The sequence below is a fragment of the Crinia signifera genome, chromosome 9 (assembly GCF_055691185.1).
Source record: "Crinia signifera chromosome 9, ASM5569118v1, whole genome shotgun sequence".
Taxonomy (NCBI): Eukaryota; Metazoa; Chordata; class Amphibia; order Anura; family Myobatrachidae; genus Crinia; species Crinia signifera.
The window spans coordinates 10,081,622-10,369,979 of record NC_139225.1 but is presented as its reverse complement, the minus strand read 5'-3'; the positions used below and the strand labels follow the sequence as shown (position 1 = coordinate 10,369,979).

The 288,358-nt window shown below is 45.8% G+C and overlaps 5 protein-coding genes and 3 non-coding genes across 11 annotated transcripts; 7 read left to right on the top strand and 1 right to left on the bottom strand.

Moving 5' to 3' along the window:
- The first annotated feature begins 48,844 nt into the window (after window positions 1-48,844).
- DKC1 (dyskerin pseudouridine synthase 1) lies at window positions 48,845-68,181 on the top strand. 3 transcript variants are annotated; one of them, XM_083161028.1, is made up of 19 exons: window positions 48,845-48,963; window positions 49,235-49,281; window positions 51,306-51,392; window positions 51,893-51,984; window positions 52,711-52,895; window positions 53,689-53,753; window positions 54,115-54,241; window positions 54,483-54,613; window positions 54,829-54,972; window positions 55,054-55,174; window positions 55,489-55,607; window positions 55,833-55,936; window positions 56,054-56,096; window positions 56,296-56,361; window positions 57,164-57,232; window positions 58,561-58,629; window positions 60,658-60,702; window positions 60,899-61,003; window positions 67,897-68,181. In XM_083161028.1, exons 1-19 carry the CDS (start codon window positions 48,948-48,950, stop codon window positions 67,939-67,941), a joined length of 1,680 nt encoding a protein of 559 aa, XP_083017154.1. In that variant the 5' UTR covers window positions 48,845-48,947; the 3' UTR covers window positions 67,942-68,181. The 3 variants fall into 3 exon arrangements, with proteins under 3 accessions (XP_083017154.1, XP_083017153.1, XP_083017155.1); XM_083161027.1 differs by having other exon boundaries at window positions 48,846-48,963; window positions 67,894-68,181; XM_083161029.1 differs by lacking the exons at window positions 56,054-56,096; window positions 56,296-56,361; window positions 57,164-57,232; ... (2 more) ...; window positions 60,899-61,003; window positions 67,897-68,181 and having other exon boundaries at window positions 48,846-48,963; window positions 55,833-55,940.
- Window positions 53,201-53,311, top strand: LOC146040028 (small nucleolar RNA U6-53/MBII-28). Its single transcript, XR_014463200.1, has one exon. It is a non-coding gene; the product is annotated as a small nucleolar RNA U6-53/MBII-28 (small nucleolar RNA).
- LOC146040021 (small nucleolar RNA SNORD83) lies at window positions 54,333-54,403 on the top strand. Its single transcript, XR_014463193.1, has one exon. It is a non-coding gene; the product is annotated as a small nucleolar RNA SNORD83 (small nucleolar RNA).
- On the top strand, window positions 55,662-55,736 carry LOC146040019 (small nucleolar RNA SNORD83). The gene has a single exon (XR_014463192.1). It is a non-coding gene; the product is annotated as a small nucleolar RNA SNORD83 (small nucleolar RNA).
- Window positions 68,182-73,449: 5,268 nt separating the features above from the next.
- On the top strand, window positions 73,450-86,665 carry BRCC3 (BRCA1/BRCA2-containing complex subunit 3). Its single transcript, XM_083161026.1, has 8 exons — window positions 73,450-73,613; window positions 80,043-80,163; window positions 81,917-82,003; window positions 82,124-82,212; window positions 83,556-83,611; window positions 83,999-84,130; window positions 84,865-84,908; window positions 86,137-86,665. The coding sequence occupies exons 1-8, from the start codon at window positions 73,509-73,511 to the stop codon at window positions 86,286-86,288; spliced, it is 786 nt and encodes a 261-aa protein (XP_083017152.1). The 5' UTR covers window positions 73,450-73,508; the 3' UTR covers window positions 86,289-86,665.
- Window positions 86,666-89,261: 2,596 nt separating this feature from the next.
- MPP1 (MAGUK p55 scaffold protein 1) lies at window positions 89,262-109,373 on the bottom strand. Its single transcript, XM_083161025.1, has 12 exons — window positions 108,908-109,373; window positions 108,533-108,655; window positions 104,751-104,829; window positions 103,815-103,900; window positions 102,078-102,146; window positions 100,199-100,389; window positions 98,601-98,704; window positions 98,443-98,523; window positions 97,094-97,174; window positions 96,019-96,221; window positions 95,613-95,684; window positions 89,262-91,038 (listed from the first exon to the last, which is right to left on the bottom strand). The coding sequence occupies exons 1-12, from the start codon at window positions 109,025-109,027 to the stop codon at window positions 90,862-90,864; spliced, it is 1,386 nt and encodes a 461-aa protein (XP_083017151.1). The 5' UTR covers window positions 109,028-109,373; the 3' UTR covers window positions 89,262-90,861.
- Window positions 109,374-133,862: 24,489 nt separating this feature from the next.
- Window positions 133,863-265,605, top strand: RABGAP1 (RAB GTPase activating protein 1). Of its 2 annotated transcripts, XM_083161022.1 has the most exons (26): window positions 133,863-134,022; window positions 137,120-137,304; window positions 140,658-140,889; window positions 144,679-144,886; window positions 145,442-145,616; window positions 147,081-147,238; window positions 148,404-148,514; window positions 152,785-152,851; window positions 153,295-153,397; window positions 153,575-153,744; window positions 155,392-155,566; window positions 163,442-163,535; window positions 167,348-167,498; window positions 210,830-210,943; window positions 212,795-212,869; window positions 213,149-213,274; window positions 217,236-217,379; window positions 220,368-220,409; window positions 224,501-224,629; window positions 232,205-232,297; window positions 242,759-242,869; window positions 244,577-244,681; window positions 246,460-246,543; window positions 256,764-256,835; window positions 258,470-258,670; window positions 260,770-265,605. In XM_083161022.1, the coding sequence occupies exons 2-26, from the start codon at window positions 137,155-137,157 to the stop codon at window positions 260,890-260,892; spliced, it is 3,213 nt and encodes a 1,070-aa protein (XP_083017148.1). In that variant the 5' UTR covers window positions 133,863-134,022; window positions 137,120-137,154; the 3' UTR covers window positions 260,893-265,605. The 2 variants fall into 2 exon arrangements, with proteins under 2 accessions (XP_083017148.1, XP_083017149.1); XM_083161023.1 differs by lacking the exons at window positions 133,863-134,022; window positions 137,120-137,304; window positions 140,658-140,889; ... (8 more) ...; window positions 163,442-163,535; window positions 167,348-167,498 and adding an exon at window positions 185,048-185,068.
- GPR21 (G protein-coupled receptor 21) lies at window positions 184,934-188,056 on the top strand. Its single transcript, XM_083161024.1, has 2 exons — window positions 184,934-185,068; window positions 185,686-188,056. The coding sequence occupies exon 2, from the start codon at window positions 185,774-185,776 to the stop codon at window positions 187,037-187,039; it is 1,266 nt and encodes a 421-aa protein (XP_083017150.1). The 5' UTR covers window positions 184,934-185,068; window positions 185,686-185,773; the 3' UTR covers window positions 187,040-188,056.
- Window positions 265,606-288,358: the final 22,753 nt, after the last annotated feature.

The following is a 288,358-nucleotide window of genomic DNA, read 5'->3' as shown; positions in this document are numbered from 1 at the left end:
ACACTGATACTTACCTATCTTGATCCCGTCGGTAGGTCGCTGGCTCCGGTGTCGGCGGCTCCGGTGTCGGCGGCTCCGGTGTCGGCATCCTGTCTGAAGAAAATCCATGGTGGACCTGTGGAAGGAAATCCTACTCACCAGGTCCTCCATGGATGGTCTTGTGTCTTTTGTCTTCTTTTCCAGGGCTTATTTCTTTATCTTCCTTCTTCTTTCTTCTTCTTTACGCTGCTGGCAGCTCCCGGGACTTTCAGAGCTTCAGAGATGTTTCCTCCTCGACGTCTGGACTAAGAATGAATTCTAGCCAATCAGGAGCCGACTGTACTGGCTCCTGATTGGCCGCTAGGCGGCTCCTGATTGGCTAGAATTCATTTTTAGTCCAGACGTCGAGGAGGAAACATCTCTAAAGCTCTGAAAGTCCCGGCAGCGTAAAGAAGAAGAAAGAAGAAAGAAGATAAAGAAATAAGCCCTGGAAAAGAAGACACAAGACCATCCATGGAGGACCTGGTGAGTAGGATTTCCTTCCACAGGTCCACCATGGATTTTCTTCAGACAGGACGCCGACCTCGGAGCCGCCGACACCGGAGCCGCCGACACCGGAGCCAGCGACCTACCGACTGGATCAAGATAGGTAAGTATCAGTGTGTGTGTGATGTGTGTATTAAACTTTTATTTAAAATTTGTGTCAGTGTGTTTTGTGTACAATTTTTTTAACTATGGAACTACAAGTGCCAGCGGGCCCTTTAATGCCCAGCAGGCTGGGACTTGTGGTTCTCCAAGTCCCAGCTTGCTGGGGAGGCTTGCTGGCACTTGTAGTGCCACAGTAAAAAACAATAGTTTAATCTTTTTTTTACACTTGAATCAGCCCGATGCCCACCGCCCAGGGGCATCGGGACAGTACCAGGCTTCAGCCTGGTCAGGTAAGTCCTGGAGGGGTGGGACCCCTTCATTGGGGGGTCCCCACTCCCCCAGGGCCCCTGGCCAGGCTGACTGGTCGGTAGGGATGAATGCTTTGGCCGGGGGGACTTGTATAAAAAGTCTCCCCCCGGCTGTGGCATTACCCTGCTGGCTGGTTTTGCCTGGGGCTGGTTCTTAAAATACGGGGGACCCCTACTCATTTTGTCCCCCGTATTTTGGGAACCAGCCCCAGAGCAGGAGCCTGGGGCTGGTTGTTAAAAATCAGGGAACCCCTATTTGTCGGGTTCCCTGATTTTTAATTACCGGCTCCAGGCTCTGTCAGCCTGGTGCTGGTTTCGGCTGTGGGGGGGACCCCACGCCGTTTTTTTATTTATTTATTTTATTTTATTTATTTTTACACTGCAGCCTGCACGGATCTGACTGATCCGTGCAGGCTAAAACGATAATACGACAGGAAAATGATGTTCTATTTTTCTGCCGTATTTTCGTGGACAAAAGCAGCCGTATTTCCTATACGGCTGCTTAGTAAATCAGGAACCACCATTCTTTTGAATGGTGATTTCTGTCGTATCCTAACGATGGTGTAGACATTCGTATTTGTAAATACAAGTACGAATGTTCCATCCCTAGGACTACGAATTGTTGTATTTTGGGGATAGAAAATCCCGAAAATACAAATTCGTAAACAAAAAGGTGTATTTCTCCCTACGAATACACCTTTTTTCTACGAATCCATTTTGGTAAATTTCCCCGATGTTACTATAGCTCAGAAGAATTTTCTTCTATTTCAGTATTATTAAATAAGTTACCTAGAAAGCTACTATATTTTATTGCTGTATTTCTGTTTATTTAATGGATCAATGAGAACCGCTGGGGAGAAAACAAGGTTTTGGGTCATATTTATCAAAACTTGGAGAGAGATGAAGAACCTAGAACCTCTCATTTGTCACTTATACCCCTTTCAGACATGCAATCCGGGAATTACCCGGCATTTTGGCTGCTGGGTTATTTTCCCGGATGTAGCCTGCACCCTTTCACACTTACAGAAGAAAATTAACGGGTGAAGCAGTTCTACCCAGTAATTTACTGAAAAACCTGGGTTTTTCTTATGTCTGAAGTGTCAACCCGGGTCGTAAATCCCGGGTCCTCAACCCAGGTAAAAAGAAGGGTCAGAGAACTTGGTTTTAACACCCGGTTGACTTTTTTCAGACATACCAATTTTCCAGTTTGATACGCGTTAATGTGCAAAAACCTGGGATTTTGGAGTATGCCTGAAAGGGGTATGATTAAGTGCTGGGCGGCATGTTGATTGGACATCCTGGGTACGTATCCTGCAGCTGTGTAGTCTCTGAGTTTCGTTAAGACGCTCAGGGCTGTGTAGAACGGAACCGGAGATGGTGGTCTCATATGGGGACGTGGATCGTGTAGGGGTAGGCGGTAGCTGCACAGGGTGGGCTGCCGTTAAGTTATGGGGCTGCCTTTTGGTTTACACCAACCTCAGATGTTGTAAACCTCTTTATGCCTATTGGCTTCTAACTGTCCCATTTTTCGTTGGGACTATACCATTTTTTTGGGACAGTCCCACGTCCCACCTGGGGTCAGCAGTGTACCGTGATGAGGGGGGCAGTTGGGAATCCCTCTGCCACAGCCAGTAAATGGTCATGGGAGGCAAAGGGATAGTGGGCATAACCAGAACTTTAAACAGTGCTCACCATGCCCCCCACAGTGTCAAAATGGGGGCATGGCTTCACGGCTGAGGACATTACTGTGAAGCCACGCCCATTTATCTTAAGTCACGCCCATGTTCAGGCCTGTCAGGGGAAATATGAATGTATATATATATAGTGGTGGTGGTGGTTTGGCAGAGTAATGCACACACTAGTGGAATTTGTACTTGACCCAATCCCAAGTACAGTGACTTAACCACTTATCTAGGTAGTGCAGTTTATTGATGGTACAGCCGTACTCACTGTTACATTGGTTGATGGTATGAAGGGACCCTTGTAGCAGAGCACAGATCTGAGAGCTCTCCAGCCATGTGCAGGGTACTGGAAAAGCAGTATCAAGGGGTAATAGATGCAGGTCTCTTGGAGAAATACCCACCTACTCTCCCAGAAGTTGCTAGTGAAGCTGGCAGGATGTAGGGATAAAAACATCAGGAATGGCTGCTCCGTTTTTGCATAATGATGTGATAACCAGGCCATGCCCGCAAAGATGCCTGCTCAGTCTCCTGCCTATGTTTCTCGAAGAGAGAAGTATAAGAACGCATGCAAGTATGAGTGGGAGACCTTTCCGTAACAAGATGGTCCGGCAAATAGGGATGGCCATCAACCATCGATGATTCGAAATCATCGATGGTTCATGGCCGATGTCAAATACTTTTGCCATCGATAGGGGAGAACAGATGGTTTCCCTCCATCAATGGAACAGCAAAAAGATGTTTTGCTTTTTTTTTGGCCAAAGTGCCGGGACAAAGAGCATAGCTCCGTCCCCCGACACCCACGAAGCCCCGCCCCTGTGTTTTGATTGGCCCGCTGGCCAATCAATCAAACACAATGGATGACCATCGATATGTAAAAATATCGATGGTCATCTATTGCATAGTTTAGCACTATCGATGGCCAGTTGCAGAGTTGGCAATGGCAACGATGGCCATCCCTACCGGTGAATGTGCAGTAGTAACGCTGGCAGTCATCTTGTGAAGGGAATGAAGTATGATCCCCAGGGAAGCCATGTTGGAGACTTTGCAGTAGCGCTCTCGTGTTCTATCATATAGGAGAAAAGCTAGTTACTATGGAAATGTACAAAGCTAGTTATGATTAGGGAGACTAGTCACTCTTTTATTTTACACGGAATAAAAATAATAAGCTTTCAGAGTCATACTGACATGACTTGCTGGGAGGTGAATTCAGGATCATAATGTTCTGCCGTTCTGTGGATCAGTTTATGGCAAAAATAACCCACTGTGACGAATTCCTTGGTTTTCTGCCAGTGTTTTGACATATTCCCGTCTTTCACTTTACTCACACCGCTAATTCCTTCTGTACCAGACAATCTGCTGCTCAGTACTGGTTCAGCCGTCACTGGTTCTGACCCTGATTCTCACCTGATTATCCCCTTCGGCTCTCTGACCTAGGTGTCCATTGTAATTCAGTTCAAAAACATTTTCCTAACGTTTCTCATACGGATTTCTCAATTGCAGTAACCTGGGATAACAAAATCATTGACGCTATTCTTGTTCACAAGAATTACACTTGGACGCTTGCCTTATCCTAATGGTGAGTTAAATTAGGTGAGGCACAAAGTTCATTATTTGCACTGTCCATTTGATGCTGATTGTTTAATAGTGAATACAATTGTTTATATAAGCCCTTATTGTTTGGCATTCTTAGTGTTGTATGCATTTTTAATCGTATCCAAATGGAATATAGTAAGTAGATGGACAGTCAACACCGGATGGTCAACAGGGTCAAAGGGTCGAGAGGTTCAATAGGTCAACGTGCAAATACGGAGGGGCCCTACACTGTGTACCCTATGTAACGAGAGGTGCTACCTTGCTGAGGCTTATAGTGTCACACACAAAAAGGAAAAAGATGCAGGTACACTATTCAAACATTGCGAATTAGAATTGTAAACATTTTGCAATAAATGTAGCATAATCTTGGCCAGGGTTATGGGCTTACTCCCCACATCCATGTAACATCATCGGGTAAGTCCCTAACATTGTAAGGGCTTTAGACACGCTCCGGCTCCTGCCGGACGGCGAAACCCCGCACGGCCAGGAAGCCGTGCCACACACAGCAGTTAATAATGGACACAATGTGTCCATTCACATGGGACGGACACGGCCCAGCCGCCCGGTTGCAGCCGGATCCCACCACTGGAAGGGACGGCTGCTGAGCTGTCGTCATCCCCTTCATTGTAAACTAGCGTGTGCGGCACGGCTTCCTGGCCGTGCGGGATTTCGCCGCCCGGCAGGAGCCGGAGCGTGTGAAATAGCCCTAAGGGTTCAAATTTAGGGCATGGGACATCCTCAAAAACAGCCCAGCCAAACCACCCCAATATACCACGCTAGTGGAGCAAGTGAAGTGTCAAAGAGTGTTAGGGCCACATTTAACTATCAATATTTACTGCTAAATATTAAGTATCACCCACATGTATCAGGAGGGACCGCAGCAGTAATCTCCGATCCCTGCTGCGATCCCTCCGGCACCGCCACCGGCCGCATCCCCCATAGGTCTATATTATGTATCAACATCGGGCAGCATCGCTTTGCATCCCTGGGCTACCGCCATTCTGAGATGGTGGTAGCCCTTTGTAGCCTCTGGGGCAGTACGGTCAGCGGGGGGGTCAGTGCTAACCGCTCGTGCGCAGACCGCCCAAAAAATGTAACATATACAAAAACAAACAATAGGAGCGCTAAAATAAGTGTTACATTGTGATACTCTGAAGCAAACATGAAAGCAGAAAAGGTTTAACACATGATTTTTCAGGTTCGGTGTAGGATTAGGCATTAGAATAGGGCTACGGTTAGGCTGTAGAAGAGGAGGTTTAGGCACTAGGGTAAGAGTTAGGACTGAGGTTTAAATAACCGAAAAAAATGCATTGACCGCATGCATCGACCTTTAGACCCTATTGACATAAATCCATGTTGACCATTTACCTCAGCCTGATTGGCTGAGCTATGCGTCTCCATGGAGACGCATCGCCCAATCACGCTCTCAGCCTCTGTTGCGCTGGGACAACGCGACAAAAGCTGTTAGCTGCATCGGAGAAAGCCGGTTGTCCCCGCTGTCAGTGCGGGGGTAGCCGGCTCTGCTGCAGAAGGGAGACCAGCGCTGGATCGGTGAGTATATTGGTGTAAAATTGAAGTGTGTGGATGTGTATGTAATAAAGTTTTACTTTTCTGTGTGTGTGTTTTATTTTAACATTCTTTTTACCGGTGGACTACAAGTCCCAGCGGGCCCATTAATGCCCCGCATGCTGGGACTTGTGGTTCTCCATGTCCCAGCATGCGGGGGAGGTCTGCTGGCACTTGTAGTTCTCCTGTATTAAGCAATGTTAGGAATGTGAATTTAACCCTATCAGGCCGGCGTCCAATAGCCAGGGACGCCGGTGACAGCCCCGGGCTTCAGCCCTGGACGGGTGAAGCCTGGGGGGGGGGCCCTTTATTGGGGGGGTCCCCACTCCTCCAGGTACCCCGTCCCAGGCTGACCAGCCACGGTGCTCATGGTACGGCCGGGGGACCTTGTGTAAAAAGTGTCCCCCGGCTGTGGCATGACACTGCGGGCTGTTGGAGCCCGGTGCTGGTTTCAAAATACGGGGGACCCCCAGATTTTTTGACCCCCGTATTTTTGGAACCAGGACCGGTCCAAGAGTCCGGGGCTGGTTTCAGAAATACAGGGGGACCCCTCTGCTTTTTGTCCCCCGTATTTTTGGAACCAGGTCCGGCTCAATGAGCCCGGGGCTGGTTATGTACAGGAGGGGGGACCCCACGTCGTTTGTTTTTTTTTTTTTAAACTTTTACACATATTTTACCAAAGAACCATAAACAGATCACAATGATCTATGCATGGTTCTGACAAAATCAGTCAGGATCAGGTCTATTTTTTTATGTTTAGACCATTTTTTTGGGCGATTTCCAAATTCGCATCTCATTAAATATGCGAATTGTATATTTTCCCATGGGGAAAACATCTGGATGCGAATTCCGGAGTTTAAAAAAAATCGCACTTTCATAAAGTGCGATTTCGCGGCAAATCCCGCATTTTTTGCCGATTTGCGCATCTCATTAATTATGCGAATTTGGGAAAAAGTGCGAAAACTGCCATTTTTGCGATAAAAATCGCCAAAAACCCAACATCGACCTCTAATAAATGTCACCCACTTTGTCAGAAAGAGTGAACTAGAATAAGGGCCACAGTTCCTGCTGGAGCCTGCAGAAAAATAGCCCTGGCTGACACCATTACAGCGCTTTAACCCTTTGAGTCATAGGCAAGCGCAGGGGGTGGGGGGTTCCGGTTGCCGGAAAACTCTCCTCCAATTGGCAAGTAGACCAAATTGTAACAACAATAGCAATGGCATAATGCAGTGTATTGGACAGAGCAGACCTGCTGCACATGCCCAGTGGTAGCAGCCTCTACCAAGTTTGCTGTGTGTGGGGATTGAGTCCTCAATCAGTGCACTGGACCAGAGAGTATCTACCAGGAAGAAGAGACAGGAGCCTTACCATGAGGTGGGAGAATGTGAGCTTAGTAAGTGCAATACTGGTTATTGTTATCTTTGTGTATTTATTATGGGATGTGCAACCTTTTCCTGACCACTTATTTATATTACGTAATTTATTGATATCACCTATGCTATAGGAAATCTATAGTGATAAATATTATTAGTGTATAAAAAGGCCACTGTTAACACATTAGGGGTGACATTTATTAGGATGAGAGATTCAGAAAGTGAGAGATTTGGAAAGAAATCTCCAGTATTTTTAAAGCGGCAATCATTGGCAAAACCAGTTTGATTTTGCAGTGTATATGATGGCCGCTTTAAAAATAATATTTGTTACCAGATCTCTCACTTTCTGATTCTCTCGTCCTATTACATTTCACCCCAGGTTCTTCTGCCGCTCCCCCCAGTGACTCATGCCCTTTTTTTAATATTCTGCATAGCGGGAGATTGCGGACTGCATTTGGAATCTCCCCTTTAGAAATCTACATTTGCCACTGCTTTGAGGTTCAACATTGCTGTGGGAGATTTGCTAAATATCCGCTAAAAAACTAAAGGGTAGAAGTAGGAGGAATATGAATCACTGTTGTGCCGGCAAATGATCTGAAGTCAATGGATTGAAGTTTTGTTTAACATTGCACCAAACAAAAACAGTCACTGTGAGCGACGCTGGAATTTTTAGTGGATATTTTTGCACATCCCTCACAGCGCTGTTGGCCCTCAAAGGGTTAAGTACCAATACTGGATGCTTGTTATGAAACTGTCGACATGAAGATCATAAAACTACTACTACCAGATTTAACATTTTGGAACCCGGCCCAAATTGTTATTTATTCTCATTGGGTATTGCTAATATTATAGATTTTCATAGTAAAGTTCACGCCTTTAAGAATAATCATTTAGGGCATCTTAGTTTTCATTTTCTTATTGCAAATGTCCAAACCCCCGCGTTCCTTTAAAAAAAAATCCTTATAGAATTGTTTTTCAGCAGTGCCACAAGAGGGCGCCAAATCCCAGCAATCAGTAATACCCCTTTTCCACTTGCAAAAATATCCCGGGTTTTTGCACATGAACACGCATCAACCCGGGATTTAATGCAGTGTGAAAGGGTCTTTGAGGAATATCCCGTGTTCAGCATTCCGGAATCTCTACCCAGGTCCTGACCTGGGTAGGACCCGGAATCAACACAGGATGCCGTCAGTGTGAATTGGGACGGTGTCAGTTTCCAGTGTGCGGCTGCAGTGAGCGGCGTGCCCGAGCAGCCCGGAGAGAGGAGAGGCAGAGTGGATCTCCGTGCACGGCCTGGGCAGAGGTGGCGGAGGAGCAGCGGCAGATCAGAGCTAGGATAACGCGCTGAGGATGGTGTAACGCAGCCCGGATCCAGCGAGAAGAGGCGGGAGCAGCTGCGGCTCGGTGCGTGGAGAGAGAGAGCGGAGGAAGGAGGCGGTGCGGGGGGACTGGCTCCTACGGTACACGGGCATGGCCTCTCAACTCCGAGGAGACCCGCTTCTACAAGGTACAGACACCTTGTCCCCTGGATGCAGCAGTGGGGCACTTCCTGATCCCAGATCTATGGCAGATCTATGGATCAGTGTGAATGGGGCTGTCCCGGGTCGATCCCTGGTCTGAATGCAATGTGAAAGGGTACATTCCCGGGTAGTGTCCCGGGAAGCATCCTGGAACACATTCCCGGGTATGACTTGGGACTGCAAGTGGGAAAGGGGTATAACTGATCAATCAACCAACAAGAGGCTGAAAAGAACTTCCTTTAAACAGTATAGATACATAAATGACACTTAATAATAAACCGATTTTCTCTATAATAATCAGGACTATATTGATAGATTAGTCTTGTTAAATTTTGAATACTATTCCAGAATGATACTACAGTTCATAGTTACAAATGTAACCTGTGCCTGGAAGTTTAAGTGAAATGATATCAGTCACTGAGAGTATTGTATGTTTCCATATCCTTCCTTTTTCAATAAATATTTGTTGCATTTGGTCATTTAGGGCCATACTCAGAATTGCATTCAAACAAAGGGTCCTATTCAGACCTCCTCGCAGGGCTGTATATGTGCACTGCTTCCTGTCAAGCCATTTGCGGACGGAGTCTGTATAGAAAGGACTTCGACGCAGGATCTCCTTGTGCATGCCTAGTACGGGCCTATACGCATTTTGGGACGTTCCCACGTCCCACCCGGGGCCGGCAGTGTCGCGTAGCCGGGGGGTCAGTTGGGAGGCCTCTGTGAATCGTCTATTCTGCAACCAGAGGGGCTGGGGGCTTAGACAGCAGCTCAAATGGGGCGTGGCCTCACGGTAGCATCGGAAGCACAGGCCATGCCTCCTTCCCGCTAGGTCACACCCCAAAAATTTCAGCACGCGCACTGTGCCTCCTTGCAGGCATCCAATGTTGGGAGGTAGGCATACCCATTTCTGAAATGAATCAGTTCCACAGTAGCAAATGCATCCACGTGTTTTTCAGTCACATTCACAGGTCTGAAGCTGCTGTGACTTCCTGCCCTTCTTGAACCTACTGTAAATGCAGCTGAAGTACGACTGGATTTAACGGGAGGTTTAACTGTGAGATCTGAAACCGCTTGAAAGCACAATAAACAACAGAAACACATTGCAGCTTCTGGCCAGATGGAGCAGAAAAGAAACACTCAAGTGGATTGAAGCATACGAAATGCAATTCCCATAAAATACATGAGCAGGCCACAGTGTTAAAAGAGTTTTAAAAAAAAATCACTTTTGCAGCAGTTTTAGCCATACTTACCGACTTTCTGGCTGCCCTTTCCGGGAGATGGCAGCCAGCTCGCATGCTCTGTGTCTGCGTCGTACGAATGGATTTGGACATTTTCGCTCAGCTGCCAAGTCTTGGCTGGCCATACACATCCATCCACACAGTGTGCCCATTAATTCACATGGCGGGAATTCTCGGGATACGGTCGTATTGTCGACAGCACTTAGGTTGACAGTCATTAGGTCGACACTGTTGGGTTGACAGGTGGGAAGGTCGACAGGTGTCTAGGTCGACATGGGTGAAGGTCGACAGGTATCAAGGTCGATGGGACAAGGTTGACATGGGTTTAGGTCTACACAGTATTAGGTTGACATGGGTTAGGTCGACAGGTTGGAAGGTCGATATGTTTTTTTTACTGTTTTTTGAGCCGACATGTGCCGACAGGCGGTATTTCATGCCCTACCATCCACTATTACAGAATAAAATAGTGTGCCGAGCGCAGCGAGTGATGCGAGGAGCTCCGGTTGACATCCAACTGTGTCCATGTCGACTGTGTTGACATTCGGGTGAAAAACAGTAAAACAGTAGAAAAAATAACATGTCGACCTTCCGACCTAACCCATGTCGACCTAACGTTGTGTCGACCTAAACCCATGTCGACATTGCCCCCTGTTGACCTTCCCACCTGTTGACCCAATGGTGTCGAACTAATGACTGTCGACCTAAGTGCAGTCGACAATACGATCCACACCCGATTTCTCTACAGCATGGCAGTGTCTACCTAATGGCTGGTGGCGGAACATTCCCAGCTCTGTGATCCTGTCTGAATTACCCCCTTGTACTTATTACACCATTCACACATTCAACCCATTTAACCCCCAAGGGACACGTTTCAAGCCATAGAAATAGAGCCATTCACACTGCCTAAAAAACGGCTTTGAAACGAGTAGGACTCTGCTTTTTAAACGTGTTGAAATACCAGTTAACTTTAACCGGTAAATCAACTCTGGCACTTTCCCACTACAGCCTTAAATGTTTTAAAATGGAAAAAAACGGCAATATACCGTTTTAAAAGTGCAGTGTGAAAGGGGTATTAGACTTTAATGGGAAAAACAATAGGGTACTCTTTACCTAGAACGGCGCCCGCGATTAGAATCGCTGGCGTCGGGGGTAAAAAATCGCGGCCATCGCGGGCATCGCGGGTACATAAAAAACGGGTGCGACGCGATGCCCGCGATGCCCGCGATTTTCCCATAGGGATCAATGTTAAAAGTCAGATTGGACGCGATTTTAGTGTTAAATGCCTCAATGCCCAAGATTTTTACATAGGAAACAATGTTAAATGGGCCACAGAGCCCTAATAGTCCCCCTGAAGTCTTAAATGGCCCCCACAATTTTTAACGCCACCCCACGATCAACGTGAACCCGAAGCGTGGCGAGCGCAGCGAGCCCGCGAGGGGCGGCGGTACGCGTCCTCCGACCTTTTCATTCCCCCACTATCCACGTCGGCGTGGAGTTGAGAATAGAATAGTGTGGCGAGCGCAGCGAGCCACCGAGCCCGAAGCGTGGCGAGCGCAGCGAGCCCCGCGAGGGGACGAGGATACCTTTACAGTTATACGCGTCCCCTCGCAGGCTTCACAGGTGTCCGTGGCGACGCGGACACCTGTAAATGCCCGCGAGGAGACGCGTTTACCTGTGAAGGTATCCGCGTCCCCTCACGGGGCTCGCTGCGCTCGCCACGCTTCGGGGTGACGTTGATCGTGGGGTGGCGTTAAAAATTGTGGGGGCCATTTCAGACTTCAGGGGGACTATTAGGGCTCTGTGGCCCATTTAACATTGTTTCCTATGGAAAAATCGCGGGCATTGAGGCATTTAACACTAAAATCGCGTCCAATCTGACTTTTAACATTGGTCCCTATGGGAAATCGCGGCCATCGCATCGCACCCGTTTTTTAGTGCATTCGATGGTCGTGATGGGCGCGATGGGTGCCGTTCTAGGTAAAGAGTACCAACAATAGATATGGAAATGTTTGTATTTATTCCTTTTCATATAGGAAGTTCAGCTTTCTTATGTATTAACAACTATATAGACCAGTGGTTCTCAACTTTGGTCCCCAAGGACCCCAACAGGTGGAGTAATTAGCTCTACCTGTGGATCTTTTAAAATGTCCGTGAATAATGAGTGCACCTGTGCACCTGCAGGGTGACCTGGAAAACATGAACCGTTTGGGGGGGGGGGGGGGAGTCCTTGAGGGCCACTGGTCTAGACAATTTTTTCTCTTCTGTATATTACATTAATAAGAGGTAATACATACCTCTAAGAGCCAGATGTATCAAGCTTCAAAAAGTCATACATTGGAGAGTGATAAATCAGCTCATAACTGTCATGTGACAGGTTGGGTTTGCAAAAATGACAGGTAGGAGCTGATTGGCTGCTTGTTTATCTCTCCCCGCTTGATCACTTTTGTAAGCTTGATACATAAGGACCTACATGAGGTCATTGCTACCACACATCAATTTCCTATTGTGCTTTTATTGGCATCACTGTCCCTACCATATGCAGCATTGTTCTGCTTCACAGTCTCAGGCGAAGAGGTAACGTCCGTCATTCCTTCGGGAGGTCAGTTCTCAAGCAGCTTATCACCACTCCACCCAGCATGAAGATGCAAGATCCCCAGGCAAGTCCATAGCCCCAACTGAACTGGGAAGAGAGCGGGAGGAATGGCGCTGACAGGAACTTTAGGGAAAATAGCAGGAGAGCGCTGGTCTGCAAGAGGACTGAGGAGAGAAAACATGGAAACCACAGTAAGGTCATGTAGGCTGGCAGGCAGAAACAACACAAGCTTCCACTCACTGGTAATAGACATGAAAAGCTTGGAAAGTTTATTGAAAGAGAAATAGTCCTTAATAGGGATGGCCATCAACCATCGATGATTTAAAAACATTGATGGTTTGTGACCGATGTCGAATAGTTTTGACATCGATGGGGGAGAACCAGATGGTTTCCCACCATCGATGTCAGGCTTAACTAAATAGTTTCTTTTTTCTTTTTTCATCTAGGGGCCGGGACACGGAGCATAGCTCCGCCCCCCGACACCCGTGAAGCTCTGCCCCCATATTTTGATTGGCCCAGAGGCCAATCTTTCAAAGCAAATAGATGACCATCAATATGTAAAAACATTGATGGTCATCCATTGCATACTTATACACCATCAATGGTCAGTAGCACTCTTGTCATCGATGGCAACCATCGATGGTAAAGGCAACGATGGCCATCCCTAGTCCTTATACTAAGCAGGTCCATATTTCTGTAACGGCCACAATGGGATATATGTAATAGGATGTGATTTTTCACAAAACTGCGTGATTTCAGTGTTTAAGCTTGTAGATTTAAGGCAGTTTTTGTTTTTTTTTAGAATATATTAGAATACCAAGGGCCAGATGTAATGAGTCGTGGGGGCCGTGCGGGATGCCAAACAAACTTGGAGGTTTTGCCTTGTAACTGATTGCCCCCTTAAAAAAAAAACCTTAGAATTTAGCAAGTATCCTGCAAGGCCACCGGACTCGCACCGCATGACATTCGCCCCCCAGTGTGAACAAGATAGGTAGAGCACAAAAAAAAAACCTCTCCATGCAGGGAATGGCTGATAGCTGTATATATAATTAAGTAAGATGAAAATAATCTAATGCAGTGAATGGTAACAAAATCAGGGTATTGCCACCATTTTGAAGAAAAACTCAAAAATGACAAAAGAGGAGAAATGATTGGAAGAGGAGGAAGGAGAATGGAAGAAGGAAGGAGAATGGAGGGTAACCTGGGTGTAACTTCAGTGTGATATATATATATATATATATATATATATATATATATATATATATATATATATATATATAACCCCCAGTTGTGGAATGGCGCCTTAAATTAATAAAAGTCCATAAATATGGTGGTCCAATCTCCATTGAAGCACTCAAAGCAGTTCTTTCGATATTTTTATTTTCAGAAAGTTGTTCAGGATACAAATAAAGATGTACAGAAACGACCCGACGCGTTTCGTCTTAAAAATACTTCATCAGGGGAACAGTTTTGTGTCTACAAATACAAACATTACTTTAAAATCATATTTACTTTACATTAAAATTTCACAGAAAGCTTATTTCCGAGCACTGCCTCTAATTAAAGGGAGAGGTAGAAGGAAACATGTTATGCAATGAAATGGGCACTAAGTACCAATGAAACTATTTTTAAGTATTCTTCATGATGTTAGCACTGATCAAGGACCTTGCCTAGGATGGCGGACATTTTTTCCAGAAGGGGTAAAGCAAAGGCTAATAAGATCATATCCGATCCTAGTCATCCTTAACCTTTTCTCCCTGTTGCCTTCTAGGAAATGTTACCGGTGCTTAGGATGCCGCTGTAGTCGGTTAAGTTTGAATTTTTTATACTACAGGTTGAGTATCCCGTATCCAAAATGCTCGGGACCAGGAGAATTTTGGATAACGGATTATTCCGTATTTCGGAATATTTTAATATTTCAATGATGTATTTTGAAGTATCTTGCATGTATGCTGTATAAACACATAATATACACACAAATATATTTTATTACCACATAAAATACACACAAATATATTTTAATTGTTCAAAAAACAAGGTTTCAAAATGTGAAACAAAATGTGTGTACTATCTCAGCACTGAATTTGAATGCCAAGCAATCATTGTCTTGCACATATATAGTGCCAGTTACATATCATGTCCCCAGTGATGCTGTTACAAATGTCCCCAGTGAGTTTTTAGCAAAAAAAATTTTTTTTTTCACTTTCTGGAATGTCCGTATTTCGGAATAATTCGGATAACGGATACTCGGATACGGGATACTCGACCTGTATTGTATGTATTGTGAGCATTCTTCTACCATAGATCTATTCAAATTATGGTGGCGAGCACTTCCAATCATTAAAAGATGGCTCCTATGGTCAATATCACTGTTTTTGTTCATAAACGTAAGTGTAATATATAACCAGCAAAGACACTGTACAGTATTTATTTTACAATGCATAATACTATAAAGATACATTATCGATAGTTGTGTACTGTATATAGAGTATCATATTTTAAACACAAATTTCTACATCTTGCACCATTGATTGGCTAGCTTATGAAATCCCATATTTTTGTTCCCCTTCATACAGTGATGTTAATGAAACCTGCAAAGGGTCCGGCAGCAGTATAATATAAGCTTTTGGGTACAGATAAACGTACAATGTACATCTACTTGTGCCGACACGTATCCCGTTCACTTATACACCCAAAGCATTACCTGATACAAGAAGCAGAAATGACATATTGCGGAACCTCAGAGGCTGCTTCATGTGACAGATCCACACCACACAAGCTACGAACCAAAGCCCAGATAGAAGCGTGGCACAAAATATCAGGACGAGGGAAGCCACCTGCCAGTCTGCAAACAATCAATTATATTGGCGTTAAATATGGTTATATTCTATTATCCATCATTATCTAACAAATTAATATCAACTGGGGAGATGAAAAGTGAATTAATAGCTGTACATAAGAATTTCGTGTTATCTGACCATATATTCATCTCCTCAGTATAATACATTTATACAAATACAAGGGTGCGGAGAGAAGGGTAGGGGGGTTGGTTGTCACTCATTACCAGGGTTTCACTGAATAAAAGCGTAACATACACGTATAAATATTCACACACATATATATATATATATGTCTAGTGTAACCGAAACACTGCCATCTGCTGGCAGCAAGTGAAACTACATGTCTTTCTCTTTCACACATACAGAAACAGAAAGGCACTCACACATACAAAAACACATAGTCAACCACAAGGTAGCAGACTAGCTTTCTAAGCTTTTGCTTCCTACGGGCTTAGCTAGTATCTAATATGTAGAAAAAAGTCAATACTTCAAATCATGATTAAAACATTGTGTACACTCGAAAAGCAAGTCAGAAAATCATGAGCACACCACTTTGTTTGACTGGTGTGGGTTTGGTCGGTGTCACAAATAGGGGATGTGTAGCAGGACATGGGCAATGGTGGGCGGCCCAAAAATTATAACATTCTGATGTAATGCCCAAAATAGGGGTTAGTATTTATCTACTTGGTAGGTCGAGCCCGTCTGGATTGGTCCATGAAATTAGCAAGTTGTCCTCACATGGGCTGGTTTGAGGAAGGTGTGAACTAAACACACAAATGCATTTAGATTTTATTCTACACTGTCCCAGACCAGTGCATTTACCACCACGTTCACCATCTTTTACTGTCTCCATCGACCGCCCATGCAAAGATAATTGCACAGAGAGTAACCTGCCTGACTTGGCTATGATCCGAAATAACCATATAAAACCAATCACAATTTAGTATTTAAATAATATTTAAAATAATAATCATCTCTGGAAGGATTAGTATTTTAACTAACGGCTTTCCAAGCAGCATAAATGGATTCGGTATGAAATACCGACGGTCAAAATCCCGACAGTCATAATACCGACAACCATTGACCGACGGTCAAAATACAGACAAAGTCAAAATACCAACATTTAAAATACCGACAAGGTCAAAATACAGACATATATATAAATATATAGTCCAGAGTGGAGCTGCACTTCTTTGACCAGCTTCAAACAATGGGGTGCCATCCAAAACCCGGCAGGGTTAACACAAGTGTATTTTGACCGTGACGGTATTTTAAATGTCGGTATTTTGACCTTGACGGTATTTTGACCGTTGATCAATGGTTGTCGGTATCTTGACCGTCGGGATTTTGATTGTGGGTAAATTGACTGCATCCCGCATAAACAGGGTTAGTAATCCCCAGCTATTAGTTCCTGGTTTGTTAATTTCTTAAATGCCAAAACTGTTAGTATTTCAGTTGTTTTTCCTTTTATGCAGAATGTTCCTATTTCACAGTTCTCTCACAACTGGTACTTTGTATTCATTTGGAATAAATGCATTCAAAGTTGTTATACTTAATTGTATCACAATAACAGATAATGTGTCCACTCCCAGGGCCGGCGCCACCACTAGGCAGGTTTAGGCATTTGCCTAGGGCGCCGGCCACTGGAGGGCGGTAGTGAGCTGCAGCCAGGCAGCAGCAGCAGGAAGCTACCGCAGAGGAGAGCAGGAGGAACATGGACTGGAAGCTGCAGCGATCATCTACCAGCAGCTATTTGGTGAGTTATTTCCCCCCCCACCCCGCTGGAGCCCGCTCGTGTAACTTGCTGCCGCCTGACAGCAGTCAGTCGTGCTCATCCCTGGCTGCCGTCCTGGCTGTTATCAGCAGCAAGCGCCAAAATCTTTGGCGGCGGCAGCCCCAGCCCCCGCAAGCTAGTCAGCCCGGCCGCAATCCACTGCCCCCGCACCCCCCCGGCACACCAGGACACAGTCACTGTAATGCTTGATTCACTGTAAATCTCCAGCGGGTGTTGGAGCCGCCGCCCACCCGGGCCGTCCCAGCCCCCGCAAGCTAGTTAGCCCGGCCAAAATCCACTGCCCCCCCACCTCCCCCGCACCCCCCCCCCGGCACACCAGGACACAGTCACTGTAATGCTTGATTCACTGTAAATATCCGGCGGGTGTTGGAGCCGCAGCCCGCCTCCCTCCCCCCACCCAGCTACTCTGCCTGTACTCAATTTATAATATATATATAATCAGTCTGTAGGCAGCTGCTGGTGGGTGGGGACTAGCTGTGTGCCCACTGGCTGCCCAGTATAAATGTGTGGCATCATGCTCCCTGCACATAGAAATGAATGGGCAGCCAGTGAGAGAGCTCTCAGCGAATCACTGACTGTCCATACATTTCTATGTGCGCCCGCTGCTACCCGGCTTCCCCTACACCAGTGGCGTAACTCCAATGCGGCAGACCCCGCGGTGGCAAGTGCCGCGGGATCTGCGGGGAGCGTTCTGATTTTTTTTTTTAAAGTCAATTGTGAGAAGCTGGGGGGGGGGGGGGGCGGTATCCTGTAGGTTTGCCTAGGGCACCTAGATACCTTGCATCGGCCCTGTCCACCCCTGCTACTACAGTATGTAGCTTCATATGTGGGTTACCCAACAGATGACTGACTGCTGTCCCCCACGTGTGTTCCCGGCTGCTGGTGCTGTCCTTTAATCGCAGCCTTCTCTGAAATGTTTATTGTGGAAAGCCTTTAGTTGAAATACTGATCCTTACAGAGACTGTGATTATTATTTTAATAATTATTGTATTTCCAATTTAATACTAAGTTGTGATTTGTTTTATATGGGTTTTAACTTATGACCGTAACTGTAAGTCACATTGTAAAAAATTGTAATGAATAAATTCTTGACTCCATTCCAGTAGCGCTGCTTATACTTGTGTTTTCGATGTGTTATCAGAAGGGTTGAGTATTCCCTAATTAGCAGCAGCATTTTGGAACTGATTGACAGATCTCTGCTTCTTCACTTTTGGTCTTCTTTATAATCCGAAAATATCCATCCAGCAATTGGTGCGATGCAACGCATGGGACCTGCTGTTAAATACATGCAATTTTCAACAACTTTTTTTTTTTTTTTTAAACACATTTTATTTGAAAGTATTTCAAAACAATGTATGTTACAACAAATCAAATAAAGGCAAGAAACATTGAATATCACATCTGGTTGACTTGGTGTTTTCTTTCAGTTTTTTTTTTTTTTTTTTTTTTTTCCTACTTTTCAGTTCTAGTCTTTACATTGTACTATCACATTAATTTCAAAGTATTTCAATATTGAGTTGTGTGGTTTTGGGAATTAGCGGCAAAGCGGGTAAATTCTATATCATTCTCCCGAGCCACTTAGCATTTAGGGTTTAATAGGAGAAGGTATCCACGACCAGCGCAGAGATACCTGCAAGTCAGTCAAATTTTTATACCGCAATATAAATTTCTACTTGTTCAAGCCTCATAGTATTAAAACAACTTACAATACAAATCTTATCTGGGTTTAATATGGGTGGGAAGGAAGGGAAGGGGTAGGCAAACAAGACAGGGGGCGACAGGACAACAAAAATTTACCATAATAGCCTATAATTCAATATTCTAAGTGATCTGTCGTAACAAAAACCATGTAGTGTTCTCAAAGACTTTTTGTATGGACGTCTGAACCTCGGTATTGAGGGTAAGGATATAGGTTTCCCATTTGGCATAGAAGCGCCTGACTCCCTTTTCTATATCAGTTAATGTTGCTTGACGCTCAAAGAATAGAGTCTTGAGAATGGAGTTTTTCAACTCCGCTAAAGAGGGGGAAGTTTTTACTATCCAATGAGTCAGAATTAGTTTTTTGGCTAATACCAGAATTAAGGTAATAAGAGAGATAATCTTTTTTTTGTTGGGCCCCAAGTTCCAGTTATTGAAGTAGAGAAAGAGGAGTGGTAGTGGGTCGTATGTTAGCTGCAGTGTGAAAGTTGTGTTTAAGAATGTAACTAGTTTTCTCCAAAATATTTTTATATGTCCACATCCCCAGAAGTTGTGAAAATAGTCTGCACCCCTCATTTTGCACTTTGGGCATAGTCCTAGATCTCCCGGGATAAAGTGACTTCGTTGTTGTTGTGAGATATAGGCCCTGTTAAGAAATTTGAGGTGTGTCTCTTGGAGAGAGGCTGATTGTAGGTATTTAAGGGAGGTGGGGAGTTTTTTGAATATTGTTGATAGGGGCGGAATGGTAGGGATGTCTATTTTCCATCTATTTTCCAGGTTTTGGAGTAGTTTATCTTTCGGAATTACTATTAGCTCTTGGTATAAGTTTCTAATCCTGTATCCCAGAATATTATGTTGGGCTATGAGCGAAAGCACTGGGTCAGGGTGAACAGGTGTCACATAAGCCTTGGGAATAGATTGCGCATAATGTCGTGCCTGTAAATACATAAAAAATTGTGTGTTAGGGAGTTGGAATTTAGGGGGACATTTACCAAAATGGATTCGTAGAAAAAAGGTGTATTCGTAGGGAGAAATACACCTTTTTTTTACGAATTTGTATTTTCGGGATTTACAATCCCAAAAATACAACAATTCGTAGTCCTAAAGATGGAACATTCGTATTTGTAGTTACAAATACGAATGCCCTACACCATCGATAGGATACGACAGAAATCACCATTCAAAAGAATGGTGGTTTCTGATTTACTAAGCAGCCGTACTGACAATACGGCTGCTTAGTGGTGTGAAACACCCACGCAAATACGACAGGAAAATAGAACACCATTTTCCTGTTCTATTTGCGTTTTAGCCTGCACGGATCAGTCAGATCCGTGCAGGCTGCAGTGTAAAAAAATAGAAAAAATAAATAAATAAAAAAAAAAAACGGCGTGGGGTCCCCCCCACAGCCATAACCAGCACCAGGCTGAAGGAGCCGGGGCCGGTAATTAAAAACCAGGGAACCCGACAAATAGGGGTTCCCCGATTTTTAACAACCAGCCCCAGGCTCCAGGTCCGGGGCTGGTTCCCAAAATACGGGGGACAAAATGAGTAGGGGTCCCCCGTATTTTAAGAACCAGCCCCAGGCACAACCAGCCGGCAGGGTAATGTCACAGCCGGGGGACACTTATAATATAAGGTCCCGCGGCCAAAACATTCTCCCTACCGACCAGTCAGCCTGGCCAGGGGCCCTGGGGGAGTGGGGACCCCCCCAATGAAGGGGTCCCCCCCCTCCAGGACTTACCTGACCAGGCTGAAGCCTGGTGCTGTCCTCGATGCCCCTGGGCGGTGGGCATCGAGCTGATAAATGTTGTAAAAAATAGATAAACCATTGTTTTTTACTGTGGCACTACAAGTGCCAGCAAGCCTCCCCAGCAAGCTGGGACTTGGAGAACCACAAGTCCCAGCCTGCTGGGCATTAAAGGGCCCGCTGGCACTTGTAGTTCTACAGTTAAAAAAATAGTGCACAAAACACACTGACACACTTTTAAAATAAAACTTTATTACACACAAAGCCCACACATACTAATACTTACCTATCTTCTTCCCATAGGTCGCCCTGATGTCCTGTGTCGGCGTCTTCTGGTCCTGTGTCGTCTTCTTCCTCCATGTCGACGTCGCTGTCGGCGATGGTGTCCCCGTCCGGATCCGAAGAAATCCATTTGGGAAGCTGTGGAAGGAAACCATACTCACCTGTCCCAGCGCGACGTAGTCCAGGTAAGGTCTTTGCAAAAAAATAAACCGAAAACCCCGAAACCAAACCGGACACGACGGAGACGCACGGTGTGTTTGTTTACATCGTGCGGCTCCGCCTCCCGAATGCCGCTATTGGCCGCTAGGCCGCAAGGCGGCCAATAGCGGCATTCGGGAGGCGGAGCCGCACGATGTAAACAAACACACCGTGCGTCTCCGTCGTGTCCGGTTTGGTTTCGGGGTTTTCGGTTTATTTTTTTGCAAAGACCCTTACCTGGACTACGTCGCGCTGGGACAGGTGAGTATGGTTTCCTTCCACAGCTTCCCAAATGGATTTCTTCGGATCCGGACGGGGACACCATCGCCGACAGCGACGTCGACATGGAGGAAGAAGACGACACAGGACCAGAAGACGCCGACACAGGACATCAGGGCGACCTATGGGAAGAAGATAGGTAAGTATTAGTATGTGTGGGCTTTGTGTGTAATAAAGTTTTATTTTAAAAGTGTGTCAGTGTGTTTTGTGCACTATTTTTTTAACTGTAGAACTACAAGTGCCAGCGGGCCCTTTAATGCCCAGCAGGCTGGGACTTGTGGTTCTCCAAGTCCCAGCTTGCTGGGGAGGCTTGCTGGCACTTGTAGTGCCACAGTAAAAAACAATGGTTTATCTATTTTTTACAACATTTATCAGCTCGATGCCCACCGCCCAGGGGCATCGAGGACAGCACCAGGCTTCAGCCTGGTCAGGTAAGTCCTGGAGGGGGGGGGACCCCTTCATTGGGGGGGTCCCCACTCCCCCAGGGCCCCTGGCCAGGCTGACTGGTCGGTAGGGAGAATGTTTTGGCCGCGGGACCTTATATTATAAGTGTCCCCCGGCTGTGACATTACCCTGCCGGCTGGTTGTGCCTGGGGCTGGTTCTTAAAATACGGGGGACCCCTACTCATTTTGTCCCCCGTATTTTGGGAACCAGCCCCGGACCTGGAGCCTGGGGCTGGTTGTTAAAAATCGGGGAACCCCTATTTGTCGGGTTCCCTGGTTTTTAATTACCGGCCCCGGCTCCTTCAGCCTGGTGCTGGTTATGGCTGTGGGGGGGACCCCACGCCGTTTTTTTTTTTTATTTATTTATTTTTCTATTTTTTTTTACACCTTGCAGCCTGCACGGATCTGACTTGATCCGTGCAGACTGCTAGAAATAATTCGTATTAGCGGCCGTATATACGGCCGCTAATACGAATCATTACACCATCGGAGGGTTACAAAGCAGTCGTATCTGACTGCTTTGTAAATCCCCCTCCGGAACACGACTTTGCATACGACTTAAACAGTCGTATGCAGTCGTAGGGAAACAACCAATACGAAAAACTAGGTTTTTCATATTGGTAAATTTCCCCCTTAGTTGCTAGATCTGCAAACGATAAGATTGTGCCTCCTGGGTCGAAGACGTTGCATGTGGCTGATATTCCCTTCTGGTGCCATTCCAAGAACAGCGGATTCTCCAGGCCTGGTGCAAAATTGGGATTGCCCCAGAAGGTAACATGTGGGGTGCTAGCTGGGTTCCTGCCAAAACCTTTATGGATTGATATCCACATTTTATACGTTTCTTTGAATAATAGGTTGTTTTTGATGTCAATGGGGATGTCCTTACTTGATACATGGAGCAGTGCGGCTGGTGAGAATGGGTGGAAAAGTTCCTTTTCCAGGTTATCATTTGTGTATATGGATTTATTAAGAAGCCAGTCAGTTGTGTAGCGAAAGTGGGCTGCTTGAGAGAAAGCTTGGGCATTTGGGAGTGCAAATCCTCCGTCTTGTTTTGGAAGTACTAGTCTGGACATAGGCATCCTGGGCTTTTTCGCTGCCCAAATAAACTTTGTGACCATTTTATTATAGTGTGCGAGGTCTTTTTTGGAAAGGGCCAAGGGGATCATTTGGAAAATATATGAAATCTTTGGGAAAATGACACTTTTAACAATCGTTATCCTCCCATATAATGAAAGGGGAAGGGTTATCCATCTGTCTAATAGTTTCTCAATATTCTGTAAGATTATCTTAAAATTGGCAACATATAAGGAGTCTAGATGTAGCGGAATCATGATTCCTAAGTATTTCATTGGGGTAGTACATATTGTAAATTGTTGCATGCTGGGGTGTGTTTTGGCATATAGGGGAGGCCACGCCAGAGGGAGGAGATGTGATTTATCTTGGTTTATTTTAAATCCTGAGAATGATCCAAAGTGCTCTATAATTGTCATTGCTGCAGGTATAGATCTGGGCGGGTTCGAAATAAAAAGAAGCATATCGTCTGCAAACATACTTAGTTTGACTTCCAGATGACGTATTTTAATACCCGTGAATGAGGAGGAGGATCTAAGTTGGACTGCTAAGGGTTCCAGGGCTAGGGCAAAAAGGAGTGGGGAAAGGGGGCAGCCTTGACGAGTGCCACGCTGGATCTGGAAGGGCGCGGATAGGTAATTATTTGTGAGTATTTGTGTATTGGAGTTTGCGTATAGGTTACTAATGGCGTCTATGAATGGTCTTGGAAAGTTGAATTTCTGTAAGGTTGTAAACAGGTGGTCCCATGAGATCATATCGAAGGCCTTTTCGGCATCTAAGGATAGAATGGCACAAGGGTCGGGAGATTTTGTAGACTGAGTCCACTGCATTACAGTGAGCAGTTTCCTAACATTTAACACTGAGTGACGGCCCCAGATAAAACCCGTCTGGTCTTTGTGGATTATGGATGGGAGGAATAATTTCAATCTGTCAGCAATAATCTTAGTATAAAGTTTATAATCAGTATTCAAAAGGGAGATAGGACGGTAAGAGGCAGGTTGAGTGGGATCGCGTCCAGGTTTTGGGATAACCTTTAGAAGGGCTGAATTAAAATAAGGGGGGGGAGGGGCACCTTTTAGTAGAGAATTAAATAAGGCGGCTAAGGGGGGGGCAAGTTTTGGGGCTAAAAGCTTGTAATATTCACTGGTCAGTCCATCTGGTCCTGGAGCTTTACCTGGCTTGAGTTGGCCAATGGCTCTAGTTACGTCTTCTTCAGTGATATCCGCTAGTAATGAGTCTGTATGTTCTGGGTCTAGAGCTGGGAGTGAGAGTGTGGACCAGAATGTGTTTTTGCGTTGTTGGTCTGGTGGGACTGAGGTATATAGGTTTGTATAAAATTTATGAAAGGTAGATGCTATCTCTTGGCCACGGTGTTGGAGGGTACCATTGTCGTCCGCCAATGAGGTAACTATAGCGGGGGGGTGTTGGCCATTAAGCAGATTGGTCATTAGTCTATTGGATTTTCCTCCAAATCTGTGGTATTTACTCTGGGATTGGAATGACATCTTGGTTTCTATTTTGGACAGAAGGGTATCAAAGACAATTTTAGCTTGGTTGTAAGCTTCTCTGTGTATCGAGGTGGGGGAAGACTTGTATGTCTGGTATTTATCTGAAAGTGTGGTTTGGGCTTCAAGATACAATTTAGCTCGGTCCTTACGGAGATGGGAATAATACGATATAATGGTTTCCCTGAGGACCGGTTTGGATGCCTGCCAAAACAGGTGGGGAGAGTCTGCCTCAGCTGTAAGATTGTTATGCTTATAATCCATCCATGTGGACTCTAGGAGGGCCTGAAATTTAGAGGAATTTGCCAAGTGGCTGGGGAATCGCCAGTTGATGTATGGGCCTCTATCTAGGGTAGTGTGTAGGGCAATCCAGCTTGCCGCATGATCGGAGACCGATATCGTCTCAATTTCTGCGCCGCATACCAAGGGGAAGGCTCTAGTAGACAGAAGGACATAATCAATGCGTGATAATGTGTTGTGTGCAGCAGATAAACAGGTAAATTCTCTATCCATTGGGTTACAAGCCCTCCACACATCAGTCAGGTGGAGGCTAGACATTAGGTATTGTAGTCCTCGTTTCGAGGGGGGTCTCCTGGATGGGGCTGAAGATTCTCTATCAAGCACATTAGATATCACAGTATTAAAATCACCAGCTAACACAATTGAAGTATCAATATAGGGGGTTAATATCGTTACTAGTTTACGGAAAAAGGGCTTAGAAAATACATTGGGGGCGTAGACATTACAAAAAGTATACCTTGTTGACTGTACGGTGGCGTCCACTAGCACCCATCTCCCATCAGGGTCTGTGAGCGTAGAATGAATTTGTGTGATTGCCTGCTTCTTTACTAGGATAGCTACCCCTCTGGATTTTGAATTGTATGGGGAGGCCGCCATCAGCGACCACCCCAGGGTATTTAATTTCAGGGTTTCAGGGGGGGTTAAGTGCGTCTCTTGCAAGAATGCAATATCTGCTTTTAATTTGTGGAGATATAGCAGGATTTTTTTACGTTTAGAAGGGACGTGGAAGCCACCGACATTCAACGTGACAACCTTTAAATCAACCATTTCCCATTAAACGGGCGTAGCAGCCCGGCTGATCATTACCTAGTACACAAATCTCGACAGATCTATTGTTTTTGTACATTAAATAATTCTTGGCTACATTAGTAAAATACATATAAGGGTAGAACATGAAGGGAAGGAAGGGAAGGGTAGGGGTGAACAAGGGGAACCAGTGGGCCAGGAGTCCCGCAGTTACTACTGCATGGATCAAAAGTATGAAAAGATATTGCATAGGCATATTTTCCTGGCCCCCCTGGTCCCTCAAAAACTTGGTGTGCAACAAAATTACACACGGACCTCCGGAAGCCCAGGGGCAGAAGTGGCCACTGGGTTCCGTGTCTTCAAGATCAGGGCATACAGTGCGCTAAAGCTTTCAGGCTCGCCCCAGCCTGTGTATCAACATGAGGCGCCATCTGCGGCCTCTCAAACTGTGTGTACTCCACAACTCGCTAATTAAATAATTGAACTACCTACATTCTTTTAAACATAGTTAACAATAATTAACAATAACATTGGATTAGCTTCACGTCAATGGATCATGACAGTAATATAAACAATTTTAGTTTCGGTTATCCTTCCAGGGGAATAGATAAATTCAATAGCAGGGGGAGGGGAGGGGGGGCAGGATATCGGGTCAGGAGTTATCCAGTATGAGGATGCAAACCTATCGCTTCAGACAGGGATAGCTGTAGACTCTTTTCCACAATCTGTACGGACTCAGTCTCAGTTCTTCAAAATAGAATCCAAAAAATTCCAGAGTGGGGTATACATTTACGGCAGTCAAGTCCCAGTAGCTTGGGAGCAATTATATCCCGCTGGGGGGGTCACACTCTTCCAACCCAGTTATTTACTTCACTTGGTCTGGTTTTCTCGCCACATAAGAGACATAGCTGAGAGGAATTCTTAGGGCTCGGTTTCCCCACAATGGGGTACGTTGAATTCTGCTATCCGGGGTGGGGGGTGGGGGGGGGGAAGGGTTGGGATAAAGTCAGGCAGTATGAGGACCCATTCCTGTTGATACAGGCGAAGATGTATGGGAGAACTCCCCCAGCAAATGTGAAAGTCTCGGTCTCACCTCCCCCTACCCAATATATTCCGTGGGAAATAAGGCAAGTGCTGTAATTAAGCAGTAATAGTGCAAGTTCAGCAAAGTCCTGTCAGAGATCTGGGATATGCTTTTTGAACTATTCATCTGGGGGGGCTGAGGAAAAGGAGGCCTGTGCTTGTTCCATTAGGAAGTCCTCTGCATCATGCACAGTGCTAAATTCTTTGTAGGAGGAGCCAGCAAAAATTCGCAGTTTTGCGGGGTAAAGCAGAGCAAATTTAGTTTGATTTTTTACCAATCTGGTGCATAATGGGGAAAACTCTTTTCTCGCTCGAGTCACCTCTGCCGAGAAATCTTGAAAGATAAGCAACTTGTTCCCATTCCATTGCAGGGTCCTATTTTGTTTAAAGGCTGACCACAGCGCCTCCTTGTGTTGGTAATTGAGGCATTTAAATATTACTGCCCGAGGTCTGTTGGAATGGTCTTCCCTGATCGGTCCCAGCCTATGGGCTCTTTCTACTATCATGCCCGCGCATGAATCTACCACCTGTAGCAATTCTGGCAGGGTATGTGTGATAAAGGAGTATAATTCTGGACCTTTGATCGTTTCAGGGAGGCCAATGATACGTAAATTGTTCCTTCTCGAACGATTTTCCAAATCGTCGAGCTTGTTTTGTACTGTATAGGCAGACTTCTGTAGGGACTCAGTGGTGGCCTTTAGTGTGTGAATGTCCTGGAAGGCTTCTCCCAAATGTGCCTCGTTTATGTTGACCTTTTTAGTGATCTGCTTTAGCTGTGATTTAATGTCTTGGACAGACTGCTGCAGCTTAGCAGCGTGGGCGTCCAGGATGGGGTTAATAGTATCTTGTATAGCCCGCACCATGTCTGTATATGTTAGAGCTGCAGCCTGGGGTAAGGGAGGAGAGGAGGTGAACAAGTCAGGCTGGGTTTGAGGTATAAATGTCTCTTCCCCACTTACTTGAGTGCGCTGTGGCTGTGGCAGCATTTGGGGTTGTAGCTGTAACGCTGACTGCGCTGGCTGCGCTTGTGTGTGTGAGCCGGCGGCCATCTTGGGCTGGACTCGCGGTGGGAGAGAAGGCTGGCGTCTGGGCTTTCCAGCTGGCGTGGGGGAGAGAAATCTCTTCATTAGGTGCAGGGCGTTCTTGGGAGCGTCTGCCGGCAGGTGCCCGGGTTTCGTGCGTGGAGTGGAGCGCTGGCGGGCGGCTGGCTGGCTGGGGCGGCTGGGGAGCTCAGCACGCTGCGTCCTCACCCATCAGACCCGGAACCGGAAGTCTTTTTCAACAACTTTTTAAGTGATTGATCATCGCATGGGAACCTTATTGTTAAATGACAAGGCAAAGAACCCTATATAAACAGCGCTGCGCACCGAAGTCTGATTGTTCACTTCCTTCACAAACTTGTTATGAGCTCAAAAGAGGTCACTGGAGAGCCCGAATCTTCTACTGCTACAAAAGGTAGGAAGCACTGTCCGAAACCACTGTGTTTGATTGGGTTGCAGACTTTTTTGCGTGGGAGTCGGTCCCTGGAATATAAGGAGCGCTGCGGATGACCTGTGTCCACCATCTCCAAGAATAATGTTGATGCCGTGTGGCCATGGTTCAAGTGAACATCTGGATGACCATGGCCCAGTTAGGGAAGGAGATAGGTATCTCTTTGGGATCCATCCACTTGATACTCCATAAAACTTTGGCATGAGCAGGGTTACTGTACAATGGGTGCCCCATCAGCTACTTCGAGAGTAGAAGGTGACTCGGAGGGGCTTGGTGCTACTGGCCAGGTTTGATGGCAGTCTTTTAAACTCTGTTTGGGTTATCATCAGTAGTGATAAATCCTGGATCTACAGTCTTGACCCCGAGACCAAACGATAGTTGGCCCAGTGGATCCCAGTTAGAGGTGCACCGTCATAGCAGTTCCAACATGAGCGCAGCAATGACCAAATCCAGGATGGCCCTACTAATTAGTAACAATACACTCAGGGCCGACACCCTGTGGAGGGACTCTGCGGCCGCAGCATAACCCGACACCCCCACCCTTTGTGGAGTGACGCGGTCGCCGTTGCATCACCTCCGGAGTAACCAAGCGTAACCCCCCCAGCCTATGCTGCATCACCCCCTCATGGAGCGGGCGAAAAATAATGATTCATATTAGCGGCCGTATATACGGATCAGTTAGATCCGTGCAGGCTGCAATGTGTAAAAAAAAAAATAGAAAAATAAATAAATAAAATAACCGGCGTGGGGTCCCCCCCACAGCCGTAACCAGCACCAGGCACCTCTAAGAGCCAGATGTATCAAGCTTCAAAAAGTCATACATTGGAGAGTGATAAACAGCCAGCCAATCCGCTCCTACCTGTCATGTTACAGGCTGAGTTTGAAAAATGACAGTTAGTAGCTGATTGGCTGGTTGTTTATCACTGGCTGGTTGTTTATCACTCTCCATTTTATCACTTTTTGAAGCTTGATACATCTGGCCCACCGCCATTAGGTACACTAAAGGTGGCCATACACTTATATGATTTGTCCCTTTTCTACAGGATCTATAGATAAATCATGTGAAAAGTGTCCAATCGTATGTCATTTTTTTTCCGATGTGTGGTTCTCATGCACATCGGATCCAGAGATTGTCACCGCTGCACCAAGGACACATCGTAACCTGAATGAGATCTCGTATGATACATCGTAAGCGAAAGGACTGCATACGATATATTGTATGCAATCTATCCGCCGGGGAGCTTGGCGGATCCACTGTGGGAAGTTGCAGAGATATCGCATGCAAGGCTGCCAGTGATACCTCGGACTAATGTATGGGGCCTTACGTCACTGAAACAGAGAGAGATCTACACCAGTTTGTGTCATCTTAATTGTGTGAAAAAAAAAACTCTGTAATTGCCCCAAATACCACAATTTGCAGATTTTGCTGATTCTGGCTGCTGCACCCACATGCACCTCAAGAGGTGAGAAGAGGAAGGAAGTGTCTTCCAAAAGCAGGCCAAGTGCTGTGTTGCACAACTGAAAGCAGATACAGGTGTAGAGATGGGGGCGATGCCAACAGGAGGTAACGGCCCAGTTCTGTCCTAACAGCACTGGGAGAAGAAGACTGTTGTGAGGCTGTGTCTGGACACTTGCAGTCATTCAGCGAGAGCTGCATGTAGGGAAGGAGCCTCTCTGTATCTCTCCGCTAGACTGACAATGTAGGATATGATGGCAGCCAGCCGAGCAGACACCCCAATAGTCTGCCTGCAATGTGCAGAAACAAAATAACTCACCCAAATCTTACTCTCTCTGTACATGTTACATCTGCCCCACCTGCAGTGCACATGGTTTTGCCCATTTTCCAAACAAATTTGTACTGCAATCAGATCTGAACAAAGGCCCTGGAGTGAGAAAGTACCAACCAATCTGCTTCTACCTCTCTTTTTTTTTTTTTTTTTTTAAACACAGCTTGTATGTAGTCAGTTAGGAGCTGAGTCTGTATGTAGTCAGTTAGGAGCTGGTTGGTTCTCTATATACCTCCCCACTTTAAATCTCTCCAAGATTTGGTGCATATCCCCCAATATCCGGTATTAATCCTTGATCATAACACTTGCAGGTACTTATGTAGTAGCCGGGCGCCCAATTTGCTTACGTACTGTAACTTGGGAAAATCACATTGCATTGCATTGCATGGGCCATTTTAAGGGCCATGCGATGCGATGTGATTTTTCTATGTAATTTATTCGCTGCTCTGTTAGCCACCGGGGGATCGCATCGCACCTCCCGCAAAATTGCATGCGATCGCATGCCATTTTATAGGGTGTACGATGCCATTACATTCGCTATACAATAATTTCATTGTATGACATACAATGAGGTTTTAGGCACCCCCCCCCCCCCACTATCCACGCCTGTCCGGCGGCGGACCGTGTCCTCCGACCTTTTCATACCCCCACTATCCACGTCGGCGTGGAGTTGATTTTACATAGTGTGGCGAGCACAGCGAGCCACCGAACCCTAAGCGTGGCAAGCACAGGTGGATTACTTTACATAAAAAAACTCCATGCCGACGTGGATAGTGGGGGAATGAAAAGGTTGGAGGACGTGTTCCGCTGCGCTCACCACGCTTCGGGGTGGCGTGGATAGTGTGTGGGGGGGGGGGTGCCTAAAACCTCATTGTATGTCATACAATAATATTATATATATTGTATAGCTAATGTAATGGCATTGTACACCCTAAAAAATCGCATGCGATTTTGCGGGAGGTGCGATGCGATCCCCCGGGGCTAACAGAGCAGTGAATAAATTACATAGGAAAATCGCATCGCACGGCCCTTAAAATGGCTCATGCGATGCAATGCGATTTTCCTAAGCAAATTGCTTAGTGGGCGCCCGTCTACTACATAAGTACCCACTTGCATCATTCCAGTTTGATCTTCACATTCACATAGATCTATACAGTTTCCACTGTATCAATATCGCTCTATTGTATTTGCATAAGTCCTCACACCCCTGTTACTCACCACTGTACAGTGCAGATGCGCAGAGCCATGCGTCTCTCTGTTGGTTGCAGATCTCCCACAGAGACAGAGAGAAATGCTTGGAGGTCACCCAGGCCGGGCTAACAAGGGCCACCACATCTAAAGACAGCGCCAAGAACCCACAGAGCAGAACAATCAAAGTGAGGTGTCTGGGGGGCATTGCCGGAGGTAGGTTTGCTGCCTCTGGAGGCATGACAGCAATCAGGAACAACGCCACTTACATGTATCTTTAACTACACGCTACTCCTGCCCAAACTGCTATCCAAGGTCTCATACAAGCACCTGACTTATCTGACTCTCCAATTCCACACTGAGTTCGGCTATAAAACATACACTATATGTAATCCTGCTGCTCGCTACATCCTGCCGAATCACATGGTGCTGACACCAGAAGCCTATGAAACAATGCACTACGATAAACATGACATTGTGTGAACAGCACAGACCTCTCTGGATTTAACTGGCAGGCAGGGGCCTGGTGCTGGTCACCCCCGGCAATGTGATGCACCCGAAATGTTGCTGTATAGTAAATTCAAATAAAAATTCCAAATGAAGCAGAAGCTAACAATATACTATAGAGCCCTCGCTGTTTTACTGCTTTGTTATTGCCCTCAAATGTATCAGGCAATATATTTAAATGCTGCTTAAATGTTTGTGCATTTACCCTAGAAGTGTGCGTCCTTAACAATATGTATTACCACTTGTCTGAATATAGTAACTCATTTGATGTCCTAGGCTAGTTTTTAGTTTGTGTTGCGTAGCACTGATACTAGCTCCACCCCTGACGCATGGCTTCTTATTCATATTACACCACACAGTATTCCCATTTCAACACACCATATTGCTCCTTGTTCACTTTACACCGCATTGTATGAAAACCCTTACTGCACACACGTAAAGCTAACTGCCTAACTCATACTTGCCAACCTTTGAGGTTGCCTCTCTGGGAGAAGGACAACCAAATCTGCATGTCACAGGGACGGGGACAAGGCTGACTCTCAAAGCCCCGCCTCCAATCCACACGATTCGATTCATTTTAGTCCTGCCCCGTCCCGCGGACCGGCATTTCTCCAGGGGGGCTTTGGCTGGCATGCATGAGGCTTGCCCACCTCCCCGGGGGGCCGGAAGGGGGACCTGATTTTCGGAAGCTTGATGGCCATTCCGAGAGATTAGGCAAGAATGGCCTAACTGTACGATGGCGGTCACAGTTGTGCATTGGATCGGTGGCAGTAGAGATAGTGGCTGGATATTTTTGCAGATATGAATACATAAGAATCAGCAACTGCGCATACGTAGCGTCCACCTCTGAATCAGGCTCACAGGCACTATGCTTCTTACGCCTCACACAACAGGTTTTGTTTTGCTGACTGCTCATATGCAAATACAGAGTCGCTTCATATTTGCAACCCCTTACATCCCCCGCATATACACTGCACAAGAGTACAAGTGATTGTTTTATTGAAAAGCAAATAAATAGGTGGGTACTTTATTAAAGACAACTTGCCAGATAGTACATTGTACTATGCCTTCTGTGGAAGAGAAATTGTGTGACAGGCTCACTGACACGGTGTGGTGTGATGCGTACCTGGACTCTGGACTTGCCGGCTTCAGATCTTCACGGCCTCTTCCTAGGAAGATCCTGTGACAGGGGGTGGCACAACCCAAGGAGAACCCACAAAAGGGACACTACTACGGTTAGCAGCTCAAAAGGTTTATTTACCAGGGAAGAAACTACTCGCTGCTATAAAGAAAGGATTATTAGAATCAAAAATACATACTAAAATACTACACTGCTATTCGGAGCTCCGAGACTATGCAAACATTTACAATACAGCATTAAACAGGAACAATTATTGCTCAGGAATCTCAGAATAATATGGATTGAAACGGCCACTACTTACTTATATCAAATAAAATAACAGGGAAAATAAGCACAGCAGGATATCAGTTCACATAAACCATATGACAGTAAATATACCACAGCTCTCAACAAAATGTCCACAGGACAGTTGTGAATGTGCTAGTGTCCCACTCAGTAACAGGGCTGACCATATGCAGAGGTCATAGTTGTGCAGAGAAGAGTCAAATGCCCACTTTCAGCAAGGAGGCCTTATGGCCCTTATAGTGTATTGTTTCCTTACTATAGGCAATAGTGGGGGGTATCCTGGGGAATGTACAGTACCTGCTAGGTAATATGAGGGTGTAGGTGGCTGTCATTATGAGGCAAAATAGTACCTGCTATATTGCTGACTTCTGCCACATGAATCTCTGGCTATACTGCTGCATGCTGTCTGGCCCCTCTGCTGGGTGCTGCAGTGTGCTCTCTCTCTCTCTTCCTTCTCCTCACACTTGGGACAGCAGCCTTCTTCAACTTTCTTTCACATGCCTCAGTGCACTTGTTCCCCCTGTCTTTAGGCAGCACTCTCCTGTTCTCTCTGACACTGGGGTTGCTGCAGCTCTCCTTCACAAAGTTTTTTCCCTCTCTCCACACGTCCTCTCTCACACACTGCTGCTGGGATCACCTCTGACCTCCCAGCTTCCTGTCACATGTGCAGGGGAGCTGGGACACTAGCTGAGTCTGTTAAACCCTCACAGCCCTGCTGACAGGGGAAAGGACCTGTTCTGGCAGCATTGGCTGCAATGTTAACTCCCTGGGGGCACAGGAATAAAAGGGGTACCCCCTGGAGTGCGGTGCCACAATTGGACCTATTAGTCAGTCAGCAGCTGATAACCAGGACACCAGCATGAAACCGCGTACTCGGGGGTGACATATTAAAGCAGAAGGAGGAGGCTGTGCTCCAGCAGAATCACCCAACAGCCTCAATATGCAATTAAACCCCACACACTAAGTCCAGGAGCCGATTAGGATGTACTTGGTGCTGTGAGGAGCCTATATGCAGGCCAGGGGCCAGGGGGGTCAAGGGGGACAGCTGTCCCGGGCCCATGCTTATCTGAAGGGCCCCAAAACAGGCCCCCCCAACCCACTCAGTTGTCCTACCAGCTTCCACTCTCCGCCCTTAAATGGTGGCGAGCCAAGCCAACAGCCCAGCTACCCGGGACCTCTGCTCGGTGGGTGGGCAGAGCTACATGAGACCCTATGGGGCAGAGCTAAAGGGTTGTATTATTTGTATTTTTATGTTTATTTTTAAAGTTTTAAGATATTCGATACTCAATCCATCAAATTAATAAAATAAAATGTATTATAATAATATATTTTCCAATTGTGTGGCGCTCCCTGTGTTTTATGTAGAGGTGTTATCCTGTGCATATAGATCAATCCTTCTTAGAGTTAAAGGGAACCTGGCCAGGGATAGGTGGCTGCTGCTGCTTCCTGCCAGGCCAGCTACACGACAGAGAGGAGAGGCTGCTGCAGTACCAGCCTGCACTCTGTGGGTGTTACAAAGGTAGGGATGAGTGTGCACAGGTATGTGTTTATATATGTGGGGTGTAGGGTTGCCACCTCATGAATCATCGATTCCTGGAGATCCAAAACCCTCCCCTCTCAAGCAAGCAGGCGGAGCCTAATTCAGTGGGCGGGGCTACTATTGCGACCCGCAATCATTACATATAATGCCATACACCATAATGCCCTTTACACATAATGCCACCCACTATAATGCCCATTACATATGCCACCCAACGTAATGCCCATTACAAATTATACCACCAATTATACCATTTTGAAGGGGCTCCCGCAGACAGAATGTGCCTGCAGCTCACTGTGGGTTGGAGACCCCTGATGCAGTGACAAGACTGTGGGGACATGGCAAGAAATAGGTGACAGGGAGAGGACAAAGATGGAAGGACAGAAGTGACAGGATAAGGATTGAGGGGAGAGGGTTAGGAAAAGGTGACGGAGAGGAACTTAAGTGACAGCCACTTACCCCCACAATGCTGCCACCTCCCCACAAGATCCACACATCACGCTGCCTGTTTCAAATTCTGCAGAACTCTGTGTTTGCCGGGCAGTGGGCTGGCTGCTGCTCCTCCTTGGGTGGAGAAAAAACCTCCTCTTCCACTTCAGCCTGCCGGGCACTGCAGACAGGACAGTGCAGGGACACAGTCACGCTGCACATGTCATACTGTTGTAACCTTATATCCAAGAATGTAACCATATGCTCATTGTTACATAGAGATAAAGTGTTGTATGATTTTGTTGGCCATGTAATGTAATATGTAACGTGCTTATGGGTGAGATGATAGACATTGGAGCTAGTTGCACAGTATTAATGCACGAGTCAGGGATGATGCTGATACTGGCTGAGAGGATGCCGTTAAGGTCGCACGGGAAGATACTGGACACAGCGGAGAAGGGTTGGTTGTTGGACATACCTCACCGGGTTTTTGGAGCAGCGACAGCGGACAGCGGGGTAGCGGTGATAGCAGGAGTGACGAGAGGCAACGCATCGGTGGCACGGAGAGAGTGACCTGCAGCAGCGGCAGTGGCGATAGCAGCCAGGTCTCTAGCGGAACTTCCCTATAGGCGAGGGACTGGGAGCCACTTAGACCTGAGGCTGGTAGCTTACCCTCCCATCGTGGGGGAAGCGGAGTCCAGCTTCGCCGCCACCTCACGTGCCCCAGAGCCAGATAAAGACCCGACAGCGCACCTGTAAGCTAGAAGCCAGAGTGTGGTCCCAGAGCCCAAGCCGCCGAAAGTAACTCAGACGCTGCTCTGCCACTGTGACTGCTACTAGCGGACATGAGTGTACCAATCACGAGGCAGCATTGAGAAACCCTGCTGGATAGCATAGCTAACCGTTAACCCCTCACAGCCCGGATAGAGACAGCCCGGATAGAGACTGGACAACTAACCGGTGAGAGCTAATGTAGTGCATAACTTTACATCCTACTATTTTATACGCCCACACGGATAGACTCCTATACACCATTTACTGTAGAGGCGATCACTCTGGGACTATCCAAGCTATCTACATTGACAATTTAACTGGATCAGAGTAATCGCTCACTATAAATACTGGACACGGGCCCCAACGCGCGCCAACATATGAGCTCACACTTAAGACTGTGTATCAGAATGATATATGTATCAGAGTGTTATATATCTGGCCAGATATAAGGTATAGAAAATAAGATATTAGCTTACTTGAATAAGGCTATGTTATGGGGAATTGGGTATTATAGTTATAATGACTAGGAAGGGAAGGGGACTTTAGGTGTCTGCAATAGGAAGGTGAATAGTTAGGGTATAATTAGAGTGTAAGAAGGTGATTGTATTGTATATGAAACTAATGTTATCAGAATCCTTGAAATGCTATTAATGTGTTTGTAGAATATATGATGTTGTGTATAGGAACTATAGAATATGTGTATATGAATTTAAATGATTAAACCTTGTTAGCATACTTACTTTCACACTGCATCCGTATCCGTGGAATCTAAGACCTATAAAGCTGTAAAAGAAGAGAGAGGTAGGGTAGTCAGTCTGATTACTAAAATAAGTTAACAGTGATTTCCTAAGCTACACTATAAACAAGTTTAGGTGGAGGCACTTCGCTACTAGTATATAATTACCCATTACTGAGGGTTACAAGTGGAGGCACTGCCGAGATGGAGCATAGGGGTATTTTGTCGGAAAAGGATATATATGAATGGTGCATCAGGAAGGGGAGGAGCGTGAAGAGGTGTTTAGCTGTAGGGGGAAACTTCACAGAATTCTCAGATCGAGATGTCATCACGTGCATCGATAAGTTGTATGGGATAGTGCGACCTAAGATTATAGATAGATGGAGAGGAGACATGGGGAAGGTGGTCGCTTTCCTCATTGAGAATGAAAAAGACCTTGATAGCTGTTTGCTCCCGTCCATGGTGGTAGCTGATGAGGAGACAGGGAGACGATGGCAGGTCATATGGCCGATAAATGACGGAGAGACGGCAAGTTTCCCTGTATTTACAGAAGACAGTAATGATAAGGGAGATAGAGATGGTGATGCCGCTGAAGACGCTGAAGCTAGTACAAAGGGAGCTCAGTTCGAGACCATCATAGATAGAGTAGTTTCCCAGTTGGAGAGATGGCATTATGAGGGGAGTTATAGGAGACTGAGGTTATTCTCTGGTATAAGCCCTGTTCCTATTGGGGAAGAAACATACGAGGCTTGGAAGGAGGCCGCAGTACAGCAGGCAGAAGAATGGCAGTGCCCCGATAAGATTAAACGGCAGAGAATAGTCGAAAGTCTAAGGGGACCAGCGATGGGGGTGGTACAAGCCGCTAGGAGAAGCAACCCACAAGCCACACTTGAGACATATTTAGAGGCTCTAGATTACGCATATGGGACACTAGAAGACGTGGGGGAACTACTGGCTAGGTTCCAACATACTTTTCAAGAAGTGGGGGAAAAACTCAGTACTTATGTAATACGGTTAGATAAGCTGTTATATAAGATAGTTGAAAAGAGTGGGATAGAGAGAGGAGACGTAGATAAGAGCAGAATAAGACAACTGCTTCGAGGGGCTCAGACAACTGACTTTGTAGCACAGAAATTAAGGTGTTCAGTATTGAGAGATACTCCACCCACGTTCAACGAATTGCTCAAAGAAATTAAACAGGAAGAAGTATTGATAGAAATGAGAAACAGGACGGTTAAGAAGGTGAAAGTGGTAAAGCCCATCATTGAGAAAGATGCTTTTGAGGATAAAATATTGAAGTTAATAGAAGAACAAAACAAAAAGATAGAACAAGTATTGACTGTACAAAATAACCATGCTAAGCGGGAATCTGAATTGACCGTCCGAGGCATGGGGAGAGGTTATAGAGGTGTGAATAGGAGATGTTTTGAATGTGGCAGACTAGGGCATCGGGCATTTGAGTGTATCAATGGTCAGTTTAACAGGAATAATTCAACTCCCACAGACTACGATAATGGCGGCCAGGCCAGCCCTGAATCTGATCAGGGAAACGAGTAGGGGAGAACTGTGAGCCCCTCTCAGTTCCCCCCAGGAATGAAGTAGAGGTAATGGGGAAAATTTGGTGGAATGGAAATGGTTCGATCCCGGAAGGACTTTTAGGACCCATACCATCGGTAACCGCAGAAATAAATGGAGTGAGATGTATGGTACTGTTGGATAGTGGATCGCAGGTATCCATTATATTTGAGCCATGGTATCAGAAGTACATACCCGAGGTTCCTATAAGACCCTTAAATGGATTAGTTATATGGGGACTAAGTGTAGAAAAATACCCATACTTAGGATATGTGGAGGTGGAGATAAGGCTGGGAGGAGACGGAGAGAGTGGTTTAACAGTCCCTGTTGTCGCCCTTATATGTCCCGAGATGGGAAGAGATGCCAACGAACTGCCTATTATTATAGGTACCAATACCAGATTGTATAGGGAATTGTCTAAGTGGTGTTTAGCAGAGGAGGGTAATGAGACACAGACACAGACTTGTAGAGACGATAGTTATGAATATGGTAGGTCACTCAATGTGACTGTAGGGCAAAGCCAATTCGAGTCGTGCTTCACCGGAAGTGACATTACTGGGGAAGAAAAGAAAGAACTCATAGAAGCATTAAAAGAAAAGGAGTCTGGTTTCTCAAAAGGGGAGTGGGACCTGGGGGTAGCCGTAGGGGTGGAGCATCAAATAAATCTCACCAACGATAGTCCATTTAGGGAACGCTCTCGCAGAATAGCCCCTGCCGATTTCGAAGACGTTAGGTTACACCTTAAAGGGTTATTAGAAAATCAAATGATTGTTGAGTCCAGAAGTCCGTACGCCTCTCCCATAGTGGTAGCCAGAAAAAAGACGGGAAAGATAAGGATGTGCGTAGATTATAGAACCTTAAATTCTCGCACCGTACCTGACCAATACACCGTGCCTCGGATTGATGAAGCCTTAGACTGTTTACAAGGGAGTGGTTGGTTTTCTGTTCTAGATTTAAGGAATGGGTTTTATCAGATCCCTATGAGGAAGGAGGATCAAGAAAAAACGGCGTTCATATGTCCTTTGGGTTTTTTCGAATTTTTGAAGATGCCTCAGGGGATTAAAGGGGCACCAGCCACGTTCCAAAGGACTATGGAGAAGGCTATAGGCGACATGAACTATCGGGAGGTACTAGTGTATCTTGACGATATAATTGTTTTTGGGAAAACATTAACAGAGCACAATGACCGTCTTTTGAAAGTGATTGACCGGCTTATTGAGGGGGGCCTGAAATTATCAATAGATAAATGTATTCTGTGTCAAGCATCGGTAAAATACCTAGGTCATGTGGTGAGTCGGGAAGGGATAGCCACCGATCCGGAAAAGGTGGAGGCTGTTAGAGCCTGGCCAAGACCCACTAAGCTCAAAGAGCTGAGGTCTTTTCTGGGGTTTTGCGGATACTACCGGCGATTCGTCCCAAATTATTCGCAAATAGCGAAGCCCCTTACTGAATTAACTAAGGGATATCCACCTCCTAACAAAAAAAAGAACCCTAATCGGAACAATAACAATAAAGAACAGAAGTTGTATAGGCCTGAGGAGTTATTTGGGGAAAGGTGGACCCCGCCGTGCGAGGTATCCTTTATTCGGCTGAAAGAGGAACTCACCCACACCCCTGTGCTCGCTTATGCGAACCCTAATGACCCATATATACTTCATGTTGATGCTTCTCAAGAAGGAATAGGGGGAGTATTATACCAGGCTTGCCCAACCAGTAAAAAGAATAGACCTGTTTCTTTCGCCAGTAGGGGGTTAACCAGCAGTGAAAAGAATTACCCAACCCACAAATTGGAATTTCTAGCTTTAAAATGGTGTGTGGTAGAGAAGTTCCATGAGTATTTATATGGGGTGCAATTTGAAATTCAAACTGACAACAACCCCCTAACATATATCCTCACCACTGCAAAGTTAGACGCGACCGGACATAGGTGGCTGGCAGCCTTAGCACTGTACAACTTTTCTATTAAATACAGACCGGGAGTGAGTAATATTGATGCCGATGCACTGTCTAGAATACCAGGGCGTCCAGAGCCGACAAGTGAGGATGAAGACTGGGTGGAGATTCCAATGGGAGATATAAAAGGAATGTGTCGGCAAATAAGAAATCAAAAGGATACATTACTCGTGAGTGAGTACTTGAGTGGTACTGGTGCTATAGGCTCCCTAGGTGCCACCCCAAAGGCTTTACCCCTGTCTTATTGTTGGTTGGGACGGTTAGAGATGGAGGGGTTGCCCATGATTCGGCCAGTGCAAATGAAGAGGGCGCAACTGGCTGACCGTAACATTAGAGACGTATATTATCTAATACTAGAAAAAAAACCGCTCACCTGGAAGAACAACCTCGCTATCACTCTCAGAAAAGGCCAAACTCTTGAAGAGACAAGAGAAGTGGCTAGAGATAAGAGACGGGGTACTTTATAAAAAGATAGAGAGGACCAATGGAGAAACTAGCTACCAATTGGTCTTACCAGAAAGATTTAGACCCATAGCACTGCAGACTCTACATGACGATCATGGGCATCTGGGTGTCGAAAAGACTGTAGGACTGATGTCCCAGAGATTTTACTGGCCGGGAATGAGAAGGGATGTAGAAGATTACTGCCGCAACTGTGGAAGTTGTGTAGTAAGAAAAACAGTGGCTACCCAACATGCCCCCATGGTGTCTTTCAAAAGTAGTGGACCCATGGATATTGTGTGTATGGATTTCTTGACACTAGATGTAGGAGATGGGAAGAAATGTCACATATTAGTGGTGACTGACCACTTTACTCGTTACGCTCAGGCATACGTGACCCCTAATCAAAAAGCAATGACCGTAGCCAATACTTTATGGAATAAGTTTTTTGTCCATTATGGTCTACCCAATAGACTACATTCAGACCGAGGTAGGGAATTCGAAAGCCGACTGATTAGAGAAATCTGTTTATTGTGTGGGATTGTGAAATCCAAGACTACCCCATATCACCCTCAAGGGGACCCACAACCAGAACGGTTTAATAGGACTTTGTTGAATATGCTGGGGACACTCAACCCGCTAGATAAGAAACATTGGAAGAGACATGTAGAGCGATTAGTACATGCTTACAATTGCACTATGAATGAATCGACTAGATATTCCCCCTACTTTCTCATGTTTGGAAGGGAAGCTAAGCTCCCTATAGATGTTAGCCTGAATGTAAAACCAGAAAGTAAGAATAGCTCAGCGTTACCACACAGCAAGTATATAGAGAGGTTAAGGGAAGAATTGGCCTCAGAAACTGCAAGAAAATTGGGGTTAAAAAATAAGAGGATGTATGATAGTAAAGTAAGGGAACAGGAGCTTAGCCCTGGAGACAGGGTGTTGCTGAGGAAATTTGGGACCCCCAGAGGTGTGAAAATCTCCAATAGATGGAGAGAAGATCCGTTTATAATAGTCGAAAAGTTATATGATCTGCCAGTATATAAGATAAAACCTGAGGAGGGGGGAGAAAAAATGTTAACTTACCATAGACAGCACCTGTTACCTATTGGTAAAGAAGTTAGAATGGAAGGGCTTCACCTGGGGAGGAATACCCAGGAAAAGCAAGACAGACATCTAACTGATTATAATAATTCGACTCATGCTGTTGATGGGGAAAGAGAGGAAGAAATGTTTGATGAATGTTGTCCTGGACATTATTATAAAGACGAGGTTGGTTCTGATACTGACAGTAAAGTCAACAAGTCCTGGGAGAATACCTCGGGATATGCAGATTTGGAAGAGGGTGGTAGCGATGTGGTCAGAGAACAACGATTTAGAGATGATATGGGTGAACAAGGTAGTCCTGCTAGTGACACCATAAATATGAGACCACAGAGGATGCGCATGCCGCCCTCAATTCTAACATATGATAAATTGGGAGAACCTAGTGTGATACCCGCCGTAATATACCCTTTGGCCATTTATGCATGGCCTTATTTCCTATCTGCATAGAATAAATAAATGAAGATGGTGATTTGGAAGCAAGCTCTCTCCTAATCACCAGGGGAAGAGAATGTAACCTTATATCCAAGAATGTAACCATATGCTCATTGTTACATAGAGATAAAGTGTTGTATGATTTTGTTGGCCATGTAATGTAATATGTAACGTGCTTATGGGTGAGATGATAGACATTGGAGCTAGTTGCACAGTATTAATGCACGAGTCAGGGATGATGCTGATACTGGCTGAGAGGATGCCGTTAAGGTCGCACGGGAAGATACTGGACACAGCGGAGAAGGGTTGGTTGTTGGACATACCTCACCGGGTTTTTGGAGCAGCGACAGCGGACAGCGGGGTAGCGGTGATAGCAGGAGTGACGAGAGGCAACGCATCGGTGGCACGGAGAGAGTGACCTGCAGCAGCGGCAGTGGCGATAGCAGCCAGGTCTCTAGCGGAACTTCCCTATAGGCGAGGGACTGGGAGCCACTTAGACCTGAGGCTGGTAGCTTACCCTCCCATCGTGGGGGAAGCGGAGTCCAGCTTCGCCGCCACCTCACGTGCCCCAGAGCCAGATAAAGACCCGACAGCGCACCTGTAAGCTAGAAGCCAGAGTGTGGTCCCAGAGCCCAAGCCGCCGAAAGTAACTCAGACGCTGCTCTGCCACTGTGACTGCTACTAGCGGACATGAGTGTACCAATCACGAGGCAGCATTGAGAAACCCTGCTGGATAGCATAGCTAACCGTTAACCCCTCACAGCCCGGATAGAGACAGCCCGGATAGAGACTGGACAACTAACCGGTGAGAGCTAATGTAGTGCATAACTTTACATCCTACTATTTTATACGCCCACACGGATAGACTCCTATACACCATTTACTGTAGAGGCGATCACTCTGGGACTATCCAAGCTATCTACATTGACAATTTAACTGGATCAGAGTAATCGCTCACTATAAATACTGGACACGGGCCCCAACGCGCGCCAACATATGAGCTCACACTTAAGACTGTGTATCAGAATGATATATGTATCAGAGTGTTATATATCTGGCCAGATATAAGGTATAGAAAATAAGATATTAGCTTACTTGAATAAGGCTATGTTATGGGGAATTGGGTATTATAGTTATAATGACTAGGAAGGGAAGGGGACTTTAGGTGTCTGCAATAGGAAGGTGAATAGTTAGGGTATAATTAGAGTGTAAGAAGGTGATTGTATTGTATATGAAACTAATGTTATCAGAATCCTTGAAATGCTATTAATGTGTTTGTAGAATATATGATGTTGTGTATAGGAACTATAGAATATGTGTATATGAATTTAAATGATTAAACCTTGTTAGCATACTTACTTTCACACTGCATCCGTATCCGTGGAATCTAAGACCTATAAAGCTGTAAAAGAAGAGAGAGGTAGGGTAGTCAGTCTGATTACTAAAATAAGTTAACAGTGATTTCCTAAGCTACACTATAAACAAGTTTAGGTGGAGGCACTTCGCTACTAGTATATAATTACCCATTACTGAGGGTTACACTGTGCGCGAGCGTGTGATGTCATTACTATTGCGGGCGCCGGCGGCAGAGAGCCATTTGACATGACACTTGACAGTAGCCGCAGTGTAGGGGTAATATGTGGGCATATGCACGGGCGGGCTTAGCCGGGCATCGCCGCAGCGGGAGGCTGACCAGGCTTTTCCATTCACCCAGATTCCGGGAGAATCCGCTGGGGGTTAAGGGTTAGGCCACAGGGTGTGAGGGTTAAGCACTCGCGGGGAAGGTTAGAATTAGCCTGCGAGGGGTAGGGATGGAGGGTTAGGAAACACATCAGTGTGATAGAGCACAGGCTGCAGGGTCAGGGAGCGTGTCAGTGTGATAGAGCACAGGCCACAGGGCAAGGGAGCGTGTCAGTGTGATAGAGCACAGGCTGCAGGGTGAGGAAGTACTTCAGTGTGATAGAGCACAGGCCAAGGGGTTTGTGTACGTTTCGGTGTGGTAGAGCGCAGGCCGCTGAACTTGTGTGTGTGCGTGTCGTGTGATAGAGCGCAGGCCGTGGGGTTTATGTGCGCGTCCTTGTGATAGAACGCAGGCCGCAGGGTTTGTGTGCATTTCGGTGTGATAGAGCACAGGTCATGTGGTTTGTGCGCGCATTGGTGTGATATAGCACAGGCCACAGGGTAAGGGAGGGTGTCAGTGTGATAGAGCACAGGCAGCAGGGTGAGGAAGTACGTCAGTGTGATAGAGCACAGGCTGCAGGGTCAGGGAGGGTGTCAGTGTGATAGAGCACAGGCTGCAGGGTGAGGAAGTACGTCAGTGTGATATAACACAGGCTGCAGGGTGAGGGAGGGTGTCAGTGTGATAGAGTGCTGGCCGCAGGGTGAGGGAGGGTGTCAGTGTGATATAGCACAGGCTGCAGGGTGTGGGAGTACGTCAGTGTGATAGAGCGCTGGCCACAGGGTAAGTGAGGGTGTCAGTGTGATATAGCACAGGCCACAGGGTGAGGGAGGGTGTCAGTATGATAGAGCACAGGCTGCAGGGTGAGGTAGTATGTCAGTGTGATAGAGCGCTGGCCACAGGGTGAGGGAGGGTGTCAGTGTGATAGAGTGCAGGCCACAGGGTGAGGGATGGTGTCAGTGTGATAGAGCACAGGCTGCAGGGTGAGGGAGTATGTCAGTGTGATAGAGCGCTGGCCACAGGGTGAGGGAGGGTGTCAGTGTGATAGAGTGCAGGCCGCAGGGAAGTTCCAGATTAATCCTTCGGGTGGCCCGGGGCACTTTAAACAGGGGGATCCCCTTGCCCTTGTCATTACTGGCCGCAAACTGCATGGGAGAATATTACACTGTCAAAACACAGAGTAAAGGCAGTATAAACCTGGTCAATGGGTAACTACAGGGGGGCTATATATATATATATATATATATATATACACATACCACATGAAAACCCTCCCATGACTAGGCTGCTGCTGCTGTCCTCCACGGGCCTGAGAAGAATGTAATGAGCTCCACCAATCAGAGCTCAGCACAAACGTCTCAGCCTCTGCCCTCTTGTGCAAAGTGTCATTGGACTTGGTCAACTCCCAGTAATGCTCTGCACACTTGTGCAGTCAGTGTGCCTTGGCACCCCATGCTCAGCACCATTAATCATTGTCACATTGGCAGATAGGTGAAGCTGCAGCACTACCACACTCCCATGCACAAAAAAAAAAAAAATATATATATATATTTCTAAAAATACATGACAACCACAGTGGGGCCCTAGCTGGAGGGGGGCCCAGGGGTACTGACCCCCTTTGCCCCCCGCCCCTTTAATTCGGGACTGCCGCAGGGTGAGGGTGCTCATCAGGGTGATAAAGAGCAGGCCACAGGCTTGAGGGAGGGTGTCAAGATTATGTTCTAGTATGAGAGGGGGTTGATAGCATCTGAGGCATAACTGTGTGAGGGGGAGTGTCGTGGCATTACTGTGTGAGGGGGAGTGTCGTGGCATTACTGTGTGAGGGGGAGTGTTGTGGCATTACTGTGTGAGGGGGAGTGTCTGTGGCATTACTGTGTGTGGGGGGGTGTCTGAGGCATTACTGTGTGTGGGGGTGTCTATGGCATTACTGTGTGTGGTTGTGTCTGAGGCATTACTGTGTGTGGGGGTGTCTGTGGCATTACTGTGTGTGGTTGTGTCTGAGGCATTACTGTGTGGGGGGGGTGTCTGAGGCATTACTGTGTGTGGGGGTGTCTGTGGCATTACTGTGTGTGGTTGTGTCTGAGGCATTACTGTGTGTGGGGGGTGTCTGTGGCATTACTGTGTGGGGGGTGTCTGTGGCATTACTGTGTGTGGGAGTGTATGCGGCATTGCTGTGTGCGCGTGTGTCTGTGGCATTACTGTGTGTGGGGTTGTCTGTGGCATTACTGTGTGTGGGAGTGTATGCGGCATTGCTGTGTGCGTGTGTGTCTGTGGCATTACTGTGTGTGGGAGTGTCTGTGGCATTACTGTGTGTGGGTGTGTCTGTGGCATTACTGTGTGTGGGGGGTGTCTGTGGAATTACTGTGTGTGGGAGTGTATGTGGCATTACTCTGTGTGGGAGTGTATGTGGCATTACTGTATGTAGGAGTGTCTGTGGCATTACTTTGTGTGGGGGTGTCTGTGGCATTACTGTGTGTGAGGGGTGTCTGAGGCATTACTGTATGTGGGAGTGTCCGTGGCATTACTGTGTGTGGGTGTGTCTGAGGCATTACTATGTGTGGGTGTGTCTGTGGCATTACTGTGTGAGGGAGTGTCTGAGGCATTACTGTGTGTGGGGGTGTCTGTGGCATTACTGTATGTGGGAGTGTCTGTGGCATTACTGTGTGTGTGGGTGTTTGTGGCATTACTGTGTGTGGGAGTGTCTGTGCCATTACTTTGTGTGAGAGTGTCTGCGGCATTACTGTGTGTGGGAGTGTCTGTGCCATTACTGTGTGTGGAAATGTCTGTGGCATTACTGTGTGTGGGAGTGTCTGTGGCATTACTGTGTGGGGGTGTCTGAGGCATTACTGTGTGTGGGTGTGTCTGCGGCATTACTGTGTGTGGGTGAGTCTGTGGCATAATTGTGTAACAGGGAGTGTCTGTGCCATTACTGTGTGTGGAAATGTCTGTGGCATTACTGTGTGTGGGGGTGTCTGTGGCATAATTGTCTGTGCCATTACTGTGTGTGGAAATGTCTGTGGCATTACTGTGTGTGGGAGTGTCTGTGGCATTACTGTGTGTGGGTGTGTCTGAGGCATTACTGTGTGAGGGGAGTGTCTGTAGCATTACTGTGTGTGGGTGTGTCTGAGGCATTACTGTGTGTGGGTGTGTCTGTGGCATTACTATGTGTGGGAGTGTCTGTGGCATTACTGTGTGTGGGGGTGTCTGTGGCATTACTGTGTGTGGGTGTGTCTGAGGCATTACTGTGTGAGGGGAGTGTCTGTAGCATTACTGTGTGTGGGTGTGTCTGAGGCATTACTGTGTGTGGGTGTGTCTGTGGCATTACTATGTGTGGGAGTGTCTGTGGCATTACTGTGTGTGGGGGTGTCTGTGGCATTACTGTGTGTGGGTGTGTCTGTGGCATTACTGTGTGTGGAAGTGTCTGTGGCATTACTGTGTGTGGAAATGTCTGTGGCATTACTGTGTGTGGGTGTGTCTGAGGCATTACTGTGTATTGAAGGCAACAATATTATTATCAGTACTTTCTAAATATCCAAAATATTTAGTTAATAATAATGTTATTTAGAAAGAAGGGCAAGTCATGCTGCAGCTCCACCCAAAACACATATACACCCATGAGACACACACTTTGGGTGAAGCATGACACGCCCCCTCTGTTACCAACTATAATCTCCCTGAAACTAGTGTTCAAAAGTAGGCAAAAATGATCTGTGACATTACTGTGCGGGAGTGTTAGCAGATTTACTCTGTGGAAGTGTCGGAGTCTGTGGCATTGCTGTGCTGTGGTGTCTAAGTCTGTGGCATTGGTGTGCGGTGGTGTCTGAGTCTGTGGCATTGCTGTGCGGTGGTGTCCGAGTCTGTAGCATTGCTGTGCGGTGGTGTCTAGCTGCATGGTTTTGCAGGATAGATATTAGGGATGACCATCGACCATCAATGATTTCAAATCATCAATGGTTTAACCCCTTCCCTGGTACTCCCGAAATTTTATGGGCTGTGCTCCACTGCGCAGACTGGCAAACACAGAAAAGTACCACTGCCTGCGCTCCCTCTTGCCGGCGCTGAGCTGAGCGCTGACATCAGCACTGCACTCGGCTTCAGCAGCTGCCCGGCCCCCATACCCCCATACCCCTGCTGTGCGCGGCATGACCTTGCTAACGTCACGCGGCACACAGTCGCGTTGCAGAGGGCAGGGCTGGGCAGCGGCTGATGGAGTGCTCAGCGGCGCTTCCCGGCCCTGGGAAACACAGTGGGGAGGGGGTTTACCTAGCGCTCCCCAAAAAAACTTGCCCAGTTGGGAGTGCTCCCTAAAAAAAAAAAAGACCCGCCACTGAAGGGGTTAAGACCAATGTTGAATACTTTTACCATCGAGGGGGAGAACCAGGTCAGAGCAATTGAATTTTTGGTTGTTTTTTACCGGAAAATTTTGTGACATACTGTAGCATAGCTCACCCACCAATGATTGCAACGATGTAATCCATCCACAGATTTATTTATTTATTTGCAGTTTCTTATATAGCGCAGCAGATTCCGTTGCGCTTTACAATAGTAGACACAGATGATAGCCATCCCTATTTGGGAAGCAGTCATCTATTAGAATGAACTTAGGTCTACAGTCATTAGGTCGACCCCACTAGGTCGACTGGCAGGAAGGTCGACCTGACTTAAGGTCGACATGGGCCAAGGTCGACATGACTTAAGGTCGAATTTGCATAAAGGTCGACATGAGGAAGGTCGACTGGTCATAAGGTCGACATGGGGTTTTTCACTGTTTTTTGAGCCGACATGTGCCGACAGGCGGTATTTCATGCCCTACCATCCACTAGGGCGTGGAGGAGGTTATTAAAGCTGTGGCGAGCGAAGCGAGCCACCGTGCCCGATGCATTGCGAGCGAAGCGAGCGATGCGAGGGTCCGATTCTCATTGCCAACTGTGTCCATGTCGACTGTGACGACATTCGGATCAAAAAACAGTGAAAAACCCGTCGACCTTATGACCAGTCGACCTTCCTCATGTCGACCTTTATGCAAATTCGACCTTAAGTCATGTCAACCTTCGCCTCATGTCGACCTTAAATCAGGTCGACCTTCCAGCCAGTCGACCTAATGGGGTCGACCTAATAACTGTAGACCTAAGTTCATTCTGACAGATGTACCGATTCCCCCTATTTTATGTATTAAAATTTCAATAACATGCACAGCTGGCTTTACACGAGGCGACCACTAGATGGCGGCCGCACAGCAGCACAGGGCTCGGGGCGCGCACAGCGCAAGCGGCGGCAGAATCCTGGCGCCGGAAGGGGCGGGCGCCACATCCGAGTCCTCCCACGTGCTATATCCGGCTGCCCCGCCAGCAGCACCGCCTCATTCGCCGCGTGGAGAGCGAGGGAAGGAACATGGCGGAGGCAGAGGGTGAGCGGGCGGCCGGTGACAGTGACGTGTCTTCTGCTCGTCAATATCTATATGTATTATGATGTATATTATATACATTGCGTGCGGCCTTCGCATATTTGGAACTTTTAGGAATTTTGCATTGTGAAAGCCTGTGCCATGCTGCAGCGCGCCATGTGTCCTGTGCGCTGCTGCAGCGCCGTGTGCCATGCGTCCTGTGCGCTGCTGCAGCGCCATGCGTCCTGTGCCATGTGTCCTGTGCGCTGCTGACCCGTCCTTTCATTGCTTCTAGGCTCTAAGAAGAAGAAGCGGCGGAGTCAAACCCTGGGGGAGATCGCGGTGAGTAATGGCCCCTAGTTCTCCTGTATTGCCTCTCTCTACAGCCTGCCGCGATATATACTGCTCTCTGTCCATGTGCTCCCCCCCCCCCCCCTGCACACACCCATACCCCTCATGTGCTGCTCACCCCACATCCCCCATGATGATCTGCCCCACTCCTACACCCCTCATGTGCTATTCCCCTCCTGCATACCCCTTATGTGCTGCTCGCCCCATATCCCCCACGTTCTGCGCCCCCCCCCCCCCCCCCCCCCCCATGATGATCTGCCCCACTCCTACAACCCTCCATGTGCTGCCACCCGGCACCATGTGCTGCTCCCCTCTCCGGGCAGGGGTGAGTGTGAGAGCATTTCCTGCTGCTGCCCAGCATCCTGTTCACTATCTGAACATAAAATAAATCTACAGTAGGTGTTAATAGAAATTCTTATATTTGGAAAAAAAAAAAAATCTTATTAAAAGGATTATTATTTTTTTAACTTATATCATATAAAAAAGATAATTTGGACGAGCCTAGTCAGCCGCTGCCGTTATCTGTAAGTGCTGCACTGTGATTCCTGGGCAGTGCTGTGGGACTGCACTGTGATTCCTGGGCAGTGCTGTGGGACATGTGCTTCTCCTCGCTGCATGGAGAATCGCTATACAAATCTGGGTAGTAAAGTGTAGCATGCGTTGTAACATGCTGATGGGATGTGCCAGCCCTGTAATCTGATCTCCTCTCCGCTGCTTCAGACCAACCCTGCATAGTATATGGGGACAGACCTTGGAGCGGTGGTTGTAAGCTGTGCCGTGACAGTCTTGTGCGTCTGAGCACAGATCAATGCTGTTGTACCTTTGTGTTACCATATAGGGGGATATTCAGTATAGTCCCGGGTAGCTGAAAACAGACTTTGGTAGTTGTGTGGAAATAAGCAAACTTCACGGCTGTATTGTACCATTGGAAGTGTCAACCACCACTCTTGAGTAAGCTACTGGAAGCATATTGATCAATATAGCTGCAATGTGTTGTTGGAGCAGTGTCCCTATTTTGCTATCTGGGTGGTCACGATTTTTTAACGTGTTTGAAAATACCAATCCAGGCCATTTTTGAAAGGGGATTCTTATTCATGTGCAATTTCCCTGATTTGTGGGGGGGTCCAATCATCTATATCCCTAGTCAGGCAGTGAGATTGCTGGGAGTAAGATGCTGGAGTCATTCTTGCTGCGTACATGATTGTGATCACAATCTGTGACATGTGACAGTAATACCCCTTTCACACCAGCCTAGTCCCGATGGGCCCGGGAACAACCCACGACTAGTGCTGGTCTGAAAGGTTCCTGGGTAAACTTGCCGGGATTTCAATACTTGCTAGTAGGGTTGCTCCCGCGACCAGCCTGGGTTACCGGCTGGTGTGAAAGAGACCAACCCGGATTCTACTCACCAAAGTCAGTTTGTGGAGACCGCAGCAGCCAGGGTGCTGGACCCGGGGGATCCCATCTGTGTGGGGGTGGTGCTAATGCGAGAGGTCAGGGGGGTCCGGCCTGTAGCTGCTGGTGGAGAGCGCTGAGCTGCTGCCAGCAGTAACGTCACTCGTGTCCAACTGCCGGGTGACTACTGTTTATAGTTCAACCCTGAGCCAATCCCCGGCTGGCACCCCGCCAGCATCATCCCACTCATCCTGCCACCTGCCCTCTCACACCAGAAGATGCAGGGACTAGGCCGGTGTGAAAGGGGCCAACCCTGGAATGTCCCTGCATGATCCAGGGACCATATTCCCGGGTAAGTCCCTGCATTTTCTGGTGTTAAAGGGGTATAAGGGACCAAGTGGGAAGGTCAGAACAATCACTTTGCGAATAATTCCTATTTGACTACCATTGTAGTACTTGTGTGGCAAAAAACACTCCACTGCTTAAAACATTGTCATTGAATAGACCTCTGAATCGGGCCCATTGTGTGTGTACATACAGCAGAATGTAGTAACGGCTGTGGTTGGATTTTCCCAGCATCCTCTGTGCTTACTAACTGGATTGTTGGCTTTTCTTTGTAGGACATTCAGCATGAAGGAAGCTTTCTCATTCAGCCAGAATCCAAAGTTGCCACATTGGATACATCTCAGTGGCCCCTGTTGCTCAAGGTCTGTATAGAAGTAGTTCTATTGTCAACATATGCAAGTTAGCCCTTAAGCTTGTTCTACAATATAAATGTAGTTTCACAACACCTGGAGGGCCAACGTTGGACATGCCTGTTCTAAAACGTCTGAAAAACCGATGACGCACATCTTTCATTTATTAACATATGAACTTCCTACTGTAATATGCGTCCTGTAGGTTGGCCAGAAAGCATATCAGTTTGCCTATCACTGTATTAAGAACAGTTTAAGGATCCCAGCATGCTTTGCCGCAATTTTGCTATTCAAGAATGCTAAAACTATTGCAAAGCATGCTGGGTGTGTAGTTTCACAACATCTGGAGGGCCAACGTTGGACATGCCTGTTTTAGAACCTTATTACATAGGACTGTTGGAACTTCAGTGACTTAGCTTTGTGGATCAGCTTTGATGTGGTGCATTCATCAGATTGTCATGAATCCTTTGGTACAGTGTGTGGACCAACTCTTCTTGCTTTTCTTTCATTAGAACTTTGATAAGCTGAATGTTCGGACGGCGCACTACACCCCCATTCCATCTGGCTCCAATCCCTTGAAGAGGGACATAACTGAATATGTTAAGTAAGTGTTAATGTCTCTGGAATACCTGGTTTGTGCGATTGTGATCTAAAATAACTGTTTAGGTGGGTGCTTCAGATTAGGGATGGCCATCGACACATTCCCCATTGATGGCTTTTAAAGCAGGAACCTTAGAATGTTTTATAGCCATCGATAGTTCCCTCCATCGCTTAGCTGCGCATGCGGAAAAGAACGGCCGGGAGGTGCGGGCATGCGTAGTAGAAACTTAACTAGATATCTAGCTAAAGTTTATTTTGCGCTTGTGCTCACCTCCCGGCCTGGGCACTGCCGGGGGGGGGGGGGTTCACACTAATGAAATGTGGGGGTACTGGGACGGGGGTGGACCAGTGTGATTGGCTGACAGAGGGGGCAGGGTCCACCGTCCTCAGTGTGTAGTTTATGAACATCGCTGGCTGCAGAAGTTGCAAACGGAGACTGGGACCAGTGCAGTAAACGGGGGGGGGGCATCGCCATCGAATGCCATCCATCGATGGCATTAAACTATCGACCCTCCTATCGATGCCCAAAACATCAAGCACTACGTCCTGACCATCGATGGTCTATGGCCATCCCTACTTCAGTTCAGTGGGTATTTCTGAACTTTGGTCTGGGTGCGGACTTTAGGAATAATCAAACATTTAGGATAGATAGATCTATCTATCATCTGTTCCGTCCCCCAGGTGTTGCGCTTCACCGTCTGTAGTTTTGACCGGTTTAATTTCTATTTAGAACAGGATTCATTAACCTGGACAAACCAGCAAACCCATCCTCGCATGAGGTTGTTGCGTGGATTCGCCGTATTCTGAGGGTGGAGAAAACTGGCCACAGTGGAACTCTGGATCCAAAAGTAACCGGTTGTTTGATTGTATGCATTGACCGCGCTACCCGGCTTGTGAAATCCCAGCAGAGTGCAGGTCAGTGTAAACTTACGTTCACCTATTGCGGGGTGATTTACTTATGTGGGAGAGACATTAAACTTACTTTCTAGGGCCGGTCTCGACTAACCCCGGGCACCAGGTCACCATAGCGACCAGAATTTACACTCTGGCGACCCTCCCTCTCCACGTCGTGGAGTGTCCTCAGCACTGCAGCGGGAAGCCGGGGATGTCGCCACGGCTCCAGCTACCCGCCTGCAGCCCTGCTGTGTTACTTCCTGCCCGGCGTCCCCCTCAGTGTCAGTTGGTGAGAGGGCGGGCGCCTGCTAAATAGCATGTAGCTTGGCCAGTGATGAGTTGCCATGCTAATACCGACGCAACAGCCAGGACCATCTCGGCTCTGTGCTGGGGGCGGCTGAGTTGAAATAACTTCTCACTTGTGAGCACTGAGGCCAGCTAACATCGCTTGATTGAGTGTAATTCTAGATTCTGATATCGCATATCAAACTCCTAGGCTGAACTAGATGGGCGCAAGCCTTTATTCAGCCCTACTATGTAAGTGCGGGGGGCGGTTATCTTAAATCTGCTCTCCCCTGCCCGTAGCTCTGTACACCTTGCATTTACCCCTGGGAGACCATGTTAACCCCATTCACAACGAGCATGTAAGTGGAACCTATGTGGCATAATATGTAATTGCAGCATGTGGTATTATATGTAATGGGCATTAGTGTGTGGCATATTGTGTAATGAGCATATGTATGTACTCAGTTTAATCAATGTATTCCTATGGCAGGCTTTTGTATATTGTAACACGTGTGATTTTTTTTTATAGGCAAAGAATATGTTGGAATTGTAAGACTTCACAATGCACTGGAGAATGAATTGCAGCTCTCACGGGTATGTGTGCTTTTGTGTTTTCCCTCCTGATTTAGCATTTCAGCTATATTTCGCCCCTCCTTGGGACTTTACTTTTCACTATAGCTGAACCACCAGTATGCATGATGACACAGTTTATCCATTCTCTGATCCTATGGCCATCTCTGAAATGCAGGTTTCCGTACTGGAATCCTGTGTGCTCTCTACACTGGGCCGGTCGTCCTGTGTTTTGCAGGATTACTTTCTCTCAGTGTTTTCAAGAGCAGGAGGTCTTGGCTTGTGGTAAAGAAGATGCAAACTTTACTGATCTCTTGGTTCCGTTGAGCTGCTTATTACATCATCTGTGTAAATCTCTATTAACGTTATTCTTCCTTGTCCTCAGGGACTAGAGACGCTCACTGGCGCACTATTTCAACGCCCTCCTCTTATAGCGGCTGTGAAGAGACAGCTGCGAGTGAGAACAATCTATGAGAGCAAACTGATAGAATATGACGCAGAGCGTAGACTGGGTGAGTGTTTTTGGGTGGGTTTCAAAGTACTCCACTAATGCAAGATTCTGTAACGGTGGAAAGTAAGGGGCTTTTATTAAACCACCTTTAAGCCATATGATGTGACTGGACTTTCACGACCTGTGATGATGACCACTATCTATCACCCAATAACTGATGGCTCTGACTGAGACTGGTTGAAGTCTGGGTACACTAGTCCTACATACCAGATGTTTGAGTATTTTTATTTTCCCCCCTCCAGGTATATTTTGGGTGAGCTGTGAAGCTGGTACATACATCCGCACTCTATGCGTCCACCTCGGGCTGCTGCTTGGGGTTGGTGGACAGATGCAGGAGCTCCGCAGAGTCCGATCCGGTGTCTTGGGGGAGAAGGTAGTTATTTCGCTATAGCCCACCCAAAAGCGTTGAGTTCAGCTGCCGGCATCTCCCTGTAGCTGGTAATTTGCTTTGGGACAGCAACATTCTCCCAGGCCGGAAGGCAAACTTTTCTTTGTCTTGGCCTAGAGATGACAGTTACTATCCGTTTGGCTGGTTCGTACCGAGCATCGTACTGACTTTAATTTTTTTATTTTTTTTCCCCAATGTAGGATAACCTTGTCACAATGCATGATGTGTTGGATGCTCAATGGCAATATGATAACAACAAAGATGAAAACTACCTCCGTAGAGTTATATTCCCACTAGAAAAGCTTCTGGTATCTCATAAAAGACTGGTCATGAAGGACAGTGCTGTAAGTTGAACCCCCATACACTCTGGAGCCTGTTAAGTGGTTACAGCCTACTTTCTCTTATTGCAGTTTATCTTTACACAGGTCAATGCTATATGTTACGGGGCAAAGATCATGCTGCCTGGTCTTCTGAGATATGAGGATGGCATTGAAATAAACCAGGATATTGTGGTGGTAACTACCAAAGGGGAAGCCATCTGCATAGGTTGGTATCCTTCCTAGCTTCACTTGATGTCCGTTTCTTTACCTTGTGAAGTGATGACAAAGTTTATCCATTCTCTGAGCCGCCGGCCGTCTTGTATTCCTGCATTGTCGTTTTGAGAATTCAGGGCACCGTTGCACCTATTTGCTTTGATTGCTGTGTTCTGCAGCAAATCCTCTGCATATAGGTGTGGTGTGGCAGGACGTCCAAGTGTTTAAGATGATAGAAACTATCTGATCACGCTGATAAAGGGGCCGGTGGTGCTTGCGGACAGATGTTCCCACATAGTTATACACTTATTTTTATTTTTCCTCCAGCTACTGCTCTTATGACAACCGCTGTAATATCTACATGTGACCATGGCATTGTGGCCAAGATTAAACGTGTTATTATGGAGAGGGATACCTATCCACGCAAGTGGGGCCTTGGTCCTAAGGTAAGCCTCTGAGATCGGCGTGTTCCGGCATATACCGTGTAACGCGGTCAGTGAGCCACATGATGTGCCTGTGATGTCATGAACTGTCAGTAATGATGACTTCCATCTATCACCCAATAGCTGATGGCTCTCGCTCGCATGACTGAGAAGTCGGCGTAGTATAATGCATACAGGGAGTTTATACTTGGCAAACGGACTAATGAGTGTTTTATGTTTTCATTTTAGGCCAGTCAGAAAAAGATGATGATTCAGAAGGGGATGCTTGACAAGCACGGGAAGCCCAATGAGAACACCCCACAGAGCTGGAGCCAAGGATATGTTGATTACAGGTAAATGGCTTCCGGCTCAGTGGTCCCTAGACTCTGCCTTTTGTCTCTGTGGACAGAAGTGTAAATCTTTTCACCTAAAATTCAGCCATCTACATATTATATGGTTTCTTATTTCAGCGCATCTCAGAAAGCCTGGACACCTGCAATGAAAACCCCAAAGGTATTTATACAATGTTCATGTTACACCCCCCGCAGGCAGTTATCCCCCTCTTGCCCACTCCATGGTATTATGGGGGAGTCGTCCTGCAATATAAACCAGCTACACCTCAGCAGAGCTTCAGAAGGTCGCCTCTGTCGAGGTGAAGCTGACACTGCCCATTGGGTGCATGCATTATATGATAACACATCTCTGTCTGCAGAGAGAAGATGAAGAAGCAGAAGATGGTGATGTAGCAACTCCAATGCCCTCCAGCAAAAAGAAGAAAGTAAGCACGTCACCGTACCGGTCTTGGCACTGAGTAGGCAGTATTCCATGTAGAGGGTGAGCAGTGCTGACTGCTGACACGGTCAGTATTCAACTGGTCCCCTGTATATGCAGTTTCCCCCTCGCTAGCTCTTTGGAGTGAATGGGAAACGGCGTGTGCGGCCACTAAAACATCAACGCTCGCGGCTAAATGTAGCGGGCTCCAAGCATTAGCCGCGAACCTCACTTAGCAGCGGCGTATGCTGTTTCCCCTTCACTCCAAAAAGCTAGTGAGGGAATGTTGAATAGGGTGAGCGGCCAGCACGGGGGTTAAACGGCGAGTATCTCTTGTCTTCGGTGATCCCACAACACCGTTAAACCCCCTCGCCGGCTGCATTGAATACACCCCAATCTATTAAAGAGGTTGTTTTTATATGGGAGAACGGAATTGGTATGCAATCCCGGCGGTCAGAATACACCCCCACCCACCCCCTAATCTGATCTATTCTCCCTCAATGGGTGTCGTGGACACCCAGAGGAACAAAGTGTCGGGATTTCCTACCGCCGGAAAAGTGACTGCATCCCGAGAGAACATACCAAATGAGAATTGCATATATTACAAGATACGCTGCTCCATCACGCAGGCAGTTATCCCCCTCTTGCCCACTCGTGGTATCATGGGGGAGTCGCCCTGCAATATAAACCAGCTACTCCTTAGCAGAGATTCCTGAATGCGACCTCTGCCCGGGTACAGCTGACATCGCCCATTGTGCTCTATATATGGCTGTGGTACAAACCTAATTTTACCTTTCTTATTTGTGCAGAAGAAAAATGCAAGTGATGAAGAAACTAGTGAGGTGGCCACTCCGGTAACCTCGGGCAAAAAGAAAAAGGTAAGCATTACTTTCTGGGTGCTGTCTAGTACGGTGTGCATGAAAGGGAAAGTAGTGGTTTGTGTGTACCCATTGGCAAACCAATTCTCCTGATGGGAGTGTGGATCTTTGGTCTGGTTAGCATGGTTTGAAGATGGTGTCTTGGAGAGCAGTCTTGGGAACCGCATTAAAGTGGTTCTCGTTTAGCTGTAGGCAGCCATGACGGTTCAGCCGTCTGCATGATGCCACATCTTCAATCGGGCTTAATCCACAGCAAGATGTGAGTTCATGGCTGCTAGCCTGCGCCAGAGTTCCTTCATTCCTAGATGTCTTGTGGAATCCAGATACTACTATTTGTTAGGACAGGCTTTTACGGAGTCTGTGGAAGCAATCTAGAAAAGCTGATGGCCATATGTGCATGGTGTCCTTCATTAGAGAATTGGCCATGTCTGAAACCAAGCCATGTCATTGGGTGCTGTTGAGGTGGCCAATTAGGGCGGGTTAGAGACTCAGTTCAGCAATGTCCTTACTTGTGGTTCCCATCACAGCAGTGCAGGGGAACATCTAGAGTACCTGCATCTGGCTGTCTGCTCTCTACTAAAACCAGTTCTAAAGGCTTCACCGAGCGTCCTGTGCATATGGTGTCCACCTTTTTTCCTTTTCCGACTAAGACAATTGTAAGGGTAGTGCTTAGTAATTTGTACACCACAGGATGTTGGACTGCAAAAGGCAGTCCTCAGAAAACCCAGCAACCCAATACATGTAGTCATTACTTCAGTGCAGATGGGGACAAAAAAGAAGCTACGCTAGAGAAGTTCCAAGGGGAAAGTATTCCTGCAGCCTTAAACCGAATTAGAAATGAGTGCTGGATTTCACAGGCAGGAGATAGTTTTGCCTAAATTTTACTTAAGCTAAACCCAGCATTACCTTGGTCATACCGAGGTTATGTCTGATAAGTAACCAGGGGGGTAGATTTTTTTTTTTAAGCTCGGTGGTGGTTTTTATCACCGGCCAATCAGCTCCTACCGGTCATATTTTTAAACAAAAAGCCTGTAACTTCACAGGTAGGAGCTGATTGGCCGGTGATAAAAACCAGACACTTTATCACTTCACCGAGCTTAATAAATCTGCCCCCAGATGAGAAATGTAAAACTAGGTGTTTCTCCCTCCCCACAATCACGCAGGCAGTTATCCCCCTCTTGCCTATTGGTGGTATTATGGGGGAGTCGCCCTGCAATATAACTGGCTACTCCTAATCAGGGATTCAGCATATTTCCTCTGTCTAGGTGCAGCCTACACTCCCCACTCTCTGTGTATATTGCCATGTATAACACAGCTTTTATTTGCAGAGAAAACATGAAAGTGATGCGGAAAATAGTGATGTGGCCACACCAGTAACCTCCAGCAAAAAGAAAAAAGTAAGAAGCTTTGTGGTGTCCTGTACTACATGTATTAAAGTGGTAAACTGGACACTAAAGTGGAGGAAGAAAGAATATATAGATATGGAGAACAATCTCTAAAATTGCACTGTGTATTGAGAAAAAATATTTTGACAATGGGTCGCTGTTAACAAAGTTCCCTACTTGTAAGAACTTACAACACCAATTACAATAGTGCTAACCGCCCAATATTTATTTAGTGTCTTATATAGCGCAGCAGATTCCGTTCCAGGGTCTTATATAGCGCAGCAGATTCCGTTCCAGGGTCTTATATAGCGCAGCAGATTCCGTTACAGCGTCTTATATAGCGCAGCAGATTCCGTTCCAGGGTCTTGTATAGCGCAGCAGATTCCGTTACAGCGTCTTGTATAGCGCAGCAGATTCCGTTACAGCGTCTTGTATAGCGCAGCAGATTCCGTTACAGCGTCTTGTATAGCGCAGCAGATTCCGTTACAGCGTCTTGTATAGCGCAGCAGATTCCGTTACAGCGTCTTGTATAGCGCAGCAGATTCCGTTACAGCGTCTTGTATAGCGCAGCAGATTCCGTTACAGCGTCTTGTATAGCGCAGCAGATTCCGTTACAGCGTCTTGTATAGCGCAGCAGATTCCGTTACAGCGTCTTGTATAGCGCAGCAGATTCCGTTACAGCGTCTTGTATAGCGCAGCAGATTCCGTTACAGCGTCTTGTATAGCGCAGCAGATTCCGTTACAGCGTCTTGTATAGCGCAGCAGATTCCGTTACAGCGTCTTGTATAGCGCAGCAGATTCCGTTACAGCGTCTTGTATAGCGCAGCAGATTCCGTTACAGCGTCTTGTATAGCGCAGCAGATTCCGTTACAGCGTCTTGTATAGCGCAGCAGATTCCGTTACAGCGTCTTGTATAGCGCAGCAGATTCCGTTACAGCGTCTTGTATAGCGCAGCAGATTCCGTTACAGCGTCTTGTATAGCGCAGCAGATTCCGTTACAGCGTCTTGTATAGCGCAGCAGATTCCGTTACAGCGTCTTGTATAGCGCAGCAGATTCCGTTACAGCGTCTTGTATAGCGCAGCAGATTCCGTTACTGCGTCTTGTATAGCGCAGCAGATTCCGTTACAGCGTCTTGTATAGCGCAGCAGATTCCGTTACAGCGTCTTGTATAGCGCAGCAGATTCCGTTACAGTGTCTTGTATAGCGCAGCAGATTCCGTTACAGTGTCTTGTATAGCGCAGCAGGTTCCGTTACAGCGTCTTGTATAGCGCAGCAGATTCCGTTACAGCGTCTTGTATAGCGCTGCAGATTCCGTTACAGTGTCTTGTATAGCGCAGCAGATTCCGTTACAGCGTCTTATATAGTGCAGCAGATTCCGTTGCGCTTTACAATAGTAGACAGTGATAAAACAAACTGGGTAACAACAGACAGACTTGGAGGTAGGAGGGCCCTGCTGCAAGCTTACAATCTATAGGGATATAGGGGGGAAACATAAGGACAGGCACCAGTAACAGCATAGCAGTCCCACCAAGTTACAAGTCCAGAGGGGAAGCTATATAATACAGAAGTGCCTCTAAGGGTTATGCGTGTAGAACTTAACTATGATAGACGTCTATAGGAATCATTCCATATTTACAATCAGAGTTCAATGGATTAAACCTTTTAAAACCTTTATTTTTAACTATACAATCAAAATTCCGACTCCTTGTGGCTGGAGTGAATCTCGATAAGTCTCAAGTCTCTTGTGACGAAACTGGTTATGGAACATCTGTGATTACAAACATCTTGACATCGTATTTTAACAAATGTTTTAATATGTTCAATCCTTTTGGATTGTTTGTAAATCTGGAATGATTCTTATTGAATATTGGGCGTTAACACTATTGTAAGATTACTTAAATTATTAGAGTAACCTTAATCCACTTAGTCAACTGATCGCTAGCTAAAATGTACACATGTAGTAGCACTGACTCCTGCAGTATCTGTTAGACTGATATCTTTCTCGCTACTTCTTGTAATATATTCTTCTCCCCTCTTAGAAGAAGAAGGCGGAGAGTGATGGCGAAGCTGCAGAAGTTGTCAAGGTAAATTGGTTAAACATTAGAGTTGTTCTGTAAAACTGAAGAGCTTGCAATCTATTGCATTAAGATGTTTGCTATATACTGTATAAAAGGGAAGTATTGCTTTGCAAGATTTAACCTGAAATGTATGCAGCATTTATTGGTTGTCTATTTCTAGCACAAATACAACTTTTGTTTTATTTTTGTGTTCCTCCCCCAGAGCGAACAGGAAAGTGGGAGTGATGCTGAAGGTGCCTCAAGTAAAATTAAGAAAAAACGGAAATCTCAGGTGGAAGTAGACCCGTCACTGACAGACTCTCCGAAGGTGTGTGCACTAAGTCCTGGGACAATGTAATGTGTGCATTATGGCCATAGGAACCTTTCAGTGTTTCGTATTTTAATTGGTAGACTTCAAAAGCATCCTTTTTCTTACGGCCAGTGGTGGATGCTGGGGTATGGGTATTCCGGGCTGGAGGTCCGGGCACCAAGGAGTACAAACTTCTTGTGGCTAGTGCAGCCCCAGGCTCCGCCCCCCTAATACCCCTTCCTGTCCTCAGAGACCAGTTTTTTTCCTTGGTGCTCTGAGGAACAGGCACCTCGCTAAGGAGAGGGCATTTTTAGCCCTAATTTACTTCAGTTTTTTTTTTTTTTTTTTTATTGCTGTGTGTTTTATTTTTACACAGCCGGCAGCGCAGCGCTGCTGCGGCTGACGGCAGAGCTTCTCCCGGCGTCTGGTGGACGGACCTGTCGGCCGCTCACACCAGACACCTCAGGCACTGGAGGGAGCTGCAGCCGGGAGAAGCGCAGGTAAGCGGCTTCTCACTTGTGAGGGAGCCGGAGTCGCGGCTCACACCGCCGGCGGAGGGGCGCCGCCGGAGGCCTGGCAGCAGTACTCAGCTCATGCTGAGTAACCGCTAGACCACCATGGTTTTTTGCGTAAGCATATCTCTCTCAGGAGGCGCCGTTTAGAGAGTTACGCTGGTGGTTCCAGGAGGGGACGGAGTATAAGAAAACTCCGCCCCCCTGCTCGCGGCAATAGCCTGTCCTGGGTTCCCGCCGCGAGCGCTCCTCTCCTCCCACCTGTGTCACAGCGGGGGCCATTTTAGCTTACTTGCTACCTGCCTGCTAAACGGAGAGGAGCTAAAGAAATCGCCCCCCTTTGCCTCCACTGTTATCAGTGACAGGTTGTATTATCCTCACCTCACTTTTATGGTGTAGGTGCAGGAAACAAAGTGCCGAATCCTGTGTGTATGGGTTGTGTGAGGAGTTGTATACTGCAGTGTTTTTTTCTGTCTTTGTTATTTTTCACAGTTTGTTATGTTAATGTGAGTATTCATATACCACATCTCTCTCTGTAGAAGTGCCAGAGAGTGCAGTATTAGGTCACTTATTCGTTTATATAGTGACTGACAATTCCACATACAATAGCGCTGGTGTTTAGTTAACTAAGGTTACTAATTTACTGCGATACATACACATATCATGTCAGCAAAGGGGAAATCCCGTAGGCCTGGTCCCGCTCCAGCGTTGCATGCATATACTTGCACAGTGTGCAAAGAAAATTTTGCTAGTGCAGAGCAGAACCACGCAGGCCTCTGTGACCGTTGCTCTCAGCCGGGGCCTAGTTCGCAACCCAATGCGGATGTTCCCTGCAGACCGGACTGGGCGGCAGACCTGTCCTCTGCGATGAGGGAATTAGCTTCCCAGCTGGCAGCGTCACGTAACCCCGCTGCCGTACCGGCACCCCAAGCCCAGCCCCAGCAAGAACCAGCATGGGTAGCAGGTCTATCTCAGTCAGTCCAGGGTTTGGTGCAGGTTTCATCCTCACTACAAAATGTCCTGACAGGGTCTAGTTCAAATAGACCGTCCAGACGTGAGGCAACTCAGCCTCTCCCACAGGACACAGATGATGATGCCGATGGAACTGGGGACGACCAAGATGGGGGCGCCATTGATTTAGTGGATGATGTGGACGCTGATACTGAGGATCACATGTCTCAATCCAGAGTGGATAGTCTAATTAAATTGATACGGCTCACCTTTAACATTAAGGAGCCGGATACTCAGGCCGCTGCAGAGGGGATAGATACTGAACCAGTGTTCAAACGCAAAAAGAAGGATAGTGCCTTTTTCCCTAAATCAAAGCAGTTGGATGACCTGTTTGAAGAGGCCTGGAAACATCCTAACAGGAAATTCCTGGTGTCCAAGCGGATTTCTTCCTTTTATCCTCTCCCAGACAGCCACAAGAAATGGGACGAACCCCCTCAGGTGGACGCCCACGTTACCAGGCTAATTAAGGCAACGGCCCTGCCCATACCTGATGTAACATCCTTAAAAGATCCAGTAGATAAAAAGCTGGATCAGTTCCTCAAGTCCATATATGTTAACGCAGGGGCTGCAGTTAGGCCTAGCTATTCGGCAGCCTGGACAACCAGAGCTATAGCACACTGGGCAGATGCGCTCTTGGAGGGCCTGCAGTCAGGGACTAAAAGATCTGAGTTGATGTCTTTTGTGGACAATATTAGAGAGGCTAGTTCCTACCTAAGTGAGGGAGTGTTGGATGCAGGAATTTTTGCATCAAAAATTTCGGCAGTATCGGTGGCCGCACGCAGAGCCCTCTGGCTCAGATCTTGGAAGGCCGATAATGATTCAAAGAAGGCCTTGGAGGCACTACCTTTTACGGGGGGCATCCTCTTTGGATCGGAATTGGACAAGATTGTCACTTCCATTGCAGCCTCAAAGTCGGCTTTTCTGCCCACAGGAACTGCAAAACCTAGGCAACAGGCTTTTCGGTTTTTTCGTCCCTCCAGGGGCAGATCACAGTATACAGGATCCTGGCCAACTAGGGCTCAACAGCCCTCACAAAAGACGCAGAAGTCCAAGCCCAAGCAGGGTTGGGCAGCTCGTCGCCAGGCCCCAAAACAGGCGGAAAAGCCAGCGGCCTGACGCCGGGCACACCAAGAAAGTGCCATGGGTGGGGGGTCGCCTTCTGGAGTTTGCGGAGACCTGGTCAGGTTCCACATCGGACTCCTGGGTGTTGGATCTAGTATTGCAAGGGTATGCTCTGACCTTTTGCTCCAGACCCCCAACACAATTCTTTACAACGGGCCTGCCACAGGACCCGCTCAAGGCAAGAGCCCTCGAGACTGCAGTCTCAACTCTGTTGGAACAGAAGGTGATTATACCGGTTCCACACTCCCAAAGGGGGACGGGTTTCTATTCAAACCTGTTCCTGGTCAGCAAACCAGACGGGTCCTTCCGCCCGATTTTGAATCTCAAGAAACTCAACACGTTCCTGAGGGTCCCAAAATTCAGGATGGAATCTTTAAGCTCCATTCTAAGCACTCTAGAACCAGGAGACCTGATGACCTCTCTGGACATACAAGATGCTTATCTGCATATTCCAATCAAGCAGGAGCATCAGAGATTCCTCAGATTCGCGATACTGGATCGCCATTTTCAATTTCGTGCGCTCCCGTTCGGACTCTCAACAGCCCCCCGGGTGTTTACGAAAGTCATGGCGGTGATGGCGGCTCGCCTGCACCTCCTAGGCATTCGAATTCTTCCGTACCTGGACGATTTACTGATAGTAGCGCAGTCACAGGAGGAGATTCAGGCCCACCTCCAGATGACGCTGGACATGCTCCAATCTCACGGGTGGATAATCAACTGGAAGAAGTCCAGCTTGACTCCCTCATCCACCATGGTTCATCTGGGGGCACTAATAGATACAGAGACCCAGAGAGTGTTTCTTCCCAAGAAGAAGATACAGGACATTCACTCACAAGTCCAGGTTTTTCTGTCGCAAAGCAGGGTGTCAGTTCATCTCTGTATGACACTAATGGGGAAACTGGTATCCACGTTTCCAATGCTGGAATTCGGCCAGTTCCACTCCCGAACACTCCAGCTGGCCTTGTTGTCTCGCTGGAACCGATCACACGCGGATTTGAAAAGACAGTTCCTCATCATATCAAACATGGTCAGACAGTCCCTACAGTGGTGGCTGCTGTCAGACAATCTGAAAAAGGGAAAGTCCTTTGCAAACCACAATTACATCATTGTGACAACGGATGCCAGTCTGGTAGGCTGGGGGGCTGTAACCCTAGATCAGTCATTCCAGGGCCTCTGGTCTCAAAAGGAAACAAAGCTACAAATAAATGTGCTGGAACTAAGGGCCATCTCCCGGACGTTCGAGCAGTCAGGAACCCTTCTTCACGGAAAACCAGTCAGAATACAATCAGACAACGCGACGGCAGTCGCATATGTGAACCATCAGGGGGGGACCCGGAGCCGAGCGGCCATGCGGGAAGTGACCCAGATCCTCATATGGGCAGAGAAATTCCTACTCACCCTGTCGGCAGTATACATTCCAGGAGTGTTGAACTGGGAGGCGGACTTCCTGAGTCGGCAGACGATCCACTCAGGGGAATGGTCCCTCCATCCAGAAGTGTTCACAATCCTGACAGGTCAGTGGGGAATGCCACAGGTCGACCTTATGGCCTCAAAACACAACAAAAAACTCCCCCGGTACGGAGCCAGGACAAGGGACCCACAGGCGTGTCTGGTAGACGCACTATCGGCCCCCTGGCCTTTTCAAAAGGTATTTGCATTTCCACCAATCCCTTTAATCTCCCGGCTACTTCGACGCCTCAAGAGAGAGAGGGTGACCATGATCCTAGTGGCCCCGAATTGGCCGAGACGATCATGGTACCCAGACCTGTTACAGATGGCCATGGCACCACCGGTTCCATTGCCCCTCCGGCCAGACCTCCTGTCACAAGGACCGTGTCTACACCCCGACTTAGCCAGGCTGGCTTTGACGGGGTGGCTATTGAAGAGTCGATCCTAAGCAGAAGAGGATTTCCCCCTACAGTGGTCAAGACCCTGCTGGCGGCAAGAAAACCATCGTCAGCTAGGGTGTACCACAGAGTCTGGCAAAGGTATTTTCTCTGGTGTGAGCCCAGGAGGTTCAACCCAAGGATATACAGGTTGGATAGGGTCTTAGGATTTCTACAAGCAGGCTTGGACATGGGATTGAGCCATTCATCCTTGAAAGTTCAAGTGTCGGCTCTCTCTGTCCTTTTCCAGAGGAAGATCGCTACGTCATCTACGATCCATACCTTTCTACAGGGAGCTCTTCACCTACAACCTCCCATACGTCCACCGGCAAACCCATGGGACCTTACCTTGGTGCTGAAGAGTTTGATGAAGGCCCCATTCGAACCCTTGGAATCGGTTTCTCTTTCATGGCTCACTCTGAAGACTGTTTTCTTACTAGCCATTGCGTCAGCGCGCAGAGTGTCGGATTTAGGGGCCCTCTCTTGTAAGGTCCCATTGCTCATCTTTCATGAAGATAGAGCAGTTCTTAGAACTAGACTGGACTACCTCCCAAAGGTTGTATCCCGATTTCATATAAATCAGGAAATAGTAGTACCAGTGTATAAAACAACCACAGAATCGCGGGATAACGATGTCTCTTTGGATGTTGTTCGAGCCCTAAAGATTTATGTGACCAGAACTGAACAGATAAGAAAATCTGATTCTCTCTTTGTCCTCTTTGATGCCCGGAAGCTGGGTTGGCCTGCTTCAAAATGCACATTGGCTAGGTGGCTAAGGTCGACCATAAGGCAAGCGTACTTGTTGGCGGGACGACCAGTACCGCATTCGATAAGGGCGCACTCCACCCGGTCTGTGGGGGCATCGTGGGCCCTGAGGGCAGGGGTCTCGGCGGAGAGCATCTGCAGGGCAGCCACGTGGTCTTCGGCTCATACGTTCATTAAATTCTATCGATTCGACACCTTTGCCTCGGCCGATGCGGCCTTTGGCAGGGGTGCCCTCAGTGCAGCTCAGGAGCGGTCCCACCCTTAGGGACACAGCTTTAGGACGTCCCATACCCCAGCATCCACCACTGGCCGTAAGAAAAAAGGGGATTTTTGGTTCTTACCTGTAAAATCCTTTTTTCAGAGGCCAAGGTGGATGCTGGGCGCCCGCCCTACCGCTCCAAATCTTGCAGTTATAGTTATAGTTCACATTTTAGTGTTCTGGTTTTTGAATGTTCAAAAGTTGAATGGTTCCCCTCTCCTATACCTGTTCCTCGGCTTGTTAAAGTTAAAAAACTGGTCTCTGAGGACAGGAAGGGGTATTAGGGGGGCGGAGCCTGGGGCTGCACTAGCCACAAGAAGTTTGTACTCCTTGGTGCCCGGACCTCCAGCCCGGAATACCCATACCCCAGCATCCACCTTGGCCTCTGAAAAAAGGATTTTACAGGTAAGAACCAAAAATCCCCTTTTCTGATATCCAAAAATGTAGATTCCTAAGTATTAACCTACTTGACCTGTCAGTTGGATTCATGTGTAACTTTAAACCTCTAATATCAAAGTACAATCGGTGGTTGGGTTCAGGTGGCTTTTGGCTACTCTTGCAGGCTGGAAACTGAGACCACTATGTAGAAGCTTGTTTGACCCCTACAGTGGTGGGTACATTTAAAAAAAAATAAAAATACAATTGGGAGGTGTCTTTATTTTAATTGTGCACAGGGATCTCAAGTGCCCCAGTGGGGACACCCAGCATTTGCGGTGATTCACGGCTCCCCACCGGAAGAGGCATAATGCATTCCAGTTACAATCTTCCTGGCTAGCTTTTTCCAGAATATTTAATCTGTTTCTCATTACTAGAAGTTATGGTACTTCCTCATCTTTGCAGCCACCGCTTATGCTACAGAATTTATGTAGGATCTTTGCGCGCCACCCTCCTGTGTCCACACCCCCATCTATTATCTTTAGTAAAGTTGTGGTGAGCGGAGCGAGCAGCCAAGCCCGCAAGGGGATGCCAATGCTATTCTGGAAGTGGCTAACGTAACTGGCATAAACGGTGGCTGCAAAGATGAGGAAGTACCATATGCCGATTTGGCTCTTAGTAAAAATTCTTTACCACCTCAGTAGTGGCCACTTTGTCTTGAACTGCATGAAGGTTTGGGGTGGACAGAATACCAGCCTAACTGCCATGAAATATTAGTGGAGTTGATGCTGTCTTCCCGTTCCCCTCTAAGGCTAGAACTCTCCCACAATCTATAGTATTATTTTACCACTCTATTTTAATGTCTACATTAACTGTGCCCCTACATAGTGCACCTTTTTGACATACAGCGGTATCAGACGTTGATGCTAAAGAGTGTAAATCGGGAACGTCTCCTAACTTGTTTGTACTTATCCACAGCAGACGAAAAAACTTAAGAAGAAAAAACACCGAGAACCGTCCGAATAACTCCACCACCTCGGTCTTCAGTACAGTGCTGGAATGTGCGACCTGGCACTGTTAGGAAGGCCTTCAAGAAAGTTATCCTGTTTTAAGGATTGTACAAATTTTTTTTTTTTTAACTCCGTCATACCATGAAATTCATAGATGCCTCGATGTACTAGGTATTGAATGTTCCTTGGATACATTTTTGTAAACAACTTGAATTAGTGTGATCTATTTTTGTCAATAAACTGTATATAAACAGTATCTTGGCTTTGCGGGTTTTAATGTTCTTCCCCCTCATTATTTGTGTTGGATGTATGGAGGAACCCGTGTGACAGTAATTTCAGTAACCAAAGCTGATCGGTTTGGAAGGGCTCTTGTTGTGGTGAAGCCAGTTAACTGCAGCAGAGCTCCATTGTAATAGCAGTGGTTGCAGTTGGCTCCTGCTGTGAACCACGCCGGTGCTGCTATACATGTAGGTGCCTCTTCAGAGCTCTCCGTCCACAGAGGCAAGTTACTACACTGCCTCTGGGAGCTGTTTTCCTGGCCTACACAACAGTGGAGTCAATGAAACCTAACCAAATAAAACCTTATGCCTTCCGATAGAAACCTTTAACTTCACCAGCTCCCTACTAAATAGACTTAAGGTCCATACACTCTGGATGATTATGCCCAGCGATGACTCCTGTTATTAAGAGGTGTGCATACACACTGCGGCTTTCCCCCTGTCGTCAGTGGGGGGCAGACTGCTTTGTGCTATGCAAAGCAGTCATTAATGTCGCTCCTCTGCTGGTAATAAGAGCAGATGAGCAGCTTTCCCGGCGATTATGTTGGAGCTCTCCTCGCTTGGGCCATACACACTGGGCTGCTTTAAGCTGACAGTCGCTCAAACTTGGTGTTTCGAGCGGCTTTAAGCCCAAAGTCACCCAGTGTGTATGGGTCTTAAATGTGTATGTTTAAACCCCTTCAGACAGTGGTAATCCCAGACGTCTTCCATGCTGCAATATTGGTGCTGCCTTGCAGATTATTTCTGGGCTGCAACAGCTTTCTGATTCCCTGGAGGCTGCAGTGCTTATGGCAGAATCTGCTTAATGCATTATATGCCTAAACAGGGCAGCACGGATGGTGTAATGCTAACCATTACTGCCTCACAGCGCTGAGGTCATGGGTTCTATCCCCACCATTTGTTATATATACAGGGCAGTACGGCTGGTGTAATGGTTAGCATTACTGCCTCACAGCACTGAGGTCATGGGTTCTATTCCCACCATGTGTTATATATACAGGGCAGTACGGATGGTGTAATGGTTACATTACTGCCTCACAGCGCTCAGGTCATGGGTTCTATCCCCACCATGTGTTATATATACGGGGCAGTACGGATGGTGTAATGGTTACATTACTGCCTCACAGCGCTGAGGTCATGGGTTCTATTCCCACCATTTTATATATATATATATATATATATATGACAGTAATTGTGACAGCAGCTAGGTAACCTGGAAAACGTGGACCGTTGGTAGATCTCGAGGACCGGTTTGGCCACCCCTGCTCTAAAACATGCCAGAGGTAGTCTAGTTAGTAAAAATATATAGTTGGAGATTGGTAGATCATAAATAAAACTTTATTTTAGTGACTCATTTTCATAAATACATTACATAAATGCATAATAACATTTACAACGTGTGAAGCGTTCCCTTGTTTGACTCTACAGATAACCCCTCCCTGCTGGAAATGTTTGGAGTCTTCTATATAGATCACGGTCGCATTCTGCAGGTTCCGGTGCTAGCTGGACAGTTTTTGTTTAGGTTCTTCCATCGTTCCTTGCTGCTCGTTGAAGCCAGAGCAGCAGATAGAGGCCTGGTTTACCAGCTTAGAACAGCAGATCCGCATTGCTTGGAACTCGTGCTCACACTTGCTCTCCATGTAACTGTTTGCTGTGGATGTAGAACACAAGTTAGACAGTTGCTAATCAGACGCTGGAGGCATCAGCTTGCACGGCTTATGGGAGCTTACCTTGGAGGCACTTCTGGATTGCACATGCTGCTTTCTGACAAGGATCCTTTCTTTGAGACATCGGAACCCTGGTATGGTAAGAAGTTTATTAGAGACCTCACTTTCTAGCCATTTAAACTGGGACATTCGTGAATCGCACAGGTTCTCTGGCTGCGTAGAACCTGTATAGTTCATTACTGTAGTGGTTCCTAAACTCTTTTGAATCGTGGTGCCTAGAGCAGGGGCTCTCAAATAAGTTTGCTATGGGATTCTGTAAGATGAAAATTATAAAGGTCACCAGAAAGTTACTGCAGAATGGCTGCGAGATATGCGGACTGCAGAGGCACAAAACAGAAGTGACTAATGAAATGATCACATTAGCAGAGACCAGCTCCTTTCAGAGCCCTGCATGTGTTCTCTTTATTAATAATGCAACTTTTAAAGCTTACCTGCTGTGACTGCTTTGGATATGGCGGGGAGGCTGAGGGTGGCAGGAAGAGGTAGTGGGAGAGTGAGCAGGCAGTGAATGACAGGGAGAGGGTGGTGAAGATGTTGAGGCAGTGGATAATCTAGAAAGGGTGGCAGATGATGACTAAGGGCAGGCAGTGGATTTTCACCGGTCCTGACCACATCACTATACCCATTCCCCTTATCCAGAGACCCATTCCATAAAGTCTGTGATGAGTGATTTCCTCCTTCACCCTCATGCTACTCTGCTGCTGCTTCCCAGAACCCTCCCTCCGCCTCATGTGGTGCCTGTGGATGACCCACACCCTTCATGCTGTAGTTGCTTACAAAAAAGTAAAGGTTCTGAACCTGTGGATAACTAATGTAGGGTACACCGTGAGCGGGTTCCGATCCGATGGTGACCCGCACCCGGGTGTATGGTCGTTTCCTGCTGCAGGTAGGATCTGAATAATGACTGTCCGACCCGCGGGGCCACGCATCCGATCGGAATCGGATCAGAAAAGGGCCCAATCACCACACAATCTACATCCAATCGGTCGGAATTGGATCTAGATTGATGGGATCGGACCCTTGTCGACCTGGTGTGTACCCAGCATAAGAGCTGGCTCCTCTGCAGCCTGCTGCTGGCTGCCTGTTTCATCTACAGTACAAGTTTCCAACAACTCAAAACCCCCAGGACCTGGGTGACCCCTATGGATATCTGCACAAGTGCCAAGAGTGCAGCCTGATGGTGGCAGCAGCTTCTGCTGGGCAGGACAGGAGGCGCAGAGTTTTATGATGACTTCTCAGATCTCTTAGTCAGTGATGCCAATTCAATTGATTTTCTATACTGATTGGATCACAGACAGAGTTTGTGTACCGCTGCCCTAGAGTATCATTATTTTATTCATGGCACCATAGGCCAAACATTTGTAACTGAGAAATAAAATATACATTATACATATGTCACCCTTAGGATCAGTTATAGTAGACAGGGTTAGCTTCTGCTTGTCCATCTAGTTTATCATTGGAAGCCACAAGGCTAGAACAAACTCGAGGCACCAAGCCTGGGTACTAGGGATGGCCATCGTTGCCTTTGCCATCTATGTTTACCATGGATGGCAAAAGTGCAACTGGACATTGATGGTGCATAACTATGCAATGGATGACCATCGATGTTTTTACATATCGATGGTCATCCATTGTATTTGACTGATTGGCCTGTGGGCCAAACAGAATACAGGGGCGGGGCTTCACAGGTGTCCTGGGTGGAGCTATGCTCCGTGTCCCAGGAAATAGCAAAACGAAACTATTCGTTTGAGCTTGACATCGATGGTGGGAAACCATCTGGTTCCCCCTCATCGATGTCAAAACTATTCGACATCGACCATAAACCATTGATGTTTTCTAAACATCGATGGCCATCCCTACTGGGAACCCCTGTATTAGTGTCCCAGTTTAAAGGGATAGATATGACACTTTTTTTGGGTGATCTTGAGCATTAAAAAACTTTTTTGCACCATATATAAAAAAAGTGTGCCCTAATCCATCATGCCGCGCCAAACAACTTTCCAGGAGTAAATGAGGAGAAGTTATTCACTACACATGATGTCCCCTGTAGTGCCGCTTATACATAAAAAACCCTGTAGTGCTGCTTACACATTATGCCCTCTGTAGTGAAAGACCCCTGCAGTGCCAATTACAAATAATGTGCCCCGTAGTGCAACACCATAAAGCTACCTCTCCAGGAGGGACACAAGGCTCTGTTTCTGGACTTCCTTCTTAATGTATAATTGCCAGCACCTGCTTTGAACAGGTTAAGTGAAAAGAAAGGTGTTTCAGCACAGGTGATGGCAGTCATAAACTAAGAGGAAATTCCAGGAATAGAACATTGTGTCCCTCTTGGGGGACTAGGTAAAAACTGGACATCAAACTCTGCATTCTGGAGCTTGTAATGTCCGGTCCAGGGTGATGCCTGTGATAGATTTCACCAGCGAGCCATCCCGGACAGGACACCCCCGGACCGGACACTACAAGCTCTGGAATGTAGAGTTATGTCCGGTCCGGCATTCAGGGGTCTTGTCTGGGTCCGGTTTTTACCCATAACCCCCTCTTGGAGAGGGTCATGTTTGGAGGTATGCTATATAGATAACTGGTTATATATATGTATACAGAAATAAATATATCTATCTATAAGGATAAGCACTCTGAGACTTGCTAATAATGCAAAAATCCACAAATCTGTATTGTAGTTATATGTTTTCGGGACCTCAGACCAAATACAGCAATGATATTGCTGGCATTGCTGTATTTGGACTGAGGTCCCGAAAACAGTACTTCCTAATCTTTGCGGCCACCGCTTACGCTACAGAACTTACGTAACGTATGGTGAGCCACGAGGGTTATTTTCAGGGTCCTTGACACCATCTATTATTACCAGGGCTATTTTTCAGCAGGCTCCAGCAGGAACTGTGGCCCTTATTCTAGTTCACTCTTTCTGAATATTTCCAAAACCATAATTGCCATCACCTGTGTTGAAGCCGCGTTCTTAGCAATTTACCTGTTCAACACAGATGAGGGTAATCATACATTCAGATTAAAAGTCCAGGAGCAGAGCATTGTGTCCCTCCTGTAGAGGGTCATGTTGGGAGGTATGTGAGTGGACAATCGCGATTTCACGTAGCAGGCGTAAGCGGTGGCCACAAAGATGAGGAAGTACCCCGAAAACATTTATCTACAGCACAGATTTGTGATTTTTTTTGCATTATTAACAAGTAGAGTGCCATCCTTATTGCATAAGGATAATTCAAAAAAACACAAATCTGTACTGTATGCCCATAGCCACCCAGCCTGCTCACCCCAGTCCCTGCTGTCAGTGCAGATGCAGCAGCAGCACAGCTGTAGGAACACTCCCGGAAGCCTGTCAGGCGGCTGTCACCCCGCAACCTGTAACACCAGGGTGACATTAATGTCCCGTATTATGGGTGCGTGCAGTAGACGCGCCGCCATTTTTTTAAAGAGCAAAACTACTGCTGGCTCATCCAACCGACCCCAACAAAATGGCGCCTGTAGCACTATGCGCGTGTGCTGACACGCAAACCCCGGCACTAGAGCCGCCCGCTGCCGCCCCGGGGTGAGGAGGACGGAAGATGGCGGTGCAGGCCGTGCACATACAGGGGGATGCCTTCCTGGTCTGTGTGGCTCATTCCCTAAGCACGGAGCGGGAGGAGGTCATGGGCTTGTGTATGGGCGAGGTAATGTCACCCATGTATGGGGCTGGATGGGGGATGGGGATGTGCTGCTCACTGGTACAGTCCATGTACTCTGTCACCGCAGGCTCTGTGGCCTCCTCAGTACTACACGGTGTATATGTTCTATAAAACACACACATGTTGTTGTACTTTACCTCTGTTTTGCAAGGGACTGCCATGTATGTTAGGGATAGCCATCGATGGTTTGAAATCATCGATGGTTTAAGGCCGATGTTGAATACTTTTGCCATCGATGTTGGAGGAAACTATAGCTGGTTATCTATCAGATAGTTTACGACTATCGATGGCTGGTTGCAGAATCGCCATCGATTGCAACCATGGGGGCTACAGCACTGAGCATATGTGATATCTGCTGCAATCTCTCCGTTGCTGTGCACGGTACCACATCCCCCGTAGGTTTCTATGGGGATGTTTTGGTGCTCCGGATTACCAATAAGGGCTACCGCTATCTGAAAAATGGTTGTAGCTACTCATCACATAGCGGGTGATTAGCCCATAGCCCCCCCCCCCCCCAGCACCCTCCCCAGAAGCGGCCGCTGCGCAGCACAGTCTGGCTGACCGCAAATGCGCAGCTTGCATCTCCGGTCCCTGCATCTCGAGAGTCATATGTTCCACCGATATGATTGCATATTGCAATTAGGGATGACTTTAGGGATGACTATCGTTGCCATTGCCATCAATGGCAATCGGTAAAAATAGCGATGGTCAACATTATCCATGGCCAGTTGCACTATCGATGGTCATGCCTTTTTTTTTTGACTGATTGGCCAATCAAAGCATGGGGCGGGGCTTCACGGCTGTCGGAGGGCAGAGCTTTGTTCTGTGTCCCAACACTTTGAAAATAAAAAACAAAAGCAAAACTTTGGTGGAGGGAAATCATCTGGTTCTCCCCCCCTCGATGGCAAAAGTATTCGACATCAGCCATAAATGATTTTGGAATCATCGATGGGTCGTTGGCCATCCCTACTTGCAATGGAATCCTGGGTGGTAAGATGCTGATCCTGCAGGTCATCATGAATGTGCCCCTATGCGTTATGTGGTCCATGTTGGAAGTTTTTCCTTTGGCTTGCGGTTCAGCTTAAAGGTACAAACCAGTCACCCCCAGGCTGCGGCCAGGAAAGGGGTGCAGTCGTCAGTACAAGACACAGCATAGGTACTGCTTGTCTTTCAGTCAGGCACATCGCAGCTTTTAGTATATTAATAGTGCACGACTAAAGGGGATGTGGTATATGGTACCGACAGTCGGGATCCCGACAGGCCGGACTCAGCATGGCAAGCGCATCAAAGCCCCTTGCTCGCTGCGTTCGCCACCTATTCTATTCTCCCTCTATGGGGGTCGTGCATCCCCACGAGGGAGAATAGCTGGTGGCCGTCAGGACCCCGAGTGTCGGAGTTTTGACTGTCGGGGAAACTGACCGCCTAAAGACGCCCATACACTAAAGCGATTTGGCCCGCTTATCCCCCGTTGCCGAGAAATTGTCCCAAATCGGATGTGTATGACATGCCATCGGGTCCGATGCGTGGTGCCATGTGCATCAGATCTGAGTCAGAGGTCGGACCTGCTCCCGGCGGCGAGGAACAGTGTTCGCATGTGATACATCACATGGCAAAGGACCGCATGCGATTCTGCCGCCCGGAAGGTCCTGGGTAGCTTGCGGGGGGATTGGATGGTGAAAGAGGTGGAAGCAGTGTGATATTGTTACACTGCTTCCTGGATCAGGCCCTTGGTGCACACATGTGGCCATCAACCGTGGCATGCGTCACTAGGGGCAGGGTTGAGAGGAATTTGGAGAATTGTAATAGACTTTCAGGGACAGGCTCCAGAATGACCGCACCCATAGTACATTCTTAATATTTGTGGGTACCAGGTGTTTTCTGCAGTTTCCCCACAAAAAATGAATGATAAATAGGTACCTAAGCTAGTTACATACTTATTGTATATACTGCTGCACAAGCTGGTAGCTACTGTATGAAATGGTTCCTGCACATGTTAACCAAGGATTATATAGTGGATATTTATCATGATTATTTGCTAAAGACCTAATTTTATCTGAAGGCCCCCATACACTGTGCAATTCATATGCAATGTAGTGTGCTCTTTTACTGAGGCATTCGGTCCCAGGAAAAGAGCCACAATTGCATGTGAATGAGAGCAGGTCCGAAGCGATTCGCCACCCCATGTGCATTGCACCAGAGTCTGCGAGTCGCTTTGGCTGCACAAGCAATCTCTTTGATTGCTTGTGAACCGAGCATGGTTGTCTGGGATCGCATCAGATTCTGCCGCCAGTGACCTTCCGGTTGGCTCAAGAGGGGCTTGCATGTATGAGAGCCTTAAACTCTGTATCCCTATCCGGCATTAGCCGCCATACTAGTGTGGTCAGTATACTGCTCATGCGCAGGAGAACCCAATACAGAGGTGGATAGACCACTTATGTGGCCTCTTCACCCTGGGCATCGGAGACCATTTCCATCGACCCTGGTTACACGTTTACACTGCACCGTGAGCTGGGTTGATTCAGTGTTCATCCCTGCTTGCTACTGGTTGCTCGACCTGGGTATTTTTAACTGGGTCCTTTAAGATTGCATAATATACCAGCGCATTCATGTGCAATAACCTAGGATATGCATGGTAGATTAAAAGGGGTATCGGTGTTACCTTTTGGAATTGTCAAATTGGTTATCTAGAATGATATTGGTGCTATTCACTGCATACTGGAGTTTCATAAGTACAGAATCAGAAGTGTGCACAAAGCTTTATTAGAATATAAATATATATATATATATATATATATATATATATATATAACAAATGTTGATATCCGGCACTCCTGTTTAAGGGGTATAACAGCCCCCGGTGCCCTCCAAAAGAGGATATGCAGAGTTATTCACGGCTGCTGGCGGCACTCAACTGAGGGTCTTGACAACATGAATGAAGAACACTGGAGCCGTGTACAGTTCGTGACTAACAGTTTCGGAATTTTAATTCCTTCATCAGAGTACAAAACAAGAACACAGTGCACTTACCTATATAAGCTCCCACCACATACCCCGTGCTGCAGGCTCCGGCGGCCCGGCTCCGGTGACAGAGGCAGACGTCATCCTGGCTGCGCCCTGCATCAGACAGAGCGGGTTGCCATGGAGACCTGCATAAACAAATAAGTGAACAAAAGCGGATAAGTATAAGGATATGTACAGGAAACGTCAGGACATGTAAAGCATATCAAGGAGAATGAACATAAATACACAAAATATATAAAGAAAGCAAAACTGTGCGAGTTCAACAAACCCCTGAAAAAGATAGCATGTTAAGGGAAAACGGTATGCACACGCAGATACAAGCAAGTGCCTGTATTAAACGAGAGTAGCTAGGAGAAAGGCAAATAATGCAAGGGAGAAAGAAACGGAAAAGGGAGACATGGAAAATATAAGCAAACTATGGGCAACAAGGTAAAGGCAGGCTATGCTGAATGTGTCAATGAAGCTTTATAGGAAACAGTTCAATGATAGATATTCATTGAGACCCGATGGAGAGATGGTATTGAGTCTATGAATCCAAGCCGCTTCCTTTTGCAGCAACAGTTTGCCCCGATCACCTCCTCTTCGGAGCGGAGCCACTTGTTCAATCATCCAATATTTCAGTGATGGTAAAGTGTGCCTGTGTTCTTTGAAGTGACGTGCGACCGGTTGGTCCGATACTGCACCCTCCAGAGCGAGCTTTATGGAGGAGCGGTGCAAAAGGAAGCGGCTTGGATTCATAGACTCAATACCATCTCTCCATCGGGTCTCAATGAATATCTATCATTGAACTGTTTCCTATAAAGCTTCATTGACACATTCAGCATAGCCTGCCTTTACCTTGTTGCCCATAGTTTGCTTATATTTTCCATGTCTCCCTTTTCCGTTTCTTTCTCCCTTGCATTATTTGCCTTTCTCCTAGCTACTCTCGTTTAATACAGGCACTTGCTTGTATCTGCGTGTGCATACCGTTTTCCCTTAACATGCTATCTTTTTCAGGGGTTTGTTGAACTCGCACAGTTTTGCTTTCTTTATATATTTTGTGTATTTATGTTCATTCTCCTTGATATGCTTTACATGTCCTGACGTTTCCTGTACATATCCTTATACTTATCCGCTTTTGTTCACTTATTTGTTTATGCAGGTCTCCATGGCAACCCGCTCTGTCTGATGCAGGGCGCAGCCAGGATGACGTCTGCCTCTGTCACCGGAGCCGGGCCGCCGGAGCCTGCAGCACGGGGTATGTGGTGGGAGCTTATATAGGTAAGTGCACTGTGTTCTTGTTTTGTACTCTGATGAAGGAATTAAAATTCCGAAACTGTTAGTCACGAACTGTACACGGCTCCAGTGTTCTTCATTCATGTTGTCAAGACCCTCAGTTGAGTGCCGCCAGCAGCCGTGAATAACTCTATATATATATATATATATATATATATATATATATATATATATATATATATATATATATATATATCATATATATATATCTATATATATATATCCAAGGTGCTTAATAAAAAGCAGGGGCACTTACCATTTTTCAGTCAGTCATTTTTTATGTATCAAATCACTCATAGTAGTCAATGACTACTATGAGTGATTTGATACATTAAAAATGACTGACTGAAAAATGGTGAGTGCCCCTGCTTTTTATTAAGCACCTTGGATGTGAATTGGCCATTTGGACTGAATTGCCTTAGTGGTGCACCCCAAACATTCAACACTCCTGGATGTGAGTGCAGGACCCTCCGTTTGTATGTATGTGTGTATATATATATATATATATATATATATATATATATATATATATATATATATATATATATATATATATATATATATATGAGAGAGAGAGAAAAGGACCACACTATGCGCAAAATACTAGTTACGAGAGCTGCTACCCTGATAGGGTCCCCTGTTAGGCGAGACCCGGTATAGAAATGGAAAGAAGAAAAGGGGGGTTTCAGGGTGCGCTTAACCTTTTCTGATTGGACAGAATCATTCAGATATAATAAAACAATTTAATATAAAACTGCCCAAAGGGCATAGCAGTGTACAATAAAGGTTCTAATCACTACAATTACAGTGAATCACAAATGAAAAGTGACAGTTTTTTCAAATGATGTACAGTCACAATGGGTATTTCTATACGCCCATAAGTCCAATGCATTTCGTCATTTGCATGACTTCCTCAGGGGCACAATGCGACAGTTGAATAAGATGATCAAACAATTATGAAATGAGACAAAATTCTCCAAGGCGGTACAAGATAAAGCGAACGTAATTCTCAGGTAACAAAAATATAAACGACCAGAAGTCCACTGGCTGCTGAATGTATTATATGGAATAACGGCACCTCAGGTTCTTTAAGGTGAAAGTAACGGCTTTCAAACACTATATATATATATATATATATATATATATATATATATATATATATATATATATATATATATATAGTTTATTGCTTGATACGTCCACAAATCGCATTAGTGATCCAATGGATAGGTGCACGCTGCTCAGCTCCATGTTTGGACGAAGTCATACCCTGATGAAACGCGTTGGGGCGGATCCTTGGCTGACGCTAACACCTCCTTGACGCTGCTGACGTCTCCCGATCTGTCTGGTCCCGGCCGCGAAGTCCTTACACCGGTCTGATGTTTCTACATCGTGCTGATGACGGACTCCTGCCGCCTGGGTTGATATTCGCAGTTTGACTGCATACATATTGTCCTAAACATACATGTACGTGAGCTATATTATTATAGTAAAGTATTACTTTTACATTGCTCATTCGTGCGCTTCTCTGTTTTTTTCTATATATATATATATATATATATATATATATATATATATATATTCTTTGAAAACCCATGCAGTTCCTCTTCCCTGCCTTCGCTGTCTGCTGTGGTGTTTCTAGCACAGGTCTGGTTTGCATATTAGTGCTGATATACAGACCACACTGTGCTAGAAGCACTACAGCAGACAGCGACACCCCAGGCAGGGAAGAAGAACTGCATGGGTTTTCAAAGATAGCGGGTGCTAGAATGAACACTAATAATAGAGTTGCTCGTGCATCATATTTGCAATAGCACCGCGGATAAAATACATTTTGGCGACAATACCCAAAAGGTGCCCAGCGCTCGTAAACTCGCCCACGACTAGACGTGACACGAAGGGCTGTTTCACATGACTGCAGCAACAATGGGAGATAGAAACGGGGCGATGTGTCTTTATGAAAACATAAGCGTTGTGCCTTTATATGATCATGGAATTTGGGCATTTGTAGTAATTTATTCAATTGATACCATTGGTTTAAAAGAAAAGCAATGTGTCTTCAGTAAATAACTAGCAGTGATGGCTCTCAAATAAATTGTTATGTTTAATATCTCACAGGTGGATACACAAAAAGTTGTGCACATTCACTCAGTGATTATCCTGCGTCGTTCAGACAAGAGGAAGGACCGAGTAGAGATTTCGCCTGAGCAGCTGTCTGCAGCTACTACAGAAGCTGATATATCCTATACAGTGTGTACGCGTGTGTGTATTTGCCAATTCCTCAGCTAGAATTTTCTGTACGCTATAAAGACAACGATGATTAGACTCTTCCTGACTGTATAAAACCTTTAAGATCAGATGAGAATGTTTGGGGTTGGCTATTATCAGTATAGCATCTGTCAGTTTACAGTACCTAGATCAGGCATTCCCAACCACGGTCCTCAAGGCACACCAACAGTGCAGGTTTTAGTGATATCCAGGCTTGAGCACAGATGACTTAATTAGTACCTGAGGGATTCTGATTAAACCATCTGTGCTAAAGCCTGGATATCACTTAAACCTGCACTGTTGGTGTGCCTTGAGGACCGTGGTTGGGAAAGCCTGACCTAGAGTAAAGCATAGCGATGGTGGCGTTATTCTTTGGGGCTGAGGGTGTCTGGCGTCACTAAAATCTTATTGATCTATTCACTGTCAGTGTCTGTATAGTGTAGGACAGGGGTGGCCAACCGGTCAGAGGTAAAGAGCCAAAAATATCGGTAGTCAAGCTAAAGAGCCGACATCATGCGCGCGCCGAAGGCGCATGCGCCCCAAAAAAGGGCATAGTCTATTTTGACCCCTTGGGTGGGTGTGATACAAATATGCCTCCAATAGTGCAGTGCCATATAAACATATGCCCCCAATAGTGCCAGATACACATATGCACCACACGGTGCCGGGTATGTCCCCACAGTGCCAAAAAGCTGGTATGCCCCCACAGTGCAAATTTCCCAGCAGCAGCACTCACCGTTGTTGCTGCTGCTTCCAGGCGGGAAGAGGACAGTCTGGTGTCCCCCTGCAGTCCTCCTGTCATGTCACCGATAGGAGGAGAGCACAGCACACCACGCGTCTCCTTCCCCCTCACTTCCCTGTGACTGGGCCGCCCACCAATCAAAGCTCACTGGCCGGCTCCTGATTGGCTGCTGGCCCACAAGCTCTGATTGGCGGACGGCCCAGTCACAAGGATGCACAGTAAGGGGTAGGAGAGATGCGCGATGCGCGCTCTCCTCCCCTCAGAAGGAGAAGGGATTCAGGGAACCGGCAGCAGGGGGGACTGGGACGGACGGTGGCGGGCAGCAATGGGAGCAGGAGCCGCACTTTACAAGGGGGAGAGCCGCATGAGGCTCAAGAGCCACAGGTTGGCCACCACTGGTGTAGGATGTATACATTCCCAATTCACTGGAAATGCTATGTAGGGCTTAATATAGATTAGAATAAATTCCTCCACTAGGGTGTGCGGAAGGAATAAAATAGTGTGCCAAGCGCAGCGAGTCACCATGCCCACGGCACGCCATGCAAGGGGATACTGTGCACTTTTGTAGTGTCCATGTCGACATTTTTTTTTAAAGCCCCATGTCAACCTTTTGACTGTTGACCTAGCCCATGTCAACCTAATTCTTGTGTCAACCTAGTGACCTGTCGACCTAAGCCCATGTTGACCTTGTTGCATGTTGACCTCCAGTCTGTCGGCCATAAGATCCATACCCCCCTGAGCGAATTCATGCTGAAATTGGGTGCAAGTCCAGGTCCCAATGGCAACTCACGCCCACAGGAATTGGTTTGACCCCTTGGTATTTTGTGGTGTTGCTTTACCACTTATTTGGTTGATAGCGGTTTCTCTATTGTTTGGTAAATCTTCAAAGTTGTTCTGGTGAAACCAATGCGTTCAGGTTTCTTTTTGATGTTGTTATTACTCCTCCTCCACTACATATGTTTTCCCTTAACACCTCCGCACAGACTGACGGAGATCACTGGACGTCCGGTGCGAGTTGTTGGCTGGTATCACTCCCACCCGCACATCACAGTTTGGCCCTCCCATGTTGGTGAGCGTCTTAGGGAAATATACCTGTGGGAGGTTATGTAGATGTAACAGAAACGGAAAGAGATAAAGGCGGCTCTCATGTGTCGTGTGAACCCCCTTCCCCCTTGTCCTTCCCTTCCAGATGTGCGGACACAAGCCATGTATCAGATGATGGATGTTGGCTTTGTTGGACTGATCTTCTCATGCTTCATAGAGGACAAGAACACAAAGGTCGGTTGGGATTAAGGGATCATGTGTGCGCCACCATTCCGTATTTGACTAATATTTTACTTTCTGTACTGTGCGGATACATTTTAAAGAAGGGTGTTGTTACTATTGTATTTTAGTACCTTAGTGAATCCTTTTGGCTTTCGGTATAAACTACTGTCCATTTCCCTTTCTGAATGTAACATTGCTGAGTAAGATCGCTGTATGAGGACTGCAATGGTCGCAGATTCCAGAGCCACAGCATGGTTGGCATAGTGTGTCATTGGGGGTTGGAGCAGGGGCATGTTGGGGCAGCATGACATCCTGTTCTGTGGGAGGGTCGAGACCAGGGTCTGCGTGGCTGCCCTCTCATTTCCTGTCCGTGCAGGTACAGGCCAGGCTGTGTAAGCCTCAACTTATGCATCCTGGCTGAACCAAACCGATGGTGATCTGGGGGCAGCGCCTATGGGCACTGCACTCGCATCACAAATGCAATGCAGGAACTTGTCAGGAGTATCTATTTAATATAGACATCTGCTGCATTTGTATTTTGGTGGCTAGAATTGCTAATCCGCTTATGTGCAGCTCAGCGATTCCGTCCATTTCTGAATCAGGTCTCTAGTCAGGAAAGAGATTCCCTGAACAAATTCCTTCTTAAGGCAATTCATATCACTGTCCTTCAAAAGAGTGATCGCATGCGGCTTGCAGGACTACAGTAGCAGTTACACGTGTCCTCCTGCTTGGTAGAGTATACATACATTGGGTGAGATTTAATAGGATGAGAGATTCAGAAAGTGAGAGATTTGGTAAGAAATCTCCAGATTTTTTTAAAGCGGCAATCATTTACACTGCAAAATCAAATTGGTATTGCAGTGTAAATGATTGCCGCATTAAAAAAACCTGGCGATTGCTTACCAAATTTCTCACTTTCTGAATCTCTCATCCTATTACATTTCACCCCATTTTCTTTTAAATTGTAAATGTGCCCTGGCTCAGTTCAGTTACTACTAGTTAAGTACAGAATGACATTTTGGAACACCGTTTTAAAAAGGACATTTCCATACAGATCATACATGGTTACAACGTACAATTTGAACTGTTCTATTTTTGGGGATCAGATAATGTGATGAACCCCCGACAGCAGCCTATTGCAGAAATAACAAAAGTGTACCTAGTTTTAAAAAGATTCTAGTACTTTTCATAACACTGGATAATGTTGGGGATAATAGATCATTTAGTCTATTCCATAGTTGCCCACAAGTAAATAATGACATTTGAAAGATGTAGAACCTAATTCTGCCATTTTCGTTGTTTTAATTTCTCCTCTAACACTTTTATGTGCTCCCCCCCCCCCCCCAACTACTCAGACGGGACGTATCCTGTACACCTGTTTCCAGTCAGTCCAAGCCCAGAAGAGCACTGAGTGAGTCCTATTATATTGAACTGTACTTTCACTTCAATAGTCATCTTGATCTAGGCCTTTTTCCACCATTCAATTGTTTTTATTCTGCTTGGGGGTGGGGGGGGGCGGGGGGTATCCTATTAGCAGTAATAATATACCACTGGTAATGGGTTCACTGGGGGTTATCCAATTAGCCCTGATAACTTGGATTTAACATGCTTGTCGACCTTGTTACTGGAGACCTAGTGACCTTATCCCAACCTGTAGGTTGCGCTATGCTGCATGACAAACCTGAATTATATGGCCCTCATTAATGCTACATTATGCAAATGTATAAATGTGCCTAACCTCGTTAAAACAATGTAGCTCTATCCTAATTTCACATATATTTCTGGCCACGTTCAACAGGTATGAGAGAATAGAAATACCACTACATGTGGTCCCGCATGAGACCATAAGGAAGGTTTGTTTGGAGTCTGCTGTGGAGCTACCCAGAATCCTTTGCCAAGAAGAGCAGGATGCGTACCGCAGAATACACAGGTGGGGTGTTTCTTATGACGCTTAAGAAATGGCTTAAGAGCGAAAAATAACATCTAAAGACCCCTATGCGACTATTTCTCGGCCCGATCTGTTGCAATCAAGTGAAAATAGGCCAAATCAGACAAGTGCCTTTAGAGTCTTGTTGGGACCATTTTATGCCGTGTCTCTTTTTCTCATTGGATTACAGTTGACTCAGAAGCTACATGTACCTACTGGTGCATCTTTGGCTTTGAGGAGAAGTTTGCATGTTAAAGCCACATACTGATTGGTTGTATTAGGGCAGGTTGCTGCAGCTGTCCAATCGGCCGTGTCTGCATGTACAGTACTTCAGGATGTTCTGATGTAACGCTGATGGTTATAATGACCACACAACAGAGCAGTTTACCTTGATTGCTGCATGTTGCGTTTATTCTCTAGTGGTTGTTTTCTGTGCCAATGTAGCCTGTGTTCTGGAGGAAATGGCACTCTATGAAAACGTAGTGTGTGCAACCCCTCCGCAGAGATAATGGTAAGGTTTTACTCCATCCAGGCACTTCTACATAGATACTTCATAGGGACGTCACAATGACCAGGACATAAACCGACCCAAGCGATTGGTCTTGCCGGGTTGAGAAGTATTGTGGCGGTCTAGGCCATTAGGAGTGTGGTGACTATTAGTGAGCGCATGTATGAGTCTTGTGAAGAGTGTCACCGTTATGTGAAAGTTTATAAACACTTTTTCTTTCCCTTCTTAGTCTCGGACATTTGGACTCGGTCACCAAGATTCACAATGGTTCCAGTAAGTGATAGTAATATCTTCTTATGCTGATTTCAGACATTCGACCCGGAAATATGCCGGGTCTCAGTTCTGTGAACCTGGACGGGAGCAGGGTCAGAGACCCAGGACTTAAGGCCCGATTCAGGCCTACTGTCTAGGCTGTGTGTTTTTGGAGCCTAGCAAGCAGGCAAACGAGCGCCCCCCCACCCCGCTGTACATTGTATGCGCACACATCTGTTCGTATATGGCCAAACAGAGGAGAACTCATCCGACGGTTACTTACCGTGAGTGATTTCTCCTACTGTGCTCGCAGCCGCATCCACGTAATTTTAGGGCATCATGCGCCTGCCCCAAACAGGCAGCATTCGCTGGGGCTCGCCAACGTTTCTATGAGCACGCCCATCATTTTTGCGGGAACGCCCATGAAACGCTGAGGGTCCACCCTGGAACGCCACCTGCCAGTCAGTCGTCCAGTATCCGGGAAGCCTTCGCATGGTCCATTAGCTAGGGGACCCCGCGCACAGTGTACCATGGGCATGTGCGACTGGACTGCGAATTCTCAGCCCTCCCAACAGATCTGAGTCTCGGGGCCTTAGTTCCGGGTTGCTACACATGTAATAACCTTGGATTTTGCTTCTAGTGTGAAAGCAGCATTAGTGGCATTCCAAGTATAAAATATCAATCTGCAATGACTTTTAATTGTTTTTCCAAAAAATGATTCCGTTGTGTGTGGACATGTATTTTGTATGTTGTGTGTGGACATGTAGTTGAGTCCTTGAATGACTGAAAAGTAGAATTGAATGACTCCTGTTGAATCACACATGCGTAGTTGCATAGGTGGGGAGGCAGCTGGGTCAGGCAGGTGTGGGCAACCTGTGGCCCTCCGGCTGTTGTGAAATTACAAGTCCCAGCATGCCATGCCAACATTTTAGCACTCCCTAATAGAAAAACTGTGGCAAGGCATGCTGGGACTTGTAGTTTCACAACAGCTGGAGAGCCACCAGTTGCCCACGCTTGGTCTTAGGGTATCATTTCCTCTCCTGCACCCCACGGGACACCCTGCCGCAGCCAGTCACCTGATATGATGTTGTTGAGAAGTGTTGCGGAGAGAGTAAGTCTGTAATTCCTGTGATATTCATACTCATTTCATGATTTAGTATAAATGATAAGTTGCTAGTTAAACCTAGGAAATACAATAATAATTACATCAGTTCCCTTTACTGAAAATATATATTTTTTTTTTCCCCAGTTTTCACAAAGAACTTATGCGGCCAAATGTCCGCGGTCAGTGGACCACTTCTACAGTGGCTGGAAGACCGCCTACAGCAGAATAAGCTGCGAGCCCAGGAGCTTGAACTAGAAAAGGAGAAACTAATGCTGGAACTGGAGAGCCTGGACTGATAGGCGTTCATTAATAGAGTTTCTGCTATGTAGCTCCTGGAGAAGTAGTAAGGTGTCCCCGCTGTATAGTCACCAGTTGTCTATGGATTCTGAGAATCTACAAGAGACGAGCGACGTGCAAATCGTAAAACCATGTCATATATGCAGACGCTGACTCCATAATCTCACATCTCCGCCTTTTCCCTAATAAACACCGTGTTGACATCAGTAACCAACACAAATATGTATCTTTAATTGTCAGTACGAACATAATTCCTATAAGACAGGGATGTATAGTCGTCACCTTCCTCACGCTTTTATTTGTATCATTTTTTTGTAAATATACTTCTGTGATAAATGTCTGCAGGAATGCCTGTAATAAAGCTCTATAGACAGATGTTCTTATGTATGTGTGTTTTTTGAGGTTGTAAATCTAAGTTGTGTTGTTTTTGTTTTGGTGTCGGTGGTGGAGGTGGTTTCAAAAGTTTCTATTGACGGGTGAACGAATAAACCATCAATACTGGCAAATGGATCAACTCCACCACAGACCGATGGGTGTTGGAGGTAATCAGAAGTGGTTACAAAATGGAATTCTTTAATCTAGCAGGGAATTTATTTATTTTTTTCCGCTCGCCAACACCACTGAAAGAGCGAAGAGCGCTGATGCTAAGTCTACAGAATATGATAAATCATGTTGTAGTGCAAGTCCCATCATCCCAGAAAAATCAGGGGTGGTACTCAAGGTTCTTCATAGACAAGAAAGATTCAGAGGGTTACAGGACCATCCTGGACCGGAGGCGTCTCAACAAAAACATCAGAGCAAGATCATACAAAATGGGATCCCTAAGGTCTATACTACCCGATTTACGTTAAGGAACCTATATGACCACTATAGGAATATGAAGGTCCATCAAGTCTATCTGTGAAGGTCATCAGAAATTCCTAAGGATTTCATATCTTCGGCAAGCGCTGCCAGTTAAGAGCATTGCCGTTCAGGCTTGCCAGTTCCCCAAGAACATTTACAAAGGTTATGTAGTGGTTATAGCGAACCTAAGGCATTATGATATGGCCGTATTTGGATGATGTTCTAGGAGCCACATCTGGAGAACCGCAAGCAACAAGGCATACAGCAGAAGTTTTGGACTGTCTGCGCAATCATGGTTGGCTGATCAACTAGGGAAAAAAGTCAATCAACACCCAGGAAAAAGGTGAAATACCTCTGAGTCCATATAGACACCGATCTTATGGGGGGGAGATTAACTACAGTAAGAAGAGAAAAATTGATAAAGGTTTGTTCTGCTCTGATAAACAAATTCAACAGTGAAAGAATGTATGAAGGCCCCTGGGTCTTATGTCGTCGGCACATCTTTTTTGTTAATTATTTTCATAGTTTTTCCGAATAGTAAAATAAAGTTCCTAAGAGGACTTCTAAGGCCTTTTTTTTATATAAGTAATTTTTTTATGCATCTTTTAACTGAAATATAATATACCGATGGATTTACAAATCTGCAAAAAATAAGACATGTGTGGTTTAATATTTCGGGGTAATTTCGACCCATCTGACTGCCGGTGTAACAATTTTCTTCTGTACTGTATTGCTTGTGTTTAATGTTTGATCCTGTGGACCGAACAACCGCAATCACAGATAGTTTCTAACATTAGCATCTATAAAATGACAACTGGTCTCTAGAAGTGCGAATACTGCAGGCACTTGCTGGTTGAAGTTCTATAGCAATCACCATGCAATAAAGATTATGGGTGGTTAGTGCACGCAGGCAGTTATAGTACCTTAAGTTCTCTGCAACACTGTTTCTCATGGATCCACTTGGGAGCCACTGTGCATAGCTATATTCCTTGCCCTCCTGCAGTGGATGCTCAAGATGGTATTTATGTCCTTGTGTGAAACCCTTAAGGCCCCCATACACTACTATTTGGGCCCTATTTCATCCTTTCTGGAGGATCGGGACAAGAAATCGGGTAAAATAGCCCAAATTGCGTAGTGAATGAGATCCAATGGGTGGTCCCATGCGCATCCGATCAGATCCTGAGGTTGGACGGTCTGCACAGAAGATAAATTTGACCACTGAATAAGATAAATGTTATGTGCAGCTGTCAGTGCAGCAGGGAGCGAGGTCCAGGGGAGTGGGGCCCTGGTGCTGCTGGCGGGGACAGGAGAGCAGGTTCCAGGGGAGCTGCAGGCAGGGTAGAGGCAGGAGTGTAGGGTCCAGGGTAGTGGCAGACCATGATCAGAGAGCAGGTTCTGGCGGAGTTGCAAACAGGGACTAGAGAGCAGGGTCCAGGGTAGCGGCGGGCAGGAGAATAAAAAAAATCCTATTCAAAAGACCAGGTGGCCGATGATTGACATTTAATAGCAACCCCGGATCCTGCTTTCCCCCGGACCCTGCTCTCCTGCAGCTCCCCCGAGTTACGTGTGATAAATCACATCCGATTTATCGCGTGTAAAAAATGGCACAAAGTGACAAATCTTATCAAGCTCTCCAGGTGAGCTCAGGGGAAGTCGGGACCAACTTACGACAAGTCGGCCTAATGTTTGGGCCCCATTACTCTCTGCTTTTGTGGCTAACCCCTATTAGGCTTGTTGGTTGTCATCTCCTCATTCTGTATTCCTGGTTATTTCTGCAGAGCTAGGTTATACAGATACATAAATCCCTATGATGTGTGAATAATAATAAACATTGCTTCTTACATATTTCATCTGACCGGTTCCTTTTAGGATCTTGCACTGAATTGAATATGCCCCATACAGTCATGAGTTTATCTGGATAGTTATTGTTTGTAGATTTCTCCGTTCTACAGCAAATTATGTTTCACCCCTGTCTGTTCTCATGCAGGAGACAATGTCACTGCCTTCGGTCACATGACATTGTAAAGCGAGTAAAGACTGTACAAACCTAGACTGACTAGCAAGCACCTCGATCAAATGTAATGCATCCAATATAGCCTAAATCCAGCTGAAAAAGACTTGCAAATATGAATATTTTATTCAACATACTTTATTCAATATACTTTATTGGTTACATCCAAATCAATAAATTCTCTTACTTTCTGTAGGGTCTTTGAGATTGGATGTTTTTTTTCCCTGCCACAATGAAAATATTTCTCGACCTAAACATCAGTACATATATAATTAACTACTAAGGGAAATGTTGGTTGACACAATTGGCACCTTCAAACATAATTAAACACTTTGAACAACAGGTTATAGAACAATTCAAAAGAAAGCGGATGGGTGACATTTAATAGGATGCGATTTTTAGTCATTTTCAAATTCGCTCATAAATCGCACTTTTTAAATCACTTTTTTTTTACGTAAATTCGCATATTTAATGAGGTGCGTATTCTTGGCAAAAAAAAGTGCGATAATGTGCGAATTTTAGTCATGAAAACGTGCGATTTTTAGGCATGAAAATGTGCGAATTTGAGAAAAAAAAAATTAAAGACCGGACCATGCAGAGATATAAATGATCTGTGCAGGGTTCTGGCCAATTTGCCTGTGAGAACCTGGTCTACATATGTGTCGAATTTTAGACACATTTTCCCGATTTCGTATCTCATTAAATATGCAAATTGTATGCTTTTCAATGGGAAAACATCTGGATGCAAGTTCCGGCACGACTAAAAATCGCACTTTCAGAATCTGCAATAGGTACTTATGTAATATCTGGGCTCCCGTTTTTCTTATGAGACCGCGTCCGCTCGCCACGCTTCGGGCACGGTGGCTCGCTACGCTCGCCACACTATATAAAATCAACTCCATGCGTAGTTGGATAGTAGGGGTATGAAAAAAATGGGGTGCATTTAACATGGGAGCCCAGATAATACATAAGTACCCTGCAATTTTGTGGCAAAATCTGCGAATTCGGTAAAAAGTGCGATTTCGTACGTTTTTGACAAAAAAAAAAAAAAAAATATATCACATTTTCCCATCTCATTAAATGTCACCCAATGTGTCTGAAATGCATTTGCCACATGGAAGCAAACTGGAAGTTGTCCGTTTTTACCCCATTATTCTAAGTATGTGTATAGGATATAAGAGATCCTCATGAGGTTCCGTAAGGTTAACATGATCCTGGGTCCCAAACGCAGCGGGTTGACCAACACACTAAAAATGTAGTTTTTATCAAACAGCTTGGTTGTTACATGTAGGAAACTTAACGATAATCTGCGTTATGATCAAACATAAGGACACCACTTTTTATTTAAAGAAAAATTCTAGCTAAATTAAAAATTGGTTCCACCATGATAGTGGTTTGCTTAATGCAGTAACGAACCTACCTTAATCCCACAATGGACCCCCCAAAAAAATGATTTATGGGGAAATGCACCACAATAGTAAACAGGGTCTTTGTAATAAAAGACATGCTATTATGTCAAGGTTATTTAAGCAGCCTCTGCATGTCATAGATTGGCATGGTAATGTCTTTTGTTTGTGTATAAATCTTAAAAGCTGGTTTAGGATTCTGTTTGGGGGGGAGGAACATAAAACAGCAGCGCTAATCTTGGTTGTGGAGTCGTTACTGCTGTATCCTGGTGTGGATGCCGGCTTGTAGCACAGGAATCTTCTGAAAGCTTGTCAATATACCCAGTTAACTGGCACCCATTGGGAAGAGGCACACGCCTTATCAAACGCCCCGAGTAAATCTTGGACCGTTTGCTCTACGTCATTGTTAACTAGGGTTAGGTCAAAATATTGGGCGTAGCGGGCGCGAAGAACGTCTGAATCTGCCCGAAGCTTCTGGAGTGAATCAGACTGCAAGGGAAAGACACAAATGCAGAGATAATATAATACACGAGTAAACATAGAAAAAGGCGCTAAAATATAGTGTACAAGATAAACACTTAAACTTTTTTTATTTTTAATGAATGTGGGTAAGTGGTTAGTTCAGGCTTGGGTCGTAGGTTGCTGTTGAACAGGACCCCTTTGGCAGAACACACCTTTTTGGGTTGACAATTGCATTTTAGCAGTAGGTCTGGAGCTGGTTCTAAAATGGAGAATGATTGGGAGTTACCCCATATTTTCAGAACCAGCACTAGGCTACAGTAGCATCCTAAATCAACCCTGTATTTTTTTTTTTGGGTGACAGGAGAGCATCTCCCAACCCCTCCACCCTCTCCCAGACACACCAGGCCTGAGCTGAAGCCTGGCACTACCCCCCGCACAGTAGGTGCAGGGTTGATAGCTTGTGCATAAAGATATATTGTCCTTTACAGTAGGACTACAGGCCCCAGCAAGCCTGCCCCGCATGCTGGTACTCAGGAAACCTATAAGCACCCGCATGTGGGGCATGAAGAGCTGCTCCTGAAAAGGTGATATTAAAATAAAACATTTCAACAATTGTTGTTTTGTGGTTATTTTTCTGGGCTGTCACCCAGGGGCGGCAGCTCTTGTACATGGCCCCCGCCTCCCCCAGGATTCTATCTGAAGCTCACAGATGAAGATGCTCTTGGGGGCGATAGACTTCAAGCCCTTTTGCATTGTACACTCCCCCCCCCCCCCCCATACTGCTAGTATCCTGCCACAAGTGGACCCAAAACTGCCACACTATTACCTGCACCCCCATATCCAGATTACTCCTTCTCACCCATGTAGATGCAGGAGGGGGGGGGAGGGGAGCACCCATACAGTCTCCCCCTACAATCAGCTGCCCCAGCACTTTCAAACCCCCTCCCCGTATATTAAGCACTCTAGCGCTTCAACACCCCCAGCATCCCTGTAATCCTCCACATCCGTGAAAACCCCAGCATTATCTACCCAACGCTGTCATCGGAATAGTCACTGACCTCATCATCCCCAGTCATTTTTTAGTGTCAATGAGCTGGCAGCGGACTCTGGGTTTACAGTACAAACACACCATCTACATAGATACACATAACTGTTTATGCTGTACTTGCGATGCCGATGTGCTGCAGCCTACGTATGCAACTGCAGGATATGTGTTGCTAGCCACATACATCTACATTGGCAAGCTCCTTTCTGCCCACAAGTTCTGTTGAAAGGGACCTGTTCTATCAAAGTATATCCCCAGCCTAAGGCACTAGCCACTGCCATCACCAGACTGCCCACCTTTACAGAGGCACATGACTGCAAAAACAGAGGCAGCACTAACCAAGGAGCACATGGTGGGGAATCAGAGAACATAGACTACATGCATGTAATAAAATGCAAAATAAAATCACCCAAGAATTAAAATGCAAAATAAAATCACCCAAGAATTAGTATAAAGAGATTACAGTATTAAGCCGGCCTGGAGGCTTAAGGCCCCCATACACTAGCCAATTTTGGTCAGATTTCAGCCAGATCAGTCAGATCTGGCCGAAATCGGACCAAAATCGGCTAGTTTTGATGTCCCCTCAGATCCGATGCGCGGTCCCGTGCGCATCGGATCTGCGTCGGGTGGTCGGACCTGCTGCACGTCCGACCACCCGACTTGGGACCTAGTGGGGCAGCGAGGCGGTAGAGGGAGCAGGGGGGGCTGGGGACGCTGCGGGGGACACAGGCGGCATAGAGCCGGCGGGAGCTGTCAGTATTGAATTTAAAAAAAAAAAGCCCATACAATGCATGGGCGGCCTGTGATTGGCTGAGCGCTCTCTCAGCCAGTCAGCAATTGGCTGAGAGAGCGCTCAGCCAATCACAGGCTGCCCATTCATTGTATGGGCTTTTTTTTCTAGCACTGACAGCTCCCGCCGGCTCCCCCTGCCCGGCTCTATGCCGCCTGTGTCCCCCGCAGCGTCCCCAGCCCCCCCCTGCTCCCTCTACCGCCTCGCCGCACAGACGTGTCCCCCGCAGCGTCCCCAGCCCCCCTGCTCCCACCTCTGTAGCCCCCCCCCCCTGCTCCCTGGGTTTTTTACATGTGATAAATCGAGACGATTTATCACATGTAAAAAATGGCACATCAAGTGCCAATCTAATCAAGCTCCCCCGGGGAAGCTCAGGGGGAAGTCGGGGGTGACTTGTCCTAAGGACAAGTCGCCCTAGTGTATGGGGGCCTTTAGCCCTATATACCCCCCCCCCCCCCCCCCGTGTTGATATGGCTGGTCTGCTCCAGGTTAGCACACCCTAACACTTATTTTTCCTATCACATTGTATATATTTTGTATTTTAATCACACTTTTCACTTCCTTACATAGCACTTTTGTGCTTCCTATTAACCCCTACTAATTTTCATTTGTGTGCTGCCCGGGAGTACTCAGCCTGTGTTAGCATGATGGGGGCCCAGACCAATACCCAGTATTAGGGACCCCCAGTGACACAGACGCCTTGACGTACAGCCTGGGGGCTTTAGCCCTATATCTGCAACCAAGATCTTTGTATTATCTGATTATTATGCGTATATTTTTCACTCGTGTGCAAATTGTTTTTTCCTAACCAGAATTATCCCTCCCTTTTGGCACCTGAGTAACATCACAATCTGATTGAGCAGCTTGCCAACAAATGTGTTGTGCCGTAATAAGCCAGCCTCCATACCAACAGGAGTCCAGGCAAGCTCAACCCTGCATTGTCTATGCCAGTGATTCTCAAACTCAGTCCACATTTTCTAGATCACTAAGCTGGTGTACTTTGTACTCACTGACACGTTCCTTTGAGTATCAAGTGAGTTTTTTTAAAATTAGTGTGAAAATTGTCAAGCAAACATTTACCTTATACAGGATTTCCTCCCCTCTTTTTTATTTGAATTTATAAAACAAATGTGAAATACGCTGGCATTTTTAGGCGATATTTTGCACATCTGACAGCTGTTGACACTCAAAGGGTTAAAAAAAAATCCACAGGTGAAGCTAATTATTTCTGTGAAGAAACCTGCAACACATTGTCCTTTAACAGAAATACCCATAGTAAGGCAGAGGTTCTTCCCTTGCTGACTAAGACCAGAGCATTTTAGTTTTATAGCTGATATTTCTTTTTTCATGTTTTCCTAGTGCACACAGATGCTTACAATTTAACCAGTCAAATATGTAAACCTAGGAATAAAAACTTAATTATAGAAGTAGTTTAGTAAAGCAGAACTAGTGCTTAGTCGATAGTTCCACTTTCTGCAAAACTTTTTATTTTATTTTTTAAATAAATGCAACGTCAGTGGTTTATAAAGTGTGCCGGAACAGAGCAAAGAGACGAAGCATATAAAAAAGGTGTGAATATTTAGAAGGAGACCAGAGAAGAGCCAAGTTACATGTTTGTCAAACACTAACAGTATCAAAGCTATATGGTGTAAGTGAGCTGCCATGCGCAGTTTCTGTCGCATGAGTTAAAAACAGTTGTATTATGTGAACTGTGAACAATGTATAATAGTGTATAATGTATTACATTACATACTATTTTGACAGTGCCATGTACTCCTTATGCCATAAACTCATTATTTCCTGTGTCCCACAGGGATGAAATGTATGCATCATCACATAAAGGGTGGTACAAGTGGCAAAACACAAAGATCTGTACATAAGGCTCCACCACAGGTTGGATCCACAAGATCTAGTCCGCTGCGTGACTGTCAAAACGCGAGCCTTTGAAATAGCTGCACCACGGAACTGCTGATACTGCCGGAGCAGAGTGAGTTATCCACCACGCTGCCTGGCATTAACGCAAGCCACCACTCTGCCCAATACAATCTGCTTCCTGGCAAATATGGCAGCAATGGCAACCTGGCACTCAGGGTTTTACCAAGCCCTGCCATACAGGATAATGTAAGTGGAAGGTTGCTTTAAAGAAATATGGTGAGTGGTAAAATTATATAAAAAAAATTATTTTGCTTTATTCGAAAAAAGTCAGGACAACTTCGCTGTAAGGCACTAAATAAAACTGGAGCATTGGAACCGCTCTGGTGAGAGCTTGCAAGAGTTACACCCTTTGTAGGAGAGGTCACACTGTGCTACAAGATTCAGAATGGTTTATGCCCACGGAAAAGGCGACTGATAGCGATAGTGTATAGTAAATATAATCTTCATACTCAGAGCCTTACAGTGACCACGTGTATGGGGCAATAACAGAAATTATGCATGTGCCTTGCGCCAATACCAGAGGAGCATCCATTGCACAATAGCCTGAATTTCGATTTTACCCTGCTGCCCTGGGTGTGTTCTATTGCCCCATTCATTCCAATACCACGTCTGTTTACTTTGCAATTTTTAAATTTGCTAATTTGAGTTCATATTTGTGTATACACACACACACACACACACACACACACACTTTTAGTAAAAGCCAACACTACACATCTACATCACTTACCCACAAGTCAGTTTTGCAGACACTGCTTTTTTTTTTGCAGTTACTGCTCAACACTCAAACCACTACTGCGTTACACAACAGCAGCACTTCCGTCTACTCACCTGATCGGTAACCGTGGGAGATATAAATACAATGAACGGAGCCAATTCAGCTGTACGAACCATCTTCAGGGTCTAGGAAATAATAGCATGTTAGAGATCTTATATTAAAAAAGGAAAATAAGAACACGGACATGTTGCTAGAATGTTGTGTTAGTGAGTAGATGAAACAACCGCAGGTAAGAATTCTTTTTTTTTTTTGAGGGAGGGGGGGCATGGGGTGTTCATGGGGAAAATGCAGGCTTCTGACCACCCATCAGTGGAATGATTGGCCTGCATTTACACTGAAGTCAGAAAAAAAAAAAAAAAGGTTGGGTCATGTAGATTTAAATATTACCAAACACAAGTACCAGTGTTATCAGCTTCCCCAGATCCTTAACCCGGCTTACAAACTCCAACACTTACTCACCTGAGGCTCTATATCGAGCACAGCCACCTTTCCTTCTTTATGGATGTCCTGTACCGTCTGGATCTTTGTCCCAAACATGAATCCACTGAAGCTGCCATATTCCAGGAACTTATTTTCTGAGATTCCTTGACTCATTCCCTCCACGGACACAAAGTGATAGGAGGCTCCGTCCTCTTCTCCACGCTTAGGGGGTCGAGAAGTATCTTGGGAGAAATTAAACGCGATTGGTTTTTAGCTTTGCTTTTTTTTTTTTTCCCCCATTTACAACATTTTAATCTAATCATCGGATATAGAAGAAATAAAAACCACACATGATCCTGTAACTGTGCACCTTGGCCCTTATTCAGATCTGATCGCAGTACAAATTTGTTCTCAAAATGGGCAAAACCAAGTGCACTGCAGGTGGGGCAGATGTAACATGCAGAGAGTTAGATTTGGCTGAGGTGTGATGAAACTGAAATCAAAATTGTAAAAATAATGCAGCCAGTATCTACCCTGCACATGGTTTTGCCAATTTTGAGAACAAATTTGTACTGCGCTCAGATCTGAATAAGGGCCACTGTGCAACCAGCTCCATATCCTCGCAGTGCAGACCATACACATATGTGTACTGCACCACTAGAGCTTTAATGGGTGTGTACATTTGCTATGTTCTAGGTTTAAGCTTGGTACAAACCTATACAAATAGCAGCCTAATCAAGATATTGGATGCAGGAGCGTTATCCAATCAGTCCTGATCAGCTTTACTCATCCTTTTAAATGGTCCCAATCATCTGAGCTTGGTGAGAGTCATGTGTTCAGGAGCAGCAGGGCAGGGTGGGACCGATTATGTATGCAAGTATTTATTTTATATTTTTTTTAAGTGTATTTTTATGCTGCCAATATTTAACTCACTAGTGGATCTATTTAGCAGTGTTACAGCAGATCTGCTACAATTAAATCTATAAATTGCAAAGCCTTATACAATATATAGGACTAAACAGGGAATGAGAATTGAGAAGGCAGACTGGTCACAAGCTTCCAGAACACTTGGAACAAACCACTTTGTACAGTAGATAAATGTTGAGGCACTCACGTGGTGCAGGGTAGCTGAATCTTTCAGGATATTTGGTAAGCAAAGTATTTTTTATGTGACTGCGTCCAACGCCATTAACACCTGTGGTAAAAAAATAAAAAAAAAATTTAGAATTTCTGAAAAATTAAAATAAAATTTACTAAAACAAATTGATTAAGCTTCGGATGCAAATTTCCCAAATGTGTAAAACAGCAAGAAGTTTGCAAAGGGAAACTACACTATGCGCTAACGTTGCACAGTGCATTTCAGCTGTAGACCAAGCGCCTTAGCTTTAAAATAGTTTTATTAGAGTACATGGGGGAGCAACATTTGAGGTTCTGAACTTAGAACCTCTTGAGGAGGGTCATTGGGACGATGACCAAGGTGGGTTTCAACTTTCCTTAAAAAAGGAAAAAACCCTTTCTTTTCTTTCCTGCTGCAATCACAAGCCGGTCTTAGAAGCTGCCCAATAGAAAGGATTTTATCCAGTTTTAGGCCAAAACATGAAATCCCTTATTTATGGTTATTCTGTAGGTTACTTCAGAGGCGCAACTAAAGGGATAGGGAGGGATGTAGACCTAGTCTCACAATGTGTGCATCCACAGGAGAAGGGGGCTCCCAACGTTATCCCTATCCTACAGAGCGGTTCCAATTTTTTTACCTCAAAATTACAAAAAAACTTAAGGGAAATACAAATAAAGCCGCCTCTTCTGCATTCAGTCATGAGTAGGAATTTCCAAATGCTAGATAGGAGGCCGTTTGCTACAAAGAGCCTGTTTGCTGCAAAGGAAGTCAATCAGAAATGGCCTTGGGTGACAAAGAATGCTGGTGAGGAGAGCTGCATGAAGGCAGACTGGTTACAGATCACTGCCCTTATCAGTCATTTCCCCTTTCTCTCTGACATTCTCAAAGCAGTCCATTCCATAGGCCCCACAAACAGTAGGAAATCAAATATGTCCAACGTTAGTCATGAAGTAGCATACCTCCCAACAGTCGCCGGCACAGGGGCGAGACAGGTTGCGCGGCGAAGGCTCGATGCAAAATTTTTGGGGTGTGGCCTTTCAAAAAGGGGGTGGCCTATACCCACTCTCTGCCTGCAAAAATAGACGCTGTGCGCATGCACACAACGTCTTATTCACGGTCGACAAAGGGGGGGTCAACTCCCACCTGCCCCCCCCCCCCCCCCCCCCGGCGGCGGGAGGGACATGGGAATATCCCAGAATACCGGGTCATTCCTGCGACGAGCGGGACAGTTGGGAGGTATCAAGTAGGTTGTTCTCACATTAGTCTGCAACACACATTTCTGGACAGGTTCTAATCATAGTGGAGAATTCATTGTTATGAGAGAATATTTGACATTCATTACTGACCTATCAGCACCAGCGTTTTCCTTGTGAAAGCCGGAAGCGACACAACTTCTTCATAGGACACCACATCCAGCTGATCAAAGACTGAAGTGGGAGAGATGGGGTCATTATTTGTCCATACACATGACAGTCCATGACAGGACGGCTGTGCGGTTACTCACTAGAACTGTGCTTTGCCAGGTATTTATCTTTGCATTTCTTCTTTTTGCCGAATGGGCTGCAGCTTTGAGGCATCTGGGTACTTGTATTGGAGCTCGCCACACGCCTGTAATAGTCCAGGTAAAATGAGATACATTAAGGGTGACAGCTGAAATCACAGGGCCAGAAGTATTCCCTTATAAAAATGTACAACACATCAAGCTCCTAAGCTGGGTATACACTAAACCAGGGCTCGACAAAACCCGGGGGGCCAGGTCGCCATGGCGACCAGATTTGCCAGGAAGCAGAACTCCAGTGGTGCCTTGAAATCACAGGGCCAGAAGTATTCCCTTATAAAAATGTACAACACATAAACCTCCTAAGCTGGGTATACACTAAACCAGGACTCGACAAAACCCGGGGGGCCAGGTCGCCATGGCGACCAGATTTGCCAGGAAGCAGAACTCCAGTGGTGCCTTGAATTATGGACAGCAGCGGGCCCCGCAGTGGGTTATACTGTTATATATAACAGCCAGCGCAACAGTGCACAACTCTCCAGGCTGCCGGGAGATGGACAGGGGGAGGCACACTGTCACTTTTTATTTTTTCTGGCTCCTACACGTTCATCCTGGCTCCTAGATTTTTAAAACATTTGTCAAACCCTGCACTAAACAATAGTGAACGCAGTGATGGTACGATGCATCTCACTGTATGGTATCATGACTAGTTACCCACCATATTTACAATGCATGCATACCCTCCAACATGACCCATTCCATTAGGTACAAAATGCTCTGTTCCTGGACTTCCCTGCCAGTGGCAGTTGGATGTGAGGCTGCAGCACAGTCCAATATTCAAAAAGGGGAGCCACACCTACTGCCACCCCAAACATCACTGTTCTAGACTCACTGACAGTTGATGTGACCCCCCCCTCTTTGAATTTTGGACTGTGCTGGAGCCCCACCTCTGTATGTGCATGTAGCCCCCTCCCTAGGCCGCCCCACTGGGCATGCGTGATCGAAAGATCCAGGGAACAATCCTTGCAGCTGTCGATACCAATTGGGTATCGACGGGAGACAGGTTGCCGGAATCAAACCGGAGGGAGGGCAGGGGGGAGTACAACGCGGGGATGCTGCATGTAGAGCAGCATGTACAGTAACTGCATTTGATCTTCCAGATCGAGACTTGCCAGACAAGTCTATCTCTGCTTTCTATGCCTTGCATCGGAATAAAGTCTAGAGCAAAAGCAGTTATCACTGTTCGATTTGGACACATTTTCGATTCTGCTTCTAGAAGCCAAATCAAACAGTGGCTTAAACCTTCTATATACAAAACTACAGACAAAAACAGATAATGCACTGTTGTGCGAGAACAGCGCCATTCAGCCACAAGGAAAGAGTGGTAGGCATCAGGCCGTTTTAGACGGACAAGCCGCCTGGAAAAAAGCGTGGTAAGAATATACTTTAGCGCCTCTATAAATACCAGGATTTTATTCACCTTCACAGAAGTTGCCTGGTGCCGAGGCCTTCACTTTTTATTAAAATTATGTTATTTTAGGCCAACAAAATAGGACACTTTCCTTGAAAGGAGTTATGGGCCCACAATAGTCGGTCAGACTTACCACTCTTGCAGTTCGGGTGAAGGTATGAGGCCAGCCGTCTCCGCCCCTTGTGTCTTCCCTTGCCACCAATTGGAGTCATCCTTGTTTATAATTTGCAGTATATCCCCAGTGCGGAAGCGCAGGCCTGCCTCTCGGCATGGAATAAGCGGATCGGCCAACGGGTCATAATCAAACAGCGCTCGCACAAACATCTAGATAAATAAAAAGTAATAAGAATATATACACAAACTATACTCTTTCAACAGTGCCATTGCCATCAGTCTTTGTTTCTGCCAAATCTCAATGTGTAAAATGTTATCCAGAGGCACAGATTTTAACCTTGTAACAAAAGTGGATTTTCTACCATGTATTCTATACATTGTATGTTCCAATTATACAGGGTCCAATAACAAGGTGACATTACACAGTGATACATTAGTACTATACTAGATGCGAGAAGTCTAGCAGGGTGGTTTCCCCCCAGCATCTGGCTTCCAGTCTATTGGGAGATAAATTCAGCTTGGACGCAACACCACGGACTAAGAATGATCAAACCAGGATGCCCTCATCGAAATACAGCCAAATGCCTATGCATGCCATACTTGGCAAGATAAAAGGTTGGTTCATTTAATGTAGACAGATGTTTGTAGCGCAAACACTGGCTTCTGATGGCCATTTTTTAATAGATAATTTCCCATTCAATTTCTTGACAGGTTAGTTAAAGGGAGATGGATGGTCGGACACAATGGACCTTTATGATGCAGATAGAGACATGGGTGACTATAGGGCATTCTCCAGTTTCCGCACACCAGCAATAAATCTATGCAAGTATCCAACCCCTAAATGGAAACTGGAACTCTGATGCTACGTATGCCAAGTGTTCTCCACTAATACCAAAGTGGTCCACGACAGCCATTTACCCAAACCCTATCTAGATCTAGGGGCCGGGCTTCATACTCAATGGAGCAGCACAGATTATCCACAGGAACTCTATTTACTGTACATAGGGAGTATTTGGGTTATACTGAAAGAACCAAATACCGGGCAGTAGTCAATGCTCCCATTTCGCTTTTTTGGCGAGAAGGGCAGCCCTCTCTCCAAAAATGTACCTCGCCCTATTCAACACTCCTGGATTGTCAAACAGAGAGCTTTGCCCTGTTCGCCACTTGGTCATCGCCATTGTTAGCTGTTGCTTTCTTATGGGAAATTGTGTACCCCGACGTTTGTGTATTCAATGCAAAAATGGAGAACACGGCTAGCCTTTTTTTTACTATGCCTCCGCATCTTTTAGGTGAACTCAACTTACGTACTTCTAATATAAATTTTTTTTATTGATTGTTTGTGTCTAAAAGTATATTTTTTTTTATTAATTGAAGGATCTATATATATTATTTTTCTTTAGAAGTGACACATTAATATATTCATTATACACGAATGGTATTCCCCCCCCCCCCCCCCCCCCATGATGCATTTTTTTCTCATTTATTCTACCCATGATTCACCTCTTCTTCCTCACTCCTTCGCTTGGACTTTGCGGAGATACACAGCTTATCACACTTTTTTTAGGCTAATTTGCAGTTTCCTGCGAAGTTTGACCACTGCCTACAAATGGAGCAGATAAATCCTCGTACACCGCATTGGTCAATGCTCAATGCGGTCAGTGGCTGCGAGCAGCTGACACGTTGAATAGGGTGAACAGGAGGCACGGAGAGGGGTAGAAAGAAAAAAATGGAGAACGCTGGGCCGTGCTCGCTGGAGCATTGAATACAGCCCTATATCTGGGTTTTGTAACAGGGGGGATCCAATCAGAAGAGATGATATGTTACTGTGATAATAGCAGTGAAGGAATGTCTCTGGTGATTACATGGGAGGGGATTAAGGTATTTGTATATAGATCTACCTGCAGCGGAGGCTTGCGGTTGCTTTGTGCTGGTGAAACTTTCACAGTTACGGTTCCTTTGCTTTCTTTCTAGAAATAAGAAAATCACATCACACATTGGGCAAATATTTATATCGTGCTCCAACAGGAGTTAAAGGCACTTTATAGACATGAAAACAATTGAACATAATACAGAAGATTAGTGATACAGCAACAAACTATCCACAAAAACCTTGAGCACAGTATAATGCAGGATTGGTGGATAATAAATTCCGTGGGTTGTGTATTACACAAAGTGACAAGCGAGGCAGCCATCTTGGGCACACCACGTATGATTACCCCTAGAAGAGATGACACAATGGGGAGATTCCAGCATAGAGTAGGGTTCCAACAAAACACAGTTCCATGCATTTTATCCCATCTGCAAGCGTATCAGATGAGGAAGCCATGTTGGGCGCACTACGAATATGACACTGCCGGAAGGTCCCAATGCACATATGGGAATACAGCCACTTGTGTACGAGTATATTCTACCCTGCATGAGAAAATCCATGTGAAAACAGTGCCCACAGAGGAACTATCCATGCCAACCATATGTGGTGCATGGTGAGAGGGAATGGAGGAGATGGGAGGGGATGGGATCCAAGGGACAGGTAGAGGGGGGGGGGGGGGGGAGAGGCTGAGATGAGGGAGTGAACTTCCTCATCTGTAGTGGGGCTGAAGAGGACAGAGTTGGGTAGTTGGAGGGAGAGGATGATTGGGGTGGGTGGGCAGATGGGAGGAGATATGTCAGATTATCTTGATTTTAGAGGGGAAAAAAAAAGAGGCAAAGTCAGCAGTAGTGAGGGATGATGGCAGGAGGGCAAAGGAGTGTCAAGACGGAATGGATTGGAGGAATGAGAAGAGATGAGTGATTTGAAAAAAGATTGTTTGGCGAGGGAGAGAGCAGCGCTGGAGGAGGAGAGAATAAACTTGAAATTGAGGAAATTTGCCAGAGTGTGAGATTTCCTCCAGAGGCGTTCAGCAGAGCAAGCACATTTTTGTAAAAAAGTCATGTAAGTTTGTTGTGGCAGGGTTGGGGTTTAGAGCGTCGGAGGGGGACCACAGTCGAGAGCAGAGGTGAGAGAAGAGTTATTGAAAGAGGCAGCCTGGTTGGGGCAGGTCATGTGGGAAGAGGAGAGAGGAAAGTCTCCAGGGAGAGACCAGAGATTGCTTCTGGTGACAGTGCGACTGGGCAGTGTGGGTGGTGGAGAGGATGAAAGAGCAGATTGTGGTCAGAGTGGGAAGGAAGAATTAGAGAAATCTGAGAGATTACAATGGTGGGTGAAGAAGAGGTCAAGGGAGTGTCCAAGATTATAAATGGAGGTCAGTAAATCAGATGTTTATCAGTAATAGCCATAAAGTATGTAAAGTGGCAAGATATCTTAATGTGTGATGCTGCAAGCTTGCACACTTGCCTAAACATACAGCCATCTTGCGCAGGACTAAAGTGCAAGTTTATAGAAGGGAAGATGTTGCTTATAGCATCGAGATTCTACTCTACGTAACACCTTTTAGAAAAGGCCTGCTAGCCTGTGGCTCTCCAGCTGTAACACTACAAATCCCAGCATGCATTGCCAGTTTTGCTATTGTGGAATGCTAGAACTGTGGCAAAGCATGCTGGGATGTGTAGTTTCCCCAACAGCTGGAGAAGATTCCATGACAAATAAACCCGCACTAAGGTCTACTCATCCTTCTGATCACACGCCAGTATCTCACCAAAACGCTCTGCAAGAGATCCACACTTTGATTCTGGACACTTTTTCCATTTATTTCAAGGATTTCATCCCCAACATGAAGAGAACCTAAAAAGGAACAAGAAAAATAACTGAAGTTCAGGCACAAAACATACATGATCAGATATAATACACAACAGTCATTACTGGGGCATCTATGAAATAATATATTCAGGTTAACTATAATTGGAATCAGAGCTAGATAATTAGGATGAATGGCACTGCACATTGAGAGCGTTCTGTAAGGCTTGGTAGAGTCTGTGGAATTTGGCCATGATGCCATATCAGCACTGACCATCACACTAACCTAGAACTTAGAATGATAGTGTTGATTACATTGTGAGGGGCCTTTAACATGCAATCATGTTTGCGTCTATAGAAGCATGAGAGTACACCTGCGTCGATACGAGGCACTTATGGTATTGCCAAACTGTTTTACTTGAAGCCCTGTTGGGCTACTAACAAATATTTGGCACCAGGAGCCAGGGTTGTGGATCATCGGGTTAACAAGCATTAGGTCGACACAGGGTTTTTCACTTTGACCCGAATGTCGACATGGTCACAGGATAAAGGACCCTGCGCATGGCTCGCTGCTCTCGCAATGCTTCAGCCACGGTGCCTCACTACACTCGGCCCACTATTTTATTCTCCCACCACGCCATAGTGGATGGTAGGGAGCGTGAAATATCACCTGTCGGCACAAAATCCCACGTCGACCTTTTGACAGCGACGTGCAACCCCCACAAACGATTTTCAGAACAAGTTACATTGTGCTCCAAATACAGACTGACAATATACAGGGAGAACACTTCTTACTCACTTGTATGGCTTAGAGGCTACAATTAAGGGGACACCTGTTAGATAAAACGCTGCATACACCACATACAATGTGCAACTGGAGAGCAAACAGAACAATCACCTTGTCGGTGGATAAGTCCTCCGTGTAGAATCCGTGCAACAATGCACCTTTGCTGTGGATTCAGCTTGAGCGTGATGCCCTGTAACAATGTAGTGATGGACAGTCAGTACACAATTGTAGCGGGCTCCCCCGATTGGCCAACGCAACAAACCAAATAAATCTAACAGCATAGAACGTAAGTATGTATCCACTTTCTGCCACTGACTATTATAGGTTTCCTAATGAGGGCGAGGGAACGGTTTTTACCCCTAGACCGTTCCATTGTACAATAACAGCCCCTGTAGTTGGCAGAGGCAGCACTGGCAGGGAAATGTGGCATCCTAGGACTGTGCCATGTAGAAAAGAAACCTGAAGGTTTCTGCTGCCAATGTGTGACTGGATATGGCCTGGCTGAATGGACTTGTTAACAATGAGGGTGGCTGACGTGGCCAAACAAAGGAATAGGGGTGTCCCTATACACAAGGCATAAATGTGGTCCAGTGGTTACAGCTCTGCAGCTTATCCTGTAAATGATCAATCTCTGGAATTTTTCATGACTAAATAGATCCCAGTCTCTATAGCAACAGAAGTCTTTTTCCTAATGTGCTTTTCATAGGCAGGTAAGCCATCGTCACAGTGTACCCATGTGTATGACATTCTAGTGTGTGCTCCCAATGCCACAATAGCCACCATACATACAGACAAGATTTGTATTGGAGTGAAATCACAGCAAAGCCCTTTTATGCAGCTATTTTAGAGGCTTCAGAGGGGAGGAGTCACTGCTGCATCCTTCTCTAAAGGCCCCCATACACTGCTGAGACTTCTCAGATGGGAGGAGTCACAGCTGCCTTCTCTAAAGGCCCCCATACACTGCTGAGACTTCTCAGATGGGAGGAGTCACAGCTGCCTTCTCTAAAGGCCCCCATACACTGCTGAGACTTCTCAGATGGGAGGAGTCACAGCTGCCTTCTCTAAAGGCCCCCATACACTGCTGAGACTTCTCAGATGGGAGGAGTCACTGCTGCATCCTTCTCTAAAGGCCCCATACACTGCTGAGACTTCTCGAAGGGGATGAGTCAGACAACCTTGACACTCCAGCTGTTGAACTACACATCCCAGCATGCCCTGCTACAGTTTTACTATTTGGCCATGCTAAAACTGATGCGGGGCATGCTGGGATGTGTAGTTCAACAGCTGGAATGTCAAGGTTAGCCATCACTGGCCTAGCAGCGTCCCAGGCATGCAATAGTTTTGCATACAATATATTGCATGCGATCCCTCAAGGACTGCGAGTCTAATATATCTATAGTGCAGCGGTCTAGGGGCCCCGATCTGATGCCCATAGGACCACGCATTAGATCGGATGTAAAATACTGTACATGAGATTTACCACTTTTCACCTGATTTCTTGGCCCGATACATTGAAGTTAGGTGAAAACTGGCAGAATCGCATAAGTGTACGGCCAGCTACACTACACCAACATGTACAGTGCAGCTGAAGAAGTCCTCTGCTGATGTTTTCTTAAGTGACCATCTCAATATAAGGACTCTTACAAAGATAGAGAAGCTTTGGCTGGGCCAACTTCTCTAGTACAAGCTATGCCCTTGAAAACTTGAAGGTATCCCCTGTGTTTTTTGTTCTTAAAGTTAGAAATACTTCCAACGTTCTTTAGGTACACATCGTAATCCACAAGGGACCGGACACAGTGTCTCATTCACCAAAGTTACAAGAACAGTTAAGACTTTTGGCAAGAAGAATAGTTTCAGATTTATTGCCACATTCTGACAATGTCGCTGTCAGCCAAACACTAAATGGCCTTTGACTGACTAGATTAGCTGTTTATGCAAGGTCTGCAGACTTCAGGGCTTGGGAGTTACTTCCTGCTATTGTAACCTTGCAGTTTGTAAATCCTGCTCTGCATGCAGAAAACGCCATTGTACTGTACACTCTGACCCAGTTTACATCCATGTTACAGATTATACCCGACCAGTGTGCCTCACAGCTAGTGTGACGTGCTGTACACAGGCTATCCAAAAGATTCTGGACCACCTAGATCAGGGGAGGCCAAACCGGTCCTCGAGATCTACCAACGGTCCACGTTTTCCAGGTCACCCAGAAGGTGCACAGCTGTAGTCATTACTAACTGTCACATTTTAAAACCTGCTGCATTCATCCTACTATAGATCCACAGGATGCCTGGAAAACATGTACTGTTGGTAGATCTTGACAGGTTTGGCCACCCCTGGTCTAGATGGTGAGAATATAAACTAGTATTGGTTGCAGATGATACAATGAATAGCCCATCAAATAAAAACAGTTTTTTATATCCATAATCTAGTAGCAGTTACATAAACTTGTGTTGCTTTAATTTAATATAAATGACCAGCAAGACATTGTCAATAATTGAGAGCCTCTTCCCATACAGAGGGAGCAGCTAGAGGCCTTTGCATACTCCTTGTGGTCATCTAGCCTCTAAAGGCCCCAATCACTGAGCAGCTCTGCATTAACCGAAATGATACACTGTGCCGAGCACAAACACAGGCATTCTGATTAATAAGACCTTAAGCCACTCACAAAACGGAACCTAAAGATTTTACACAACCATTCCCTTTTATCCTACAACAAGAAATCCAAGTACACTACTGTTACAGACAGGGCCTGCGCTACCATTAGTCAGCTGAACTTATACTGTATGCGCTGCTGAGGCCGCCTCTACTTCATCTACAGATACAGGATGGAAGCAGTGTGACACTTATCAGCTGCAGCCACCACACAGGGGACACTGACATGTCGGGGGCTGGCACTGCAGCAGATGGTGTTGGAGGAGCAGGGGTGATACGGTTTACTGTAGTCTTTGTCTACGGTGCCCAGAAACCTTGCACCAGCCCTTACAGATTGATAATAGTCTGGTACATAAGGACAGCAGCACAGCAGAGTTACTGCAGAGGACTCCACAGCCTGGAACAGCAGCTCTGCAGTCTAACAAAGGAAGGATCTATCTCCATGTCATTCATGTGAGATTTACAGGTCTATGTTACCAGGTGCCCACTAGGCACACAAGCATTGTAGGATTTAGGCTTTGGTGGGATTTTGTTCAGGGGAGGGTTGTGGTGGTGCTACTGGTAATATGGCCAAAGTGATATGCTGACAATGGTACCAGGCGGTGCACTACTCCCACGCCGACAGTGGTACCAGGCGGTGCAATACTCCCACGCCGACAGTGGTACCAGGCGGTGCAATACTCCCACGCCGACAGTGGTACCAGGCGGTGCAATACTCCCACGCCGACAGTGGTACCAGGCGGTGCAATACTCCCACGCCGACAGTGGTACCAGGCGGTGCAATACTCCCACGCCGACAGTGGTACCAGGCGGTGCAATACTCCCACGCCGACAGTGGTACCAGGCGGTGCAATACTCCCACGCCGACAGTGGTACCAGGCGGTGCAATACTCCCACGCCGACAGTGGTACCAGGCGGTGCAATACTCCCACGCCGACAGTGGTACCAGGCGGTGCAATACTCCTACGCCGACAATGGTACCAGGGGGTGCAATACTCCCAGCACTGCAGAGGTTCCCAATACACTGTGCCTCGCTCAGTACATATGGCAATGTGGGCATGTGTGGGGTACGCAAGGCCACCGGCGCAATGAGAGATAAATAGAGATATAGATAATATTGGGGGAAGATCGTAACCATGTTATTCAAATCAACAAACCACCCCACAGTGCGCTCTCTTGGATGTGGGCTGCTACCCAACACCCCCCCCCCCCCCTCCCCGCTGTCATCCCCCATCACTCACCATGGGCTGCTCTGTCTCTCTCTCAAACTGCACCAGCCGGACTTTCTTATCCGGGCCCCCAGGAGCCGCGGAGCCATTGGTGCAAAACTCCTCTTTCAGGGCCCCGGGAGCGGAGGTAAGAGCCTGGAAGATAAAGGCAGAAGGCTGAGTATCGGGCCAGCAGGGGTTAATTCCCCCCCCCCCCCTAATCTCCGCCGCACTCCGTTCTCGCTGATTCATCATTCCCTCACACTGCAGCGATAAGACGGTGCAAAGAGCAGCCTGCAGAGCATCGCACCACCCCAGGGCAGAGCATCGCACCCGGCCCCCCCAGCCTGCAGAGCATCGCGCACGGCCCCCCCAGCATGCAGAGCATCGCGCCCGGCCCCCCCTTACCTGCGCCGTGGCTCGGTTCTGCAGCAGAGTCTCCAGGTAGAGGTCGGAGAGTGCGGAGCGCATGCCGGGGACATCACACGGGTGGCTGCCCATCTCCGAGCGCTCCAGCTTCAGCGTCATCCCGCTGCTCAGGCTCCCCCGTGTCCGCCCGTCCTCCCCCTCAGCCCCGCTTCCAGCAGCAGCACCGGCACCTCTCTCTCTCTCCTCCGCACCTGCACCGTGTGTATCGCAGTGGAAGAGGCTGAGTCAGGGAAGGGACCGAGCTACCAGCCGGGCCAGCGCACTCCTCACACAGGGGGAGGGGGGGTGTCACACCGGCCGGTGACAGAGCCGGAGAGGGCAGCGGTCAGCCGGCAGCGATATGACCGGGTGTAGGCTGTACCGCCGGGCACACCAGCAGCCTCCGACTACCGCTCAGCCTGGCGCAGCCGCTACCGGGAGGCGAGAGAGAAGCGCGCACACCCTCCATTATATACAGTGCGCTCTCCTGGGTCACGTGACGCCCGGAGAGCGATCATGTGATAAGAAGCTGCTGAGGCAGGGATCACGTGACCGGGCGCTGTGGGGGGAGGAGCCCGGGCTGTTGTTGTTCCTGCTGTAGGTAGGCGCAGTATAATAGCAACGCCGCGCCGCGCACACTGCATCTATAGGGAACCGGGACAAGGGATCTGCAGCAAAAAGGTAGACAACCATTAGGTCGACGCCATTAGTTCGACAAGCCAAAAGGTTGACATGTAAAAAAGTCGACACTACCATTAGGTCGACAGTGTCTAGGCCGACAGTCAAAAGGTCGACATGGGGTTTTCCACTGATTTTTTTACCCAAATGTCGACACAGTCGACATGGACACAGTTTGAAGTGAACCGCAGCCCCTCGCGTTGCTCGCAATGCTTCGGCCACGGTGCCTCGCTGCGCTCGGCACACTATTTTATTCTCACACATCGCCCTAATGGATGGTAGGGCATGAAATACCGCCTGTCGGCACATGTCGGCTCAAAAAACAGTGAAAAAAACCATGTTGACCTTTTGACTGTCGACCTAGACACTGTCGACCTATTGGTAGTGTCGACCTTTTTACATGTGGACCTTTTTGCTTGTTGAACTAATGGTGTTGACCTAATGGTTGTCTATCTTTTTGCTGTAGACAAATAGTCCGGATCCCCATATATAGTAGGCAGCGCTATAAAGCTGGATATACATATAAATGAGATCTTTCCAATGTGACTGGTTGCAATAATGTCTGGTCCTTTCTGGGAGCAAATGACAATTGACCGCCTGCTCCCAAACATGGAGAACAGACAAAAGTGGTCATTCAGGCAAATTGGTTTAAATCAATTTAAGCAAATTACTGTTTTTTGTCCCGTTGATTGTAATCTGTTCCCAGACACTGGGCGGGATGTATTAAAATACATCGGCACCCCCTCGCGGCAGCGATGCTAGCTCATATGTACTGTCATATGCGACTAGCATCGCAATGCAGTGACGGAGGGCCCCCCCGCAATACCCTTCCCTCCAACATGACCCATTCCATTAGGTACAAAATGCTCTGTTCCTGGACTTCCCTGCCAGTGGCAGTTACAGAGGTGGGGCATAGTCCTAAATTTGAAGAAGGGGTCATTCAACTGCCAGTGAGTCCAGGACAGTGATGTTTGGGGTGGCAGTAGGTGTGGCTCCCCTTTTTGAATATTGGACTGTGCTGCAGCCTCACCTCTGCAACTGCCACTGGCAGGGAAGTCCAGAAACAGAGCATTTTGTACCTAATGGAATGGGTAAACAGAAACGGCCCCCTCCTGCCGAAGACCGCCCACAGCCCCTCCTGCCGAAGACCGCCCACAGCCCCCTCCTGCTGAAGACCGCCCAGAGCCCCCTCCTGCCGAATACTGCAAACAGACCCCTGACCACTGAGGTCTGATTGATATTTAGCCTAAAACCTGCCTGGGAAAATGACCTATACAATGGTGAAAAACGTAACAGAATCGGTTCCGTATTTTCTGAGTTTATCTTCATCAGACTCTTATTGATAGAATAATCCAATGTGGTTATTGAGCAAACAGCAAGTTTTCTAATCAGTTTGAGTTGAGCCCAAGTTTAACCATATATGATGCTGAAGGCTGATGTGTGTTCAACCACCCGAAGAATGAGTACAGTATATTAGAGCACGCCCACCCAACACTGGTCTAGTTACAGAATATATCTAGGCGAGATGATGTTCAGATGGAGTCGCGCTGAGCCTAGCTCGCCGACGCGCTATCTGTCCAGAGGGGATGCGTGAGTGTCTCACAAGCAGGCACGTCCCATTCCCACAAATGGGGCTTGCAAGGATGTGCGGGCACCAGCGAGGCAGGTAAGTGTGACCGTCAGCGAGGGGGAGACGTGTGGCTGCCAGCGAGGGGGGACCTGTGGCCATCAGCAAGGGGAGGACCTGCGCCCATCAGCGAGGCGGGGACGTGCGACCGTCAGCGAGGCGGGGACTGCAGCCGTCAGCTAGGCAGGGACATGTGTCCATCAGAGAGGCGGTGATAATGCGTAGTTATGGAAAATTACTTTATAACCTTTAAATATAACGGCAAACGCTGAAATAATTGCACACCAACACAAACTTGTAAAAAAAATACAAAGCTTTACTTGAAAAAATTGCTTGATTACATGTATTTGCAAATGCAGACTAACACAAGAAATATGAAATTAATTAGCAAATACTTAAACAATAATTCTAAATCAAATCAAAATGGAAACCTATCAAGGACAGTGATCAGCCATTAAACCTCCTTCATAGTTACCTCCAGCCCCCATGCTTGCCCGTTCTTCCTCAACTGCCTGCCCCTTCCTTCTCTAATTCTGATAATTAAACCTTAATCACATGAATTAATTAATTACTCATAAGTATTGAGTCTTATTGGCATGCTCTGCTTTCAATCATGATGTCATAATTAACCCAACACCCAACTTCCTTGTTACTAGGGAAAGATTCAGTGGCCTTGGGTCTACGCATGTGTGGCCCTGTTCTCATAATGTTGACAAGTTTGTGGAGACTAGCTGGCTGTCCTTGCTCCACTATACTGTCAACATCACATTCTTAAACTTATAAAACCAAAAACTATTTTCTATAAGAAATCACTCTTCCAGCACTGTTCTGAATCTTCAGCCATTTTATAATGTTTTTATGCAAGTCATAGTTGACAAAATGGTTGCTGCATCTAACAAACACATGCTGCTTAGCGCAAAGGGTAGGCCTCATACGCCGTGGCTAGTACCTTGTGCAACAATATAACATCATCTGCAGCAATAATAACAGTATTTAAGAAAACATTGATGCGTTAATTTCTGTTTTAACAGTTCCATCCTCTGAACTTCGTCATATCTCCGATGAAAGTTCATATCTCTCGCAAAATGCATCATTAGTCACTCTCTTAATACATCGGAAAACCTTGAGGCATTTCCCTAATATACAAAGAAATCAATAATATTATCCTGGCAAAAAAACATTAAACTTCTCAAAGCATATAATATAACGTTGACTTATGCGAACCAGTTATTGGGGTTCAACCAAGTAAACCAACTGTAGGGAATCACATCACTCACGCCTGTTTAGTAAACTAATTTTTAACCCAAATAATTTTATCAAATTTTCATTTTAACATCACCACCAGTTTAGTATTTGTGGTGCTTGTACCATATTTTAATTATGTTCACAAATTCAAATCAAATTTTATAATCTTGGGATAATGTAAATAAATGTGTTTCTTTAATATACCATATGTTACTTTCAAAGCTTCATGTTGGATTACCACTGTATTAATTAGTAAAAGTAAAATATATTACAATAGATCTTGTTTGTAACCATTTAGAAACCTTAAGTTTGTAAATATACTATAATCCTTGTGGTAATGTCCACAGCTTATAAAACAGTATGTTTGAGAAAACACCATAAGCAACAATTCAATGAGTCCCCTTTTTATCTAGATTTTCATAGGATTCACTTATGCGAGAGGTCATGCTGAGCCTGCTGTCAGCACAGCACATGCTGTAGGTGTGTGCTGCTGCAGAGATTACAGTTTTTAGAGTTTTCTTTCACCCTCCTCTAAACAGTTTGGGGGCGTGGCCTAAGTGCGGGAGGTGCCCACACCCCCACACTTAGACCACGCCCCCAAAATTATACCGGGGACCGGCATTCCTCTCGGATGCCCTGACTTTAGCGATACCTCTTTGATAACTATACACACTGTCCTTGTCAGCAACCAATCCCTGGTAACCCGCATTCACTATGAAAAGATGAAAACTTAAAAAAACAAAAATGACTTCTCCAGTTAGTGAGTGTATGGGAAACTTGGTCACTCATGGGAATCCTTCTATTACATCTTGTCCACAACCCGCAGGGACACCACTAAGGGTATCCCCCGATTCCGTGGACCTCTTCTTGCCCACAACCCGCAGGGACACAACTAAGGATGCCCCCGATTCCGTGGACCTTGTCTTGGTCTGTGTGGGGGCCCTGGACAGGCCCATCATCAAATAAGTTTATTAAGTTAAAATCAAAGTCACAATATTTATCTGCATCAGTATCTTTTTTCTTCAACCGATATCACCACTGGGTCCGAAACCTTCTTGCAGTGAGGTGCATGAATTCAATCGGTTTGTTTCACAGGGACGGGTCTTGCCTTTGATCTACGAGACATTTTATTGTAAGCAATTTCTCACCATTGCATAGTCTTCAGGCTCGACTTTTATAACAACGTCTTTTTATAAGCTTGTCCCTTCATAAGCTTGCTTGCTTTTCTGGTAAAGTCTTTAGATGCTGTGAGAAGTCTGTTGCTGGATGTTGAATAGGGTTTGATGGTCTTCCAAAAATGTATATATATATATATATATATATATATATATAGATACAAGGTATATCCGGCACTCTAGCTTCCAAATGATTTATTTGCCCGGTGCCATCTGCTGCAAATTTGTATAGTAGAATAGATGAAGCAGCACTCAAGGTTGAAGTGAATAAAGAAAGACTTTATTTTTATGTCATTCTACGTTTCAGTTTGAACTCAAACCGTCATCAGGAATGATTCCTAATGACGGTTTGAGTTCAAACCGAAACATAGAATGGCATAAAAATAAAGAGTCTTTCTTTATTCACTTCAACCTTGAGTGCCGCTTCATCTATATATATATATATATATATATATATATATATATATATATATATATATATCAATTAAAATAATGATCTTATAAGGGGAAAGGTTCAGTGGCTGTTTAGGAGTAGTGTGAATGTTTTACAAAACCGAAGGCAAAACCTCAAGTCAACTCATGGTACACCGACCCTAAATAACGTGTTCTCATGGTGCATTTTTTAACATGTTCAATTTTGACTAAAACCTTTTAGTGTGTGGTGAGTGCAATCAACTTTTTATACCCATATATTGACTTATTCCTTAGAATACCTTTCCTGTCAAAATATATACCTCTATGATTTTTTTAATAACACATGGGACAACATATCTGAACATGAATTTCTGCGGTACATGTTACAGCTGGGATGTTCTTTCTGATCAAGATAACATATCAGATACCATTGAAATATAATGACAATTTTGTATGCATGTGAATTCAATAAATGTATTTTTAATCTTAGGAATGGACCAGTGGTAGGGGGAATGTGAGATGGTTCTATAAGAATAATTTTCCAGAGTTCATTTTTCTGCAGATGCGTTTGGGCCTCTGCATAAGATGAAATCAACATACATGCCCTCTCTCTCCTTACATGGGTCATACCATGGGCAGCTTCTGCATATGCCAGGAGGAGGGGAGCTACTGATCTGCCCCCACCATCTTTACATAGGCCATTAGCCTTTTGACTGCATCCATTCATCATCCATTGGCATATTCCTGTTAAATACACAACTCTTGGTTCTTTATGAGCTACTGCTAAAAAAAAACATTAAATTGTATAGTAAAAAAACATTAAATTGTACAGTGGTGTGATTCACAACATTGGCCATCTTGTTTTTGTTACCAAGTGAAACAGGATCACTTTATAACATGTGAGCTTGACACTTAACAACTACTGCCTTTGCAGGGAGTTGCACAGCCTCAATGAGCTCCTTTACTTGCTGTGATATTACCGTATTATATCATAGCAAAATCACAATGGAAAATGAGGATCTCTAAATCCAATACTACCGCATATCCCGTATATGGCCATCCTGAGTCTTCTTGTTGGTGACAACTACAATCTTTGTAGATGGTAGTGGCGTGTCAGAGATATCAGGTCTGATGGAGAAATTTTGCTATAAATATTCCTCACAATCATGTTCTAAATCCCTCTACTCTCCCTCCATCCTCTGGGACTCCTAGTGCAATCCTTAGCAAAGCCTGCGGCCTAGCGCAATCCTTAGCAAAGCCTGCGGCCTAGCGCAATCCTTAGCAAAGCCTGCGGCCTAGCGCAATCCTTAGCAAAGCCTGCGGCCTAGCGCAATCCTTAGCAAAGCCTGCGGCCTAGCGCAATCCTTAGCAAAGCCTGCAGTCTAGCGCAATCCTTATTCTATGGGGAACATGGGGGAAGAGGGAATTTAGGGTCCGCACACAATAGTATTGTACCCTGTCTTAGGGTTTAGATCTATATATGAGGGTGCCGTCTTTAACACTTTTTTTCAGCGGGGGTGCTATCCATGCGACTACGAATTGCCGTATTTTTGGGATAGTAAATGTCAAAAATAAGTGTATTTCTGGATACAAATACACCTATTTTTTTACAAATTTCCTTTAGTAAATTTCCCCCATAGTATCAGTCTGGTCTGGTTTACACCTGTTTCATCAGAACCGCCAACTGAAATGTTTCATATGTAAAAATTGAAAGGTATTAAGGCTGTAGAGGAGGTACCAGTGGATACAAAGTAACCAGAAGTAAGATAGAGCACACAGACCAGGCTAAGTTCTGACTGAATGTAACCAAATAGACTGAAATATATACTGTATATACTATCAAAATTATTGGGAATACACAGAAAGACACTGTGTGAAACCACCACTAGATGGCAGTGTAATGATAAAAATTCCACTGTATGGCAGTATTACACTGATAGTTAAAACTCAAACTACATTAATTTGAAGGACCAATGTCATAAAGACCGCCTACAGCACTACTTAATCACCCCGAATACCCAATACAAGGGTGATTGGCTGATAAATATTAAGCCACAACAGGAGAACAAGTGACAAGAGGAATTAATAATATCTCTTGCCTGAAACATTTCAGTTTTTGATAATAAACTGGTACCAAAATCTGGTGAACACCTTTTAATAAATCTATAAACACACTTTCCTACTTTACAGTGCACTTCACATTATATGTTTGTGTGTATCTGTATGTCCGAAGTTTTTAACCTCTAAAAATGTCACAATAGCGGAGCGGACCTTCACCTGTGATTCCACACAACAGAAAGGAACACAGTAACTGTTGTCCCCTCTACCTTTTAATCCTGAATAAATTAATAAAGGTTAAGTTTTATGAAAAATCCTGAAACCTATATCTCTTTGGCGCGCATCCACAGTGCAAACCCTTTCTTCTTTCCTTGTCTTACGATAGCGCAATCCTTAGCAAAGCCTGTAGCCTAGCACAACCTAAACAACCTCTGCAGCCTAGCGCAATACGAAGCAAGAACAGCGTACAGTACAAATGTTAACGGGTGTAATGCAAGAGCAACGGTACCATACAAAACTGCCTCCGGGATACAATACGATGCTAACTAAACGATACAGTACAATGCTATCTAGCATATACAATCCAATGCTGTCTAGGAGATACAATACAATACTGTGCTATCTAAGAGATGCAGTACAGTACTATCTCTATTTCTGAGGACTTACCTGACCTGCCGGTCTCTGGGTCCATGTTCCGTCCGTCTGGGAGCCCTTCCTGGTCCTCCGGTTGCGGCTATCACTGCCTCCACAGCGGCAGCACACTCAGCAGCAGCAGGCTTCCTTGTCCTGCTCCTTGAAGTCCACACGTGCGAATGGGCTTCTCCTCCCCCTTCCCGACTGTTAAATGCCCTCCTGCCTAGGCTTCTGGGGCCGGGGAGGTCACGGTCCCCCATTGGCTGGGGCTTCCCGCAGGGGTTTCTGGGGCCAGGGAAGTCATGGCCCCCTACTGCTGACGGCCGCCCAGAGACTTCCGGCATGGCAGACGTGGCTCCCGGCGGCACGGTTGCCGGGAGGACGCGGGGGGGAATGGCCTTGGGGGAGCCCCACATTTCCCCCCACCTTTTCCTTTGTGGTCCCCACAAAGATGCGATTAGTAGTCCAGTCGAAGTCTGGGTCCGCGAACCATGGAGGGGGCACTCCCAAGGTGGGTCGGGTTGATCTGCGGATTGGCGCAGTGGGAGGAAGGGGGCCTAGGGGGTTGCTTGCCTGTGGTGTCTCCGTCTCTGTTTGTGCCACTGGTGGAGCGGCCATGGGCATCTCTTCCCAGGTGTTATGTACCCCAGGTGTTAGGTTCCCCAGGTGTTATGTACAGGCTGGATATAAGCTTCCCCAGGTGTTATGTACGGGTTGGATGTGAGCTTCCCCAGGTGTTATGTACGGGCTGGATGTGAGCTTCCCCAGGTGTTATGTAAGGGCTGGATGTAAGCTTCCCCAGGAGTTTTGTACGGGCTGGATGTGAGCTTCCCCAGGTGTTATGTACGGGCTGGATGTGAGCTTCCCCAGGTGTTATGTACGGGCTGGATGTGAGGTTCCCCAGTCGTTATGTACGGGCTGGATGTGAGCTTCCCTGGGTGTTATGTACGGGCTGGATGTGAGCTTCTCCAGGTGTTATGTACGGGCTGGATGTGAGCTTCCCCAGGTGTTATGTACGGGCAGGATGTGACCTTCGCCAGGCGTTCTGTACGGGCTGGATGTGAGCTTCCCCAGGCGTTCTGTACGGGCTGGATGTGAGCTTCCCCAGGTGTTATGTACAGGCTGGATGTGAGCTTCCCCATGTGTTATGTATGGGCTGGATGCGAGCTTCCCCCGGTGTTATGTACAGGCTGGATGTGAGCTTCCCCAGGCGTTCTGTACGGGCTGGATGTGAGCTTCCCCCGGTGTTATGTACAGGCTGGATGTGAGCTTCCCCAAGCGTTATGTACAGGCTGGATGTGAGCTTCCCCAAGTGTTATGTACGGGCTGGATGTGAGCTTCCCCAGGTGTTATGTACGGGCTGGATGTGAGCTTCCCCAGATGTTATATACGGGCTGGATGTGAGCTTCCCCAGGAGTTATGTACGGGCTGGATGTGAGCTTCCCCAGGCGTTCTGTACGGGCTGGATGTGAGCTTCCCCAGGCGTTCTGTACGGGCTGGATGTGAGCTTCCCCAGGTGTTATGTACAGGCTGGATGTGAGCTTCCCCATGTGTTATGTACGGGCTGGATGCGAGCTTCCCCGGGTGTTATGTACGGGCTGGATGTAAGCTACCCCAGGTGTTATGTACGGGCTGGATGTAAGCTTCCCCAGGTGTTATGTACGGGCTGGATGTAAGCTTCCCCCGGTGTTATGTACGGGCTGGATGTGAGCTTCCCCAGGTGTTATGTACGGGCTGGATGTAAGCTTCCCCAGGTGTTATGTACGGGCTGGATGTGAGCTTCCCCAGGTGTTATGTACGGGCTGGATGTAAGCTTCCCCAGGTGTTATGTACGGGCTGGATGTAAGCTTCCCCAGGTGTTATGTACGGGCCGGATGTGAGCTTCCCCAGGTGTTATGTACAGGCTGGATTTAAGCTTCACTAGGTTTTATGTACGGGCTGGATGTAAGCTTCCCTAGGTGTTATGTACGGGCTGGATGTAAGTTTCCCCAGGTGTTATGTACGGGCTGGATGTAAGCTTCCCTAGGTGTTATGTACGGGCTGGATGTAAGCTTCCCCAGGTGTTATGTACGGGCTGGATGTGAGCTTCCCCAGGTGTTATGTACGGGCTAGATGTAAGCTTCCCCGGTGTTATGTACAGGCTGGATGTGAGCTTCCCCAGATGTTATATACGGGCTGGATGTAAGCTTCCCCAGGTGTTATGTACGGACTGGATGTGAGCTTCTCCGGGTGTTATGTACAGGCTGGATGTGAGCTTCCCCAGGTGTTATGTACAGGCTGGATGTGAGCTTCCCCAGGCGTTCTGTACGGGCTGGATGTGAGCTTCCCCAGGTGTTATGTACGGGCTGGATGTAAGCTTCCCCAGGCGTTCTGTACAGGCTGGATGTGAGCTTACCCGGGTGTTATGTACGGGCTGGATGTGAGCTTCCCCAGGTGTTATGTACGGGCTGGATGTAAGCTTCCCCAGGTGTTATGTACGGACTGGATGTGAGCTTCTCCGGGTGTTATGTAGGGGTGGATGTAAGCTTCCCCGGGTGTTATGTACAGGCTGGATGTAAGCTTCCCCAGGTGTTATGTACGGACTGGATGTGAGCTTCTCCGGGTGTTATGTAGGGGTGGATGTAAGCTTCCCCGGGTGTTATGTACAGGCTGGATGTAAGCTTCCCCGTGCGTTATATACGGGCTGGATGTAAGCTTCCCCAGGTGTTATGTACGGGCTGGATGTAAGCTTCCCCAGGTGTTATATACAGGCTGGATGTGAGCTTCCCCAGGTGTTATGTACAGGCTGGATGTAAGCTTCCCCAGGTGTTATATATGGGCTGGATGTAAGCTTCCCCAGGTGTTATATACGGGCTGGATGTAAGCTTCCCCAGGTGTTATATACGGGCTGGATGTAAGCTTCCCCAGGTGTTATATACGGGCTGTATGTAAGCTTCCCCAGGTATTATATACGGGCTGGATGTAAGCTTCCCCAGGTGTTATATACGGGCTGGATGTAAGCTTCCCCAGGTGTTATATACGGGCTGGATGTAAGCTTCCCCAGGTGTTATATACGGGCTGGATGTAAGCTTCCCCAGGTGTTATATATACGGGCTGGATGTAAGCTATAAATGGGCTGGATGTTTCTAATGCAAGTGTAACACAAGATTACCCCTAAAGTGTGTTTGGGGGGCGAGCAGGTCATTATCAGACTCATAGACAGTACAGGGTACATTTACTACAATGAAAAGAGGTGACGTTGCCATAACAACTAATACGACTCTGTCTATTATTTTCTAGCTATGCATACTGATTCCTGTGATAGCGGCAGCAGCTCCTTGTAGGACACCGGCAACTAACGAGCAGCAGCGACTCCTCGCCCTCATTTACATACTCTGTACCATCATTTATATGCTCCATTGACCATCTATATGCCGCAGTGACCATCTATATGCCACAGTGACCATCTATATGCCACAGTGACCACCTCTCGGCTCCAGTGACTATCTACTCTATATGCTCCAGTGACTAACTTTAGGCTGCAGTTACCACCTAAATGCACCAGTAACCACCTATACCCTCCAGTTACCAACTCCCTGCTCCATTACCATCTCCATGCTCAGTTACAATCTCCATGATCCGTTACCATCTCAATCCTCAGTTACCATCTCCATGCTCAGTTACCAGCTCCAGGCTCCGTTACCATCTCCATGCTCAGTTACCATCTCCATGATCCATTACCATCTCCATGATCCGTTACCATCTCCATGATGCGTTACCATCTCCATGCTCGGTTACCATCTCCATGATCCGTTACCATCTCCATGATCCGTTACCATCTCCATGAGCCGTTACCATCTCCATGCTCAGTTACCATCTCCATGCTCCTTTATCATCTCCATGCTCCTTTACCATCTCCATGATCCGTTACCATCTCCATGCTCCGTTACCATCTCCATGCTCAGTTACCATCTGCATCCTCAGTTACCATCTCCATGCTCAGTTACCATCTGCATCCTCAGTTATCATCTCCATGATCCCTTACCATCTCCATGATCCGTTACCATCTCCATGATCCATTACCATGTCCATGATCCGTTACCATCTCCATGCTCACTTACCATCTCCATGCTCCGTTACCATCTCCATGATCCGTTACCATTTCCATGATCCATTACCATCTCCATGCTCCGTTACCATCTCCATGCTCCGTTACCATCTCCATGCTCCGTTACCATCTCCATGATCCGTTACCATGTCCATGATCCGTTACCATCTCCATGCTCACTTACCATCTCCATGCTCCGTTACCATCTCCATGATCCGTTACCATCTCCATGATCCGTTACCATCTCCATGATCCATTACCATGTCCATGATCCGTTACCATCTCCATGCTCACTTACCATCTCCATGCTCCGTTACCATCTCCATGATGCGTTACCATCTCCAAGCTCCGTTACCATCTCCATGCTCGGTTACCATCTCCATGCTCACTTACCATCTCCATGCTCCGTTACCATCTCCATGATCCGTTACCATCTCCATGATCCGTTACCATCTCCATGCTCCGTTACCATCTCCATGCTCCGTTACCATCTCCATGCTCTGTTACCATCTCCATGATCCGTTACCATGTCCATGATCCGTTACCATCTCCATGCTCCGTTACCATCTCCATGCTCACTTACCATCTCCATGCTCCGTTACATCTCCATGATCCGTTACCATCTCCATGATCCGTTACCATCTCCATGATCCATTACCATGTCCATGATCCGTTACCATCTCCATGCTCACTTACCATCTCCATGCTCACTTACCATCTCCATGATCTGTTACCATCTCCATGCTCCGTTACCATCTCCATGCTCCGTTACCATCTCCATGATCCGTTACCATCTCCATGATCCGTTACCATCTCCATGCTCCGTTACCATCTCCATGATCTGTTACCATCTCCATGCTCCGTTACCATCTCCATGCTCCGTTACCATCTCCATGCTCCGTTACCATCTCCATGCTCAGTTACCATCTTTTTTACCAAGATTTTTTTTTTTTTTTATATATATATTTATTGGATTTTCTGTGGGCATAGGAAAATATCAACATATCACAACCATGGCGATATGGTCATAAAGACAATATCAAGAACAAGAAAATAGACTTGGAAACAATCAACATTGCTGTCATTCTTTTTCTTCCTCTGTATCAACAATCAAAAACCACAAAGAACAAGGGTTAAGGTGTAAATAGGGAGCAAGAAGGGGGGTGGGGGGGCTACAAAACAGAGGTAACATTATCGAGATCCATGTAAGAAATTAAAGAAAGCAAATAATTCCAGAAATGATTGTATAAGCAGATCCCAGACATAAATAGGGGAAAGAACAGGAGTTCACCATCTAGGGGTATTGCGGAGCCGTCTGTAGGCCCACCAATCTGTTCCTTCAAATATCTTTTGATTGTAACGTCTCATCTAAGGTTTCAATATACGAGCCCCATGTTTTACAGAAAGTCTTGGCACCTTTTTCTAAATCAGCTAAGGTAGCCTGTCTGTCTGTCATAATATAATCATCTACGTAACTTGTCGGGAACGTTTTGGATACCCACTGATTTAATAGAATTGTCTTTGCAAGTGTAACAATAATAGTACAGTCTGTAACCAGATGCTTCTTAAATCCTCTGTAACGCAGGCTGAAAGCGCAGTCAGGTGTATACTATTGGCATATTGATTGTAAAAGTAGCATTAAAACAGTTATGTACTTTATACCACAGGTTCTCAAAGTCGGTCCTCGGAACCCCACACAGCGCATGTTTTGCAGGTCCCCTCCGAGAATCAAGGATCTCTTAAAATGTCTCTGTAAGGAGCGCAGTTGTCGGGTGACCTGGAAAACGTGAACCGTGTGGAGTCCCGAGGACCGAGTTTGAGAACCACTGCCGGGGGTGTCCGGTCTGCTGCTGCTGTGTGCGGGCCGGGGGTTGGCCAAGCTGCTGGGGCCATGTGCGGGGGGTGGCCGCATGGCAGGGCTGCTGTGGCCGTGTGCGAGCCAGGCTTCTAGAGCCATGTGCGGGGAGGTGGCCGGGCTGCTGCATTCTATGACGTTATACCCCCCCCCACACATTACATACAGTACACACAGCATTCTATGACATTATACCCCCACAATTACATACAGTATACACAGCCAATTCCCCATAATGCAGGCAGTCCCACATTATAAACAGCCCCCAATCCCCAACACTCACCTGGCTGGGTTGCTTCTTCCAGGGACGTGCTGGGAGCTGGCAGTGGAGCCGGGGAGGCATCAATAAGAAGCTGCCTGAGGTTACAGAAGCAGGAAGAGCCAGGGCTGATGCACAGAGTTTACTGTGGGGCGGGGCCAGCATCAGGAATTCAGAGCCCTAGCTCCTCACTTCCTCTGCGTGCAGACTGAGCTGCTCGGCCACTGCTATCCACCCGGGCAGAGAAGGGAGCAGTGGGGAGCGGGTGAGCAGGGGGGGCAGCTGGCGGTGCACAGCTCCGGCGCCATTTAATCTCTCTGCGCCCGGAGCTCGTGCTCCACTGGCTCCACCCTCCCTATGCCCCTGCGTATACCTCACAATCGTAATCCATGATAAATACTATTTTCTAACCCTGGAGTGAATAAGGGATTTCCCCATAGAGAGATGTGTTTTGTAAAACCTGGGTGACGCTTTAATAACTTATTATGTGGTGTAAGTATTGTTAAAAAGGGGGTTAAGAAGACATAGAGGGGATTTTTGATTTTGGGGTTTGAATTACTGCAATAGGAGAGTAAGGTGTTAGCAAAGCACAATCCAATTTATATACAACATAATCATCTCTTTCCAAAAGCCAGTCTGTGAGGTAGCGAAAAAAGGCATGGGAATAATAGTTTGGGTAAACCCATACCTCCCTTTATTCTTGGTTTCATTAACTTTAACTTAGCAATTTTTGGTTTGCCCCCCCCCCCCCCCCCCTCCCTTCCATAATAATTTTTGAATAATGGAATTTAGAAGATTCAAATAATTTTTAGATAGTTTCACAGGCAACATCTGCATTGTATCGGGCAATTTCGGACTGACAACAGCTATCCGACCCAATAAAGACAAAGGGAGAAGAACTTAAGCCAACCGTCCAATAGTTTAGGAATTGCAGTTATGAGGGCGAGAAGTTGACTTTGTACAGATGGGGTAGATGAGACGGTAGATGTATACCAAGATATTTAAATGTGGTTTGGGCTATTTTTATAGTATTAAAATGAGAATGCCAAAAATATCCAGTTGTCACGCCTGGGGAAATTTGTGGACCCGGTACGGACACGGGAACTTCAGGAGTGCCTGGACCTCTGTATAATAAACGTGCTGGACGAATGAGCGGCTGTTGCATGAATGGGTTTATTGATGGTAAACTGTGACAGCAGCAGGAAGTTCACTTGCAAGTATGTCAGCGTCGCCGACACGAGGGTAGGCACTTTGGCAGAGGGTAATACCGGAATGCAGAGGCTTGGAGGACCACCTGGAGTGCGGAATAGGCAGGCTGGATTATACTGGCAGACAGGACTTCAGCAGAAGCTGGTAGCTGAACCGGTAGTTGTGCTGGAATCCAATAGCTGTTTGAAATAGTAACGGAGCACAGAGAACTAGTGGCCACAGTACTAGACTGTGGAGACGTTGCACTGGCAACTTCCTGTACCAGGCCTTCCTCCTAAATACCCCTTAGGGCGGTTCCCATCTGAGTGGGACTTCCTGGACCGAAGTAAGGGCAAAATGGGCTGTTTGCCCATAACCAAGATGGCGCCGCAGGAGTCCAGTGCTCAGAGAGCTATTCCTGGCTCTAAACAGCCCAGACCTTGTCAGCATGCTGGAAGATCGCCCAGCCACACAGGACCAGCGCCAGCACCCTGCACCTCCACCAGTGGGACCCCTCCAGAGCGCCCTCACAGGTATGCCCTGCTGCACCAGCGTCCCCCTGTGGCAGGCCGTGACAGTACCCCCCCCTTTTAGGGTGGCCTCAGGACACTTCCCGGGTTTCTCTGGGTGTTCCTTGTGAAATTTACGAATTAATGCTGGAGCGTGGATGTCTGAGGCGTACTCCCAGGATCTTTCTTCAGGACCATATCCCTTCCAGTCCAAAAGGTATTGTAGACGTCTATAACGAAAACGGGAGTCCAATATTTCCTTAACTTCGAATTCTTCTCCTCTCTCTGTAAGGATTCTTGGAGGGCGAGGTAGAGTTCTTCGGAACCGATTCAGAACTAAAGGTTTTAACAAGGAAATATGAAATGATGACGGGACTTTGAGATAAGGAGGTAACTTGAGCCTATAGGCTACTGGATTGATGACTTCTACCACAGGGAATGGCCCGATAAAGCGAGGAGCGAACTTCATGGACGGGACCCGTAGCCGCAGATTTTTGGTAGATAGCCATACTTGGTCTCCTATGGACAATCTCGGAACTGCTCTGCGCTTCTTATCAGCCCATCTTTTGTAACGGTTAGAAGATCTCTTTAAATTAGATAGCACTTTGTTCCATATTCTTGAAAAGTGCTTCAATGACTTTGTCACTGCAGGAAGATCCAATGCAGGTATTTCAGGGAACCCAGGAACCTTAGGATGGTTTCCGTAGACGATAAGGAATGGTGAGAACCCGGTAGACGAATGGTAAGTGTTATTATGAGCGAATTCAGCCCATGGCAAATGTTCCACCCAATCATTCTGAGAGGAGGATACATGGATGCGAAGGAAGGTTTCCAGGTCTTGGTTTACACGTTCCGTAGAACCGTTTGACTGTGGGTGATAGGCAGTAGAGTATTGTAATTTTATTTGAAGTGCTGAACAGAGGGCTTTCCAAAATCTTGCAACAAATTGAACACCTCGGTCAGACACGATTTCGGAAGGAATCCCATGTAGCTTAAAGATCTCGGAAATGAAGAGTTGAGCCAACTCAGGCGCGGTGGGTAATTTCTTTAATGGGACAAAATGGACCATTTTTGAGAAGCGGTCAATGACGACCCAAATCGTGGTGTAACCTTGGGAGGCAGGCAGATCAGTAATAAAGTCCATCGATAGATGTGTCCATGGACGATGAGGAATGGGTAAGGGCAATAGAACTCCAGCTGGTGGTTGTCTGGACACCTTGTGCTGCGCACACTTGACGCAGGAGGAAATGTAAGTCGTCACATCGGTTTTTAGTGTGGGCCACCAATAGGATCTTTTTAGGAAGTCTACTGTCTTGTGGACCCCGGCATGACCCGTGAATCGGGAGGCATGGGCCCAAGTAATCAGTTTCCTTCGGAGATGGGGAGCGACATAGGTTTTCCCTGTCGGCGGTTGCGGCTGAGTTACGGCAAACACTTTGGACTCTAGGACCGGATGAACCTTCGGTATCTGCTCGTCGGAAGACAGAGAACGGGACAAAGCATCTGCTTTCTGGTTTTGTGATCCTGGTCGGAAGGTTAAGGTGAAATTAAAACGGGTGAAGAACATGGCCCATCGAGCCAGGCGAGGATTGAGTCCTTGGATGTTCTTTAGGGAGATCAAATTGCGATGGTCGGTATAAATGGTGACTGGATGAGTAGCCCCCTCCAACAAGTAACGCCACTCCTCCAGGGCTAATTTTACAGCAAGAAGTTCTTGTTCTCCAATGGCATAATTTCTCTCGGCTGGAGAGAACTTTTTTGAAAAGAACCCGCAAGGATGCATTTTGAGGTCCTCGCTCCTTTGAGAGAGGACTGCGCCTACTGCTTCCGAGGATGCGTCCACCTCCAGGAAGAAGGGTTGACTGGTGTCTGGTTGTCTCAGGATGGGAGCTGAGGTGAATGCTTGTTTTAAGGAGCAAAAAGCAGATTCTGCTTCGGGGGTCCACTGAGCTGGATTTGCACCCTTTCGGGTGAGGGCAGTGAGAGGTGCGACCAGGGTAGAAAATCCTCTAATAAATTTCCGGTAATAATTAGAGAAGCCCAGGAATCGCTGGATGGCTTTCAGGGTTGTTGGTCGAGACCAGTTTAGAACGGCTTGTACCTTTTCCGGGTCCATCTTTAGCCCATGTCCCGAGATGATATATCCCAAAAAAGGCATAGAGGACTGTTCAAAGAAACACTTCTCCAACTTACAGTACAAGTGGTTCTCTCGTAACCTCTGGAGGACTTCTCGTACATGACGTCGGTGGGTTTTTAGATTCGAAGAGAAGATCAGGATATCGTCTAAGTAGACTACGACTGATTTATATAGAAGGTCTCTAAAAATTTCATTTACGAAATTCTGGAACACAGCAGGAGCATTGCTGAGTCCAAATGGCATGACCAGATATTCAAAGTGTCCGTCACGGGTATTGAACGCGGTCTTCCATTCATCTCCGGCCCGGATCCGGATCAAATTGTATGCACCACGGAGATCTAATTTGGTGAAGAGCGTTGCTCCTTTAACCCGATCGAACAGTTCTGTAATAAGAGGAAGTGGGTATCGATTCTTCACAGTGATTGCGTTTAGGCCCCGGTAATCTATGCAGGGTCTCAAGCCTCCATCTTTTTTCTGCACAAAGAAGAATCCTGCCCCTGCTGGTGAGGTTGACGGCCGAATGAAGCCCCTCGCTAGATTCTCTTGGATGTATTCGGACATTGCTTTGGTCTCTGGGAGCGAGAGTGGATAGGTGCGACCCCTCGGGGGATCTTTCCCTGGTAGGAGGTCGATGGGACAGTCCCAGTTCCTGTGTGGGGGTAAAACCTCTGCTGCTCGCTTGCTGAAAACATCGGAATAAGAGACATATGGAGACGGAATTTGCAAGGAGGGAGTGATGGAAACTTTATTAAGGGGTTGAATCTTGGGTAAACATGTGGAAGAACAACACTCTCCCCACGACAGTATTTCCATCCGTTGCCAATCAATATGGGGGTTATGCAGACTTAACCAGGGATAACCTAAAACTATTTGATGCGAGGCTTTCGGGATAACTAAAAACTGAATCTGTTCCCTATGGAGGGCTCCAACATAAACAGGAAGGGAAAAAGTCTGCTGAGTCACCGACCCACAAGAAATTCGACTTCCATCCACGGCAGATAAGGAAATACTTCGGGAGAGGTCTCTGACGGGAATCTTTAGTTGATGAACCAACTCGGCAGTAATAAAGTTTTCTGCGGCTCCAGAATCTAAAAGAGAAAGCACAGTCTTAGGACCCAGAGGCGAGTCTAATGTTATGGACATAACTGGTTCTACTATACTTGGAGACTGAGATAATACTCCTAACCTGGTGTCTCCAGGCCTGGCTAGGAGCGGGAGTTTCCCGGTCGCTGAGAACAATTTGCCACCATATGCCCTGCGGTACCACAGTAGAGACATAGATTCTCGCGGCGGCGTCTCTGACGTTCTTCTGGGGTAAGCTGAGCTCGATTGATTTGCATGGGTTCGTCGGGGGGAGCCGAAGCTGGGACGGCTACTGGATTGGAGGAGGATGGCCGAAAGCGATATCGATCCCCTCTGTTTTTCTCTGATTGTCTTTCGCGAATGCGTAAGTCTACCTTATTGCACAGGGAGATCAATTCGTCCAGTTTGGCTGGTACATCTCGGGTTGTTAAATCATCTTTCAGGCGTTCTGAGAGGCCGTTCCAAAACGCTGAGATCAGTGCTTCCTCATTCCAGCGTAGCTCTGAAGCGTAAGTCTGAAACTGTACAATATATTGGCCGAGAGGCCTATTCCCTTGACGAAGGCGCATGATCTCCATCGAGGCAGAGGTAGAACGACCCGGCTCATCAAAGATCCTCTTAAACGTATCAAGGAACTCGGAATAGTCATCTAGGAGAGGATCTTCCCGTTCCCATAGGGGAGAGACCCATTCCAGTGCGGGTCCAGTGAGCAAGGATACAATATATGCAACTTTTGCTTTCTGAGTCGGGAAGTTGAAGGGCTGGAGGGTGAAATGGATGTCGCACTGATTGATGAATCCACGGCACAGCTTAGGAGTACCATCATACTTATTGGGAGTGGAAAGACGGAGTGAAGATGGAGACACCACAGCTGGGGCGGAAGCAGTTGGAGGGCTCGGAGGTTCGGACCGGCGGACTGCAGCCATGTTCACTAAGGAGGCCTGGATGGTGTCTTGGCGGGCTGAGATTTCCTGCAGGCATTGGGCCAACCGCTGCTGGGACCCCTCTAATCCTTCCAATCGGGAGGCGATGCCATGCAATATCTCCGGACTTGTTCCCTGGCCGGTTCCCGAATCCATCTGGCCAGTGCAAACTGTCACGCCTGGGGAAATTTGTGGACCCGGTACGGACACGGGAACTTCAGGAGTGCCTGGACCTCTGTATAATAAACGTGCTGGACGAATGAGCGGCTGTTGCATGAATGGGTTTATTGATGGTAAACTGTGACAGCAGCAGGAAGTTTACTTGCAAGTATGTCAGCGTCGCCGACACGAGGGTAGGCACTTTGGCAGAGGGTAATACCGGAATGCAGAGGCTTGGAGGACCACCTGGAGTGCGGAATAGGCAGGCTGGATTATACTGGCAGACAGGACTTCAGCAGAAGCTGGTAGCTGAACCGGTAGTTGTGCTGGAATCCAATAGCTGTTTGAAATAGTAACGGAGCACAGAGAACTAGTGGCCACAGTACTAGACTGTGGAGACGTTGCACTGGCAACTTCCTGTACCAGGCCTTCCTCCTAAATACCCCTTAGGGCGGTTCCCATCTGAGTGGGACTTCCTGGACCGAAGTAAGGGCAAAATGGGCTGTTTGCCCATAACCAAGATGGCGCCGCAGGAGTCCAGTGCTCAGAGAGCTATTCCTGGCTCTAAACAGCCCAGACCTTGTCAGCATGCTGGAAGATCGCCCAGCCACACAGGACCAGCGCCAGCACCCTGCACCTCCACCAGTGGGACCCCTCCAGAGCGCCCTCACAGGAATGCCCTGCTGCACCAGCGTCCCCCTGTGGCAGGCCGTGACACCAGTGAGTCCAACGATGACATGATGATTTACAGTATCTAAAGTATATTGAAATGAATATATGTACGTATGTATGTATGTATGTATGTATGTACGTATGTATGTATTGTAAACAATCAAAAAGAAAGACAAGTCAATCAGTGGCTTATATTTGGACCTTCCATTTACTAATGTACTATCTGTCTGACCCATATTCATGTTTCACATAGCTCTACATTGGCACAGTACTGTGGGCTAGGGGTATCTGTGCATCTACACAGAGGTGACTGCTGCCTCATGTGTCTCCTCCCTAGGTTACATAGGGTTAGCCACTCAGACGATAAATGTCATAGTGCCACACACATACACCAGAGTACAATCAGGGGGCAATGGCTAAATGGGACAGAAAAACCTATTTGCTTTGCTGGTGACTATAGTCCTAAACAGGGGATTTTTGTACTAAACGGTACAAAAAATTGATGCGCTATATAAGAAACTGTTAATAAATAAACCCACAGGGGACACTGGAGTATATACTTACCACGGGTATAGCTTGGGAGCTGGCAGTGTGGTTGCTCCTCCCACTGTATACCCCTCCCCCAAGGCAGTCTTAATAGCCGTGCCTGAGGAGAGCTGGGAAGTAACAAGCGATGAAGAGAACAAGAACACACACAAACTAGAAACAATAATTAGTAAGAGAAAAACAGATAACGTAACAATTACCACCAAAGCCGGAAGAGCAGCGCCGGGCGGGTGTCCAGTGTCCCCTGTGGATGCGGAGAAAAGGATTTACCGGTAAGTACCAAAGTCCTGTTTTCTCCTTCGCCCAGCAGGGGTCACTAGAATATATACTTACAATGGTGACGTCCCAGAGCTCCCAACCAGGGCGGGAGAGCGCTGGGAACCCTGCAGAACTATGCAGCCAAATCGCGGTGCAGAAGTCGCACAGGTGTCAAACCTGTAAAACCCTTTACCTTACCCCTGTCATTCTTCTAGTAAATAGAGCAGTCATTTATCTAGTACCTCTCTCGTCAGCAGACAGATAATCTCCATGGTGAGGCTCTATGATCAGGTCTTTGTACCTGCCAGTCAGTAGCGACTGCCGGATATGTTCCAGGACCTGGACCTCCATGGTTGGTCTTCAGGTGACATCTCCTGAGGGAAGGGAATACAATGTCAGCTCCATATAGGTCATATATGTGACTGAATGTGCACATGGAAGCAGTGTAATCCTCCACTGTGCACACAAGCCATACCTGTCCCGCTACCGCTGTGCGAGTGGGTGCCGGACGGGGTCCTGACAGGCATTTACCCGACGTCGGTATCCCGACTGTCAAAACACCGACAGCTGGGTTCCCGACGGCCACCTGCTATTCTCCCTCGTGGGGGTCCACGACCCCCATAGAGGAAGAATAGAATAGGTGGCGAGCGTAGCGAGCCCGCAAGGGGCTTTGTTGCTCTCACCACGCTGTCTGAGTCCGGGCAGTCGGGATCCCGACGTCGAGCTAATGACTGTCGGGATCCCGACTGTCGGACCCCTATACCACACCTGTGTGAGTATCTGCACAACGTGAGGCATTGGACCATCTCCCCCGTCCCGTCTCTCTCACTTATACCGGCTAGAACCATATTACAGGCCACATGTCATCTTGTAGCCCCGAAGTCCCAAGTCTTCACTATGTTTGTGCTTACGGTCTCTGTATTCCGTGTTACGGGATGAGGTTAGCTTCTCGATGGATAAGATGCAGGCAGTCAGATTGCTGACACCAACATTCCAACTAGCTGAGGATACCGACACTGAAATCTGTGGGGAGGGTTTAGCGTTAGGGTGTGGGGAGGGAAGGTTAGGCACTAGGGCAAGGGTGTAACTACCATAGCTGCAAGAGGTGCAGCTGCTATGGGGCCCAGAGCTGAAGGGGGCCCATCTTTACTGTCTAAGTAATGTGTTTTACATACATTTATCACCATCAGTTGAGAAATAGGGGCTCCTTTCAAACTTTTGCTATGTGGCCTACAAATAACTAGAGATGTGCAGGCTCTGATTTACTCTGATTTCAAAGCGGATCTTATTGGCTAGCAACTGTCAACAACTGTCATGTGATTTGGGATAGCCAACAAGATCCTGCTTTGAAATCAGAGTAAATCAGAGCCTGCACATCTCTACAAATTACTAATTTAGCCACTGCACAAGGGGGTAGGTGAGTGTGCGGGGGAGGTTAGGTTTAGGCTCCCGGGAGGGAGGGTTAGGCACTAGGGGGTGGGTGAGGGGGAGGCTAGGTTTAGACTGTGGGGAAGGAGGGTTAGGCACTAGGGGGTGGGTGAGTGTGCGGGGGAGGATAGGTGTAAACTGCAGGGAGGGAGGGTTAGGCACTGGGGGGTGGGTTAGTGTGAGGGGGAGGTTAGGTTTAGACTGTGGGGAAGGAGGGTTAGGCACTAGGGGGTGGGTGAGTGTGCGGGGGAGGATAGGTGTAGGCTGCAGGGAGGGAGGGTTAGGCACTAGGGGGTGGGTGAATGTGCGGGGGAGGCTAGGTTTAGACTGTGGGGAAGGAGGGTTAGGCACTAGGGGGTGGGTGAGTGTGAGGGGGGGAGGTTAGGTTTAGGCTGTGGGGAGGGAGGGTTAGGCACTAGGGGGTGGGTGAGGGGGAGGCTAGGTTTAGACTGTGGGGAAGGAGGGTTAGGCACTAGGGGGTGGGTGAGTGTGAGGGGGGAGGTTAGGTGTAGGCTGCAGGGAGGGAGGGTCAGGCACTAGGGGGTGGGTGAGTGTGTGGGGGAGGTTAGGTGTAGGCTGAAGGGAGGGAGGGTTAGGCACTAGGGGGTGGGTGAGTGTGCGGGGGAGGCTAGGTTTAGACTGTGGGGAAGAAGGGTTAGGCACTAGGGGGTGGGTGAGTGTGAGGGGGGAAGGTTAGGTTTAGGCTGCAGGGAGGGAGGGTTAGGTACTAGGGGGTGGGTGAGTGTGTGGGGGAGGTTAGGTGTAGGCTGCAGGGAGGGAGGGTCCTAACATCGCACAACAATGGCTGCTGAGCTACACTGAGGCCAAATAGTGTCTCCTCTGTGCATAGTCCCATACCTCCCAACATGACCCTCTCCAGGAGGGACACAATGCTCTGTTCCTGGACTTTCCTCTTAATATATGATTTCCATCACCTGTTTTAAACAGGTTAATGGATAAGAAAATTGCTTCAACACAGGTGATATTAAATCAAAAAATTAAGGTGAAGCATACTTGCCTACTTGACCCTCTCCATGTGGTGAAACACCTTTACCTAGCTTCCCACAGGTGATGGCAATCATACATTACCAGGGAAGTCCAGAAACAGAGCATTTTCTCCCGCATGGAGAGGGTCAGGTAGGCAAGTATGAGGTGAAGTCCAGGAATAGAGCATTTTGTCCCTCCCGGAGAGGGTCATGTTGGGAGGTATGTAGTCCATACTTGCCGACTTTTGATGGCTGCCTTCCGGGAGAGGGCAGCCAGCTCTGGTATACAGGGGGCGGGTCTTTCGCCGGGAGCGTAAAAGAGGCAGATTGGGGGCGGAGCCACAGACGGGCTTTCCTGTTGGGGGGCGTGCCTACAGTGAACGCGGCATTTTAGCCACGCCCCCCATGCAATGCCGGTATTTCAGTCATTGCACGGCGGGGTTAAAATGACGCGATCGCGTCATTTTACTCACGCCCCCCCCCCCGCCGAGGGGCGGATCGCGGGGGATTGGAGTTAATTCGGGAGGGTTGCCCCCCTTTCCGGGGGGCCGGGAGGCAACCCTGATGTAGTCCCAGCCCCTGTGGTCATGTGACATAACCCTGGCACCTGTCGTCATGTGACATGGGGGGTTGCTGGCACTATATATCCCCTAAAGGTGGCCATACACAGGCAGATTTATCTGCAGATCTGGCTGGTTGGAACAAAAACATGGTTATGGATGAGAGCAAATGACAGTTGACCATTTGCTTGGAAATGTTGAAAAACTGACAAACTGTCACTCATCCATAACCATGTTTTTGTTCCAACCAGCCAGATCTGCAGATAAATCTTACTAGTGTATGGGCACCTAGGCCTAAGTAACGTATAACCCTGGCACCTGTGGCCATGGGGGGATGGCACTATCCCCCACACCAGTAATGCATGCAATGCCCACCACAGTCCCTGGCGTGCGTCCCTTCCCTGTGTACCAGTGGAGGCCGGGCTACACTTTGCCCACAGTCTGAGGCCGCCGCCGGCTCAGTGACGCTGCCAGTCAGTCGCTCCGTGGTGACGTTCTCATTCCTCGTCACCGCAGCGCGACTCTCGGGCCTCGGCTGCGTCACACTGCCGGGGGGCAGGGGTATTATGCCGGGCTGTCCGCCCGACACCAGCAGCGTTGGAGGCTCACTAGAACACGGTCCCAGCAGTCAGCGGGTGAGTGGCGGCGGTATGCAGCCGTCTAGGCCTGCGCTCTGCTTCCGGCATCGGGGGGTTATTTACATTGCCTGGCTCGGTGGGGAAGTGCCCTGTGCATAACCAGCCAGCAGTGCCAGTGGCTAGGGATGGGTCTGTCTGCTGACATGTAAACATCCCAGCATAGTGACATGGGGGAGGCTGGTGCAGCAGGGTATTGTGCTGCATACACGCGGGCTGTGGGCATAGGGGAGGCTGGTGCAGCACAGGTATTGTGCTGCATACACCCGGGCTGTGGGCATGGGGGAGGCTGGTGCACCACAGGTATTGTGCTGCATACACTCGGGCTGTGGGCATGGGGGAGGCTGGTGCAGCACGGGTATTGTGCTGCATACACACAGACTGTGGGCATGGGGGAGGCTGGTGCAGCACGGGTAATGTGCTGCATGGAGGAGACTGATGCAGCACGGTATTGCATGCAACCTGGCTGTGGGCATGGAGGACCCGGGCTGTGGGCATGGAGGAGGCTGGTGCACCACAGGTATTGTGCTGCATGCACCCGGGCTGTGGGCATGGGGGAGGCTGGTGCAGCACAGGAATTGTACTGCATACACCCATGCTGTGGGCATGGAGGAGGCTGGTGCACCACAGGTATTGTGCTGCATACACCCATGCTGTGGGCATGGAGGAGGCTGGTGCACCACAGGTATTGTGCTGCATACACCGGGGCTATGATGGCAAAGGTGCATCCACAAATTCATCCACAAAGCCGCTCATCTGCTGGTAATACCAGCAGATGAGCGGCTTTCCCTGGCGATGATGCAGGAGCGCGCATCATCGCTCACCTCCGGTCCATACACACCTGGCGGCTTTGAGCTGAAAGCCTCTGAAACTTGCTGTTTTGAGAGGCTTTCAGTGCAAAATCGCCCTGTGTGTATGGGCCTTTAAACTGCACTGGGCAGAATTGCCTTTCTTAAGATCACTAGGAGGACAGTTTATCTCCCATTTGGTCCTCGGGACCCCAAAACGGTTCCTGTTTTCCAGCAGATGCACTGTGTATCACCAACTTTCATTAATATACATACATACATACATATGCATGCACAGGTAACCTGGAAAACATGAACTCTATTGTCCCGATAAACAAGTTTGATAACCTGTGCTCCAGTGCTTTGTAATATTTTCTGTTCTGTCTTTACATGTTTTATACTTGGTGCTGACATTTTGCAATCCATAGTAATACAGGAGATATCTCCCTTTCCCATCTGTCACCCATTAGAGCACATCTGTTTAGTTTAACCATTATAATAGACCCATCATTTTTTTTTCTGCATTTGATTCTATAGGAGCTTCAATTAATTTGTGACACTGGTCAGTCTATTTCGGCATAGTTTTGTACCTAATTAATTGTACCTCTAAATTAGTGTAGTGAATAACTCCCTTTCTCAACTATAAAATAATGGGGTGAGGGCGTACAGTGCATCACGGGTTACTGCATAGCTGTAGACCAATCAGAGTGCACTTTGTTGTTGTTTTTTAACATAAATTCTATCTAAAGCCCCATACAAACTATGTAATAAAGGCAGACGATATGCATTATAAAGAAAAGGGGGTAGGGTACGAAGTGTCCTGAGAGGGTGCTTAGGGAGGAGTAGAGTTGCTTCGCTGCATTTAGGGTGATTTGGGGTGTCAAACCCAAATATAATAACAAATGAAAAAAGAAGGGTGTTTAACTGCGCTACATCTCAAAACATCAGCAGGTGTAATATGAATATGTAAGTTTTTAGTTTATTTAAAACAAATAATTGAGATAATTAAAATGCAATTGCAAAAGATTGATTATGATATCAGTCACTGGTACCATATAATCGATAACATGGATATAGTCACCCAGAAGTCCAAATGGAGTTCCTGTCAAATGTCCGTTCCTATGATGCTTTCCTTGTAAATCCCAAATTGCAGAAGCCGGTTTTCTAACTGGAAGGATTTTTGGGAGAGACAGCGCTCTCCAGCAACGGGGACACCTGATGGTGGAGGGACCCGTTTTGTAGACGCTGGCTTGTTGTGGTTCTGATGTTAGGTCAGCTGTTGGGATAGGTGGAAGGCTGGTCCGGTCACAAAAACTGAATGCAGGTAAGTGATCCAAGTGGTGGGAGTCACCAACGCTTTTCGCTTTACAGCCTTTTCAAGGTAACATAAGCTGTAAAGCGAAACGCGTTGGTAACTCCCAGCACGGACACCCATCACATGGATCACTTACCTGCATTCAGTTTATATGCATTATAACAATGTTGTCGTGCATATCGATCAAAACAAGATGGTCAGTGGTAATGCCCCTGCACCCGCTGTTTCTTAGATGGGTATACACTGAACGCTGCTGTAACGCTACAATATCGCTCAGGATTTCCCTTGAATGCATCTGCCGGACTAACAATACTGTGCGTAGGCACTGAGCGATTATACAAGCGATATCACAAGTGGCCACATTCCGTAGTAAGCTGTCATTGACTAAATCCTCAGATTGACCTGTATGTATGACAAAAGACGTGGCTTGCGACTCACGGGTGTGTACATCGCTAATGATCTAGTGCGTGCACACTGGATTATATTCACGCAAATGTCCCTATGACTGATTATCCTGCATATTGTTTAAAATATTGGCTAGTGTGTACCCACCGATACTTTATTATTTTCAGTTTGGCCTTTTTGTCTGTTTTATATTTCCAGTAACCTGTTTTTGAATATTACTGTTACTTTACTTTATGTTGCGTTTGCCACATTTATCATCTAGTTGAGTAACAATTCTTTATATGGCCGTCTTTGGAAAGACCGCTGCCTCGCCACCACACGCTTTGCAGCTTGGGAGGGGTTCTGTTGAGACTGGAGCTCTCTTTGTTGAGACATGTATTCTTGTTTATGTCTTGCTATTGTTTCTCCGTTCTTCCTACAGTAACATGTACCAACACACCCTTGTTGACTTGCAATGCTTAAATCCTGCTTTATTTTGTATTTGTTGCATGTGGCTCAGAGATTCGCTTCCCCAGTACCTGACAGCTATTTCTTATTACCATGTATGTATAGAATGCACATCACACATAACACGTGGGTGTCTTTCCAGAGAGTCGTTCATGAGTGAATCTTCCTTCATGAAACATGGATGACAAGACTTCTGTGGGGAAGATCAGTGTGTCCTCTGATTCAGTGTCCACCCTGAACAGCGAGGACTTTGTGCTGGTTTACCAGCAAGGGGATGAAATGCATTCTGCAAATAATGGCAGCGATGACGAGAAGCCCGGACTTAAGGTAAGGCGAGGTCACCACTGGTGTTTGTACAAAGCCGCCTTGGTGTATATTGTATTTGCTTGTGTGTGTTGTGATTCCAAAGGTCTTCAGGTCATATTGAGGCAAATGTATTAAGCCTTAAAAAGAGATTAACGCGAGGGTGCTAAAGAGTGAGAAACACCCAGCCATTCAGATCTTTAAGGCCCATACACACTGGGCGACTTTGAGCTGAAAGCCGCTCAAAACAGCCTGTTTGAGCGGCGTTCAGCTCAAAGCCGCCCAGTGTGTATGGTCTGGCGACGAGCGGTGAGCGCTGCTGCGCGCTCCCGCATCATCGCCGGGAAAGCCGCTCATCTGCTGGTAATACCAGCAGATGAGGGGCTTTGAGGACGGCTTTACATAGCTCTGCGCTATGCAACACCGTCCTCCCCCCTCCGACGGCGCCGGGCAGGGGGAAAGCCGCTCAGTGTGTATGCACTGAGCGGCTTTCCCCGCAGCAATGATTGACATCATCGCTGTCCATACACGCTGGGCATAGTCGCCCAGTGTGTACGGACCTTTATTGTCATTTTTCAAATGCAGTCTATAACATGTCAGGAGCTGATTGGCTGGACTTTTATCACACTATCACCCTAGCATTTATCTCTTTTTAAGGCATAATACATCTGCCCCATTGAGCTTATAGGGATACAACATTGGGTGTTGTAATATGAGAAAATGTTTGTTGCTAACAGATACAGTGCACTTGGTCTGATTGTGCCTGTGCTCTTGCTGGGCCTGTGTCTGTGTCTGGCTTTCCTGCTACAAGTCCGTTCTCGCCTGCGCTCTGCCATAAAGTTAGACTGTTTTTTTTTCTTTCTTTGTGTTGTGTTCAGTTGCAGGTATAGACCGCAGGCATGGAAAGGCCTACCCAGTCAATGGGGGTTATTCTAGTTCATTCTTTCTGACAAAATCCTTCTTAGATGGACAAAACCATGTGCACTGCGGGTGGGGCAGATGTAACTTGTGCAGAGAGAATTAGATTTGGGTGGGGTTTTTCTTCAAAGTGATATCTATATTGCAGTGTAAAATAAAGCAGTCAGTATTTTCCCTGCACAGAAACAAAATAATTCACCCAAATCTAATTCTATCTGCACATGTTACATCTGCCCCCCCTGCCGTGCACATGGTTTTGTCCATCTAAGAAGGATTTTGTCAGAAAGAATGAACTAGAATAAACCCCAATGTGAGGAATACTGGGGATGGCATGATCACTGTGAGAGTACTTGGTTAATAATTGTTCTTTTTGCCTTCATTTATTTGTTCTGAGGCTAATTACGTTGAAATTTGTTAAAAGAAAAACCGGTACTTGTGAGTTATCCGGACGCCCGATTTCAAAATCGGGTCGGATCGGGCACATCGCATCGCATCGCATGCGACCATCGGATGCGATGCGATGACCCGATTTTTCCATAGGAATCAATGTTAAAATGGACTGAGTCCATTTTAACATGGAATTCAATGGGAAAAAGGGGTCCTTTTCATACCCCTACTATCCAAGTGGGCATGGAGTTGGATATAAACCTGCGCGAGCCACCGAGCCCGAAGCGTGGCGAGCGTAGCGAGCCCCGCGAGGGGACACGGAATACCGTCCCCTCGCGGGGCTCGCTTCGCTCGCCACGCTTCGGGCTCGGTGGCTCGCTACGCTCGCCACAGGTTTATATCCAACTCCATGCCCACTTGGATAGTAGGGGTATGAAAAGGACCCCTTTTTCCATAGGAATCATTTTAACATTGATTCCTATGGAAAAATCGGGTCATCGCATCCGATGGTCGCATGCGATGCGATGCGATGCGATGCGATATCGCATCGTATCTGATTGTATGCCTTAACTTAAGGCATACAATCAAAAAATCGGGCGTCCAGATAACTCACAAGTACCGAAAAACCAGCTCTCAATCACTAACAGAATGCCGAACTCCAATCCCGGGATTGGAATCGGAAAATTTTAGGGCCATATCCGGTATCCCCACCCTACTGATGACATTGTTTGTTTGTAATTTTTTTTCTAAAGTTTTGGTAATGAGAAAGTTGCTTTATTTGGGAGATACAGATATATGAATGTATGAAAACATCATTGATGTTGTAATAAATGATCTGTGCAGAAATAGTTGTTGTGCATTCCATATTTACTATTCTGCTAAACAGAAATCCCTATTGGGCTAGACCAGGGGTGGGGGGCCATTTGTATGGGGAAAAAAATTCTTCGGGGGCCATATGTCAAAATGTCTCTTACAAATTGTCCTGCTGCAGCCGTCCCACGCTCCGGCTGCTGCCGTTGAATAGGACTGACAGGCTCCGGCTGCTGTTGATTAAGAGGAATCTCGCGAGAACTATCGATCTCTCGCGAGTATTCCCCTGTACTTGACTCCCGGCAAAGTCGCCGGGAGGGCCACTCAGACCGGCTACAGCCCCCGGACCTGAGGTTCCACACCCCTGGGCTAGACTGTAGCTGGGTTAAGGTGCCGATACACGGTACAGTTATTTGTATACAATTTGGACTAGATCACATCGCATCGGGTTTGCAATGAGATGAGATCTAGTACAATAAGTGTGTGCAGCACATACTCTTTGAGCTGTGCGATGACTGAAGCGCCTCTCATCACATCCAGCAGTTGTACTGTGTATGGGCACCTTTAGAGATACAACATCAATGCCAAACCACACAGACAAAATACTGACTGTCGGAATTTATGTTCACATTTGGCATGTTGACAACCTGAACTAAACTAAAGAATGAATCGGTAATGATTGTCCTAGAGCAGTGATTCTCAACCTCAGTCCTCAAGTACCCCCAATGTTTTCCAGGTCACTCAGCAGGTGCACACGTGCACTCATTACTCACTGACACATTTTAAAAGATCCACATTAGAAGCTAATTATTTCACCTGCAATTCTGTGTGGAGGCCTGGAAATGTGAACTGTTGAGGGTACTTGAGGACTTTGGTTGAGAATCACTGTCCTAGAGAATATTGGCTGCCTGTAAGGGGTAAGAATACCTTTACTCACTGAAGTAAATGCTTTTACGTTCATTATTTAAGTGAGGAATGAAATGGGATCCATTTCCCATGCACATTGCCAAGTATAGATGTCACAATGTGTTTTTTTTTATTTATTTTTTCTATGTTACTTCTTGCCCATGTTGTCATGTTTATTGCAAACGTTAAATACATTTGAATTATTTTCTTTCTTTTTGAGGCTTTTTTTTTTTGTATATGGGATAGGAAATAACTTTTTAATGTTTAATCACTGTGAGAGGGCTTGGTTAATAATTGTGACCTGCAGCTCCCTCTCACGTGTACGGCTGAAATAATATGCAATGTTGTATATGTAGATTGTTGGAAATGGCAGCGAGCAGCAACTTCAGAAGGAGCTGGAGGATGTGTTAATGGACACACCACCGGACTACCGGGACCAACCTGCTGAGGAGGTGGAAGAAGAACATCCCGAGGATGATCTGGATGAGTCCTCAAATGAAACCTCCTCCGCATCTTCCAGCATCAACCCATCATCTGTCGGCCTGCAGAAGCAAGACCTGAGTCTGCCAGTGAAAGCAGCACAGCAAGGTAATGAGGGTGGAATTTCTGCATGCGTGAATGCAAACTACCCGGGTCCCTGGCTCCAGGTCCCGGCTCCAGGTCCCGGGTCCCTGGCTCCGGGTCCCTGGCTCCGGGTCCCGGGGTCCCTGGCTCCGGGTCCCTGGCTCCGGGTCCCTGGCTCTAGGTCCTGGGTCCCTGGCTCTAGGTCCTGGGTCCCTGGCTCTAGGTCCCGGGTCTCTGGCTCTAGGTCCCGGGTCTCTGGCTCTAGGTCCCGGGTCTCTGGCTCTAGGTCCCGGGTCTCTGGCTCTAGGTCCCGGGTCAGGGTGCCGGGTCCCTGGCTCAGGGTGCCGGGTCCCTGGCTCAGGGTGCCGGGTCCCTGGCTCAGGGTGCCGGGTCCCTGGCTCAGGGTGCCGGGTCCCTGGCTCAGGGTGCCGGGTCCCTGGCTCAGGGTGCCGGGTCCCTGGCTCAGGGTGCCGGGTCCCTGGCTCAGGGTGCCGGGTCCCTGGCTCAGGGTGCCGGGTCCCTGGCTCAGGGTGCCGGGTCCCTGGCTCAGGGTGCCGGGTCCCTGGCTCAGGGTGCCGGGTCCCTGGCTCAGGGTGCCGGGTCCCTGGCTCAGGGTGCCGGGTCCCTGGCTCAGGGTGCCGGGTCCCTGGCTCCGGGTGCCGGGTCCCCGGCTTCACTGATTACCAGGGACGGGGATGAGACTTAGGAAGTTGCCGGCTTTTAAACTCAGTAATTTCCCGGAGCCGTTGTGTTAAAAGCCGTATTTCTGGTATTTACTGAACTGATAAACCCATTTCTGTCTAATGACTTGGTAAAGCGTAATAGTTACAGATGCTTCCTAAATGTATAATCCTTTTGTCTAATCCAATAAAACTGGAGTTAATATGTGTGTAGCATTTTTTTATTTTTGCCCCCAAGAAATGACCCAGAAGTTTCTTGTATCTTACGATATGAACAGCGCGCGGTTTCTTGTGAGTTATTGAATGAAGCTTTGTATGTGTTGTAGATCTTCCTTTATGTTTTCCTTCAATCCTTCCTATTGCAGGTCATACATTTGTACAATTATTTGGGTTATCTGGCTAATATCAGGGGATCGGCCAGATAATTGTAGTGTTTATATACGCAACCAATATGACAATATCGATCGGTTGGACATGCTGAGTCATCCAGCATATCTCCAGAGTGTTAGGTTTTATGTTCCAAGTTAGCCGCACATGGCTGACCGGTGGACATTTTCCCGGTTCCTTTACAGCAGAGAAAGCTTCCTCCCCAGGAGCAGAGCTCGGCTATCATGGTCCATACCAGCAGACACGTTAAATACATTTAAAATAAGATTGCACAAGCGTTTATTGGGTAAAAACATCCAGGGGTACAAACAACAATCCTAACCTGCTAAACAAATCCAACAAAGCAAATCCTTGAGCGCTCGACAATGTCCTGCTGCTGCTAGTCCCCAAAAGATAGTTCAACTGTAGACTACTAAAAAAGACATAGAAAAAAAAAGGGGTTTTCTAGAGACCTCTCACAGCGCTGGACCCCTGGATTCAGAGTGAACTAGATGATTATATAAATCTTCCTCACTCAGAGATATCCTTTATTTAAATTCGCATAGTCCACTCCTCTTTTTTTTTTTTTTTTTATAAAGGTAAAAAAAAAATATAAAAAAAAAATTGTGGTACTTATGTAATATCTGGGCGCCCGATTTTTTTCATCGCATCGCATGCAATATAGTGGCATACAATTCATGCGATGCGATTTTTCATTGTAAAGACCCGAGTTTTAATTGTATAGTCAGCCATGGGTGATTTCATACCCCCCACTATCCAACTACGCATGGAGCTGATTTTATATAGTGTGGCGAGCGCAGCGAGCCACCGAGCCCGAAGCGTGGCGAGCGCAGCGGATACCTTCACAGGTAAACGCGTCCCTTCGCGGACTTCACAGGTGTCCGCGTCGCCACGGACACCTGTGAAGTCCGCGAGGGGACGCGTATAACTGTGAAGGTATCCGCGTCCCCTCGCGGGGCTCGCTGCGCTCGCCACGCTTCGGGCTCGGTGGCTCGCTGCGCTCGCCACACTATTCTATTCTCACCTCCACGCCGACGTGGATAGTAGGGCATGAAAAGGTCGGAGGACGCGTACCGACGCCCCTCGCGGGCTCGCTGCGCTCGCCACGCTTCGGGTTGGCGTGGATCGTGGGGTGGCGTTACAAATTTGGGGGGACATTTAAGGGTTAATTGTGCCTATTTGGGCTCTGTAGCCCATTTAACATTGATTCCTATGGCCAAATCGCGGCCATTGAAGCATTGAATGTAAAATCGCGGTCAGCACAAAATTTAACATTGAACCCTATGGGAAATCGCGGTGATCGCGGGCATCGCGTCGCGGCCGTTAATGTACTGCCTGCGATCACCACGACGGGCGCCCTTCTAGGTAAAGAGTAACAACATAAGTACCAAAATTGTTCAAAACTCCACATAAAAAAATGGCTTCCACATGCAATAAAAAAGACAAAAATACTTCCTTGTAAACAAAAAGTCACTGTACCGTCAAAGAACAGGGAAACTTGGATGTAGTGATCCAGACCTTTTCTAGGCACTTTCTTTCTATATCCAAAACAGTCTCAAGGATAAGATGTCATCCCCGGGTAATCCTATGAGTATTCAGTTATAGTCTGAAGTAACCTTTAAAGGTGCCCACACACTAGAACGATTTTTTGACCGATTGTCCGATTTTCGATAAATCGGCCTATATATCGTTTGATATTTACCGATAATCGGTCAAAAATTGGCCGATATCGGTCCGATGCGCGCTCCCGTGGATCTTTAGCTGAATCTTCTGATCTTGCGTGCTGCACAAAAGATCAGAAGATTTAACAAAATATCCATAGGAACGCACACGGGATCTTAAGAAAAATCTTTGGTAAAGATGTGCGCTTGCCTGAAATCTTTGGTCCAGGGCGGACAAAAGATTTGAAGGCTAATTTATGCGCATATCTTACGATCGCAGATCTTTCTAGTGTGTGGGCACCTTAAGTCTGAATCGTATAGAAGATTGAAAGAAAATTGAAACTGGAAACTGAACCGGTCTAAACTGAAATCGGAATGCGCCATTTATATAAAGAGATGTAACAAACAGGTCATACACTGTAACCAAAGGTTGATCTCTATGGACGCACTATTATGTAACTATGTATGCTGATTTGTTTTACTTCGTCCATACAAAATAAAATCACCGTTCCCTAAACAATTAATACAAATAGAGAAATGAGGTCCTATGTCCGGACTAATGTATACTTGTACAGGATGCGTGGACACAACTGTAGCTACTGAATTTAATAAGGTCTTTGGTGATAGTGTAGCAAGAACACTCAAATAGTGTTCCATCTAGGAACTGGGCAGGGCAAGGCGGTGCTGCATGGGGGCAGCATAAAGGGGACAGACCAGGCCTGCCGTTGTGGGCGGACCCAGGTCACCGCCCTTACCAAATGGGGTGGGCTCGGTCACCAAATGAAGCGGGCCCGGTCACCAAAGGGGGCAGGTCGGCCCCACCGACATAACAAAAGGGGACGGATCCGTGCGCCCTTGCGGGAACAGGCAGCAGGCTGTTCTAGCAGGGTGCTGCTAGAGGGGTAGGGCGCATTTTGCCCTTTAAAAAATCAGGCAGGGCGCGGCGCCCCGCTAAAACAGCCTAGTGTGAACACTACTCAAAGGCCTTTACCACAAAGGCGGATTAGGAGCCTGTGCACATTATACCAAATATTTCTATATTTACAGAGTGTGTAATTGGCCTATTTTCTGTCCTGCTATCTTAGATTGCGGCGATGGCTCCGACTTCTTCTCACCCCTTCCTGACGAAGACAGCGTTGTGTTCAGCAAGCTCACGTATCTGGGCTGTGCCTCTGTAAATGCTCCTCGCAGTGAAGTAGAAGCTCTCCGAATGATCTCTATACTGCGGGGACAGTGTCAGAATTCCTTAGATGTGACCCTTTCTGTACCCAATGTATCTGAAGGAACTGTCCGGTAAGTCTTATTTGTGCCTCAAGTAAACCTGATCGGGCGTACACACGGTTTGATTTTGTCTATTTTTCTATTCGATTTTGCTTATAAGTGATATGCAAAACGAATCGATATCGAATGGTAGGCGGCATCAAAATATAATAGAAAAATAGATTATGAAAGCAACACTATATAGTACAGATCTGTATTGTATAGTCTAAATCACAGGTTCTCAAACTCGGTCCTCAGGACCCCACACGGTGCATGTTTTGCCAGTCTCCTCACAGAATTACAACTGAAATAATTAGCTCCACCTGTGGATCTTTTCAAATCTATCAATGAGTAATGAGTACACCTGCTGGGTGACCTGGAGAACGTGAACTGTGTGGGGGTCCTGAGGACCGAGTTTGAGAACAGCTGGTCTAAATTGAATGTGTACACGGCGGCGCCGTGTGATGCGATCCCTATTTGTTCATGATTGAATAGAAAGTACATCGCACCGCGTGTACACCCCTTAAGGTAAATAAATGTCTGCAGGCGCTAACCTGTTTTCATTTGTTTGTGTTTATATTTGAACAGACTTCTTGACCCACAAACTCACACCGAGATAGCGAAATATCCAATATACAAGATTCTTTTCTGTGTCCGAGGACACGATGGGACGGCAGAAAGCGACTGCTTCGCGTTTACCGAGAGTCATTACAACGCTGAGATCTTCAGGATACACGTCTTCCGCTGTGAGATCCAGGAGGCGGTAAGATGCAGATAATGCTTTGTGCGGTTTGTTTTCTTCCCATACAGTTATGCGATCTGCGATGTCCCATCGCAAGTGATCGCATCAAGTGATGCCCGGTGCAGCACCCGATGTCGCATGCCATCTGCGATGGACATCGGGTGCTGGAAGATGGGTGGCATGGTGGCTGTGTCGTGGGGAACGGAGCGGTGGAGCTTTCAGGAGCCGGGACTCAGCAGCGGCAAGAGATAACTTTGAAACACTGAACAGCCCCCTGATTGGCTGTGGCCGCTGAGAGAGAGCTCTCTCAACCAATCAGCGGCCACACATTCAGGCTCATACAATCAGAGGGCCGTCCAGTGTTTCAAAGTCATCTGCTGCCGCGGCTGTGACCCGCCGCCTGAAAGCTCCACTGCTCCGCTCCCGCTCCTCCAACGCAGACAGCTCCGGTCCCCGCTTCGGTCCCCAAACGCCGATTGCATTCGAGCAATCACATGTGGTTAAAAACCAAATGCGATTGCTCATGCAATTCGATAAATATTATGTGCAGCAGATAATATCTATCGATGCGACATTCGACGGCGTGCCTGCGCATCGCGTCGAATGTGCCCTTAAAAATGCATGCAAACATTCGATTTGTCGGCCAGTTGTGGCCGAAATCAAATGATTGCGTGCAATATCTCTCATATGATTGGGCAGCATAAGAACTACGTGGCCTTTTGGGGGGTAAATTCAACTGAAAGCAGTGTTGTTTAACTTCAATAGCTATTCAATTGGCTGGCTGTGCCGTAAATCCACAATGTAAGGATTTCTGCTGGTGTCCTCATGTGGTGTGGACAGAAATCCCAGCAAGCCCAGCACCTGCCAGTTTTCCATGTGTAGTATTCAATAACTCATGGCAATCATCCCCCCGTGCTGAACAAAATTGCGTACAATTGAATTCCCCACTAGTATTTTTACATTTACATCACTGCTAGCATTGTACTAGTTCTTTATCCTTTATTAATCCTGCAACATTTAAAATGTGAAAGTGTAAATACTATTCGAAGACACTGCATGTACTCTCTGTGGTAACGGCACTTCTTTTCCCGCTGTGTATTATTTGAATAAGTGTCTCTCACACACTCTATCAGCCAAATTAAATCGCCTCTTAGTTTGGCAGTTGTGCCGTATGCCAGACAAACTCCAAAGTTTTTCTTTTTAAAGTGGCAATCCTGTACAAGGCAAAACCATGCCATGTACATGAATGCCTCTTTAAGAAAACCTCAGAGTTCAGCCGTCATCCTGCACAGCCGCCACACTCTGAATCTGTTTATTTGTATGTATGTATTGTGTGTGTGTGTGTGTGTGTTTTGTTATTAGTTTGTTTCTTTTTTTTATTATCTCACACTTGTTTGTAAGTATAAACTATTTGGTGTCCGCATGCATACATTTCTTTGTAGCAACCGTATGTTAGTTACCATTATCCGTGTATCTCCTCATTAGGTGAGCCGGATATTGTACAGTTTTGCAACAGCTTTTCGGCGCTCATTGAAACAGACATCTCTCACTGCTTCCATCCCACCTCAAACCCCTGATAGTGACATTTTCACCTTTTCTGTGTCACTGGAAATAAAGGAGGATGACGGGAAGGGCTATTTCAGGTGGGTGCTTGCTAAATAGTAGACCGTGTTATAATTGTGTGTGTTCCTATCTAGCACAACTCCAGCTTGTCAAACCTGTATTCCGTTAAGGCTACACTTCTATGTATGAAAATAATGTGGTGTATCCAATGCGGTATTGAATACTGCCCAATGAGTCCATTTAAAAATGAGAACTTCTTGCTCTATTTTACCCCATTGAACTGTACTCTATTGTCCCTGTGCACTGTGTTAGGAGAGCTTTACCTTTTTCTGCCTCTGCCGTATAACCTTGAGTTTTGTTTACCGCCACATTTAGTATCTTCTGTATACAGGAATAAATCTATATTGGGGCTCTACAATCTTTAATAAAGGAAATGGGAGCGCTATGTGACAATTAATAAATTAACATGTGCTTTTTGCCTGTTGAAAAAAAGGTGGGTAAAAACTTTATAAGTAGCAATATTGAAAAAGGTTTACATTCTATTGTGAGTGATTATTGTTGGTGGCGGGATTGTAATGACGGTGGCGGTACTTCTCGGAGTATACTGTGACAGCTGCCTACACTTTTCCTACTATACCTTGTTTTGTAGTTCTGTGGGGCGCTGTCAGCTTGGTGTTACTCTTTCCCGGCCGCTCCGTGTTTTCGTGTTCCGTCCTGTTCAGACCGGAAGTTCGGGTAGCGTCTTCCGGGTATGGTATTGGCGCTCCCGGCTTGTGGTCATCTAACGACCAACACGTTTCGAGTGGTACTCTTTTTCAAGGATGGTTTGGCCAATCTTTATGGTAGCCCCAGCCTAGGCTTGCAGTCATTGGCGCTACCGGCTTGCGGTCATCTAGCAACCAACGCGTTTCGAGTGGTACTCTTTTTCAAGGATGGTTTGGCCCCTAGGCTGGAGGCTACCATAAAGATTGGCCAAACCATCCTTGAAAAAGAGTACCACTCAAAACGCGTTGGTAGCTAGATGACCGCAAGCCGGGAGCGCCGATACCATACCCAGAAGACGCTACCCGAACTTCCGGTCTGAATGGGACGGAACGCGCAAACACGGAGCGGCCGGGAAAGAGTAACACCAAGCTGACAGCCCAAATAATATAGAGCAGCTTAGAAATTAGCGCAAGTGCACATACCAAAACCTATGCTCTACAATCTTTATTGCTTATACTAATATGAAGATCTTTGTTCTAGCGCCGTTTCTAAGGATAAGGACAAGCAGTGTTTTCGGCTACGCCAGGGCGTGGAGAAGAAGATTGTAATATATGTCCAGCAGACATCGAACAAAGAACTTACTATTGAGAGGTAATGTATCACTGTACAGAGTGTGCTTTCAGATTTGTGTTCCTTACAAAGAAAATGTGTTATACGGACACTAAGGTTCTATCCTCGTTAGCACACAAGGAGTTATTGATGAACATGTGATAGTGACTCCAATCTGTTTGGATAACATGGAAATTTCCAATAGAAGTGCAGTCACCTGAGACATGTACCGTGTTTCCCCGATAATAAGACACTGTCTTATTTTTTTTCAACCAACAAAAAACACCAGAGGTCTTATTTTAATACGGTACACATTGGCAGCAAATGTCAAAAAACATGCTCCTTTTAAACATGCCCCAGTCCGCCATCTTTGACATGCCCCAAACCCCCTTGATATGGTAAACATGCCCCTGTCCTCCTTTTAAACATGCCCCTGTCCTCCTTGTAAACATGCCCCCAGTGCTCCTTGTAAACATGCCCCAGTGCTCCTTGTAAACATGCCCGCAGTTAAAAAGAGGGAACTTACCGTAGCCTCCTTTACACACCTCTCCTCCTCTCTGTCGCATCAACGCCATCGCTCCGTGCTCTGCTGCAGCCGCGTGATGTGCGCGGCAACGTCACGCCGCTCCTGCAATGCATCCCTGGGACTGGGAGCAAAGTGGCATCTGTAGAAGCCGGAGGTCTCTAAATACCTCAGAGGTGAATGAGGATCACCTGGAGGTTAGCGGGGTCTAGTATTTATTGTTTGCAATCCACTGGATTGAAATTTGAATCTGCCTTATTTTCGGGGGAGGTCTTATTTTAGACACATGTCCAAAATCTGGGGGAGGTCTTATTTTCGGGGGAGGTCTTATTATCGGGGAAACACGGTAGTAGCGAGTATTCATAATTGACTTTATCCGCAAAACCTCCTCACCATTTCTTATCCATGAAGACATGGGTGGGTGGAAGAGAGGGAGTGCGTTGACACCCGATTTCTTGAAGTCGTTCAGCAGATTTTTTTTCTTTTGAATGTGAAACTATATTGAGTCTATAACAACAAATATTTAAATATTAAAGTTGTTGGGATTTATATTAACTGAAATACATTAGTGATTCTTGACTAACAAAATTATCTAAAATGCATTTCTATATTTATATATATATAAATCTAGATATGCCTTGTTTAACCCTTTAAGTGCTAACGTGAGAGATGTTCAAAATATCAGCTAAAAATACCAGCGTCGCTCACATTGTTATAGAAATTCAAATAAAAAATGTGTAAAAATAAAATTCTGGCTGAAACTTAATGGGATGAGAGGTTCAAAAAGTGAGAGATTTGGTGAGAAATCTCCAGGTTTTTTTTTTTTTTAAAGCGGCAATCATTTACACTGCAAAATCAAATTGGTATTGCAGTGTAAAATGATTGCCGCTTTTAAAAATACTGGAGATTTCTTACCAAATCTCTCACTTTCTGAATCTCTCACCCTATTAAATATCACCCTATATACTAAGGTAAACATTACAGGTCATTATGATGAATAAAAATGTTTGCTTGTCAATCTTCACATCAATTTTGACAAATTCACTTGGCACTGAAAGGGGTACAATTAATTCTCTGCTTGGCAGGCTCCTGTATCAAAGACTTTCTGTTCCTGAGCTGATCACCGTGTAGGGTGCATGCACCCGGCAAACCAAATGTTCGCCGTGGGTACACGCACCCTGCGTCTGCACAGGCGCAAAACATCAGTCCTCCGTGCGAATGTATGGAGGACCGAACGGATCTGAATAAGGTCCTTACTCAACAATCTTGTTGATTTTCACTCCATTTTTAGTGTTCCCCCTAGGAATTTTTTGGGGCAGGGCTGTATGGGATGGGGGCGGACCGGGCCCGCCGACGTCATCGTTGTAGGCGTGCCCGGACCGCCGCGTCATCGTTGTAGGCGTGCCCGGGCCGCCGCGTCATCGTTGTAGGCATGCCCGGGCCGCCGCGTCATCAAAGGAGGCGTGCCCGGGCCGCCGCGTCATCAAAGGAGGCGCTCCCGGGCCGCCGCGTCATCAAAGGAGGCGTGCCCGGGCTGCCGCGTCTTCAAAGGAGGCGTGCCCGGGCCGCCGCGTCTTCAAAGGAGGCGTGCCCGGGCTGCCGCGTCTTCAAAGGAACTCCTTTAGAAATCGGGCAGGGCGCAGCGCCCCGCTAAAACAGCCTAGCGGGAACACTCCATTTTTGCTCTATGCAGTAGATTCATGTACACCGGCTTGGCCAATAACGCTTTATTTCCAGTTGTGTAAATTAGCACATAGACAACAATTGTTTCAGCTGTTTGAGCAATTCCTTCCGCTTAACCTTTTAACAGAGATGCTCTGAGATTACAGAATAAGATTTGAGCAATGCATTTCACGTTCCTGTTTTATAAACAGAGTCTGAAAATGACTCCTTAAGGTTCTATTTCTATTTTTTCTCTGCATTATAAAATAGAAAATTCTTGACCAATCTTCCCCTATAAGAGGGTCAAGATGGCGGAAACCTCATTGAGTGCCATCCTTTAGGAGACCAAGAAGATTCCTTGTGAAGAAAACCTCTCTGTGGCCAGTAGTGAAGTCAGATGACTAAATTTAAGGTCCATACACAGTGGCCGACTTTGAGCTGAAAGCGGATCAGTTTTGTCTTTTGAGCGCCTTTCAGCTCAAAAGCCGCCCAGTGGGCAAGTGATGAGCGGTGAGCACTGATGCACGCTCAAAAAAATAATCACTGTCCACCACTGCTCATCTGCTGCTATTACCAGCAGGGGAGCGATATGGTGGACGGCTTTCCATAGCCATGAGAAGTAATCCACCCAGTGGCGTAACTATCCTCCCGCAGCCCCCGCGGTGGCGGGGAGGCGCTGAGGGTATGTGGGCGCTGGGGGGGCTGCGGGACGATAGTTACTCACTGGCTGCCTTCTGCCGCCGGTGGTTTTAGGGTCCCAGCTCTCCCGAGTCCCGGCAGCCGCAGCGCTTCTAATACAAAAAGGTGACACTTGGAAAATGGCTGCCCCCATATCGCAGACAGTTTTTCGTCTGCAGTATGGGGGCAGCCATTTTCCAAGTGTCACTTTTTCCATTAGCAGCAGTAACGTGAGAGCCGCCCGGGACCCGGCGCAGACAGATGCGGCCACGCCGGCCAGAGGTAACACACACATACACACAAACACATCACACATACATACATACAAACACAACCCCCCCGCCGTACCCCGGCTCCCCTCCGCTCCGTTTTTTTTACCGGGGGCGCCTCCTGCATTGTCGGCAGGGGGGGCGCAGAAAATCTAGTTACGCCGTTGAATCCACCCTCCCAGGAAATCGCTCAGTGTGTATGGACCTTTAATCAGATATTCAAACCTAACTCCCCCTCACTCCCCATAGCCTAACCTTATGCCTCGCCAATTCTTAAGCCTAACCCTGCCCTCTGTTATTGCAAAGCCTCCTCACATACTTACGTTCGAGTTGCCGCCGGTCATGTCGATGGTGTCAGCATATCATGGAAAAAATGGCTGTATTTACAAAAGGACTTTAAAGTTACTTTGGTTGGTCAGCATTGGAGACTACTATGCAATGTGTAGTACACGCAACAATGTTCTCTGATTTGTTGTATATGTTATGTGTTTAGTTCTTCACTGTGTTTAGTCCATGTCTTTGCATTTCAAAGCGTGTTTCCTTTATATAATATGTGATGACCTGGTTGAGAGGTGTTGTCTTTACTACTAGACGGTTTGCATTACTTGTAGGTTCTGTTTGCATTGGTTTCCTCCTACTGGCAGGGTAATTGGCTTTTGACAAATTCCATGTGTGTCAATGCGACAGGTAACATGGATTGTAAGCTCCGCTAGGGCAGGGACAGCCTTGAAAGGCCGATATATTCTGTATCTGGATAATTGGGTGACAGTCAGTAGGTGAACAAGGTGAAAATGTCAACATGACGATTGTTGACTTATATATGGTTGACACATAATTTTGGTGGGTTTTCGCATTATTTGAGTTACTGTCCTAGTGGACATCTATTGGGAATAGTAACCTGTGGTGAGCGAAGCGAGTCACTATGCCCGAAGCATGGCAACCCTGCGATGGTAGATGGTTGTATTGATGGTAGTCACATGACCAGAAATAAACCAGATTTGGTTGACAAAGTTTTTTTTTACCTGTTAACGGACCTTTTCCTCTCTCGACTTATTGACTGTCGCCCATAGCAATTGTCAATCCATTGACCTACGCCCGTTGATATTCTCTGTAATTGCTACATAATAATAAAATACATTACAGATTTTTTTATTATTATATTTTTACCTTCCCTTTGCAGGTGTTTTGGGCTTCTCCTGAGTCCAGGCAGAGATGTACAGAACAGCGACATGCATCTTTTGGAACTGGTAAGACTCCTCCTTTTAAACTTTTCTGTGGTCGGCGGGGGGGGGGGAACTTACCTGGTGCCCCGATGGTTCCATGGCGGCCTTCAGGATAATCTTCAGGGCATAGTGCTCGGGCGCGCAATGTACCTCTGGGACCGAAGATGCCGCTGAAGAGGATCCTGGAGACTGACGTGAAAAATGGGGACGAGGTGAGTATATTTTGAAATATCAAAAAATATGAAAACCAAAGACCCGAAATATTCTGAAAAACCACGGTTTTGGTAATACACTGATAAGGGAGACCCGACCTGTACAACAATGCGTTGACATTTGCGGTTTTATATTTGTTCTGCTTTCTCCCCAGTTGTATGCATTTTACTTTTATGTATGCAACATGGAATTATATATTCATTATTGTTGATTTATATTTGATCCATTTCTGCTCTAACACTTGTTCTCTTCAGGAGTCCATGGGTAAAAGCTCAGATGGTAAATCTTATATCATTACCGGAAGCTGGAACACAAAGTCCCCGCATTTCCAGGCCGTTAATGAAGAAACTCCGAAAGGTAACGAACTATCATTAAATAAAAATGAAAGTTCAAAAAACATCATTAAATATAAAACACCCAGCAAATAATAGCTAATGTCCTCTGTAGCGATCAGTTTACGTTCTGTCCTCTGTTATTTTTCCCTATTCTGCGACCTTGCGTCTTATACGGACGTGTTCTGATCTGTCTTCGCAGACAAGGTTCTCTTTATGACCACAGCGGTAGATCTGGTGATCACAGAGGTGCAGGAGCCGGTGCGATTCCTCTTAGAAACCAGGGTCCGCGTCTGCTCTGCCAGTGAACGTCTCTACTGGCCGTTTAGCAAAAGGAGCTCTACAGAGAACTTCTTCCTCAAGCTAAAACAGGTAAAGCCGGCACAATGCTTGTGGAAAATCCTCCTCGATGAGTATTAGGACCTAAATGTACATATGGTATTTTTTTTTTTTTGACTAATCGTGTGATCCAATACTTTTTGGACTCTGGGAAGGGCGGTGTTCTGCACTGTTGGTGATTGATCATGTAGTTAATCTTTATAAACTGTATCTCTTCATTAGTCAAATGCTTAAAACTAATACACCGTCCTGTCCAGAAATATTGGGACGTTGACACAAATCTCATATTTGGGGCTCTATACACCACCACAAAGGATTTGAAATAAACTAGCTTTAATTTGAGGGTATTTACATCCAAATCGGGTAAACGGTGTAGGAATTACAAAGGTTTCTATATGTCCCTCCCACTTTTTAACCCCTTGGGTGGTATGCCCGGAAATTTTCCGGGCTCAGCTGCGCTGCCGCAGCGGGCTGTCCCGGAAAATTTCTGGGCATACGACTTTACATTAGGTGCGGAGCACCACTGGCGCACTACCTTTAGGGGTCCCCCCCGTCGCCCCCTCCTGTCACCTCTAACCCCCTCCGCTCCGGCGATCGTACTCATTTCGCTCCTGCCGCCAGCCGCCATTCACTGTGACGTAGGCGGCAGGCTCAGGGATGGTCGGCGCAGCTCAGGGGGATTAGGGAGAGTTCAGGCACCCGAGTCCTCCCGAGCCGCCGCAAAACATCCCCGAGCCTGCTGCCTGTGTGATGACTGACAGGCGGCAGGGGGAAGCGGCGGCAGGGGAGCTCCGGCGTAGTAACGGTGAGGGGGGGGGAGGGGGGGAGCGGCGGCTTCCTAGATTCTGTGGTGGGTTTTGCTGGGGCAGGACAAACCTGCCCTAGTAGGTTTGTCCTGCCCCAGCAAAACCCACCACTCAAGGGGTTAAATATTCAGAACCTGCGGAGACCATGCTCCCCCACAGCACCGGCTCCCCCAAGCCACCGCTTGGACTGCAGTGCCATTGTTACGCCATTGCCCTTAATTTGCATTCACAAGTGTATTAATACTTTGGCATAAGTATTAAGATAAAAACCCGATAGAATACAAAAAATAAACCTCATAAATGTACTAGAACTACTACATTGCTCAGTCCTAACAGCTGCAGTGATAAAGATTTCCCTCGGTCTATAAAATCCTACCCAATATCGGAATAGCTGCCCTACCCCTCAGCTGTAGAGTTTACCCGACATGAGCAAATGTAATGTACTTTGTGGGATTTCAGTGACGTTGAGAGAATCAAAGGGTAGAGGGGAGAGAATCCGTACCTATCCAAAATGAAATCACTGCAGGAATCACACGCAGGCCAGTAAAATGCACATGAGCCGGTCAGTACGAAGCATTGGGTGCCGGCTGGGTGCATCCCATCATTCAGCCCCACCCCCTCATGACTCAATCCGCGACTGCAGCATTAATGTATGAGGACACATCTGTATTACGCATAGCTGTGTATGGGGTGGATCGTTTTGTGCAGGTTACGTATAATAAGATGATGGAGAAATATATTGGAGATGGGGGCCCTCAAGGTACTCCCTTACAACTATTTGACATTAAATGTTTGACAGGAGCATGAGAGAAACAGAATGAATTTACATCCTTGCTGTGCTAAGAAGGGAAACCACTGTTGTTGCCTATTACAGAGTGAGCGGAAGGAGAGGAAGAGCAGCTGCGACACCTTTTATGAAGTCATCTGCTTAGAAAGTGAAACCGAGAGGGAGCGAAGGAAAACTACTGCCAGCCCATCACTCCGCCTTTCACAGTGCGGCCCACACGGATCCAGCATACCCTCTCCCCCAGAGGATGATGAAGAAGAAGGTACGGTAGTGATCTCTTACCACTGTGGTGCATTGATCCGATGGTTAGGTGTACGGGTTAATGGAGAAGATATATGTAACACTGGTGCAAAGTAATGGAGTGTGTGGTTGTGTCTACTGTCACTTATTGTGTGTGTCCTGCTTCCGTATCTCGTACAGTTTAGCCATCAACATTTCCTTAAACAGAAAGTGTTTTAGGATTAGTGCAGTCAGGCTTCCACTGGAGAAGGTTACAGTCCAGCAAACCGATCCTCCAGGCTTGTCAGGCCATTCCTGGCAGCACAGATGGAGAAGCTCCGAGCTGGTCCTGGCGATAGAATCTCCATCATGGTGCGCCGCTCCGCTTGCCTGCTCCAGCTCACGGGATTTGGCGATTCCCTGAGCTGAATGAGAGGCACTGCAGGAAGAAACAGGCGTCATTCTCCGGACTTTTTAGAAAAAGGTTTTAGTATCAAATCATAAAAGTTAGTCAGCATAGATGTCAACGGTTTCGGGGACTGCGCCCCTTCATCTGGACAACTGACAAAAAAACCAAGTGCAGCAAATGCAAAAACGTTCCTATAGCTTGTGTTTTTAGTTTTTTGAAGTGGCAATCATGTACTTGGCCGGGTTGTGCCTTGTAAATAAATGTTTGCTTTTGAACAAGGTAAATATTTTGAATGAGAGAGCGTACCACAGGACCTTATATAATGAGATGGGTTGTTTGGTGAAGTCGCAATGTACTCTGAGGGCACATCTGTAATCACACACATCCGGCCGCAGAGCTAGATGTTGTCCTATACAAACATACCCTTCACTTGGAAATCAGCAAGACAACAGGCGGTATTCAATTAGGCTGATTCGCCATGTTTTTATGGCGATTTTGTGCTGTAAGGCGAATTTCTGACTAAAATGGTGAATCACCCTATTCAATGACCAGATGGCGAATACATTTCAAGGTTTTTTTCGCCATGATTCACCAAGTAGCAATCGCTATCTTTTTATGGTGAAGTGGAATGTGAACTTTTAAAATAAAGTGTTTTTGTTTTTTACAATTGGTGTCAAAAAATCTGGAATTTTATTCTGAGGAGGGGCATGCTATTTTTATTCATGTGCTGTAAGCACATGAATATATATTTAATTTAAAATTTTTTTTTTTTTTTTTTTTTTTACACAGACCAGCCAGCAGGGGGCCGGAGCAGAGCCGCTCATTACATATTCATATATTCACTGCACCCGATCATTACATATGCATGATCGGGTGTAGTGAATATACCCGGTCCCCTGCTGGCACCCCCGGGGGGCAGCCTGTGCTGCCTGGCTCCCGGGAAGCCCACCTCCCCCCCACAAACGTTCTGGGGCAGGCAGGGAGACTTCCATCTCCCTGCCTGCCACCGTCCTCAGGCTCCCTGCGGCGTCCGCTGCAGGAGCTCTAATTCGCCAGTCAGGGGCAGCGAGCCCCTGACTCGTTGAATACTGGAGCCGGCGAGGCTCTGGAACGCAGCAAGCAGTGGCGAATGTGCAGCGAATCCTAAACAGGATTCGCTGCACGTCGCCAGTATTCACATTGAATACCGCCCAACAACTTTCTAAAATAGGAACAATAGTTGGTTCTAAATGTAATTTTGGCAGAAAGATCTAAAGCTCTCAGAATGCATAACCGACAATGCAAACCTGTAAAATACATAGGGGCAGATGTATTAAGCCTTAACAAGAGATAAATGCAAGTGTGTTAAAGAGAGATAAACGTCCAGCCAATCAGCTCCTTACTGACTATTTTCAAACACAGCCTGTAACATGACAGTTAGCAGGTGATTGGTTGGATGTTTATCTCTCCTTATCACCCTTGCATTTATCTCTTGTTAAGGCTTAATACATCTGCCCCTGTGTTTGATAATATGGAAATAGTCAAACCACAAAAATATCAACAAAAAATATTCATTCTAAAACCACATAAAGTAAACTACGATTTTACTATATACGTATACACAGTGGAGTGACATTCTTCTGACCACCAGCTAATAGCCGGTGTGCAGCATGGACAGTAGCTGGATGGGCTGGAAGTAACTCCGGTACAAGTACTGGTAGGTTGGCACAGGTATGTGGAGCTATGTTGACTGCAGTGCATCCCACAGCTGCTGGATGGCGCGTGGCCAGAGAGGGAACATGATGATTGAAGTGGTTCCTAAGATGCTCCATTGGGTTCAAGTCCAGGGAATTAGAGGGCCAGGAAATTACTTGGAAGTGTCGGTCGTGCTCATCCAAACATGGTTGGACATATCTAGCCATGTGACCTGTCGCATTTTCTTGCTTGCAAATCCCATCTGTGGAAATTGGCTCTAAATTGCACACCCTCAGTAATGAAAGGTGCCATCTGCTGAGAATAAAATGGGTTACACAGAGAGAGAGGGTGCAAATGCACTATGCTATCATTACATTATAATATAATATATAATAAGAGGTTGTTGGTATATCATTGGCCAGTGATATTGGCCTGCCCACCAATCGTCCAGGTCACCTCTTGTCGTGCAGGTCACTAACACTCTGGGGTCACCACCTGGGACGCAGGGAACCCCGAAACGCGATCCAGCTAAGGACCCCCCCAGGGCATCACAATAAAGAATAGGGGTAGTAAAGTGGTGAAATTATAAGTATGGAGGGCCCTACTATATGTTTGAAGGTAGAGAGTATGTGAAATAAAGAGTGCATACATAAATAATAGACATACAGGATATAAAAAGTGACTGTGTTTTTAAGTTGTGATGCCCTGAGACAGTCCAGCCAGACCAGGCCGGGGCCCCCACGCCCAGATGCCAACCCCAAATCCCATCTGTCCCAGGAAAGACATTCAGCGTGTATGGGTGTAAGTGATCTGCAAGGATTGGTTTATAACCAAATCAGCCGAGCTTGCCTTCCAGATGGATGATTGGAATCGAGAATCCCGACTGGCAGAATCCCCACTGCCGGTACTCCGTCAGAGGGATGATCGCATAGAAGCACTTTGTGGGCTTAATGGCTCACTGCGCTTGCTGTAGGTTCTCCCTCTATGGGGGGGGGGGGGTGTGGACCCACACGAGGGAGAGTAGCCCCTGTAAGTCAGGATCCTGACTGTTGGGCATTTAACAGTTGGGATTTTGATGTTGGCGTAATGACCGTCTTGACTGTCGGGAGGTCATCCGGCACCCAATGTTGCCACCAGCTTCTGTTCTACCAGCAATGGTTGCAGGGTGTTTGTTCTCTGATGTTTCTCGTATGACGCACCAACATCCATCCATTAGATGTAGCAGGAAACCCGACCCATGGTAGAAGACCACTCCTTAAAATCGGCAGAAGACCACTCCTTAAAATCGGCAGAAGACCACTCCTTAAAATCGGCAGAAGACCACTCCTCCAATCAGCAGAAGACCACTCCTTAAAATCAGCAGAAGACCACTCCTTAAAATCAGCAGAAGACCACTCCCGATGCAGCTTTGCAAATTAAAGTCTTTTCTGCGTATGCACTTTTTTAGCATAGGTGCAGTGACCATCTGTTTTGCTATACAGCAAGGTTCACCGAACTGTTTTAGGCAAATGTCTGGTAGCCCCCAGGTTTATTTGATGATGAGCTGCGCCACTGTAGCTTTTTGAGAGGCCCTCATGAACCTGGGTACCATCAGTGGTACTTGGTGCTCTGTGATTTCCACGTTGGCTATTCCCAATGTAGCCATCTGTCCGCTGCGCCACAGCGGCACGCGGACCGTTCCCAAACTGCGTGGTTTCAGAAATACTGCCCCACTTTACTGAAGGATAAAAATCAGTTGAAAGATGCAAATGTGATCTAGACATATCACAAAATGAGCCGGAAGCAGCGTGCGATATCAGGAGAAGCCATTGCTAACGGCTTCTCCTGAAATCCACCCAAACGCGGTTTTGTTACTGGTGGACTTAACATCTCTGTGCAAAATATCCAACTAGGAGCGCCGATATCTGTGTGAACAATTTGCAAAACATCAGCTAAAAATGCCAGCATCGCTCGCATTTGTTATATAATTTCAAATAAAAAAATGTTGTGTAAAAAAAAAAAAAAAAAAGATTATATTTCCTATATAAGGTGACATTACAGGCCATTATGATGATTTAAAAATGTTCCTGCTTGCCAAGCTTCACACCAATTTAGACAAATGAACTTGGCACTCAAAGGGTTAATCAGCGAGCGTATCATTCTAGGACGCGGATGAGGAAGCGGCGATTTATTAATGAAGCGGATTGCAGCAGCTACACAAATATTATCAGTCATTTGGATAAAACATAATGGAAGCACAATCCATCATCTTACACGGGAAATATGCAATATGCTTAATAATTATAATAAACTCAGAGCTTTTCCCCATTATCGCTGTGCACACGCAGCCAGTGTGAATGCACCGTAACAGCTGACTGAGATGTATTGATCTTTATAGATGAGAGAGAGAGTTCATGTAGTTTATTATACAATACATCTAAATACCTACTGAACTGAATACGATTTGAGCATGTATGATTTCCAGAATTCAATTCATTTCGAAGGGAAATCAAACATTTGGTACTTGTTTCCTAGCACGGCGCCAACTATTTTAATTGTATCCATCGGGTCGGAAAAAATCGGGTCGATTGCATCGCATGCAACCAAATCGCATGCGAAGCGACCGACCCGATTTTTACATTGGACCCAATGTTAAATGCCCCCCAGACCCCAATTTTCATTGTATACCCACCCTGATGGGTCAAATGCCCCCCCCGCATTGTTAACGCCACCCCACGATGAACGCCAATCCGAAGCATGGTGAGCGCAGCGGTACGCGTCCTCCGACCTTTTCATACCCCCACTATCCACGTCGGCGTGGAGTTGATTTTATAAAGTGTGGCGAGTGGGCGCGCATGACTTCACAGGTATTACGCGGGGCTCGCTGTGCTCGCCACGCTTCGGGCTCGCACTCTGTAAAATCAACTCCACGCCGACGTGGATAGTGGGTGTATGAAAAGGTCGTAGGACGCGTACCGCCGCCCCTCGCGGGCTCGCTGCGCTCGCCACGCTTCGGGTTGGCGTTCATCGTGGGGTGCGTTAACAATTGGGGGGCACTTCACATACAAATTGGCCATCAGGGTGGGTATACAATCAAAAATCGGGTATGGTGGGCCATTTAACATTGTTCCCTATGTAAAATCGGGTCCATCGTATTGTATGCCATTATAATGGCATACAATGGACCCGATTTTACATAGGAATTTAACATTGAGTACAATGCATGGACCCGATTTTACAATTGTCGAGAAAGGTGAAAAAAAAGCCAGAAATCGGGTCGGTCGGGTCCCATCGCATACCTTAACTTAAGGTATGCGATGGGACCCGATGGGCGCCGTGCTAGGAAACAAGTACCAAACATTTTTACGGTGTGTTCGTCTCTCGCTCTGCTTTTCAGAAGCATGAAAGACATGGGATATAAAGAGATCCCAGCAAAATATGAGCACATGACAAGTTCTAGTGAAATAAAATTAGTCACCAGGCGTTCTGTGCCAGGGTTCATGTAGATTTCAGGGTAATGATATTTCTTACAAACTGAGATAAACTGGGATCTGATCCAATGTGACTATGTTACAGCTTTGTGGCTCACACATCCTGATTGTGCGTTAACACCCATAACTGGAACCTGATCCAAAAGTCGACATGCCAGTTACTGGTCTGTTTTCCCACTGTCACATGTTGCATTTATTATTCGTTAGGCAGGAATTAAACACAAGTAACACTGGTACCATGATGGAAAGTTGGGGCTGTCCCCTCTGCCAACTCTTCCCATCCAGCATATCCCTCTGTCCTTCTGTCCCAATAGAATATATAACCCACAAAAATAAAATCCAAATAAAGATTTTTAACCCCACAGGTTACCGCATGCCACATGAGGAGAGAGGGCCCTGCTCGTTAGAGCTTACAGTCTAATGGGGGAGGGGCAGACAGGCTGAGGTGACACAGCAGGGATAGAAGTGAGCATAAACAGAGGGTTAGGATGAGAACCCGTCCGATTTAATGAAGTGCAATTCTGATAGGGAGAGGTAGAGAATTCCAGAGATAAGGAACACAACGGCCAAAATCCTGGAGGCGAGAATGGGAGGCGGCGTGCATTTGTGGAGTGGAGAGGGCGAGTGGGAGTGTAAAGAGAGGCAAGGCAGAGGTGCCGATTTTATGTTTTTGCTGGTGGGTGCTCAAGCCTGTTGAAAGGCTCAACAGCAAATACAGTGGCCCGGCATTGGGACTCTGGAGTTACGGGCACGTGGGTGCTCATTAATTCCTGTGGGTGCTCGGGCCCGTGAGCACCCACAGAATCGGCACCTATGAGGCAAGGTCAGATATGTAGGTGGGAGAGGATTGGGTGATGGCTTTGTAAGTGAGTGTAAGAGCTTGAATTGTATTCTGACGGGAAAAGGGAGGCAGTGCAGGGCTCGTAATAGAGGGGAGGTGGACGTAGTACATTTGGAGAGGAAGATGAGCCGGGCAGCAGCATTGAGGATAGATTGGAGTGGAGAGAGGAACGGAGGAGATTACAGTAGTCCAATCTGGATTGGGTTTTCTAAGTGATGGGGAAAAACACAGGCGTGCCAAGGCATTTTTGAGGTGGTCTCAGCCGAACTTGTCGCAGATCTGTGGAAGCCTCAGATCTACTCACATTTGCACAGATAATAAAGTCCTTTCAATGGTTCGGGAATTGCGTGTGGATTTGTGAATGATTAGCTATTAAGCGAGGGGCATTTTCTCCCCGCAGTCACTTTAGGGACTCATGCTGAATTAGCCCCTTAAGCAGCTGCCGCTTTTTTTGCTTTTCGTATGGGTCCGATGCCACCAAGTGAGCACAGAGCTTTCACACTGACGTGTATCTGGTCTGTTTTTTTTCACTAGCTTTTTTTTTTTTTTTTTTTAATAAATAAGAAGTAGAAACGGATTGGTTTCTAAGGGCAACATCCCATCTTAATAAATTGACCCCTACATGTACCTATTGTAAAGCACAACAAAATATACACACCACAGATAAAATAATCTGCGCATCAAAGACTTGTAACGCAAGCCAGCGCCACCTAGCAGCGGGGGTAACAGTTGTTCAGGTTTCAGACTTGTCAGGCAGTGACGCTGATCCGGCTGTCAGACCACGGTGGTTGCTAGGCAACAAGACGACTCGGGCTGATGATGCGGTAACATGAGACTTTGGGCAGGACCCTGGCCACTTTTGCAATAAAGCAGTTTGTGAAAATTCATCGCTGCTGGATATTCCTCAGTCAACAAAAGTGGAAACTTTTAGGAACAACTACTACTACTCTGCCACAAAGCGGAAGACCGCGTTCAATCACAGAATGGGGGTCAATGACTGCTAAGGCGCACGGTGCATAAAAGTGACTAATGTTTGAATGCACCCCATATTGTACAGAAATCAAAGAGGCGGCGAGGGGGGTTTGTGCGGCAAGGATGACTTATTTTCGGCGTCCAACCCCCCTCACTGTATTGAGTTTTTTGCTGGGCTCTGACGGCGACGATCCCCCTTAAACAGTGAGGTTCACCGCAAGTGCAGCGAGACCACTGCATTTTCTGACAAGCGCCGCCGTTTTGTCGGCCGCACTCGCCGTTTCCACCTCGCTGTTTCTTTACTCAAAAAGGCGAGTGAAGGGGAGGGCGTTGAATCCTCTGACGGCGAGCTATCGGCACTGCTCACCGACGGCATCGAATACACCCCACGTCTTGTCTGCACTTTTTTAAACGAAGCAGATTTATTTGTAATTGATCTGTCAACTAGTTTATATGTCTGCGCATATTTTATGTAAAATCTATTGAATAATTTGCCCATCTGTGGTTTTATCGTGATGTTAATTAATGAGAAATGTTTTTAATGTGTTTTAGATAACGATGAGCCTCTTCTGAGCGGGTCTGGCGATGTGTCCAAAGAATGTGCAGAGAAAATCCTTGAAACTTGGGGAGATCTGTTGTCAAAATGGTAAGAGGAAAAATGTTGTCTCAATGGGACAGTCTACTTTACACACTCTAATTGGGAATATGTGATGTATGTAACAACTCCGCCTACTGCCTGACTACCCAGCAAAACAGAGACGCGTCCTCCATACACCTTTGCTGCAGTCACGCCGAACCACCCCACTTGGCACACCGGGTCAAGTGAGCAACTTCTCGAGTCCAGCATCTTTTTTTTTTTTTTTTTTTTTTTTTTACAGAAACGTTGTCTTCATCACAACACGATGTGACTAGGGCACACAAGGAGACTATGCTGATTAGTTTGATATTTGATATGTGTGCGATGGAGTCTCGGATTCTGTGTTCACAAAGCGCCACAAAGCAGGAGACGCAACTTTTTCAAATATAATTCCTTTTCTGCTCTGTATACAGCCTTTGTCACACACAAGTTTGGGTATATTTAATTAGTGTCGTTCTTTTGTTGTCATGGATCCGACACTACCTATTCAATGCAGCGTTAAATGTCAGATTTGGCTGCTGATTAATGCTCAACCAGCCGTCGGTGGGAGCTGGGACAGCGCCTCTGGCAAGTCTGAATGAGATGGTCAGATTTTGGCCCCGTTTCTGACAAAAGCAGGTGGATTGGCAGCTGTTCTGCCAATCCACCTGGTTTCCAACAGGTGGGAACATTCCGACCTGTCAGAAAAAAGCACATAGAATTGAATAGGTCGGAACCCCTTCCTTCTTTTTCGACAAGACGGCAGTTCTGACAGGAATTGAATATACCTGTACACTAGGGTGACCAACTCATCCCTTTAATTCGGGACACATATTAATTACACAGGTTCTGTGGCAGTTTAAAACCAGGTGAAAGCCAGCCACAGAACCTGTGTAATTAATATGTGTCCCGAATTAAAGGGATGAGTTGGTCACCCTACTGTACACCAGTGTCATATATATCAAAATGATCAGCACAGTCTGCTTCTGGGTCCTAGTCACATGCTTTTACGCATTTCGGTAAAAAAATAATAAAAAAAAACGGCATCCCATACTGCAAGACATATTGAGGTTGCATGCAGACACATCTGTATGTGGTTCAGGATAAGGCTGAACAATTATACTGTCCAGATCTTGTAGCGATTTAGTATTGCAGATAGATAACACGTATAACATTTCCTCTATAATTTCTGAATCTTGATCACCACTGTGGGAGGATATTCAATTGACTCTGATCAATTTTCATGCTATACAAAAGGGGTTTATCCCAAGTTTTGCCCGATGTCTAGCTTTGAACACATAGGTTCTGGGATATGCATTTTCATGAACAAACTGCGCTACTGATGCTGGTTTTCAGCAATGGGGATAATTGAATATGCCGGTAGAGGGGGGGGGGGGGGGGTGTAAATGACCCTTGCTAAATTCCCACGGCTTATTAAATATCACATTATGCTTTTATTTAATGACAAAACACTTTGATGTGGTCAGTATCTTATTTAAGCACATTTTTAATAATCTTTCTGTTAATTTTTGGATAAATAATCGTATTTGTAGACAATCACCCCGTCGTGGAATAATTTGGAAATGGCATGAACTTTGAACGTTTTGAGTCGGATGATTCTAAGAACGACCACCCATAATTCTCTGATTGGTTGACCCTTTGGTTGATTTCACTTGTTTGTTTTAAACCCAAATAAATATCAGCTCAAAAACTATTTGTAACATGCAATACCACCAAAATGAAGCATCTGTAGCAGTTTTAGGGCTGTGCGCCTACAAAGATGGCGCATGTTTATCCTGCTTATTATCTACATGCCACTGTTCCTTCCCCCTCATAGCAATAATTCAGCTCAAATCAGATTGTGGGACAATGGAAAGAGGCTGAAACGGGTATAAAATGTCCTCCGCATGAGTTAACCAAACACTTTTGTTTAGGAAACAAGATTTCCATTATGGCATGGATGTGATAAGGGGCGAGAGTTAAAGAACAAATTACATTTACAACAAACTATGAGGATGGAGGATATGAGATTAGGGATTAATGGGAGGTAGATGTTGCCCGTTTCAGTCTTGCATTGAATTCCAGTGTTCTTTAATACTTCTGGCCTCGCAATTGCACTTTATTTTACATTTCCGCTTAATTACATGATATAGGTGAAGAATTCGAATTTCTGTGGTAATTTTTTTTTAGTTAATAAAAACAAGAATTTAAGGGTTTATTTTTTTAGATTGTGAGGGGTATCCAATTACATAGAAACATAGAATTTGACGGTAGATAAGAACCACTTGGCCCATCTAGTCTGCCCCTTTTTTTTAAACATGTTACCTCAAACCATATCTGATCCTTATTTTTTTGTAAGGATATCAATATGCCTATCCCAAGCATGTTTAAATTGTTCTACTGTATTTTCCGCTACCACCTCTGATGGTAGGCTATTCCACTTATCTACTACTCTTTCTGTGAAGTAATTCTTCCTCAGATTTCCCCCATAATATTCCTCCCTCTAGTTCATTTTTACCATCTGAAAACTAACCTATTTTTGGGTAAAGTATAGGTATATTCAAAGGGTGCCAGATGACTGCCCAACAGTGGGATCCCAGCAGATGGGGCTAGTTTCCCTCGTGGGGGTCCACAACCCCCATAGAGGTAGTATAGAGCCTGTGACGAGCCTGCAGGGGGCTTTTTTGTGCTTGCCTCCTTTCTTGGGGGGGGGTGAAAAATGTCTAGAAAACAGGCGAAAATGCACCCAGTTTCACCCTGGAAAGTGAAGAAAACAAGTGGATCGGCTGCTAATTCGCCGATCCACGTGTTTTCCAACACTGCTGAAAATGGAGAAAAGTCATGTTTTTCCGCCTAGGGGAAAAATTGGTAGTAATTGAATGTACACATTGGTTGGCTTTGAAAGGCAAGTTGCTTTACTCCATTAAGACCTCTTTACATTGGGTGAGGGGAGCCTTCCATGGACTGATAGCTATGTGGCCGGTAGACCGAAGGTGGTAGGTTGACATGTTCTAAGGCCGTCATGGGATTAGGTTGACAGGGTCATTATGTCGACACATGAATTAGGTTGACATGGGCTAGGTTGACAGTCAAAAAGGTCGACATGGTTTTTTTTTTGTTTTTTTTTTAGCAGATGTGCCGACAGGCGGCATTTCATGCTCTACCATCCACTTGGGCCTAGTGGGAGAATAAAATGGTGTGCCCGAAGCATGGCCAGTGCAGCGGTGCACTTTTTTTAGTGTCCATGTCGACTGTGTCGATATTCAGGACAAAAAGTGAAACCACCATGTCGGCCTTGTGACTGGTCAACGTAATCCATGTCTACCTCCCTCTTGTCGACCCTATGACACATACACCTATTATCATAATGTTATGTATTTCCAGGTTACAAATATGTCTCTGGAGCTGGACTTGGGCACAATTGCCAAGATCACATGCACTTGAAATTCCACCGCGAGGTGTTCTTCCCCCGGTTGTTTTTACTATTACCATCTTCTGTATCCTTGGGTGTCAGATCACTGTGTATCCGTTCTATGGAACAATATGGCGGTTTATGTGGCACTCCATCCATAATGTTGGGAAAGGGTATTTTGGGTAGATGTTTTTGGAGAATTTATGGGATTTTAGAATGCACCGTGGCAATCTGTGCATGCCTCTTAAATTGCTCACAAACCTTTTTAGTATGACCCAGGGGAAGTTGGGCCAGGTTGGACTAACTAAACCAGGGGTCCCAGTGGATTGGATGTAAGGATGGCAAATCCTAGTCGTCAAGGTGGTACTGATATGTGGTTTATTAAAATAAAATTTTCTCCATTTTTATGAGGACCTGTTATTATTTTCAGGCACTTGAATCTGAAAGTGCGCCCCAAGCAGCTCTCCACCCTGGTGAGGAGTGGGGTCCCTGAGGCCTTAAGGGGAGAGGTGTGGCAACTGCTGGCTGGATGGGATAACAGCGACCAGCTGGTGGAGAAATACCGACTGCTCATCACTAAGGTAAGTCCAAACGTTCTATCAATCACTAGAATCTCAACTGCCGCTTGATGTTTCTTACACTTTTATCTTGTCAATGACCTGCTTCATTTAACATGTGATATCATTTATTATACCTACAGATTTAAAAAATAGACAAGTCTCTCGTTTTTTTATTACCCTAAATTGAAAACTTCAGATACATGTAAAGAAAAGCAAAATTTGCTGGCCACAATAGCGGTTTAAGGCCTAGTTGAAGTAATGCGTCATTAGAGGCACCTACGTTTTATCAGTAAGCAGCTATAATATTTTGGTGCCCTGTAATGTTTCTGAAAGTTATTTATGGGATTTTTTTTTTTTTGTGAGTTAAGTTTTTGCATACATAAAAATATTATAGGTCTTACCTATAGGGTAAAATCGGCTTCTGATAAAAAATGTCAGATTATCGGGGCCGTGACTTTGCCAAGCATGGGGTAGGCAGCAGACTTTCTGAGCTCCCTACATATATCTTGTATGCCGGACTCTGGGGACTGTGCTGCTCATTCCTGGTGGTGAGAGCCTCTTGTGTCCACCCTGAACCCTCCCTGGTTTCCTGCGGTGCCTGCGACTGACCATTTGGTGAAGACAACGGGTGTAGCCTGGTCCACATCCGGTACCACCATCCACTCGGTCCCCGGGCGGCGTTCTCAGCGACCTACTCTCGACTCACCCTAAACCCCCTCCGGTGTGACCGCAGTGGTTGACGGTGCCCGGACACTACACTCCAGAGGTGCCGCAGTCGGAAAGGACGTTCGTGGCTTCCACAGAGACACGGGCACCATCTTCCCCACAGCCAGGGACTGATACCTCAAGCCCCACATGCACCTGTATGGTACCCTGCAAGATTTTTTTGTGGGGTGAAGAAGGATATCGGTCCATCAATGTATTCATGAAAGTAGATGGTGCCGTTGTTACACGGCGAGGGAGTGTTACCCATTTCTGATGCTTCATCTTCACACTCCTGTGCCTCCGCATACCGAGGAGCACTTATCTAGTAACAGTCTGTGCTGAATGTAGTGTCTCCTTTGCTACTGGCAAATACAGCTTGGAAAAGGAACTGTGCCTGTGCTTCCTATAAGCCTGGGTGGCACACGATCATTAGCGGTGCCCACTGCTCACTGGTAAGCCCTGGCGGTGTGCTAGCTGCTGCCATCTTGCCACTAGTTTTGATTCGGAGAGTCATTTAAACATGAATGATGTCTTGCTTTCTGCGACAAATACTTCTGGCAGTTGATATCTCTTCCCAGAGGCTCTTGGCTAGACTTGGAGATGTGAAAGTTGATCCTTTGAGCCCTACAAATGTGGTATGCAAGCAGTCTACGCCAGCACAACTTCTGGATTTATCCTGCCAAAAAGCATTGTCTCCTACTACAATGATAACATAATACTTATTAATATTAAGGACTGTTCCAAGATTTGCTCCACTTTTTTTAAGTTTACTTAAAAACAAGATTACTGCACTCCACTCCACACTCCACTCCATTTGTAGAAGGAAAAGGAGAAAAAAAAAAAAAAACACCCGCATTCTATTTTTCTATGAATTTTATTTTATTTGATCTGTGACAGCAGATACATCTAAATGTTGACTTTGCGTACGAAAGGGTAATGTTAATAAGAACACAATTCAATTCAGACCAAGTTCAAATTAAAAACCCAGTACAAAAACCTGAAAAAAAAAAAAAAGATTTGCTCCACAGCTCCAGTAGCGGACTCATAGCTCCAGAATTCTTTGACTATTTATTTAGTTTCTTATATCGTGCAGAATATTCCGTTGCGCTTTACAATTGGAGACATTGATTAAACAAACTGGGTAGAAACAAACCGACATACAATCTATAGGGATAATAGGAGGGATACATACGCATAGGATTCCATAGCATGGCAGTCCCACCAGATTATAAGGCAGTCCTGATGGGTTGCAATTAGATATGAATGCTACTGGAGGTTGTGTGGGGGTCCTGAATATGATAGGCTAGTTTGAAGAGATGAGTTTTCAGGGAACGCTTGAAAGTTTTGAGGCTAGAGGAGAGTCTTAATGTGCGTGAATGGGTATTCCATAAGGTCGGTGCTGCCTGACAAAAATCCTGCAAGTGTAAGTGGGAGCAAGTAATGAGTGTGGATGAGAGACGCAGATCTTGTGCAGAGCGGAGAGGTCGGGTGGGGATATATTTTGAGATAAGCGAAGAAATATAAGTCAGTGTAGTCAGAGTGATGGCTTTGTATGTAAGTAGAAGTATTTTATATTGAATGCGGTAATATACAAGCAACCAATGGCAGGACTGACAGAGCTGATCAGCAGATGATGAACGTCTAGCCAGGAAGATCAGCCTCGCAGCTGCATTCAGAATGGATTGTAGTAGTGAAAGTCTTGTCTTAGGAAGACCGGTAAGGAGGCCATTGCAATAGTCAATGCGGGATATAATCAGTGCATGGATTAGAGTTTGTGCAGTGTCTTGTGTAAGGTACGGATGAATTTTGGATATGTTTTTTTAGTTGCATGTAACCTGATTTAGAGACCGATAGAATGTGACGAATGAAGGACAGTTCAGAGTCGAGGATGACCCCTAGGCAGCGAGCTGGTGGAGAAGGATTGATTGATCTGTTCTCAACAGTTATGGAGATATCAGGTTGGTAACTACTCTTGGCTGGTGGGAAAATAATTAATTCTGTTTTGGAAATGTTGAGTTTTAGGTTGTGAGATGACATACAAGATGAAAGGGCAGAAAGGCATTCAGAGACACTGAGCAATACTAATGATATTAATTCAGGGGAGGATAGATAGATCAACATACAAATTATACTGAAAACCGAAAGAGCTGATGAGTTTGCCAAGAGAGGAGGGATAGATTGAGAAAAGCAGAGGACCTAAGACTGCGCCTTGTTGTACTCCAACGGACAGAGGTAGCGAAGAGGAGGTAGAATCAGAGAAGCGAACACTGAAAGCGTGATTAGATAAGTGGGAGGAGAACCACAAAATGCCTGTATTCTGAAGACCTAGGGATTGTAGTTTTTTTGTTATGATGGGTTGAGTCTATGTTTTATGGCGCTGAATTGCAAATGTCTGCAGCACTGGTCACTATAGTTACTCCCCTGGTAACTTGATTAACGGTTTGGGATGATAGTGATAAGTGACTTTGTGCGCTGACACCCTCCCAGCATACACCGTGACTAATGGGTAGACAATCACCTTATCCAATTACACCCACTATAAGTGAATTTAGGTATAAAAAGTTTACTCTCCTTCTCTCACGTTTCTTCACCTCATCAGAGGCTCTCCATTAATATATAGGTAAGATGGAGACATGTAAAACAATGAGAATTTCGAGAAATAGTGTGATATTGCAAAGATAACAAATTTATTCAAAACATTGAAATGAGGAAAAATATTTTTCCAAATACAGTAAAAAATCAGATAAAAAGACCACGGTCGGTCTCAATTTAGGATGGAGGTTTACCAGATTTTGGAGATAAAAGAGCCTGTAGAGAGATCTTTTCCTCATATAAGGGACACTGGTCTTCCGGATAAACCAGGCCTTCAGTCATCTCTGCAGTCCGCAACACTGGATTCCTCACACCTAAAATTCCAGCTTTCTGCTACGCGTGTCGCAACTTCCTTGTTCCTTCCTCAGGCAGTATGCCTCTCTGCTTTCTATGGGGCGCACAGCTCTTTCTGGAAATATGGAGTTCTTTGTTCTAATATGTGGAACGCACTTTTCTTCTTCTGGAGCCCATCGCCATCTTTTTTGCGTAAATGGCTTTAGGAATATGCCCATTTTTGTTATTGCACTGAGTTTTGTATTAAAAATGTATCCCATTTTATGCTGTAGTAAAAACGTATTGCACTGTTATTATTAAGACATGGGGAAAGGAAAGGCCGACTGTTTAGGGATTGTAGTGTTTGTATGAGAAGAGTCTACCGTGTCAAAGGCAGCCGAGAGATCTAGAAGAATAAGAAGTGAGAAATTGCCTTTAGGTTAAGCAGTGGCCAGATCATTGACTACTTTAGTCAGTGCTGTCTCTGTGGAGAGTGTAGAGCATGGGTCTTCAAACTGCGGCCCTCCAGATGTTGTGAAACTACAAATCCCAGCATGCCTTGCCACAGTTTTGCTATAAGGGAGTGTTAAAACTGTGGCAAGGCATACTGGGATTTGTAGTTTCACAACATCTGGAGGGCCGCAGTTTGAAGACCCATGGTGTAGAGCAAAAGCCTGACTGAAGTGGGTGCAATAAGTTGTAGGAGTTAAGAAAGTGTGTGAGGCGAGTGTAGACAAGTCTCTCAAGTAGCTTGGACAGTTTGGATCAGAATTGTGTTTTTTTTTGTTTTTTTCAGAATGGGAGTAATAAGTGCATGGAAACTTTTATTTTGGGGCCTAAGGTGGGGGCTTATGGGGAGGTTTGCTTTGGGGAGTTCATTTTATTTTATATTAAATAACTAGGATTTGACCGTTTTGAATTTCAAATTTTTTTTTATTACGATGTACAATTTCTTTAGGATTTAAAATGTTGAGGGTGTTTTTTGTGTGTACACAGGTTTAGATTGTTTTGTACTTGTACTATTTGTATCATTTATTGATTTGGGGCACCCGAATTGCACTTTTGGGTGATTGTGATACTGTAGTCCTGTAATAGGGATACTATAACTTTCATGGGGCAGTACGGATGGTGTAATGGTTAGCATTACTGCCTCACAGCGCTGATGTCATGGGATGTCCATTCCCACCATGGCCCTAACTGTGCGGAGTTTGTATATTCTCCCCGTACTTGCATGGGTTTCCTCCGGGTACTCCAGTTTCCTCCCACAATCCAAAAATATGCTGGTAGGCTAATTCACTCCCAACAAAATGTCTGTGTGCATTTTCATGTGGTAGGGAATATAGATTGTAAGCTCCACTGGGGCAGGAACTGATGTGAGTGTTCAAATATTCTCTGTAAAGCGCTGCGGAATATGTGTGTGCTATATAAGAAACTGTTAATAATAATGCTATTGTTATATATCCATATTGTACTTACCCCATTATATTACTGTTGTACTGTATGTACTTCTCCCAGGAAGCTGCTAGGCGGCTCACAGGGGAATTGCATGAGATGTCTCCCCTAGGAAAAGTCAGATAGTGTATGGGGGGGCCTTTAATCGCCAACCACTTTTTCTCAAGGCTTTATCCATAGGACACAAAATATGTTTTTCTTTATTGATATGGGAAGAAAATAAATGTCTGTTTTGTGGTAATCCATTGATGTGACATCAAATGAATGTGACACATTCATTTGTATTTCCCATTAAATTATTTTTTTTCTACATGTAGCACAATTAAATTAGGGGGCTCTTGAAGCAAATGAGTTAGTGGAAAAATATGACACAACTGGGTTAAGCCTTTTTGTTTACCCTTGGTTGGCAGACCGTGGATTTACATAAACATCAATTAATTTTATTTTAGCGCAACATTTTGAAAGCACTGAAACCGATTTATTGTTTTGATACTTATTTGGTGTTTTGTACATAATTCAGGATTAAGGATCATAGATGCAAATTAACTGCTTGTAGCAGTTAAACGTAGTTCAAATGCTGCAGGAGGTACATACAAACTCCTGCTTGCATTTTTGTGATTTGTAAAAATGTATGCGATCGCAGTTCTATAGGAACATCCGCAACTGCGGAGTAAAGGCCCCCATACACTAGTCCTGTCCTAAGGACAAGTCGGACCAGTTTGCCCATTGAGAGCCCCCCGGGAGGCTTGCTTGCGATTTTGACACTTGATGCGCTAAATTTACATGCAAGGACCCTGATTAGCGGTAGGTTATATACAGAATTTGTCACATAGCCGGTAGCTCTGCATTGTAGGTCAGCAGCAGAAGTGAAAGTGGCCCCTGCAATTCGCTCTCACCAAGCTAAACCCCTCCCCAGACTACTCCTACCTCTGTTTTCCTCCTGTCACCAGGCTCCCTCTGGATCCTGTGCAGGCCAGCTATTCAACACATTCTATATGACCCTTCCTACACACGAGGATGCCTCCGTGCTGCATGTTGGTTCCATTAAACGAGTACAGACATGTGACATAACCGAATTCCTGCCTCCCCATTCACACACTATCTTCCTGTATCCTTAGGGGTTCTATTATGTGGCCACGCCTCTTCCTTGTGAGACCACGCCTCTTCCTTGTGAGACCACACCCCCTTTTGCTTTCTCTTTAAAAAGTTTATCATGTCAAGGGGCCCCAAAATCTATTTCTCACACAAAAATAAGCTTGGGCCGGCCCTATCAATTTGTTTTGGGACAAATACAAACCTTCCATACAAAAGACTCCCAAGTGTCAAAAATTTAGTTATTTTTATGTTGCTATTAAGTTGTTTGGTTATTAAGCGATTTGTTGAAGTAGTGTCTAATTGCATTAATATAGTGACCGTTTCATAATATAGGTGGTTGTAATAAAATGGGGCGCACAAAACGCATCACCACATAAATGTACAATTATTTTGTAAAATCTGGAGGATTTACTTACCTTGATCAGTGTTTGTCATTCAGCTGCTTCTGCATTTCACCATCCAAGCACTAGGGCATTTCATGCATGGGACCAGTGTACAGACTGCTGGGAAGACACAACTGCTCTTCCTATGGTACCTTCAGAACAGGTTTATGTAGCGATAATCTTTAATCCACCCAGATTCTGCTCATGGCTACTCGATGGTTTGACGAGCAGTAATTTCTATCCCCATATACATGGTAAGACCCGTAAGAGGTCACAAATAATTAGTTAAGAAACAACAGTGGGATTGTCTATAGCAGTGATTTTCAACCTTTTTACCTTGCGGCACACTAAATAAGTTTTAAAAATTTCCAAGGCACACTATGATCCCCACAGGGCAAAACACATTGGCCCCCACAGGGAAAAGAAACAAACCTATTGGTCCTCATATAAAAAACAATCACATTGGTCCCCACAGGTAACAAAAATAAAATACGTTGGCCCTTTACATGAAAAGAAGAGACAAGTTTAACTGGTGGTGACTGCAAACTGGTTTGGGCATCTTTAGATCTGGGGGCACGCTTGAGAACAGCTCAAGGCACACTAGTGTGCCACGGCACAGTGGTTGAAAAACACTGGTCTATAGATTAAGAAGTACATTATTCAAAAACATCATATTAAAATATATATAAAAAAATTGTAGCTTAATTATAGCATCACAATATCGCATGTGGGGTGATCACAGGTTTTTTACAGTACTTTTTAGTCCCTCTAATTGATGAAAGTATTTGAAATAGTTTAAAGAATGAGTGAATTATACAGTATAGTATACCGGGCACTTGGTAATATTTAGATCTCACCGCTGGAGGAGTTCGTTTGTGGGCCGTTAATATAATTGGGTCCTCACAATGATACGGATAATCACAATGATACGGAACAGCGGTGTTGAAACTCTGGGCCCAGAACCCCAAAGTGGTTGCCGACCTTCTCAGCATGGGGTAGCGACTCCATGTTGCTGACCATCAGGCTGATGACTTTTCTACTCTGTCAGTGATTCAAGGAGTCTGTTATTTTGGACTCCTCCCATCACTCTGTGCCCCCACAATGCTGCCATGTGCTGTCTGCTGACTACAAGTGTGATGTGATGGGTTATGGTATATTAGACTCCTCCCATCACTCTGTGCCTCCACAATGCTGCCATGTATGTGCTGTCTGCTGACTACACATGTGATGTGATGGGTTATGGTATATTAGACTCCTAACATCACTCTGTGCCTCCACAATGCTGCCATGTATGTGCTGCCTGCTGACTACACATGTGATGTGATGGGTTATGGTATATTAGACTCCTAACATCACTCTGTGCCTCCACAATGCTGCCATGTATGTGCTGTCTGCTGAATACACGTGTGATGTGATGGGTTATGGTATATTAGACTCCTCCCATCACTCTGTGCCTCCACAATGCTGCCATGTATGTGCTGTCTGCTGACTACACGTGTGATGTGATGGGTTATGGTATATTAGACTCCTCCCATCACTCTGTGCCCCCACAGTGCTGCCATGTATGTGCTGTCTGCTGACTACACCTGTGATGTGATGGGTTATGGTATATCAGACTCCTCCCATCACTCTGTGCCTCCACAATGCTGCCATGTATGTGCTGTCTGCTGACTACACGTGTGATGTGATGGGTTATGGTATATTAGACTCCTTTCATCACTCTGTGCCGCCACAATGCTGCCATGTATGTGATGTCTGCTGACTACACATGTGATGTGATGGGTTATGGTATATCAGACTCCTCCCATCACTCTGTGCCCCCACAGTGCTGCCATGTATGTGCTGTCTGCTGACTACACCTGTGATGTGATATGGTATATTAGACTCCTTTCATCACTCTGTGCCTCCACAATGCTGCCATGTATGTGCTGCCTGCTGACTACACATGTGATGGGTTATGTTATATCAGACTCCTCCCATCACTCTGTGCCCCCACAGTGCTGCCATGTATGTGCTGTCTGCTGACTACACCTGTGATGTGATATGGTATATTAGACTCCTCCCATCACTCTGTGCCCCCACAATGCTGCCATGTATGTGCTGTCTGCTGACTACACGTGTGATGTGATGGGTTATGGTATATTAGACTCCTCCCATCACTCTGTGCCTCCACAATGCTGCCATGTATGTGCTGTCTGCTGACTACACGTGTGATGTGATGGGTTATGGTATATTAGACTCCTCCCATCACTCTGTGCCCCCACAATGCTGCCATGTATGTGCTGTCTGCTGACTACACGTGTGATGTGATGGGTTATGGTATATTAGACTCCTCCCATCACTCTGTGCCCCCACAATGCTGCCATGTATGTGCTGGGGTCCTGTAATTATTTTTATTGTCTAATAGGGTCCCAGAGCAAAATAGTTTGAGGACCCCTGCTTTAATTGGATTGTGGTGATCCGCTGTAGTAGACCTCATGTTGCAATCCAGGTAACCTCACGGGTTAAGTCAGGTTAAAAATGAAAGTTACTGGAGGAATGGACCTGGGTGCTGCCCATGGAGAAGTCCTCACAAGACTGTGCAGTGTTCAGTAAATTAATAGATCCTGTGCCATTTGCAGTGGATGAAAGTAAGCATTTATCCGGGATTTGGTGAGCAGGCAGAAATATCCCTAAGTGTGTATAGTGTATATTGTATATAAGTGTGTATATTTTCCGCGATCACTGCCATAACACGTTGGTCTGCGACTTTTTTTTTACTGATCCGTGTGTTTTTTCACCAAAAATTGACTAATTGTCATTTTTTTTTTGTCATGGGCAGTACGGATGGTGTAATGGTTACATTACTGCCTCACAGCGCTGAGGTCATGGGTTCTATCCCCACCATGTGTTATATATACGGGGCAGTACGGATGGTGTAATGGTTAGCATTACTGCCTCACAGCGCTGAGGTCATGGGTTCTATCCCCACCATGTGTTATATATACGGGGCAGTACCGATGGTGTAATGGTTACATTACTGCCTCGCAGCGCTGAGGTCATGGGTTCTATTCCCACCATGTGTTATATATACGGGGCAGTACGGATGGTGTAATGGTTAGCATTACTGCCTCACAGCGCTGAGGTCATGGGTTCTATCCCCACCATGTGTTATATATACGGGGCAGTACGGATGGTGTAATGGTTACATTACTGCCTCACAGCACTGAGGTCATGGGTTCTATCCCCACCATGTGTTATATATACGGGGCAGTACGGATGGTGTAATGGTTACATTACTGCCTCACAGCACTGAGGTCATGGGTTCTATCCCCACCATGTGTTATATATATGGGGCAGTACGGATGGTGTAATGGTTACATTACTGCCTCACAGCGCTAAGGTCATGGGTTCTATCCCCACCATGTGTTATATATATACGGGGCAGTACGGATGGTGTAATGGTTACATTACTGCATCACTGCACTGAGGTCATGGGTTCTATCCCCACCATGTGTTATATATACGGGGCAGTACGGACGGTGTAATGGTTAGCATTACTGCCTCACAGCACTGAGGTCATGGGTTCTATCCCCACCATGTGTTATATATACGGGGCAGTACGGATAGTGTAATGGTTAGCATTACTGCCTCGCAGCACTGAGGTCATGGGTTCTAGTCCCACCATGTGTTATATATACGGGGCAGTACGGATGGTGTAATGGTTAGCATTACTGCCTCACAGCACTGAGGTCATGGGTTCTATTCCCACCATGTGTTATATATACGGGGCAGTACGGACGGTGTAATGGTTAGCATTACTGCCTCACAGCACTGAGGTCATGGGTTCTATCCCCACCATGTGTTATATATACAGGGCAGTACGGATGGTGTAATGGTTACATTACTGCCTCACAGCGCTGAGGTCATGGGTTCTATCTCCACCATGTGTTATATATACAGGGCAGTACGGATGGTGTAATGGTTACATTACTGCCTCGCAGCACTGAGGTCATGGGTTCTATCCCCACCATGTGTTATATATACAGGGCAGTACGGATGGTGTAATGGTTACATTACTGCCTCACAGCACTGAGGTCATGGGTTCTATCCCCACCATGTGTTATATATATGGGGCAGTACGGACGGTGTAATGGTTACATTACTGCCTCACAGCACTGAGGTCATGGGTTATATCCCCACCATGTGTTATATATACAGGGCAGTACGGATGGTGTAATGGTTACATTACTGCCTCACAGCGCTGAGGTCATGGGTTCTATCTCCACCATGTGTTATATATACAGGGCAGTACGGATGGTGTAATGGTTACATTACTGCCTCGCAGCACTGAGGTCATGGGTTCTATCCCCACCATGTGTTATATATACAGGGCAGTACGGATGGTGTAATGGTTACATTACTGCCTCACAGCACTGAGGTCATGGGTTCTATCCCCACCATGTGTTATATATACGGGGCAGTACGGACGGTGTAATGGTTACATTACTGCCTCACAGCACTGAGGTCATGGGTTATATCCCCACCATGTGTTATATATACGGGACAGTACGGATGGTGTAATGGTTATATTACTGCCTCACAGCACTGAGGTCATGGGTTCTATCCCCACCATGTGTTATATATACGGGGCAGTACGGATGGTGTAATGGTTACATTACTGCCTCACAGCACTGAGGTCATGGGTTCTATCCCCACCATGTGTTATATATACGGGGCAGTACGGATGGTGTAATGGTTACATTACTGCCTCACAGCACTGAGGTCATGGGTTCTATCCCCACTATGTGTTATATATACGGGGCAGTACGGATGGTGTAATGGTTATATTACTGCCTCACAGCACTGAGGTCATGGGTTCTATCCCCACCATGTGTTATATATACGGGGCAGTACGGATGGTGTAATGGTTACATTACTGCCTCACAGCACTGAGGTCATGGGTTCTATCCCCACCATGTGTTATATATACGGTGCAGTACGGATGGTGTAATGGTTAGCATTACTGCCTCACAGCACTGAGGTCATGGGTTCTATCCCCACCATGTGTTATATATACGGTGCAGTACGGATGGTGTAATGGTTAGCATTACTGCCTCACAGCACTGAGGTCATGGGTTCTATCCCCACCATGTGTTATATATACGGGGCAGTACGGACTGTGTAATGGTTACATTACTGCCTCACAGCACTGAGGTCATGGGTTCTATCCCCACCATGTGTTATATATACGGTGCAGTACGGATGGTGTAATGGTTAGCATTACTGCCTCACAGCACTGAGGTCATGGGTTCTATCCCCACCATGTGTTATATATACAGGGCAGTACGGATGGTGTAATGGTTACATTGCTGCCTCACAGCACTGAGGTCATGGGTTCTATCCCCACCATGTGTTATAATAACAGGGCAGTACGGATGGTGTAATGGTTACATTACTGCCTCACAGCACTGAGGTCATGGTGTAATGGTTAGCATTACTGCCTCACAGCGCTGAGGTCATGGGTTCTATCCCCACCATGTGTTATATATACGGGGCAGTACGGATGGTGTAATGGTTAGCATTACTGCCTCACAGCACTGAGGTCATGGGTTCTATCCCCACCATGTGTTATATATACGGGGCAGTATGGATGGTGTAATGGTTATAGCCCTGCTGCCTCACAGCGCTGAGGTCATGGGTTCTATCCCCACCATGTGTTATATATACAGGGCAGTACGGACGGTGTAGTGGTTACATTACTGCCTCACAGCACTGAGATAATGGGTTCTATCCCCACCATGTGTTATATATACGGGCAGTACGGATGGTGTAATGGTTAGCATTACTGCCTCACAGCACTGAGGTCATGGGTTCTATCCCCACCATGTGTTATATATACGGTGCAGTACGGATGGTGTAATGGTTAGCATTACTGCCTCACAGCGCTGAGGTCATGGGTTCTATCCCCACCATGTGTTATATATACGGGGCAGTACGGATGGTGTAATGGTTACATTACTGCCTCACAGCACTGAGGTAATGGGTTCTATCTCCACCATGTGTTATATATACAGGGCAGTATGGATGGTGTAATGGTTAGCATTACTGCCTCACAGCGCTGAGGTCATGGGTTCTATCCCCACCATGTGTTATATATACGGGGCAGTACCGATGGTGTAATGGTTACATTACTGCCTCACAGCACTGAGGTCATGGGTTCTATCCCCACCATGTGTTATATATATGGGGCAGTACGGATGGTGTAATGGTTACATTACTGCCTCACAGCGCTGAGGTCATGGGTTCTATCCCCACCATGTGTTATATATACAGGGCAGTACGGATGGTGTAATGGTTAGCATTACTGCCTCACATCACTGAGGTCATGGGTTCTATCCCCACCATGTGTTATATATACGGGGCAGTACGGATGGTGTAATGGTTACATTACTGCCTCACAGCACTGAGGTCATGGGTTCTATCCCCACCATGTGTTATATATACGGGGCAGTACTGACGGTGTAATGGTTACATTACTGCCTCACAGCACTGAGGTCATAGGTTCTATTCCCACCATGTGTTATATATACGGGGCAGTACGGATGGTATAATGGTTACATTACTGCCTCACAGCACTGAGGTCATGGGTTCTATCCCCACCATGTGTTATATATACGGGGCAGTACGGATGGTGTAATGGTTACATTACTGCCTCACAGCGCTGAGGCCATGGGTTCTATCCCCACCATGTGTTATATATACGGGGCAGTACGGACGGTGTAATGGTTAGCATTACTGCCTCACAGCGCTGAGGTCATGTGTTCTATCCCCACCATGTGTTATATATACGGGGCAGTACGGACGGTGTAATGGTTAGCATTACTGCCTCACAGCGCTCAGGTCATGGGTTCTATCCCCACCATGTGTTATATATACGGGGCAGTACAGACGGTGTAATGGTTAGCATTACTGCCTCACAGCACTGAGGTCATAGGTTCTATTCCCACCATGTGTTATATATACGGGGCAGTACGGACGGTGTAATGGTTAGCATTACTGCCTCACAGCACTGAGGTCATGGGTTCTATCTCCACCATGTGTTATATATACGGGGCAGTACAGGCGGTGTAATGGTTAGCATTACTTCCTCACAGCACTGAGGTCATGGGTTCTATCCCCACCATGGCCCTAACTGTGCGGAGTTTGTATATCCTCTCCGTACTTGCGTTGGTTTTCTCCGGGTACTCCAGTTTCCTCCCACAATCCAAAATATACTGGTAGGTTAATTGGCCTCCAACAAATTTAACCCTAGAATGTCTGTGTGTGCGTGTACATGTGGTGGGGAATGTAGATTGTAAGCTCCACTGGGGCAGGGACTGATGTGAATGTTGAAATATTCTCTGTAAAGCGCTGCGGAATATGTTTGCGCTATATAAGAAACTGCTAATAATAATTGGATAGCCTGATAATGTGGACGCCCAATTAGTGTGACGCGTACCATTCTCAATTCTAGTCCACGTGATTTATAAATTATGAAAAACTGTCTACCTTTTTAGGTAGACATATTGCTGTGTCAACCGTTTAATCCTATTGACTTTTTGCTGTTGCTCGTTACCGGATTATACCATTGATTTGATGTATAGGAGCCATGTGCGTATCATTTTTTTTGTTTCACAGTTAAGAACATATTTTAGTGTCAGAACTAGATTTATGATCTGTGGATATAACCAGTGTAACATTCCTGTTTGCCTGTTATTTATGATTTTGATGAACGTGTATTAAAATCCACCACAAAGTGAGCCATATTAACTTAAATTAGCACTTTCCTTAATCTTTAGCCCAAAGCGTGACCTTTCCATTTACATCTGTCTGGTGCACTCACAATGTATCGCAGCACACACCCCTGACCACATGATTAATAACCATACAGATGGCACCAACATGATTATACACCAGCCAGCAGAGAATTGGTGCCCACATATATTATTATTTGCGAAGTGCAGTAACGTATGCAAATATCTTGCTGAGCGCAAATAAAATGGAGTTTTACAAGCACAGACTTGTCATGGGGTTATTTAACAGTCATACATGATAGCAGGTAATTCTTGGTTTATTCAGGCAAGAAGGCACATCTGTTCTAACACAGCGTTGTGTAGTGAGTATGATATAGCACAATACACCTCTCATACAGTGCCTGTGCCTGTTACCGTTCACTCACATGACAAAACTCACTCAATCATCCTCAAACCACAATTGCCATCTGAATGTATGGAGATGGTCATCCATTGGTCCACTTTGTGTACAATAATCCTTACAAAGCACCAAATAAGCCACTGTCTTGTATTGGGGGGAATCTGTAGACTACATAAGAGTCCTGTCTATGTTTGAAGTTACCCAGAGTGGTGGAGAACATGGACAAAAAAAATCCAGTCCTCAAATTTCACATAGACAACAGTGATCCCGGGATTCTCCGTCGGCAACCAGAAATAATGGGTACAGGGTCCAAAAACGTTCAAACACACTTTCCAGGAAAGATCCAAGCTTCAAGCGCTTTTGACCTCCACTGAGGTCTTTTTCAAGAAGAATGCGGTGAGTCCCTAAGTTCCGGGTATAAATACCTGGGTGATCCAATCAACTAACATGATGCTATAAACAGACAGGTGAGTAGTCCAATCACAAAAGCCCACCACTCTGGGTAACAGACCATTGTTCTACGCACTTATCCTTGTATTGCTATCTGTTTTTACCTCTGTATATGTTTGCATTAAATGGTGTTACACTATCTGCCATTTCCTAAATCTTTTTTGGGGGGGATTCATCATCATCCACCACCATCACAATTGAGGGGGATCCTCCTATATATGGATGCGGGGAATCCTTTCCTTTGGAATTTGAAAATTGATATACAGAGGCGGAGAAGAGGATCGTTTATATAAAAAGAGGGGCGTACGGTATTTACCTACTTACCTGCTTTTGTTTCGTATATTAGGAGAAGAGGATCGTATCCCACTATAAAGTGGGACATTCTTTTTTTTTCCCTTTTTTTTTTGCTACCAATTTATATCCATTACTGTTGTAAATTCAGTTTATGGGGAAAGTCTGGTATTCCACATGCCGCTGTACTGGAACATGCTGCAGATTTAATCTTCTGGTACTGATGTGGGCAAATTCGTTGGTACTCTTCTATGTGAAAAGAACAAAACTTCTTCTTTTTCTTTGAAATATCGTGACAAATGTAATTGGCATCCAGCACTGTTTTATTCCAAATTTGATAGAAATCAGATTATGCATTGGATTTTGGATTCAACAAAAACAGTGGAAAATGACAAAAATAACCAGACCCTAAACCTAATATTTTGTTGCAAAACCTTTAGAGGTAATTGCTGCAATGAAGAGATGTCAGTAGATATCAATGGGACCTTTAGTACCTGTCGGCATGTAGTTTGTCCCACTCTCTTCTGGATCAAACTGCTCCTGCTCTCTGAGGTTTGATGGGTGCCTACTCTTGGCTGCACATTGTCTCTTTCCGTATTTTCAATATGATTCTGATCGGGGTTTAACAAAGACTTCAGAAGAGTTCAATGTTTTGTTCTTATCCAATCATGGGTGCTTTAAGCTGTGTTTTATAGATAGTTATCCTGTTGGAGGACCCATGATTTGCGGATTTTTATTTTAACTTTCGAACCAAAAGGCTTACGAAGGTGGAAAAGGTCTTCAGGTCCCTTCTTGCCTACGCTGGGAGGGACCCCATCCTGGGCCCCATCCTGGGCCCCCAGAGACAAATGACTCCTAAAATCCTAAGAATTTTGTTCTTATTCTCCTCATGTTTGCGTGGGTTTACTCCGGGTACTCCAGTTTCCTCCCACAACCCAAAAAATATACTGGTAGGTCAATTGACTTCTAGCAAAAATTAACCCTAGAATGTCTGTGTGTGCATGTACATGTGGTAGGGAACATAGATTGTAAGCTCCACTGGGGCAGGGACCGATGTGAATGTTCAAATATTCTCTGTAAAGCGCTGCGGAATATGTGTGCGCTATATAAGAAATTGGTAATAAATAAATACTAAAGATGTAATTTGAAATGTGCTGGGACAGCGTGGTGCAGATCATATAATGCCCTGTCTTCAGAGCAAAGCGTAAGCTGTTCTGGTTTAGGGGGGGGTATTCAATCCCCCGCCGCTATTCCCGATGGGGAAAATAGTGGCGGGGCCATATTCAATGCGGTCTTCCCGACAGCATTGAACAGGGATCTCTGCAGAACGGCCCCGACTATACAAGTAGTCGGGGCCGTTCTGCCGAGAACCGCCAGGAATTGGCGAGCTACCGGCCGCAGCTCAACTATTTGCCAACGGTTCTCGAGGCCACACCCCTTTTTTGGCGCTCAGCAGGCGGGACATTGAATCCCGTCTGCCGAGCTGACGTCGAGCCGGCCGAGAACGAAATGAGTTACAAAACAATAGTAATCTCAATAATTATTTCCCATTAAAAGTAACAACTTTTTTAAGGTTGGTGTATTTTTTTTTTTAGGGGAAGGGGGGGGGGGGGGAGTTGGTTTCAGATCATGTTATAACATCAATGTATTCAGCCCAACTACAATGTGCACACAAAATACAGTTTATATTTGTAGCTTATGGGTAGGAATTTTCTATGTCCCATTTAAATCCCCAAATCCTGTGGCCACACTTAAAATAATCCCTCATCGTCTGTATCCTATTTACTTGGGTACAGGCTGCCCTGTTATTTATGTTTTCTGTCAATGACCTTTGAGAACTGACATTCGCCTCGACCTAGAACATGCCTTTGCCGGGTCACAGTGCTCTGAATGCCTCTCGCAATATTTCTCCCTCTGCGTCTTTGATTGCAATATTGAAGATGTACACCGAAAGCAAGCTAAATATGCTTACTGCGAGCCTGCAGTTCCCGGTGTCTGGCTAGTGTAGTGCAGTCTGGGATCCTTGCTGATCTTGGCAGTGCAGGAGAGGGAGGAGGCGAGGAGGGTTTGCAGAGGACCACACTCACAAAGGCATTTTCTCCATTCTGCTGCAAAGTGAGCTGCAGTCCTCCTGCAGGACTCCTACAAAACCCTGGGATTCCAGCAGATACTCAGGTAAATCATCTTGGAGATATTTTGAAGTTGTTGTTTGTTTTGTTTTATGTTTCTGTGTATAATTAAATGATCATGGATTTTGGAATCTGCTAACTTAAAGATATATTAATTACCATTGCAATTAATGGAAAGGTATGCAGCCTAGCTTGATATTAGATGGGAATTCTGCTTTGTTCTGTGTCTCTATAATTCTGCATTGGTAACATCCCTTTAGGCTCAGATGCCCTTTATGCGATGCCCTAGAACAGGGGCTGCTGCAGATGGGAGCGCAGAGCTGCAGATGTCACAGGGAGAAATCTGACTGCACTAAACGACAGTCACTCCTTCTATATTTCAGCTATTTGTTATAGAGCCGCTGTCGGTACGGAAGTACCGGCAGATCTGCGATGAAATGGGATTATTGGGCTGCTAAGAAATGTAAAGTTAATTATAGAAAAGAGTGTGAAGCTGGTTTGTCTAAATTGTAACTGATGGTATCTATGGGCAATTTGGCACGGGTATTAGTTACAGAGTTTGAGGTTTAACCGTGGAAGTACTGGGATGCAGCAACTGTTATATATAAGGATGCAGTTATCGGCTGGATACTGTACAAACCTTGTCACATTCTCTCCTCTCAGCTGCTCCGATGTCTAATACGGAAGTGTAATGATGGAGTGGGATTGCCTCAGATAGAGGACAGAGAACCCACATGACCTCAGCTTCCTGATGACGGCACTTTTTTGTCCCAAGCTCCTTTCCAGAGCCTTTTCTCCCCTTTTACTAACATGGCAGGAGAGTGGTACAGCATTTTCGTTTGCCGAAGTTAAAGGGAGTCCACATTGCCGGCACAACACAGCTGGAGTTCTATCAAGAGAGACCCAGGGGTTTGCAGGAGGACGCCAGAGATGCAGGCATGATTCTGGTATCATTGGAGATCTAAAGATGAACTCTTCCTTTGATGGAACTAACAGCAGCCATCTGTTCTGTCTTTTGGGCGTAGGATCTCACGAAACTTTGTCGGTTTGCCTCCTGGAAGTGGGAATCATCATCTTCCTGACTGTGTTAATCATCTCGGGCAATGTGATCGTTATTTTTGTCTTCCATTGTGCTCCGCTGCTCAACCACCACACCACCAGTTACTTCATTCAAACGATGGCCTATGCGGACCTTCTAGTTGGAGTTAGCTGCTTGGTACCTTCTTTCTCTTTGTTGCACCACACGGTCCTGCTTCCCGAGCACATCGTGTGTAAGATGTTTGGGTACGTCGTGTCTGTTCTGAAGAGCGTGTCCATGACCTCTTTAGCCTGTATCAGCATTGACCGATACATCGCAATAACCAAACCACTAACATACAATACGTTAGTTACGGCATGCCGCCTACGCGTGTGCATTCTGTTGCTCTGGATATATTCGTGCGCAATATTTCTACCTTCATTTTTAGGGTGGGGGAAGCCGGGTTACCATGGAGATGTATTTCGGCCATGCGCTGAGTCCTGGCATACCAGTCCGTACTTCACCTCTTTTATTGTTGTAATGCTCTATGCCCCAGCGGCTACCACGGTGTGTTTCACATACTTCAACATTTTCCGCATCTGCCAGCAGCACAACAAGGAGATCAACGACCGGCGCGTGCGATTCAGCTCGTCTGACAACGAGCCTGCACAGGGGCAACCTAACCCAGAGAAGCGCTATGCAACTGTCCTCTTTCGTATTACCAGCGTGTTCTACGTTCTCTGGTTGCCTTACATTGTCTATTTCCTGCTGGAGAGTTCCAAAGTCTACTCCAATCAGACTGCTTCCTTTCTCACAACCTGGTTAGCCATCAGCAACAGCTTCTGCAACTGTGTCATCTACAGCATGTCCAACAGCGTTTTCCAAAAGGGTTTGAAGCGTCTCTCCGGGGCCATTTGTGCTTCATGTTCCAGACACAGGGAAAGCCATGATGTACCCGTTACTGTCCAAAAGAGACCCACAGATGACTGCAACCCCTAAATATCCCAAACCATGTGATATCTCTACAGATTGACACAGATAATGGATTAAATAAACAACTTTGCTACAGATGAGTAAAAGATCTGATGTCGGGATTGCTGTATTAAAGAGCCATTGGTCCAGTATTGAGGATGGAAGAATCTATCTAATGCTACTGTCCCATTGTGGATCTATCTTGCTACCGAATTATGTTGTACAGTGCGTTTATGTAAATGGGGCTTGTGGCTCTTGTAGTTTGTGGTCATTTGACTCTTTCTACTGTATCCGAGCGTGACATAAGAATGTGCTCTTTGGATCTAAGCATATTGTGGTTTTGTCCTCTACCTGGTTAGCATTAGGGAAGCTACAGCTGCGCTATAGATTGCTGCTTTTTTGGATGTGTCCCCAGCACCCCAGCCTCTCTAAACCAGCAAAACATTTGGATCCCGCTCGACCTGGATTTTTCTGTTCGCATAATGGATGGCACTTTCTGTTAACATGAACTTAAAGTTTTTAGACCCATGGATGCTCTTTAAACAAACGTTACGCCTTTGATCTTTAGAAGCTCATCTGTGATAGACTTATACTGTCTGTCTATTTTGTTACATTTGCATTTAATTTGGTTCCAACAAATTAAATGGAATATTTTTCTAAGTGGGTAAAAAAAAAATTATATATATATTAATGATAATATTTAAACAGTTGACCACTGGAAATTTTTTGGTGTAATTTAAGGACTTTTTTTTTTTTTTAGGCTTAAAGTCTTTGTTATAGTTTATTGGGACTGTGAAATGTAATGTTGTCTACCCTTTTAAAGGCTAAAGCAATCTGTGATGCTTCGGCAGTTGCTGTGCAATTCCCAGGCAAAAGCGTTACTCAGCATGCTGGTCGTTGCAGTTCAGCAAAAGCCGAAATATTGCAAGCTACCTAAGCCTACGATTTTAAGCCTCTCATTCAAGCTTCACCCTGCAAGTCCTTCTGGCAGCAAAACGGTTAAAGTTGTGATGTCCCATACAAAGTGAATGTTCTGTTTTCAACCAAAATGTGTAAATTATGCAAAATGAAAAAAAAAAAAATAATAATAGAATTATTCTCTGAAGTTTTCAGTGTATCTTTGTTTTTGTAGCGGTCCAAGAAAAATGGCAACTGCTCCTTTAGCCCTCACTATCCTATGTCATAAAGGCCGCATGCTGCGCCTAACCTCAGCGGTGCAACCGGCAGCCACTAGATGGCACCCGAGAGCGCTGTTTGGACACACGCGCAGGCGCGCTCGCGCCTACACACCTCAGCATGACAGAGCTCCAGCTCCCAGCAGCTCCATCATTTTGATGGGCTGGTAATTAGTTTGGATATAACTTTGCAATGTTTCTTCTTGAAAGGAACGGTCCTAACAAAACAGAAAAAACGTTTGGTGTGTGTGGAATGACCTCACTGGATGTGTTCCTTTTACAAGCTTGCTTCTATTTCCCATGGAATCCTAATAGTACTTTGAGATGTTTGGCATCTATCCTTCTGCTGTGACTCTTGAGTGGGACGTTTCTATATAAGGACTGCGGCTCCGGGCAGCAGAATGATGGTGGATAAGTACTAGTAAGAGCATTAGATGGGGCACCTGTATTAATAACCTCCATTTAAGCTGTGCCGAGCAGTCCGTCTACTAGTCAGAGGTAAGGCAGCGTTTGCATAGGAATAAAGCGAGTATGTAGGGGTATTTGTACTACGAGCCGGCATGTGTGCAGTATTTGGTTCCACTTTAGTAGTTTAACCTGTATTGTGCTGCCCAGACAGTAGATTGACCTTTAGCACAAGTAGAAATTATGATCAATTGGTGACAATGGAGCAGATGTATTCAGCCTGAAGAAGAGACCGAAGACAGAAAGCACCAGCCAACGAACTGTGTTTGAAAATGACAGTTGGCAGTTGATTGGCTGGTGCTTATCTCCTTTCACTTTATCTCCAGTTTATCTCTTCTGGTACTTGTGTAGTTTCACGGCGCCCGATATATCGGTCGCGATATCGGCCGATATATCGTATGCGATCCGAAGCGATTTTTGACCTGTTCATAATGATTTTATATAGTGTGGCGAGCGCAGTAATCCATGTCCGCTTGCTACGCTCGCCACGCTTCAGGCTCAGTGGCTCGCTGCACCTGCCACACTATATAAAATCAACTGGTGTGTGGTACATGGTAACCATGCATGGTAATCATCATCATCAATGGCTGCCAGGCTTTTTGTGGTATAGCCATTGATAATGTGACGTCCAGGCAACTATTAGTGTCAGAATTCCAAGATGATATAGTGACCGTTTGTGCAATGTTTCCCCAAGACTAGAGATGGGTATACCCATTACAGACTGCACGCTGCCGAGATGGCGCAGCAACTAGTCAACTCTACTGAAGAAGCGGGCGGACTTGGAGGCGGGGCATCACGCAGGGAAATGGGTTATACACAAGGGCCTGACGCACTGCACTGGGTCAGGTCCTTGTACACTACAGTACTGTAACACACACAGCCCGGCATGCGTATAGAATCTATATATAGATTCTATATGCAATGAAAATAAATTCCTGGGGGTAAGGAACGGTCATGCTGCCAAGATACAGCCGGGCATGCATATAGATTCATACACCTGTCCGGATGTGTCTCGGCAGCACAACCATCCAGTACCGCCATGAATTAAATTTTTACCCTATTTGGAATAATTTACCCCTGACCACTGTACTATAGTATGGTAATTGCGTAACCACTGTACTATAGCATTGAAATGGCGTAACTTTCTTAGCAATTGTCCCAGACGTGTTAATATGAGGTTGTAGTTTTTAAAAACACTACTTCGTACGTACCTTTGCGTGCACTGTGCATGAGTTCTCCCTAAAGAATTCTTGCACCCTTAATATTGTAATTACTTCGGCCTCTACAGTTGTCACTATTGGGAAGCCACCGCCCCGCAGCAATATATGAAGAAGGGGGCGGGGGAAGAACAAAAGTAACAAAAACCATCAGTCCCCCATGTAGTGCTACCATAGCTAAAGTATGTGTACAGAAACTATTCATCTATTAGGTTAAAATCTATGTGAAAAATACATTTTATGACTGGATGTAATCTATTACTCCCAATGCTTAGAAGACTTGACACTGTCCAAAAGAGAAAAACTCTGGGTGACATTTAATCGGATGAGAAATTCAAAATGTGAGAGATTTGGTATGAAATCTCCAGGTTTAATTAAAGTGGCAATCATTTACACTGCAATACCAGTTTGATTTTGTGTAAAATGATTGCCGCTTTAAAAAAAACTGGAGATTTCTTAACAAATCTGTCACATTATGAATCTCTCCTCCGATTAAATGTCACCCAGAGTTTTTCTCTTTTGGACAGTGTCAAGTCTTCTAAGCATTGGGAGTAATAGATTACATCCAGTCATAAAATGTATTTTTCACATAGATTTCAACCTAATAGATGAATAGTTTCTGTACACATACTTTAGCTATGGTAGCACTACATGGGGGACTGGTGGTTTTTGTTACTTTTGTTCTTCCCCCGCCCCCTTCTTCATATATTGCTGCGGGGCGGTGGCTTCCCAATAGTGACAACTGAACTAAAATTTCACCCTCTATCTTTTTTTCTCCACATTGTATTGTGGTATTTGCCCTAGAAGTTTAGATTTTAATTTTTATGCCCAAAATAGACCATTTTTCATGCCCTCTTCAATAATGTAATACATAATTGGAATAAAGTGTGTAATAACTTTGGCATTATTCAATACCTAGGAATCTAGACCCTTCCTTCCGGTTTTCACAGGTAGACCACACAATAAGTTTTTATCCAAATTAGTCAAACTTTTACTTTACCTTCCTATTGACCGGAGGTGGTTTATCCTTAGAACTAGAGCAGTGGTTTTGCTTTTTGCAATAAATTTTATACTGGAATAATCTTTTTATTCTGTGAACTGCTGAAGCAAATTTGTATTATTAATATTTTATTTTTTTTAATTGCTAAAGTTACATTTAGTAGCATAATTGTATAAATATCTTTTTTTTCAATTAAGTGTTATATAAATGAAGGTAGCTGACAAAAAAAACAGCTTTACATTTCATTTAGTTAGACATATTCAGTTTTCATTTTTATTTTTGTCTTTTTCATTTTGACATTTTTTTGAATTTTTATTGAATTTTTTTCCATGCAGAGAAATATAGAAAATTCAGGTTTTCTCCCCGATTGTGCGCACACGCTTGTTTTCACCTCCCCCATACACCCTCAGTAAAGTACAAGGGGCGGTTGTACTACCACATACAAGCTGTGTGAGAGTTTTGTTTTCTTCCTATGGAATCCTTATATAAAAATAGAGATGTGCAGGCTCTGATTTACTGATTTCAAAGCAGGATCTTATTGGCTATCCCAAATCACATGACAGCTGTTGACAGTTGATAGCCAATAGGATCCTGCTTTGAAATCAGAGTAAATCAGAGCCAGCACATCTCTCTATAAAAATCACTTAGATGACATTGGAAAAAACATACATTATAGCTTTCAGAATATTATTTGTAGATGTCCTCACACCTTATGGGGGTATGGATTGTTTGGTCAACCTAAAGATGGTCAACACCACTAGGTCGACATATTGCAAGGTCAACAGGGGGTCTAGGTCGACATGGCACACGTCAACAGGTCGTTAGGTCGGGATGCGGTCAAAATCCCGACATGGACAAAATCCCGACAGGGTCAAAATCCCGACATATAGAATGTACAAGTGAAACGTCTACATGCCTTTCGGTCGACAGGTGCGAGGTCGACATGGGTTTTTTCACTGTTTTTTGAACAGACATGTGTGGACAGGTGGTATTTCATGCCCTACCATCCACTACGGCGTGGTGGGAGAATAAAATAGTGTGCCGAGTGCAGCGAGGCACCGTGCCCGAATCATTGCGAGCGGCTGCGGTTCTCTTGCAACTGTGTCCATGTCGACTGTGTCGACATTCGGGTCAAAAACAGTGAAAAACCCCATGTCGACCTCGCACCTGTCGACCGAAAGGCATGTAGACTGTTTCACTTCTACATTCTATGTGTCGGGATTTTGACCCTGTCGGGATTATAAATGTCAGGATTTTGTCCATGTCTGTATTTTGACACATTCGGGATTTTGACCGTCGGGATTTCATACCGAATCCGTTAGGTCGACACAAGCATTAGGTCAACATGGGGGTTTTAATTTTTTTTTTGGCCCCGAATGTCGACAGTCGACATGGACACAGTTTTAAGTACACCGCGTCTGCTCGCCATGCTTCGTGCGCTATTTTATTCTGCCACCACGTCCTAGTGGATGGTACGGCATAAAAATACCGCCTGTCGGCACATGTCGGCTCAAAAAACAGTGAAAAACCCTGTGTTGACCTTTTTGACTGTCGACCTAGACCATGTCTATCTAATGCTTGTATCGACCTAACGAACTCTTCACCTTGTGCCATGTCGACCTAGACCGCTGTCGACCTAATGACTGTCGACCATCTTTAGGTCGACCAACCGACCGTATCCCCCTTCTGGGCAGTGCAAGACGATATCTATAATCTTATCTACGTCACCACCAGAGATTGCCCAGTCAGCGACCGTTGTCACATGTCTGTGAGCATTACCGGTTTCTCATTTATATAACGTGGCCTGCGTTGTATGTCCAGTGCCATTTCCCTACATCTACAAGAGCAATAGCTAGTGGTGGCCCCTCGGGACCTTCTGGTAAGAGAGAGGAGGCTGATTTCTCCTGTCACATGCAACTTCTCTTTGTAAACCCTTTTATTTTTATTTCCGGTCATATCTTTTTCTTGCACTGATTGCATTTTGTGGTATGGAAGCGTTCCTGGAGTTAATGCATTTATTTTGATTTTGCCTTGATCTTCAAACATGAGTTTCCAACAGATTTGCCTGGTTGCCAAACCACCAGAGCTGTGGAAAATTTGGACAAGCATAACCTAAATTTCACTGATTGACTTAATCTAATATTTCCAAATGATGTGCAGTCAAATTACCCCATCATTTTTTAAGCCGATTTCTTTGTTTTGTTTAACAGCACGCAGTACTATTTCTACGCGTCTACCCATATCTTCATGTGACCTCTATTTAGAATACAAGAATACGGTGTAAATCTAAATGTCGTTTGTGTAAATGCTGAACTGGCAAAAGGAGTAGAACTCTGACACCTTTCACACCGCCGATGCAACCTGGGTTATTGCCAGATTAACTAAGGTCACAGCTCTATGAGAAATGGTCTACCCCCCCCCCCCCCCCCCCCCTTCAAAAAAAAAAACGCCCCATAAAAACAGGGGACCGGAGATAAATCTAGGAACAGCCCATGTAACAGGGATGTCTCGTTCACAGAATAGGAAGAACCATATCATCTACGCACGCCAGCAAAACGGCCAATGACGATCTGACCTGTATTGGAACCAGGTTTCAAATCCCGGGTTGGATCTTGGTGTGAAAGGGGTGTATGTCCTAAACTCTATATTATAAATAAACCGGTGTTGATTCTAACTCCTTTGTTAGAACTAATATTGTGCTGTTTTTCTATGTTTTTATTACATGTTATAAGACAAAACAATATATAATAGAGAATACCCCAACATTAAACGATACATTTTGGTGATAATGGGTTTCCATATCTCAATTCTGACCAGGCCCAATGTTGGAGGTATACCATGGTGCAAGCTAATACCCCTTTCACATTGCACTTTTAAAAACGGTATATTGCCGTTTTTTTTCCATTTTAAAACGTTTAAGGCTGCAATGTGAAAGTCAAAAGAAAGAAAAAAGACTCTCTGTTTTTTGGGGCACTCTTTAGTTGTTGATAACGCAGGAAGATCCCTGCGTATCTGGATTGGTCAAAAAAAGTAAAGATGTATATAAGTTGAAAAAGGGGTTACACTTAATTTAACCTGTTGGGTAGATACATAAAGAAGCAGTGTCTCTAGTGGTCTAGTAACCGTGGGTGATTAGGCTAGTTTACACAATGTGAAGGAGACGGGGGGACTTCATGAAGGGTTCCCCACGTTTTCCTAGTAGGAATGGGTTTCTTAAAATGTAGCCTTTAATTATGTTTTACTAAAAAAATTTACTAGACAAACATGTAACTTAGACTGGACACACATACATAGATAACATAAAAAAGGAAAGAGCGGTGCACGCTACGGTATTTGACAGTTTCCGTCGTGAAATACTTTGTGTTTGCCGTAAAGGGCAAATGCGTACACCGTTTGTCAGACCTTGTACAAATATTAATATCAATATCAAGTCACTAGTGGAGTTTGCGCCAAATACAGATCTAGGATACCAGTCTACTCTATAATTTAAGGGTGCCTATTATTACTTTTACGTTAACCCAGTATCTGGTGTCCGCTATAGTCTTCTTGTGTCCCACTAGTACAACCCGTAGGTCAAATTCTAGTAGATCTCAGCCTAGGATGGCCAGCCGATTCTAGGCTATTCCTGATATCTGAAGGTAGGGTTCCAGAGAAGGATAGATGCAAGAGTCAGTGGGTGATCTGAAGATTCCTGTGGGGGTGGTATAAGGTGTTCCCAAACCGACTTTATATACCTTCAACAGACAGGCAGTGGGATCTGGTTAGTCCGCAAAAGGTCCCCCTTGCTGACTGGCAAGTCCCTCAAATCCTGTGGTCAGCTACCACCAATCTAAATTGTGTGGGCTTTATAGGTATTGTGGGGGAACACCTCCCCTCAAGGTCTCGAAAGGTTAGTGATTGGCTCTGTACGGGCCCTTGCGTGACAGGCGGCTGCTGCCCAGCTTTATATACCTAATGACCAGTGTGGAATAAATACATGTTGTCATCCGAGGAGGTCTCCCTTCCTCAGAAAATGTTTTCAACACAACTGGCAGGCTGCCACCAGTTTGTATTAGGTGGGCCCTTTGGGGTATTGCGGGTGAGCGGGCCTGTGTGCACAGCAGGGGGGTTCCTAGATAGGGAGCCAATAAGTGGGGGTGCTGCTGTCCAATTCCTCCCCGCGTCTCCCTGTTGAAAAGAGATTTTTCAGTGCAGGGAGATACTGAGGGATAGAGACTGGGTGAGCGACCCTGAAAAAATAGAAGAAAGAAAATGCTGGTGTGGTACGCTGCTGTCCTCTACTTGTGGCAAGCCACAGAGGTGGTGGATGAGCGGTACCTACGGTTTAGACTCCAGCCGAGACAGAGAGGAGTAAGTGGATAAGATATGGGAAAATGAATTACAGATATGTTTGCAGAATAGCTACGTAATATATGAAAGAACCGCTAGCTCTATAGGTATTTAAACAACTGGCTGATGTCTACAAGAAGTAGTTTTATATCTAATTGTTAATCGAGACACTTGTCTTGCATGCCTCAGTATACATTATACCCAGACTGTCCCAATGTTTGTTCTGAGCAGTGTGCGTATTAGGTACAAACTTTGCGGCTGCAGTTATTTGTTAGGAATCACAGAGAAAAAACTATATACAGCAATAACTATCATGTAGCGCAATCAAACGCTTTTTTCTCTGTGATTCCTAACAAATAACTGCAGCCGCAAAGTTTGTACCTAATACGCACACTGCTCAGAACAAACATTGGGACAGTCTGGGTATAATGTATACTGAGGCATGCAAGACAAGTGTCTCGATTTACAATTAGATATAAAACTACTTCTTGTAGACATCAGCCAGTTGTTTAAATACCTATAGAGCTAGCGGTTCTTTCATATATTACGTAGCTATTCTGCAAACATATCTGTAATTCATTTTCCCATATCTTATCCACTTACTCCTCTCTGTCTCGGCTGGAGTCTAAACCGTAGGTACCGCTCATCCACCACCTCTGTGGCTTGCCACAAGTAGAGGACAGCAGCGTACCACACCAGCATTTTCTTTCTTCTATTTTTTCAGGGTCGCTCACCCAGTCTCTATCCCTCAGTATCTCCCTGCACTGAAAAATCTCTTTTCAACAGGGAGACGCGGGGAGGAATTGGACAGCAGCACCCCCACTTATTGGCTCCCTATCTAGGAACCCCCCTGCTGTGCACACAGGCCCGCTCACCCGCAATACCCCAAAGGGCCCACCTAATACAAACTGGTGGCAGCCTGCCAGTTGTGTTGAAAACATTTTCTGAGGAAGGGAGACCTCCTCGGATGACAACATGTATTTATTCCACACTGGTCATTAGGTATATAAAGCTGGGCAGCAGCCGCCTGTCACGCAAGGGCCCGTACAGAGCCAATCACTAACCTTTCGAGACCTTGAGGGGAGGTGTTCCCCCACAATACCTATAAAGCCCACACAATTTAGATTGGTGGTAGCTGACCACAGGATTTGAGGGACTTGCCAGTCAGCAAGGGGGACCTTTTGCGGACTAACCAGATCCCACTGCCTGTCTGTTGAAGGTATATAAAGTCGGTTTGGGAACACCTTATACCACCCCCACAGGAATCTTCAGATCACCCACTGACTCTTGCATCTATCCTTCTCTGGAACCCTACCTTCAGATATCAGGAATAGCCTAGAATCGGCTGGCCATCCTAGGCTGAGATCTACTAGAATTTGACCTACGGGTTGTACTAGTGGGACACAAGAAGACTATAGCGGACACCAGATACTGGGTTAACGTAAAAGTAATAATAGGCACCCTTAAATTATAGAGTAGACTGGTATCCTAGATCTGTATTTGGCGCAAACTCCACTAGTGACTTGATATTGATATTAATATTTGTACAAGGTCTGACAAACGGTGTACGCATTTGCCCTTTACGGCAAACACAAAGTATTTCACGACGGAAACTGTCAAATACCGTAGCGTGCACCGCTCTTTCCTTTTTTATGTTATCTATGTATGTGTGTCCAGTCTAAGTTACATGTTTGTCTAGTAAATTTTTTTAGTAAAACATAATTAAAGGCTACATTTTAAGAAACCCATTCCTACTAGGAAAACGTGGGGAACCCTTCATGAAGTCCCCCCGTCTCCTTCACATTGTGTAAACTAGCCTAATCACCCACGGTTACTAGACCACTAGAGACACTGCTTCTTTATGTATCTACCCAACAGGTTAAATTAAGTGTAACCCCTTTTTCAACTTATATACATCTTTACTTTTTTTGACCAATCCAGATACGCAGGGATCTTCCTGCGTTATCAACAACTAAAGAGTGCCCCAAAAAACAGAGAGTCTTTTTTCTTTCGTTTGACTAACCATAACCACTCTCTTGGGTGCACCTCCACATTCATAGATTAATAGGAAATTCTGTCTCCAACTACATATCTTCTACTGTGGAACATTCATCTACCTAAAGGTCAAGGTATATACCTAGATACAAAACCTGATTGCAAATTCTAACCTGTGCACCGGTCGCCATTCCCACTTCCCCTTTTCCCTTTTAAAAAGTGCAATGTGAAAGTGCCAGAGTTGATTTACCGGTTAAAGTTAACTGGTATTTCAACACAGTTAAAAAGCAGAGTCCTACACGGTTCAAAGCCGTTTTTTTGGCAGTTTGAACAGCTCTATTTCAATGGCTTGAAACGTGTCCCTTGGGGGTTAAACGGGTTAAATGTTTGAATGGTATTAAATGATTTTTAAAACGGTTTTCACCTGCAATGTGAAAGGTCTCAAGGCTCAGACCCGTTTTAAAGTCCCATTTAAGAATACAGTGTCATTACCCATTTCTGCAATGTGAAAGCAGTATAACAGTCATTTATAAAAAGCTTTCTGTTATTAGACATTGCCCTATTTATATTTAGACACCGGGTATTAAAGCATTTCCAAACTCATTTATTTTTTTATTATGGACTCTACTTAATCCATTCTACGCGTATCCACTGAGAGGAGATTCTACCCCACTACCATAAGCAATAAGTTACTATTGCTAATTTAGCCTCTACTATACTAATACCCCATTCACACCAGCATAATTTCCCGGGTTGGGCCCGGGAACAACCCGCGACTAGCACAGGTGTGAAAGGTTACCGTGCAAAAATCCCGGCAAAAATTGCCAGGATTTCAACCCTGCTATGGAGCAGGGTTGTTCCCGGGTTTCACCCGGGGACCTGGCCGGTGTGAATGGGGTAGGGTGATACTTACTCGGGTTGCCGGTCCTCGGTGAGCTGTCTGGCCGGTGATCCACACAGGGGATGCGGCGGGCGCAAATGACGGGACAGGCAGCGGATGAAGATGACGCAGCTCCCGGGACCCACCTGGGAATGGCCCGGCATGATTCCTCGGCCAGATTCCCGGGTGGGTCCCTGCATTTTCTGGTGTGAAAGGGGTATAAGATTCTTTAGTCCTGCTGTTTTTTTTTGGGGGGGGGGGGGGCGGGGGGTACACTTTGGGTACTTGTCTGGTGCTGCATTGGAATTTCACCATCCTATGTCGATTTTGTTTTCGCTGTTGCATCAAGAACAGGAATTGCAAGCACCATTACTAAATACATGTACGTCATTTTGAGTGGTTTGATTTCCTTTTTCTCACTCGTCGCAATTCAGTATTTAATTCAATAATAGGGTTCCAGGCATGTGCTCCACCACCTACAAGTACAGTAAGTTGGCCATTGATATTTTAAGAAAGAGTAGCACATCAATGTTACAGTAATTAGGCCTCATGACCCCTCCAAATTCCTCACCTAGTGCCAGCACTAAACAGGCGGGGTTGGTTTCAACTAAAACATAACCTATATGCATTGATAGTTTGCCAAGTCCATGTTACCATTGGATGGCATGGCAGTAAAGTTAAGCAAGCCCGGTATAGTAAAGTATATATTAAGGGTATAGGAAAAAGAATATAAAAAATAAATAGTAAAATAATAAAATTTCTAAACCAACTTATTGAAACCATTTTCCGCAACACTACCCGATCCCCGCTGACACCGATATTGGCAGCCAGCACCATACTGTATATTCGTTCTCTTGCATCACATCAATGTTCAGACACGTTGTAGAGGTAAGATGTGATTTGCTGTAACTGAATGATGTCATTAGAGGTGCGGCCAGTGTTAGGTGTGCGATTTAAATATATTATTTTAAATGTATTGGAAACATATTTGTAAAGAACATGTGTGGGGACAGACTAAAGGCCCCCATACATTATTATAACTTGTGTTAAGGGCAGATCAGTCTAGATTTACTTGAGCTCCCTGGAATGCGCACATCGGACTTGGCACGTGATGTGCCATTTTTTACATACGATAAATCACCTTTGATTTATCGCATTTTAAAGGACTCCCAGGGTGCTGCAAGGAAAGTCTGATGCAATACATCACGGTGCTGCTGATGGCTGCACATATGATTTATCTTATGTACAGCCGCTGACGCAATGTGCGTAGACTGCGCGTCGGGTCGGAACACATGTCAAACACATGCTGTTTGGCTCGATTTCTCAGCCCGATCCGTTGGAATCTGGTTAAATTGGGCCAAATTGCAATAGTGTATGGAGGCCGTAAATTCTAGATTTTTCTGAACACTAATAATTGAGAGTAAAACCTATTGGGTGTGACTTTGCGATTGTGTATTTGTTTTATCAAACTCGTACATCGCACCTGAGCTATTCAGTTAGAAATGCAGAGTTGCGGTAAACGCTGCAAAGTTTCACAACTTTTCTACGAAATGTGTCCTGGGAGAAAAGTATGAAAAAGTCGGGAAACCATACTGGACCCCAAAAAGTGTCAAATTGTATCGCAGCACTATATGAAACATTGTTAGTGGCCGTAAGGAAAGTACTGGCGGTTTTAAAAGCATCAGATGGTTAATGGTTGAAAAAGTGTAGAAAGTGCCTTTCAGCAAATTAAAGTCTTTTCAGCTTTTTGGGGAACAGAAAAATGTGATCTGTCCTCATACATCTAGCCTCCATATGCCATGCAGCGCGATTCCTGGTGTGAGTGGGCAGCCAGGTCCCATGCACGTAAGTGAACATCGGGCATCTTTTTTGGGGCCCTAAAGTGTCTCTATTGCAACTCACTGTGGTTAGGATGCATGAGGAGACACTTGTATATTGGTCACCCGCAAAGGCAAAATTCTTCTCAAATGGACAAAACCATGCTGCACTGCAGGGGGGGGGGGCAGATGTAACAGGTGCAGAGAGAATTAGATTTGGGTGAGTTATTTTGTTTTTGTGCAGAGGAAATACTGACCGCTTTATTCTTACACTGTAATATAGATCTCACTTTGAAGAAAAACCCCACTGAGATCTAATTCTCTCTGCACAAGTAACATCTACCCCACCAGCATGGTTTTGTCCATTTGAGAAGGAATTGTATGTGACTGAGTCTGTATACAGAGCAGAGCAGAACGCGTATTGGAAAAAGCTTTGACTTCTACATTCTAGCGCTTTGTATACAGATGTAAAGTCTGTCGCACACAGATATACCTGGGTTTATTTACTAAGTGGGAGGGTATATTTCAGATGGGATGTTGCTATGGGCAACCAGTCAGCTGTACACCCAATGCTAGAAGGGGGTGGGGTGTGGTTTACACCAGAGGTTCAGCACTGTGTCTCCACATTTATGCCTTCAAATAAAGACTTCCTGTACAGTATTACCTGCTCACAAAAAACTCCTATTGACCTTTTCACTGCCAACCTTGCCTTTGTCGACCATAAGCTTGTGTTGACCTTTTGGCAGTGTCGAAATAAGGTGCATGAACCCTTTGTAGGTGTCGATCTAGACATTGTGTATCCACTGACTGCATACATCTGGGGGGTGCACACGTAAAAGAAAATAAACGCAAGTTTGGAATCTGAATAAAAATATAATTCTCAGTGAGAACAGCTCGCGGAACCCAACTTGCACCTAATTGGATTGACCCCTTGGAATGCAGCGTTTAGTAGTCGGACTGATCAAGTAATTACAAGAGATGGTTTATTTATTTTCTCAACAGATTTCAAGTTATTTGCTTCACAATATGTCTAGTACATCATTCCACATACTTAATAAATGAGTCCGAGGTCAAAGTGTGCTCCCCCATGTAGACCAAGCTGGTAATCTTCTGTGTTAGAAGTCCTCTGCAGAAATCATCGAGTCGGGAGCGCTGCCTTTCCCCAGAATTCTAAGTATTTATTTTTGTATCTAATTAACATTCCGCAAAGATGTTCGACCGCACTGTTTTCATCTGCTTTTTATACGTGATTTTTATATCATTGCCAAAGAACACTGCAGAAACTTGCCTGTGGGGCAACATCGGCCTTAAAAGGGAAGAAATATCTGTTGAAGCCAATTTCACAGGGGACTTTTTATATTTTTAGAAACAAACTATAACACTCTCTATGGATAAACAAACCTGTTCTGTACACCCGTGCACTAACTGCACACGCTGACCATTCCCCCCCCCCCCCAAAAAAAAGAGTGTATTTAAGACAGACCATTCCATAGGAATGCTTAACAATCGGTGTGTGAGTTTATTGTTAAATTTAGAGATACGAGGACCAAGAAATAGAAATGTTTGTAATAAGGACAAAACATGGAAGTGGACCTATTTTTGACAAAGCGTTAGCTTCGTGTTCTAGACATTTTTATGTTTGTTTTGTGCCAGACAGAAGGGGTAGGGCTGCTGAATGTAGTTTACAGCATTAATGTGGGTGGTGTTTACCAGACTTACTAATTGTGTAACTACTGAGGATGTCCAAGTTTTGCGAGTGATTTTCTGTAGGGAAAAATAAATGAACAGTTACTTGTTAACTATTGTTGGAGAGTTTTTTTTTTTTTTATGATTATCCGCATTAATGGTGAGTTTTTAGCAGAATTATTTCAAGAGCTACAATTCACAGCACATTTTTTTGGTACTCTTTACCTAGAACGGCTCCCGCGATTAGCATCGCGGGCGTCGGGGGTAAAAAATCGCGGGTACATAAAAAACATTTGCTACGCGATGCCCGCGATTTACCCATAGGGATCAATGTTAAAAGTCAGATTGGATGCGATTTTAGTGTTAAATGCCTCAATGCCCGCGATTTTTCCATAGGAAACAATGTTAAATGGGCCACAGAGCCCTCATAGTCCCCCTGAAGTCTTAAATGGCCCCCACAATTTTTAACGCCACCCCACGATCAACGTGAACCCGAAGCGTGGCGAGCGCAGCGAGCCCGCGAGGGGCGGCGGTACGCGTCCTCCGACCTTTTCATACCCCCACTATCCACGTCGGCGTGGAGTTGAGAACAGAATAGTGTGGCGAGCGCAGCGAGCCACCGAGCCCGAAGCGTGGCGAGCGCAGCGGATACCTTCACAGTTATACACGTCCCCTCGCGGGCTTCACAGGTGTCCGTGGCGACGCGGACACCTGTGAAGCCCGCGAGGGAATGCGTTTACCTGTGAAGGTATCCGCGTCCCCTCGCCACGCTTCGGGCTCGGTGGCTCGCTGCGCTCGCCACACTATTCTATTCTCAACTCCACGCCGACGTGGATAGTGGCGGTATGAAAAGGTCGGAGGACGCGTACCGCCGCCCCTCGCGTGCTCGCTGCGCTTGCCACGCTTCGGGTTGACGTTGATCGTGGGGTGCCGTTAAAAATTGTGGGGGCCATTTCAGACTTCAGGGGGACTATTAGGGCTCTGTGGCCCATTTAACATTGTTTCCTATGGAAAAATCGCGGGCATTGAACACTAAAATCGCGTCCAATCTCACTTTTAACATTGGTCCCTATGGGAAATCGCGGGCATCGCATCGCACCCGTTTTTTAGTGCATTCGATGGTCGCAATGGGCGCCGTTCTAGGTAAAGAGTACCATTTTTTTTTTCCGGAATCTTGATTAAGGGCAGTACGGATGGTGTAATGGTTAGCATTACTGCCTCACAGCACTGAGGTCATGGGTTCTATCCCCACCATGTGTTATATATACAGGGCAGTACGTATGGTGTAATGGTTAGCATTACTACGTCACAGCACTGAGGTCATGGGTTCTATCCCCACCATGTGTTATATATACGGGGCAGTACGGACGGTGTAATGGTTAGCATTACTGCCTCACAGCACTGAGGTCATGGGTTCTATCCCCACCATGTGTTATATATACGGGGCAGTACGGATGGTGTAATGGTTAGCATTACTGCCTCACAGCACTGAGGTCATGGGTTCTATCCCCACCATGTGTTATATATACAGGCAGTACGGATGGTGTAATGGTTAGCATTACTGCCTCACAGCACTGAGGTCATGGGTTCTATCCCCACCATGTGTTATATATACGGGGCAGTACGGATGGTGTAATGGTTAGCATTACTACGTCACAGCACTGAGGTCATGGGTTCTATCCCCACCATGTGTTATATATACAGGCAGTACGGACGGTGTCATGGTTAGCATTACTGCCTCACAGCACTGAGGTCATGGGTTCCATTCCCCGCATGGCCCTAACTGTGCGGAGTTTGTATATTCTCCCCGTACTTGCGTGGGTTTCCTCCGGGTACTCCGGTTTCCTCCCACAATCCAAAAATATACTGGTAGGCTAATTGGCTCCCAACAAAATTAACCCTAGAATGTCTGTGTGTGCATGTACATGTGGTAGGGAGTATAGAGTGTAAGCTTCACTGGGGGCAGGGACTGATGTGAGTTCTAATATTCTCTGTACAGCGCTGCGGAATGTAAGCTATATAAGAAAATATTAATAAATTAAGGGTATTTGTGACAATATAGGTAATAATGTGATGACCACGTACAGTGGCTACAGGTTACATAATTTTTATCTTTAAAATAAGGTGAATTTTGTTAGCCTTAGTTTATAGGGCCTGTAATCAGGGATGTTGGCAGACCGTATGTCTTTGATATTAGACGTCTGTGCAAGCGTGTATTATCAGTACGGCACATGTGCAGGTCTGGGACTGCAACCATGGTCACAGTGCCCCCTAACCCACCGCATAATTGACATGCCACGACTGTTAGGAGGCGGTAGCAGACTCCCTTCATTAAAAAAATGGGGACTTGTCAAGGCCATTGTGTGGGTCCTTAATGCGGATCTACTGGCCTCAGCGGTGCAGGTCAGGCGGCCATTCCGAAACGCCGAAAGGTGCCCATATTACACTAGTGCGATTTTTGGCCCCTTTCTCCCGAATTCAAAGCATCGGGCTGAGAAATTGGGTGAAAGGTCATATTGTGTGTGTTTAACCTCCGATTCCGATCAAATGCGCAGTCCTAGGCACACAGGACCGGAGCCAGAGTTTGCCATAGCTACCAAAAATTGCCAAAGATTGTTCAGATCCTCAGCCAGGACTAGGTTGGCATGCAATACATTGTATGCGAAAGGACTGCAAATGGTGTATCACATGCGATACTGCTGCCTTGGAAGCTGCCGGGGAGTTCAAAAGAAATTGTGGGTGACTTCAAGCCCCAGAGAAATCGTACTAGTGTATGGGGCCCTTTAGGCTTAAGGCTATTTCACACGCTCCGGCTCCTGCCGGGCGGCGAAACCCCGCACGGTTAAGAAGCCGTGCCGCACTCAGACGTTTTCAATGGTGGGGATAGCCACAGCCCAGCAGCCGTCCCTTCCAGTGGTGGGATCCGGCTGCAACCGGGCAGCTGGTGGACACAATCTTGTCTATTAATAACTACTGTGTGTGGCACGGCATTTGGCCGTGCGGGGTTTCACCGCCCGGCAGGAGCCGGAGCGTGTGAAATAGCCCTTACTCAGTTGGCTCATCTGAGATGTAAGTCGCTGCTTCCAAAGACCATTTGAGTTGGACAGACGGCTATGCGAATGGTTTGGCCAGCTTTAGAATGCTCTGGTAAACAGTTGGCTCCATTTTGATAGGTCTCGTTATCGCATTTTTGCGGGGAATGAAGAGGTCCATACACATTAGGTCTTTGGCTGAAAGCAGCTCACTTTTTGCCATTTGAGCGGCTTTCAGCTCAAAACCGCCTAGTGTATATGGGCGAGCCATGAGCGCTGATGTGCGCTCCGCATCATTGTTGTCCGTCGTACTGTTTGACAGGACAGCAATTTGCACTTCATCGTTGGCGACACACGCTGGGCAAAACCACCCAGTGTGTACAGGCCTTAAATTGCAGATTATGAATGAAGCGTTCTAATAGTGGGTACACACGGTGCGATTCTGCTTGCAATTCGATCCCGATTCGATTGGGATTGAATCGGAGGGTACACAAAATGCATGTGATTTGACTATATAGTCTTGGCTGCCAAGACTATTTTCTATTCAATTTACACTACACGGGAGCGCGCAATGGGATCCAAACTGCATCGACTGTAGAAAAACCATTCGATGCCCATTCGATTTTTCTATTCGATTTTGCTTCTATAAGCAAAATCGAATAGAAAAATAGTGCATATCCCACCGTGTGTACCCCCTATTAGACATATCGGGAGCAATTAAATTGTTTTTGGAAGCCCAATCACATCTTATACCCTCCCCAAACTGATGGGTGAAATTCCGTTTTTCTTTATTATAATGCACATTTTGCAACTAAATAGACCAGGTTTATTGCTTAAAGTAGTTAAACCCATCAAATGTGCTGGTTAGCAAAATTGGTCTTTTCAAAGACTATGTAATCACGCCCGTTGTTTGCAGCAGTTGAATTAATGACATCGGACGTTGCCATTCCCCCCCATTGCTTGCTTTCATAGTCGCTTTTAGTATGTGTTCTTAATATAAAGTAGCGCTGAGCAGCAGTGATGAGGTGCTGATCGCAGTCAGCTGGACATCAGGAGCGATATGCTACTACAGGGTCTTTGTGTACTAATAATCGGTGTCGGCCAGCTGGCATTAGCATGAGAAGGTTAATACATACTTGGGATCCCGAGGTTTATTATTTCTGTAACGCTAGCTGATGGGGCTCAGTACTGAAACCCCTGTGATGTTCGTTCTCAGATCCCACCCAGCGTCACTTTTCTTTTAAGTTAAATCTTTTTTGCTATGGGAACTGAAGTGTGTAACGAGGAGCCGGTTTCTCATGGTTACTTCAAGATCTGTTTGTTGCTCTCCCTATCTTCCTGCCATTCTGAGCCTGCGTTTACATAGGGTGTGTGCTCTGAAGGGTTTCCTACGGTTCCCACTACCCTTCAAGCTTGAGAAATGGCCCAGGGAGCCAGTTCTCACAGAAAGGTATAAAAATAGGAGGAGGTTAGCCGATGCCCATGGCACAGGCCGCACTGCGGGCCAAGCTTATGAAAACATGCTCTTTGTTCAAACCGTTTCTGTGTTGTTATCGCTTCCTCAAGATAGAATGAAATTGGAGGAACCTCACGTGTCACTCCCCAGAGTCTGGATTAGTAACGCTGTATGGTACATGTGAGGTGACGGCACAGTCATGAAATCATATTTATATGGAGATAAGGATTATTCTGTGCTCGGCTGTATTATACAATCCAATCCTTATTTCCTCCCATATTGCACGGTCCTATAAATGTAATATTCAACTATAAGTCATGCTTTCATCCAGATATTCCCACCATTAATGTGGTTTATCAAACACAGCATAAAGTAATGGTATTTTCTGTATTCAGTATTCTTTTTTTTTTTTATATATACAAGATGGCACTTTTATGTGTGTGACATTTATGGATAGTGTTACACGCTGTTGTCACTAGTTCTGGTGTGTGTTTGTGTCTCATGCATCAAGCTTTGGAAAGACACTACTTTGTACAACCACTTCGCTTTATCTCCAAACCTTGATACATATCACTTATACCCCTTTCACACTTGCAAAAATATCCCGGGTTTTTGCACATGAATGCGCATCAACCCGGGATTTAGCTCCGTGTGAAAGGGGCTTGAATGAATATCCCGGGATTTCCGGAATCGACCCGGGATGCGGTCAGTGTGAATGGTCCCGTACCCGGGATTGGGTACACGTTTTTTAAAAAAAAGCTGCCGATGGAGCTTCCTTGGGCTCACAAATGCTGATGTCATCTTTCAGAGCCCTGGAGTCCATTTCTAATGACATGCATATGTATTTGCAGGGATCAGTGTGAATGGGGCTGTCCCTGGTCGATCCCAGGTCTGAGTGCAGTGTTAAAGGGTACATTCCCGGGAAAACATTCCCGGGTATGACCCAGCTCTGTGAGTTTGAAAGGGGTGTTACTCTCTCTCTCTTCGCCTCCATTCCCTCTTTCATTTACCTTTCTCCCTTTAAAGGTGCGTACAAACGGTTAAAATCCATTTTTTATTTGATTTCTATTAGATATGGACTATTCGTGCTGCTCTGAAGTTCTTTCTACTTCTTTTCGATTTCCACTATTTTCTATTTGATTTTCCATTCAATGTGCATTAGATTTGCTATTTATTATTATTATTATTATTATTATTATTAGATAAAAACTGGCTTCAGGCAGGAGATGGACATCGAATCGAATTCTGCAGTGAACACATTAGATTTGTACTATCTACTATAAGATTTCCACTATATAGTCTTGGCTGCCATGACTATTTTTCTATTCGATTTACACTACACGGGAGCGGGCGTTGGGATCAAATTTGCATCAAATGTAGAAAAACCATTCAATTTTCTATTCGGTTTTGCTTCTATAAGCAATATTGAGTAGAAAAATAGTTCATATCTCACCGTGTGTATGCTTTGTTAGTTTTTATGCTTTTTTCTCTCCAGCTACTGTCTCTCTCTTTCATCCTCCCCATCTTGTTTTTTACCCTTTTCGCTGTCATGACCTTCCTTTTTCTAGCTAACCCGCCCCCGGTCTGGGTCTCTTATTCTTCTTTTTAGACTTTAATAACTTTTTTAGTCTGTGCTTCGCTGCTTCCATGTTGTGCTGTCACTGGCTCTCGAAGTTAATGCATTGGTCCACACACATGACCTGTTTTCCTAACCTGAGCATTAACCACTGAGTATACTCATTATACAGAACACCTTTCAATATATTTCCTTATACTAACTGTATCCTTAAGTGTTTTTCCCATGTACAACATGTAGAGCAGCGTTTGGCAGTTATTTACTAAAATGTTGATTTACAATCAGATAGTAATTTAATAAATGACCATTTTAACTTTGACCCTGAAGAGTACAATACTGACCTACTGTAGATCAGGAACACGCAGGCCTCTCCTGACAGTCAGGCATCAGTAGATCCAGTGTTCGAACGATGGCACATGACATGCCAGTTACTGCCGGTTCCAATCTGTACTTAATCTATTTGTGCTGGAAATAAGGGATGCATGGTACAGTCTGGGTAATAAAGAAGACTACAATCCTACTTTTGTAAAATTGTGATCGAAAATAATGGTATCCAATATGCCATAAGGACTAGATATGTTTGAAAACATATTTTGGCAACAAAAAGTCAATAAATGTGTATGTATCGAGAGAGATGGAGCGAGTGTTTGCCAATAGTGTTGGTAAAGCACTAAATTCAATATCTCCAATAGTATATAGATCAAATCTAAAGATACATGGAAATTGTATACAAGAACGTAGAGCAATCATCTGAGTCTCCCGAGTACACTTCATTGATGACTAATACCGCTTTCAGACCGCACTGTGAACACGGGTTATTGCCGTGTTCGCGGGGCGTAAACACGGGTGAAGGTGCGGTATGAAAGCGCCACACTCAGAAAACCCGTGTTGAGCAACACGGCTTTTCAACCCTGGTCTTTACTAGGGTTGAACACGGCTCTAACACGTGTTTGTGTGCGGTCAGAAAGACCCCGACCCGTGTCATCCGACACTACTGTTTCTGAAATGCCGCTATGGGTGGATTCCTGTGAGGTCAGCAGTCTGACCCCGGAAACCAACAAGCAGCACGCTGGAGCTGCGGACCACGGGACACGGGCACCATCCCAGCCTGCTGTTCCCCACTTTGGAAGCCTATTGCTCCACACTGCTACAGCCTGCAATCCACACTTGTCCAGTGTGTATTCCACACTTCTACAGCCTGCAATCCAGTGTGTATTCCACACTTCTACAGCCTGCTTTACAGCAATATGTCCTCTCTCTGGACAGATGAGGAGGTGAGGGAATTGCTCAACATTAGGGGTGAGGAGGAGATCCGCAGACAAATCACCGGATTTGTCATTTGTCACCGGATCACATTATTGTGAGCCATGAAAAAAGTCAATTTTTAATGACACACATAGGTTTTGCAGGCCGGACACGGGTTCAGTGTGTAAGCACCAATCCTACGAAAACCCGGGCTAAAGTGCAGTGTGAAAGGGGTGTTTTAAGAGTCTGACACGGCTCTTCACAAGGACAAACCCGTGTTCAAAATGCAGGGTTGGACACGGGTTTGCGGTCTGAAAGTAGTATAAGGTGACTGTAGTTGTTAGGTAGTCCAGTTGGTAATTCTGAAGAATGGCGTTACGTTGCGTGTTTATTTGAGCTGCCATCCTTTGGGTGGGTGTATAAATTATGTACTGTATAATTACTGCAATAATTCGCTGATCAGTATTCAATGATGGGCGTTTTCGATCAGTTTTTAGTCCATTTTCAAAAATTCAGTTTACCTTTTTTTTTGGGGGGGGGGGGGACGAACCGGCATGGGTGAAAACGGACACAGATTTGACAAAATCATATGGATTTGCGGCAAAGTCGCTGATACGTGTGGTTTTCAACGCCAATAATTTTTTTTACCACCCTTTATTCACCCATTAAATATAATATGCTTGCATTTATATCAGTGTTGCATTGGTTGCGGTCTATTTTGTATATTAGTATATTATGCAACAGATTTCTAGTTCAATCTGCTCCTGTCTTTTCTTTTAGTTTGTTTATATTTAATACTTTATTGGGTGTTTTTATTTTTTTATCCTGAGGATGTGTTGGTTAATAATATAGTTTATTATATTTTTATGTATTGTGAATTCTGTGTATTAAAGCAGGGATCCCCTGCATTCCAACAACATTTAGGTGCAATGTCTCGCACAGGTGCGCAGTTTAGTAGCAGGTGTGTTCCATTTTTCTTAATGGTGGGTAACTGAGAAAGTTTACATTTATTTTCCTGATGGACTGCCTGGGCTTGGCTACTAAAATATTTGTATCATGGGTGGACAGCAGCACTTGGGTACACACACACACACACACACACACACACACACACACACACACACACACACACACACACACACACACACACACACACACACAAGGACGGGATTGTTGACCAGACTGTACCGCGTATCCCTTATTTCCAGCACAAATAGGATAAGCACAAACTGTAACCAGTAGTAAGTGTCCTGTCATGTGCCCCCATTCTAACACATGACCCACTGATGTTGACAGTCGGTAGAGGCCGTCGTGTTCCTGATCTAGGTTGGTCTTGCACTCTCCAGGGTCTCCCTTAAGACAGGGAAATCCCTGGTGACTTCTGTAAAAAGGCACATGACGTTCTCCGTCGAGTGTAGACAAAGGCAGAACTTCTAAGAGTAAATAGTGTGAATGCTGTGTGCAGTGGTCAGGTGGCTAGCTCAATTCCGATCCCACTTCTGTCTTCATGCTCACTGAAGATAATGTGTCCTATATATTTTTATGTGCTTCCTCTTTGGTTGGCGTACGGCAGCATTTTTTAACTAGTGTTCCGCAAGTAGTGCATGTGTACCACTGGTTTGCGGGGCTGGTGGGGTCATTTTGACGGCATGGAATCTGCAGACAGTGCAGGGAGATATGGGGTGCTGTGTATTAACGTCTGATTCCGCATCATGGTGCCACCGAGGGTGAAGTTGTGGGGCTCTGGATCTGGGGGTGGCGGGTTCCAGTGCCCTGGAATAGCAGGTGAGGCTTAATTTTCCCGACTCACACAGAGTTGGTTCTACTGATCTACTCTAAACTGACAGAATTTATGTAAAAATTAACCATTTCATAAATTCCCTTGGCGCTCAAAGAGTAAAAGCAATGAAGTCTCTAACTGGTGCAATCTTCTTCCTCTTCCAGGAGTCTCCGCAGGACAGCGCCATCACGCGCGACATCAACAGAACGTTCCCAGCTCATGACTACTTTAAAGACACTGGCGGAGACGGCCAGGACTCGCTTTATAAAATCTGCAAGGTACTTCTTCAAGTAACAGGAATGTAATCTGACCATATTCTTCTTCTTGTCTTTCCACCTCCACTGTAGTGCACCTAATAGTAAACTATAACCTTAATAAAAATTCCACCTGTACCAACCATGTTCTGCATCTTGTATTTAAGCCGTTTTCCAGTTGCCAGCGTTAATTTACTTCACGGCAAAAGCAGTGTATTGGGCTATCCAATTGCAGCCCGTTTATATCATGTGGTAGATTACCGGTTTTCTGGCAATAACATACTGTATGGATACGTTCCGAACCAAATGCATTTATTGTGCAAAAACAGTTTGCTGGTGGCAGCTTAGGCATAAAAGCATTTAACCGATAACTGCGAATATCCCAGGCCAAATCCATCAGCTGCGGTCATTTATCGCAGCTAAATGGTAACTGGACAGAGTTGTGCTCGTTATATGTAATTATATTCCTTATATGGTGCCACAAGGGATCCACAGCATCATACAGAGTATATAAACAGATACTATATGAACAGAAGAAAAGAAAAAACTTGTAGTACAACACATTGCAGGACATGAACTATGACGGTCCGAACACCAAAATAAGCAGCGCTGGTTGGTTGGCGCAGTGGGAAGCGAGCTCTGGCTGCACACGTGTCCCGTCCACTTGTCCAATCCTTGGCATCTCAGACTCCAGGTCACAATCCTGCTGCAGACCTACTCGCAGATACATCCAGTATTCCCTACACACTTGGCTAATATTCCAGCAGACCATTTATCTGCATCTGCTGAAAAAAATGCATTCTGCTGCGGAGGAAGGGGATTTTTTTAAATGAAAAATTGAATTATTATGGTGATGAGTAGGGGTGTTAAAATTCTGTACCCACCACCAATTATGTTATTAATTCACCATTTTTTTCACACAAAAAGTGAGAGGTACCCCACAAAGGGCATAACCAGCTCCGGGCTCTTTGAGTTGGTCCTGGTTAAAAAAAAAAGTGAAAATAACATGTAGGGGGTCCCCTGTATTTTCAAAACCAGCAGCAACGTCGTCCTTTCCCTAGCGCCTCGGCAGGGGATTTTTTTTACTACAGCCGGAGAACACACTTGACGGTCCAGGCTGGTGAAATGGGGACCCCTCCATTAAAGATGTATACACCCTCTCCACGGCACCAAGGCCAGGTCTTAAACCCCAGGGCTATCCCCAGCACCCGTAAGTTATGGGGGGAATAGATCATATCTTACACTATATTAAGGTCCACAGTCATTAGGTGCCATATGTACCAGGTGCATGAGATCCATGTAATTCTTAACTCTGTATAGCCTGTAATTCCCGGTGCACCGCCATCCTGTGCCCTCAGGACACGCCCTGTGGTTGACCCAACCACAACCACAGATGAGTCGCTTACAGCGCGGTAACTTGCAAGATCCATCCACAGAACGCACTTGCGCGCCGCTCTGCACTGTTCTTACAGTTAATTGCGGCAATTCCCTGTTTTGCTGATGCAACATCTTACCTGTTGGAAATTCTTAGTGGCCAATTTGAACCAAAAATTATCACAATTGTCAAGTCTGTAATTTTTAATAAGAAAGTTATTGCCGTCTCCTTTCCCATTCCCTGTCAAATTGACGATCATCAGAATCCGCAGATTATTGCTTCCGCAGAATAGGGAACCGCTGGTTTGATGTACAGCTTCCATTTCAGTGGTTTATGTCCTTTTTCCCTGATCTTCTGTACGCAGAGTGTAAATCAGAGGTCATACGTGAAGTCACAGGACACCTGCCAAGTGCTAAGTCACATTTTGTAATATCACCGTAGCTGTGCTTGAAGTGTAACGCTTGTTTTAGGAAGTTATGACATTCTGTCTTCTTTCCTAGGCGTATTCTGTATACGATGAAGAGATTGGGTATTGCCAGGGACAGTCCTTCCTCGCTGCCGTTCTCTTGTTACATGTAAGTTTATTTCTCACCTGCTGAGTTTTCCAGTTACACGCTCAGTACTGTACTGTATGTCGTGCTGGGTATGATTGTCCATTTCAAATTCCTGGTGTGTGAAAGTGCAGATATGACGTTGTCTACTACTGATAGAAGAGACCTGACCTGGCGTGACCTTTGGGGTCTTATTGGTCTGGGATGTCTCGGGAAGACATGTCTGGGGAATAGCACTAGTGTTTATGTTGAAGAGATCCGGCAAGGTTACACAGGAAGCTTGTCTTTTGTCTGCTCCCACAGATGCCTGAAGAACAAGCTTTCAGCGTCCTGGTCAAAATCATGTTCGATTACGGACTCAGGGAACTTTTCAAACAGAACTTTGAAGATCTGCACTGCAAGTTTTATCAACTGGAGCGCCTGATGCAGGTTAGAAAGTAACTACAGAGGGAAGTGTTACGGTGCACACACACACACACACACACACACGGAACAATGCAATCTGTCACCCAATTTCTTTTGAAATCCTGAGCAGTCCTGGGCAAAAGACATATCATGCCCACACACAGAATGATTGGCAGATTAGATGGGTCTTTTAATGACTGCAAATCTTTAGCACAATATTCAGCATGTCTACACACAAAACGATGTTCGCCAAATCCTGCAAGACTGCTCAATATCTTTCTGCATGCTGAAGGGATCAGCGAGCGAGGTGCCCGGCCAGGTAGTACGTGCATTGCATCCTTATCTCGCCCACACACGGACAGTTTTTGAACGATAAGTCCTTCCGATTGGTCAATAAATTGCCATATTGTTTTAAAAAAAAAAAAAAAAATCTATCCATGTGTGTGTAGCTTTACAATGTGGTACAAGGCTCCCCACACCTTTCATTCAGGTGAAATCATACACGAAATTCACAAACTAATTTACATATAAAATGGTCTCACTAGTAGAGCTCCCGGCCATTCAGGGGTAGACACGGACTCCGTGTTCTTAAAAATCCTTAAATGTGGGTGCCTTCTGTGCTGGGAAGAATGCAAGCAATGGGAAGGAGCAGCCGGACTCCAAAATATCAGTATAAAGAGGATTTATATATTTAAATCGACATGTACAATAAAGGTCAATGTTATCAGGGCAGGTTTGTCCTGCCCCAGCAAAACCCACCACAGATCATAAGAAGCCACCACCGCTGCCCCCCCCCCCCCCCCCCCTCACCTTCGCTCCGGTGTTAGTACGTTAGCCGCCTGTCAGTCATCAGACAGGCAGTAGGCTCGGGGATGTTTCGCGGCGGCTCGGGAGTACTCGGGTGCCTGAACTCTCCCGAGCCGCCCGGAACATCTCCGAACCTGCCGCCTACGTCACTACAGAAGGATGATTGGCGGCGGGGGAGCTCCGTTTGCCGGGTACGCCGGAGCAGAGGGACCCGGGGGGACCAACAGGAGGGGTGGGGGGGTGACAGAGTGGGGGCAGCACTGGCAGAGGCACACAGGGTCCGGGGAGCTGGGATAGGTTCTCGGTGCGACTGCAGCTGTAATGTATGAGGTCACGTCTGGACTTGGCATGTTCTCTTCTACGGAAAGGGCCTACAGCAGTTTGTAAACTAAATACATTGATGAGTAAAGTAAGACATCCTACAGGTATCTGGATGATAAGTTGTCACTATAAGGTCCACATGCTGGAGGTCAGTGGTTCTCAACCTCAGTTCTCTGGACCCCACACAGTGCAGGTTTTCCAGGTCACCCGGCAGGTCCACTCATTACTCACTGACACAAGATCCACAGGTGGAGCTAATAATTTAACTTGTGGTTCTGTGTGGATACCTGCGCACCGTGTGAAGATCCTGAGGACCGAGGTTAAGAACCACTGCTCTAGGTGGACATTGACAAAAGGTCGACAAAAGCAAATTGCAAAGGTCAACACAGGAAAAGGGTGATATGAGTTTTTCATGTTTTTGTTACTTTAAGGACTTTTTTATAGTTTACGATGGTGGACTATGATTGCACAGTGGTAAAGTGTGCAGCGGTAGTGGAGTGCGGCAACATGGCCGAAGCATTCAAGGCTACGCGCTTTGCTAATTGGACGTCCGTGTTGATGGTTGTCAACATTATAAAAACCGTGCAAACTCATATCTACCGTTTCCAGTGGACATTTTCCATGTTGATCTTGTGCCTGACTATCTTTTGTTGTCGACCGACTGACTGCCGATCTACACCCGGGGTAGCCAACTCCAGCCCTCGAGAGCTACCAACAGTGCATGTTTTCCAGGTCTCCTCACAGAATCACAAGGGAAGTAATTAGCTCCACCTGCGGATCATTTATAATGTGTCATGCCGTAATGCGTGCACCTGCGAGGTGAGCTGGAAAACATGAACTGTTGGTAGCTCTCGGGGACTGGAGTTGGCTACTCCTGATCTAGACAGTATTGACCCTTTGATCCACACCCATGCTACTAAGAGGAAAGAAGTATTTCCATATCATAAGTAGGGAATACAAGCACCTTATATACACCTTTATATATACCACTTCCTTACCGTGTTTTATGTGCCATTGTAATACATACATCAAATGTGTGGGTTGGGATCATTTGGTCTACACCATTTGGTCGACATGGGAAAAGGTCGACATGGTTCTAGGTCGAAAGGTTGTTAGTTCGACAGGTCATTAGTTCGATAATGTTTAGGTCGACAGTCAAAAGGTCGACATGGTGTTTTTCACAGTTTTTTTACCTTAATGTCAACACAGTCGACATGACACAGTTTAAAGTGCACCGCATCCTCTCGTATCGCTCGCTACGCTTGGCACACTATTTTATTCTCCCACCACGCCCTAGTGGATGGTAGGGCATGAAATACCGCATGTCGGCACATGTTGGCTCAAAAAACAGTGAAAAAACCCATGTCGACCTTTTGACTGTCAACCTAGACAATGTCGAACTAACGACCTTTCGACCTAGAACCACGTCAACCTTTTCTTATGTCGACCTAGACACATGTCGACCTTTTCCCATGTCAACGTAATGGTGTTGACATAATGACTGTCGACCATCATGCTGTAGACCAAATGACCGCATCCCAAATGGATCTGGTTCTGTTTATAGCGATCTCTGTGACTCCCTGCATACCAGCTACAGTCTCTAATCTCCATGTACCTGAGTTTGATAGGTTACGTTACTGACATGTGCTGGTCAGGGTACGTTTCCAGCATCGTGTCCATATCGGGAACAGCTGGTGCGGTGCAGGCCGGGGTGTTTCCTGTCTGCTTATCAGCTCGCTCATTCACCCGCACACATTCCTGTCCACAGGGCTATTTATAGAGGCCACAACCAAGTATTCAACTTTCTCCTAATAATATGAAAACATTTCCTTTCAGCCCATTGTATGAAGCCGAGCAAGTGCCGCGCGCAGCTGCCGAGTACACCCTCCAGAAATACTACGTACTTCTCATATTGTGGTTGTTATTTACGGCCTGCTGAACATTTCTCCATGAAATTAATGTCATTAAAATGTGTATATCCCACTGTATGTACTATGTAGGGTTAGACCTGGGGTAGCCAACTCCAGTCCTCGAGAGCTACCAACAGTGCACGTGTTCCAGGTCTCCTCACAGAATCACAAGTAAAGTCATGAGCTCCACCTGTGGATCATTTATAATGTGTCAGTGAGTAATGAGTGCACCTGTGCCCCAGCTAGGAGATCTAGAAAATGTGACCTGTTGGTAGCTCTCCAGGACTGGAGTTGGCTACCGCTGGGTTAGAAGATATAGATGTGGTTTTGTTTGATCCCAATATGAGGACAAAAAAAAATTTGATCGTACTTGATATTTTGGAAAATACATTTGGATATATGGGCTGATTCGCACCTGATCGCACAGCTGCAATTTTGTAGCACAGGCATTTATCGAATGACCACGCATGGGCACGGAACACTGTGTGCATACGTGAGCCGTCCGAAAACGCAGGCGTTGGGGGTGGTGGGGTGGGGTGGGGTGGGGAGGGGGGCGGGGCATCGCAGCGCTGAGTAAGTCAGAGTGGAAACCATTCAATGGCAAGTTATTTTGATAGGCAGCCTTGCACAGGGGCGGGGGGAGTGCGATCAGTGAGGTGGTGTTTAGCTGATCGCTGGACTCCGAAAACTCACAGCTCAGCAATCAGGTCTGAATCAGGCCCATAGACCGCACTTGTCCTCAATGTGTGTGGTTACATATAAACAGGATACAATGAAGCAAGGATTGACCCGGCCGCTCTGTCGGAGCTCTACCTGTGTGTGATCATCTACACTAGACCTGGTCTCAAACCAAATCCTTCCGCCTGTGGCCACATTAGCTACGGACATTAGAAGGAAATCATTTACACGGTTGGTGTTTTATCCTGGTTGTCTCTTCTCTCTTCCAGGAGTACATTGCTGACTTATACACGCACTTCCTAGAGATCAGCCTAGAAGCTCACATGTACGCTTCCCAATGGTTTCTGACGCTCTTCACTGCCAAGTTCCCGCTGTACATGGTCTTCCACATCATTGACTTGCTTCTGTGCGAGGTGGGTACATTGCGCCATACATTGCGTATCTTAAGCCTTTCAGTGAAACCACTTCCGAAACAGACAAATGGAGGGGTTAGGAATAATGACAACATCCTCCTGCATGGACTTGGTCACCCTGACGGTCCGTTACGCAGGGTCTTACCCTTCAGGGTCCTCACTTGTAGCTAGATCACAAGGCAGGGTATGTAACATTGGCAGCTATTCAGTCCTGAGGCAAACGTACTGGTAAGAACACCGGGCAGAGCCCTAATTGTATTAGCTGGTGCACATCGTCCATTGTCTTATGTAGTATAAAAAGCATAGGTACTTGTTTCCTAGCACGGCGCCCACCACGTTAATTGCGTAGAAGGCTTTTCTGCGTTAAAAAATCGCATTGCATGCCATTTTAGTGGCATGCGATGCAATGCGATTTTGTAAGTTGATTTATTCACTGCTCTTATGTCCCCAGGGCCATCTCATCGCATGGCATCGCACCTCCCGCAAAATCGCAATAATATGATTGTATGTGCCAAAAATAGGTTTAACGCATCCCCCAACTATCCACACCACCCTGAAGCGTGCCGAGCAGCAGCAGTACGCGTCCTCTGACTTTTTCATTACCCCACTATCCACGTTGGCATGGAGTTGATTTTATATAGTGTGGCGAGCCCCGCGAGAGGACGCAAAATACATGTAAAGTCATTTGCATCCACGCTTAGGGCTCGTGGCTCACTGCGCTCGAAACACTATATAAAATCAACTCCACACCGACGTGGATAGTGGGGTAATTAAAAAGTCGGAGGATGCGTTCCACCGCCGCTCGCCACGCTTCGGGGTGGCGTGGATAGTGGGGGGGTGCGTTAAACCTATTTTTGGGACATACAATCATATTATTGTATACCTAATGTCATGGCATCGCACACCCTATAAAATTGTGTGCGATTTTGCGGGACATGCAATGCCATGCGATATAGTGGGGTACAATGGCCATTTAAAAAATTACTTATGCAGTTTCCCTAAGGTGCCGTTTGTAGGAAATCTGGGCGCCGTGCTAGGAAACAAGTACCAAAGCATAGCCTATTATTGTGGCCGTTGTATCGTGGGACAGACAATCCAGTGGATAAGGTGTAAGGGGCAAATGGTGCAGTGCTTGTGATAAGGAGTCTGTATCCCCACAACAGCTGCAGGGAGGGCTGCTTCCTTATGCGCAAAGTGCTCTCACACTGTTTGAGTAGCTTGTGTGTGTTATCTTCAAAGCTTGGTACACACCTGATGATGTATCCAATATGTCTGGTGAGAACAAAAACCTGGTAATGTATGGGAGCATTTGACTATCGGTTAGGTCTAAACTCAAGTGGGCTAAGGGACCTCCTGACGTGACCGGGGAGGAAAGGGGGTGGAGAGTGGAGGAACAAGTAACCGAAACTAGCACACTCACAGGCTCACTTTGCTTGCCATGCTTCGGCACAGTGGCTCACTCCGCTTCGCTTGCCACCGGGTTACTAAAAGCATCCAGTGGAGGCGTGGATAGAGAAGGAGCAAGCCCCCCGGCCTTGCTCCTTCCCCATGGTGTAAAAGGTCCTTTTGGCCCCTACAATTTAGCAACTACTTCTGACAATCAACCGTTCGCTCCCAAATGCTGAAAATGCACAAAAACAATCATTGTGATACATTTGTTAAATCAAGTGGATCTAACCAATTTGTTTGAATGACATTGTGTGTTTTCTAGTGCGTGGGAGCAGTGTTAACTTTGTCAGGGATTTTCAATTTAGTTTTAGTCTTAGTCCCTTTCCTAAAATTTGACGGAATGAAATGTTACATTATAGTAAATTTTTGTAATTTTGTCTTATTTACGTTTTAGTCAGTGGATGGTGACTAACATTTTCTTCTATTTTTAGTCATTGATTTAGTCGTAGCTTTGCAGTTTATTGATACTGTAATGGATTTTGATGAAGATCATTTCTCTACCATTCCCTGAGAAAAGTCAACCGAAGAAAACTCGTGTTGACCGTTTCATGTATCACCAATTTTTATCTCGACCATGGCCTTGTGTATGTCTACCTTTTGTGGTCATACTAGACACCGTCGACCCAATGACCCAATGAAGAGTATGTGATCAATGTTGAAGCTATTATACAGCTATATTATATGTAGCTGATGTTTGATCCTGCACTGCCCTCTGCTGGCTAATACACAACACTACATTCTCAGATGCAGTATTCCATTCATCTAATAGTTTTAAAGCTTTATTTTTATTTATTTTTTGGGAGTTCTGCATTTATTTTGCTGGTGATTGCTAACCGTTCACTACATGTCTTTTAGTAGGCCTAATCCCCGGCTTATCATCACTTTAGATATCACCATTTATTTATTTATTTTTTGTCTTCCCACCTCCATTTTTTGTTATTTCAGGTCATTGGATTATGGTTATTTCTTTTAGTTATTACAGTTTATTTAAGTTTTCATTAAAATCCCTTCAGTGGAAGGCACAGAATAGGCTCCCCGGTCAAAATTCTGCCTGGTGGACACCAACAGGAGGTCCAACCCCCCTCGCATGTCTTCTAGGATCCAATGTTACCCCTCAGTGAAGTTTTTGTCCAAATCCATCCAGTGGATAGCTCAGAACAGGTTCCTTGAGTCAAATTTCTGCCCAGGGTAAGGCACTGAGGGGTCCAACTGGAAGTCCAAATTTGAAATTGCCCTATGAATATGCTTAGCAAGTAGACATATTAAATCAATAAGATTTGTTATCCTGAATTACTTAAGGAAAAAACATTTAAACATTTTCTGATGAATTGTAATGATGGTATGTTTTGCCATGGCTACCTGGATGGAGGCCATTGCGGCTTCCAAGCGGAGTGATGCAGTTCTTATGAAACACATCATCACTTGTGAATATATATTAACATTTGTTCTCCCTGAATGTACACACTTGCAGTTATACATCATCCTGTTTATTGCCTTATGGTGTCTTTCCATTAATTCCATTGTTTGTTTTCTTTACAGGGAATAAGTGTCATTTTTAATGTTGCGCTGGGATTATTAAAAGTAAGTGCTGTTGTTATATATTGTGAACTGTGTGGCCTGATTTGCTGCAGTATTGGTCTCGTGCAGGCTATTGTACATTGCACCGTCTGTACCTTTTTTCGTGGATAATCCTTAGAAAATCAATATATTTGAAGCCTAGTTTAAACTCCGTCCTATATCTGAACTGTCTGCGTCGAGCATTGTACTTATAATGTGTATCTTATTAACATAAATAAAACAAGACGAAGCCACAAAACTACTTTGCTAGGTTACACTGATGAATTTGATGTGCAACATTTGTATGTGACGTCGCCAATGTGCTTCATCTTTAACTTTGTATCTAGTACACTGTGACTGGTGTTTTTGTTGTGAGGCGCGAGTAAGAGACTAAAATGTGAAGAAGAATCCGTCAGTTGTTGTGGGTGTCTTGTGCCGTATAGTATATTGTATCTCTCTAGAAAATGCAGATTTGGCAATTACGGGAAGACTTTCAACATGTAATTTAGTGTTCTTTTTTGATTTATTTATTTATTACCAGTTAATTATATGGCTCACACTCATTCCGCAGCGCTATACAGAGAATATTTGAACAGTCACATGCTAGGGATGCCAATCTCAAGGCATTTTTTCAATCCCGGGATTCGGGATAGAAAAATGATTAATCCTGGGATTCCGGGATTGGCCTCCCTGATAAAAAAATTAGGCCCCTCCTCCAACTGTCACTATAAAAGGTCTTCTAAGCCTGCCCCCCCACGGCACCAATCTTCCCCGTGTGCATCCTCCATGCCCCGTCACTTACGGCGGCGGTGGTTACAGGTCACAGGCAGCACCAGCACCGTCTATCTCTGGCGGGCGGGCGGCTGCACAGCGGGCATCTGTCCGGGTTTGGGACAGTGTGCTGTGCTGACAGGTATAGCGGCGGCAAGGCTGCGCAGGTTGACGTGATGTCAGGGGTTACACTGGGCGCCGCCATGCTTGTCAGCACAGCACACTGTCCCGACTCGGAACAGTGGCACCAGGCGGGGGTAAGGAGCAGTCAGTCGGGCAGCGTCTGAGTCATATTCTAGTGCTCAGCGCTGCCCGGCTTTAAACAAAAAGTTAATTTTTGCATGGGGGTACTAAACCCGGAATCCCGGGATTGGAAGCTTCAATACAAGATTCAAATCCTGACTGTTTTAGACCAAAATCCCGGGATCCCGCCGATCCTGGGATTGGCCTCCCTAGTCCCTGCCCCATTGGAGCTTACAATCTATATTCCCTACCACACGCACACAGACACAAACATTCTAGGGTTAATTTTTGTTGGGAGCCATTTAACCTACCAGTATATTTTAGGATTGTGGGAGGAAATTGGAGTACCCAGGGGAAACCTGCGCAAGCACAGGGAGAAAATATAAACTCTGCATAGTTATGGCCATGGTGGGGATAGAACCCATGACCTCAGTGCTGTGAGGCAGTAATGCTATAACCATTACACCATCCGTACTGCCCCGTATATATAACACATGGTGGGGATAGAACCCATGACCTCAGTGCTGTGAGGCAGTAATGCTATAACCATTACACCATCCGTACTGCCCCGTATATATAACACATGGTGGGAATAGAACCCATGACCTCAGCGCTGTGAGGCAGTAATGTAACCATTACACCATCCGTACTGCCCCGTATATATAACACATGGTGGGGATAGAACCCATGACCTCAGTGCTGTGAGGGGGTAATGTAACCATTACACCGTCCGTACTGCCCCGTATATATAACACATGGTGGGAATAGAACCCATGACCTCAGTGCTGTGAGGCAGTAATGCTAACCATTACACCGTCCGTACTGCCCTGTATATATAACACATGGTGGGAATAGAACCCATGACCTCAGTGCTGTGAGGCAGTAATGCTATAACCATTACACCATCCGTACTGCCCCGTATATATAACACATGGTGGGGATAGAACCCATGACCTCAGTGCTGTGAGGCAGTAATGCTATAACCATTACACCATCCGTACTGCCCCGTATATATAACACATGGTGGGAATAGAACCCATGACCTCAGCGCTGTGAGGCAGTAATGTAACCATTACACCGTCCGTACTGCCCCGTATATATAACACATGGTGGGAATAGAACCCATGACCTCAGTGCTGTGAGGCAGTAATGCTAACCATTACACCGTCCGTACTGCCCTGTATATATAACACATGGTGGGAATAGAACCCATGACCTCAGTGCTGTGAGGCAGTAATGCTATAACCATTACACCATCCGTACTGCCCCGTATATATAACACATGGTGGGGATAGAACCCATGACCTCAGTGCTGTGAGGCAGTAATGCTATAACCATTACACCATCCGTACTGCCCCGTATATATAACACATGGTGGGAATAGAACCCATGCTCAGTGCTGTGAGGCAGTAATGTAACCATTACACCCTCCGTACTGCCCCGTTTATATATAACACATGGTGGGGATAGTACCCATGACCTCAGTGCTGTGAGGCAGTAATGCTAACCATTACACTATCTGTGCTGCCCCGTATATATAACACATGGTGGGGATAGAACCCATGACCTCAGTGCTGTGAGGCAGTAATGCTAACCATTACACCATCCGTACTGTCCTGTATATAAACCACATGGTGGGAATCGAACCCATGACCTCAGTGCTGTGAGGCAGTAATGTAACCATTACACCGACTTTGCTGCCCCGTATATATAACACATGGTGGGGATCGATCCCATGACCTCAGCGCTGTGAGGCAGTAATGTAACCATAACACTATCCATACTGCCCCGTATATATAACACATGGTGGGGATAGAACCCATGACCTCAGTGCTGTGAGGCAGTAATGTAACCATTACACCATCCATACTGCCCCGTATATATAACACATGGTGAGGATAGAACCCATGACCTTAGTGCTGTGAGGCAGTAATGCTAACCATTACACTATCCGTACTGCCCCGTATATATATAACACATGGTGAGGATAGAACCCATGACCTCAGTGCTGTGAGGCAGTAATGCTAACCATTACACTATCCGTACTGCCCCGTATATATATAACACATGGTGGGGATAGAACCCATGACCTCATTGCTGTGAGGCAGTAATGCTAACCATTACACCATCCGTACTGCCCCGTATATATAACACATGGTGGGGATAGAACCCATGACCTCAGTGCTGTGAGGCAGTAATGTAACCATTACACCATCCGTACTGCCCCGTATATATAACACATGGTGGGGATAGAACCCATGACCTCAGTGCTGTGAGGCAGTAATGTAACCATTACACCATCCGTACTGCCCCGTATATATAACACATGGTGGGGATAGAACCCATGACCTCAGCGCTGTGAGGCAGTAATATAACCATTACACCATCCGTACTGCCCCGTATATATAACACATGGCGGGGATAGAACCCATGATCTCAGCGCTGTGAGGCAGTAATGCTAACCATTACACCATCCGTACTGCCCCCATATATATAACACATGGTGGGGATAGAACCCATGACCTCAGTGCTGTGAGGCAGTAATGCTAACCATTACACCGTCCGTACTGCCCCGTATATATACCACATGGTGGGGATAGAACCCATGACCTCAGTGCAGTGAGGCAGTAATGCTAACCATTACACCATCCGTACTGCCCCGTATATATAACACATGGTGGGGATAGAACCCATGACCTCAGCGCTGTGAGGCAGTAATGTAACCATTACACCATCCGTACTGCCCCGTATATATAACACATGGTGGGGATAGAACCCATGATCTCAGCGCTGTGAGGCAGTAATGCTAACCATTACACCATCCGTACTGCCCCGTATATATAACACATGGTGGGGATAGAACCCATGACCTCAGTGCTGTGAGGCAGTAATGCTAACCATTACTGTCCGTACTGCCCCGTATATATAACACATGGTGGGGATAGAACCCGTACTGCCCCGTATATATAACACATGGTGGGGATAGAACCCATGACCTCAGCACAGTGAGGCAGTAATGCTAACCATTACACCATCCATGCTCCCCATTATGCATGTGTCAGGCCAAGTTAAGACACTTAACCAATATCATTTCCCCCCAGACCTCGAAGGATGACCTCCTCCTTACAGACTTTGAGGGTGCTCTGAAATTCTTCCGCGTTCAGCTTCCGAAGCGCTATCGTTCCGAGGAGAATGCGAAGAAGCTGATGGAACTGGCCTGCAGTCTGAAGGTAACTCTCACAGTCCAGAATTATTTTATTTGATGCCTCACAATGCGATGGATAGAATAATGGTATGGATAGACTAATTGGTAACATGATCATTGTTTAATGCGGTTTCTGTGAAGTCTGATTCTTGCATCTGATTTTATTTCTGTTTAAATGAGTTCACTTTTATTGCGTGAAGTTAAATCAACCTCTGTGGAAGATGTTACCCAGCTTCACGTAAACCACCCATGGATGCAGTTAGTGTAATGTCCGGAGATGGTCAGGGTTTTCTGGCTGTATACACCTGCCCCATGCTGTTCACAACCTCAGACTACAGATCTATTCATTATATTCCTGATAATGACTCTTCTCGGAGGGCTGCCGTGTTCCGGATCGGTGCATGTTCTTATTACTAGACCTGGTGGAGAGCTTTGTAAGCATCACAGCACAGCATGAGAACACAGTTAGATATTTTATGGGCTGTTCTGTCTTTGATGCATTCCTAGTGCTTAGATCTTACTATATATCCATATATTCATAGGTCCACTCTCTGTGCCCAGTCCTTCGTATTAAAACTTAGTTACATGCGTGAGAAAGAACAGCTATATGCCACATTTAGGGAGGGGGTATTCAATCTGTGCTGATATTTCCCGACATGGGAAATCTCAGCACTCATCTATTCAATGCTGATAACACTGAAGGGTGTCAGATCCAACTTTTCAAAAAGTTGGTTCTGTTTTTATCGGAAACCGCCCGCAGATTTTTGAATTCACGGATGTTTTTCGACAATCCGCTGACTTTCCGACACTCGACAGCCAGAAAATACAATTCCGTTTGTCAAGTTACAGTTGGAAGAACTGAAAACGGCCCGGGATACGTCGGAAGGTTCCGACTGTTGAATCCCAGATTAAATACCCCACTTAAGCTAGGCACACACTGTGTGATATGCCCAGTCTACAATATCGCTAATGATTTCATATGTACTCTCCCCGTACTCCCTTCTCTTGTACTCTCCCCGTACTCCCTCCTCTTGTACTCTCCCCGTACTCCCTCCTCTTGTACTCTTCCCGTACTCCCTCCTCTTGTACTCTTCCCGTACTCCCTCCTCTTGTACTCTTCCCGTACTCCCTCCTCTTGTACTCTTCCCGTACTCCCTCCTTTTGTACTCTTCCCGTACTCCCTTCTCTTGTACTTTCCCCGTACTCCCTCCTCTTGTACTCTCCCCGTACTCCCTTCTCTTGTACTCTCCCCGTACTCCCTTCTCTTTTACTATCCTCGTACTCCCTCCTCTTGTACTCTCCCTGTACTCCCTCCTCTTGTACTCTCCCCGTACTCCCTCCTCTTGTACTCTCCCCGTACTCCCTCCTCTTGTACTCTCCCCGTACTCGCTCCTCTTGTACTCTCCCCGTACTCGCTCCTCTTGTACTCTCCCCGTACTCCCTCCTCTTGTACTCTCCCCGTACTCCCTCCACATGTACTCTCCCCGTACTCTCACCGTACTCCCTTCTCTTGTACTCTCCCCGTACTCTCCCCGTACTCCCTCCCCTTGTACTCTCCCTGTACTCCGTCCTCTTGTACACTCCCTGTACTCCCTCCTCTTGTACTCTCCCCGTACTCCCTCCTCTTGTACTCTCCCCGTACTCCCTCCTCTTGTACTCTCCCCGTACTCCCTCCTCTTGTACTCTCCCCGTACTCCCTCCTCTTGTACTCTCCCCGTACTCCCTCCTCTTGTACTCTCCCCGTACTCCCTCCTCTTGTACTCTCCCCGTACTCCCTCCTCTTGTACTCTCCCCGTACTCCCTCCTCTTGTACTTTCCCCGTACTCCCTTCTCTTGTACTTTCCCCGTACTCCCTTCTCTTGTACTCTTCCCGTACTCCCTTCTCTTGTACTCTCCCCGTACTCCCTTCTCTTGTACTCTCCCCGTACTCCCTTCTCTTGTACTCTCCCCGTACTCCCTCCTCTTGTACTCTCCCCATATTCCCTCCTTTTTTTACTCTCCTCTTCTACTCTCATCGTACTCCCTCCTCTTGTACTTTCCTCTTACTCTCTCTTCTTGTACTCTCCCCGTACTCCCTCCTCTTTTACTCTCCTCGTACTCTCTCCTCTTGTACTTTCCTCTTACTCCCTCTTCTTGTACTCTCCCCGTACTCCCTCCTCTTGTACTCTCCCCGTACTCCCTCCTCTTGTACTCTCCCCGTACTCCCTCCTCTTGTACTCTCCCCGTACTCCCTCCTCTTGTACTCTCCCCGTACTCCCTTCTCTTGTACTTTCCCCGTACTCCCTTCTCTTGTACTTTCCCCGTACTCCCTTCTCTTGTACTCTTCCCGTACTCCCTTCTCTTGTACTCTCCCCGTACTCCCTCCTCTTGTACTTTCCCCGTACTCCCTCCTCTTGTACTCTTCCCGTACTCCCTTCTCTTGTACTCTTCCCATACTCCCTCCTTTTTTTACTCTCTTCTTCTACTCTCATCGTACTCCCTCCTCTTGTACTTTCCTCTTACTCTCTCTTCTTGTACTCTCCCCGTACTCCCTCTTCTTGTACTCTCCCCGTACTCCCTCCTCTTTTACTCTCCTCGTACTCTCTCCTCTTGTACTTTCCTCTTACTCCCTCTTCTTGTACTCTCCCCGTACTCCCTCTTCTTGTACTCTCCCCGTACTCCCTCTTCTTGTACTCTCCCCGTACTCCCTCTTCTTGTACTCTCCCCATACTCCCTCCTCTTGTACTCTCCCCATACTCCCTCCTCTTGTACTCTTCCCGTACTCCCTCCTTTTGTACTCTCCCCGTACTCCCTCCTCTTGTACTCTCCCCGTACTCCCTCCTCTTGTACTCTCCCCGTATGTATGTATGTATGTATGTATATATATATATAATATATATATATATATATATATACATATATACATACATGCATGCATGCATACATACATACATACTTTCTAAAATTTCATACAAACTTTCTAAAATAAACTAAATTAACTCCATGCCAACATGGATAGTTCATACCCCCACCATCCACGTTGGCATGGAGTTGATTCTAGATAGCGTGGCGAGCGTAGCGAGCCCCGCAAGGGGACTCAGACGCACGGCCATGCTGCCGCCGTGAAACGAAACAAGTATCAAAAAAACAGATGCCCAACTTTAGCAGAGCTGCGCGAAACCTGGTGCTCCATTTATTCCAGGTATCTGGTACTGTGTGTCGTATTGGGGCTAGTATGTTGCATTGTGTAAGTGACATGTTGCAAGATTAACATCCCGCTAGAAGGCAACAAATCTAAATCTCATTTCACTAGGATGCTCAGCAGAGATGGGTGTTGCTGGCTGTAGTCACATGACTGCATATGAGCCATTCGGATGAAGGTCACACCCACTTGTGTGCACAAGTGTCCAGTTGCTCGCGAATGACAGAATTGATTTTTTTTGTCTTTCCGTCTACAACTTGAGATTTTAGTGGCGGGATGTTTATATAATTCTAAAAATAAAGTACAGTAGAAGTATTTGTTATTCCTGTACTAGGAGATCCTAGAGGTGGTTTGTATACGTTCAGTAGCATTTATAGTGCATGTAATAATCTTTTGAATACACGGCAGTGTTATGGAAGATAACATGAAAGTAACCAGATAATGGACAGTTTTGTGCCGACAGGCGGTATTTCCTGCCCTACCATCCGCTACAGCGCGGTGGTAGAATATAATAGTGCCCGAAGCATGGTGAGCGCAGCGGTACGGTTAGATGGTTTCCATGTCGACATTCGGGACAAAAAAACTTGTTGACTGTCAACTTTCCCATTGTCGACCTTCCGACCCTGTCTAGTTTACACATGTCTACCTATTTCAGGTGTTGACCAAAGCCCTGTCAATCTTCTGTGGTTGACCTAATATAGGTCGACCTTCATCGAGTTTACCGTATGACCCATGACCTCACAGTTGGTGACAGGCTGGTTTATGTGTAGTTTATTATAGAAGCAGACTTGGGTTGGCTTGACCCATACTGTACATGAGGTGCTCCATACAAAGCAATGTGCATCAGACACAGTAATACGTTACCTCTTCCACCATTGGTACAGCAGTTACAGTGCACCGTGGCCCCTGAGGACTAATTGGCCCATGTAACCCACTGTTTTCCCTGTAATGTGCTGCCTCCCCCTGTAACCCACTGCCTCCCCCTGTAACCCGCTGCCTCCCCCTGTAACCCACTGTTTTCCCCTGTCATACTCTTCCTCCCCCTGTAACCCAATGTTTTCCCGGTCATACTCTGCCTCCCCCTATAACCCGCTGCCTCCCCCTGTAACCCACTGTTTTCCCCTGTCATACTCTTCCTCCCCCTGAAACCCAATGTTTTCCCGGTCATACTCTTCCTCCCCCTGAAACCCAATATTTTCCCGGTCATACTCTTCCTCCCCCTGAAACCCAATGTTTTCCCGGTCATACTCTGCCTCCCCCTGTAACCCACTGCCTCCCACTGTTTTCCCTGTCATGTGCTGCCTCAACCTGTAACCCACTGTTTTTCCCCTGTAACCCACTGGTTTTCCCCTGTAACCCACTGCCTCCCCCTGTAACCCACTGCCTCCCACTGTTTTCCCTGTCATGTGCTGCCTCCCCCTGTAACCCACTGTTTTTCCTCTGTAACTCACTGTTTTTCCCCCTGTAACCCACTGCCTCCCCCTGTAACCCACTGCCTCCCACTGTTTTCCCTTTCATGTGCTGCCTCCCACTGTTTTTCCCCCTTAACCCACTGCCTCCCCTTGTAACCCACTGCCTCCCACTGTTTTTCTTGTCATGTGCTGCCTCCCCCTGTAACCCGCTGCCTCCCCCTCTAACCCAATATTTTCCCTGTCATACTCTGCCTGCCCCTGTAACCCACTGCCGTGTTGCATATTGTGATCTTGGGTTACGGTGGAGAAGGGGGCCTAATATATATTTTTGTACCTGGGATCGCCAAGTTTCACTACTGACCTCTTCGCTCCATGCACCTCATCCATAATCTCTCTGCTGAGCTCTGTGCTTTATTCTTGCTGTCAGTGAGCCCTGCTATTCTGGAAAGTGGTTAATAATGCAAGAGGTTTTGTTTCCAACCAAGGATATCCTGTCTGTTCAGTCAGTATGCCTGAGGAAAGCTGCATTCAGTGGCTGCTCCTCTTTGCTGATTCACGACTGTAAGTATTTCTCTGATGACCGCGTAATGCGCCCTATCTGGTTTTTTTTGGTGTCTTGATCAGCTTTCAATTTTCCTACACGATTCTCACATGGGATTCGTATAGCGGCCCTGTTTTATTTCATATAAAGTGCATTAAACTAGTCCAGTATCTCCATTACCGCACCAGGCCCTGTCTCCGTAGTCCGTCCTTTTATCGAACACCTTTCAGAAAGCTTATTTTCTTTTCTAGTTTAATTCCCCTGCTGTAGCTCTGTGTGGTCAGTCCTGCAGTGGCCACTTGCTCTTTGCTAGCACAGAATCTCTGGAAACAGAAGCTAAATGTATATTCTTGTCCTGCAGACATATGTGGTAGCTTTTCCCCGGAGAGACTCTAAATTAGCATTTTTTATTATTTATTCATTTTTTTATACAATTAAATATATACTCCTTTATCTGCAATGTGACTGCAATGTAGTAAGGACGCTGTTTAAGGTGCTTGGCCCAAGTTACCAGTCTTGTTTATAGGATTTATGTGTATAGGAACCTGTGGTATAATTAGGATACCTCGTCTGTGCCTGATTACAGAAATTAATACTTGAAGCTTTTTATTTGCAGATTGGAGTTGAAAACTTCGGCCTTATAGGACTAAACTTTTTTTATCAGAATATAAAGCGTCAAGTTTATTTATTTTCTTACATTTTATTTAATAGCCGATATTGCTGTTTTGGAGTGTTTTTGTTTAGTTTATGTATGGATACACATACACAGCGTCTTCTTCTGATATCCTTTGTATTTTATATTCTGAAAAAGGTCTCTGGAAACCTTCACTAATGCTCAAGGCAATTAAACCCAATATTAGGCATTTTATGGTTTTTTACAAACCTAAAATTCCTCACCTTGACTACTTTCCCAATAAAAAAATGAGTTGCATCCAAGATAGCCAACTTCAAGATGGCCGCCATACTAGTTTACCCCCACTGGAAGAGTTGTTGAATTGAATTTGGCTTTCTGCAGTAAGTTGCACAAAAATAACTTACATTTGGGGAAAAAACTATTAAAAACCCTTGTGAAGAGAAGTCCGTGCGTTGCATCTTCGGATTACATTAACCTACCTGAGCGTGTTATAGCAATGGTTTTATTATGAAGATGGTGATATATAATACAATTGAATGGATCAGCTCTTCTTCAGAGAATGTATCTATGGTAGCCTGTATACAAGAGATGGAGGGAGTAGCCACAGCAGTCTCCATTCGTGTTCTGTTATTAGGGGTTCAATCACATATGTACGCAAATGGCCATTACACTGGGCGACTATGCCCAGTGTATATGGACAGCGATGATCGGTATCATTGCTGCGGGGAAAGATGCTCAGTGCACACACACTGAGCGGCTTTTCTCCTGCCCTGCACCCTCAACGGGGAGAGGACGGCTATGTGTAGCGCAGCGCTATGCAAAGCCGTCTTCAAAGCCGCTCATATGCTGGTAATACCAGCAGATGAACGGCTTTCCCGGCGATGATGCAGGAGCGCGCAGCAGCGCTCATCGCTGGCGCATACACACTGGGCGGCTTTGAGATGAAACATGCTGTTTTGAGCGGCTTTCAGCTCCGTTGCCCAGTGTGTATGGGCCTTAATGCTCAATTTGGGTGGGGTTTTACTTCAAAGTGAGATCTATATTGCAGTGTAAAAATAAAGCAGCCAGTATTTACCCTGCACAGAAACAAAATAACTCACCCAAATCTAATTCTCTCTGTACAAGTTACATCTCCCCCCTGCAGTGCACATGGTTTTGTCCAGCTAAGAAGGAATTTGCCTCTAAGAGTGAACTAGAATAAGGCCCATTGGCACAGCCATCTGGCAGCCACCTTTAATACCTTTACCCCCCACAGTACATCGGTACGGGTGATACCTAACAAGCATGGAATAAATTAGCCAAGGAATAACATGAAGGCCTGTCACCTGAACACCTGTGACTCTTGTATAACCGTATGAGAGGATGAATCTGTATAGGAAGCCCCATACGGCACCATGGCACTTCATATGAGGTATACGGATACATATATAAAGAGTCCCATACAAAATGAATCTGCAGCCTTGTGAAGCCGTTCTGGCGCATCACAACTCCGGTGCGAGTTGAGTCCGTGTTGGTTGGCACGACCGCAGCAATAATGCATGAGGACATGTCTGCCGAATAAAGGACCTGCAGGGTTTTCCCCATTTAATCCAAGTTACTTAGTGAAACTGAGCATTTAATATAATATATGACCAGTCCGCTCCCATTACCGCCTGCTGCATATTCATAAAAGGTAGTGCCCAACATTTTTCTTTATCGAACATTATCTTTTCTTGTAAAAAAATTTTTTTTACCCATTGTTTTAATTTCAAAACTTTTGTGAAAAACGCATCCTTATAGTTTTGTGTTTCAGCTGCTTTGTTACTGATCCTCAGGAATATTTTACGTTTCAGATCAGCCAGAAAAAGCTAAAGAAATACGAGCGGGAATACCACATGATGCGGGAGCAGCAGGCGCAGCAGGAAGACCCCCTGGAAAGATTTGAGGTGAGTGAAATGTATAAGGCCAGGTGGTGCGATGAAATCATATAGTCATATGCAACATAAAACAAAATTCATAGCCACACGCAGAACTGTTGAACAGTGTCAAGATGCACAAATGTCGCCTGTGTCAGGGTATTTTCAAATGTAAATACAAAAAGAAAGAAAAAAAATCAGTTTTAAACCGACGCACTCTTCATCCAAAAGATCTGATTCGAAGTTGTAGTATAGGTGTAAAAATGCCTTGTATTAGGGATATACGGAGCGAAGTATTAATAACTTATTGATCGTAAATATTAGATTTAATACTTGGCTCCCTATATCCCTAATACAGGGCTTTGGATGAAGAGCGCATCGTTTTTTTTCTTTCTTCTTTTTGTATTTATGTGATATTTGAAAATCAGCTGATAGCACCTTGTAATTAAGTAACAACTATTGGACACCCCCACTGGGTCACTACAGACCCATTCATGACTGCAAAGTTATATATAATGCACCTCTTGTAATCTGTCTGTCTCCCCTTCCTACTAGATTGTAAGCTCCTCCGAGTAGGGCCCTCTTCCCTCCTGTTGTCAAAGCCCACTTCTCTTCACATTTCACTCACAGCTCTCCTTTACTCCAACACTCAGTGACCATCTTCATACTCATCTCCATCATTGGCCTCAAGCCTCTAGTTGTATGTTGATTGGGTCCTCACAACTTACATTTAAGCTGTAATGTGTATTGAACTGTGGTGCTCTTTATTTGTACTGTATTTTTGTTATTTATTCAATGTTATGCCAAGTTTTGTCTCCCTGTATTGTTCCTTTGTACGGCGCTGCGAAACACTTGTGGCGCCTTATAAATAAAATTATAATAATAATATAATATTTTGGGGCGGGTTCTCCTTACTTTTTGATATATTTTCAAATGTAACAATATTTTTATATTGAAGTAGCTTATTTTTCCACCAATCACTTTTTTTTTTCAATTGAGTAATCTTTTATTGAATTTTCAAAAACATACAATACAAGTACGAACATCCAAACAGTAAAAAAAAAAATATTTCCAGACAGCAAAATATTTAAATCATCATATTGTCATAAGCATAAAATCAATATCTGGGGTGGAGAATCTAAATTCACAAAAAGGAAATAAGAGTATTACACATTCAATTCTAAGAACTGATAAGGGGCAATAATGTAAAGAGCGGTAGTCGTATGTCACGCAATAAAACGCATCTTGATATAAGAACATATAGCGCATCACCAGGGCCCAGCGCACATCAAACCGCCATGGGGTATCGTATTAGGGTAACCTATCCACCAATCATTTTTAGCTAACTTTTATATTTCCTTCATGCCATTGGTGGCCACTGGGACAGTGGGAAGGGGGCGGAGCCATGGCGACAGGCACCAAGTAGCTAACACTTTAGTGGTGCAGCCCAGGCCCCTCCTTCCCCACACTCCATCCTAGGTCAGTTTTTTTCTTGGTGCCTAGGAGCACAGGCACATTTTTTAGTAGCTGCTGCAGGTTTCTGCAGCGTTTTTTAAAAAAGTTTTTTTTTTTTTTTTACACTTGCGGTGAGCAAGCCGGGTGGACCACCCAGGCTGCTCACCTGCTCCGGAGCCAGCTCGTCGTGAACTGCCACGGACCTGCAGGCTGGGTCCCAGCACAGAGGGACCGTGCGCCACGGAGCAGGTAAGCCGCACTTCCCCCCTCCCTCCCCACAGCACGCAGCGGTATCGCGGCTGGGGGAGACGCGAGACAGAGACGCTTCCCGATGGAAGCTTGACTCTGTCCCGCAACGGTGACCGCGAGACGCTCTGTCTCGCAGCGGCGTCTGGATAGTAGACGCCGGAGGGAGGGAACCCAGCGCACGTAGCCGCCGGGGGTGGGTGCGCTCCCGGCGGTTTCCTGGCGGTGACACTCGGTCCCCACAGGGGAAACCGAGGCCACTAGACCACCAGGGCTATTGTTGTAGCGGTGGGGGCCGCCATATTTTTCTCAGCCCTGGCAAGGTTCCAGGAGGGGGGGGAGGTCCCTCACCTCCTCCCCGCCCAATCCCCGGCAGGGAGCCTCTATATGAGTTCCCGCCGGGGACTGCCAGCGTCCTGTCCTAATGGAGGCTTGACTCTGTCACACATCGGTGCAGAGGAGCAGCAGGAAAGCAGCTTTTGTGTGGACACTGTGGCACCCTTCCTTCCCCGGTCTCCAGACGGGTCAGGTTGTACTACATTGACACTGCACCCTTGAGGTGTTCAGTGCTGTGTTTTCACACCCCTCTCTATATAGGGGTTTTCTGTGCAAATCTCTCTATTCACTCTGTCTTGTATTGAAGTGGGATAGAGCATAGCCATGACTTCTAAGTCAGGCTCAAAGTCCGCAGGACCCTCGCGATCAGGGGACGCTCCTGCCCTGAGGGCCTTTAAGTGTATTAGGTGCAAGGAGAATTTTTCTTCCACCTCGACAGACCATGGGGGTGTGTGTACACGCTGTAATGGTGGGGACTCTGTGGATTCGGCCCCGTCACAGGCATCCCATTCCGGGGAACCGGGTTGGGCGCAGGCCCTTGACGGCAGCCATGAGGGACCTTGCTGGACAGCTAGCCGCTTCCTGTTCACACCCTCAGCCCCCACCAGTGTTGAGTCAGCCTTCACAGGCGACTCTTCCACCAGCTCAACCGGCTCAGCTCACGCAGTCCCAGCCTCAGTTGCTGACGCTGGCGCCTGAGCCAGTTTGGGTACAGGGCCTTTCTTCCTCAGTGCAGGGACTGGTTCAGGTTTCTTCCTCTCTACAGAACCTGCTGGGTGTCGCTAGCAAGCGCAAGAACCCCAGAGCCCGCACCCAGAGAGCTGACTCTACGGGGACGGATACTTCAGGGGACGACCAGGCGGACACAGATGACCCTGTTGACCTGGATGACCCGGACGACCCTGACGAGGAGGCTACATCCCAGGACGAGGTTATGACTCAGTCCAGGGTAGATGCGCTGGTGAAGGCGGTCCGCTCTTGCTTAAACATACAGGAGCCAGACCAACCCCCTGCGGAGGAGGCACCCTCTTTTAAGCGCAAGAAGAAGGATCCGGCTGTGTTCCCATCTTCAACGCAGCTGGAGGGAGACCTGGCAAAGGCCTGGTCTGCTCCTAATAAGAAGTTTACAATTTCTAAAAGGATGGTTTCTTCTTATCCCTTTCCGGCAGACGGGCGCACGAAATGGGAACGCCCGCCTCAGGTGGATTCCCACATAGCCCGGCTGGTAAAGGCTACTACCTTGCCTATTCCCACGGTGGCGGCTCTAAAGGACCCCACGGATAGAAAGATGGAACATGTCTTTAAATCTATCTTTACTCATGCGGGTACGCTTAATAGACCAGCTTTGGCCTCGGCCTGGGTGGCTAGGGCGGTAGGCAAATGGGCAGATATGTTGACGGAGAACATTACGTCAGGCATACGCAGGTCGGAGCTGCTTTCTCTGGTGGACCATATCAGAGAAGCCTCCATGTACTTGGGCGAGGCGGCCCTGGACACGGCTACGTTAGCCTCTAGGATCTCGGCGTCTTCGGTTGCAGCCAGAAGAGCCTTGTGGCTCCGCACTTGGAATGCGGATGCAGAGTCCAAAAAGGCCCTGGAGGCCCTTCCTTTTGTGGGCGATATGCTTTTCGGTCCGGAGCTGGACAAGATTGTGACTACGGTAGCCACTTCCAAGACAGCCTTCCTCCCGTCGGCACCCTCTAAGCCGAAGCAGTCCTTTCGTTCCTTTCGGCCGCAGGGAAAGCCGAGGGGACAATCTTCAACAAGAAGCCGTCCTCCCAGGAGGGAGTCGTTTGGTAAGAGCAGACAGTCCCAGTCTGGCAAACGTCAGCCTCCTAAGGCCCCGGAGAAGGCCTCCCAATGACTCGGGGACCCCTCAGGTCGACTCCCTGCCGGTAGGGGCTCGCCTCCTCCATTTTGCCAACAGGTGGAGGGAGACCACATCGGACAATTGGATTTTGAGTATAGTGTCGGAAGGATACTATCTCTCCTTCAACAGGCGTCCGCCGACCCGATTCTTTATCACGGGGCGCCCGGCCTGTCCTCTGAAGGCGGAGGCTCTCAACGCCTCCGTTCAGACTCTTCTCCAGTTCAGGTGATAGAAGTGGTTCCTCCTCAGCAGAGGGGCCACGGCTATTACTCCAATTTATTCCTAATCGGGAAGCCGGATGGTTCATTCCGACCAATCCTGAATCTCAAGGATCTCCATTGTTACTTGAACATTCCGCGGTTTCGCATGGAGTCCCTCCGGTCCATTATACAGGCAATGGAGCCGGGGGATTTCATGGTATCTCTGGACATCAGAGATGCATACCTGCATGTTCCGATACATCCGGATCACCGCAAGTACCTCCGGTTTGCAACCAAGGATCTTCATGTCCAATTTCGGGCTCTACCCTTCGGAATCTCTACAGCACCAAGAGTCTTTACGAAGGTGATGGGAGTTATGGCAGCCTTCCTTCACCTCCAGGGAGTGCGGATTCTGCCTTATCTGGACGACCTTCTGATTCTGGGACAGTCCAGAGAACTACTCCTGCAACATCTAGGCATTACGCTGGACCTGCTCCAGGCTCACGGTTGGCTAGTGAACTGGCGCAAGTCCAGCCTGGAACCCTCCCAGGAGATGATACATCTGGGAGCGCGTCTGGATTCCCAGGCCCAGAGGGTCTATCTTCCAGACAAGAAGCGGCTGGCTTTGCAGGCCCTCTTACGAGGGTTTCTCAAGCACAGGAGAGTCTCTCTTCATCTATGTATGAAGATTTTGGGCAAGATGGTCTCGTGCTTCGAGATGGTGGAATTTGCCCAATTTCACTCTCGACCGTTGCAACACCAGATCCTCAAGTATTGGAACCGTTCACCACAGGCTCTGAAGAGGCAGGAGGTAGTACTCTCTCAGGAGGTTCGACTATCGTTGCTCTGGTGGCTCAAGCCACGTCACCTGTCCATGGGACGGCCCTTCCTAGTCTCCGACTGGGTACTCTTGACGACAGATGCCAGCCTCAGGGGCTGGGGAGCGGTGGTGGAGGACCGATCCTACCAGGGAGTTTGGTCCCACCAGGAGTCGGGGTTGCCGATCAATATTCTAGAGCTCAGGGCGATCTACTTAGCCCTTCTCCAGGCGGCCCCCCTGATTTGCTCTCGTGCAGTCAAGGTACAGACAGACAACGCCACGGCGGTGGCGTACATCAATCACCAGGGGGGAACTCGGAGCAGAGCAGCTTTTCTGGAGGTACAGCCAATTCTTCGTTGGGCAGAACGTCACCTCTTGGCATTGTCGGCAGTGTACATTCCCGGCGTCGAAAACTGGGAAGCAGACTTTCTGAGCCGCCAAGAGATCCACTCCGGAGAATGGTCTCTTCATCCAGAGGTGTTTCACTCTCTAACCCTTCGTTGGGGGAGGCCTCAGATAGACCTCCTGGCATCCCGGTGGAATCACAAGTTGCCTTGCTACGGGTCCAGGAGTCGGGATCCAGGCGCATTTCTGGTCGACGCTCTGTCGGCACCTTGGCCGTTCGATCTGGTGTACGCCTTCCCGCCGGTGGCTCTTCTTCCTCGGTTCCTAAGAAGACTCAAGCGGGAACGGGTAAGGGTAATCCTGGTGGCCCCAAACTGGCCACGCAGGGCCTGGTATGCCGATCTCCGGCTCATGGCGGAGGAACCTCAGTGGCGGTTACCTCTCCGGCCAGACCTTCTGTCTCAGGGACCCTGTCAACATCCCAACCTAGCTCGTCTCGGTTTGACGGCTTGGCTCTTGAGAGGGAGATCTTAAGAGACAGGGGGTTCTCAGATTCTGTGATAAGAACCATGATAGCGGCCAGGAAGCCGTCTTCAGCAAGAGTCTACTACAGGATCTGGAGTTCTTTCTTTCGCTGGTGTGAGGAGCACGAGAAGAATCCAAGGAGGTTCTCGTTGCCCAAGGTTTTGGCCTTCTTGCAGTCGGGAGTGGATTTGGGCCTTCAACATTCCACTTTGAAGGTTCAGGTCTCGGCGCTCTCGGTTCTGTTTCAGAGGCGCATTGCGACAAGACCGGAGGTTCGCACTTTCCTTCAGGGGGTCATGCACGTGACTCCTCCCTTTCGGAGTCCCGTAGTCCCGTGGGATCTGCCTTTGGTTCTGAGAGCTCTTCAGGTGGCTCCGTTTGAGCCTCTGGAGTCAGTGGAGTTGCGTTGGCTTTCATGGAAGGTGTGTTTCCTTCTGGCAATTGCGTCAGCTAGGCGGGTCTCGGATTTGACCGCTCTATCTTGTAAGCCACCGTTTTTGGTTTTCCACCAAGATCGGGCAGTCCTCCGTACCAGGTTGGGTTACCTGCCAAAAGTGGTATCCAGGTTTCACGTAAACCAGGAAATCGTGGTTCCTGCTTTCCAGGATTCAAGAAGTGGAGGGGCTCTTGATGTGGTTCGGGCCCTTCGCATCTATGTGGATAGGACCAGGGAGATTAGAAGAACAGAAGCTTTGTTTGTTCTTTATGATCATCAGAAGCGGGGTTGGCCCGCATCTAAACAGTCCATTGCCAGGTGGTTGCGGCTTACGGTTCAGCAGGCATACCTCCTGGCGAATAGGCCGGCGCCAGCAGGGCTCACGGCCCATTCCACTCGCTCGGTAGGATCATCGTGGGCTGCGGCTTCAGGAGTCTCCGCAGAGCAGCTGTGCCGCGCAGCCACATGGTCTTCCATGCACACTTTTATACGCCACTACAGGTTTGATACTTTCACCGAGGTCGACTCTGCGTTCGGCCGTGGCGTTCTTTCTGCAGCTCAGGAGCGTTCCCTCCCGTGAGGGGACAGCGGTGGGACGTCCCACTGTCCCAGTGGCCACCAATGGCATGAAGGAAATAAGGGGATTTTTGTCCTTACCTGGAAAATCCTTATTTCTGAATCCTTTGGTGGACACTGGGCGCCCGCCCAGACGCCCCTGATCGGCTGATGGGTTGGTTTTAGGGAATGCTCTTGTTCATGGTAATACAAGATCTCTCTTTTTCTTTCTTTCATTCTCTCCTTTCCTGTGCTCCTAAGTCCGGTGGTAGTCTAAACTGACCTAGGATGGAGTGTGGGGAAGGAGGGGCCTGGGCTGCACCACTAAAGTGTTAGCTACTTGGTGCCTGTCGCCATGGCTCCGCCCCCTTCCCACTGTCCCAGTGTCCACCAAAGGATTCAGAAATAAGGATTTTCCAGGTAAGGACAAAAATCCCCTTTTATTTTATTTTTAAATGGTTTAATTATCATTTGAAGCGCACAGGAAAATAACGTCAGAAACATCCCGATGAGATGGAAATACAATGTCATTTAAAATATCCATCTGGAGTATACAATTGCTATAGTACCAAAAACAATGTCAATAACATACACAATAGGCAAACATACACAATATGATTGCACAATGCCGGTTAGAGACCGCTATATTAGAAAGATAGTAGGGAGCGCGAAAACAGAAGGGGGGACCTGCTGGTAAGGCACCCTAAAGAAAATGAGGCACAGTACAAATCCCTGTTAGGGATCATGTCAACCGTATTAAAGGTCGACATGATCCCTCAAATTTGTCAAAAAGAAGTAAATATGTGACTAGTGTAGTTTGCGAGTAGTGCTCATGATTTTTGTTTTTTAATACTTCTAATGGAGAATGTATATGTATACTAACATGCATATAAATATATATGAATTAAAATCCAGGAAGTTATGGTTTGTACACACTGGGCTGATCCGACGGCCGCTAATCTCGATTCGACGGTGCGGGGTGCCGGCACCTGCTGGCAGGGAGGGAGGGACGGTGCTGGGGGAGGGGGATAGTAGAAAAAGACCGTGATGCACAGTCTATTTCTACAGTCGATTCTGATGCCGCGGGCAGCACATTGGGATTGAATCTGTATCGGGTGCTGCATAGCACGGGGCGATTTGCACTATGTGCTGTGATTTCCAGTGCAAATCGCACCGTGTGTACACGGCGCTTTAGCCATCTTAATATGCAGTGTCCCGGCTAGCTTCATGGTTTGCTACTGAATCATTGTAACAATAGGAGTTCACAGTGAGGCCCAGAGCTGGATTTAGTCCTCTTGCGGCCCCAGGCAAGATATTGGTTTGGGGTGTGGTATAGGGTTCCGACAGTCATTAGCCCGACGTCAGGATCCCGACTGGCTGGACTCAGGTGAGTGCAACAAAGCCCCTTACGGGCTCTGTGGACCCCCACGAGGGAGAATAGCCGGTGGCCGTCGGAAACCTGTCTGTCTGTGTTTTAACAGTCAGGATCCCGACGTCGGGTAAATGACTGTCGGGACCCCGTCCGGCACCCATTGGTTTGGGCTTCTTGTCCACTTTTTTTCTTGTAGGTATTTATTTGTTGTGGTAGGTGTGGTGTGGACAGCACCTGTCTTATAGTACAGAAACAAATAAAACACATTGGTCTCAATAGGAAAATAACATAATGGCCCCTAATACACGTACACATTGGCCCCTGACGGGAATAAAAACATGATGGCTCCTGGCACGAAAGAAACCCAGTGTACATTATACCAGCTGCAGTGGTGACCTACAAATACTCCCAGTAACGGCTCCCACTGATTGGAGAGTACATTGTATTATATTGGCTGTATTCGCCTACACATAATATAGCAGCACAGGAACCCATTTACGGGATACGGTCAGCTGGTTGACCTAAAGATGGTCGACAGTCATTAAGTCGGCACCACTAGGTCGACATACTGCTAAGCCAACATGTGTCTAGGTCGACATGGGACAAGATCAACAGGCCATTAGGTTGACACAATCATTAGGTCGACATACTGCTAAGTCGACATGTGTCTAGATCGACATGGGACAAGATAGACTGGTCATTAGGTTGACACAAGCATTAGGTCGACATGGGGTTTTTCACTGTTTTTTGAGCTGACATGTCCCGACAGGCGGTATTTCGTGACCTACCATCCACTAGTGCAGGGGTAGCCAACTCCAGTCCTCGAGAGATACCAACAGTGCATGTTTTCCAGATCTCCTCACAGAATCACAAGTGAAGTAATTAGCTCCACCTGTGGATCATTTATAATGTGTCAGTGAGTAATGAGTGCACCTGTGCAGCAGCTAGGTTGTCTGGAACATGTGACCTGTTGGTAGCTCTCGAGGACTGGAGTTGGCTACCACTGCACCAGGGAGTGGTGGGAGAATAAAAGTGTCACGAGCGCAGGACTTAATCCTGTGTCCATATCGACTGTGTTAAATAAATAAACAGCGAAACCCCCATGTTGACCTTTTGACTGTCGACCTAGACAATGTCCACCTAATGCTTGTGTCGACCTATTGACCTGTCGACCCGTGTCGACCTAGCTTTTGGGCTGATGTGCTAATGTGCAGCGGGTCCACGTTATAACGGAGGCCGCACAGCGCTCCTCTGAGAACGCTTTGCACAGAGGTGTGAATCGTTTTATCGACCACTTAGGTCAACACCGTTGGGTTGACAGGTGTTTAGGTCGACATGGGTTATGTCGACAGGTCGACGTGGGTTTTTTTTACTGTTTTTTTTACCCGAATGTCGACACAGTTGAAAGTGAACCGCAGCTCCTCGCATCACTCGAGCCATGTCAACCTTCCGACCTAACGCTATGTCAACCTAAACACATGTTGACATTGTCCTATGTCGACATACACACATGTTGACCTTCACCTATGTCTACCTAGACACCTGTCGACCCAACGGTGTCGACCTAATGACTGTCAACCTAAGTGGTGTTGACAATACGACCGTATCCCTTGCACAATAACGGAGCTTAGTGACAGTGGTGTGACCGGTCTGAGCACCATTAATGCGCCTCTGTAAAACATGTAACTAGAAGTCCGATCATAGATCAGCTGGATTTCACGGGACCTCACCGGGCCTTGACTGAGACATATTCTCCATAAATAACAAATACAACTTAATGTTTTGGCTTGGAATTATCTTTAATATTCAGGTAAAACCATTCGCTGAAAAATCCACTTGCAACCGAATGGAAGAGTTCAAGTACAAGTGAGGAGGGAACATTACCTGCTGTAATGGCAGAGGTGACCACGTGCACATTTCTGCTGTTTCGGGGTATTCTCGCTGATGCTGCAGATTTATTCATTATAGCAGGATGCTGTCAGTCCTAAGAGCACAGTACTGATCATACAACCGGCATACTTGTTATCATTTTGTAGTCTTCACGTGTGTGATACGACTCTTTGAGGGCACCACCTAGTGGCAGAAACATCTACTGCAGAAACTTGTCAGGAGTCCACATCATGTGTTACAGCAGCACATTGCAGATTAGCAGCGAACGTAGCTGTAAATCTGGTACTTGATATGTCTGTATCTGATCATACGTAGTCGGAGCGAAGAGCACTGTGTTCAGTTATGATCCGGCAGATTGAGATTAACAAGGCAATTGTTGGTGTTACCGAAGCCTCGCTATATGTTCTGTCTGAGTCTGTCATTTTTATTTTTGATTTCTAGCGAGAAAACAAGCGTCTTCAGGAGGCAAATATGAGACTGGAGCAAGAAAACGACGACCTGGCTCATGAATTAGTTACCAGTAAGATTGCCCTGCGCAAGGACCTGGATAATGTAAGTCATAAAATGTTTGTCCGCTGTATATAATTAAATGTTGGGTCCATGACCAGGGATTTAAGGGGTAGATTTATTGGTACTTGTTTCCTAGCACTGCCACACCGATTTACATCGGGGTGGTCGTGTCGGAAAAATCGGGTCCATCGCATGCGATTTGGTCGCATGCGATGCGATCGACGCGACCGACCGATTTTGGACCCGATTTTTTTTTTTTATGAAATGTAAATCGGGTCCCTGGGACCCGATTTTACATTGGATTCAATGTAAAATATTCCCAACCCCCCCAAATGTAACGGCGTACACCCCACCCCACGATAGACGCCATCCCGAAGTGTGGCGAGCGCAGCGAGCCCGCGAGGGGCCGCGGTGCGCGTCCTCCGACCTTTTCATTCCCCTACTATCCACGTCGGCGTGGAGTTGAGAATAGAATAGTGTGGCGAGCGCAGCGAGCCACCGAGCCCGAAGCGTGGCGAGCGGACGCGTATACCTGTGAAGTTATACGCGTCCCCTCGCGGGGCTCGCTGCGCTCGCCACGCTTCGGGCTCGGTGGCTCGCTGCGCTTGCCACACTATTCTATTCTCAACTCCACGCCGACGTGGATAGTAGGGGAATGAAAAGGTCGGAGGACGCGCACCGCCGCCCCTCGCGGGCTCGCTGCACTCGCCACGCTTCGGGTTGGCGTCTATCGTGGGGTGACGACGGGGACATCTATAATGTGAAATGGGTCATATTGGCCCATTTCACATTTTTCACATTTTTTAACGATTTCAATGTTAAAAAATATTTTAACATTGAAGCCTATGGAAAAATCGGGGGCATCGCGTCGGGACCTATGTTAATGGTCACGACCGACGCGATGCCCCCGATATTTTACCTTTCCCGACACGATTTCAATGTTAAAATATTTTTTAACATTGAAGCCTATGGAAATATCGGGGGCATCGCGTCGGTCGCGTCGGGACCAATGTTAATGGTCCCGACCGACGCGATGCCCCCGATATTGTCTCCTAGCCGGCAAAATGGACCTGATTTCAAAGGAAATCGGGTCCATCGTATGGATCGTGTACCTTAACTTAAAGGTACACGATCCATAAGATTGTGGCCGTGCTAGGAAACAAGTACCATTTTATTAAGCTCGGGGGAGGGATAAAGTGTCTGGTCTTTATCACCGGCCAATCAGCTCCTACCTGTCATTTTTCAAACCAAGCCTGTAACCTCACAGGTAGGAGCTGATTGGCCAGTGATAAAGTACCAGTCACATTATCACTTCACCGAGATTAATAAATCTTCCCCTCAGTGAGGCTCACCTTTGTCTTGAGATCTCCATTGTTAATGGTGATTTTATCCAAATAGAGGTTTTAGGGGGGTCATGGTATTCCCTCCTCGATTGGTAGCGGTACTTACATTCACAGTGGCCTATATTTAAACTTTCTATTGAAATCAAAGGACCTCATCTTGTTTAGATGGACTGACCACAGTATATTTGGTCCAACCCCTTTCGCAACATTTAAGGGAAAACCTACTTACACCCATCCCTGATATTTTATTTTTATTTTATCGTAAATATTCAAGCAGCAGCTTTTAAAACCCGAATAGTGAGTAGCCTTGTTGGACATTACTATAGTCCTGATGGTATGCTTCCTGTCATAAGTGATGTAAACCGCACATACAGATGCTGGGTGAGACTGGGCCTTGTCTTTTCAGGCAGAAGAGAAGTCTGATGCTCTCAACAAGGAGCTACTGATGACGAAACAAAAACTGATCGATGCGGAGGAGGAGAAGAGACGCCTGGCAGAAGAATCTGGACAGGTTTGTGCGTTCGTGGTATCCTAAATCAACCCAATACATAGCATAACAAGAACACTTTCATTAAAGGGAAACGAAGCTCAAGTTCTAGGAGTAAATGTACCTATGGTAGGCGATAATACTTATGGCTGCATCTGGAAGAAAAGTGGTTTGCTGCGCTTAAATGATACAATAATAATTTAAAGGTAAATATAATTTTAATAAACTTGAAATAACATTAATATATCATGCGGGTATATTATAAAATAAAATAGAAATAAAAAAATAATTTATAAAATTATACAGATTGTATTTTGGTCCTCTGGTTAGGATATGTCCTGTATATCGCAATGCTTAGTCCCAATTGTAATGGGTTCCTCCAAATAGCTATTTGGGTAATGGGATGAACCGATATTGCTAGTAGACGCTGTATGGTTGCAGCAGGCTGGATATACCGGTCTCTCTTGGGCCAGTAGATGTCAGTGGCGGGCAAGGTTGGAAAACATCCGTAGTGGTGTCCCAGTTGTACATGGTGATAGTGGGACCAGGGCTTCCGGGTGTAATAATAACTTGAGTCGGGTGTGGTATAGGGTTCCGACAGTCATTAGCCCGACATCGGGATCACGACTGGCCGGACCCAGACAGCATGGTGAGCGCAACAAAGCCCCTTGCGGGCACAGTGGCTCGCTATGCTCGCCGCCTATTTTATTCTCCCTCTATGGGGGTCGTGGACCCCCATGTGGGAGAATAGCCGTTGGCCGGCAGGCCCCCATGTGTTGGGGTTTTGACTGTCGGGATCCCGTCCGGCACCCCTTGAGTCAGCACCTCTCCTTGATATCTTGATATTGTATTCCTCTTATTTCTGCTACTATCACCTGCCCGATACCCATTTACACACACGTCCCTTTCCCGAGGACAAACCCCCCTGGCAGAAACCCATGGTGTTCACTGCACTGCTAACCGTCGGGCTAAACGCCTTGTTCTGTGCAATTACTAGACCATACCCCGTGGTGCGGAAAACCTGCGGTTATTTTGTGAGTTAACTCATTGATTACTGGTTTAAGTGCCCGGAATCTCTGTGTCACCTTCCGGCATTGGGCACCACTGGCCCCTTAGCAGCACTATTGAATATCTGGGGACAGAGAGGCAGCTGCTGGGTATAATGGACATAAACCATTATATAACCATTAATAGACATAATAATAACATAAATACCTGAAACCTTTTATTTATAGCTGTAAATAAACCGGCGCAAACAGGAGAAATCATTTAAAGGCATTTCTCGGGGCACACGAATTGTTCAACAATCCATGGTCATAAATACTGTATTGTATTGATTATTTGGATTGAAAGTGGATTATTCTGTATTTGATTTGAGACCTAAACTCCATTATTTGTATTACATTAATATCAAACAGAACGGAAGGAAAAACGTATTTGTAGAATACATTGTGTATTCCGATACATTGTGTACAATAAATGGCCTGAGACATGAAAGAGTCTGAGTTCTTCCGTGAATTGGTTCCACCAGCAGCAATTGTACCCAGGAACTAAGTGACTGTTTAGTGTTTAATTTGGCACCCTGGGTTCCCCTCACATGTCACACTGCCTTTCAGTGCTGTTACCCTCACACATAAAGAAACATTTTTACACAATGGCCCTAGCATTTTGGATAAGGCCATGGTCATTATCCCTGTCGTTGTGGTGCCACACATGCTGTGATAATTGGGGCACCTGCGTCCATATTTATTGGGGATAGATGGTTGTTGGAGAAACCATTTCTCTCTTGTGTCATTCTGCAGCTGAAGGAAATGTGCCGCAGAGAACTCGATAAAGCGGAGTCTGAAATTAAGAAAAACAACTCTATCATTGGGGACTATAAGCAGGTACGCCTGTCTCGTGGTTTGTTTATGGTGTTGTGGTGTTCGTTATTTGCAGCTTTGCAGTGTATTTGTATGTACGGACATGTATGTAAATCCGGCGCTTGGAACTGACAATGTATTTGCGTCCTCTTTATCAGCATGTCTTCCAAGTCTTTTTAAAGTCTTGTCCAACTTTCCTACTAAACTATCCCCCATTGGGTCTGATTTTGTGACACTGGCATCATACTGCGATGGAACCAGTGGCGTGACAATAGCCCTGTAGACCCCTGAGTAAGTGTGGGTGCCAGGGGTCTGCGGGGTATTGATGCGCTTCCCTAGCCCTGCCTTACCCGGCTGGCGCTGATTGCTGTTGCCGCCTCCGGCTGTGTGCCCGGGACCTGCGGATATATTTATATACGGTTCCGGCTCTCCTCCAGGCTGGCACCTGATAATGGCAGAAATAACTCTGACAAAATGTCTGCCCCCTTACAGCAGACACTTATTGAGGATGCTAGAGGAGGCTCATCAGCAGAGACTTTGGTGAATAAAAAACAAAAAAATCTAAAAACAGCCAGTCAGTTGTAGCCCAAAGTGTAATCATGTTTTCTATATACTCCGCGATTCTGACTGTCAGGAAGTCCCAGCAGCCAGCACCCCGGGACGCTTTTCGGCAGTCGGATTGTTGAAAAAAGGCTGTGAATTCGTCAATCCGTGGCCGTTTTTGACGAAACCGATCCGACTTTTAAAAAAAAAGTCGAATCTGATACCCTTCAACGTTGTCGTTAACAGCAGCATTGAATAGGTGAGTGCCGATATCACCTCTGTCGAGATATATCGGCACAGATTGAGTACCCACTTAATACCCCATTCACACCAGAAGCAAATTACTGGGTTAAAGCCCCCTGAGCTCACGGGCCAGCAGTGGAGACCCCCTTGAGCTCACTGGGCAGCAGTGGAGACACCCCCTTGAGCTCACTGGGCAGCAGTGGAGACACCCCCCTGAGCTCACGGGGCAGCAGTGGGAGACCCCCCTGAGCTCACGGGGGCAGCAGTGGGAGACCCCCCTGAGCTCACGGGGGCAGCAGTGGAGACCCCCCAAGGCATGGACTTTTTTTACTCCTAGACTCACTGTAGAGACAGTTAATCTATAAATATCTATTTTTAGCGAGGCTTTTATCAGTGCTGGATTGTATTGTTTTTACCCCTTTCAACGTCCCACCCACCCATATTATATTACATGTGTTAATTTATTTTAAGAACTCCTTGGCAGCTCCACTATTGCCCTCTTATGAATTTGGTTTAGTATTACTCTGGGGGGTTTGGCAAGTCTCATCTGAACAAGGGTTGTTTTCCTACATCATGTCTGCCATAGAGTTCTTTAAAGAAATGTGTAATTTGCTTATTTGTGTGATAAAATAAAAATAAAAATGGATGTTGTTACTACTGTATGTGCTGCCCTCTAGTGGTTAAAGATGGTAAGACATCGATTATAGGTATATATTCCACAGCACTTTGCAGAAACCTTTAGTCCATGGCCCAGGGAAGCTTACAAAAGATGTGCATTCATTTAAAGAAACCATAAAAATCAGATCTATCATTAACATTCTGATTAATTGCAAATAAACTGTATATGTAACAATGGTTGTTCTAAGATCTCCAATTGTCTAAAAGTTGCACATGTTGGTTAGTAGGATCTTATTTAATACAATACTGTAGTTGTTCTGTGATACAGCCTGTAATTCGGAGTTTCCCAAACTCCGCCAGTAATATCCATGCTTCAGTCAAGATGGTTAATTCAAATAGACTGAGATACTAATGAAGTCACCTGTGCACAAGCATGGACATCCTTATAACCTAGACCAGGCATGTCCAACCTGCGGCCCTCCAGCTGTTGTGAAACTACACATCCCAGCATGCCTTGCCATAGTTTTAGCATTCCCTGATAGCAAAACTGTGGCAAGGCATGATGGGACTTGTAGTTTCACAACAGCTGGAGGGCCGCAGGTTGGACATGCCTGACCTAGACTGTAGTGGCTGAGTTTGGGAAACTCTGCTCTAATTATCATGTATTGTCATAGCGGAACTTTGTGCTTTAGCACTGATGTCCCTTTTTTACTTGTAATTTAATGTGCTTTAATCAAACTAAACATAACAAGTTTATTTCTCGCCCACCAGCTTCCCATTGTTTAACAGTGAGAGCTCTCCTGGCACAGATGTTACTGATTTATATTCACGCCCGCTTTATTGTGGACACGGTAGCCACAGATTTCTAACGCGTTTCTCCAGGGATCCTCCTCAGATTCTTATTTTAATTCCGCATTCTATTCAATTTCATAGTATTTTTTTTTTTTTTAATAGTGTATTTGATCCAATGCTACATTTAACGTCACAGATTACACAGCGCGTCCTATTTTCCCAAGATATTTTTTTTTACCTATGTAATTTATTACCAAACATTAGCATCTGATATTATGATTCTTTCTGTTGCCGGCATTACAATGCAGAGGCAAGAGAAGTTGTAACTGCTTTTGTATATATTTTATGATCTATTTCTCAATTGTAATAATAAATGCAAAAGAAATGTTAATAGACCACAAATTCACATCTGGTAAACTTACATAATCAAAGACATTAATTATCTATTTATTACTGTTACCCAGGGCTATTTTTCTGCAGGCTCCAGCAGGAACTGTGGCCCTTATTCTAGTTCACTCTTTCTGACCAAATATTTCTTAGATGGACAAAACCATGTGCACTGCAGGTGAGGCAGGTGTTACTTGTGCAGAGATCATTAGATTTGGGTGGGGTTTTACACCTGCCTCACCTGCAGTGCACATGGTTTTGTCCATCTAAGAAATATTTTGTCAGAAAGAGTGAACTAGAATAAGGGCCACAGTTCCTGCTGGAGCCTGCAGAAAAATAGCTCTGCTGTTACCAGTCTCGCAATCTAGTTCTACCCACCCCTCTTTGCTAATTACTGTATTAGTCATGGGAAATTACCATTAGATGTTTTAATTAGATTTAAAAAAAATCACACTTTTTTTTATCATTACTTGTGGTAGTTGTCCCTTGTAGAAATATAACATTTTGTTATCTTTCATTCAAGCTATGAGGGCAGTTATTTTGTTTATGCCTGTTCAATTTTACATCTAAAGTGACGGGACATAGAGGGGACTATTCAATTGAAATTTTATAATGCCCTGTAGCCTCGTAAAAGTTGGTCTGGGCTCAGGAATGTCATATGGAAGATGCTCTACGGCAAAACAAAGTTAGAAACTTTATTACTGTATATTAGCAACATTTGTAGTCATTATTAACCAGTATACATGTCACTTATGTTAGAGATGTATATAGAATTTGATCTAATTTATTTATTAAATATTTGTTCTTAAGTCTAAAGCCCCATTCACACGGGACTGGCAATTTAGTTAACGATATCATTCGACGTCACTGGGACCCCGCTGAGCATGTAGACTGGATGCTATTTTGAAAGATATCGTTCAGAAGGGCCCGATGGTGCTTTAATGTATGAAAGAGGGGTGTGTGTGTGTGTGTGTACATTGTATATACTTTGAGAGAACATTATACAATATATGTGTGTGTGTGTGTGTGTGTGTGTGTAGGTAGACACACAAAAATAAACTCACCAAAATAATGCAAAGAGAATTTCCAGTTTACCTCGTGACTTACAAGTGATGTTATGTAACCAACATGATGACTGTGTGTGGTCATGACAAGCCAAAATAGCGCCAGAAGCTATAAGTCCGCTCACCTCATAGGACAAATGTTATCCGATGTAGCCATAGAAGGATCACTTATGTACATCCTTTTTTTTTTTTTTTTTTTTTATTAAAATTAATATAATTAAGTATGAAGAGGAGATTAATGCGGAATTTCACGATTCACTTGATGGTTATTTATTGGAGAGGTTTTTTTTTGTTTTGTTTTTTTGTGGTATTTGCTCATTCCTTAAGGAACTGGATTGCTGTGTTGTAAATAAGGACACGCCTGCCGTCAGGTTGTCAGATGTTTTCTTCCCAAGTAGTTTAAATGGAAGCTCCCACAGTAGGTTCTGTTTTTGTTTTACTTGCAAGAATGTAGAATATGATTAGATTGGGTGTATTGGGCTTTGTCACTCATACGTCGTGTACTGACTTCTGCCGGAGTAGTCTACAGTGGGACATTACTGAAGGCGAGGAGGATACGTATTCACGGGCAAAACATAACTGGCTTCTGATCTCTTGTCGGATGTACATCATTCCCTTTGGAGCCTTTGCAGAATTGTACTATGGACCGTATTCAGGTCTGTACGCTTGCATGGGAGCGCAGTGTTTTTGAAATGGTCATGTGCCGGGCAGTGGCGTAGCTACGTTGGGTGCCCCCCCGCCGTCCCGCCAAGCACCCCTGCCCTGCCGCCTAAGCAAACCCCCCCCAATCCCCCACAGCCTTACCTATCGCGCTGGTTCCGGCGGCTCCGTTCTTCTGCTGAGGACCACCACAAAATGGCCGCCCCCATACAGCAGACAGTTTCAGAGAACTGTGTGCTATATGGGGGCGGCCATTTTGTGGTGGTACTCAGCAGAAGAACGGAGCCGCCGTGACCAGCGCGATAGGTAAGTCTGCGGGGGATTGGGGGGGGGGGGTTAACTATAGCACCGGCGCCCCCACATGCACAGCGCCCCCCCCCCCCTCTCCGCGCGGTGGCGGGGGCTGCGGTGCTATAGTTACGCCGCTGGTGCCGGGTACATGCACACAGATTTTTAGCCGGGTGCAAACCCAACATTGCGGGCGGCGGGCTGGGGAACTCTCCCATGGGAACGCCCAGCATCTCATGCGTTCCCATGGAAATCGCCCGGTGACGTGGGAGCCAAGTGCGGGTATCTGACATCACAGCATGTCAGGTGCCCGCCCACTTCCTTCAGCATGTCCAAGCACATCTAAGGTGATCTCTGAGCAACCTTACATGTGTGTGTGTAAAAGAAGGATCTGATTCTTTGAGGAAAAAGCTACGGGCGCCTAGGTACGAGTTGTTCCCCAAGGAGCAGCTGCTAGAAATAGGGGTAGTCAATCCCTATAGAGAACCAGGCAAAGATATATACAATAGGAGCAGCGCTTGTTTACAATGAATGAATACTACATAGCGATTGTAGTAACCAGGAGAATTCTAAGAACTTATTTTGTAAAGTAACAAATAGAACAATATCAATTGTTCCAACTAGATAAAAAAAAACCTCCTCAGTGATTGATGATTTGATACTGGAAGTAGCGTGCAATGACTTTGTATCATTTTCTGCAAGTGTAATCTGTTACTAGGTACTCAAAGGAAACATTTCGTATACAGAATTCTGCTGTCCATTCCAAGTTGTTGACTAAATTAAGCAACGAGGGAACTGTTAAGGTGCCCATACACGTACCAATTACCCGGTACTTTTTGTGCTAAAATAGCATCGTTGTGCATATGTTGTGCATGGGATGGGATGCTATTTTAGCACAAAAAGTACCTGGTAATTGGTACGTGTATGGGCACCTTTATTTTGATGTTCTCCTAAATCCATACCTTCAGTTTGATTCGCAGATAGTGGACTGTGTATCTATAGCAGTCAGTAACAGCAGATGCTTTATTTTAGTACTTTATTTTGTGCTTAATCTGACTACACTGACTTCTATCTCTTCGCTTATCTCAAAATATATCACCACCCGACCTCTCCGCTCTGCACAGGATCTGCGCCTCTCATCCACACTCATTACTTGCTCCCACTTACACTTGCAGGATTTTTGTTGGGCAGCACCCACCTTATCTAATGCCCTTCCACACACACTGAGACTCTCCTCTAGCCTCCAAACTTTCCAGCGTTCCCTGAAAACTCACCTCTTCAGGCAGCTTATCATATTCAGGAACCCCACACAACCTCCAGTAGCATTCATATCTAATTGCATCCCATCAGGACTGTCCTGTAATCTGATGGGACTGCCATGCTATGGAATCCTATCCTTATGTATCCCTCCTATTATCCCCATAGACTGTAAGCTTGCGAGCAGGGCCCTCCTACCTCCAAGTCTGTCTGTTGTTACCCAGTTTGTTTATTCACTGTTGTTTCCAATTGTAAAGCGCAACGGAACCTGCTGCGCTATATAAGACGCTGTAACGGAATCTGCTGCGCTATGTAAGACGCTGTAACGGAATCTGCTGCGCTATATAAGACACTAACGGAATCTGCTGCGCTATATAAGACACTGTAACGGAATCTGCTGCGCTATATAAGACACTGTAACGGAGTCTGCTGCACTATATAAGACACTGTAACGGGACCTGCTGCGCTATATAAGGCGCTGTATTGGAATCTGCTGCGCTATATAAGACACTGTAACGGAATCTGCTGCGCTATATAAGACACTGTAACGGAATCTGCTGCGCTATATAAGACGCTGTAACGGGACCTGCTGCGCTATATAAGGCGCTGTATTGGAATCTGCTGCGCTATATAAGACACTGTAACGGAATCTGCTGCGCTATATAAGACACTGTAACGGAGTCTGTTGCACTATATAAGACACTGTAACGGGACCTGCTGCGCTATATAAGGCGCTGTATTGGAATCTGCTGCGCTATATAAGACACTGTAACGGAATCTGCTGCGCTATATAAGACACTGTAACGGAGTCTGCTGCACTATATAAGACACTGTAACGGGACCTGCTGCGCTATATAAGGCGCTGTATTGGAATCTGCTGCGCTATATAAGACGCTGTAACGGAATCTGCTGCGCTATATAAGATGCTGTAACGGAATCTGCTGCGCTATATAAGATGCTGTAACGGAATCTGCTGCGCTATATAAGATGCTGTAACGGAATCTGCTGCGCTATATAAGACGCTGTAACGGAATCTGCTGCGCTATATAAGACGCTGTAACGGAATCTGCTGCGCTATATAAGACGCTGTTACGGAATCTGCTGCGCTATATAAGACGCTGTAACGGAATCTGCTGCGCTATATAAGACGCTGTAACGGAATCTGCTGCGCTATATAAGACGCTGTGACGGAATCTGCTGCGCTATATAAGACGCTGTGACGGAATCTGCTGAGCTATATAAGACGCTGTAACGGAATCTGCTGCTCTATATAAGACGCTGTAACGGAATCTGCTGCGCTATATAAGACGCTGTAACGGAATCTGCTGCGCTATATAAGACGCTGTAACGGAATCTGCTGCTCTATATAAGACGCTGTAACGGAATCTGCTGCTCTATATAAGAAGCTGTAACGGAATCTTCTGCGCTATATAAGACGCTGTAACGGAATCTGCTGCGCTATATAAGACGCTGTAACGGAATCTGCTGCGCTATATAAGACGCTGTGACGGAATCTGCTGCGCTATATAAGACACTGTAACGGAATCTGCTGCGCTATATAAGACGCTGTAACGGAATCTGCTGCACTTTATAAGACGCTGTAACGGAATCTGCTGCGCTATATAAGACACTGTAACGGAATCTGCTGCGCTATATAAGACACTGTAACGGAATCTGCTGCGCTATATAAGACGCTGTAACGGAATCTGCTGCGCTATATGACACTAACGGAATCTGCTGCACTATATAAGACACTGTAACGGAATCTGCTGCGCTATATAAGACGCTGTAACGGAATCTGCTGCACTTTATAAGACGCTGTAACGGAATCTGCTGCGCTATATAAGACGCTGTAACGGAATCTGCTGCGCTATATAAGACACTGTAACGGAATCTGCTGCGCTATATAAGACGCTGTAACGGAATCTGCTGCGCTATATAAGACGCTGTAACGGAATATGCTGCACTATATAAGACACTGTAACGGAATCTGCTGCACTATATAAGACGCTGTAACGGAATATGCTGCACTATATAAGACGCTGTAACGGAATCTGCCTCGCTATATAAGAAACTGTAACGGAATCTGCTGCGTTATATAAGTAGCTGTAAATAAATCCTAAATCTGTTGCTCTCCAGATCCACACACTGTACGTGATTTAAAGTGCCATAAACCTGATCTGTTCCCTATCTACATAAGCACATGTCCCAGAGAGATTTACGTCCATATCTGCGGAATGTTGGGAATGCTGACGACAGATTACAGCATACATTCTAAGATTCCTTTTTAAGAGGCGCCTCACTGCTTTAAGTCATATATATATATAAATATATATTATCCACTAATAAAGTATATAATTTAATTTTCACAGCCATATCGACCTGTAAAATATAATCACCATACCGAAAACAGAAGCTTGATAAAGTAATTACCATTTTTTTTCTCTTGTAGTAATTGCAGCCAACTGTTGTGACTGGTAACGGCAGGAGAGTCGAGGCGGCGCGCGTATTAGAGGCGAGGCTAACAGTGGGTGTTTAGTCAGACCTGTCAGAAGGGAACGTGTGTGCTGGATGTTTACTGAATACCATTGTGCTTTTAATAGCGAATTTAAAAACCCTACAATTTCTACATTAGAGTTCTTCTAAAGCGATTCGCCTTTTGGTCTGAAAAGGCAAAAATGTCGTTATGCTACGAACACGCAGGTGGTGGTGACAATTTCATCAGTAGTTTAAAATAATCAAATGTATGGTAACTTTTTTCCTTTTGCATTACGATTGTACTTTCTAAAGCCGCAATTTAATAGAGATTCACTTTTAAGGAAGTAAAAATTGAAGGCAAAACGTTAGAGCCTTAAGGTAGTCAAACATACGTATCAGATGATCTAATTAGATGGAACCCACTGAAGGATCATCTTGAGGACAGGCCAACTAGCTTCTGTGTGATGTCTACTATTGACCACATATGAAGTTGTCACCGCTCTAAAGGTGCGCGCACACGGTAAGATTCTTTAAATGATATGACCGTTTCCGGCTAACCATTAAAACAATTACCGTGTGTGGGCTTGATGATGATCCAATGCAGGTATCCATGGGTCGTTCATCGAACCTGCTGATCCCATCAGCAGGCAGATACATGAACGCCGCATCCCGCAGGATCATGGCCACATCGTTACATGTGTAGGCATGATGAACGGTGTAGCCATGTGCCAGCACCGGTATCTTCAGCAGCTTCCCTGGCGCCTCCAATACTGGCAGACTGAGAGAAAGGCAGTTGACAGGCAGGAGATTTTTCCACCGCCGGCCTCTCTTCATCTGCCAGCGGGGGGAGGGGAGGTCGCAGCCTGATCATGGCCACACAGAGCGATTGAAAAAAAACCTCTGATTGTTTACTCAATCGTTTTGTATGTGTCCATGATCAGGGGGGTTCTGGATTTCAAGGGGAAATATTGAATAAATATGGTATTGGATCAGATATCTATCAGTGTGGAATTTAGGCAGGGATTCAGTTAACTAACTAGATTGGGGCTCTGCTGAAAAAGGCAAATACACGAGAGCCACCTTTGCTAATTTCTGCTCATGCGAAGTATGCAAGCAGTTATTTGCATACTTTGTAGGAGCCCTGTTTTAGCTCACGGTCAGAATGCAGCTGGGCCAATGAGTATTTTAGGCACTTATGTTAGTTGGGCGCCCACTATAGTTAGTACGCTCATACCCCCACTATCCATGTCGGCGTGGAGTTGATTTTATATAATGTGGCGATCCCGAAGCGTGGCGAGCGGACGCGGAAAACTAAGCAAATAGCTTAGTGGGCGCCCAACTAACATATAAGTACCGTTTTTTTATGCTTAACTTGCGAAAGCAACAAGTTTATGTGGAGATCCTCATCTCCGTTAAAGAACAAAAAAAAAATTTCCGATTTTATTTTACGGCATTCCTAAATTGTGTTTATATTCACTTATGTGACGAGGGACTAGACTGGCAGCCACCATCCCTGGATTTGCCTATTAATATGACCATTAATAATTGGAATTGGTCCTGGATCACCATTCCAAGGCACCTTTGCAAGTGTCCCATGGCACACAGTTTGGGAACCACTGATCTAGCCTATGAATGCTTTGGCAAAAAGTATCTCATGAATGTAAATCAGGCCCCAGGAATATAAGCACCCGAAGTGCCTCGTTTTAGGGATTCCTGCTAAATTGATAAACTCTGTAATGTTTAATAGGGCTAAATTGATATCTCGCCGGTTAAGGTCAACACTGGTGCTTAATCTTGGTTTGATCATTAGCACTTAATTATCAGTTGGGTTTGTGCATTGATCAAACCAAAACCATGTACTGATTATAAAGTCAATTGCCTTTAGTTACAAGCCAATTCTTTGTTCGTTTTTAGATCTGTTCCCAGCTGAGCGACCGTCTAGAAAAGCAGCAGTCTTCTAACAAAGCTGAAATTGAGAAAATCAGGGTAAGTTCATCGTCTTATTGACAGAACTACAATAAAGATGCCCGATGATAGCACGGTACGTGCCAGCACTCTCACGTCAGGGACCGCCCAGTGCATGGCGTATGGCGGCTAGATGTCTGAGGAACCATCGGTACAGATACAATCATTTCTTCCTCTATGAACACCACAACCCCAAAAAGATTCTTTTGATATTTATAGTGCTTCCCGCAGTAGTTGTATACGCTAATACCGGTTCATTATCAGTCCTTTATAAATGTCGTCCTGTCTACAGTATGCCGTCCTTTCTCACCTGACACCGAACCTAAGTCATTGATATCACACATCTCTTATATATCTCTTCTCACTAGATATAATTGTATGCAATGCTTTCTTACAGAACAAATGTAGAATGGTGTCTACTCTGTAAGAGTTTGTGCCTCGAACACCTGTTATGGTTCTATGCTGTATTACTGTTCAGTACCAATGTAACCGATGCTGAATAGATTGGTAGAGGAAAAGAAGATGAGGACAAGAGGATATTAAATAGTTTCAGACCCATATGTCAGCACCACAATTCCCCAACGCTGATCCAATCAGTGAATGCCATTGTATAGGTCATAGGTGTACAGCCTCATCTGTAATACTGTGCTGAGTTCTGGAGACCATGGGTTCAGTCCTATTAAGTGCAATGAACTTGCCGGTGTGAGTCATCTGGTCAGAGGACAAACTTTGCAGCAGCATAAGCTGTCCATTTAACGGATCCGTTTGGGACTTATATAGTACACATCGCACCGCATTGCATGCCTTGTGCATGCAGTGTGCATGCGATGTGATGAACAGCTAGTACAAATAGTATGTGCAGCAAATACTATTTGTACCGTACGATGAGATGCGCGGTAGCGCGCATCTCATAGTACAGAACGGACGGTCTGGGAACGGACCGTCTATGGGCAGCTTTAGATTTTAGTCCTGGAAGAGTGCAAATTCAGGTGCCTTTGCCAGCATTAAAACACGACGGCAACAACACACCCTTCGTAGCAATAGCATTACACCCCACGCCCCCACCCCATATCTCCAGAAGTATAGAAACTAGAGTGTGCAAAGAACAACTAAATAATGCAAGGCCTACATCGCAAAACATACCTGGAAAGAATAAAAGATCTTAACATGTATTGTTGTGGGCAAAGAAGGTAGAGGGGGGATGGTAGATTATTTAAAAAAATACCAAGGGTGTTACCAAGGTTGAGATTGGAGGCATAGAGATGGATTTAAAATATGTTGCGGTCTTCAGCTACTGCCTATCAGCTTCTGGACTGATAAGTATATTTGATATGGATCATTGTCATATTGGGGGTGTGCTGCCCCGTTTTGTCTATGAAGGGGATGAGACCTCTGGTAGCTGGACACATTCCGGCAGACTGGTAACTTAATGAGAGACACTGTAGTGTGGGGTCAACGTTTCGGGTCTCTATAACCTTTATCAGACCATTATTTTATTTTTTTACATGTATCGATGTCCTGTTTCAGTGGGTCATTTCCTACCTAATAAAACTTGACACTAGCAATTGTGTATATATAAATAGAAAAAAAATCTATACTGTAGGAGAAGCTATGGCGAGGATTGTCATTGTTCCCTACTTTATTTCACAACATAGCAAAAGGTGGACGGCTGTGAGCACTGCAGAGAGTTCTTTAACACAGAGGGCCGAGTGAAATTGGTCAGTGCCATCAAGGAGAACTCCACCGAAGAGGACACAGATGAGGAGAAGGAGAGTGTCAAGAACCAGCTACGAGAAATGGAGCTGGAACTGGCTCAGACCAAGCTTCAGCTTGTAGAAGCAGAGTGTAAAATACAGGTAAATTGTTACTGAATTAGCAACAGGAGTGTCAGACCTTGGTGCATTTTGTGTTGCGCCCAGTGATTTCTTTTTCACCTGGACCGGGTTGTCCTTCGGACATGATTATCTTACCTCCAATAAGGTATGTCCGGTTTTTCAATCACCTGATTCTACACCAGATGTGATCTATTTGTATGTTGTGTGAGCTGAGATATCTCAGCCAATAAGAGGGCTGCCCAGTGTTTTAAACAATTCTGCTGCCACCGCTGACCCCGCCAGTTCCTCAGCATAACCCCCCCCCCCCCCCACAAACACACACACACACACACACACACACACACACCAAAAGATGTGTAAGTTACGGGCAGCATTGAATCTAAATCACCATTAAATTTTACATTACAATTGAATTGGGGGATCACTCGCTGCTATCTGTAGCATACTGTATACCAAGATTCATTTTTTATGCTGTTGTGTATTGTCTTTGTGTTCCTTACAGAGTTGCTACTTCTAGAAAATGGTTCATTTTAATGATAAGCAGGAGCACAAATACCACTTCCTATAACAATTTGCTATTTGAGACCATGAACTGAGATTGGGATCCTGAATGTAGTAGATGGTGAGATTGGAATAAAAATAGATCTTGTCAGATGGTGTCAGGTTTGTGTTTAAAGTAGGTGGCGAAATCGTGGGCTTCCAGGAAAAGGGAGTTAAACGTTGCACAGAGATGAGAGTTAGAATATTGGTCATAGAGAAGCGAGTCGTGTTTGCTTAGCAAGTGAAAGAGCAGTGTTCTATAATGGACGAATGAGCTAGCTGGTATAACTACAAGTCCCAGCATGCCCTTTCACAGCGCTGCTATTCGGAAATGCTAATCTTGTGATGTGTAGCAGCAGCTGGAGAGCCCCTGGTTGGCCAGGCCTTACTGTATATAGTAGATGACGTTTGCTTCAAAGAGAGATTTCTTCCAGCGGTTCTCAGCAACTTGCTGAAGACCATTTATGGTGGCTGGAAATGCATTGATTTAGGACGACAGCTGGATTTCGGTTGTAGAAATGTTCAGCCCGAGCAGTTTAGGGGCAGAGGAAACATGGGAGAGTAGTTTCAGTGAAAATGAGTGGAAGATCAAGTAGGGGTATGGGTCATTGGACACCTAAAACAAAGTTGATATGGGTAAGGTCGACAATGTCAAAAGGGTGACATAAGTTCTCTCACTTTTTTTGTCCAGAATGTCGACAGTCTAAGTGTACCGCGTACCCTCGCGTGACTCGGCACACTATTTTATTCTCCCACCACACCGTAGTGGATGGTAGGGCATGAAATACCACATGTCGGCTTAAAAAAAACCAGTGAGAAGCTCGTGTCAACCTAATGACTGTCGACGTTCCCATTGTTGACCTAATTCTGGTGTCAACCTTCAGTCCATGTTGACCTTCAGTTGTTGTTGCATGAGAAGTTTTAGAGTTGGAGAGTGGGAGGGGCCCAGGTCAGTGGTCTCCTCCCTGGTGTTTATACCGCCTGTGACGGCAGCTGTGCTAAAGCGGTTTGATATTGGACACACATTGTACTCGCTGGATTTGGCTCAGTTTTTTATTATACCATAACAGATCATTACTAGCGAATTGATGATTTTCTACATACTTTCAGAATATTTTAAACATGATTAAAAATTAATAGATTGTGCAGAATAGGTGATCAGAGCCATATTTGGGTCCTGATACTCTGGATTAAAACAAAGAAACTGTTGTTTGGAGAATGATGACATTTCTTCTGACATTAATTATGGCAGGGACGGAGCTTGGGTAGTGCGGCTAGTTCCCAAACGATCAAACGCTCTGCACAGGTTTCCAGTTAGCAGCTAAGGAGGCAGCAACTGATGTATCCTGTCCCAGAAGCCACTGAGTGTGTCCTAAAGGTGTTGGGTTGTCTTGTCAGCTAGTTACATTCCTCGGAGGAGAAATCTTCCAGGGCCATTTAACTTTTCCTAGAAATGTGGAAGGTTCCAACCGTATATGAAAATGTAAATGGTGGCGCTGGATTTAGCTTGGTCTTTTCAGAGTAAATCGTAAGCGAGGTCAAGGTTCTAACTGCTGTTTTATGTGGCTTCTATGTTACAGGATTTGGAGCATCATCTTGGTCTTGCCCTAAACGAAGTGCAAGCTGCGAAGAAGACCTGGTTCAACAGGACCATCAGCTCCATAAAAACAGCGACTGGAGTGCAAGGGAAAGAGACCTCTTAACACCCCCATCTATCGATATGAAGTCTTTCTAAAAAAAAAGAGAAAAACATAATACCTTCTGTTGCCTTTCCCTGGACAGATATTTTGGTTTGCCTATATGTAAGGGGTCCAGGAGTACAGAATGGTAGTAGGTCAGCGCTTGTCAAGTCACCTGTAAGAATAGTCCGCTCTGACCCCTACTAATACTTTCGCAGTCCATGTAGAATGGATCCCAACACTAACTGTGCTGAAGATGGTGAAGAGAGGCTGTTGGCAAAGTGAAAATACCGCAGCCTTCAATGATCCGCACAACGCACCGTGGGTTCCATTTTGCTGTTTTTAAATGATCTATGACAACAAATCATTTTTAAAATATAATTGAAGTCAGAGGCAACTAGGCTTCTGTATATGCAAGATAGTTTTAGATTTCATGTGATTGAGCTTACACAAGGAACTCTACGCTGTGGAGTCACGGGGCGAGGACTCTACGTCAACGAGCATTCTCAATGTATCTTCACGTCTACGTCATCAACTACTTACCAATTAATATCAAAATGTGTTCTGTTTCGGGATATTGCTGCCCTCGTTCCTTACATCTCCAGGTGATTGCCCAGGGGACCTGAAATGCATTATTGACCATATCCGCTCCTTAAGTTATCGGTGGCTTCATAGAAGCGTAAAATACCTATAACAAGGGAAGTTGGACCGGTCTACCACTGAGATATTGTATCGGCATAAACTGAGGTCTTCTGTCAACCGTTATTCTGTACCGAAACATCCAACTTATAAGAACAAAATGGAAGGTACGACTTTCTAACCATCCATCACGTAAATACCAAGTAGGAATGCATTTATTTTTACAGCCGGAAGACGCAATGTTTAGCTCTATATTCACATGGGAAGAATCACAGGATGAAATGGGCCTCTCGTGCTAACCTCATGTCTAGAGCAGGCGACTGTTACACATCGTGTTGAGGTTGAGTAACGCCAACTTAGTACAGTATCCCTTCTATAGTGGCAGATGCCCGTTTGCAACCACAATGTCTACACTGTTCAACTTGGCGGTTATCCTTGTTTCACATCCCCCGTCTCCGTTGTATTGTACAGATACTAAAATGGTCATTGTGAAGCAGCAGGGGCGTCCTGAGAGCAGCCCGTCTGTTACAGCTCTGAACAGAGCGTTGTGCTCTTCTCTCTTACCTTTGTTTAAAGCCACCTGTCTATCTGTCTTTCTGGAGGTGTATATTTGTCCATTTCATGCCTCACAACTGCTGTTCTAGAATTTATATAAAACTGGTTCATCTGGTAACTCCTTGTCTGCCTGTGCTGCAATTTATTGGATACCTCACACGATTTCCAAAGTGATTTTGGATTGTGCAGAGGAAAAAAATCATCCTACACTGAGGGCTTTGTTCCATCTCCAGCAATTTTCGGAATAGACCGAAGGTTTTTTTTCTGCTTCTAGCAAGTCGTTATCAAATTGCCTCCACTGCCTGGGGCAAGTCAACAAGCAGCGTGGGGGTCCGCACTTTAGGTGCTAAAACACAAAGCATGTGTCATTCCTTGGAGTATTTTTGTTGTGTAGAAGTCCGATGTAGAATCGCAGTTTTGCATTGTGTACTTTTTTTTTTTTATATGTATACTTTTTTTTTTTGTTTAATTTATACTTGTTTGCATTTTGCTGGCGTTTATTGCAACAATGATCGTGTTGAGATATAAGCAGGTTACACTAAGGCACTGGTATGTGTATATATACAGTATATAAAAAGTTTGGTTTATTTTGTATATCATTTTTTTTTTCCTAGCTACTGTAAAAGTTTTATCTAAAAAACCATAATGAATTGCTAATATTTCCACCCCAGACCCGCTACAATTGTCTTATTTTAAACATAAGAAAATTCAGAAGTGTGCAAATAGTCCTGGCGTAGGTGCAGTGTGTATAACCGATGACCTAAAATATATAAAGTACTATTCAATTGGACAACGGAATGCTCTGCTTCGTTCTTTCAGAGCATTAAAGACATGAACACTGTGTATTTTGAAAGTTTGGCAAAGACAAAGTGGCAAACACAGGAAACGGTGAATCTTGGTGCAGTTTTCATTTGGTTTTATTTCACACAGTTAGTAATCCTACTGCTTGGTCAGAGCGACTTGTTCATGTTGTATACACACACACACGGTTGGACAAATAATGAGATTGCAGTGAGGCTCACCACCGGAACCGCTTCACTAGTGCCTGTTAGTGCGGTCTATAACCTGATTGCACATGCAACCTGATAATGGTTATGTGCCAAACACATTAACCAGAGTATTTCTGTGGCGTTGAGTTCTAAGCACGCTGCCCTCATTCCTGCGCTCGCGATCTCCCATCTACCGTATATGTTGCGTATAGAGAATTTTAAAGATGAGCGTTTGTTGTAACCTATCTGATTAACCCAGCGCATCATTCACAGCCTAAGACATGGGAAGTAATCAATTAGGGGATGCATTGTGCTTTCAATGGACGGGGAGGGAATTTTTTGTTCAAAAGTATCCATGAAATACAATAAATTTAAGCACCTTTTAAAACTCTAAGTATAGAGAGGTTGGTGAAAAGTTTTTGGATGCACAGAAAGTATTATATTTACAAACCATAACCCATCACATCACACGTGTAGTCAGCAGACAGCACATACATGGCAGCATTGTGGAGGCACTGGAATTATGGGCAGGTGCATTGTTGGGATGTAGTAGGGCACCATGCTTGGAAATGGCTTGCAGGCATTGGTTGGTATACCAGTCCCCAGTGACTGTGCAGCACAAGTGGCGACATTCTGCGAAACACTCAAACACGGTGGTTCAGGATGGTTCTTCCTCTCCAAAAACATCTATCAGTTGTCCAAATCTCTCCTGCTGTCGTAAACCACTCTTGTAGGCGTAGAAGGTCATGGCTGTCCAGTAGCCTCTGTTAAGCTCCCCTGCTTTCACAAGAGTTTGTCACATTACGGTTTACAACCAGACAGTCAGATTATCTCTACTTTACCTATGCACTGCACATCCGAAAACCTGTTGTACACCCCTAGTAGATTTCGCTGTAAATGAGCGTCATGCGTTTTGTATCAGATACGGTCACTAGATGCTGCTTTAGAGGGAAGCAGAGCTTTATTATGGTTATGGAAAAAAATACATGTTTAAAAGAAGAAAAGAGACTTCTGCATGATCCAGATCTTGTTCACTTGTAAGTTTATTATAACTAATGAATTGTGGTTGTATAGCACTGCAACGGAAACCGAGGGTGCTCAGTAGAGACATTCCTGCCCTTGCATTTTATACTTTCTTGTAACCATAAAAATATATTTGCGGTTTAAGACATAGACATTGTCATGCTAGCACTAGACTATGATTATCTGAAAGCAAAGCAAACCCACAGTTGTAGTTTAATGCAAGCAATGTTAACGGCAAAAAGAAAAAAAATCTATTCCAACACGTCTTTCCTTTACCAGCCTTGTGCATAGCGGGCACCCCTGACCATGTACCATCTGCTCTTATGACACTCGCAAATGCATTTTAAATTCCACCTCTGCCTGATGTAACTTGGATTTTTTAAGTACCTGCATGTACAAGGCCTACAGGTGAGAACAGCCGTGATGGTCCTTGTCCCTTTCCTTTCAAAGTTGAAATTAAAGGCCCATACACACTGGGCGACTTTGAGCTGAAAGTCGCTCACAACAGCAGGTTTGAGCGGCTTTCAGCTCAAAGCCGCCCAGTGTGTATGGCCTGGCGGTGAGCGCTGCTGCGCGCTCCCGCAACATCGTCGGGAAAGCTTTCCCTGCACATCATCGCTGTCCATACACGCTGGGCATAGTAGCCTAGTGTGTATGGACCTTAAGGGTGAAATGTAATAGGGTGAATCAGAAAGTGAGAAATTTGATAAATCTCCGGGTTTTTTTAAAAGCGGTAATCATTTACATTGCAAGACCAGTTCGATTTTGCCGTGTAAATGATTGCCGCTTTAAAAAAAACCTGGAGATTTATCACCAAATCTCTCACTTTCTGATTCTCTCGCCCTATTACATTTCCCCCTAAAGATTTTCTCTAGTTTTAGAGAAAAAAAAAATCCTCACCAACCTTCCGTAAGTATAAGAAGGTGACTGTCCAGAGCCCTGATCTAACGTCAGAAGAAAATCTGTGGATGGACCTTGACAGTGATCCGTTGATCGCTCACCACAAAATAAACTAAATCTAAACAGACTGATGGATGTTATTGCAGCAAAAGGTGGCGCTACAGCGTATTCAGAAGAATGATCATTATTCCTACACTGTTAAGCTGGATACAATCGATGCGATATTATGAACAATTTACCCTTACAAGGTGATTCAAAATGATTAATCGTAAACATTGTATAGTGTGTACGCACTTTATGCGCAGTCCAGCGCTTCGGCAATGACATTCTCTTTTGTCCAAACATGCAGCTCAATATTAGGAGATTGCCAATGACTGCCAACTCCTGGACAAGGGCACTGACTACATATCTTTGGTTGTTTTAAAGATGTGTGCACGCACTGTATCGTTTGACCAGGAGTTCATGGGAAATTGCTGACCACATTGTCGTTTTCACATCATATAGTGTGTACCCAGTTTTAGACTCATTTTTCTTTCTTTTCTTTTTACAATTAATTTTCATAACCGTTGCCCAATTCCAATGGCTAATGTTGTATGGCAAAATGTGTAAATAAAGCTGAAAAATGTTTTCATTTATGTTATTTCCCAGGATGTGTTGTGAAAGAAAGTAAGGATTTGGGCAGGCGATGATGATTTTCTATAGGCAAGTACAGTAGCAGTGGAGGCTCAGTAGGTGAGAAATAGAAGCTGCGCTCCACCCTTCAGTTTAATGCACAGGTGGTCAATAAACCATGCCTAGTTCCGGTGGAAGATGCATCCCGTGTCATACCTTAGCATGCCCTGATAGTAAAATTATGCAGTTTAGCAGCAGCTGGAGTGCAACCATTGCCCAACCCTGTTCTGCATGTACAAACGAGGTAGCAGATAGTTAACAAAGCCCCTTATGCAGAATGCAGCATGGCTCCAGATTCCTCCCCCCCCACCACCACCGTTGCCATTGGCAAGTGTGTATGCACTGGCCGATGCCAACTATTAAACCAAAATTCAAAGCAAAAGTGGTGGCATTCCTATGTGTGGATGCTATTTATCAGTTCATACTAAGGACCTTATTCTAGACATCTGTAGAAAGCAGGTGCTGATTTGAGTGCTGTGTCCGAATACACAGCATCGAATTACCCCCCGTCGGTCTCCTTGAGCACACCTCGGCATACTCATGCTGGCCACCGGATCCCATCTGCAAGGGCCAGGAAATCTATGTCCAACACGGCAGATAACGGCTATAAATAAAAGGGCGACACACTGGATTTTGTAGAACATAATTCTCCTGAATACCTTTGGGGGGGGGGGGGGGGGCTGAACATTCACCCGGCACTCATTTTAAGCAAGCGCAGTCCCACAAACATCAGATTAACTTAAACCATCAGGTACATCTCTGAATCTGGTATAAATGCCAGTGAACTACCTAAATCTTTAACTACTTGAAAAAAATGATTTCACTATAACTAAAATAGAACAGATTTTTTAAGATGGTGCTAAAAATTTTATTTTCAAAATGTGCCATAAACAAGTATTTATAACTGATAAACATTCTGCTTAAACATCTTCAGTCTGTTTCCCTTTTCAAACATGACAATCTCTCATTATCTTTGGTTGTCATTGTTTCATAGCAAAGATGCGATGATAAAAATAAGTCTCTTCAGATCTTCTTTCATGTCACACAATGTGTGTCAGCATCATTATACATGTACTGAATAAGGTTCTAAGCAGAGGAAAAAAAGTGATTCTCCATTTAGATTTCATTCCAAAGTTGCCGTCTGTATTCAAATTTGCTCAGTTACTAAAGTAGTGTCATGTTATTGGGGTCCTTCAAAACTTGGAACAAAGCATAAATAGAGACTGGTAAGACAGGTAAGAGGGCCCTGCTTGCAAGGTTACATTCTACAGCAGTCAGGGCCGGCGCCACCACTAGGCAAATCTAGGCATTTGCCTAGGGCGCCAGCCACTGGAGGGCGGCACTTTGCCTCTCGCATGGAGGCAGCGCCGCAGGTACCCCCCCCCGTAGGCACTGGGGCGCCCCACCCCCCTCGCCTGGGGCGCACCGGCCCTGACAGCAGTGTTTCCCAATCACATTCCTCAGAGTACGTTAACAGTCCATTATTTAGTAGTATCTATGCTTGAACACAGATGATTAAATAAAAATAACAGACATCATGTTCTTACCTGGTTAAATCCTCTTCTTCAAGTCCATAGGAACACTGGATTTAGCCTGGGGAGGTTAGAATCTGGACACCCAAATACTAAAAAAATAACAAATCCTAGCAGCCCCAGACTCATTTTCCACTATATCCTGTCCTAGCCACAGCAAGCCAATTAAGTTACCAAGCCATGGCAAAAGAAGAAAGACCAGCACACGTACAGACACACGACCACAGGAAAAGCGTTCAGAGAACTACATAACAATGAATCCACACAAGGTGCAGGTGCAACAGGGTGGGTGCCCTCTGTCCACCATGGACTCGAAGAAAATAAATATGGTTTTCTTCATCCACTAGGGGGCACAGGGACATACAAAATCTGCACTGAGAATTGATTGCTGCACCTGAAGATGCAAGACACAAAGTGTAGAAACTAAAACTAGGCAGGAGACCCACGGCCTTTTAGCAAACTGATGGCAAAAACATCAAGCAGAGCCACCAAAGATTGTCCAACTGACAGGGTGTCAAGAGTTGTCACCATGGCAAATGCAGAAATGACTAGAATAAGGCTGGTTTATAGTCAAATTAAGCCACCTACCTGACCATTATGGTCTTGGAGCCTGCCAGTCTCATTTGAGGATGTAGACAGGACCACATCCTATGAAAAACTAGATCTGTCCTATCAAAACAGGGCCCTCACAAAATTGGAAGAGGCCTGCTCCAGTGGCGTTTGGTACCTGGGAAAGGGGACCACAATGTCCTGGTAAATGTGAAAGCTACACATGACTCCTGGAAGGAGATTCAATCATGCCCAAAGAACAGCACAGAAAATTCTGAACAAAATGGGGTCCAAGAAACCAGAGCAGACAAAACAACCGACATATATAAAGGACGCCCTAAAGGAATGTCGGACATAAAAGAAGAGAGCTATTTGCTGCAGAAGAGAAAAGTTTAAATAAGGATGGAGCCAGCGACCCAAATCCAGAACCATCTGTAGAAATGGTAGGAACTATGCAACCCACAACAACCTTGGCCTCAAGCCTAGCATCATAGGACTTCCAAAAACTGAGAAATACTTGCTGTAGAGGACTTTCAGGCCTTAAGAATGTCATTGCTAACAATTATTGAGAATGATTTTGCTTCAAGGACCATTAACTGAATGGCCAACTGGAAGGTGAGGCGGGCCCGATGCAGAGGAAAAGTATAGGCACTGAGAAGGTTTGATCTGAGAAGAATGCACAGCATAGAGCCAATGGAAAGGTAATAAGATCAATATAGAATGTTCAAGGCTCATAGGAAGGGGATCGTGGCAGCCTTCGAAGCATATGGGACACCATCTTATTGAAGTATGATAGCCCCAGGGACAAACATGGAGTTGAAAGAAGAATACCAGAAGACGCCAAAGCTGCAACCTACAGTAGCTCCGTCTTGAGGGCAAAGTCTTTCACAATGTCAGTCTTTCTGCTGAAAAGAGTAATTGAGTTAAAAGTAGCAAAGCTAGACTGAGAACTCTGAATAGCATGGATAAGAGTCTGATGGCTGGTTACTTCTCACCACCCATGCGGACCTGCAGCGGTAGTGAAAGTAGGCCCCTAAAGTAACCAAAAGGAGAAGTGTTAGATACCTGAAATATTACAGAAAGTATGTCTTCCATGGAGCCCGAACCTTTTATCTGAAAAGGCCTGGATACATAATCAAAGGGAAAGGCACAAGCTGCACTTTTAACATCTCAAATCTGATACCTACTGTATTTACAGTATGCATCAAAATATGTACGAAAATCTACAAATATGATGAAGTGAAGGTGCTCCCTAGAGAGTAAAGTAATGTAGACCGGAAGAAAAGAGAAAGGTACTCTCTTTTAGAGAGAGAGTACTTTTCCTAAGGCCTGGATGGAACCTGAGCATCCTCTACTACAGTGGTTCCCAACCCTGGTCCTCAAGTACCCCCAACAGTGCATGTTTTCCAGGTCACCCAGCAAGTGCACTCATTATACAGACACATTTTAAATGATCCACAGGTGGAGCTAATTATGTCACTTGTGATTTTGTTTGGAGACCTGGAAAATGTGCATTGTTGGGGGTACTTGAGGACCAGGGTTGGGAACCACTGCTCTACTACATTGAACATGGAAACTAGAAAGTCCAAGAGCTGTAAACAAGAGTTTTGTGACACTCGGCTATGAATCCAGAATAGACAATGGCTTGTCAGCAAGACCCAAAGTCCTTCTCTAGAGAGCAATACCTAAACAACTCTGGAATACATCAAGGATTTCAATGTATAATCTCCTGAGATAGTCAAGATGGAAGTCTGGATTAATCTATCACGATACAGAAGTGTTTTCTGGGGACACCCAGTGACTGGTCTAGGATAAGAAGACATCCAGATAAATTAAGTTGGTGAAATGTTAAGAACCAGAAGAGTGGAGTGCTGTGTACCCTTGGGGAGGGCACATAATGGGCAACACCCATCATACTTTATCATGACTTAGACACGTCTTGGGCATCTTTCAGCCACATGCCACTCCTCTGTGCTGTCCTAGGGTATTCTCCACCATCAAAATCTGAGACTCCATGGACTGCCATGCTCTGCGAGAAGGCACAGACTATCCAAATGGTAATGCTAAAAACTATAAAGGAATGACCAACCTGTGCCCTGGTGATGGGAAACTGCAAACCTGCATCCTGAATGTCTAAGGATGCGCTTATATCCCTCAGTTCCAGGGGCAGGAAGATGAAGGAAAGAGAGACTCCCTACGAAACCTGGGCATACAAAGTACCTGTCTTATGTCTTCAGAATGACTAGGGCCTGAATGAATCCTGGAGACCAGAAGATTGCACTCCCCAAGGGCTCCCCCAGTTCACAGATTTATTGTAAAACTTCTGACACTTTGGCATTTTCCTGGGAAACGACATCTCAGACGAGTCAGTATGTGGTCCCCATTCAAACGACCAGAAACCGCAGAAGCCAGACTTCACGATGTGGTAACCCAGGACTGGAGACCACCCCATCATGCAGCACATCAAAATGTGCCACAGTGGAGACCATAAGCTACATTCTTTGTATAGCAGAATACAGGCATTCACCCTCTTATGGAAACTAACCGCTATCTGTATCTTTGTTAGGAGTATAGCCTGTACGTTGGCTCAAAACAAAAAAGTAAAAAACAACCTGAGACATGTTGATCTTCAGTGGTCGACCCAATGCATGTCGGCCGTATATTTGTCGACTAGGGTGGCCAATCTCTGGATCGACGGAATCCCGGGATTTGACCCCTAAAATGCTTGGATTTCAATCCCAGGATTGGAGGTTCCAATCCTGGGATTTCGGGATTAGACTAATGCGAACGGGTGCTCAGACGATGCCCGGCTTCCTTCTTTCATCCCCGGCGGCAGTGCTGTATGACTAGGTCAGAGGTCATGTTGCACAGGCCGCACAGCCTGCCTCGTCCTGGTTGCGCTGCCCACCCTCCCACTGGCTGCATCGCTTTTTTTTATTAGAGAAGCGAATCCCGGGATTGGGCATTTTTCAATCCCAAATTCCAGGATTGAAAATATGCCCCAGGATTGGCATCCCTAGTGTCGATCTAACAACCATATACCCATATAAAGGGGGCTTTTAAAAATAAAATGAAAAAAAAAACAAAAAAAAAAAAAACAATGACTTGCTTACATAAGATTAGTGGCAGACCCTGCCTCTGGGGACAAGAAATTTTAACTTTAAGACAGTCCCTGGAAATTGGGGACAGTTCAGTACACAAATGTAAAGTCCAGATACAACATTTATATGTGAATGTCGAGCCAGGGCACAATGAATCCGCTTTTGTATTAAATCCGTTGTAATACAAATGTTTCTGGAATAACCAGTCACTATAATGTCTAAATAAGTGTAATACTGTATTCGTATTAAAACACAGCTGTAGAAATTATTGCCTTTTAGACTTGTTAAAAGGATGAATAATAAGTTATATTATAGCAATGTCCTGTCATTGCTCATTGTAGTATTTTCTATCCATTTTTAGTACAAAAGCAAAGCTGTGTAATAGCCGTTTCCTCTTATTGTATATATACAGTGCCGTTCACAGAGGCAGACTTCACAATAGGAAATCCACAGCTATTTAATATACCTTAAACAACAGCGCAGCAAGGGTTGTGGGAAATCAATAGACGCTCTCATGTATCTGTGTTTTTAATGGATTTCAATAGGTTATGGAGAACTTCAAACGCATCTAAGTTTATAACCTACAATTTAATGTCTGGTAAAACTCGCCCGGCCATAAAAACATTATAGGCTATTGAAAATTAGATAAAAAATCCAAGATGACAGTACCCCCCCCCCCCCCCCCCCACCCCCACCCCCTTTCTCCTTGAACTGTAGAAATGAGAGCTGGATCTTCCGCTCACGTTGCTTTTGAAAGTACAATATTATTACATTTTTTACATGCAGCAAACGTGCAGATTAGGCATATGTAATATGTACACACACATACTGTATGATACTTGAACTAACAGCTGATGGAAATAGGAGTATGTCTTCCCCGGATCCTCCTCCGTAAGCACGGACAAGGCATTCTCCACTGTGCACATACCCTATGACCAGTGCTGCCATCAGTGTCAGCTGCTGGCCAGTCTCCTACTGTGGAAAGTGGTTCACCACCTGTGAAATTGCTGGGTCAGGATAATATTGCACAGTGGTTCTTATTCAGATCTGATCGCAGTACAAATTTGTTCTCAAAATGGGCAAAACCATGTGCACTGCAGGTGGGGCAGATGTAACATGTATAGAGAGAGTTAGATTTGTGTGAGTTATTTTGTTTCTGTGCAGGGTAAATACTGCATTATTCTGACACTGCGGCTTATATTTCAGTTTTAACACACCCCACCCAAATGTAACTCTCTCTGCACATGTTACATCTGCCCCACCTGCAGTGCACATGGTTTTGCTCATTTTGAGAACAAATTTGTACTGCGATCAGATCTGAATAAGGTCCAGTGTGTTTGCACTGGGTGATTTTCTTCTACGATCCCCATGGCAGCCTTAACACTGGGATATTCCCATCCCCCATAGATTTCAGACAGGACATTTTTCTCTAGGACCGCCCACCTTGGGTATAATAGCCCCCTCCTTGCTCTCCTCTGTGTCTTTTTTCCTGTCTCCGTTAAGAGTAGGACAGAGTAGGTTGTTAATTTATTTTAAACAGGGTTACCTCTATATAATGATGGGGTGGCTCCCCGGGGAGAGGAGGATGCTAAGGCCAGTATACTGCCCTTATGCATGGATGCCTGCCGGTTACAGGGACGCTAACCCATAACAGCTGTCCCTATGAGAAAAACGCTGTGAAAGCCCAGAGATGTGCGCTCTGGAGGATGCGAAATTTTACATACCCAGCGGAGAAACTGCAGGCTGTGGGAGCACGCGGTCTGGCAGGCGCTGGGAAGCAGAAGGCGCGATGGCGCGGGCAGCAGCAGGAGAAGGGAGCCATCAGACCGAGCTGCAAGCCGCGTCTGTGCGCTCCGGAGGACAGGCAGAAGGGGCGGAAGTGTGCGGCACGCGTCACTTCCGCCCACAAGCGCCGGAGGTGCGCTGACAAAATGCTTCCCCACGGAAACAAGGGGAAGCATTTTTTGGTTCCGCTTGGCCATCCTGAATAGGAAAAGCGGCGATTACAGGGTTAAGGCGCCCTATTTAAAGAAACGCCAGGATGAATAGCATGTGCAGCTATTCTAGGATTCTGGACTTGATAGCACTGTAGCAGAAAGCGTTATGGATGCACCTTCTCCCCACAAGCTGGTTGATGCCCCAGTGAGGTAAGCCCTTTGGTTTTTGGGCATTAGTTTCTTTATTTTACAAGTTACTTAGTGTAGTTTTTTCTTGTAGTGTGCCTGTTGAGGATACAATTCCTAAAAAGAAAACGGCAAAGAAGAAGTTTGTGGAGACTAGATGCATGTCTTGTGATAAACTATTTGCCTCAGCTCTAAATAAGTCACTATGTGACGAATGTGAAGCTGGACAGAGAAGAGTGGAGAGAAAGGCTGAGCAATCGGAGATTCTCAAAGACTTGATGGCGTGGATGAAGGACTCATTTGTCTCCAAAGATGAGTATTTGCAGGCAAAAACACCAAAGAGATCCAGAGCTCAGGCGGGGTTCAGTGGTGAAGAGGGCTCAGCTGACGAGATAGAGCATCAGGAGCCAGAGAATAACTCCACGGATGAAGGGGAGTTAGAGGAAACCAGAACCTTTAACCTGGATTTGGTTGAAGGTATACTAAAGAATATATATAAGGCGATGAATTATAAAGAAGAGCCTAGTACGTCGGGGGTTAAGAACCCCTTATATGATGAAAAACCGAAAAAGGGGAGAACATTTCCGGTCCACGCCATGGTGAGAGATATGATCGCCAAGGAATGGACGAATATGGACAAGAAATTAACGCTGGGTAACCGGGTCGACAAGATGTACCCATACAAGGACGATGAGTTTCTAGGCTGGTGTTCACTGCCTAAAGTGGATGCCGCAGTGGCAGAGCTTACATCAAGGTCCACCATCCCAGTGGAGGATTCGGCGGCCTTTAAAGACTCCATGGATAGGAAAACCGAGAACGCCTTACGTAAGGTCCATTCGGCCTCGGCAGGAGCACTGAAGTCCACGGTGGCAGTGGCATCTGTGGCAAGGGCCTTAAGGCTATGGGCATCTAACCTCCATACGGATGTTGAAGAGAAAATATCCAAGCATTACTTATTGAAGAGTATTGAAGTTATGCAAAAGTCAATCGACTACCTATGTGAGGCTTCATTAGACTCAGTGTCATTCTCAGCGAAAACTATGGCCGCTGGGGTCACAGCCAGAAGAGCGCTATGGCTTAGACCATGGAGCGCGGACGCCAACTCCAAGAATAAATTAGCAACGCTGCCCTTTGAGGGGAAGTTCCTATTCGGGTCTAAATTAGACACAATGATCCAGAAGTTGTCTGGAGGAAAATCGATTCGGCTTCCTCAAGATAGAAGAAATCGTTTCCCTTACCCGACTTCATCCAAACAGTCGTACAAGGAGGCTAAGACGTACAGACCGGGCAGGCCGTTCTATAGAAGAGGTTCCAACACTTCAAGGCAGGCCTTTCGTCAGTCCTTTCGTGGGCGATTCCAGTCGGATAGAGGAGGAAGATCATGACTATCCTCGGGAATTGGAGGTAGGAGCCAGACTGTCACTGTTTTTAAAGGAATGGAGAGATACCATAACAGACAAGTGGGTGTTGGGGATAATTCGAGAGGGTTATCATATAGAATTTGCGAAGTTCCCCGCTCACAGCAGATTCATGAAATCAAGGGTACCGGAAGATCGGCAGAAGAGATCAGCGCTCTGGGAAAAGATAGAGCAACTATTGAAACTAAAAGCAATAGAGAAGGTGCCGCAGACCCAACACAAGGAGGGCTTTTACTCCAATCTCTTCTTAGTGGAAAAAGCCAAAGGTGGGTTCAGGACCATCCTGGACCTAAGAGAACTGAATTGTTTCATAAAGAAGATAAAGTTCAGGATGGAGTGCCTAGCGTCAATACTGTCAGGCATAAGGAGGAACGAGTTCCTAGCCTCAGTGGACCTAAGAGACGCGTACTACCACATTCCAGTATGCAGACATCACAGGAAGTTTCTAAGGTTTTACGTGGCAGGTCAGCACTTCCAGTTTACGTGCCTACCGTTCGGACTGAGAAGTTCACCGAGAGTCTTCACGAAGGTTCTGATCACAGTGATGGCGGAGCTGAGAAAAAGGAAAGTCCAGATCTGGCCATACTTAGACGATTTGCTAATTGCTGGGGACTCGGCGGAAGAAGTAAAAATGAGCCTATCGCTGACTCTGGAAACGCTGACAAGACTGGGGTGGATAATAAACGACGAAAAGAGTCAGTTCAATCCCACCAAGACGATACAGTTCCTAGGTGTCAGAATAGACACGGGGAATTACTCAGTGGCCTTGTCGTTGGAAAGAGGTGCGAAGATAAAAGAGCTGACGGAGTGGATACTGCTGAAAAGAAGAATCCCACTTCTAAAAGCAGTTCAATTGCTGGGGATGATGGTGTCATGTATAAGGATTGTGCCCTGGGCGCAGTGGAACTCGAGACAGTTACAATGGCACCTGCTTCCACTGTTGAAAAGAGGCTACAAAGACCATCATATGATACAGCTGCCACAACCAGTGAGAAGATCCCTGAGATGGTGGTTAGAAGATCTGGAGAGCAGATCCTCCAGCTTGGAAAATCCAAGTTTCCGGATACTGACAACGGACGCCAGTTTGTCAGGATGGGGAGCCCACATGGGCGAATCGTCAGTTCAGGGAATCTGGTCTCAGGAGGAGGCAAAGAATTCCTCAAACGCAAGAGAACTGCAGGCTGTTTGGGAAGCAATATCCATGCTCAAAACAAAAATTCGAGGCTCTCATCTCCGAATTATGACCGACAACGTGACAGTGGTGTCCCACGTAAACCACCAAGGGGGAACCAGAAGTCAGAAGTTGATGCGATTGTCGGAAAAGATCATGAACTGGGCAGAGGCGAATCTGCTGTCGATTTCAGCAGTTTACATTCCAGGAAAAGAGAACATAGTGGCGGATTTCCTGAGTCGCAGGGCGATACTGCCTGGAGAGTGGGAACTAAACCAGGAGGTGTTCCGGGAGATCGTGAAGAAGTTTGGGGTGCCAGAAGTGGACCTGATGGCCACAGCCACCAACAGAAAGGTGAACAGATTCTGCTCCAAGTTTTGGCATCCTCATGCAGAAGCACTGGACACTTTCGCGATCAGATGGTCATTCGACCTGGGTTACGTCTTTCCCCCCTTCCCGGTAATAACCAAGATACTGAAGAAGATACGGGAAGACCGGGTGCAAGTGATAGTCATTCTACCACATTGGCCGAGGAGGGCCTGGTATACCAATGCCCTGAGAATGTCGATAGAGCAACCTTGGAGATTGCCGAACAGGCCGGATCTGTTGAGCCAAGGTCCACTGTTGTATCAAGACCCAGCAGCATTGTGTCTAGAGGCATGGAAATTGAGCGGCAGATCCTGAAGAAACATAATCTTTCACCACAAGTGGCGGAGATGATGATGAAGGCTAGGAAGTCAGTTTCTTCAGCAGCCTATTATAAAACTTGGAATAAGTTTATTACCTGGGGGGAGTTCAAAGGAGACTTTGCATGTATCCCCACAGACAAAGTACTACAGTTCCTGTTTGAAGGATTTCAAATGGGCCTAGCCACGGCCACGATCAAAGCACAGACGTCAGCACTGAGTGTGCTATTGGACAGGCCTCTGGCGGAGGACAAAATGGTCAAAAGATTTGGTAGGGCGATGAAGAGAATCAGACCACCAATCAAGGCCATTGTAGCACCTTGGGACTTGAATCTACTACTGGCGGTCTTAACTAAGGAGCCGTTTGAACCTCTAGCCGAATGCGCATTAAAATTCCTCACCTGGAAGGTGGTGTTTCTGGTCGCAGTCACTTCTGCTAGACGGGTCAGTGAGCTGCAGGCCTTGTGGATAGAGGAACCATACCTGGTAATATTTCCAGACAGGGTAGTTCTACGTACACACCCAGAATTTGTCCCTAAGGTCGTCTCGTCCTTCCACTTGAACCAAGAGATAACACTACCTCAGTTTTGTACCAATCCGCAAAACGAGCAGGAAGAAGCCTGGCATACTCTAGACTTGGTCAGAGCGATAGCCATTTATCTGGAAAGAACTAAGCCTTTCAGAACCTCTAATCACTTGTTTGTCATTTCAGAGGGAGTAAAAAGAGGGAAGGCACCAGTGAAGCAGACAATATCCAGGTGGATCAGAGAAACCATCCTGTTTGCATACAAGAAGGCCGGTAGAACAGCTCCTCCGATTGTTCAGGCACACTCTACCCGGGCAGTTTCCACTTCCTGGGCAAATAAGGCGAAGGCGTCGGTGGCGGAGATCTGCAGAGCAGCTACCTGGTCGTCAGTTCACACCTTTTCGAATCACTACGCACTTAATGTATCGACTGCCCACTTTGGGAAGCATGTCTTACAAGAGGCTACTTCGGCTGTTTAAAAGCCTACATATATATGAATAAATATACATGCATGAATTCAGCCCTCCCGTGTGTTTACTTGGGTATGTCCCAGTGTTAAGGCTGCCATGGGGATCGTAGAAGAAAGAGGCGAATTATACTTACCGATAATTCCTTTTTCTTCATAGAGATCCCATGGCAGCCATTGGTTACCCTCCCTGTGTATTATGCTATGTTGTGTTTTTCTCCAGGACCAGTGTTACGGAGACGGCAAAAGACACAGAGGAGAGCAAGGAGGGGGCTATTATACCCAAGGTGGGCGGTCCTAGAGAAAAATGTCCTGTCTGAAATCTATGGGGGATGGGAATATCCCAGTGTTAAGGCTGCCATGGGATCTCTATGAAGAAAAAGGAATTATCGGTAAGTATAATTCGCCTCTTTCTGGCCAGCAAGTTTCACATGATCACTCTACATGCACACTGGGCAAAAACACCCAGAGTGAGTGCACCTTAACGCTCTGAGCACATGTTACATCTGCCCCACCTGCAGTGTACATGGTTTTGCCCATTTTGAGAACAAATTTGGCCTGCAATCCCAGTAGTCAGGAACCCAACAGTCAGAATCCAGAGTTTATTAAGCAAAGCTATTGATCAGATTGTGGATCGTTGCCCCATTTATATTATTGACTTATTTCAACTGATATGTTAAAATTATATTGAGCTTAATTTACTTTTCAATTATTCTGTCAACTCAATTTTTCACAGGTTACGTTAAGTATAAAGCCGGCAGATCAGTCTGACATCTAAATGAAACATTCATTCTCCGAGTTAACAGCTGCAGAATAACAGTTGAATATCCATCAGGGGATCAGGAAATAAATACATTGGTTGTGTAATGTAGAAGACAGAATGGCAATTTTATCATGAGCAGGGACTTTCTGCTTACCCTTTACGTTTAAGGGGGGTGTTCAATATTGTCCTCAATTTTCGAGTACCTGAAAAATCCCGATATAGCTATTCAATGCGGCCATTTTCTGGCGTCTTTTTCGCAGGCGTAGAGTCAACTTTGTTTAAAGTGTCTATAAAAGGGTGTGATGTTGCTGTACATATAAAATTGGATGTCATCCAAAACTGAGCATCCATGTATGGAAGGTGCTATAAACATAATGAAGATCCACATGACAGATGGAAAAAGATTCCCCTCTCCAAGTAGCCCTCCTTTTCATGCCCCCTAGTGGGGTCTGGTGTTTCCCCCTAAAGGGGATTGAGAGGAATTACATTTTCCAGAAGCTCCTGCAGGTTCAGACGACGGACCAGCACTCAAGGTCAGAAATAGCAACAGTTGCAATTTGAATGACAGGAAGCTGGTATTTGGTGGTTGTAACCGATATTTTCAGGGTGTGGGATGTCGGCATCTCTGTCACAGAGTTGTGGAAGGGTCAGCCCATCTCACGTTTGCACAGGCTGGGAAATTATTTGATGGTGTGCGATAGGATAGCGGATAGTTTGATTTTCACAATTCACTTGCAGATTTACATAGGGCGTTTTTTTTTTAGTCTGGGTGGTGGTGGCGGCTAACTACTCACAGTCATCTGCAAATTCAAACCCTAAATTTTGTGACCCAATCCTCCGACTGACCTACAAGCAAGGGATTGGAGGTGTATCGACTCCAAGCCGCATATTTTTTATTTTATTACAGCCAGTTCACATGCTGATTCCTCTTTCACTATTAATATAATGTCTAATGATTCTTCATTGAGAATAGTGGCCCAATTATTGGCAATATTCAATATTGTGCCATCAATGGTCGGAATGTTTTTTTTATTTGAAATCCACTGGGTATCTTCTTCTCTTGGTAGTAATCCGAGAGATACCCCATGCAAAAAAAACAAATCAAATTAATTTTTTCTTGAGCCTTAACAACTGTGTGAAGACTCAGTTCATAGGTTCATCAGCACCTGGGACCTAGAGGTTAAGATGGTACAGAACGTGCTCCACATCTGAATCCAAAAAAAGGAGTGCACTTCTCCCACCTGCCAAAGCCACTAACCTCCTGAGATTCCATTGAAAAAGCCCACGAGTTACACAACCATGACCACCAGTGATGTGTATCATTAAAAACCAAGACATCCTGATTGCCCGATTTTGGGACGATGTATCTCAGTTGCTATCCCAGGTTCTTCTAGTACATATAACCAAATTGCCATGGTCTTTTCTCCTTGGCTGCCCCATAGACGGCCTTGATAAATCCTCAGACAAGGTGTCGGTACAAATCCTGATTGCGGCGAGATGTTTAATCGCCAATCACTGGAAATGTCTGGATCCACCACCACTTCAGCAGATATTTAATACAATTTGGTATTTGGCAGCCATAGAGAATATATCAGCCTACCAGGGGTGCAAGTATGGTGGTACGGCCTACCGGTAAAACATATTGTGCCGGTAACCCGTACCGCCATAACAAATGCCCCCGAATTGATTACTGTGCATATGTAAGTGGCGGGGGCTTGGCCTCCGCCGCCCCGCCACAGCTGATTCCCTCACTGTGACTGGCCGCCTGTCAGCCAATCAGAGCTCACAGGCCGGCAGCCAATCAGAAGCCACCCTGTGAGATGTGATTGGCTGACAGACAGTCACAGCCAGGGGTGCCGGGGAAGGAGAGATGCACAATGCGCTCTCCTCCCCGCCAAATGAACACACTGCACAGAAGCAAGTGGCGGCAGAGGGGGAGAGGACACGCGGACAGCAGAAGACAGCCAGCACTGCAGGGTAAATACTGGCTGCATTATTTTTACAATTTAGATTTCAATTTCAACACACTCCACCCAAATCTAACTCTCTCTGCACATGTTACATCTGCCCCACCTGCAGTGCACATGGTTTTGCCCATTTTCCAAACAAATTTGTACTGCGATCAGATCTGAATAAGGGCCAATGTGCTACAAAATAAAAGGGATTTTGCAATAGAGATATTTTAAGACAGCCACACACATTTGGTACATGGAGGGAGGTAGATGCTACGAGCAGACTTCCATAGCAGCAGGTGTCATGATGTAAAAGTTTGAAGAGTGACAACCGTTCTGCATTGTGAAGTGCAGCTGTCTTGTGTTTCTGACTTGATAAACGAATGACTGCTGAAAACAATAATAGAATAGATTTCAGCCAAAACGGACAAGTAACGCTACGCATATCCCAGCTGCTGAATATTAGGATATTCTCATTGCCTGACAAATTCATTTCTAACCCATAATACATTCATAGAACTATGGGGGGTATTTATCAAGATCAACCAATCAGCTCCTGTCATTTTCAAACACAGCCTGTAAAATGTAAGAAGAAGCTGAGTGGTTAGAGCTTTCTCACAGCTTTATCTCTCTCTCCAAGCTTTGATTAATACCTGCCTATAATGATTTTGGAGATTACATTCAGTTTGTAGTTGTGCTTACTTAATGTGTCATTATAGGGAATCTAGAATATACAAATCATTATTTGAATAATTGTCTACCTAATTACTAGAATTTAAACATTATTTGCAGAACCAGACACTGGGGGTAATTCAGCTGCCACAAGATTAGTGCTGTGACCTTATGCAATTTGATGCACGATATGGTCGCAACTAAAGTGACAACCGTGCAATTCAATCTTGCACATAATGTGGATAAAACCTTTCACATTTGGTCATAGTAAATTAAGATGCATAATGATCTCGTCCACCGCAGTCAGTGTTCAGCTTAGCAAGGCTGTTCTGTATGTGGTTGTATATTTTAGTATAACACCTGTTACTAATAATTGTGTAGTGCTGGAAACAAAGTTATGTTCCCTTTTTTATGCCAATTATTGTGTGTGTGCTATAAGTCTGCAGTGTGCTAGAAAGTTCAGCCTGTTAAACACCTACAGTATATATCGCACTTCTGTAGGAGATACTCTATGTATGAGATGTATGGGCATGTGTCAAAGGAAGGTGGGTTTTGCATCATGTACAATCCCTATAGATTGTAAGCTTGCAGCAGTGCCCTCCTACCTCCAAGTCTGTCTGTTACCCAGTTTGTTTTATCACTGTCTAAAATTGTAAAGTGCAACGGAATCTGGGTGGGTTTGATAAAATGACATGCAGGATAACTATTGCTATGGGTGGTTATGAATATTAACTAGTTGAAGATTGCGACAGGTGCTGGATTATTGTGCCATTTGTTCCGGTGTGAATTCCTCCCAGAAACATGGAACTTCCTACCTGCTTAATCTTTAGGAATTTGGAGATTACCCACAATTCCTGCCACGGCTCATCTGAGCTTTCCATGCTCCAGAATCAATTCATTTACATTCTGGAGGAGTTTTTCTTAAGGCCCACACACACATTGTTCCATATGGCAAGTTGGTATGACCTGCCAACCCCCAAATCAGTGAGCAACATGACCACATATGTAGTTGTCTAACTCAATTCTGAAGTGATCTATTGGACATACTTCTCAACATCATCCATTCCAGGAGGGACACAATGCTCTGTATCTGGAATTCCCTTAATGTATGCTTGTATCATATTAGCACATCAATTCAACAGGTTACTTGATAACAAAGGTCCTTCAACACGGGATAGCTATTATAAACTAATGGGGAAGTCCATGAAAAGTGCATTCTGTCCCTCCTTGACAGTATCATGTTGGGGGTTATGCTATTGGGATCTTCTTAAATTTTACTCACTTGCCTCCTCTCTTTCACGAAGCCACGTAGCCCCACAGCTACATTTCCAGGACTTCTACTTTCCTGTAATCTACAGTAAAATCTGTCCGGTTTTTCAATGTCACCACTTTAAAATAAATGTGACTGAGTGATGAGAGAGAGGATCATATAAGTCATATTCTATTTGGTCTTCCCACCCGCAGAATCACACCACACATATTTTGACCAGTGGCTAGAAGTCTGCAGCTGGGTACACACAAGAAAATGATTACACTTATTGGAAGTAAATAATAGGCCTATTTGAAATTTGCAAAAACCGGGGGCACTACTAATGCCCTCTGTTGAAGCTGCGAACATATTTATCTAGTTTAAATATATGTTATTACCCCACTTCCGGTATACGGACCCGGTGTGGGAGGAGACACGCCTTGAGGGGTATAAATAGAGGACAGCCATAAAGATCATACACACAGTCTTGACAAAGTCTCATTGTCGAAACGCGTCGGTGCTTGCTGGAGGCTGTCAGTGGATCTGTACTTTCTGCATGTTGGGTATTCCAGCTTATTACTTCTGGTGAGTATACCCTGGCCCTTACACCATCTTCTCCCAGGGTATAGTTGGAATTAACCTCCATGTTGTAACAGTTTAAGTCATTTTTATTGTTTTTTTTTTATTACTGTACTTTATTAATGTATTGGAGAAAGAAAATATATTTCCATCATCTTTATACAGATTCATATAAATTGCATGGAAGCTTAATGCTGCGAAATAAGTATTTTTTTAATCTAAATTTTAGCTGTTAAATAAAGCCCCATTTTGCACAGGTACATCCACAAATTAGGGTCTGTGCCCTCAGGTCTTCTATAAATGGGTTTCAGTCCATTGATTTGGGAAATCTCCTTCCAGTTATATGTGCATCCACTAGGTGGGGCATGGTCAAATTGAGTTATTTGCCCAATGATGGGTCTATTAATGTATTTGCAGGATAACTCTTGCAAACACCCATTTTCATGTGTTACCTTTTTTTTTGGAAGGGGGGATGGCTTTTTTAGGGTCTAAATCATACCAGATTGCTCATCTGCAAATTTGCAGATGACTGTGAGTAGTTAGCCACCCCCCAAGGCAGGAAGAAAACCCGCCCTGTGCATATCTACAAATGAATTGTAAAAATATCGCTATCCAGTATCATTACGCACATCCATACGCAATTCACAAACCATCTAATCATTTTTCTAATCAGTGCAAATGTGAGAAGGTCTGACCCCTTTACATCTCTGTGACAGATACAGGGTAATCGAGGCCGCCGCTGATGTCACAGATCCTCCCTTAAAATGCCATTATATCATGACCGCTGGTTGGACAGCAACAAAGGAGAAGCCATACTGCAGTGTGCCCGATGGGGATAGCCCAGGAACTTCCTGGAGTAACCGGTTCTTCTATTGTTTCCCTGTCTGTTGTTTCAAAATGACGGCTTACTCCGCTTTCACTTTCTGTTTATTTGGAGTAATTTGGTCTGTCCAGTGGCCTTTAGTAGTCAATAGTGGTACTCCACCTCAGAGGTGAGGAGTATTTAGCCTTTTATATACTGTATATCCTAGTAAGCCCGCTTCAAAAGCTAGTAGATAATAATAATAATAATTTTATTTCTATAGCGCTCTTTCTACAATAGGACTCAAGGCGCTTAACAGATAGAATAAATATAATAAAGTACAGGAACACCGAAGTACATAAAAGCTTTTCATAAACAATACTTAAGGGACTGAAGGAAACGCTTGAGTAAATAGGAAAGTCTTGAGTCTGTTTTTGAAGCATTCTAGAGTCGGGGTCTCTCGAACTGTGCGGGGAAGTGAGTTCCATAAAGTCGGAGCTGAATGGCTGAAAGCTCGACCCCCAGATGAATTACGGGAGATGCTAGGTACTGCTAAAAGTCCTTCATCTACAGATCGCAGTAATCTGGTGGGACTGTATGGAATCAGAAGCTGCTTCAGGTACCTTGGGCCTGGTCATGTAGGGCTTTGAAGTAGATTGATCTTGAAAATGATTCGCCATTTTATTGGCAGCCAGTGAAGGGAGTAGAGAATGGGAGTTATGTGGCTAGAGCGGGGCTGTTTAGTTAACAGCCTGGCAGCTGTGTTTTTTACCAACTGTAATCGGTGCAGTTATTTTGCTGGTAGACCAAGGTAAAGGGCATTGCAGTAATCCAAACAAGATGATACAAATGCATGTAAGACTTTTGGCAGATCTTCAAATGGGATTAAGTGTTTGATTCTGGCTATGTTCCTCAGATGAAAGAATGAGGATTTGATTGTGGCTGATATCTGATGTTTAGTGTCAATCCACCATCTAGTACCACGCCAAGATTCCGCACATGATCAGAGATTTGTAATTCTGTACCTCCAAGTGTCAGTCCAGGTGGGTGGCTGTGCTGCAGTTTTGTCCTTTGATGTTGAGGTCCTTATGATAGGACCTCGTTTTATCAGGATTCAGTCTCAGCCAACTGGCATCATCCACTCTTGGTGCTCAGCTAGACAGCCATTTAGGGTTGTTATTGGGTTGTCAGTGCCCGGAGCAAAGGACAAGTACAGCTGTGTGTCATCTGCATAGCAGTGGTAGACCAGGCCATGGCGCCGAATTGTACACTGCAAAAAGCATGGGGGATAGTATAGAACCTTGTGGGACACCGCATGGCAATGGCACGGATGAAGAGGAGTATACTCCAGACGAGACTCTCTGTGACCTGCCAGCGAGAAATGATATGAACCAGCTTAGTACTGTGCCATCCAGTCCACAGAAATTTTTCAGGCGCTCAATCAGAAGCCCAATGTAGATGTAGTTTCACTTGCTGCCAACAGATGGCAGTGTTTCAGAGTCACACTGACACTAGACATATATATAGCTAATCAATAGATGTTATAGTGTGACTGAAAACTTTAAAAATGCTTTAGCTCTATTGCTAAAGGGTTGTGTTAAAAAAACTTCAGCAATTTTAATGCAGATATTTGGCCCAGTGTGAATGAAATGACTTTTCCAGTTCCCACAATACCGGAAGTGGGTGATCAGCTGAAAGTGAGCATTGAAGGTTTACCCCGAGGACACTGACTCCTGCCTTTGGCTAATGCAGGTAAATGGTCTGTGGGCATCATAGATGAGACTGCCGGCCTTTTATTTCCAGCACCTGTTGAGGTTACGGAGGAGACAATGGAATCAGAGTAATGGATGGGTCACTAAGTACTGCTGCAAGTAATATTTGCTGGCAGGCAGGAAATGATATTATTGGAGATCTCTTTCTTACCAACTGCGAGTCGGAATTATTAAGCTGCTTAAACTAATTTAAACTAATGCTGCTACATTATGTCCCTATTAATATGTCTATGTACCCAGTCATAACAATGAGGCTGGCAAAATTATATATCGCCTTATTGCTTCTCAGGATGAAAACCGTTACTTCTACAGAAGATAACTGCACCCAGAAGAGGCAGACTTCAGGCAGACGTATGTGCCAGGAGCTTCATTTTAGAAGTTTCCATGTATTTAGCAACTCTTTAATAGTATTTCTAAACCACTTTCATCATTAGCGCTGTCTGCTACTCAGCTTAGTCTCAAGAGATTAACTTCAGTACCCTGAAAAGCACAATCCTTCCCGGTGCATCAGAAGCTGCAGTCTCACAGGTTCCGCACCTACACAGTCCGTCTAAGAAACGTATCACTCGTCCGGATGCCGAAGCCACAGGAGGTTCTGGATATAATAACCCCCCCCCCCCCCTCCCACCCCTGCATACTCCTGTGAAGGAATCATGGGGGGATACTGCAGCTAAGTGATAAATGTCCTTTAAAGGGATACTTTCAAGGTGCTATTTAAGAACCAGCCGCATGTCTTCCTAGAGCTTTTTATTTTTTTCATAAATAACAAATGGGACTGTGAACATAAGATCCTATAATTCTCTCGCCCAGACAGTAGTAGATATAAATATAAAACATGGCCTTCATTTATTTAAGTATCGGGAATCTATTCATCATCACCTATACCGCTTTCAGACCGCAAATGCAGGGTCGCACCGGGACTTTGAAACGGTTCAGTCCCGGTGCGACCCTGCATGTGCAGTCTGTTCAGATCGCAATATTGCTGGTTCGCTGTGGTTAATGCAGTGGTGCGTTGGAGTGTCATCAAGGGCGGGGGAGGAGGCAGCGCTTAGAGCTGCCGCTGATCCAAGTGCTGCCTCCTCCTTAGTGTGAATGGGAAACGTGTCGCTCGACCCGATCAACCCGTTCACACTGCACAGCAACACGGCAACAAACCGGTAAGAACTCTGCTTTTTACCAGGTTCGTATTGCCGTGTTGCTACTGGTTAGCTGTAACTGGTAACCCCTTTCACATCGCACCAATTATCGGGTCAAACTGGCAAGGAAACGGCATGTACCCAGTAATTTTGTGAAAAATGTTAATTTTCTCCTGCTATTGCCGAAATGAATACCCCATTAATTTCTATGAAAACAGGAGAAAATTAAAAATTTTCTACAAATACATTTTCAGGGTTATTTATTAACCTTGTATCACAGGAGATATCACTGATATAATAATAATGTAATTTATATAGCATTATTCTTCCAATAGGTATCCACGTCCCCTCGCGGGCTTCACAGGTATCCGCGTCCCCTCGCGGGCTTCACAGGTATCCGCGTCCGCTCGCCTCGCTGCGCTCGCCACACTTTCTATTCTCAACTCCACGCCGACGTGGATAGTGGGGGTATGAAAAGGTCGGAGGACGCGTACCGCCGCCGCTCGCCACGCTTCGGGTTGACGTTGATCGTGGGGTGGCGTTAACAATTGGGGGGGCCATTTCACACTTCAGGGTGGCTATTTGGGGTCTGTGTAAAATCGGGTCAATTGGGCCATTTAACATTGTTCCCTATGTAAAATCGAGGTAATCGCGTCGTCGCATCGCATGCGGTTTTTTGGCCGCATACGATGCGACCAACGCGATTTACATTTTAACATGCATTTCTATGTAAAATCGCGGGCATCGCATCGGTCGCATCGCATGCCATTATAATGGCATGCGATGTACATGCGATGGGCGCCGTTCTAGGTAAACAGTACCCAGGAAAGTCTTGAGTCTATTTTGGAGGATTCTAGAGTGGAGGTCTCTCGAAACTGTGTGGGGAATATAGTTTAGTAGTTTTGGAGTAACAAAGCTGAAAACTTAATCCCCAGATGAGTTTAGGTAGATTCTAGTTACAAGGTATTTATTTATTTACAGTTTCTTATATAGCGCAGCAGATTCTGTTACAGTGTCTTATATAGCACAGCAGATCGAGTTACAGCGTCTTATATAGTGCAGCAGATCGAGTAACAGCGTCTTATATAGCGCAGCAGATTCCGTTACAGCGTCTTATATAGCGTAGCAGATTCCGTTACAGTGTCTTATATAACGCAGCAGATTCCGTTACAGTGTCTTATATAGCGCAGCAGATCGAGTTACAGCATCTTATATAGCGCAGCAGATTCCGTTACAGCATCTTATATAGCGTAGCAGATTCCGTTACAGTGTCTTATATAACACAGCAGATTCCGTTGCACTTTACAATAGTAGACAGTTATAAAACAAACTGGGTAACAACAGACAGACTTGGAGGTAGGAGGGCCCTGCTGCAAGCTTACAATCTATAGGGATATAGGAGGGATACACTAGGACAGGCACCAGTAATAGCATAGCAGTCCCACCACGTTACAGGTCCAGAAGGGAAGCTATATAATACATAAGTGCCTCAGAGGGTTATGCGTGTAAAACTTAAATATGATAGGCTTATGAAGGTTAAATGAAGGTAGGTAGTTTAGGTAGATTCTAGTCCATCATTGACAGATCTCAGTAATTGAGTGGGGCAGTAAGGAATCAGAAGCTGCTGCAGGTACCTTGGGCCTTGGTTATGAAGGACTTTGAAAGCCAGTAAGACAATCTTGAAAGCGATTTGCCATCTTACAGGTAGCCAGTGAAGGGAGTAAAGAATGGGTTAATAGCCTGGCATTGTGTACGATCTGCAATGGTATGGCTGGGAGACCAAGGTGGAGGCCTTTGCAGTAGTTTAGGCATGATGAATTATGTAGGCATCTATGATTTTAGGCAAATCTTCTGGGGGATTAAGTGCTTGATTCTGGCTATGTTCCTCAGATGAAAGAACGGGCAAAGGACAGGTACAGTTTGTATAATCAGCAGTGGTAGACCGGGCCATGATGTCTGATTATTTCACCCAGTGGAAGCATGTATAATGCATAAAAAATGGTAGATAGGGGTTAAAGTGGGCCGTAACTGGGCGGAAATGTGTTCTATCAGTTGTAATTGGAGGCAGAACCAGCTAACCTGGCCCCAGCTACTAAGTACAGGCAGCTGCCAGAAGCTCCAACTGCTGGCTTCTTTTGTGGCTGCCCCGCCTCTGCCTGCCTACCTTGCCTAGCCACAACAGGGACTGGAGCCTCAGGCTCATACTCGCTCCACC

What these genes read in the sequence shown, in the direction of transcription:
- BRCC3 (XM_083161026.1), top strand. Translation starts at nt 73,509, where the DNA reads ATGGCGGTGCAGGCCGTGCACATACAGGGGGATGCCTTCCTGGTCTGT. An exon ending in AGCTACTACAGAAGCTGATA is followed by an intron (nt 80,164 to 81,916) that starts TATCCTATACAG and finishes CACCTCCGCACA; the next exon opens with GACTGACGGAGATCACTGGA. An exon ending in GCGTACCGCAGAATACACAG is followed by an intron (nt 84,131 to 84,864) that starts GTGGGGTGTTTC and finishes TTCCCTTCTTAG; the next exon opens with TCTCGGACATTTGGACTCGG.
- MPP1 (XM_083161025.1), bottom strand. Translation starts at nt 109,027, where the DNA reads ATGACGCTGAAGCTGGAGCGCTCGGAGATGGGCAGCCACCCGTGTGAT. An exon ending in AGGACTTATCCACCGACAAG is followed by an intron (nt 103,901 to 104,750) that starts GTGATTGTTCTG and finishes GTTCCTTTTTAG; the next exon opens with GTTCTCTTCATGTTGGGGAT. An exon ending in ATTCAGCTACCCTGCACCAC is followed by an intron (nt 96,222 to 97,093) that starts GTGAGTGCCTCA and finishes ATTTCTCCCAAG; the next exon opens with ATACTTCTCGACCCCCTAAG.
- GPR21 (XM_083161024.1), top strand. Translation starts at nt 185,774, where the DNA reads ATGACGGCACTTTTTTGTCCCAAGCTCCTTTCCAGAGCCTTTTCTCCC.
- RABGAP1 (XM_083161022.1), top strand. Translation starts at nt 137,155, where the DNA reads ATGGATGACAAGACTTCTGTGGGGAAGATCAGTGTGTCCTCTGATTCA. An exon ending in GTATCTGAAGGAACTGTCCG is followed by an intron (nt 144,887 to 145,441) that starts GTAAGTCTTATT and finishes ATATTTGAACAG; the next exon opens with ACTTCTTGACCCACAAACTC. An exon ending in AAGCAGAGTGTAAAATACAG is followed by an intron (nt 258,671 to 260,769) that starts GTAAATTGTTAC and finishes TCTATGTTACAG; the next exon opens with GATTTGGAGCATCATCTTGG.
- DKC1 (XM_083161027.1), top strand. An exon ending in CCGGTGTCTTGGGGGAGAAG is followed by an intron (nt 54,614 to 54,828) that starts GTAGTTATTTCG and finishes TCCCCAATGTAG; the next exon opens with GATAACCTTGTCACAATGCA. An exon ending in TGGTCATGAAGGACAGTGCT is followed by an intron (nt 54,973 to 55,053) that starts GTAAGTTGAACC and finishes ATCTTTACACAG; the next exon opens with GTCAATGCTATATGTTACGG.